The sequence below is a fragment of the Taudactylus pleione genome, unplaced genomic scaffold (genome assembly GCF_031769625.1).
Source record: "Taudactylus pleione unplaced genomic scaffold, aTauple2 ptg000039l, whole genome shotgun sequence".
Classification (NCBI taxonomy): Eukaryota; Metazoa; Chordata; class Amphibia; order Anura; family Myobatrachidae; genus Taudactylus; species Taudactylus pleione.
Window position 1 is genome coordinate 7,783,580 of NW_028284441.1, and position 288,358 is coordinate 8,071,937.

At 45.7% G+C, this 288,358-nt stretch overlaps 2 protein-coding genes, 1 long non-coding RNA gene and 1 pseudogene across 3 annotated transcripts; 1 reads left to right on the forward strand and 3 right to left on the reverse strand.

The window, feature by feature from the left end:
- Window positions 1-3,170: 3,170 nt before the first annotated feature.
- IL13RA2 (interleukin 13 receptor subunit alpha 2) lies at window positions 3,171-84,976 on the forward strand. Its single transcript, XM_088452621.1, has 10 exons — window positions 3,171-3,241; window positions 25,761-25,918; window positions 28,871-29,022; window positions 36,482-36,638; window positions 53,799-53,916; window positions 56,229-56,413; window positions 66,118-66,263; window positions 70,788-70,923; window positions 74,396-74,507; window positions 83,981-84,976. The coding sequence occupies exons 1-10, from the start codon at window positions 3,219-3,221 to the stop codon at window positions 84,057-84,059; spliced, it is 1,266 nt and encodes a 421-aa protein (XP_088308747.1). The 5' UTR covers window positions 3,171-3,218; the 3' UTR covers window positions 84,060-84,976.
- Window positions 84,977-103,369: 18,393 nt separating this feature from the next.
- LOC148538594 (uncharacterized) lies at window positions 103,370-123,390 on the reverse strand. Its single transcript, XR_015871804.1, has 3 exons — window positions 123,323-123,390; window positions 103,825-104,158; window positions 103,370-103,488 (listed from the first exon to the last, which is right to left on the reverse strand). It is a non-coding gene; the product is annotated as an uncharacterized LOC148538594 (long non-coding RNA).
- On the reverse strand, window positions 118,848-120,863 carry LOC148538595 (uncharacterized; annotated as a pseudogene).
- A 117,736-nt stretch (window positions 123,391-241,126) lies between the features above and the next one.
- LOC148538596 (protein kinase C delta type-like) lies at window positions 241,127-253,555 on the reverse strand. The gene is made up of 9 exons (XM_088453281.1): window positions 253,075-253,555; window positions 250,235-250,341; window positions 248,740-248,910; window positions 247,359-247,450; window positions 246,590-246,652; window positions 245,717-245,855; window positions 245,025-245,216; window positions 243,091-243,219; window positions 241,127-241,276 (listed from the first exon to the last, which is right to left on the reverse strand). Exons 1-9 carry the CDS (start codon window positions 253,553-253,555, stop codon window positions 241,127-241,129), a joined length of 1,524 nt encoding a protein of 507 aa, XP_088309407.1.
- Window positions 253,556-288,358: the final 34,803 nt, after the last annotated feature.

A 288,358-nucleotide genomic window follows, 5' to 3' on the forward strand; every position in this document is an offset into this window, starting at 1 on the left:
TATCGTTAACAATACCATACTGCCGAATGCAACATGACCCCGCCCCCCCGGCGTCGTTCATTGTTGCCAACATTGGTGTGTATACACTTACTAATGTCGACATCCCCGCCAGGTCCCGCCGCAGACGATGCCATTGCATACAGTTTGTATGGCGCATTAGTAACCCTAGCACTTTTGTTAATCCATTTCTTTGAAATACAGTACCGGGGTATCTTCCAGAATAAGCTGTATGCCAGTTTATACTGAACAGTAGTTAAACATCAAGTGTATTTAATGAAGCAAATGGCTGCTTGCTTACTGTATATAAGTTGGGTGTATTTCAGGAGTATACATTGCGAGTTAAAAACATTGTGTGCTGGGCTGCCGACAGGGTGGGGCGGTGTTGGACAGCCGGGCTCCTCCAGCAAGCTCCGACCCAGATAATTAGTACCCGCTCCCCCCACCACGGCGCCTCTGCCGATGGGCCGACATATCGGGTGGCTGGTACACTTTTGGGAACACAGGTTCTCAAACTCATCCCAGTGGGGTCACAAGAGGGGTGCGGGGGGTGCACTCCCCTTGTGACGAGAGAAGTGAGGACATTTCCTAAATATAACACTATACATCACTCATTGAAATAGCCCTCACTCACCATCACTCACCCACAGAAATACCCTTTCCAAAATCTGACAGAAAAGCATTTTTATTTCTTACATTAAATTGTCCTACCTCTCAATGGCATCCAATTCTATGCCCATCAGCTGTATATATCCAAATATATAGACCTATAAATATATTATAAAGAAGGTAAATGAGGTCTGACATCAGAATAGATAATTGACATGTGATAATAATTGTCGATCACTGTGTCTATTTATTATAGACTTCATTATATTTATTTTCTATAAGATATTTTGAGGTTGATATAAATATCCTTTATATTATTAACATTACTATTGCAATCATAATATATTTTCTATTTATTTTTTTCTGCCTCGTCTCATCCTTCCATATGTCTATACGTGCACCTCTATAGTTCTACAAGTCACCCTCTATGGAGTAAATTTACGAAAGTGAGAATTTTTAGAAGTGAGTTTTAGAAGAGATGTTGCCCATAGCAAGCAATCATATTCTACTTAACATTTAACTAGCACCTTCTAGAATATAATAGCTAGAATCTGATTGGTTGCTATGGGCAACATCACTTCTAAAATTCACATCTAAAAACTCATTTTAGTAAATTTACCCCTATATGTCTGTACATGCCCCTCCATAAGTTTGTATTTTCCATAGTCCTCCTGATGTTCTCCACCTTGTCTGTATTTTCCTCATCTGAATGTTCTTTACTAAGTTCCCTCTCTCCTCTCCCCAGTATGTTCCTCATTAAGCTCCATACCTTCCATACCTGTGCTCTGGGCTCTTCACCACACACTCCCCATCTGCACTTATAATAAAGTACCCTCCCTTGTCTACATATTTCCTTGAAGAACCAGCCTCTCCATATGTATGATCTTTACTGAGCTAAAATACCTTCCTCCATGTCCTTTACTGTAGCGGGGATGAAGTTATGTGTCACTCACAATCCCAAGCTGCATGTTCTCTTTGCTCCTCAACCCCCATCTTTAGTTAACATAATGAGTCCCCCTTTATGTTCCTCATTGTGCTCCCTTTCACCACCAATGTTTTATATGTTTTATACTTAGAAAATAGAGGCCTCAGGGCCTGATTCAGAGCCACTCGTAAGCGGCAGCTCGTTCGCTCCGAGCGATGTTTGCCCAACTGCGCATGCGTACGGATCGTTATACGCATGCGCGAACCAGTCAGTGTGGCCGAAATTCATGTGCTCGCAAAATAGCGAATGCCTGTTAATTTGAGTGACAGAATGAGGCGTATGTGGGTGGTAACAGGGGAAGGTGCTTGAAAACGGGGAGTGGAGAACAGAACGCAGGCGTGCTTAAAGGTCAAAACGGGCGTTTTATGGGTGTGCATAATTAATACAGCAGCGTCATTGACCACGTCACTTGGTTTTTTTTAACTCAGAACTGCTCGCAAAATAGTGGTTGAAAAAACCAACCACAAGAATAGCGAGCAGTTCATACGCTGGTCGATGTACTCGATTAATCTAATAAATAGCGGACATGACGTATGGTGCGAGCGGCCAGGGGGCGTATTTTTCAAATTTACGTTCGCATGTTTTGTTCGCTCGTTCAGACTTAGAGGCGTGAACAGACCGCAAAGTGCGAACGGTTCATTTGAATAGCCACCCCTTTTTAGAAAACGAACGACCGCAAATAGCGAGCGGCTCTGAATGAGGGCCTCAGTCTTCTCTATGCTCTTTCCTCAGTCCCAGCTCCTCTGTCACCCTGCTCTATTGCATCATCAGGTGCTCGACTCTGTGTGGGAGCCGGGAACAGCTGCAGTGTGCCTGATACGGTGAAGGACACTGGATAGGACCTTGGCTAGGCTTTGCACATTTTTCAGGAAGAAAATCCATCGGGGATGGCAATTCGCTAACCACCCTTCTACAATAGGAGCATGTAGGACTCTGAAGCAGAATCGTGCCCCAACCCCCTTTCCAGCCACGGATCATGTTGACCAGTTCTGAACCTGACCCAAGCCCCCACTGGCACCCTCACCAGGTCAGCGCCCAGGGCACATGCCCCATGTTCTGCCACTGCCCATGACCGAGTTACACCTTGACATTCTGCATTATCAGGTGGCACCATATATACCTACTTTATCTCACCCCAAGGGAGAGTAGCATCATCATACCCTCTGTGCAATCGTAAGTCACTATAATCTAGTGTAACTAGTTATCATTGATTAATTATTATATATTGCCAGTTATTTATATAGCGCACACATATTGCTCAGAGGTTTACCGAGCATATTTAGCCATTCACATCAGTCCCTGCTCAAAGCCAATTAAGCTACCAGTATATTTTTGGAGTGTGGGAGGAAGCCAGAGTACTCAGAGGAAACCTATGCAAGCACTGGTGAGAATATACAAACTCGAATCAAACTCAAGACTTCAGTGCTGTGAGGCTGTAATGCTAAACATTACACCGTCTGTAATGGTTGTGACTCATGAAGTTTACTTATTTAGAACATTTACATTTTTTGTGTGTCAATCATTGGCTGCTCTCCTCTGACCACACCTCTCCTATGCACAATATTTCTTCTGGTCTAGCACTGCAGTTTCGGCAATAATAAGAACACTGAGTTGAACACGGAGTCCGATGCTGATTGAGATTACCACTTGGTAAGTGCAGAACTGCAGCCTACTTCATAGGAAACAAAACGATCTGCTGCAATGTCTTTTATATTGGAAACATAAGTAGACAATATGACTGTTTGTCATTAACGTACTGTACTTCTAAAAACTTGTTTAATCTAACGTACTGTACTACTAAAAACTTGTTTCATTTAGATAAGAGTTATGTGCGAGCCATAAACTGTTTTATCTTTATTGATAAATATAAATAGACTCCGACTATTAGGAATCAAGGATGTTTAAATTTAAAAATAACCTGACTGCTAATGCATACTGTAGCTGGTTGTCTCTTCTCCTCTATTTGTTCAGTTAATTATAGTAGTTTATACAATACTGCAATTAATAATGTAGTCACCAGGTACTGTTTTTGCAGTTTGCACAGCTATAAAGTCATGTTTACTGATTTGTTTTTATACATGGATATTATTTTTTAGTAAAGCTCCGACATAGAGATTTACAGAAATGTTTCAGCTTTCAATAATTTAGTGGTATTAGCAAAGTGTCAAGATATATACAGATAGATGTACTAGGTGACGTATACATAATTTACATTTATCCCTCTACATCTTTCTAAAGCTGGGTACACTCCTTACAATGGTGCGTCCAGCGATGCGATGTAACAATACATGCGTCACTGTATACACTACATGATCCGCTGTACGACGTTATGATGTATCATTACATGCTACATGTAATAACACTGTGTCGGCCCTGGAATTGTCCCATCTGTTGTGCAGTACAGCAGATGGGACGATTCAATTAACATCGGCCAAGAACGACGGATTGGGCATACTTACTCTGGGCCTGATTCAGAGCCGGACGTTATTTGCACTCGCTCGTTCAGAAAAAAGGGGTGGCTATTCAAATGAACCGTTCGCTCTTTGTGGTCTGTTCACGCCTCTAGGTCTGAACGAGCGAACAAAACTTGCGGTCGTTTTTTTGGGAAACTATGCCCCCTGGCCGCTCGCATCCTACGTCATGTCCGCTATTTATTAGATTAATCGAGTACATCAACCAGCGTATGAACTGCTCGCTATTCTTGTGGTTGGTTTTTCCTACCGCATTCTTGCGAGCAGTTCTGACTATAAAATAACCCAGTGACGTGGTCAATGACGCTGCTGTATTAATTATGCACACCCATAAAACGCCCGTTTTGACCTTTAAGCACGCCTGCGTTCGGATCTCCACTCCCCGTTTTCAAGCACCTTCCCCTGTTACCACCCACATACGCCTCCTCCTGTCACTCAAAATAGCAGGCATTCGCTATTTAGCGAACAAACGATTTTCGGCCGCACTGACTGGTTCGCGCATGCGTATTACGATCCGTACGCATGCGCAGTTGTGCAAACATCGCTCGGAACGAACCAGCGGCCGCTTACGAGCGGCTCTGAATCAGGCCCTCTGTTCGATGTGTACGATATATCGTTCCAATCCACGTTGAAACAATCGATTTGTATTGTGTGTACCCAGCTTTTCTTTCTGTTTGAAAGCTTGCATACATTTACTGTTATGGATTGGAAAGCAGCTGTTTGAATAAAAGATTTGTTAGTTACTTTGCAGTAACTTGAAGAACTTTTTTCCATTATGTTTTTATTAAGTATAATTACTAAAGGTCAATTTTAAATGTTGTTGATCAATTTAAAATCAATAATAATCGATCAACATCGATGTTGAGTTTCTGGGGATAAATCCACATTTACTAAGACAGTTTTTCATTTGTTTTAAGTATTAGTAAATGTTTAATTTAGGCTCAGAAACACAACATCGATGTTGATTGATTTTCATTGATTATAAATCGATTAAATTAACCTTTAGTAAATATATCCCTGGTTTCAGAATATAATACTCTGCGCTGCCCTGAACAATACGTATATGCATTAACAATTGACATTTTTTATGCTGTTGATCTCTACGGGGTATATTTACTAATGTGAGAGTTTTTAGAAGTGGAGATGTTGCCCATAGCAACCAATCAGATTCTACTTAACATTTAACTAGCACCTTCTAGAAGATAAAAGTTAGAATAGGATTGGTTGCTGTGGGCAACACCTCCACTTCTATAAACTCTCACTTAAGTAAATATACCCCTTACTGTACACTCAACGTACCACACTTTGGACCCGATTCAGACCCGCTCGCTAGGATGTGTTCGCTCGTAGCTGGCCGATTGTCATAATCTGCTCATGATTATACATCACAGTGCGCGAACCATTGCGAGAGATCGGGAAGCATTCGCTTGTTGCACATAGACTGCCTAGCAGAGTGAGTGACAGGAGATGCCGTTTGTGGGTGGTGACAGGGGCTGGCTGCTAGAATGGGGGAGTGGACATGCAAACGCAGGCGTGCCTGAGCGTATCAACGCCGTTTCAGAGGCATGCATATTAACAAGCAGCATCATAGTACACGTCACCTTGTTGTATTTCATTCTGAAGTGATCGCAGCGCTTGCGGCAGGGTATAATCAACCTCAAGCACTGCGATTGCATCAGATGGTTACCAATGGTTGCATACACTTCCTGGAGATGACGTGCGCAAGTGGGCGTCTTAAGACAGGCTGGTGGGTGTCTACATACACAGAGCGATAGCATGCCAAGACATAGTGGGCGTGCTTATGCCTTGCAATGCGATCGCCTGCCGTGCCGCCACTTGGCCGAATTTGTATACACTGGGTGCGAGCGAACGCATCTAGTGAGCGGGTTTGAATGAGCTCCTCTGTTCCACCTTTAGTTGTTTGATGTCTTATACCAGTGGTTCCCAACCTTTTTTGAATCATGGAGCCCTAGAGTATCAGCATTTTTTTTTTTTTCATGACAAAAAGTTACAAAATTCAGCAAAACATATAAAATAAAGTAAATTGTGCTTAACCTGTCATCCTTGAGGTCAGTTATGTTGTGATGGACAAGGTTTATCTACATGTTTTATTATTGACAGCCACCAGCACTGGTTTTGCCTCTCACAATGACCATAAATAACTTGATTTGGTCCTGGACCACCAACCCGTGGCACTACTACAAGTGCCCTGTGGCACCCCAGCATGCCACGGCACGCAGTTTGCCATTGTTATAGTGTGACAAAACATTTTTGAATTGAAGTCTTAAAATGTATAACATGTAAGAGTTTGCTATCAAAATGTAACAGGATATTAATTACTCAATCTTCATACTTGTGGTATAAACGTATTTACATGTTGAGTCAGAGCCGTAACTAGAATTTTTGGTGCCCTGGGCTAGAAAGAGCATTAGTGACCCTCCCCACCCATTTTAATAAGGGATATAAGATGCACGTGGGGAAGGGGCATGACAAATCTGAATTGACCCAAACGGTGATGAAGGGGTATTGATCCCGTTGCATCATTGTTATCCCAGTGTCACTGCTAAATATAGTGTGAAGCCAATGGCTGCATTGATGACGACAGTATATATTTATATCTCACTAGCTCTAGATATAGGCGATTCAGAGGCAGAAGTTCATCCCAGCCGCCTGGAGGCAAGTTAGTTTGGCGCCCCCCCCCCCCACCGCAAAAAAAGAAAACAAATATGGTGTGTGTATATATATATATATATATATCCGCGCAATCACACTTAAATAGAAAATATCAATACGATTCTATGGGGTCTAGAGGTGTATGATAATTTACATATCAGGTATAATTGTATATGAGCAATTTGTGCCTGATTTGGAGCTGCTACGCCCCAGGGGTCCTGCAGTATCAATACCCAGGGATAGTTCTCCTAAAGTTGGTCCATAGGTACAAACAAATATACGAAAACACACAGACAGAACCTCACAAAGGAGCTAGTACGACTCTAAATTACCACAACTCTCCACAATAAATTGATGCAAGTGTGATCCCACATAGAATCCTGTGATAACTGAATACAATAGCAGCTACTAACACATAAGATGCTGAGCCTTATCTAATATAATCTCAACAGGTCAAAATTCATCAAAAAGAAAGAGCGCTAACCATAAATATTAACACAGTTTAATAATATCAACAAATAGCACTACATAAAAAAGTCATAATAATTAAAATCTAAATATGTCAGCTGATCACAATAAATACAACAGACAAAAATATTTACAAGCACAATTTGACACAATGAAAAGCGATAAAAAAAGAACCATGTAATTCTAAACATATGTGCAGTAACTACACATGTAATTACACTTAATCCACTGGTAGTTGAGTCTCCCTTCCAGAGCAATTGTGATTAAACACGGAACATAGTTAAAAATACTATGTATTTGTGGATTTAAACAACAGCCTCAGGCACCTGACGTCATGAAAATTCCCTTGTTCCTAAAGGTTAATTGCATACATACAATAATGTTCCACAGATGGCAATTGAAAGCTCTTAAACACAATGGACCTGATTCAGACCTGCTCGCTAGGATGCGATCGCTCGTAGCTGGCCGATATTTGCATTCTGGGCATGCGTATGCATCACAATGTGATTGTGCAAACCACTGCGACAGATCGGGAAGCGCTCGCTCGCCCAGCATAGACAACCCAGTTGAATGAGTAACAGAAGAGGCCTTTTGTGGATGGTAAGAGGGGCAGGCCACTAGAAACGGGGGAGTGGAGGTGCGAACGCAGGCGTGCCCTGAGGACAGATAACAAGGTGCAATAATGTTAGATTTTGTGAAGGCACCTGACATAGTAATGCTGGCTACACACTAGCAGTATTATTGGTCGATCAATTGATTGGCCAATATATCTTGTGTGCGTTTGCCACTGTGTACCAGCGATATGTCTGTATCTGCAGATATATTGGGGCATCGTGCTGTGTGTATCTTTGAATCCATCTAAAAACATTTTTTCTATTCACTTGTATGCAGATAACATTATCTTGTGTGGAGACAGGTTAAGCCTCTCTGACCTCAATAACATACAGCAATCTGATTCCTCTCAGCTTGCGCAATGGATAACTTTAAACAACCCAATTTCCAATCAGGTTTTATTGAAATACTTTCAAGCCTGGATCTTAGAGTTTACAGAAAGGTTTACAGAAAATAATGAATGGGACGGGTACAAAAAGAGGAGGGGAAGAAGTTGAACACAATTTTAAATTTAGGGAAAAATTTGTCAATGTAACATGTTACTATAGACCAGTTCACAAACCATCCATACAGGGCACGACATATCAGTTATTTAGTGTATAAACCGAGAGTTGGTCATTCAGGCTAAATGGTCGTGATTCATGGGATGGCAAAGACCAAAACGACCTGTTTTGCTCACTATTAAGAGTATCATATTGCATGAAACAAAGGCTAACCTTGCAAAGTGTCCATCACTTGAGATACAGATTACATTTTCAGCCACGCCATAAGAATTTGGTTGGAGGTTCCTGGCGCCAAGGCAAACAGCTCATTTAGCTGGCCAAACCTTCAAATACTTTTAAGACAAATGATCTATCCAGATTTCCTACCCCTGAAGCACACAGAACTTATCACCACCTTGGATGCACTCCCAGTAGAAAGCTAATGTTTCCTAAATTCAATAAACAACCTTGTCACTCACTCTACAATTGTCTGCCAGCTACCACAAGGCTGGAACGATCTAAGAGTCTGTTAAATCTCCTCTAGCCTACTAAATGGCGACACAACTGTTACAATATCATATTATGACCATGGGGCCTATGTATCAATCTGTTTTATTTACATAAAATTATGCAGAAACATCAATAGTTATGTACAGTACTAAAAGCACAATTTTGGAGATTTGACAGAAATCTCCGGCAAAGTGCTAATTAGCACTTCAGATCGCAGTCCCCATTATTATCAATGGGGACTACGATCTGACCCCTATGTACTAAACTCCAAAAAGCGAAGCTTTTCGGAGTCTAGCCCCAGTAGTTTATACCATCTTCAGATGAAATAAACTACTGTAAGCCTATGGAGGCTCCAGGTGCAGGAAATGGGATCTTTCGATCTCCCTCTCGCAGCCCCGAAGCTGGCGCTGTGCGCATGTGCAGTGCCAGCTTCCCCCGGAGAAGTCTTTCACCTCTATGAAAGACTCCTCCAATTTGCCCGGGATATTACTTGCACCAGCTGTCCCTGTGAGTTCCCCTTTGTACTTAGCAGGAATATTTTCATTAAAAATTAAAATATCCCAGCGAAATGGGTAGATAATAGTCGTGGCTAGTCCGCAATTGTTAGTACATAGACCCCCATGATTGTGTTGTGTTGTGTTGTGTTGTATTGAATAATTGGATTTTTCTAACAAAAATAACTGGTGATGTAACTTGCAAAGTATTTCTTTGTAGCAAAAATGTTCTAAATGCAAAAAAAAAATGTATAACTGGTAGTGTGGGCAGGGCCGTAGAGAGCCAGCTCGGGCCCAGGAGAAGGGGGTGTGGCCTAAGCGCAGGAGGCATGACAACGCCCCCTTCGGGAGAATAAAAAAAGAAAAACTTTTTGCAGCATCGGGGAGGTCAAATCAAGGGGGGCGTGATCTGTGTGATCGCTACAGGCAGAGGGTCTCCCAATGTAGCCCGGCACACGCTGCTGATAGGTTGGAGGGAGGGGGGGGGCAGCGTTGGACCCAATCCCCTGCCGGGCCCCTCCAGCAAGCCTGGGCCTGAGTAATTAGTAACCGCTCCCCACCCTTCTCGGCACCCGAGTGTGGGCTATGTATTTCTGAGAAATAGGTGTGCAATATGTTTACCTTGGGTATCTATGTTGAATCAGGGTTGTAACTAGGGTGGTGTAGCTGGTGCCATCGCACAGAGTGCAGGATTCCTGGGGGCGGAAATGGACACTTCTGCAATATCCATTTGCCAGGCACCCGCTGAAATGTTTTTATTAGCGGTGCACCTGGCTCCTTCTCTGCACTCTCCAGAGCTCCACCCTCTAGCTCCCGCACAGTGTGTAGGGATAGACGTTTTGATAGCATGATGTCTCTCCCACTATGTCGATCAAGGAGCCATTGGGTGGCTGGAGCAGCACGGCGGCTTCAGCTTGTGAGGTGTCTGAGTCTGGGTCAATTACAGACAGTGAAGCTGATTGAGCTCACAGATTGACGGCCAGGTGAGTGCTGTCACTGCGACTCACTCTATGGAAGGGGGCATTACTGTGTGGCATAATGTGTAAGGGGCATTACTGTGTGGCATGTGTCAGGAACATTACTGCGTGGCGTAATGTGTAAGGAATATTATTGTGTAGCATAATGTGTAATGGGCACTACTGTGTGGCATAATGTGTAATGGGCACTACTGTGTGGCATGTGTAAGAGACATTACTGTGTGGCATTATGTGTAAGGAGCACTACTGTGTGGCATAATGTATAAGGGCATCACTGTGTGGCATAATATGTTTAAGGGATGTGTCATGTAATGTGAATAAGGGGCTCTACTGTGTAATGTAATATGAATAAGGGGCCCCTTTTTTGTCTCAATTTAAAATATGGGGAGCCAATGCTCTTTCTGGCACAGGGCACCAAAATGTCTAGTTACACCTCTGTCTGTCCTTGCTCCATACAACACTTATGTGATTGCAGATTTACAGTGTGGGTGTTCCTGTGGAATGATTTTCACATAAGCCAAATTGAAATACTGTAAACTGTATGATTGTAGCTTTGTAGAATTTGTTGAATTGGAATTTAACACATTTGTTTTCCATGATATTTCTAAGTTTAGGAAGGATTCTAGCAGTTGTCCATGCTTTGGAAAAATGACGATTTGACCACATTACATCATTAAGTCACCCCCGGGAACCCTAAACCTAACCCTCCTTCCCCCGTGGCTATCCGCGCTCGGCCCCCAGCGTCCCTTCGATCAGGATGCCGGGAGTCAGATGCTCTCCATGGAGGCACAACCTCTGACAGGAGTCTCCTACACATATGCGGCTCCCCCCCGCATCTTTCTCTCCATCAGTGCAAGCTAAAGGCCGTGCCCCTAAGTGTGGGAGTAGCCAGAGACCCCATCCAAACTATATCAACACTGCTGTGTACATATACGAGGATGGCTCCAAACGTCAGTGTCCTGACCATGAATAACAGGGAAATTTAAGTTCAAATGACATTTATTTTTAAGCATTTTTCAGCATAGTCTCTATTTATTTCAATACACTTCTCCCATCAATGCTCCTACTTCATGATTCCGTTGAGGAAAATATCTGGTGATTGGTCCTCACACCAGTCCTGTATTGCAGTCATGTCATCGTCATCAGACGCAAAAGTCTTCCCACGAATGTGTTCCTTGAGCTTGAGTGTGGATATTGGTAGTCGCCATCTTCTTCAATTGCTGATATTTAATGACTGCTCAAATTTCAGTATTCTCCATTTTTCAACTTTTAGTATTCAATATCTGCAAAAATAAAATAATTGTGCTGTAATTCTCCAGTGTTAGACCTATTAAGACCTCTAGTACATACTAACAGAAAATCAATACGAGGCGACATCTACTACCACGTCAGGACAAAGCCTTACGGATCCACCCTCGAGTATATGTGTGTGTGTGTGTGTGTGTGTGTGTGTATGTATATAATATATATATATATATATATATATATATTAGGGATGTGCAGGCTCGGATTTACTAGAATAGCTGCTATATATGTCTAAGATTCCTGTCATATGTGTTCTGAAATCCCCAGGAGGTCTGTTTGGGAAAAACAGATTACAAATGTCGGCTTTAGAGAAAAGCCGGAATTGGTCCTGGGGGTGTGGATGTGCGGAGATGGAGGGCTCCATCCACAGGCCACTCCAGGTTTTGGGCCTTTCAGCTTGGTAACAGGCTCATTAGGGCTTGCAGCTGGCTAAGTGGCTAATATAAGCTGGTTTTGTTTGTGGCTGAGTGTCTCACTTTCCTTGTAAGTACTGTGCACGTGTTTTGTTGATGGAGAGGGAATCTGCTGTGCAGCTAGGACTTATGTTTGTTTTGTTTATGTTTATATTCATTTGGCACAATAAAGACTGGCGCCGACCAGTTTGTACAAGAACCCCAGACTTGTATCCTGTTTCTACGGCTGCTGTGTGTGTAAAGAGGGAGTCCATCTACCCCAGGAGAGGGACCCCTATCCCGACTGTGTCACAAAATATATATACACATATATATATATATATATATATATATATATATATAATCCTGCGCCACAACAATGCATAATCCTAAAACTCCTGGACAATCCTTGTAATCTGTACCTGCTGTTAAACCTGTGTTATCCTGCTACCTATTTCTACCTGGTTAATAAACCACCCTCTGGGTAAGTCATCTGCTGTGTGGATTAATTTACCAGTGACGTCCCACCACTGGCTGACACCCGGGGCGGTGAGTATAGTGGTGTGCGGTAAAAAGTGGGCGTGACCATGAGGCCCGAACTCCCCATTTTAGTCTCTGCTGGGGGGCCGAAAGTGCGGACTGCCCCCTGGAACCAGTCAATTTGCAGTGCTGGCTCCCTCACTGTGTCAGGAACCGAGTACTGCACATAACGCTACAGTGCAGCATCCGGCTCCTGTTACTGAGGCACTTTGGTGTCACCCCTTGGCTGGTGACACCCGGGAGTGGTCCGCACCCCCCTTGTGACACCACTGTAATTTACCATTAGCACACCCCTACCACCGGAGTGTCTGACAATAGTTTATAAGCTCAGGCTGCTAACTTGCCCAGACTACCAGCATTTTTATGATTGACCATACCAAGAAAACAGCTGCAGCAACATGGAATAAGAGATTGAGTGATTACAGAAAATCAGTTATTCATACGGGTGAAAATGTACAGCGCAGAGGCCAGTATGAGCTTCGCCAAGTTAGCGAATTCAGAAAATATGAGATATGGTAAGAACTTACCCTTGTTATCTCTATTTCTACGAAGTCCATAGGGTTCCACAGGTTACCTTGGGGTATAGGTGATGACGTCAGTCTTCAGGCACCACAGAGTTAAAGTTTTCAGCCTCCCAGGATGCATCTGGGTCCCTCTCCTATACCCCGCCCCCGGGCCAAGGCATCTCAGTTACGTCACAAGCCATAGGCCGGAGGAGGAGAAGAAAGAGAGAGAGAAGAAAAAAATCTGGACACTCACAAGAATCACATTCTCACCATAGGGAGACGGAAAAAACGGTGACCAGAATAAAGCCCATCTGCAGTACAGGTGCGACAGGGCGGGAGTCCTGTGGAACCCTATGGACTTCGTAGAAATAGAGATAACAAGGGTAAGTTCTTACCATATCTCATATTTTCTACTTCAGGGTCCATAGGGTATCCACAGGATACCTTGGGGATGTCCCAAAGCAGTATCCTTTAAGGGTGGGGACGCTCCTGTGCTGAGAGGAGAATCCGCCGCCCGAAGGAAGCATCCTGAGAGGCAAAGATGTCAAAAGCGTAATACCTCACAAAGGTATTGACAGAAGACTACGTAGCAGCCTTGCAGATCTGAACTGCAGAGGCACCACGTCTAGCTGCAAACGAAGGACCCACAGACCTAGTGGAATGAGCCCTCACCAAGGAGGGAACTGGAAGACCTTCATGAAGATAAGCTTCTGAAATTGCCATACGAATCCAGCCTGCCAAAGTCTACTTTGAAGCAGGCCAACCCTTTTTACGGAAGCCATAGAGGACAAACAAGGCGTCCGACTTCCTAAAAGAAGAAGTGCGATCAACATAAATTCTCAATGCCCGCACAACATCCCAAGTGGCGTCACCCACTGAAAGTCCAGGTGAATTGAAAGCCGGCACAACAATTTCTTCATTGATGTGAAAACTGGATACCACTTCGGGAAGGAATCCCGGACGAGTGCGAAGCACCGCCCTATTCCTATGAAAATTCAGAAAAGGGGGTCTACAAGAGAGAACCCCTAAATCCGACATCCGTTTGGCCGAGGCAATGGCCAGAAGGAATATGGTTTCAGCTGTAAGCCATTTAAAGTCCACTGAGTCCAGTGGTTCAAACGGCGGTCCCTAGAGAACTCTCAGGACCACAGCCCAATTCCAAGGCGCCACCGGTGGAACAAAAGGTGGCTGAATGCGAAGAACACCTCGCATAAAGGTGTGCACATCAGAGAGCGCAGCAATCCTACGATGAAACCAGACTGACAGGGCAGACACCTGCACTTTCAGAGAAGCCAGGCGAAGCCCATGATCCAGTCCAGCCTGTAGGAAAGCCAACACCCTAGACAGGCGGAACTCCCTAAGGGAATAACCTCTAGGTCTACATCACCGGAAGAAAGTATGCCACACACGATGGTAGATTCTTGCCGAGGAAGGTTTACAAGCTCTTAGTATGGTTTGCACCACGGAGCTAGAAAAACCCTCTGGACCTTAGCATGACCGTTTCAACAGCCACACCGAGTCAGGTCCGGGTGAAGACAAGGACCCTATGACAGCAGATTCGGTTGTAATGGTAACCTCAGAGGAACGTCTACTGACAGACTCTGGAGGTCGGAGAACCAGTGCCGTCTGGGCCACTCGGAAGCTATCAACAGTAGCGTACCTCCTTCTTGATTTGAATTTCCGTAATACCCGCGGAAGAAGGGAAAACGGAGGGAAAAGGTAGGCAAACTGGAACATCTACTAGACGGACAGGGCATACACCAGAGACGCCTTTTCGTCTCATGTTCGAGACCCGTACACCGGCAACTTGTTGTTGTGCCGGGACGCCATGAGGTCTATCTCTGGAAGACCCCACTTGTCCACCAGACTCCGAAAGACGTCCTGGTATAAAGACCACTCTCCCGGTTCCTCCTTGCTGGTTTAAATAGGCCACCGTGGTGGCGTTGTCCGACGGGACCTGCACAGGGTGACCCTGGAGAACCGGCTGTGCCCGCTGGAGAGCTCTTGACACCGCATGGAGCTCCAGAATGTTTATTGGAAGCTCCGCTACCGCCCGAGTCCACCTGCCCTGAAACAAGTGTGGACCCGTGACAGCTCCCCAGCACCGGAGACTGGCGTCCGTTGTTAACAGGACCCAGTTCGCCACCCAGAACGGGCGTCTGCAAACACCAGGTTAGAGACAGGCGAACATCCGGAGTGAGCCCCATCGTCTGGGACTTGAGACACTGAGGCAATCCATTCCATCTGGACCGGATCAATAGCAGCAGAGGTTTGGAGTGAAATTGGGCGTACTCCACCATGTCGAATACCGACACCATTGAGCCCAATAATCTCTTTGCCAAGTGTGTCGACACTCGACGACACTGCAGACAACTGCGCACCCTCAACTACAAAGCAAGGATCTTTTCCTCCATCACAAAGATCCACTGCTGCCTGGAGTCCAATAAGGCCCCGAGGTGCAGGATCCTCTGAGACGGGGTGAGAGTGGACCTCTGCCAGTTTGTCAACCAGCCGTGACGTTGCAGTACCGCAATCGTCAGATCCAGATGGTGTAAAAGAAACTCTGGAGACCCCGCTATCAACAGGAGGTCGTCCAGATAAGGCAACAGTCGGACTCCCTGCGTCCGCAGGAGAGCCGCCATGACCGCCATGACCTTGGTGAATACCCGTGGAGCAGTCACCAGGCCAAAAGGCAGTGCCCGGAACTGGAAATGTTCGTTGCAGATTGCCAATCTGAGGAACTGCTGATGGCGCAAAAAAATAGGGACATGCAGGTAAGCGTCCTGGATGTCCAATGACACCATGTAGTCCCCAGAATAATGGACCGCAGGGTCTCCATCCGAAACAGAGACACCCTCAAGGACTTGCTGAGGGCCTTTAGGTTTAGTATTGAACGGTAAGACCCATTGGGTTTCTGCACCAAAAATAGAATGGAATAGAAACCCAGGCCCCTCTGGGAAATTGGAACATGCACTGCGACCAGCACCGGGCGAACTGAAGCAGGCGCCCCCCACTTTGGGGTCCCCCAAAAGGAGGCCTGGACCGTCAGGCCGCAGGTTTGTTATCTGACCTAGGAGCCGGACATCTGGTACTCCAGACCTGATTCTTGGGCTTGGACAATTTCTTGGCCCCAGCCTGCCGTGGACAGGACTGTACTTTAGGCCTACCTTGGGCCCTGTGAGGCCAAAAGGACGACCCACCAGCACTAGAAAGAATCGTAGCAGACAGAAGACATGCAGATTTTGCTGCTGCCAACGTAACTACAATTTTGTCCAGATCTGGACCAAATAGTACCTGTCCAGACCTTCTAATCCCTTTTTGGAATCCGCGTCCGCTTTCCAAGAACGCAACCATAAGGTGCAACGAGCAGCCACGGCTGCAGAGGAGATCCTAGAGGTGAGCATACAAATAGCTAAGGCCGCTTCATTAATGTAAGTGGCCGAGTCTCGGAGATTGCCCACCAACTCGGTCTGTTCAGCCGAACAGTCAGAGTCCAAAGACGCCTCCAAATTATCCGCCCAGCGCTCCATAGCTCTGGCTACCCAACACACGGCCAGAGCCGGTCTGGATGCTTCCCTGCAAGGGAATAAACGGCTTTGAGGCAGATCTCCACCTTGCGGTCAGTGACATCCTTCAAGGATGACATCGAAGGCATAGGCAATGTGGCACTTTTGACTAGGCGTGTGACATGTGAATCCACTTGCGTAGGGGATTCCCGCTTAGAAAAATAATTGACCGCAAACGGATAAGCCACGGCTAAGCGTCTCTGGGGCTGAACCGTTTACCTGGATTTTTCCACGCCTCCTCTAAATGATCCACTAATTGATCAGAAAGAGGGAACACCGTAGCCTCACCCTTAATATCCTTAAAAAGGCATATATGAATGTGGCCACCAAAGGATCAATATCCTCAATAACTAAAGCCGAGCGGACCGCTCGAATAAGACCAGGGATATACACCTTGGACTTAGCGTCCGGCTCTTTGGTACGGAGAGGTTCTTGGTCAGATAGATCCAGAATCTCCCCATTATCTGACGTCTCATCGTCATCCCCATAAGGAGCAGATAAAGACGCCACCGGCCGTTATGAGGCCGCAACACAGACTCCCCCTGTAAAACATCGGACAAATGCTGAACCGATGTAGTTAAGAGTATTAACCCACGCAGGCTCCGGAGAAACCTGGGAAGGGACAGGGAGACTGTGGGGTACCATCAATTGTCTCGGGAACTCCCGCATGGGTGACGACACCACTGACTGCTGGGACAAACCCGTCTGGGTAAACGCAGGTGGCGGAGCTAGCTGGCCCACAAGGGTTGTAAGCGCCTTAGCGAAACAAGCCCAGGGAGGTTCCTGTACCGGGACCGTGACCATAATCGGCCGTGACAGTGCCAGGCACTGGGGGCATAACCCCTCCGCGTTACCCTCTCCCTCCGCTATTGGTACCTTACATTTAGTACACATGAGCTGGAGAGGAAAATCAGTCTCAGACATGATGGTAAGTATGTGACACTCACACCTATACGTATTGGTATAGTGTGAATAACACCCTGCACACCGCAAGGGCTTTGAGCAGAGCAAGATCAGGGACAGTAATAAAGCTGACAGTAGAAAGTGAAAGTACAGACAGCAGGCTAGCAGTTCAGTCACATACAATGCAGAAGAAACAAATCCCTGCACTATTAGCGGTGATTCTCAACTACTCAGACCCTCAGGCTGGTAGGACTCAGCGCTGCATACACTGACCTGTGACAAACAGAGGAGAGGTATGCTGGGGGACCCAGACCGCAATGCCACCGCTCACAGGCTTCCAGCAGTGTTCACCATGCTTTAAAGATGGCCACCGAGGAGCAGAAGATGAAGGAGGCCGGCCTGGGGAGGACAGCTGACACACTGTGGCCAATCAGGCAGAGCAGAGAGGCTGTGTGCAGCAGGGGAGGCGCCGGCTGTGAGACAGGGAAAGCGCGCTCCCCTGGCATGCATTTAACCCCTGGGACGCAGCAGCGCATGCCGCTCAGCAGCGGCCCGCTGTCCCAGGGGGTAGTGGAAGCGCAGGTTGGTCGCCTGGCTCCACGCTGCAGCCAGTCCCCAGGGAGCCCCCTGCCTGGGGACTCAGGACCATGTGACCAGCAGGGACCCACCGCGGGACCCCGCTGCTTACCTGCATCCCCTTGGATCCGGCCATGGTCCAAAACATCTGGGGATACCGCTAGCCGTGACCCCAGATGTCTACCAGCATCCCCGGATCAGTACCGGCGTTCTGGTACCGGCGGGGTGTAGGGGAGACGGCATGGACGTCAGTACTGACTGTCCATGCTGTACTCCCAGATGTGCAGCCAGCGCTGCCTTTAAAAGAAACTTCAGGGGCTCTTCATAGCCCCCCTCTGCACAGTGCCTCCGACTCCGGCCAGGCACCGACGAAACTGAGATGCCTTGGCCCGGGGGCGGGGTATAGGAGAGGGACCCAGATGCATCCTGGGAGGCTGAAAACTTTAACTCTGTGGTGCCTGAAGACTGACGTCATCACCTATACCCCAAGGTATCCTGTGGATACCCTATGGACCCTGAAGTAGAAAATTACATTATGCCACCTTAAAGTTTGCCATGGGAATGCAATTAAAGCAGGAGAAGCTGTAGTCCTGCAGCTAGGTAAAATCCACCACTAGTCACAAGTGACTATGAAAGTAGTGTCTCCAAGCAAACTTGTGGCAACTGTAACAAACATAAAGAACCTGCTTTGGCTTTCCTGTGTCTCCCACTACATGGGTTTTTGTATTGCATATCAAAATAACAGTATAGATTTGACTCGGCACACCTGTGGCAGAGATGTTCTTGGTCTGAGGCTGCCGGACTCGCTAACTTGTATTACTCCCATCATGAAGTATTATGGTATATCAGAAAACATGTTTTCAGTAATGGGTTCTATTTATTATTCTGATAGGGTCACCGAGTATTCAGCTAACTCCAAAAACTGAAGTGTGTCTGCATTGGTTCTTGGAGCTTCCTGTGGGAAGGAACACTGGGTTGCCAAGTGGGATCTCATCAGATCCTCCCACCGCTTCAGCACTGAGTGTCCTGCTGCCGTGTCCATGAACTCGGCTAACACATGCACAATGGGCAGGATCAGCAGGTGTAAGTAACACTGCTACATCAGTAGCAATGTTAGGGATCATGTAGACAGGTGAAGTCGGATCAGCTGTCCTTGCACTGGAGCAATACTGAATTGCCCTGATATTTAAGTATCCGTCGCTGCAACTATAGGCCCCCTATAATGAATAGATCTCCAGACTAATGGGCAGACAGAACGGAACCATCTCCTGAACGGAATCTCTGATTGTGTCCATTATTTATCATAGACAGGATTTGCTTACAATAACCAGTCTGCTCACATCTACCATCACTACACCGTGACCATTCTATTACATACATGGCAAATATCCAAGATCATTTTCCTGTACCTCAGATGTGCCAAGTATAGATTCCGTACTTTCACTTTAGACTCAAATCAATTAAAAAAAAAAAAATCAGTTCTACGAAAGACAATATTCTGAACTTTAGCCAATGAAGTTGTGAACTCAGTTATAGTGTGTATACATTTCCCTTACACAATGATGCTTCCAGAAGTTTTCCATTTATTCTGTAACCAGCCAGAAATAATCCTCACTATCTTATCCCCCTCCTGGTTTGGTCAATGAAAACCATATGAAAGGCGTTCTTGCTTGTACTTGAGTGTGACTCCTGGATTGGATATATATATTTGGCTTTGCTTGTTTTCTGATATCTGCTTAACTGTTGCCCACCCTGACCTTTAGCTCTAGATTATTCTTTGAAAGCATATTTTGTTCATTGCTGTCTGCTTGTTTTATGGACATTTGTCCTTTTCTTGACTTTGCATTTAGATGTTATTTTCACTAGTTTTGGTACTTTGTTGTTCTCTCAGGGGCCCGTATTCATTTGCCGGCGAAAAGTCCCGGACTTTACGCATGATGGAGATTTCGCAGTCATCGCTAGTTTTGACTCCGGAAAAGTATTGCGCTAGTCACCACTTTTCGCCCTATTCAATGTCAAAGGACGCAGAAACTCGAATCGGCGAAACGTCCTGTCAGATTTGGGGAAATCAGCCTGACACCCCTCAAAAGATGCACTGACGTGGGGGATCACTATGGATACCCCCGAATAGCCCTGCTGAAGGTATTTGGGGTGCTTAAATGCTCTCAATTGGTGCAATTTAGCATCTTTGGACAAGTGGTGAAAAATAGCAGTTAGCAGGGATTTTTTTAGCAAAAATAAGTAGTCCCAGCAAATTTGGGGAACATGAAATTGGGTACAAGCATGGTTAAAAATCGCTAAAGTGCGTTTTTAAAAAACGCACCTTTAGCAAGCACCTGCAATCAAAAAAGCAACTTGGGGGACCCCTTACAGTCGATTTCTAGTTTTTTTCGCCCCCAAAACGAAAGTACTTTTTTGGGGCGTTCTAAAGTATTTTCCAAACTTTTTTTGTTTTGTTTGCCAGTTGCTGGCTTTTGAACTGTTTCCCCAGTAACTCATTGCTACATCATAGATCTTCCTTTGCAGCACATATGGGTGCGTGGTCAAATTTACCGTAATTCTCTGCAATGTGCAGAACTGAATCACCTCCAAAGGGTCCATTATCACATTAACACATAGCTTTCTTGCTTGTCTACAAAATAGTACTAGGTTTGGCATCTAAACTTGGCTGCACAATAAATAGACATAGCAATGTGAAATATGAGTTTGTTTTTCAAGCATGATGGGGCAGATAAGGCTGTAAATTGGATGGATCTGGGATATCCTCTAATTTTTCTTGATTTCCAATCAGCGATATTGTCAGGTTTACTATATTTATTTATAACTAGCTGGTATACGCGGCGTTGCCTGGGTTGAAGACTGGACCCTGAAGTACACCTGCAGCCTTTATTTGTTTACATTGTCCTCACCTATAACTCCATTCCATTGATCCTGAAAAGGACCCCACTCTTTGCTAACATGCATGCAAACAGTGGCATAACTGCCGTGGGTGCAAGGGGTGTGGCTGCTATAGTGCCTGAGCTGTCTCTGTGGCCTGCTGCTCCTCCTGCACCCAGTCATGCAAGGTGGGCCGGACCAGTCAGGGCCATTGAGGGGGGCCCAGCTGGTGCACTGGCAGTCAGTCATGAAGAGACAGCACCTCTGGTCGCAAGGTAATTGGAGATCGCAAACTGGCTCCAGATTCAACTTGTGTTGGCGCTGTTTGTCCATGTCTGCCACTGCCTTGCCCCAAATCCACACCTGTTGCTGCTGATGGTACACAGAGGAAGGCGAGAGGCTGCTGGAGGGACATGGGGAGGTGAGTTGCTGGGGGGGCATAATGTGTAAGGGGAACTACTATTGTGTGGAATAATGTGTTATATGGGGAACTAATACTATGTGGCATAAACTGTAAAGGGCATTACTATGTGGTATATGGTATAAGGGGAATTACTGTGCGGCATACTGTATAAGGGACATTACTACTGCATGGCATAATGTTTATAAGGAGTACTATTGTGTGGCATAATCTGAATGGGGTCTGTGTGGCATAACATGAATGGGCTCTTTGTTTTGTTTTTTACCTCTGGGCCGGGGCCTTTTAAGGTCTTGCTATGTATCCCACAAAGTAGTAGTTATGCCTTTGCATGAACACACAATTGCTCTGGATTTAATATTAACTTGCATGAGTCATCAAGTTTCCTCAGACTGAGGTTAAAAGGACACTTTTGTAGCTTTCTCACAGGTTTTTGGCAGACTGACAATTTCCACTGGAGCCAGCACTGGAACCTGTGTAATTTCAGAGTGTCACCATTTTTAGTGATTGTGTGACAGTGTGTGGCCCTGACACATTTCAAACCTAGGCAATAACCCAATCCTGGTCAAACTACACCACCCTGCCAAATTTGGTGGATCAAGGGCCAAAACTCTGGCTGTGCATAAAAGATGGACAGAAGGACATGCTTTCTCACTTAATATATAGATGTAAATTTATTAGACGAGTAGGCGTGCTGAATGGTACTGCTCCAATGTTCAGCAAGCAGTGTTGCTTGGGATTTGCTTATATGCAAAATGGATCTGGAAACTGTTTAATATTGGTAACTATGCACTAACAATTATTGGAGCCTCTGATGGCCTGCGGTTTCTCTTTGAAGTTTGAACACAGTATTACTGCAGAGTTCCGATACATCAATGTAATAAATTATGTTTGCATTGGGTTTTCTTGTCTGCTTCCTGCCACTTACTCTATTTTTGATTTAATGTTAGCAGAAATTCAGTAATACATATGATTTGACATATTCTACATATACAGTAGCATCAGAGTGTTACATGACTGATACACAGCATAGTTATAATAGCCATGACATTGGTCAATATGATTAATGGTAACTAGAGATTTTAGGGAGACATTTATATAATGAATACAGTTCTGTTTGTAAACAGCATAAATGTAACACTGTGTACTTGGCAATGATGGAGGGAATAATCTTCCGCATACAATCACCAGGACACACCGTTTCTTCTCTGCCTGCCCATCATATATGCCTTCCAGTGCCTCATTTCTCTTCCCACTTACTGCGCTAAGGAAATGTGGAATGAGCGCGTCTCCGGCTTTGACAGTTTTTCAAATTGATACTTGTTTGTTTACTTGGATCCCGTTCCACATGTGTATTCTGGAATGCTGGATCCAAACACCCCATAACTTTTTACTTCTCATCACAATGCCCATTGTTATTGCTGTCTATTTTCCCATTGTACATCCTGAATTCATTTGAACAATGGTTATGGCAAGAAGAAATGTTACAATGTATCATTGTACAGTCCATCTATAAACAATTGTTTGAATTGTCTATTTATTAAACAAAAATTTTTGAAGGATTATCATGTCGCTCTTTCTCCTCTGCGAGTAATATAGAATTCCCATAAATATAGGCTTTTGCAAACCAATGCCTTAAGAAAAGAAACTATTAAATAATATGTCACTTATTACATTAAAGGCTAAAAGGCAGGCCTACCATTCTTTATGTTCAAAAGTTACATGATGCATATGAGGTCAAATCAGGACTAGAAAAGTTTAAAGACTAAGGGCCTTATTCAATTAGCGGCGAAAAGCCGTTTTCGACAGGTTTTTTTCGCCGACGTCATTTTCGCCATTCTGCAATTATCCCCGTATTCAATTCCATTGACTTTTCGCAGGTGCGAAAAGTCAAAGAGAAAAATCAGCAAAAAGTTTTCACCTATGAATAGGTGTCGATAACTAGTGCAGAATTGGGGTATTAGGCTGCAACGTTGCGGGAACCCCCCAGTACCCCCCAGTCCCCCAAAGCTTAACAGTGTCACAAAAATTCTAAAAAAAAAACACTGGACACCCCAAAAAAGTAAGTTCGTTTTGGGGGCGAAAAAATAAAAAGTTGGGGGACAAACTTTAAAACTAGCGAACTAGACTCAGGGGGGGTCCCCAAGTATGCCCCAGGTGTTTTTTTGATCGTGGGTCGTTGCGGCAGGTGGATTTTTAAAAGTTCACTTTAGCCACTTAAAAATATGCTAGTACCCATTTTCAGGTACCCCAAATTTGATGGGTCTACTTATTTTGTAAGAAAAACTTGCTAAATGCTATTCTTCACCACTTTTTAAGATGCAAATGAAAGCTATTGAGACCGTTTAAACACCCCAAATACCTTTAGCAGGGCTATTCGTGGGTACCTATATTGAACCCCCATGTCAGACCATCTTTTGGGGGGTGTCAGGCTGATTTCCCCCAAAATTACAGGACTTTTTGCTGAGTTCCTATTCGCCGTATCCTGTTTTCGCCGATTTGGAATTGAACACAGGGATACGAGCGCGATACTTTTCCACGCTGAAAACCTTCGATGTCGGCAAAAAGTCCAGCAACGGACTTTCGCCGGCAATTGAATATGGCCCTAAAAGTGAGATGTACAAAGTCTGGGAGAGAGATAAAATGGATGAAGATAATGTACCAACCAATTAGCTCCTAACTGGCTTTGTTTGAAAAATGACAGGAGCTGATTGGTTGGTACTTTGTCTCCATCCACTTTCTCTTTTCAAGGCTTTGTACATCTGACCATAAGGCAGTGGCTCCCAAACTTTCTTGAATCGCGGTGCCATAGAGTATCAGCATTTTTTTTCACTGCACCCCTAGGACAAAAGTTTATTATTGAGAAATTCAGCAAAAAATATTGAATTAAGTGAATTGTGTTTAACCTGTCCTCTTGGGTGCAGTAGGTATTAAATCCCGACAGCAGAAGCCCGGCAGGGTTGAAGATCCCGAATGTCAAAATGTAGGTATTAACTAACCCTATTCTACCCCCTCACCCTCCCTTAGGGATGCCTAACCCTACCCTCCCCCCCCCAAGTGCCTAAACCTACCCCCCCCCCATCCCCGCAGCTTAACCCTAAGTCTCCTGGGGGGGTGCCTAACCCTAACCTCCCCCCTGGGGGTGCCTAACCCTAACCCCCCCCCTTCCCCTAGCCTAACCCTAACCTTCCATGGGTGCTTAACCCTAAATCCCCCCCCGGGAGCCCCCTAACCTAACCCTCCACGCCCGGTGCCCGGCTTACCTTCAATCGGCAAGCCAGGTGTCGGGCTCCCGGCGTAGGTCTAATGACAGGCGTCGGGAGTAGAAAGTCGGGAAGCCAGCAGTCGGGATTTAGACCGTTGGCTTCCTGACTACATCCCGTCCTCTTTAGGGTCAGTTGTATGGTGGTGGACAGGGTTGAGCTTCTGTTTGTCCACATATTTTATAATTTGCAGCTAACAGCAGTGGTTTTGCCTATGACATGGATCATAAATAATTTGATTTGCTTCTGGACCACCAACCAAAGTCACCCCTGCAAGTGTCCCCCAGCACCCAGTTTGGGAGTGTAGCATTGGGCAAAGCAGCATTGGGACCCTACTGGTAGCCTTGGCGGGTGGATACCCCGGTAAAGGAAGAATAGAACCCTGTATCTATAATAATAAAAAGAGTACCCCACATAGATCTTAATAATTAATAGTGCCCTCCATAGTTTATAATATATAATAATGACCTTCTAGACATAATTGCGACTGATAGTGGCCCCTTAGATGAACCAATATATATGAATAATTTGCCAGCGGTTTTATTTGAAATATTATTGTCACACTACTCTTTTCTGTATTTTAGTGGTATTTATTACTTACCCACAATTTCCTTCTAGTCTTTATCCCGTTACCCACTGGAAGGAAACAATACCATGTCTATGAATAACGTTGCTTTGCAGATAGGCAGAGGGTTCTGATAAAGTATTATTAATTGGTGTTTTGAATCTAAATTGTATTTTAAAGTACCATTTCTGTTTACAATGAATTCTATACAGTAAGTGCCAAATCTAAAACTGAGCAAACGTACATTGTAAGCAACCTTAGGTATACTTAAAATGTCTCTTAGATCATGTTGATAATAGTGCTGCTATTTATTGAAGGCAATCATTTGTCACATGCACAGAAGCCTCATCTTGCTGCATAAAGGTACAAAGGCTCATACAACAGCATAAATTAATTCACTTACTGTAATGTCACAAACGAGACATAAGTGGTTTTTATACTTCATTCTGCTGTACCAAAGGAAACAACCAGATTTGTACCCTTCAACCACTGTGCTCTTTAATTAAATGACAACACATACAGTACTCTTGTACTTTAAATGCCTTTCTAAGTGTTTTGTTCCCTTTTGCAGTTCTCAAGAACAATTCATCCTGTTCAAAGAGAAAATGTGGAAACAAAACTGCGTCACAGGATGTAATATTATCCAAAGTATAAGCTTTCAGTGGATGTCGGCAATTGTTATATATTCCACACTTTGTGTTCCGTGGGCTGCATCAATACAGACATATGGTGAATACAGTATTTTACGTACAGTTTACTGTACACGTGTTTTTCATTGCTTTGTAAAACACACATTAATGGTTAATTAGGATCTTTTCTCAAAGGTGGAAATCCGCACAGAAACCTTAGCAGCCAATTAGGCATTTGCTTTAATTAAGGCTCATTTTGAAACACATACAAGTTAAAAACGTTCACCAGCCGTTCAGAGGAGCATTTTCCACCTTTCAGTTGCACCTTAGCGGGAAAGCGCTTTCAAATACACAAAAGTGACACATGTACTAAAGTCTTGTGTCCCCTTACTCTCATGAATAAAGACATAAGTGAGCCTAATAAGAGCAATACTTTAGTAGAAAAATTCCAAAGTATAATGAATCTAATATTTTTATTGTTTTTTGCAATGCACATTTTCTAGAGTATCTGCAAACGTGCAAATGCAGATGATGATGCTTTCACAGGGGTGTTTCCAAAGATCAGCAAGTGGACCTGCTTGTTTGCACCTCCTAAATGAACCTTATTGTTTATTACTTGCATTAGACCAGAGGTTCCCAAACTTGGTCCTCAAGGCTCCCCAACAGTTCAGGTTTTAGAGATATCCAATGTTGAGCACAGGTGACTTAATTAGTACCTCAGTCAATTTGATATAACCACATGTGCTCATCCATAGATCTCTCTAAAGCTGGCCATCCACTATACAATTTTCTGTCTGATCTGGCTGGTTGGAATGAAAACCTGGTAATGTACGGGAGCAAATGACATTCGTCCATTTGCTCACATACACTGGAAAATAGCCAAAAATAGTTGTTTAGGCAATTTGGGTACAACACATAAATTTAACCAATTTGAAAATTTTTTTTTTGTCCTTTTTTCAGTGTTTAAAACCATATGATCGACTGTCATTTGCTCCCATACATTACCAGGTTTTCATTCCAACCAGCCAGATTGGACAGATATCTGACAGAAAATTGTATAGTAAACAGGTTCTCAAACTCGGTCCTCAGGACCCCAAACAGTGCATGTTTTCCAGGTCTCCTCACAGAATCACAAGTGAAATAATTAGCTCCACCTGTGGATCTTTTAAAATGCGTCAGTGAGTAATGAATACACCTGTGCTCCTGCTGGGTGACCTGGAAAACGTGACCTGTGTGGGGTCATGAGGACCGAGTTTGAGAACCACTGGTATAGTGGATGGCCAGCTTAAAGGGCATATGTATCAAAGCTTGATGTGAGATAAAATGTGAGATATATATCACCAACCAATCAGCTTCTAACTTACATTTTGCAGGCTGTGTTTAAGAAATGATAGTTTGGAGCTGATTGGTTGGTGAGATATATCTCACAATTTTATCTCACATCAAGCTTTGATACATATGCTCCTTAAAACCTGACCTTTTGGGGAACCGTGAGGAACGTTTCTGGAAACCACTGCATTAGACAGATAAAATCTAACCGATGTTTGGATGCTATGAATTTTAGTATAGATTGCACCTTCCATCAAAGTCCATATCTATGTCATTTTGAAGTGGGACAGATATAGGGGGAGATGTATCAAGCATGGAGAGATAAAGTACCAACCAATCAGCTTCTAACTGCCATTTCTCAAGCACAGTCTGTAAAATGTCTGTTAGCAGCTGATTGGTTGGTACTTGGGGTCTATTTACTATGCCTTGGAGAGAGATAAAGTACCAACCAATCAGCACCTTACTGTAATTTTTTAAACATAACCTGTAACATGACAGGAGCTGGATGGCTGGTACTTTGTCTCTCTCCACTTTATCTCTCTCTCACACTTAGGCCCCCATTTACTAAAGAGTTTTTTTTATCACCAAAACGAGTGATAAATGTCACTGTGTATGATAAATGGTGCTCCAGCCAATCACCTCCCAACTGTCATTTTACTAACAGTTGACACAGTGAAATGTATCACTCATTTTGGTGATAAAAAAAACTTGTTAATAAATGAGGCCCATAGAACAAAGGGGTCTATTCATGGGAATCGGTATGATTCCCGGCAGCGCCTGGCCGATCAAAGCAGAGTTCCCGGCAGCGGAAGCCCGACAGCGCTGGAAATCCCAATCGTCGATAGGTAAGTATTGACTAACCTAACCTAACCCCCTACCCCTCCTTAGGGGTGCCTAACTCTAACCTCCCCCCAAGTGCCTAACCCTAACCCTTCTCCGCTGCCTAAACCTAAGTCCCCCGGGGGTGTGGCTAACCCTAAGTCTCCCCCGGGGGTGCCTAACCCTCCCTCTCCCTAGCCTAACCCTTACCCTCCCGGGGGGGGGTGCCTAACCCTAAGTCCCCCCCGGGTGCCCTAATCCTACCCCCCCCCCCCCATCGCTGTCCGCTCGCGGCGCCCGGCATCCCTTCGATCGGGATGCCGGGCACCGGTCTACCGGCATCAGGGAAATGTCAGGCATCTACATCTAGACGCCCGGCATTTCACTCTCGCCGAGATATGACAGTGGGGAAGCCGGTTGCCGGTATTAAGGCAACCAGCTTCCCGATTGTATACCTATTCATGTACTAGTCCCAGCAGCAAGAGTTCTTTACCACTATATATTGCATCATATTGATGTGATATATAGTATCTCTATATAGGAATTCACTTATACTTAACTCTTCAGAGAAGTGATCTGAAAAGCCACACCCCTGTGAGGGGGGAAATTAAGAAAAGCCCTTTTCCTGGTAAAAACACTGGTGAAAAAAGATCTCAGCTGAATAAATAGAGCCCTAAGTCTATTGCTATCTGACTTCTTCCTGGCCTATTGGTAGGATATTGAGTCCTAAATGGCTTATGGGTGTCACCTCCTTTGTCTATACCATTTCCTTAATATATGGTACAGAACATTCATTCGTACGCATTCTTCAGGTGGAGAATGTGCCATAAAGTGAGAAATGATAATAAAGGTAAAACATAATGAATAATAACCATGTTTACATTTAACGTACTCTTGCTTTCAGTTGATCCCCCTTCCCATTTACAGATTGATGATCTTGGGTATTTGGGATTGCTGGACATAAGCTGGCAGCCGCCGGCTTCTATGAATAACATCAGTCAGTGCACTGTGCGTTATGAATTACACCACTATGACAGCAATGAAGAAAGATGGAAGGTAAGCTACCGATAAGAGATACACAAAGTAATGTTTTCCATAATTACTAATGTTCTTGAACTGAACTTTGTACATTCATGCTAAGTAACTTTGATGTTCCCGGTTGTAAACCAATTTGTTTGATTTGAACAATAATGACCATAGCAAGTAATCTGAGCTAATCACTTACTACTACCATAGCAACATGCATAGATGTCATTAAAATCATTAGGGGTAATTCTGCTTCAATCAGTGTGTGCAGACATAAATGTCTCTATCCATGTATGCACACAAATCTATTTGCAGAAATCAAACAAATACATAAACATGCACAACTGCTGAATAATAATAATAATAATAATAATAATAAAAATAATAAGATAATATATTAATGATAACAATGCATCTGTAAAATACCAAACTAAATAGTCAATTTGGCAATTACTTCATGACCAATACTGCACATTTTTATTTGTTTAGATAACAATAACCAACATTTGCTGAAGTGTAGTAATGGGCAAATCAAATTCCCACAATTTGGCCAAAACTATTTACAGTAACTGGATCTGGAGATTAAGAAAAGTTATCAAGTGCATTGCATTACCTAAACTAAATCAAAGGACTTTACAGGTTTTCAACCTGCTGATCATTCATCTGTGACATTGTGGCTGGTTTTGAAAGGAAACAAGAGATATGGTAAGAACTTACCTTTGTTATCACTGTTTCTACGAAGTCCATAGGGTCCACAGGGTTGACCTTGGGGTATAGCTGGATCTGGATCCATGGGCACCACGCAGTTAAAGCTTTGCTGCTCCCAGGATGCACTTGGGTCCGTCCTCCTCTATACCCCGCCCCGGCCACAGGCACCTCAGTTGGTAAGCAGCTAAGGCCGGAGGAGGAGACTAAACAGAGAGAAGGAAGACTGGAACACACAAGAAACCATACTCACAGAAATGGGAGACGGAAAACCGGTGACCAGCAACACAGCCCATTTGAAGCCAGGTGCGTCAGGGCGGGCGCCCTGTGGACCCTATGGACTTCGTAGAAACAGAGATAACAAAGGTAAGTTCTTACCATATCTCTTGTTTTCTACTTCAGGGTCCATAAGGGGTCCACAGGGTTGACCTTGGGGATGTCCCAAAGCAGTTCAACTAAGGGCGGGGACGCTCCTGTGCTGAAAGGAGTACCCGGCGCCCGAAGGATGCATCCTGAGAGGCGAAGATGTCAAACGCATAGAACCTCAAAAACGTTTGAATTGAAGACCAAGTGGCCGCCTTACACAGCTTAACAGCGGAGGCGCCACGTCTAGCAGCCCAAGAGGGACCCACAGAACGAGTGGAATGAGCCTTAACAGAGGCTGGCACAGGTAAACCCTCCTGTGCATAAGCCTCACAAATAACGGAATGAAGCCAACGGGCTAACATTTGCTTGTTGGCAGGCCAACCCCTCTTGTGAAAACCGAAGAGGACAAACAAAGAATCCGACTTCCTAACCGAAGCAGTCCGATCCACATAGATTCTAAGTTCCCGGACTACATCTAAGGAAGCCTCACCAGCTGAAAGATCAGGCGACTGAAAAGCTCTGTCCTGATGAAAAATCAGAAAAAGGAGGGCGACCGGAAAGCGCCCCCAACTCTGACACCCTCCTGGCAGAAGCAATTGCTAGGAGAAAAACGGTCTTGAACGTCAGCCACTTGAGGTCCACCACCTAAAGAGGCTCAAAAGGATGACCCTGCAAGACCCGTAGCACCACCGCCAAGTCCCAAGGAGCCACAGGAGGCACGAAGGGAGGCTGTATCCTGAGAACACCCTGGAAAAAGGTGTGAACATCCGGTAGTGTAGCAATCCGTCGCTGAAACCACACGGACAAAGCAGACACATGAACCTTCAGAGAGGCCAGACGTAAGCCGAGGTCTAAACCTGATTGAAGGAACTCCAAGATTCTGGAAACCCGGAACACCTAAGGATCATAGTTTCTGGATTCACACCACTGAAAGTAAGTGCGCCACACCCTGTGGTAAATCCGTGCGGAGGCAGGCTTGCGTGCCCTAAGCATGGTACCAATGACTGAACTGGAGAAACCCCTAGACCTCAAGACGGCTGTCTCAAGAGCCACGCCATCAAAGACAGCCGACCCAGATCCGGGTAAAGGCAGGGCCCTTGAGACAACAGGTCCCGACGCTGAGGAAGAAGGTACGGAGCGTCGATGGAGAGACACCTCAGATCGGAGTACCAAGGACGTCTGGGCCACCCGGAGCAACCAGCACGAGCGTGCCGCCGTCCTGCTTGAATTTCCGCAGAACCCGAGGAAGTAAGGATATCGGAGGAAACAGATACGCCAGGTGAAACGTCCATTTCACCGACAGCGCATCTACCAGACTGGCGCCTGCGTCTCTTGTCCTTGACCCGTAAACGGGCAACATGTGATTGTGACGGGAGGCCATCAAGTCCAGCTCCGGCAGCCCCCACCTGTCCACGAGTAGCTGAAACACCTCTGGGTGAAGCGACCATTCCCCGGGATGCACGTCGTGACGGCTGAGGAAGTCCGCCTCCCAATTGAGGACTCCGGGAATGAAGACTGCCGAGATCGCTGGAATGTGACACTCCGCCCAAGCAAGGATGTGAGACACCTCCGACATTGCTGCCCGACTTAGAGTTCCCCCTTGGTGGTTGATGTACGCCACCGTGGTGGCGTTGTCGGACTGCACCTGAACCGCCCGTCCGTAAAGAGCGGGACCAGACGACTGCAGGGCCCGATAAACCGCCCGCAGTTCCAGAATGTTGATGGGAAGAAGAGCTTCTTCCGCAGACCAACGACCCTGAAGTGACAACGAGCCGGTCACTGCCCCCCAACCCCGAAGACTGGCATCCGTCGTGAGCAGGACCCAGTCCGGGATCCAAAAGGGACGCCCCTTGACCAGATGAGCTGTCTGAAGCCACCAAGCCAAAGACTGCCGAACCTCCAGGGACAACACCAGCAACTGAGAGCGGATCCGGTGAGGTAACCCGTTCCATTCCGATAGAATCAGCCCCTGCAGAGGCCGGGAATGGAACTGGGCAAATTCCACCATGTCGAATGTTGACACCATGGAGCCCAAAACCCTCATAGCCGAATGGACCGACAGGCGGCAACTGCTCAGGCAACTGTGTATCCTCAGCTGCAGGGAGGAGACCTTCTCCGGGGTCAGGAAGATCCTTTGCTGCCGAGAATCCAGCAGGGCTCCCAAATGAACCATCCGCTGAGATGGAATCAGGGAGGACTTTTTCCAATTTATCAGCCACCTGTGCACTTGCAGGCAAGCGACCGTCAAGTGGAGATGATGAAGCAGTACCTCCGGGGAACTCGCCAGCAACAGGAGGTCGTCCAGATACGGTAGTAGCCGTACATTCTGGTTCCGAAGATGTGCGGCCATGACGCCATAATCTTCGTGAACACCCTCGGTGCCGTAGAGAGACCAAAGGGTAGCGCCCGGAACTGGTAATGGTGTTGAAGGATAGCGAACCTCAGATACCGCTGGTGCGAAGGTGCTATCGGAACATGGAGGTAGGCGTCCTGGATATCCAGGGACACCATGTAATCCCCCGGTTCCATCGCCAGAATGATGGAACGTAATGTTTCCATCCTGAACTTGGGAACTCTGAGGAATTTGTTCAGAGACTTCAAGTTGAGGATAGGGCGATGAGAACCATTGGGTTTCTGCACCAGAAACAGAGAAGAATAGATCCCCGTCCCTCGTTGTAATTGAGGAACGGGAACAATGACCCCTGCTGTCAGCAAGGACTCTATAGCTTCCTGAATCTGTAAAGACTTGGTCGTATCCTGAGAAGGACTCGTGCAGAAAAACTGGTGGGGCGGTCTGTGCCGAAAAGACAGGGCGTACCCCTGGGAGACCACTTCTCGAACCCAGGCATCCGTGGTGGTATTGTGCCAGCACTGGGCAAATAGAAGAAGTCGGCCTCCCACTCTGGGGTCCCCCAGAGGGAGTCCGTCCCATCAGGCAGAAGGTTTATCTTCCTGCTTGGAAGAAGGGCGCCTGGCACTCCAGGGCTGCTTCTTGGGCTTAGAAGCGGCCTTGGTCGTCGACTGCCTCGGGAAGGACTGACCTTTTGCCTTGCCCTGAACCCGAAAGGACCGAAAAGCAGAGCTCCGTACCTTGGTAGGAGCAGAAGCCGAAGGGAGGGAGGCTGATTTAGACTTAGCCAGAGTGTCCACAATTTTGTCCAAGTCTGGACCAAAAAGCAACTGCCGATTAAAAGGTAAGGCCTCCAGTCCCTTTTTAGAGTCAGCGTCAGCTCTCCAAGACCTCAGCCACAAGGACCGACGCGCCGACACAGCTGCAGCCGACACCCGAGAGGTTAGCAGGCTTGCGTCCAACGTTGCTTCCCCAATGTAGGAAGCCGCATCCCTCATTTGACCTATCAACGCTCTATGGATCTCCGGAGCATCTTCCGGAAAGGTATCCTCCAAAGCATTGGCCCAGCTCTCGATGGCCTTAGCCACCCAAGAGATGGCCATGGACGGACGGGCCACCGCCCCCGAGAGAGAGTAGATAGACTTCAAACAAGTCTCCACCTTCCTGTCCGTGGGATCCTTCAGGGAGGAGATCGACGGCAAAGGCAGCGTAGCGCTTTTAATTAAGCGGGTAACGTGGGAATCCACCGCTGGAGGAGTTTCCCACTTCCTGCAATGAGCCTCCGGAAACGGATAGTTCGAAGCCAACCGCTTCTGCGGTTGGAACCTCTTGCTGGGCAACTGCCAGGCCCCTGCCATCTGATCCGTCAATTGATCGGACAGGGGAAAAACCGTCGAAGCTACCTTGGCCTTTTTAAAATTTGGGTATTTTGACCTGGGGGCGGGCACATCCTCCTCAATGTGAAGGATGGCCCGCACCGCCCTAACTCCATCTCCTGGGCCCCGGCATCCGAGTCAGAGTCTTCATGGATCTCCCCGTCATCCGAAGACACGTCCGTGTCCATGAACTGAGCCGCCAGTGAAGCCGGAACGGAACGCTTGGACGCCCGTGGGGGCAAATCACTGTGCAACATATGTTGAAAAGCCGATGACGAAGCCGCCAGACTCTGAACAGAGCTGGAGAGGACATCCACCCAAGGCGGGGGTACTGCCTGAGGATACCCCTGAAAAGGTACCATCGACTGCTGCGGCACCGTGGGGGTCTGCACGTATACCGGCAAACCCGCATAAGGACCCACAGTCTGAGACCCGGGAGGAGACTGCACCAGACGAGTCACACCCGGGGAACGGGGCATGGTAGGCTGGGGCAACGCCCTAGAAGGGGCCGCAGTCGGGACCGCAAGTCGGTCCGCGATTGACGCCAGCACTTGCGTAAACATTGCCCACGGAGGATCCTGCGCCACCGGGGGTTTAGAGGGTCCAGGTACCAACTGGCACCGCCCGCAGAGACCGTCCTGAGACAAATCTGCCCCGTCAACCCCTGCCGAACAGCGTCGGCAGGAAAACAACACAGGAGCCTCGGAGCGCTCATTCCCCTCATCAGACATGACACAAACTTTTTTGCAAAAAAAGTGTCTCACCGAAACGAGGTAAGGCGTATAACACCCACGCACTCCCAAGTATGCAACCCAAACAGCCCACAATATGGTACTGAGGAGCACACCGCAGTATGTGACGGACCTCACAAATACGTAGATTTATATAAGTGAGGTACACAGAAAGAACACCCCTCCCCCACGCACCTGCGGGCCGTAGGAGAAGGAAAGGGATAGGTAAAAAGCTGACAGGAAGTAGAAAATAAGCACAGACAGCAGCACTAGCAAAAAGTCACATACCATGCAGAGAAGTTATACTCACTGCACCTTCCGCTACAATCAACCTCCCAGATTCAGTGTCTGGGAGGGCTATAGCGCTGCGAACACAGTCCTTTGCAGGGGGAGAGGTACGCAGGGGGACTGGTCCACTGGAAGCCTGCCTGGGAGCTCTGCGATGCTGCCTGAGGAAGATGGCCGCCGGAGAGCTCTGAGGAGGAGTGGCCGAGTGAGAACAGCCCAGCGACGCCAGCACACATGAGAGAAGGCGCGCTGGGCTGAGGGGAGGAGCGCTGAAGCAGGGAAGGCTGCCTCCCCTGCTAGTACTAAACCCCCGGGGAAGCCGGTTCCCCGCCGGTACTTACACCCCGAGGGCCAGCGGACACGCGGGGTATTCCTGAAGAGGGGGAGCCCGCCGCCGCTACTAGCGCCGCCGGTCTGTCCCCAGAGACCGGCGGCATGAAGACTGCTGTCAGCGCTGCACGCGGCTTACCTGGCCCCTTCAGTCCGGCAGCAGTCCTTGGGAGGTCCCGGAGCCACGCTAGTACTGACTCCGGGGTCCCGCTGCGATCCCCGGATCAGTACCGGCGTCGCAGCGCCAGCGGGGCTGTTGGAGCGGCAGCGTAGACGTCAAGATGGACAGTCTGATGCTGCCGCTCTGAAGACAGTAAAAATAAAATAATTTTTTTTTTTTTTTTTTTTAAATAAAGAATAAAGCTTAGGGGCTGCTTATGCAGCCCCACTGCGCAGGGTGACCCGACTCCGGCTGGGCACCAACTAAAACTGAGGTGCCTGTGGCCGGGGCGGGGTATAGAGGACGACGGACCCAAGTGCATCCTGGGAGCAGCAAAGTTTTAACTGCGTGGTGCCCATGGATCCAGATCCAGCTATACCCCAAGGTCAACCCTGTGGACCCCCTATGGACCCTGAAGTAGAAATCCCTGATATGGGGCCTGATTCAGACCCGGTCGCAAGCACTGTGCGCTCGCAACCGGGTCGATGGTGGCCAAGAGTGCATGAGCGAGACCAGGATAGTGACTGGCAATCAGTCGCTCCAGGTCTCGCACTAAAGGGGGCGTGCTGTCGATGTTGAGTGACAGCACGCCCCCTCTGGTGGGCGGGCCGGGGGGGGTGGCTGCCCAGACGGAGGCGTTCCCATGAGAACGCCTACCGTCTGGGGGCGGCCCCACTGACATCACAAGTGATATCAGTGGGAGAGCTTTCGGCTCTGTTAGAGCAGAATGCTCTCTGGGCCTTGCGGCCACGAGACCCTACCCTAAGGGTCTCGTCGTAAGCCCGATGGTCGCGATGGTCTTGACCATCGCGACCATCATCATGGCCGCTTGCTATAGCTGTGGGTGGAGGCCGTTCTTTAAAAAAAAAAAAAAAAAGACTGGCCCTGATTCAGAGCGAGTGCTGTCAGAGCGACCGGCTCTGAATCAGGGCCATAGTTCTTTTACTTGACAAAATACCAGTAAATTGAATACAATCCAATTATATATTTAATACTGACATTGCATATATGTAGGTAGCTGCATTTTCATTATCAGGACAGCAAAATGTATCTTGCTTGAGAATTATGTCCCACTTATATATTCACAGTAGAGAACGTCCACAGAATGTTTTGTATTTGCATGTGTTTATTATGTATTGTAATAAAATGTGCATTCATTGTTTACATTTTCCTTTATAAACAGGCAATTAGGACAAAGCAACAAACTTACAGAGCCACATTCAATCTCGGGGAAAACATAGTCATAAAATTAAGAACATATTTAAAAGGAAAATGTACAGAAGAAATGGAAGTATTGAGTGAATGGGTGGAGAGAAATGACACAATATTGCCTTTACAAGGTAGGAAACACGGAAGGCTACTAGTGAATGTCATTTTGCTCAGTTTTGGTTATACCTGGAAACACACTTATAAGTTATAATTATTCTGTTTAATTCTTAGTCATTGGATACAGTGAATGTACAGGAACACCCATGCACTCTCTCATCCATTCATTCATCCATCCACTTGTTTCTCAGTTGACCATATCGGCATTCTCGTGTCGGCTCTATGAATATCGACATGACGGATTTTGACAAGATACCATACCCCATTTTTGCAACCACTCTGCTTCTATCCATACAGTCTGTTGATAGCTAGAAATCTATTTGAAAACAGGCAAATATTCACATTTCAACTCCCATTACCATACAAGTGGAGATGCGACAGAGTCAGGTGTCATTAAGACGCTGTTCTAAAGGTATGGTAAGAACTTCAGCTGCCTGTAATAGAATAAGAGGTTGTTATTATATGTGTGTGCTCAAAAAAAAAAATTAACTCGGGGCGCTAGTTTAGCTGGTGACCATATACTAGTAGGTATTGCCAACCTTCTCACAAACTAGAACCCACTTTTGAAGCACTAGACCCCAAAAGAAAGGAAGGTGTTGCTCAACTAGTTGGAATAGGATTACATTTATCAGTTTATTAAAATATTCCAATAAAAAAATCATTTGACAAACATGTATCAGATTATAATGTTAATTGCAAAAGAAAGTTCAATTCACAATAGTATTAACTAGCAGCATTATTATTATTATTATTAGCCGCATTATTAGTGAGCACAAATCTACATAACATTAATGATCCCTATAATCTAAACAGGCCCTTGCAGATTTCCACAACGTTGTTAGTACATCGGGCTCTTCACAGACAAAACAACAGTCCCAAGTAATTGTTAGTTGTTAAGCATCTCACATTCAGAGTAGATTGTTAGTAATCAGCGAACTGAACATGGTCCTACGTTTTTAGTGATTGATAAAAGCGACTCTTATATTCAATGGCGATAGATAGTAATAATCTCCTTCAGGATTTCTTATGTTATTGTTAGTATAAACAGTCTCACATATCATATGTAGTGATCGATTGGTAAATACCTCCTACAGCAAGGAGACACAGTGGCCCATTCATCAAAGTGAATTTGAGGTAAATTCCCCGAAAACACCTGTTTTCGGGAGTTTACCTCAAATACTAAGTATCCCCCGGATGTATGAAGGAGGGACCGCAGCAGCTATCTCCGATACCTACTGCGATCCCTCCATTGCCGCCGGCAGCCCCCTCCCCCATAGGATTCTATGGGGGGTGCGATGCTGCCAAATGTATCAATATCAGGAATGCGAAGCATTCCCGATATTGGCCCCGGCAGCTAAGGCGATCTGAAGATAGTGTTAGCCGCTGTAGTCTATGGAGACTTACCGCATATTAGCCGGCGCTCATGTGCAGTCTGCGGGAGATGTGCAGTCTGCATGCGCAGAAGCCCCGACTGCCCTCCGGAGACATTGCAGGAACGGGCTCTTTTCGGAGCCCATCTCCCTGCATGTCCAGGATAATACATCCGGCAGATAGGATCGCATTTTGCAATGCGATCAGGGGCGGTACTGCTTGCCCTGATTGCATTGCAAAATGCGATCATTAACAAATGGGCCCCACAGTCTGAGCCTGCAGGCACACTGTTCTCTCCCTCCTTACTGCTGTTAGAATCTCCCACTAAACAGCCAAGATTGGAGAGGCAGCTGCCGTGGTAAATACTACCTTTTTTGGAAACAATAATATGAGATATGGTAAGAACTTACCCTTGTTATCTCTATTTCTACGAAGTCCATAGGGTTCCACAGGATACCTTGGGGTATAGGTGTGACGTCAGTCGCAGGGCACCAAAGAGTTAAGCTTTCAGCCTCCCAGGATGCACTAGGTCCCCCTCCTATACCCCGCCCCCGGGCCAAGGCATCTCAGTTAGTTACCAAGCCATAGGCCGGAGGAGGAGAAGGAAGAGAGAGAACAAAGATCTGGACACATACAAGAATCACATTCTCACCAGAGGGAGACGGAAAACTGGTGACCAGAGCAAAGCCCATCTGCAGCACAGGTGCGACAGGGCGGGAGTCCTGTGGAACCCTATGGACTTCGTAGAAATAGAGATAACAAGGGTAAGTTCTTACCATATCTCATATTTTCTACTTCAGGGTCCATAGGGTATCCACAGGATACCTTGGGGATGTCCCAAAGCAGTATCCTTTAAGGGTGGGGACGCTCCTGTGCAGAAAGGAGAATCCGCCGCCCGAAGGAAGCATCCTGAGAGGCGAAGGTGTCAAACCTGTAATACCTCACGAAGGTATGGACAGAAGACCACGTAGCAGCCTTGCAGATCTGAACTGCCGAGGCACCACGTCGAGCTGCCCACGAAGGACCCACAGACCTAGTGGAATGAGCCTTCAGAGAAGGAGGGACCGGTAGGCCTTCATGAAGATAAGCTTCAGAAATAGCCATACGGATCCAGGCTGCCAAAGTTTGCTTTGAAGCAGGCCAACCCTTTTTACGGAAGCCATAGAGGACAAACAAAGCGTCCGACTTCCTAAACGAAGAAGTGCGGTCAACATAAGTCCTTAAGGCCCGCACAACATCCAAAGAGGCCTCACCCACGGAAAGACCCGGTGAGTTAAAGGCCGGAACAACTATTTCCTCGTTAACATGAAACTGGGAAACAACTTTGGGAAGAAACTCGGGCCGAGTGCGGAGCACTGCCCTGTTCCCATGAAAAACCAAGAAAGGGGGTCTACAAAAAAGAGCCCCTAACTCAGAAACACGTCTGGCCGAAGCAATGGCCAGAAGGAAAACAGTCTTAGCTGTTAGCCATTTAATATCCACTGAGCCCAGTGGTTCAAACGGCGGTCCTTGGAGAGCCCTCAGGACCACAGCCAAATCCCAAGGCGCCACAGGTGGAACAAAGGGCGGCTGAATACGGAGAACACCTTGCATAAAGGTGCGCACATCCGGGATTGTAGCAATCCTACGGTGAAACCAGACAGATAGGGCCGAAACCTGTACCTTCAAAGAAGCAAGGCGAAGCCCATGATCTAGTCCCGCTTGCAGGAAGGCGAGAATCCGAGACAGACGAAACTCCCGCGGTGCATAACCTCTCGGTCGACACCACTGGAAGAACGTATGCCACACGCGATGGTATATCCTCGCGGAAGACGGTTTCCGAGCTCGTAACATGGTACGCACCACAGAGCTGGAAAACCCCCGGGACCTCAGCATGGCCGTCTCAACAGCCACGCCGTCAAAGACAGCCGAGTCAGGTCCGGGTGAAGACAAGGACCCTGAGACAGAAGGTCCGGTCGTAGCGGCAACCGCAGAGGACTGTCCACGGACAGACCCTGAAGGTCTGAGAACCAGTGCCGTCTGGGCCACGCGGGAGCTATCAACAGGAGCGTCCCTCCTTCCTGTTTGAATTTCCGGATTACCCATGGAAGAAGGGAGACCGGAGGGAACAGGTATGCGAACCTGAACGTCCACCGGACGGACAGAGCATCCACCAGAGACGCCCCTTCGTCTCTTGTGCGAGACCCGTACACCGGCAACTTGTTGTTGTGCCGGGACGCCATGAGGTCGATTTCTGGAAGACCCCACCTGTCCACCAGTAGTTGAAAAACGTCCGAGTGCAGGGACCATTCCCCTGGATGAACGTCCTGGCGACTTAGAAAGTCCGCCTCCCAATTTAGCACTCCCGGGATGAAGACCGCTGATATGGCCGGAAGATTGCGCTCCGCCCAAACCAGGATCCGAGAGACCTCTACGAGAGCCGCCCGACTGCGAGTTCCTCCTTGCCTGTTTATGTAGGCCACTGTGGTAGCATTGTCCGACTGGATCTGCACCGGGTGACCCTGGAGAAACCGCTGTGCCTGCAGGAGAGCATTGAAGACCGCACGGAGTTCCAAGATATTTATTGGAAACTCCGCTTCTGTCGGCGTCCACCTGCCCTGGAACAAGTGTGGACCCGAAACTGCTCCCCAGCCCCGAAGACTGGCGTCCGTTGTCAACAGGACCCAATTTGGAACCCAGAACGGACATCCTTTGTTGAGGTGGGTCGTCTTTAACCACCACGCAAGGGACAGGCGAACCTCCGGGGTGAGCACAATCGTCTGGAACTTCAGAGACTGAGGCAGCCCGTTCCACTTGGACAGGATCAGGTGCTGCAGAGGTCTGGAGTGAAACTGGGCGTATTCCACCATGTCGAACACCGACACCATGGAGCCCAGTAACCTCATCGCCGAGTGTAAGGACACCCGGCGGCTGTGCAGACAACTGCGCACCCTTGACTGTAAAGCAGAGATCTTGTCCTCCGTCACGAAGATCCTTTGCTGTCCCGAGTCCAATAAGGCTCCAAGATGCAGAATCCTCCGAGACGGGATTAGAGTGGACTTCTGCCAGTTGATTAGCCAGCCGTGCAATGGTCAGGTCCAAGTGGTGTAACAGGAGCTCTGGAGATCCTGCCACCAATAACAGGTCGTCCAAGTACGGCAATATGCGGACTCCTTGCAGCCGCAGAGAAGCCGCCATGACCGCCATCACCTTGGTGAAAACACGTGGTGCTGTCGCCAGGCCAAAAGGTAACGCCCGAAACTGGAAGTGGTCGCTGCGGATTGCAAACCGAAGGAACTCTTGATGGCGCAAAAGAATAGGGACATGCAGGTAAGCGTCCTGTATGTCCAATGACACCATGTAGTCCCCAGGTTCCAGCGCCAGAATGATGGACCGTAGGGTCTCCATCCGAAACTTCGGGACCCGCAAAGACTTGTTGAGTGCTTTGAGGTTGAGAATCGGACGATATGACCCATTGGGTTTCTGTACCAAAAATAGATTTAAATAGAAACCCTGGCCCCTCTGGGAGAATGGAACAGACACTATAACTCCAGCCTGGAGCATAGTGTGCAATACCTTCCGCAGCTCCGTAGCCTTGTTCCGGTCTGATGGTAGACCCGTGGTGAAGAATCGAGCCGGGGGTCTGTGCCGGAAGGAGAGGGCGTACCCGTGGGAGACCACCTCCAGAACCCAAGTGTCTGTCGTAGTGAACGACCAGCTCCGTAGCCTTGTTCCGGTCTGATGGTAGACCCGTGGTGAAGAATCGAGCCGGGGGTCTGTGCCGGAAGGAGAGGGCGTACCCGTGGGAGACCACCTCCAGAACCCAAGTGTCTGTCGTAGTGAACGACCAACACCGGGAGAACTGCAGCAGGCGGCCTCCCACCCTGGGATCCCCCAAGGGGAGACCCGGACCGTCAGGCCGCAGGCTTGTCATCTGGCTTGGGGGCCGGACGTCTGGTACTCCATGCCTGTTTCCGGGGCTTGACCGATTTCTTAGGGCCAGCCTGTCGAGGAAACGACTGTGGTTTGGGCCTGCCCTGGGCCCTAGATGACCGAAAGGACGATGGTCCAGAACCAGAAGGAGCAGCGGCCGACGGAAGACAAGCAGATTTGGCTGCCGCCAGCGTGGCCACAATCTTATCCAGATCCGGACCGAAGAGAACTTCTCCGGTAAACGGCAACGCTTCCAGACCTTTCTTGGAATCTGCGTCCGCCTTCCAGGATCGCTGCTGAAGAAATTCTAGACACCAGAGTACTAATGTCTAGAGCCGCCTCGTTGATGTAGGTGGCCGAATCACGGAGATTGCCAATCAACTCCGCCTGTTCGGCCGGACAGTCGGATTCAAAAGAAGCCTCTAATGAATCCGCCCAGCGCTCCATCGCTCTGGCAACCCAGCAAATGGCCATAGCCGGCCGTGCTGCCCCCCCTGCAAGGGAATAAGCGGACTTCAGGCAGATTTCTACCTTGCGGTCCGTAGCATCCTTAAGGGAGGACATGGATGGCATCGGCAATGTGGCACTACGGACAAGATGGGTCACGTGAGAATCCACCTGTGGAGGGGATTCCCACTTAGCAAAATAATTATCCGCGAACGGATAAGCCACCGCCAGGCGTCTCTGCGGCTGGTATCTTTTGCCAGGTTGTTTCCACGCCTCCTCTAAATGGTCCATCAACTGACCCGAAAGAGGAAAGACTGTGGCATCGCCCTTCACATCTTTGAAAAAGGCATACTTAGATTTAGCCGCTGGGGGAACTTCGTCCTCAATCACCAAGGCTGTGCGGACCGCCCGAATAAGTCCAGGAATATATACTTTGGACTTAGCATCAGCGTCCTTAGTATGGAGAGGTTCCTGATCGTAAGGATCCAGAATCTCCCCATCATCAGACGTCCCTTCGTCATCCTCATAAGGAGCGGACAGAGACGCCACCGGCCTTTTATGAGGCCGCATCACAGACTCCCCTTTCAACACATCCGATAAGTGCTGTACAGAACTCGTCAGGGAGTTAACCCACGCTGGCTCCTGAGAACCCGGGAGCGGGGAAATAGGGAGACTGTGGGGTACCACCAATTGTCGTGGGAACCCCTGCATGGGTGACGACACCACAGACTGCTGGGACAAACCCATCGGAGTAAACGCGGGCTGCGGAGCTAACTGGCCCACTAAAGCTGTTAACACCTGAGCGAAACAAGCCCAGGGCGGCTCCTGTACCGGTGCTGTAACCGTAATAGGCCGCGCCATGGACAAACACTGCCGGCAAAAGCCCTCCGCGCTACCCTCCCCCTCCGCTAACGGTACTTTGCACGTGGTACACTGTAGCCGGAGGGAAAATCACTTTCAGACATGATGGCACCACGTATGTGACCTCTCTCACCAATTAAGTATTAAATAGGCGAGAGACCACCCTGCAGCACCGCACCGCAAGGGCTTTAGCAGAAAGAACAGGGACAGTAATAAAGCTGACAGTTTAGAGAAGAAAAGTTACAGGCAGCGCTAGCACAGTCACATACAATGCAGAGAAATAACAATTCCTGCACTAACAGCGCTGATCACTCAACTACACAGACACAGGGCCTGGTAGGACACAGCGCTGCATACACAGACCTGAGCCACAGCGGAGGAGAGGTATGCGGGGGGACCCAGACCACGATGCTTCCTTCCAGACTTCCAGCAGCGTTCACCATGCGTTGCAGAGAAGATGGCCGCCGATGAGCAGAGAGAAGCTGGCCTGGGGGAGGAGCGCTGACACAGGGCCAGTCAGCACAGTGCAGAGAGGGCTGTGTGCAGCGGGGGAGGCGCCGGCTGTGAGACAGGGAAGGCGCGCTCCCCTGGCATGCATTTAACCCCTGGGATGCCGCAGCGCTACCGCTCTGCTGCGGTCCGCTGTCCCAGGGGGTAGTGGAAAGCGCAGGTTCAGTACCTGGCTCCACGCTGCAGCCAGTCCCCAGGGAGCCCCCTGCCTGGGGACTTAGGACCATGTGACCAGCGGGGACCCACCGCGGGACCCCGCTGCTTACCTTTGTCCCCCTTGGATCCGGCCATGGTCCGGAACATCTGGGGTCACCGCTAGCTGTGACCCCAGATGCTCACCAGCATCCCCGGATCGGTACCGGCGTTCTGGTACCGGCGGGGGTGTAGGGAAGACAGCATGGACGTCAGGACTGATTGTCCATGCTGTACATCCAGATGTGCAGCCACAGCTGCACTGAAGAAAGCTTCAGGGGCTCTTCTAGCCCCCACTCCGACAGGTGCACCCGACGCCGGCCGGGCACCAAACTAAACTGAGGTGCCTTGGCCCGGGGGCGGGGTATAGGAGGGGGACCTAGTGCATCCTGGGAGGCTGAAAGCTTAACTCTTTGGTGCCCTGCGACTGACGTCACACCTATACCCCAAGGTATCCTGTGGATACCCTATGGACCCTGAAGTAGAATGATGCTCTCAACAATGCCCTTTGTACTTCAGCATTTTATCCACAACCATGGGGTGTCATGTAATGCGTTTCTCCGCCTACAATGCTTCCTGCTATTTGGCGGTGCTATGCAGATTTAAAGACCAACGCCAGCAGAATTCCAGATGCACTAAGCAGTCCAGGGCTTAGCCAGGTGTCAAGTTTATGGAAGTGTAGAAGTTACAGCCGTACTTACAGTTACACATTTGTTAATCTGGATGGAGCGGAGCTTGAGCAGAACATTCAGAGCACCAGCTGCTGATGTATGAAGGTAGCGGTGCAGGTATACCCTGGCTATAAACAGGATAATGTGGCAGGGTCTCTGGAGCTAAATGGAACATATTTGTGTCCCACTGTGGTGCTCATACACAGTGACAAGTTGGCGCTGTGCATCTGCAGAAGACCAAACAATGGCCATCTTGTAAAGTAGAATGCTTTAAGTAAGGAGCATTCATGGAGATAGCGCATATTTCAATAGAGGCAGTGGCGGATCTAGACTTGACTTTTAGGGGGGGGCGGTTTACGATTTTATACTAACTCCTCCCCTCTATTTATAGCTCCTCCCACTTACAATTCTGCCCCTCCCATCCGGTCACCACTCCCAGAACTGCACTGCTGCTGCTGAAGATGGTGCCTTATGCCTAGAGAGACCTATTAATATGTTACAGAGACAGAAAGTTACACATCCCCACATACAATGTGCACAAGAACCCCCCCCAATACTAATAAGCCCCGCAGAGCAGGCTACCCCAAGCCACACATGTGCATCAGACCCTCCCTGGGTCCCCCAATAATATTATGCCCTACAGAGCAGGCTCTCACCATCCCCACATGTGCACCAGACCCCCTCCTTTGGGCCCCCCAATAATAATAAGCCCCACAGTTAATGGCAGAGCAGGCTTCCTCCCAGAAGGCCCCACATAAGCACCTGCCACCCCCCAACAATAAGCCCCACAGACAAGTTCCCTCCCACCAGACAGAGACCTGATATGCTCCACGAGTCCCACGACTCACAGTAACAAGTGACAGGCAGGCCGCAGGATAAGACAACTCTCTGAGTCACTGTCTGACCATCATGATCCATCAGCCGTCTGCTCCGCCTCCCAAGATGGCGCCCTCCTCCACTGATCCCAGCGTCCTCACTGAGTGACTATGCATGTCAGAAATATGACATTGCACGTGCGCAAAGGAGGATAAGGGGGCCAGCCACGGAAGAAACTCAGACTTAGTCTCTCAGCCTGCCCGCCGCCCATATGCCACTCGCCGGCAGCCCTGCCTGCCCCCGGAGAGTGGCTGTGTAAGACAGTCTGTCACACTCACACACATTTGTGCCGCGGCCGGAAGCCTGCGCGCTGCAGCCCACGGATGGACTTGCTGCTGACAGCTTACAGCTGAGGGCACGGCCGGACTGGGACTAAAAATATGCCCTGGCATTTAAAGCACATAGGTCCATCTCATGTCAGCATCTGGCTCCTGGCACAGACTCCTCCCCTTACTATTCCTGACTCCTCCCACTTAGCTTATGCAAATTGAATTAATATTAGAACATGCAAGTGTACATCAATCTCTGTATTAAAATACACATACAGAATTGAGAGTTCACACTGCAGGGGATTCAAACGTGCCATAGTCAGACATTTTGGGCGGCATGTAATAGAGATCGAGTTTTCAGGAGGTGTGGGATGCCGGCTGATCTCGATCGTTTTTTTTAAAGTTGCAATCATTTACAAGGCAAACCTGAACTGGCTTTGCTTTGTAAATTACTTCAACTTTACAAAAACGATCGAGATCACCCGGCATCCTGCACCTCCAGCAAACTCTATCTCTATTACATGCCGCCTTGGTTGGTTCTGTTAGTTAAAGCTGGCACTTCAGTGATGCAAGTCACACCTCTGAACCTGCTGGGTGACCTGGAAATCATCAACTGTGGGCAGATTCAATTACCGGCGCTATTATCGCATCTTTTCATGTAAAATGAAGAAAACTTTTCTCCATTTTGAGAAATGGGGAAATATTACCAAAATCTCTATTTTTGGGTAAAAATGTGGGGATTTCTTACAGAACCCTTTGGACAGCCCCCCTAATGATACTTTAGCAGAAAAAAAATCGTAAGTTGCGTACTTTGGTGAAAAATGACCGCTGAAAATGTTTTTGTTTTTTAAAAAAATGCATTTAACGCATTGGGTCTGGAATTTCGGAGGGCCTTAACGATACACCAAGTGTTTTGAACATCGCACGTGGCTGGCGCAGGCATTTTTTTTGTGCTTTGAAAAAAAAACACCTGCGCCAGCCAAGTGTGATGTTTAAAACACTTGGCGCATCCTTATGGTCCTCCGAAATACCACATCCAGTACAGTTAAACGCATTTTTCAAGAAAAAGAAAAAAATTTGCCAAAGTGTTCCATACTTTTGCTAAAGTATCATTAGGGGGGCTGTCCAAAGGGTTCTATAAGAAATCCCCACATTCTTACACAGAAATAAAGGTTTTGCACATTTTTTTCGCCTGCCCTAGGCATTTTCCCAATTGACCAAGCCCTACTGTAGTTTAGCAGTTGTAGAGGATTAGATAGTGATCACTGTAGGAATTGTTTAGAAGGGATCAGTATGAAATACCGCCAGCCCTGTGGCCGGCAGTTCGAATCCAGGCAGCGGGAGGCCGACAGAAGCAGAGTTCCCGGCAGCGGAAGCCTGACAGCGCTGAAAATCCTGATCGTCCCTAAGGTAAGTAAAAACTAACCTAACCTAACCCTCCTTAGGGGTGCCTAACCCTAACCTCCCCCTTCTAACTGCCTCAACCTAATCCCCCCTCTAAGTGCCTAACCCTAACCCCCCCCTTCCCTGCTGCCTAAACCTAAGTCCCCCGGGGGGGTGCCTAACCCTAACCCTCCCTAGCCTAACCCTCTTGGGGGGGTGCCTAACCCTAAGTCCCCCCCCCCCCCGGGTGCCCTAAACCTAACCCTCCCGCAGCTGTCCGCTCGCGGCGCTTGGCATCCCTTCGATCGGTGTGCCGGGCGCCTGTCTCCCGGCGTCGGTGAAATGAGCGGCGTCTACATCGAGACGCCGGGTATTTCACCCTCGCCGGGATAAAGCAATCGGGAAGCCGGCTGTCGGGATTAAGACAGCCGGTTTCCCTATTGCATCCCGTTAAGAACAGAAACAGGAATGCTGAACACAGAGAAGGACACATCTGTGCACACCAAAGCAGAGCCGTAATTCCACATTCTGGTGCTTTGTGTACATAAAGAGCATTGGTGTCCCCATCCACAATTGAAGTAGGGAGAGACAGCGGCGAAGAGAGAGTGCACGCCGCAGGTGCGCGGCGGAAAAATCTGGTGTGGGATCATTGCAAATGGGCCTGATAACACAATAGTACCCCCAATTCAAATTATGACACACAGTAGTGCCCCTTCATCAAATTACACCGATACTTTCCAATTCTCCCTCAATGTGAGGGAGACTCCGTGAAATAGTAGCAATCTCTGTGACTCCCTGAAGAGTCTAGTAATCTCCCTGATTGCACCTTACCCCCATTGTGTAGTTGTTATATACTTGGGAAAAAAATTTCAGAGATATATACATTCAAATGGGATTATCAGTGCCATTACCCTTCATTAGGTTATAAGGCACAATGATCCCTATAGGATGTTGACGGCATCCCGGCATCTGGGATGCCGACGGTCTAAATACCAGTGCCAAAATCCAGACAGCGTCAGGATCCCCAGGGGCTGGCTGGCAACTTTTAGCCTGGGGGCAAATGCAGTCAAGTGGCCCCAGCTTTTCTTCCAGCTTACGGCAATGGCAAAATGGATGTGGCAAAAAAAACTGCAGGCTTGGCTTATCTGATAACCCCCCTCCATTGCGCCTCATTGCCTTTGCTTAACTTTCTGATTGCCCTCTCCATTGCCCCCTGCATAGCTCTCTGATTGCCCCTTCATGGCTATCTCATCAAGTCTTCCATGCATGTCTCCCTGATTGTCCCCTTCATAGCTGCCTCATCAAGTCCTCCCTGTATATAACACTGAGCCCCTCACGATAAACACTGACCCCATCAAAGCTCACTCACTGATCACCTTACTGTCCCCCTCACAGCTCACATTGACCCGCTCACTGCCCCCCTAACAGCACTCATTGTCCACCTCATAGCTTTCAAAATACATTTGTCCCCACCGCAAAAATATAACACATTGCCCCACACAGGAAAAAAATTCACACATTGGCACCGACAGGAAAAGAAACACATTGCTACCTAGAAGAAAAAAACAAACACATGGCCCCACACATGAAAAAATAATACACCTTGGCCCCCATAAAAGAAAAAAAATTAATATATATATATATATATATATATATATATATATATTAAAAAAAATGCAGAAAAAACCCAGCACTCACCAGTCCTTTAAATGTTGCAAATGCTCCGGTGCCCCCCAAAGGAGTATTGCTCCCCACAAATAGTCCACAACTGCAAAAGGCGGCACTCAGAGACTCCAGTATGTAGTGAAGAAAGACCCTCTCCGGGGTAACTTTGTGTCATACAAACTCGACGTTTCGGGGAAAGTGTCCCCTTTCTCAAAGTCAATTTTGTATGACACAATAAAGTTACCCCGGAGAGGGTCTTTTTTCACTACATACCAGAGTTTCTGAGTGCCGCCTTTTACAGTTGTGGACTAATATATATATATATGACCTCCGGCACTGCAATGCTCTTACTTGTATACTTGCTCTGGTGCATATATATATATGACCTCCGGCACTGCAATGCTCTTACTTGTATACTTGCTCTGGTGCATATATATATATGACCTCCGGCACTCCAATGCTCTTACTTGTATACTTGCTCCAGTGCCGTCCTTGAGGGTCAATGGCCCCCACAATACAACCAAAAGCAAAAATAGGCAGCACTCAGAGACTCCAGTCTTTAAACAAGTAACCCCATGTCGGGGGTATTTATTAGTGTGTATGTATATATATATATATATATATATAACACATTGGCCCTGACAGGAAAAAGAACAAACACATTGGCCCTGACAGGAAAAAGAACAAACACATTGGCCCCCACAGGAAAACAATAAAACATTAATTGCCCCAGCCCCCCACAGAAGACTGTCGGTAGCAGGAGAGAAGAGAGAGAGGAGCTCCCAGTCCCTCCCTCGCCATCAGCCGTGGACGGCACCGGCACTAGCTGCAGCTGCAGTCTGTGTCTAAAAGAACAGGTCTGGTATTTTGCAGGGTGAGAGAGTCTGTGGGGACAGGTCTAGTGGGTGATAGGGAAAATACGTGTTGCAGGGACAGATGTGGTGGGTGACAGGGTGAGAGTCTGCAGGGACAGATGTGGTGGGTGACAGGGTGAGAGTCTGCAGGGACAGATGTGGTGGGTGACAGGGTGAGAGTCTGCAGGGACAGATGTGGTGGGTGACCGTCTGCAGCACCTCCTGACCCCTCGCACACGTCCAAAAGGGGGTGTGGCATTGTGTCCAGTGAGGCCACGCCCACTGAGATGTCCCATTTCTGGGTTGTGAACCCGCGTCACGCTCCCATTGTCGTCATGCTATGGGCTTGCCCAGCGCTCCGGGAGCTGCGTGGAAGCCCTCAGGCTCTCTAAACACTGGGGTGTGTGGAATGGTTGATGCATTCATGTGCGTCAACAATTCTGACAAGTAGTCAACTCATCGATAAGTATTGGCTTACAGAAGTTGCCGCTTCGTAAATATAGCTTGAACTGTTCCATGCTGCCCGAGTGAGAAACAATCAAAATGTAGGCAATCAGTATGTGAACCCCGGAAGTCAGGCGACGGGATTCCGCATTTAACGTGCGCCATTATGTTGACAGTCGTACTGCTGGCACCCGTGAAAAGCTTTAAGAAGCACCTGCCTCCCAGGGTTCCCTGACATTTTGATTGTTGAAAAGCACACTGCATATAAAGATACATACATATAGACAGGGTTACATGTGTGACACATACATACATATAGAGACACATACATACAAGCACAAGGTCACACATACATACATACAAGCAGGGTCAAGCACACTTACATACATGGTCACATATAGAGACAGATAGATTTACAGATGGACCTGAGTACCTCTCATCACCAGTAGCAACTCTCCCTTCCTCTTCCATGTTGCCAGTGCAGAAGTTGAACAAGCAGGTGCAGCTCCACCCCCTGCTCGGGTCACAGGAGCATGTGCTGAGCTCCACCAATCAGGGCTCAGCACACGCTCCTCTGACCTCAGGGTCTTAACATAGAGGCACATTCATGCTACCACCCTAGCCTGTCTCCTCCAACCCGATACGCCCCCCCCCCCCCCCCCGTCGTGATCTCCTCCCCGATCTCCAGTACCTGGCTGCAATGCAGTGATCGGCTATGGAGGAGGAGAATGGCTCCAGTAAGTTCAGTTTGGCACCTTTTTCACACTCTGCACAGTGTCTGTACAACAGCTCTCCTGCACTTGGTGCCTGCAGCTATCTCGCAGGCTGCTCATTTTATCATTAAAGATGTAAGGGAGGGAGGGGCCGGGGAAGCATGTAAAAAAAAAAAGTCCCCCTACTAGACAGATGGCCCCTTAGGTGTGTCAGCCCACCGGGAAGTATCCCTGTGAGGTCTACAGCCAACCCGCTGCTGCCCCCATCCTTCAATAACCTCCCTTCCCCCCCTTCAATAATCATCTCACAGCATCCCTCCTCCCCTTCAATATTGACCACTCAGCAGCACCACCGCCAGCGGCAAGCTTACCTTCTTTGGAGACTGACACGTGTCGCACCCCTGTAGCGGCATGGCCGCAAACCACCCTGTCCTGATGTCACATAACACATCATGTTCATGCATGCGCACCTGAGGGCTGAAAGAGAGGAGCTGAGGGAGGCTGAGCTACACAGCTGCTCCGACACTGTTTTACAGCACTCACTGAGTACAGACAGAGCATCCTCCGTGCCTTCTCCAGCAGCTAACCATGTACATGCGAGGGCAGCCCTGGAGCACTAAAATTGTACCGGCCCGGGGGGGCAAATGGCACCCTGCCCCCCGGCCCAGCCCGCCACTGGGGATCCCAGTACCAGTATCCCTGACGCCGGCATCCCGAAGGTAAGTATCACCATTTAGGGGAGGGCTAGGATTAGGGTGCAGGGATCGGGAGGTTAGGTTTAGGCACTAGGGGGGAGGTTAGGGTTATGGAGGGTGCCTACACTGAATCACTAATCGTTCAGTGTAGGCACTGCAGGGGGATGGGGAACAACAGTATGATTACAATGTCATAATCGTACTGTCTTCCCTGGGTTGCGTACTGGATATGCACCTTTAGAAGTGCCAACATCTAGATACCTTTTACCAGAGCCGTAACTAGACATTTTGGTGCCTTGTACGAGAAAGAGTATCGGTGCCCACTGACCTCCGCCCTCCCTCCCTCCCGCAGGCTGCTCCTACAATACTCACTCAATAAAGTTCAGAAAATGGATTGCTTTTACCATATTAAGGAATAATCAAACATCTACTCTTGCAGCACATCACTTTGTAATAAGCTGATACCATTAACAAAATAATTAATAACCCCCCCACACACATACAATCAGATGTCTATGCACAGAATACAGAGAGTGAGGGGTTATCAGCCCTGCAATAGGCAGAAAAAAGGGGGCGCAAAAATATATATATATATGAAATATCTGTGAATTTCTCAGATGAAGGCACTCACTTAAAAATTATTGATTTTATTGAGACATTTTTCTTCAAAAAACTTTTAGACGTTAAAGTCAGACACCATATTTGGTTGTGTCGACGTTTCGGTCCAATTTATGACCTTTTTCAAGACTAGTGTCTTTCAAATCACAAGTTTATAGATGTCAAAATCATATGTATGTTCAACATACTGTATCAGAAACGCTGCCTGGCACAATGAGGATATGGACGTGTTAACATCACCTTATCCTTCATAGTGGCAGCATCAACAGCAACCTGCACAGCGCACACATGGAGCTCAGAGCTATATATATATATATATATATATATATAAATAATCTGGTTCTCATTAGAAGCTGAGACCTACCAAAGGCAGCGGAAGGGAGGGGGCACAGGGCTGATGGATAGGTGGACCCTGGGGTGTCAAGGGAGGGCCTGCCTTAATAATGGGGGAGGGGATAAGTTCTGGCTGCATTGTTTTTAGTTAAGGAGGCAGTGACATTGAAGGGTGGGCACTGGGCTGGATGAGCTGGGGTGAAGGGGAGTGATATTTGAGAGGGACACTGGATTGGGGGACAGTGCAATGGAGGGCACTGTGCTGGATGGGAAGGTGAGGTAGGAGAAGGGGGGCACTGGGATGAATGTAGGGGCACTGACTGTGCTGGCTGGAGGGTTCTAGGTGGCGGGCAGTGAAATAGGGGCAGTAGGCTGTTTAGGGAGGGAACGGGGGAAAATCTGGGCTGGGTGGGTGGGAGACACTGGGATGGGGGTCAGTGAGATGGCGGGGGACACTGGAATGGGGAGAGGGAGGGCACTGGGCTGCACATGGGGGAGACACTGGCATGGGAGGGCAGTTAGATGGGGTAGCACTGGGCTTGGGAGGATTAGAACACTGACCTCGTGTTCCAGTACCTGCATTGGAGCTCCAGCACCGCGGAGCATACATCCAGTCCAGTCCTGAGCAAACCAAGCCCTTCTGCTACTGGGCCCTGGGAGACCGGACTGTACTCGGAGGCAGAGTCACAAGAAGGGGTAGGCTGTGGCTGCAGTGCTGTCCTAATCAGAGCTGGGCGCCGCGCATCGCACTGTAAGCAGCGGGCGCCCAGTACCAGCAGATAAATTGAGGTAAGCAGCCGCGCAAAGACGTCACCACGTCATGATGTGGCCGCACATAACATCGGGCGGCCCTGCACGTTGCCAGCTCACAGGAGCTGGCTGAATAGCATTACACCCGGCGCAGATTCTATGCCCCCATCTTGTTTTTCACACAGAGGCACCGGCCGCGTGATGACGTCATGACGCGGCCGCGCATAGTAAACACAGATGACCACTTGCTGAGAATGGCGCCGCCCGGGTGGCCGTGCTGCAGTCAGTGTCGGATATGTCTGCGCTCGGCATGACCGGCCCTGGCTGAGATTGAGCTGCTCAGCCGGCTGACCGTGACAAACTGTCACATTCTGTGTAGGCGGGACTTCCGGGAATCGGAGGTAAGTGTACGGGAGGTGATCACCCTAATAGCCCCCCCTTGGATCCGCCACTGAACAGAGGTAACCCTATTCTTAGTGGAGGTACACTAGAATGACAGTACAACAATGTGTTTTGTATCTATGGTTCATATTGTAGCTAAAACTTTCATTCTTGGAATGAATGCTGTGATCTTATTAAACCTACTTTTCATGTTTATTAATATTTGCAGGCACATGGAAATCAAAAATTAAAGACTTTCAGTGTATCAATTCCAAATTTGAAATTCTGACATGTAAGTGGAGTGCAGGAGTACTTGGCACCAACAGCAACTATGAGTTACAGTACTGGTATGCATCTCCAGTCCACTGTTTGTGGGTAAACTAATGTGATTTTTCAGCTCATTGATGAAATTTACACTGTATGCCTGATCATATAACGATCAAAGCCTGAAGACAAGGATTCGAGAAAAAGGAGCATTAAAGAGGGTCTTCAATATGGCACTACAATCAGTTCGAAAAAATTAATGTATAATTCAGTCATTTTTTTTAATTTATCAGGTGAAGCAAAATCATCCAATCATGTAACGTCCTCCTCTTCCAGATATGTTTTACTTAGGGATGGCCACCAACAGGTCTACCATGGATGGTCCCATTGGTGGTTTACATCGATGGGTGGAAATCATTGATTGGAAACCATTAATGGTTTACACCATTGACAGCCATCAGTCCGGTGGCAGGACTTCTTGGGCATATCGGGGAAGAGGCAGGACTGTGTGCATTGCATTGTCAAACTTTTTGCCATAATTGGTGGAGAACCATCAGATCTTCCCTCGATGACAGAACCAACGACCATTGGTGAAAAACCATCTATGGTTGGTAACCGTCGATCAGGGCTGGAACAGGGCTCTATGCCAACACCTATCCCTAAACACGTGACCTCATGATGTCACACCTAGGGGGGCGTGGCCACTGGCTGGAAGAAATACTTGCACTTCCCAGAATGTCCCAAAGACTCTCCAGGCAGCTCCGGGTGGCACTGGCTGCAGGGTGCCATTTGCAGCAATTGTCACAGTTGAGACATATATAAAAGAGACAAATATACAGTGCATCTGGAAAGTATTCACAGCGCTTTGCTTTTTCCACATTTTGTTATGTTGAAGCCTTATTCCAAAATGGAATAAATTCATTTTTGTCTTCAAAATTCTACACACAATAAGTCTGGGCTGTGGCTGGGCCACTCAAGGACATTCACAGAGTTGTCCTGAAGCCACTCCTTTGATATCTTGGCTGTGTGCTTAGGGTCGTTGTCCTGCTGAAAGATAAACAGTCGCCCCAGTCTGAGGTAAAGAGCGCTCTGGAACAGGTTTTCATCCAGGATGTCTCTGTGCATTGCTGCATTCATCTTTGCTTCTATCATGACTAGTCTCCCAGTTCCTGCCGCTGAAAAACATCCCCACAGCATGATGCTGCCACCACCATGCTTCACTGTAGGGATGGTACAGTATTGGCCTGGTGATGAGCGGTGCCTGGTTTCCTCCAAACAACGCCTGGCATTGATGCCAAAGAGTTCAATCTTTGTCACATCAGACCAGAGAATTTTGTTTCTCATTGAGAGTCCTTCAGGTGCATTTTGGCAAACTCCAGGCGGGTTGCTGTGCTTTTTACTAAGGAGAGGCTTTTGTCTGGCCACTCTACCATACAGGCCTGATTGGTGGATTGCTGCAGCGATGGATGTCCTTCTGGAAGGTTCTCCTCTCTCCACAGAGGAAGGCTGTAGCTCTGACAGAGTGACCATCGGGTTCTTGGTCACCTCCCTGACTAGGGCCTTTATCCCCCGATCGCTCAGTTTAGACGGTCGTCACACTCTAGGAAGAGTCTTGGTGGTTTTGAACTTCTTCCATTTACGGATGATGGAGGCCACTGTGCTCATAGGGACCTTCAAAGCAGCAGATATTTTTCTGTACCCTTCCCCAGATCTGTCTCTGAGGTCTACAGAAAATTTCTTGGACTTCATGCTTGGCTTGTGCTCTGACATGCACTGTCAAATGTGGGACCTTAATTTAGACAGGTGTATGCCTTTCAAAATCATGTCCAATCAACTGAATTTACCACAGGTGGACTCCAATTAAGCTGTAGGAACATCTCAAGGATGATCAGTGGAAACAGGATGTACCTGAGTTCAATTTTGAGCTTCATGGCAAAGGCTGTGAATACTTATGTACATGTGATTTCTTTAGTTTTTTTTTTTATTTTATTAAATTTGCAATAATCTCAAAAAAAACTTTACACATTGTCATTATGGGGTATTGTGTGTAGAATTTTGAGGACAAAAATGAATTTATTCCATTTTGGAATAAGGCTGTAACATAACAAAATGTGGAAAAAGTGAAGCACTGTGAATATTTTCCGGATGCCCTGTAAGAGTAACATATTAGCTGTACACATGTAAATTTAATGGATTTCTGGGGTAATTTATTGTGTTCTTAGAAAAGCCTGATTCATGTTACTCACTAATTCTAAGTCCAGAGTATATTGTGACTGAGGCAGACAAAAGGAATTTGTAGACATATGTATTTCTGCTCATTGAGTTATCATGATTACATCTAAGCAGGTGTGGAATTTATAGATAATGTAATATTCGGTATCATTTACTCTACAAGGCAAGACGGCATGTCTAAGAAAAAGACCTGTGACAGCTACCTCATATCAAATGGAATAAACATTGGGTGTGTATTTGGAAGAGATGAGTTTCAACTATTCTCAGACTTGTTTATTTGTGTAACTGGAATTCCCGGCATGGAGCCAATAAGACCATCATACTTTATCTTCCAGCTTCAAAATCTAGGTAAGACATCAATATATCAAATGAGAAGTATATAATATATATATACATACACACATGTGGGCATGTGTGTATGTATGTGTGTACTTTCTGCGTATTTCAGTTGTTTTGTTCAATGTTATATATGTGCATTTCTGTTAAAAAATACTTATTGCCTGACCAATATAAGATACACTGTTATTTACAAGAATAGCAATGACTAAGACTATGGGGTCTTTGTAAACTTACCACTGACCCCACTATGAGATTGAGGGTGCACAGGCATTAACTCACCTTTTATAGCTTCTCCTCAAACCACAGATTTACCTGTTACACTTTTAGAGTTAAATTATTAAAGTAGAGTGAGACTCTAATTCCCAGACGTTTATTAAATGTTTAATAAGTCAGCAGCAAATGGAGCATAGTTTAATGAAGTGCATGAATCTGCCAAGTGTCATTATACGTTGCCACTAGGGGTGTGCACCGGCCACTTTTCGTGTTTTGTGTTTTGGTTTTGGATCTGGATCTTTCTTCGTGTTTTGGATCTGGATTGGTTTTGCCAAAACCACCCTTCCGTGTTTTGGGTTCTGGGTTTTGTGTTTTGGATCTGTATTTTTTTTTTAAAAAGCATAAAAACAGCTAAAATCACAGAATTTGTTGGTTTCTCTGCTCCTATGCTATTATTAACCTCAATAACCTTAATTTCCACTCATTTCCAGTCTATTCTGAACACCTCACACCTCACAATAGTGTTTTCATGTCCAAAAGGTTGCACCGAGGTAGCTGGATGACTATGCTAAGCGACACGAGTGGGCGGCACAAACACGTGACCCATCTAGGAGTGACACTGCAGTGGCAGACAGGATGGCAGTTAGAAAAACTAGGCCCCAAACTGTACATAATGCAAAGAAAAAAAAGAAGTGCAAGATGGAATTGTCCTTGGGCCCTCCCACCCACCCTTATGTTGTATAAACAGGACATGCACACTTTAACAAATCAATCATTTCAGCGCCAGGGTCTGCCACACGACTGTGGCTGAAATGATTGGTTCGTTTGGGCCCCCACAAAACAAGCTGGCAATTAATGTGTCCCTGCACAAACTGGCTCTACGGAGGCAAGATGTCATCCTCATCCTCCTCATCCACCGATTCCTCACCCTCTTCAGTGTGTACATCCTCATCCTCACAAAGTATTAACTCGTCCCCACTTGAATCCACCACCACAGGTCCCTCTGTACCTTCTGGAGGCTGGAAGAGCTGATAATTCATTTTGATGAACATCATCTCCACATTCTGTGGAAGCAACCTCCTACGCCTTTCGCTGACAAGGTTCCCGGCTGCACTAAACACTCTTTCGGAGTACACACTGGAGGGGGGGCAACTCAGGTAAAATAGAGCCAGCTTGTACAGGGGCCTCCAAATTGCCTCTTTTTCCTGCCAGTACAGGTATGGACTGTCTGACATGCCTACTTGGATGCTGTCACCGATGTAATCCTCCACCATTCTGTCAATGGTGACAGTATCATATGCAGTGACAGTAGACATGTCAGAAATTGTTGCCAGGTCCTTCAGTCCGGACCAGATGTCCAAACTTGGTCCTGCCTGCCCTGCATCACCGCCAGCGGGTTGCTTAGGATACCTAAGTTTTTTCCTGGCAGCCCCAGTTGCGGGAGAAAATGAAGAAGGAGCCGTTGACGTGTCACGTTCCGCTTCAGCTGACAGTGTGTTCACCAGCAGGTCTTTGCACCTCTGCAGGCTTGTGTCGGCCGGAAAGAGAGACACCACATAGGCTTTAAACCTAGGATCAAGCACGGTGGCCAAAATGTAGTGGTCTGATTTCAACAGATTGACCACCCTGGAATCCTGGCAAAGCGAATGAAGGGCTTCATCCACAAGTCCCACATGCCGAGCGGAATCGCTCCGTCTTAGCTCCTCCTTCACTTTCTCCAGCTGCTTCTGCAAAAGCCTGATGAGGGGAATGACCTGACTCAAGCTGGCTGTGTCTGAACTGACTTCACGTGTGGCAAGTTCGAAGGGCTGGAGAACCTTGCACAACACGGAAATCATTCTCCACTGCGCTTGAGTCAGGTGCATACCCCCTCCTTTGCCTATGTCATAGGTGGATGTATAGGCTTGTATGGCCTTTTGCTGCTCCTCCATCCTCTGAAGCATATAGAGGGTTGAGTTCCACCGCGTCACAACCTCTTGCTTCAGGTGATGGCGGGGCAGGTTCAAGAGTGTTTGCTGGCGCTCCAGTCTTCGGCACGCAGTCGCTGAATGGCGAAAGTGGCCAGAAATTTTTCGGGCCACCCAAAGCGTCTCCTGCACGCCCCTGTCGCTTTTCAGAAAATTCTGCACCACCAAGTTTATTGTGTGAGCAAAACATGGGACGTGCTGGAATTTGCCCAGATGTAATGCCCGCACAATATTGGTGGCGTTGTCCGATATCACAAATCCCCAGGAGAGTCTAAGTGGGGTAAGCCACTGGGCGATGATTTCCCTCAGTTTCTCTAAGAGGTTGTCGGCGGTGTGCCTCTTACTGAAACCGGTGATACACAGCGTAGCCTGCCTTGTAACGAGCTGGCGTTTCTGAGATGCTGCTACTGGTGACGCTGCTGCTGTTGCTGCGTAAGGTGATACATCTACCCAGTGGGCTGTCACAGTCATATAGTCCTTAGTCTGCCCTGTTCCACTTGTCCACATGTCCGTGGTTAAGTGGACATTGTGTACAACGGCATTTTTCAGGACACTGAGGACACTTTTTCTGACGTTTCTGTACAGTCTCGGTATCGCCTGCCTAGTGAAGTGGAATCTAGACGGGATTTGGAACCGGGGACACACTACCTCCATCAATTGTCTAAATCCCACTGCACTAATGGCGGATACCGGACGCACGTCTAACACCAACATAGCAGTCAAGGCCTCAGTTATACGTTTTGCTTCAGGATGACTGCTGTCGTACTTCATCCTCCTCGCTAAGGACTGTTGGAGGGTCAATTGTTTAGTAAAAGTAGTGGTGTTCCTACTTCCTCTCTGGGATGATGAACGACTCCCAGCAGCAGCAGCGGCAGCAGTAGGCGTAGCAATGCAGGATCCTCCAGAGGAATCCCGGATAGGAGAGTCAGTCATGCCAGTGACATGGCCTGCAGGACTACTTCCGATCCTGACTAAGGAGGAAATTGACGAGGAGGGAGTTGACGGTGTGGTTTGCAGGCGCTTGGATACAACAGGACAACGGGATTTAGGTGTCCCTGGACTGCTTACGGTCTTAGCCAAAGTTTCTGAACTTGACAGTAACTTTTTATGAACGCGCTGCAGGTGCCGTATAAGGGAGGATGTTCCTAGGTGGTTGACGTCCCTACCCCTACTTATTTCACCTTTACATATGGTACATATGGCAAGACAGTTGTTGTCCGGATTTGGATAGAAATATTGCCAGACCAAAGAGGTGGAATGTTTGGTCTTCTGCCCAGGCATGACCGTGATGGGCTTTTTCATCCCACGGACAACAACTGTCTCCCCCGGAACCTGATTTAAACAAACCACATCACCATCAGAATCCTCCTCGCCAACTTCCTCCTCAGCGCCAGCTACACCAGTATCCTCATCCTGTTGTACTTCAACAGTGACATCTTCAATTTGCATATCAGCAAGTGGACTGTGGGTGCTCCTTTCAGCACTTGCAGGGGGCGTGCAAATGGTGGAAAGAGCCACCTCTTCACGTCCAGTGCTGGGAAGGTCAGGCATCGCAACCACCACCACACTTGGACTCTCCTTGGGGATTTGTGATATCTTCTTAGAAAGCACAGTTCTTCGCTGTGCTTTTGCCAGCTTAACTCTTTTGATTTTTTTAGTGGGAGGAGGGCTTCCATCGTCATGTGAAGCTGAACCACTAGTCATGAACATACTAGGGATCGACCTTAGCCGTTCCTTGCCACTCCGTGTCGTAAATGGCATATTGGCAAGTTTACGTTTCTCTTCAGCTGATTTAAATGTCTTTTTCAAGGTCATTTTCCTGAACTTTGCCATTTGGGATTGTATGTGCCCTCTACTATGACATTGGGCATCGGCCTTGGCAGACGACGTTGATGGCATGTTATCGTCTATGTCATGACTAGTGGCAGCAGCTTCAGCACTAGGAGGAAGTGGTTCTTGATCTTTCTCTATTTTATTTTTATCGGAGAAAGTTTGGTCCTCCATTTATGTTATATCGATTTGATATATACGTGCGGCTAAACACAGAAAATAATTTTTTTTTTGGTTTGGACTGGAGTGTACTTTGTGGGTTACAGCACCCTTTAACGGTCAAGCCAGCCGGCCCTTTACTTATGACACAGGCGCACGCTTGGCACTACTTTGTTGATGCACGTGCGGCTACTGCGCACACAATTCACAAACACAGAAAATAATATTTTTTTTGGTTTGGACTGGAGTGTACTTTGGGGGTTACAGCACCCTTTAACGGTCAAGCCAGCCGGCCCTTTACTTATGACACAGGCGCACGCTTGGCACTACTTTGTTGATGCACGTGCGGCTACTGCGCACACAATTCACAAACACAGAAAATAATTTTTTTTTGGTTTGGACTGGAGTGTACTTTCGGGGGTTACAGCACCCTTAACGGTCAAGCCAGCCGGCCCTTTACTTATGACACAGGCGCACGCTTGGCACTACTTTGTTGATGCACGTGCGGCTACTGCGCACACAATTCACAAACACAGAAAATAATTTTTTTTTGGTTTGGACTGGAGTGTACTTTCGGGGGTTACAGCACCCTTTAACGGTCAAGCCATCCGGCCCTTTACTTATGACACAGGCGCACGCTTGGCTCTACTTTGTTGATGCACGTGCGGCTACTGCGCACACAATTCACAAACACAGAATATAATTTTTTTTTTGGTTTGGACTGGAGTGTACTTTCGGGGGTTACAGCACCCTTAACGGTCAAGCCAGCCGGCCCTTTACTTATGACACAGGTGCACGCTTGGCACTACTTTGTTGATGCACGTGCGGCTACTGCGCACACAATTCACAAACACAGAAAATCATTTTTTTTTTGGTTTGGACTGGAGTGTACTTTCGGGGGTTACAGCACCCTTAACGGTCAAGCCAGCCGGCCCTTTACTTATGACACAGGCGCACGCTTGGCACTACTTTGTTGATGCACGTGCGGCTACTGCGCACACAATTCACAAACACAGAAAATAATTTTTTTTTGGGTTTGGACTGGAGTGTACTTTCGGGGGTTACAGCACCCTTAACGGTCAAGCCAGCCGGCCCTTTACTTATGACACAGGCGCACGCTTGGCACTACTTTGTTGATGCACGTGCGGCTACTGCGCACACAATTCACAAACACAGAAAATAATTTTTTTTTGGTTTGAACTGGAGTGTACTTTCGGGGGTTACAGCACCCTTTAACGGTCAAGCCAGCCGGCCCTTTACTTATGACACAGGCGCACGCTTGGCACTACTTTGTTGATGCACGTGCGGCTACTGCGCACACAATTCACAAACACAGAAAATATATTATTTTTTTAGCACTTGGGGGGAGCGCCCCTGATGGACAGAGCACCCCCTGGACAACACTACAGCTCTCCTTTAGGACTGGGACACTGCACAGGACTTTGGAGTGGACACAGCCCCTATGGAGAACTGACTGCACAACACAGTCCAGCCAGCCCCTATGGACTTTGAAGTAGTGGACACAGCCCCTATTAACAACAGCAGCACAGCACAACACAGCCAGCCCCTATGGACTTTGAAGTAGTGGACAACAGCAGCACTACACTACACTACACTACACTACACAGCCCTAACTCCCACCCTCCCTCTTCACTGTCCACAGCCGAGTGAGAAAATGGCGCCGACGCGGGTACCTTATATAGGATCCAAAACCCGCGAGACTCGGAAGGCGGGATGATGACGTTTTGCCTCGATTTCAGATCCGAGTCAGGCGGGAAAAGTCGAGCCTGACTCGGATCGGGGGGGCTCGGGGGGGTTCGGATTTTAGAAATCCGAACCCGCTCACCCCTAGTTGCCACCAAATAATATCTTTAGAGCCGGACGCTATTTGCGCTCGCTCGGTCAGAAAAAGGGTCCGGCTATTTAAATTGAGCGCTCGCTCTTTGCGGTCTGTTGACGCCTCTATGTCTGAGCGAGCGAACGAAACATGCGCTCGCTATTTTGTAAAGACGCCCCCTGGCCGCTCGCATCATACGTCATCTCCGCTATTTGATTAATCGAGTACATCGAAAGGCATCTGAACTGCTCGCAGTGCTTGTGGTAGGTTTATCCTACCGCAATCATGCGAACAGTTCAGGCTAAGAGACAACCAAGTGACGTGGTCGATGACGCTGCTTTGTTAATTATGCACACCCTTAAAACGCCCGTTTTGACCGTTTGGCACGCCTGCGTTCGGATCTCCACTCCCCGTTCACAAGCACCTTCCCCTGTTACCACCCACAAACGCCTCATCCTGTCACTCAAATTAGCAGGCACTCGCTATTTGGCGAGCGTTCGATTTCCAATCGCACTGACTGGTTGGCGCATGCGCATTACGAATTTACGACCCATATGCATGTGCAGTTGTGCGAACATCGCTCGAAGCGAACGAGCGGCTCTGAATCAGGCCCAGAGTGTGGAACAGCTTCTCTGTTTTATGAATGTCACAACACAATGGGTAGTACATTGATCCCTATTCTGTCTGCAGTTACGTCCGGCACATGTATAGAAACGTATCTCAGTATAGCAGTGGACAATATGTCTAATTGAAGTAGTGCAGGGTTGCATTTCAGTGGACTCCTGCATGGTTGATAAATTGACTCCCAATTTTCAAAAATGCCTAAAAGTCCATTGCAAGTCCAGTCTTCTATTTAAAGAAGTCCTTGTTGTAAATGTGTGTGTACAGGTGGTAACACAGAGTTATGTACACACCAGTGGGTGCCTTATCACTACAGACAGCCCAGTTGCTTAACCAGTATGTTGGTTTATTGAAGGACATGTGATGTACAACTGTACCCACTGTAATACACTGGTTATTATGTAACGGAGCTTGAGCCGAGCGGGGTGTGAATAACATGGGACTCTCAGAGCTAAGTGGGAGATGTCTGTCTCCCACTGTGTCACTCTCTCACAGTAAAGACAAGGTGGCGCCACACATACTTAGTAGTAATCTCTGCAGCCATCTTGGAACAGGAAATGAAGCCTCCCTGGAGGAGCAAAATGGAGTCTGTGCAGTAGAGCACTCCCTGGTTCTATCCAATGGAGCAGTTTAATGCAACGAATGTATCTATTATCTGATAAACCATCATTTACACTGTGTTCTTCCCCCAAAGTGATCATATCGATCTGATTTGGGAATCTCATTAGGGCAAAGCAAAAAAAGCATGTAACTTTGCACCTTAGCAAAACCATGGTGCACTGCAGGTGGGGAAGATATAATATGTGCAGAGGGATTTAGGGGTGTGTCCAGATTAAAATCTAAATTGCAATGTGAATAAAAAAGCTGTCCACTATTTGTAGGATAATAAAAAAGTAACCAGTATTTACCCAGCATGAAAAAACAATAAATGTATTTGCTCCCCTTGCATTGCAACATGGTTTGTTCCAGGTGCAAGGTTACTTGTTTTCTCTTTTTGCTTTGCTTTGCTCCCAACAATGGGCCTGATTCAGATTTGAAAAAAGAGTTAGAAAGAGCAAGTAACTGTGCATCTTGGTAAGCCATGTTGTGCAGAGAGATTTAGATTTGGGATGGGCGTGTCCAAAATGAAATCTAAACCGTAGTGTGAAAATAAAGCTGTCCAGCATTTGTGGGCTACATGCAACACCAGCCAGTATTTACCCCATCTGCAAATAAAGGGTATGTATTTTCACCCCTTGCATTGCAACATAGTTTGTCCAGGTGAACAGTTACTTACTCTATCTTACTATATTCCCAAATGTGAATCATGCCCCATGGGTCAACCCCATAGTCTCAAATTCTTAAACTTGTACTCCCTCCTTGATGATCAACCAACACAACTGTATTGAGGAGGCTGCAAGCCCTTCTTAACCTACTGAGGTAAACTACTTAACTTAGAGCCTCAATTAGAGAGATACTCAAACCTGAAGCTCTGCATACATCTCCGATGGTGGGAGGACTGCGCATGTGTAAGTCTCAATCTGTGAGTTTGCTTGCAGTGCCTCCAAAGCCTCAGCATGATTGACATGCTGCGGCCGTTTGAGGGTGGAGTTGCGACGACGAGGATCTTTTTTCGTTACAAAACGGGCATGTCCCCCTGTTTTGTAGGTGTGCCAAGGCCAGGGTCTGCATCTTTTGATGCAGATATCCTAGGCTTGGCTGAGCAGTTCAGTTGCCAATGGCGATGACTGCAACCATCGCAAACGAACTGCAATGCTGCCAGGAGGCATCTTTTGTAATTAGATGCCTCCTGCGGCATAAGCATATGTTGGGTCCAAAGATGCAGCAGCGATGCAAACAGCGTCCATTTCTGAATCAGGCCCTTAGGGGCCTATTTATCAACGGGTTTTATCATACGCAACAAGTGATAAAACTCGTTGCGTATGATAAATGGTGCTCCACCCAATCAGCTCCCAACTGTCATTTTCCAAACAGATGACAGTTAGGAGCTGATTGGGTGGAGCACCATTATCATATGCAATGAGTTTTATCACTCGTTGCATATGATTAAACTCGTTGATAAATGGACCCCTATGTATGGCAGCTGTCAGATTCACCTGACTATAGCCATTGTTACCGACAATCATTGGAGGGCGCAGACCCTGGTCTCGGCTCTTACAGAAAACGAGAGCAACATGCCCTTGTTTCGGGGAGCATAGGCTGACCTCGCTCCCTACCCACCACCAAACTGCTTTGGGGAACTGTGAGAGATCTCACAGAAGAAGACCGGCGCATGCACAGTACAGAGCCTGCACATGCCCCGATCTTCTAACATCGGAGTAGTACGCTAGCCATGGGGTTTGTGTGCTACTCTGAATCTGGCCCTATGTACTGTTTTGGCAGCGCTTTTACTTCTTCCTGGTGGAATAACTATAAATATATCATCTTTTTACAACAGGACCACTAGAGCTATAGTAACACATGCAATTTATCAGAGCAAAAAAACAAACAGATACTGTGTAATGAAAGATAAAATGCTGTGCCTGGCATATCTTCTAAAAACCAGGGAATTATCCACAAAAATAACGGACCAAAGGACCAAATCTGAGAAAATGGTTATAAAAGTTACAGGGAGATTATTTTAAGCTTTGTTCCAATAAAAGAATAGGAGCAATAGGAACAATTAAACTTAAAATGGTCTCAAACTCACACTATCAATACCCCTCAACAAAGGAGGAATGGTCTTTTTTTCAGGACTTCGATCGTTATGTCCCCACACATTTAATATAAACCTGGCATTTTCTTACATAGACAAGTGACGGCACAAAAAGAAACAGTTACACTAAGGCACAATGAAACCCTAGTTTATTATGAAGAATCACGGCTAACAATTGATATTTCATTTTAAATAGATTCATTTCTATGATACATTTCTCTGTGTCGTCTTTAATACTCGTTCAGAGACTGTATTACATTTCCGTTGATATGCCAAGATTTATATGGTCTAATGGAATGTTCTAAGTCAAGATTTCCAAAGTAATGTTCAGCTACAGTACTTAAACAAAGATAATAAAGTAAAAGAAGTTCTCGTCCTGTTATTCTGATAGGTAAACCTGGAATTCCTGAAGATCTAAACATCAACAAGACTTTAAATAATGAATTAATCCTGCACTGGAATCCACCCAAGGGAAAAATCCCATCACATTGTTTGAAATATGAGATTCAGTATAAAGACCGAGAAGATATATGGGAGGTTTGTATTATATCTTTGTCTCTACATAATGGCTGATTAATGAGATATGTTCTAGGTTTATATATTAATGTTTGCGTGTGCACTTTCCTAGAGTTATAAGGGCAAAACCGCCTGTATTATATTATGCTCCCACCTGTAGTAGGGCAGTCCTGTCATCCACCCTGAACCCAGAATGACAAATGTGCTGTGTATTTTATTACTAGAGGACTCTAACCAGTCTTTGAGTCAGGATCTTAAATTCACAATTTAGCTACTAGAGAGGAATTTATGAATTGTACAAGCTGTATTGAAATTGGCACATTTGCAAATGGTGACAGAAGACCGCTTCAGGTAATAGGATTTTATTTACTACACAAAGCATGGTTGGTTATGTCAGTGATGTGCGGTGAGGTCAATGGCTGGGGAGGCACACATAGAGATGGGTCTTACTGGGAGCCTGTCTCACCCCCTACACATTGTAACTCTCCCCTCACCACACTATGCTTCAGTATCCACTGATTTTCCTATCTGCATCACTGTGTCTTCTTTTGCTTCTGCTGACTGAGCTCCAATCTCTAAATACTGCAGTGCACTTCCTGGTCACATGACACATCCAAGGTGCTCATCAGTGCTCAAGGCACGGGGTGTGCCTTGAGCACTGATGGGCACCTTTGATGTACTTAGAGGCATGCCTCTATTAGCTCTCTTTCTGTGCAGCTTACTGCCCATGGTGTGGCCCCACTTCCAGCTCTTCAAGCAGTGCCTGACTATACAGAAGCGAGGCTGAGCAGTTTCTGCATCATCTCTTGTCTCCCTGCAGTCTCAGGGAGCTCCAAAAATCTGCTGAATGTTAACTATAAAAATTATTACAATAAACAAAGAAGATATTTATAAGTTATAAATATCTTCTTTGTATTACTGTAATCATTTTTATATCAAATCTCAAGAGTATGACAGGAGAGGCTCTGCCTCCCTTGACTGCACGCCCCTGGGTTATACTGGAGGGCTCATCCTGAAGTGGAAAACCATGCTGTTATGTACTTACCACTGACACACAATGGTATAAGGTAATTATGACTGTGATCAGCTCTTGGGAATTTAAAAAAATTCATAATAGCATGGCGAAGGGGAGGGAAAGGAGTGGGAGAGAGAGAGACCAAGTATACAAAAAACTCCACAACACACACCTGCAGCACTGGTAATAATAGCTAGCAACCAGGCAAATAAGGATCTAAAATACTATGTAAAACTCAACGCGTTTCACCAGTGCCACACATTTGTTTTTTATTTATGAATTTATAGCACTAGGAGGCACTCTTTGTTTATACTTTAGGAATTACACATGGTGCAGCCCCTTGAATGAACGTGGGGATTGAAGCACATCACTTTTTAATCTGAATGGTAATTAAATAGGACATGTAGAAGACATTAGTCTTTTTTTTCTCCTGATGTCAACAGTTTTACATGATGCAAAAGGGCCACATGAAGTTATCCATGAGAAAAACAGTCTCCACTTAAGTCAACTCCATCCATGTTAAGTGTCTGTCCATTGGACGCATTTGAAAGTTAAGAATAGTTTTTCACATAAATGAAATAGGAACGTTAACAAAATGAAAAGGTTAATTTTTTCATCAGTAAACAGGGCTTACATTAATTTTTCTGGAGAGCCCGATAATACGTATCAATCTCTACATGGTATAAGATAAAGTCCATCGTTATGATATATCTTTAACGGTTTAGGCAGCGTAAGCCATGAAAGCGCTGGGACTTTTTATTCATCTACTTGCTTCACTAAAATCGTCACTGCTCGGCTCCCTTTTGTCATACATTAATGTGTCATACACCTAAACCTTGCTCGACAAATGCTCTATAGAATAGCGAAAACTGTATCAAAATCTGTCAAGTAGTTCTTGAGATGAGCCCGAACAGACAGATGCCTACCAGGGACTTTATTTTATACTATGTATAGTAGATGTGTATTTAGCAGGTGTCTTAGATATAAGAAAGGTTATTTAATACTGCTTACTGCTGTCTGAATCTGCTGATCTGACCTGAACTCTGAGTTTTTCTCAGGAAAGGAGAGCATTGCTCTGTCACTAGGGTAACTCTCTCAGCTTCCATAATATAAAGTTTGTATTTTAAAACCTTTTTTTGTTTGTCAATATTATGATTTTCTTTTATGTAACTTTCCTATACATTTGCATATTTAGAATTGATGAATTGAATGTTAGTTTAATTATCACCATATGTTAGCTATGTATAATGGACAGGTGCATACTGTTCAAGTGAATAGACAGGAAATGTTTGAACATTTTGAAGACCGTGACATTTACACAATTCAACAATGCAGAAATCTCTGCACCTATTTATCCACCTTCCTTATACACAGGTGTGTACACACATTGGCCCTGATTCAGAGGCGCTCGCTCTGAATCAGGGCAGGCGCTTGTTTTTGTAGTTGCGGCCTCTTGGCCGCTCACATAGCTGTGGGTTACCACCCACAGCTTATGCGAGCGGCCAGGTGATGGTTGCGATGGTCAAGACCATCGCGACCATTGGGCTTGCGACAAGACCCTTGCGGTACAGTCTCGTTGCCGCAAGCCCCAGTAGACTTCCTGCTCTAACAGCAGAAAGTCCACCTACTGACATCACGAGTGATGTCAGTAGGGCCTCCTACAAACGCCAGGCGTTCCTGCATGAATGCCTCCGTTTGCCCAGCCGCCCCGCCTTCCAAACGGGGCGAGCTGTCGATCTGCATCGACAGCCGCCCCTTTTGGATGCGAGCGCCGGAGCGAGTGCTTTTTGCACTCGCTCTGGGGGTCGCGCACACCGCACGTGTGCACTGCCTAACAATCGACCCGCTTGCGAGCGGGTCTGAATCAGGCCCATTGTGCCTTAAGCAACGGGTCCCGTAAAAATTCTGTTACTATTTTGGATGGTGCATCTGCAGGTTTGTTTACTTTAAAGCAATAAAACTTAACACTTCAAATACTGACATACAAAACTTTAAAATGAAAAACATTTCTTCTGTAAATAAATCTTATTTCAGTCTCATTTATATAATTTATGTATTAAATGAATTATGAAATATGTGCTTTTATGCTTTAATAGCTTGTAAATGGCAAAAAAAACCATTCTATTTTAAGTATGATAATTGGGCCTGATTCATAATTATACACTATTCCGATGTTTACGCAGTTGAGCAATAATCGTCAATTTGTACATGGCGCATGCGTCAAGGTGCATTACCATAGTCACTCACAGCGACTATTTACTCCGTGTGATTGACAGTCATGTAACGTTTCAAGACATTAACCGCAAGTGGTTGCAAAGAATGCAGGCGTGTCGTCACCATTTTTTGTGGGAGCGTGTCACATGCTACGTTTGCGATCCCATACACAAGGAAAATGTCTACAGCATCTCAGTCACCACGGCCATTCTGCAAGACCATAAGGCTATTAAGAAGACCGATAAGGATCTGCATCCTGCTTGGATTTGAAAAGCCACAGGAGCGCGTCTCTCCTCATTCCTCGGCATCTGCGACATTTTTGCATTTTTACACACACAGCAGCTGCGTACAAGATCCCGTCTGCAAGAGAATCTCATCTCTGTAATAGACCCATTGTCACCTCCTGAGCAGCTACTGTATTAAATAAAAAAAACAGAACAAAAAAACACCTATTCGTGAGAAAAAGAGGCTCTGAAACCCTCTGAACGCTCCTTTTCATTTAGTTATATTATTTGCGTTTGGGCACAATTTTGTGGTGGATGATTCTGGATCTGGCTAGTTCTTCCATTAAAAAAAAAATCTTAACGTAACAATGTGGCTGATCACACTATCATGACATCTAGATAAATATGGTTCCTTTAAAAAAAAAAAAAAAAGTGTTTTTCCCAAAAATCTAGGGGCCTGTTGCCACATTATTTGCACATTAGTTAATGACTGTAATATACATTTTGGGATGCAGCGTTTTTACAGTATGTGGTAAATGTTGAGCTACAAGTTTTAAAAATTTACGATTTGCTGTCTGTTTTTAAAACGGCGATTGTTATTCCAGGCAAAACCTGGCAAAGTTTACTTTTAAAATTGCTCAACAAATTTGACGAAAATCAGTAATTTTGAAAATCTGCATGTTGATAATTCGCACTAGGGGGCTTACGTAATAGGGTGCAATCTGGTGCTGCTGCGGGAACGTGTGCAAGTCTTCCTGTACTTTTAAATCAGCAATCATATAAAAAGCAAAACCAGCTTGGTTTTGCCTTTAAAATTATTGGAACTTTAAAAATACGGGAAGATCGCACCCTATTACATAAGCCCGCATGTCTGAATACTATAGAGCTCACAAGACATGACTATTTAAACGTTTACCTGCCAAGCAACAAAATACCCAGAATTTAAATTTTTACAATTTCTCTAAAAATGTTGGCACGTACTTACTTCATCATGATCACATATATTTTATGTTTCATGTCTCTCATTTTTAGTATTTGGTTTATTAACGTAGTCTTGGTTATATATTTTTTTAATAATTATATTTTATCTAGACCCTCACAGAGCAGAGAGAAACCACACATCACATTGACAAATCTAATATTTGTTTACGTGTCCGAGGAAAGACAAACGACTATTGCGCAGATGACGGATATTGGAGTGACTGGAGTTCAGATATATGTTATAAAGGTAAAGTACAAACAGTGAATTTGTTTAAAGGACAATATTATTAATGTGGGGAATCCATTATCTATTTTGCAGAAATTATATTTTGCACAATTATCATATTGGTTTTTTTTACTGATTTTAGGGGCAAAACACATTTTGCAACTTTTTCTTCCTGACAAATGCATCTTTCTGCGCTGAACATGTTTACCAATATTCTGCACACATGCAGTCCTAGTTGTATTTAGCATCTACTGTTAAGACTCCTTCCATAAAGGAGGCCTGAGGTGGAAGTAGGAGGAGATGTGTAGACATGGACAAAGTACAGTAGGGGAATGCCATGCTGAGTACCAAACAAATGCTTATGTGTGTTTGGAGGCATATCACTTGCAGGTGCTCGACCCTCGGTGCAAGTTGTAAACTGGTGATGATGGTGACTGGTATCTGCATCCCATTGAGTCAATGCATCTAAAATCCCTCCCAAACATATATAAATATGCTAATGTCTGGCACCACCCAGCCACCATAGAGATGCCCACTGCTGCCTTCTCACATCCGTAATACCTGCGCAGGGCCGGCCCTAGCCCAAATTTTTTGGTAAGCGAGTAGGTTTTTTGGCGCCCCCCCTATGCAGTGCCCGCGGTAGTGGTCCCCCCTGTGCAGTGACCCTTGTGCCCCCATTAGTAAGCTTATACAGTGCCCCCAGTAGTAGTCCCCCCTTGTAGTAGTCCCCCCATTGTTGTGCCCCCAGTCGAGGTTTCCCCCCCATGTAGTGCCCCCAGTAGTAGTGCCCCCAGTAGTAGTCCCCCCCAGTAGTAATCCTCCCTTCAAGTGCCCCCAGTAGTCCCCCCTTCTAGTGCCCCCAGTAGTAATCCCCCCTTCAAGTGCCCCAGTAGTAATCCTCCCTTCTAGTGCCCCCTGTAATCCCCCTTCAAGTTCCCCCAGTAGTAATCCCCCCTTCAAGTGCCCCAGTAGTAATCCCCCCTTCCTGTGCCCCCAGTAGTAATCCCCCCCTTCAAGTGCCCCCAGTAGTAATCCCCCCTTCCTGTGCCCCCAGTAGTAATCCCCCCCTTCCTGTGCCCCCAGTAGTAATCCCCCCTTCCTGTGCCCCCAGTAGTAATCCCCCTTCAAGTGCCCCAGTAGTAATCCTCCCTTCTAGTGCCCCCTGTAATCCCCCTTCAAAGTTCCCCCAATAGTAATCCCCCCTTCAAGTACCCCCAGTAGTAATCGCCCTTCAAGTGCCCCCAGTAGTAATCCCCCCCTTCAAGTGCCCCCAGTAGTAATCCCCCCCTTCAAGTGCCCCCAGTAGTAATCCCCCCTTCAAGTGCCCCCAGTAGTAATCCCCCCCTTCAAGTGCCCCCAGTAATCTCCCTTCAAGTGCCTCCAGTAGTAATCCCCCCTTGTAGCCCCCCCAGTAGAGACGCACGTTATAAAAAACAAAACAAAAAAAAAAACACTTACCTGAACCCCCCGCTCCTGCTCCCGCCGCCGATATCCGCTACTCCCGACCATTCTCCAGGGCCGCTTTGCATTATGGGAGAGACGTCGTCATGACGACGTCTCTCCCATTACCCACTGCGGGAGCCGGAAGATGGCTCCCGCAGTGGGAGCTACAGCAGCCGATGAGAGTCTGACAGACTCTCATCAGCTGCTGAAACAAACACACAGTTGCCGGCTCCGGCGGCTGTGTGTTTGGCACTGTGTAGCGCTGACCGAACTCCGTCCGGTCAGCGCTACACGCGCGGTGCAGACTGTGTCACAGAGACACAGTCTGCACCACTGAAATCTGCATGGTCGCGGCCGCGGCGCCCTTCACTACGTGGCGCCTTACGCGGCCGCGTACCATGCGTAACCATAGAACCGGCCCTGTACCTGCGTATACATTGGTAATGTCGGAGAACATCGGCCCATCACGCATAATTACAGCAGCTCTGACCGGTCTCAAAAATTGCAAGTCTCGTTGCACGCAGTTGCGTAGGCAATCGCAATGGCTAATATATGCACACCCGTGCAACGGCGTTCAAACGGACAGGCACGCCTGCGTTTCTGCAACGACCACCCCCTAATGCTCACAGCCTGTCACTCACTGCAATGGTTTCCACAGTGCATCCGTAAACGCAGTGCAATCGATGCAGTTCGGTGAATACGTATACACGGTACGCAACAATTGCCGATCTGCGTTTGCTGTTGCAATTGCGATCCATGCTGAATCAGGCCCTAAGTACGCTCTGGCAGAATCATTCTAGATTTTAAAATGTTACATCATGACACGTCATTGCTAGAAAGTCAGACAAATTAAACTTTGTACATAGAGCTGTGGAATATACTGTAACTTCAAATAGTAATAGCCATAAATATTTTACGAATTGGTGCAAATTCAAAAGTTTTCTTCTGTATTCTGGACAATACTGCACCTACGATTATTCTTCCTAAGGGCGTGTTCATCACTGTAAATACATGGAGCATTCAGCAATTATATGGAGCTCATACACCTGAAGTCTCTAGAAGTTACAGTAATTTTGAGCCCTACTGGGAAAGAAGTGATATATAAATATTATTATTATTATTATTTTCACTACATACTTGGGGGAAAATCAGAATGGCAAAGAAGGTGTAATATAATGAAGGCAATACCTGATTGGAAGGATGTAAGGCTAATTAGCATCCCCATATACAGTAAAGTTTGATTGTGATTTCATTGCTGGGATCTCAATACACCTTGAGACTAAAGGCCCCCATACATCAGAGATGGATCGGTACGATCGGATCGGAAATGCCGATCCGCCGGTCGGAAATGGCGAACGGTGGCTATCAATGTTCCGTGATCCGTCGCAGGATCAGTGAAATTCTACATGTTAAATTTCACCAATCTGCCAATCACGATCATTTTTTGATCGTGATCGGCAAATCTGTGAAATCCAACATCTTGGATTTCACCGATCCGTCTCTAATGTATGGGGGCCTTAAAGTAACTGCCAGACCGACAGACCAATTATCTGACATGCTGACAACATCCAATATTGCCGCCATACACTAGCAGATTAAGGCCAAATGATATTGGATGTTTTCAGACAGCATTTTAGTTGAAATCGGATAACCATTTATCGAATCTTTCGGACACACTCGACGATTTTGCATGTCAGGCAGACGGATAATTACTGCTCTGTCTCTGCAATACACTGCTCAATTATCGGCCTGATCAGCTGATTGGACAGATAATTGAACAGCGTGTGCCCAGCATTAGTTTAATTGACAGCAGCCTTGTGAATGCCTGAAAGAACTTTTAAACCCAGTGGACGTTCTGTATAGAAGAACCTGCAAGTAATATTCTCCTTGTCATTAAAACACTTTCTCCCATAGAAGGACCATCATTAAAAATATTACAAAAAAATACTGAATGATTATTTAAACATTTGGCTTTCATCGACCTAGTGATAAAAACTCTGACAGCGTACCCTACATTTTAAACCACTGACTAATTCTGTTTCTCTTATAGAGCCTATTTCCACGTCCGGGGACTTGTGGTTGTACTGTGTTGGAGCTGTCATTGTTACGCTGCTATGCTGTTTATGTGTAGCTGCAATAATAGAAGTAGTAAGAAAGAGAAGGTAAGTGTGAAGAACTGTGAATGACGAATGTTTGATTTGTGGACAAATACTTGTGTACAGTATATGTTGTACAGTAATGCTGCATTGGTACCAATGGTGGAAAATGCTACATTCACCACTTACCCTTTGATAAAAAGATGTATTATTTCTGCAGAAATTTTCACTTTTTTTATTGCAATCTACTACCGAGAGAAAGAACAACTGTTTCATTTCCTAATATATGCCAAATATCAACAGGTAGCTAATGTGACATTAAGGCCGGGTACACATTAGAATGATATTGACATCAGGCAGGGACGGTTCTTTAATTACGCATGGTACGCAGATGAGTAGGGCGCCACATTGTAAAGGGTGCCCTGGCTGCGACCATGCTAATTTATTATTTGAATTTTGACACAAGGCAGTGGACCGCAGGCAGACTGTGCACTGTGACACAGCTGCACCGTGCTTGTAAGGGGCGGCCCCCTGCTGGTAAGGAGCGACATCATGTCGCAGGCACAAACAGTGCACTGCTAAGGCTGGACGATGCGTTGTGAGAGGAGCGGAGATTAGTAGTAACCGTGGTCTGAGTTTTAAGAAGGCTATGTGCCCAATGCCCATATTCCTGCTGCGGCCTGAGGCAGAACCACCCGTGACACTAAGGTGGGCACCATCAGAGAGGGAAAGGTGCAGCCAGGCCGGCCCTTTAATTACACCTGGCACAATGAGAAGGGGGTTGCCGAGGAGAGGTAATGCCCCCTTGCCGGGAATCTCCCCTGCCCACCCTATCCTATATTTCTAATTTGCTGCCGCTGCTCTAACATTTGTATTTGGGTGGGATGGGCCAGGGACAGGGTGGCATTTCTCCCCCCAGGCTGGTGCAGTTTTGTAACTTTGGGCTGCCCTCTTCATGCCTGGTGCCGGGAGGCAGGTAAAGGATGCACCCTGACTGCTCAAATTGTTTTATACTATAATAGAGAGTCACACAGTCTCTGTTTTTTTTCCTTTCTGACCGGTATGAGACGATTTTGTGAATGTAACGGCGCTTGCGCAGCACTGATTACAGCTGCGGTAAGTTAGAGCAGATAGGGAAAAGTATCTATTTCCTGAAAAGCTGTCATCGCTAAAATGACAGCTTTTTGGAATCGGTACAAATGGATAGGAGAAATGATGAATTCCTCCGGTAATTAGGTAGAACTCCATGCCAGTTCTAAACCTAATTACCTCCATCAATTTTTTAGTTCTGATGAATAGGCCCCATAATAAACTACCTTGTGTCAAAGACAATGGGTGACTGTGTGTGAGAGAAAGAATGGGTGACTGCTGTGTATGTGAGTGACAATGGGTGACTGCTGTGTGTGTGTGTGTGTGTGTGTGTGTGTGTGTGTGTGCGAAAGAGAATGGGTGACTGCTGTGTGTGTGTGAGAGAGAGAGAGAAAAAAAAAATGGTGACTGCTGTTTCTGTGTGTGTAAGAGAGAATGGGTGACTGCTGTGTCTGTGAGAGAGAATGGGTGACTGCTGTGTGAGAGAGAGAATAGGTGACTGCTGTGTGTGTAAGAGAGAATGGGTAACTGCTGTGTGTGTATGTGAGAGAGAATGGGTGAGTATGTGAGAGAGAGAGAATGGGTGAGTATGTGAGAGAGAGAGAAAATGGGTGACTGCTGTGTGTATGAGAGAGGATGGGTGACTGCTGTGTGTGACAGAAAATGGGTGAGTGTGTGTGTGAGAGATAATGGGTGACTGCTGTGTGTGTGAGAGAGAATGGGTGACTGCTGTGTGTATGAGAGAGGATGGGTGACTGCTGTGTGTGACAGAAAATGGGTGAGTGTGTGTGTGAGAGAGAGAATGGGTGGCTGCTGTGTGTGTGTGAGAGAGAATGGGTGAGTATGTGAGAGAGAGAGAATGGGTGAGTATGTGAGAGAGAGAGAATGGGTGACTATGTGAGAGAGAGAGATAATGGGTGACTGCTGTGTGTATGAGAGAGGATGGGTGACTGCTGTGTGTGACAGAAAATGGGTGAGTGTGTGTGTGAGAGAGATAATGGGTGGCTGCTGTGTGTGTGTGAGAGAGAGAATGGGTGACTGCTGTGTGTGTGAGAGAGAATGGGTGAGTATGTGAGAGAGAGAGACACAGAATGGGTGACTGCTGTGTGTGTGAGAGAGAGAATGGGTGAGTATGTGAGAGAGAGAGAATGGGTGAGTATGTGAGAGAGAGAGAATGGGTGAGTATGTGAGAGAGAGAGAATGGGTGACTGCTGTGTGTATGAGAGAGAATGGGTGACTGCTGTGTGTGACAGAAAATGGGTGAGTGTGTGTGAGAGAGAGAATGGGTGGCTGCTGTGTGTGTGTGAGAGAGAATGGGTGAGTATGTGTGAGAGAGAGAATGGGTGACTGCTGTGTGTGTGAGAGAGAATGGGTGAGTATGTGAGAGAGAGAGAGAATGGGTGAGTATGTGAGAGAGAGAGAATGGGTGAGTATGTGAGAGAGAGAGAATGGGTGACTGCTGTGTGTGAGAGAGATAATGGATGACTGCTGTGTGTATGAGAGATAATGGATGACTGCTGTGTGTATGAGAGAGGATGGGTGACTGCTGTGTGTGACAGAAAATGGGTGAGTGTGTGTGTGAGAGAGAGAATGGGTGGCTGCTGTGTGTGAGAGAGAATGGGTGAGTATGTGAGAGAGAGAGAATGGGTGAGTATGTGAGAGAGAGAGAATGGGTGAGTATGTGAGAGAGAGAGAATGGGTGAGTATGTGAGAGAGAGAGAATGGGTGAGTATGTGCGAGAGAGAGAATGGGTGACTGCTGTGTGTGAGAGAGATAATGGATGACTGCTGTGTGTATGAGAGAGGATGGGTGACTGCTGTGTGTGACAGAAAATGGGTGAGTGTGTGTGAGAGAGAGAATGGGTGACTGCTGTGTGTGTGAGAGAGAATGGGTGAGTATGTGAGAGAGAGAGACACAGAATGGGTGACTGCTGTGTGTGTGAGAGAGAGAATGGGTGAGTATGTGAGAGAGAGAGAATGGGTGAGTATGTGAGAGAGAGAGAATGGGCGAGTATGTGAGAGAGAGAGAATGGGTGACTGCTGTGTGTATGAGAGAGAATGGGTGACTGCTGTGTGTGACAGAAAATGGGTGAGTGTGTGTGAGAGAGATAATGGATGACTGCTGTGTGTATGAGAGATAATGGATGACTGCTGTGTGTATGAGAGAGGATGGGTGACTGCTGTGTGTGACAGAAAATGGGTGAGTGTGTGTGTGAGAGAGAGAATGGGTGGCTGCTGTGTGTGTGTGTGAGAGAGAATGGGTGAGTATGTGTGAGAGAGATAATGGATGACTGCTGTGTGTATGAGAGATAATGGATGACTGCTGTGTGTATGAGAGAGGATGGGTGACTGCTGTGTGTGACAGAAAATGGGTGAGTGTGTGTGTGAGAGAGAGAATGGGTGGCTGCTGTGTGTGTGTGAGAGAGAATGGGTGAGTATGTGTGAGAGAGAGAATGGGTGACTGCTGTGTGTGTGAGAGAGAATGGGTGAGTATGTGTGAGAGAGAGAGAATGGGTGAGTATGTGTGAGAGAGAGAATGGGTGAGTATGTGAGAGAGAGAGAATGGGTGACTGCTGTGTGTGAGAGAGATAATGGATGACTGCTGTGTGTATGAGAGAGAATGGGTGACTGCTGTGTGTGACAGAAAATTGGTGAGTGTGTGTGTGAGAGAGAGAATGGGTGACTGCTGTGTGTGTGTGAGAGAATGGGTGAGTATGTGAGAGAGAGAGACACAGAATGGGTGACTGCTGTGTGTGTGAGAGAGAATGGGTGAGTATGTGAGAGAGAGAGAATGGGTGTATGTGAGAGAGAGAGAATGGGTGACTGCTGTATGTATGAGAGAGGATGGGTGACTGCTGTGTGTGACAGAAAATGGGTGAGTGTGTGTGTGAGAGAGAGAATGGGTGACTGCTGTGTGTGACAGAAAATGGGTGAGTGTGTGTGTGAGAGAGAGAATGGGTGGCTGCTGTGTGTGTGTGTGTGTGAGAGAGAATGGGTGAGTATGTGTGAGAGAGAGAATGGGTGACTGCTGTGTGTGTGAGAGAGAATGGGTGAGTATGTGTGAGAGAGAGAGAATGGGTGAGTATGTGTGAGAGAGAGAATGGGTGAGTATGTGAGAGAGAGAGAATGGGTGACTGCTGTGTGTGAGAGAGATAATGGATGACTGCTGTGTGTATGAGAGATAATGGGTGACTGCTGTGTGTGACAGAAAATTGGTGAGTGTGTGTGTGAGAGAGAGAATGGGTGACTGCTGTGTGTGTGAGAGAGAATGGGTGAGTATGTGAGAGAGAGAGACACACAATGGGTGACTGCTGTGTGTGTGAGAGAGAATGGGTGAGTATGTGAGAGAGAGAGAATGGGTGAGTATGTGAGAGAGAGAGAATGGGCGAGTATGTGAGAGAGAGAGAGAATGGGTGACTGCTGTGTGTATGAGAGAGAATGGGTGACTGCTGTGTGTGACAGAAAATGGGTGAGTGTGTGTGAGAGAGAGACACATAATGGGTGACTGCCGTGTGTGTGAGAGAGAATGGGTGAGTAGGTGAGAGAGAGAGAATGGGTGAGTATGTGAGAGAGAGAGAATGGGTGACTATGTGAGAGAGAGAGAGAATGGGTGACTGCTGTGTGTATGAGAGAGAGAATGGGTGACTGCTGTGTGTGTGAGAGAGAGAGAATGGGTGACTGCTGTGTGTATGAGAGAGGATGGGTGACTGCTGTGTGTGACAGAAAATGGGTGAGTGTGTGTGTGAGAGATAATGGGTTACTGCTGTGTATGTGAGAGAGAGAGAATGGGTGACTGCTGTGTGTATGAGAGAGGATGGGTGACTGCTGTGTGTGACAGAAAATGGGTGAGTGTGTGTGTGTGAGAGAGAGAATGGGTGGCTGCTGTGAGTATGTGAGAGAGAGAGAATGGGTGAGTATGTGAGAGAGAGAGAGAGAGAGAGAATGGGTGACTGCTGTGTGTGAGAGAGAGAATGGGTGACTGCTGTGTGTATGAGAGAGAATGGGTGACTGCTGTGTGTGACAGAAAATGGGTGAGTGTGTGTGTGTGAGAGAGAGTGGGTGGCTGCTGTGTGTGTGTGAGAGAATGGGTGACTGCTGTGTGTGTGAGAGAGAATGGGTGACTGCTGTGTGTGTGAGAGAGAATGGGTGACTGCTGTGTGTATGAGAGAGGATGGGTGAGTATGTGTGAGAGAGAGAGAGAATGGGTGACTGCTGTGTGTGTGTGAGAGAGAGAGAATGGGTGACTGCTGTGTGCGTGAGAGAGATAATGGATGACTGCTGTGTGTGTGTGTGAGAATGGGTGGCTGCTATGGGTGAGTGTGTGAGAGAGAGTGAATGAGTGGCTGCTGTGTGGTAGAGAGATAATGGGTCACTGCTGTGTGTGTGAGATTGAATGGGTCACTGCTGTGTGTGTGAGATTGAATGGGTGACTGCTGTGTGCGAGAGAGAGAATGGGTGACAGTGGCCGCGGGTGGCTTTACAAGTGCCGCCGCTTGGGGCGGCCAGGCCATTATAGTAAATTGTCTGTGCCACTGCCTGGACAAGTTGGACAACATAGCAGTGGCTGCCGGTGACTTTATAAGTGCCAAGGCCGCCGCTCAGAATTTACACTTTATGCCATACACTGTGTCACTACCATAAGGACAGCGAGCATGGCCCACCAGTTGCCAGCACCCCTAGGCAGCTGCCTAATGGTGGCGCCAGCCCTGATTGGAATGATTTGCTGTATTGGAATGACAAATCATGCATATCGTCTAATGTATATGCACAATTGCCTGCTCCCACGGACGTCACGCTAGATCGTTTGACTGTTAATGCTGCACAGTCATACGATGTGTGTGTGGCTGTGCATTTTAATGAAAGATGGACTCTCATTCATTAAATCGTGTAGTGCGTATGGCCAATCTGTGATGGTTCATGGCTAAAATAAATCACCGTGACCATCTCTACGATTGGCCGTCGTTCTAATGTGTTCCTGGCCTTAGGAAACATTCTGTACAAGACCCTGGTTCCTCCTAGATTTGGTACTGTTATTACTGCAGAGTATTCCCCAGAGATACCATCAAACTGGTCACCTGCAGCCACACCTTGCACATTCAGGGGAAAATTCTGAGTCAGCGGGATCTCTGTGCACAGATGCAAATTGCCAGTTTTTGCATACAGCACAAATGCAAATTTACATATTTTTGCATATGCCCATCCTATTCTGAGTTGGACATAAATTTGCCCGGATCTGTTTTTCAGTGAAAATGGGCATTTCGGGGTGGGAACTGGGTGGCGATAATGAGAACGCACAGAACTGTTCTAACTTATGGGAGTGTCATTTGCGTTTATCTAAAGCACTGTGCAAGTCATGTGTATGGGGAAAGGAACCTGGTTTCTGACATTTCTCTTGGAGCCGGCATGGGACTGGTGCAAGTGCAGATACTAATGATGACGGCTTGCGGCGGTTGATATAAAATCATTGGGCGGCAGGGGTTTCCGTTTGTAGATGCACAGATTCTCGCATTAGCTAAATGAAATCTCACATTAGCATAAGGCAATAAATCTGGTTTCCGTGGCTGAACACAGCTACAGCCACTTTGAGTGCAACTTAGAATCAGGTCCTTTAGACTTCTGCAGTTCAGCTGGCAGGAAATGTTGCTTAAGATGTTATCAAACATTTGCGGCTTTTGTGAGAGCTGCCATATTGGCAGTTAAACATAACATAGTTGTTTTATTAAAACATTGTCCACATAGGTCTACTCTGGGGACAACTCTCCATTCCTCCCCTGATACCTTTTAGCCCCTTCCCTCCTTTCCTTATTTACACCAGCATTTTAAAAGAGCGAGTTGTTCTGGATTGCAAAATTATTTTACACAACGCGTTTCGCTGGTCCGAAGTCACTGCTAATTGTCTCACGCAGGCATAGTTCGGGGAGGGTGTGTCGATGGAATTGCATACTATGCCGAGTTGGATCGAAACCTAAATCAACCTGTGTGCAAGTTTGCCCAGAGACAAGTAGTAAACTCAGTGATCTGATAATAGGCAGGTGCACCGCTGAGATGCGTACAGCTGCATACCTGCAAATATATATGCATTTTTTTAATATGTGCAAACAAAGCCTGATCATTTGTGACTGAGCTGTGTTCAATGCTACATCGGTACCTTAGATGTGCAGAAACTTCAGTCAACTCCAATGACTATAGGGGGTAAATTTACTAAGAATCGTGTCTGGCCGAGTATTATACACACTTTGCATTGCATTGTTTTTCTCAAACAACCACACAAATTTACAAAAAATTGTGTTTGACTGAATTATGCTTTTCGATGGTGTATGGGATTGTGTTTGCAAGCCTGTGAGGTCAGTCGTGTTCTGACTAAAATGTAAAGACCTGCCAGAGAGGTGCATGTTTAGCAGAAGCACAGCACAGACCACTGTAATCTGTGCAATGCTTCTGTATTGTAGGATGTAGAGAGAGGTTTCATTTTAAAAAAAATGTCATGCCCCCCCCCCCCCCCCCCCCCCCCCCCAAAAAAAGAAAAAGCATAACTAGCCATGGACCTATGAGTCCAGTCTGGTAAAGAAAATTCAGGGGAAAAACAAATGTGGGGTTCCCCCAATTTTCCTTTACCCAGCACCAGGCTGAACAAGCCAGGGGGCTTACACTATAGCAGGGAGACACACAGTATGGGGTCCTTCTGCCATAATGTAAACAAACCCACAAAATGGCTAGCCCAGGGCTGACAAACTTCTTAAAGTAAGGATCCCACAAAAAATTGTGTTCCCTCTTTCGAGCATCAACCAGCCCTAGGCTGAAAGCCCAAACTCTTCCTTGTATCCCTGAAAGCAGTGGTTGCAGAGGTAATGATGTAAATTAAGGGTTAATATTGTTTTTCACGTTGGGACTACAAGTCACAGCCAGCCAGCCCTGTGGCACTTGTAGAACTACAAGTGTCAGCAGGGTGTTGCCACCGGTACCCCCACTGTGGAAAAATATATTAAAAAAAGGTCAGTACTCTTCTCCAGTAGGCATCTGGTCTTCAGAAAATAATAAAGCCAGTGACCCTCTCCTGAACGAGTGCTAGACTGGCTGTTCATAGCCAATCAGTGGCCGTTGTCATAGTAACCAGAGGCTAATTGGCTAAGATCAGCTGAGCTGCGGGTAACTTTGTGGCTTCCCTGTCACTCAGCTAATGCTATACTGTACATACAGTATAGCGCTCGTTCTGGAGTGAGTCACTAACTTTTTATTATCTGAAGATTGGATGCCTTCTGGGGTGAAGGACCGACCTGCGCCAGGGAGTAGGTAAGTTTGTAGTGTTAATAGTATGAGTGCGGTGGGTGAGTGAGTGTGTAAAAAAAAAACTAAAACATTCTGTGTGTGTGTCTTTTTTATTAATATTTTTTCGACAGTGGGGATACTGGTGCCAGCAGCCTGCTGGCACTTGTAGCTCTACAAGTGCCAAAGATCTGGTTTCCTGGGTCTTGTAGTCCCACTGTGAAAAACAATATTAACCCTTTATTTTTACCATTACCCTTGCACCTATCACCTCCAGGGGTGCAGGGAAGAGGCCTGGGCTTTTATCCCAAGGCTGGTTAATTTTTTGGGGGGTCGCCACTCTGAGGATTACCAGCCCTGGGCTGAACAGTTTGGGGCTGGTTTACATTATGGCAGGGGACCCCACGCTGAGTATCTCCCTGATATAGTTTAAGCCCCCTGGCCGCTTAAAAGAAAATAGGGGGATCCCCATGATATCCCCCCCCTCTGATTTTTCTCTACCAGACTGAGCTTCATGGTCCAGGGCTTGTTATGCTTTTGGGTGGGGACCCCACACTGTTTATTTTTTATAAATTAGCCCTTTTATTACTGTTTTACACTCAGAAGCCTGCACAGATCACAGTGATCTGTGCAGAACTTCTGTTAAACACACTGCTGATGAGGCAGTCTATTTCAAACTTCCATTTTGTCTCGTGTTTGCTCCATTTATATAACATGGCAGACACGATTCTTGGTAAATTCCTGTGTTCTATTCCTGTCTACAGAAAGTACTTACGAGTTTGGCCGATGGTGTATTGATTTTTATTTGTTTTTCAACCATTTTGCAGATAGTTTTGTGTTTTAATACCCGTGTTTGCCTTTAGTAAATCTCTGTGTTTAAAAATCAAGGGAAACTCTCAAAGGAATACTAACTCGGCCAGACACGATTCTTAGTAATACCCCTAGTTATAGGAAATTATACATATACAAATAAAGCAATCATTTGACAATCAGGAAAATTGAGTGAAGACTACAAGAGTAAAAATGTCTTCTCCATAAACCATATGCCATAAACAGAATGCTAAAATATTGTCTAAATCTTTTTCTTATTGTGTCCTAACCTATATGTCAGTTTGTGTCATTGCTTTTAGTTTTCTATAGGTTTGAACATGGAATGTGTTTCTAATTTAAGCTCTTTTATTATTTCAGATACTGGTCAATGCACTTACAACACAAGGCGAAAGAGCTGGTCTATGAAATTGATCATGGTTCCAGTCTTAAATACTGATACTACTGAGTATATAATTTCAATATAACCTTCGCAACAGGCATCAAGCATACATGCCAAAGGAACAGCTTCTAGGTAGAGTGATTTTCTACTACCCAAAAAGTTCCAACTTCAGTCTAAAAATTGATCTACTACTATACAGTAGCTCTGCAAAATAGCATGGTATACCTCAGTTCTAGAAGAGGTCATTCTTTGGGTTATTACTTCTGACTATTCTCACTTGCTGGAGTCACTCCATTCCCATGATGCTAGTGGAAGTCTACATGAAGACCAAGGAGAGAGTCATCACACATTTTAGTTGTTCTGTTACCACAGACTTGCAGAAAGGGTGGTTTTAAAACAAAGACAATTATGTATCACTATACTAAGATGTAATTTTTGTGGGCATTGCTGGTACAGTTTAATGCTATTGTTATCGTCACCTATACAATTGCTGGAGGTGGACAAATATATGATAACAATGGAAAAAACAAACAAACATGATTTGTAATGTATACAGATGATGGATAATCCTAAATCAGATTTGCCTACTCTCCTAGAACATCCAGGATACTCCCTCCTGAGAGCTACCGCAGACCCCCAGGTCAACCGGTCCCCCTTCAGGATCTATCTTACTTCTTAGTGAAGTGGTCTTGATGGCGCATTTTGTGCTGCCCCCACACACACTATTAACCTATAGTACATCTCCCCTCTGTGACCTCTCGGTCAGAGAAGAAAAATCTACATAAGTCTGTCCTAAATATCTATAATTATTAGTTTTTATAGTATTAAGCAGCAAGATCATTTAACCTATTGAGAGTAGGTATTTGCAATTCATTTGTCCACCACCTCTGTTCGTTGTGCAAAATGCATAATATACATAACAATTTCATGGTAATATTACCTATTTTAATATGAATATTTAATACAATTTTCTGTGCAATTTTTTAATAAAGATAATGTTAAAATACAAATCCTGCTATTTATTTTAGATTTTTATGTTCTTATTTCTTAAGCAGCAATGTATGTTGGGGGCGGGGCTAAAAAGCAAGTATAAAATTGTGCAGTAATGTTTGTGCGGAAGCATCATTAGTGAATATGCATGAAAAGAATCACTACCCTCTCTGGGGGGAGATGTACTAAGCCTTGGCGAGAGATAAAGTACCAACCAATCAGCTCCTAACTATCATTTTTTAAACACAGCCAGTGACAGGAGCTGATTGGTTGGTACTTTATATCTCTCCAAGGCTTAGTACACCCCCCCTCTATCCTCTGTTATATTTCCCATTATATTTCCCATTCTTTGCTACTCAGCAGTGCACTGACAAGACTAATCTTTAAGTATTAAGGTGCATACACACTACACGATATGCTCCCTAAGCGATATCGTCTTGTGTGTCCCCGGAAGGCTGTGCTCAATGTCGTTCATGACATTGAGCACAGCCGCTGAACGATATCATTAACGATATCGTTCAGCGCCGGGCTCTCTCCCCCATTCCCTGACATGCAGCAACCTGACGAGATCGTCAGGTTGGCCTGCATGTCAGCCCGATGAACGATGATAACGAACGACCCGCTGGAACGCGCGTCGTCGTCATCGTTCATCTTTTTGGGCTTAAAAATGGACGATAAAGTGGACGACTGAACGATAACGATATCGTTATCGTTCAGTCGTCCACTTTATCGCCCAGTGTGTACGCACCTTAACAAATACTTGGTTCAGTGGCAAACGCAGGATTTTGAAAGGGGGGTTTTCCAAGTCCTTGGTTACCGAACCAATGAAAAGACATCTAGTCACAAATATATAGAAGCCACAAATAAATAGATAGATAGAAACAGCTTACACATGATTTAGGACCACTACAGTAAAATATACCACTTAGCCTATGATGGGGTACACACACACTGACTGACACAGACAACCTATCCCTAAAAAACATGAATGCAGCAGGCAAATAAATACAGCCAGCATCATTTATTAAAGACCCCCCCCCCTCTCCCCAGTAATGGTCCTCCCTTTGCAGTGCTCCCAGTAGTAGTCCCCCTTATGTAGTGGCCCCAGTATTAATCCACCCTATGCAGTACCCCTTACTTGCCTGCCTTTTTTTTTTTTCTCTTCCCGGGAGAAGCCCAGGTAAGAGAAGCAGGAAAGTGGTGACGGGGATGGGGTCTGACTATTTGCGTCATTAAGCCAAATTACACGAATCATGAAGAATCACTTCATTAAGCCCGGCCCCCTGCACAGAGACCTACGATCGCCGCGGAAGTTCTCCCCATGCGGGGGAAGTGAATACCCTTCCAGGAGTGCAGGGGGGTTACCTGAAAATCATGAGCCTCCAGCGAATTCTGGGAGGATAGGCATATATGCAGTACTCCCAGTAATAGTCCCCTCTTTGCAGTGCCCCTAGTAGCGGCCACCCCCCCTATACAGTGCCCCCAGTAGCGCCCCCCCATGCAGTACCAGTGTCAGTACCCGTACCCCTTACACATACACACACAAAAAACGCAACTTACCTGAATCCCTGCTCCTGCCGTGACCACCGCTGTCCGCTCCTCCGGGCCCGCTCTGCACTATGGGAGAGGTGTCATGACGTCTCTCCCATCACCCGCTGTGGTGGGAGTTGGAAGGCGGAGCTCATGAGTGAGCTCCAGCCGGCCACGTCCGTGGACGCAGCAGCCAATGAGAGTCTGTCCGACTCTCATTGGCTGCTAAAATAAACACACTGCCGCCAGGTAGTACGAGCGTACTACCCGGTGCCGGCAGCGGTGTGTTTGTTAGTGTGTAGTGGGGACCGCACTCACTGCGATTTGCACTACACTTAGTGATTGGCAGGCAGGGGGGTTTCTGGATAATCAGAAACCCCCCTCAGTGCGCGCGCCTGTGGTTCCATTACAATCGGAATCCAAATTAGGTTATTTTTAATGTTCCACTTATGTGAATTGGTTGTAAACCTAAATCTCCTATTGACACTTTTTTATGTTTAAATATACCTACAATAAACATACAGTGGTTTAACATGTTCCACCACATAATCCAACTAAAACAAAGTGCATTCCCACAGTTCTGCTGTCAAAGCAGTATGGTTTGTAGCAGAATTTGTCACAATTAATGTTTCAGAAGATATTAACATTTAAAGAACATTTATTTTATATGGACATTGCACATGGGTTTTTTCGATACAAGTCACATGTAGTGCACTTCTAACTTGATATGACTCATGGACATGCGCATAATTTTAGGAATGTGTTTTATATTCTGCTCCCATAAATGTGTAAAATTAAATTTAAGAATGAGTAACCATTTGTTAACAATAACTACAGCCATGGCCAAAAGTTTTGAGAATGACACAAGTATTGGTTTTCACAAAGTTTGCTGCTTCAGTGTTTTTAGACCTTTTTGTCAGATGTTACTATGGTATACTGAAGTAATATTACAAGCATTTCATAAGTGTCAAAGGCTTGCATTGACAATTACATTAAGTTTATGCAGAGAGTCAATGTTTGCAGTGTTGACCCTTCTTTTTCAAAACCTCTGCAACTCGACCTGGCATGTTGTCAATCAACTTCTGGGCCACATACTGACTGATGGCAACCCATTCTTGCCTAATCAATGCTTGGAGTTTGTCAGAATTTGTGGGTTTTTGTTTGTCCATCCGCCTCTTGAGGATGGACCACAAGTTCTCAATGGGATTAAATATTAAAATTTAAGTAGTCTTCTTGGGCGCCTAAAACACTATTTAAGCAGCAAAAAAATGTCTACCCTTAGAACTCAGTAACATATAATTTTAAAATAAAATATTGAAAACTTCAATGTTTAAAATAGCATTTTAATAGTAATTTTTCTTTAATACACCATAGTAACATCTGACAGAAAGGTCTAAAACAATGAAGCAGCAAACTTTGTGAAAACCAATACTTTGTGTCATTCCCAAAACTTTTCTCCACGACTGTAGAACAGCGTATTAACTTCACAACAGAATATAGAAAAGAAGCAATTATCTGGCATTTGATCATGCCAAATAAGAAGTGATTTTAGCCCAGACAACAATAAATTAAAGATAACTTAAAGACAATCTATAGTAATACATGAACAATAAAAACAATCGCACCTGGGCAGAACAATATGAACGAAAGCAATGGACTAGTTCCTACACTGAATCATAATGCGCACATCAGTACATCCCAAGTCAGCAGTTTCTGTGCTAAGTTCTAAATATTATTTTCAAACATTTTCTAAGTTATTTTAGCAATATACAAAATCATTTCATCAAAATATTCAGATTATTTTGTAGCAGAACAGTTGCAGGGCCTGATTCAGAGTTGTACGCTAATGCCGCCACCTATGTGTATGTACGGAATACACATGGCCGGCGCTTCTAATCCCAACAGAGGAGGAAATCCCAATCGTCAAAGGTAAGTATTGACTAACCTAATTTTTCCCCCTAACCTCCCTTCCAGGTACCTAACCCTAATCCCCCTCTAAGTGCCGAAACCTAACCCCCCATTCCCCGCTGCCTAAATCCATGTCCCCTGGGGAGGTGCCTAACCCTAACCTCCCTTCCCCTAGTCTAAACCTAACCACCCAGGGCGGTGCCTAACCCTAATTACCCCCTCGGGAACCCTAAACCTAACCCTCCCCCCCACGCAGCTGTCCTCACCCGGCTTACCTTCGACCAGTAAGCCGGGACAGCGATGCCTGTCATTTAACCCTTGCCGGGATTAGACAGTCGGGAAGCCGGCCCGTATGTACAGTAGCTGCTATGCGATAATATGCAAATGTTGCAGCCTGGGAGATGTATGAAGGTGCCCCCACCTGCAGCTTTGCAAATCCAAGCATCTGCGTAACATGTTGCACCATCTGTATACACCAGCGTTTTTCAACCACTGTGCCGTGGCATACTAGTGTGTCGCGAGCAGTTGTCAAGTGTGCTGCGAGGTCAGAGTTGGCATTACTTGTACTGCTGACCTGGGCAGTGTTGAGCTCTTCTGGGAGGCTCAGGCGTGCCCGGGCCGTGACCTATGGAGAAGCGGCGGCATGACATAGGTCAGGTTACTCATGCCGTGTTGCACACTGCTCCCAGCTCTGCACTGTGTGACTGAGCAACCCCAGCCAATGAGGGACAGCACAGGGATGACAGTGAGCCTTCTCAGCTGGTTATGTTATTTTTTTTCTGTGGGGGCCAATGTAATTTTTTTTGTCCTGTGGGGAGCAATGTTTTCTGTCTTTTCCTGTGGGGAGCAATGTTTTCTGTCTTTTCCTGTGGGGAGCAATGTTTTCTGTCTTTTCCTGTGGGGAGCAATGTTTTCTGTCTTTTCCTGTTGGGAGCAATGTAATTGGCCCCTACAGAAAAAACAATGTGTGTGTTTGTTTTCTTTCTGTGGGGCCATTGTGTGTTATTTATTTTTTCTGTGGGGCCCAATGTGTTTGTTTTTGTTCTGTGGGGGCCATTGTGTGCTATTTTTTTCTGTAGTGGGCAATGTGTGTGTTTGTTTATCTGTGGGGGCCAATGTCTGTTGTTTTTTTCTGTGCGGGGCCAATTTGGGAGTTTTATTTTCCCATGGGGCCAATGTGTGTGTTTCTTTCCCATGAGGGACTGATGGTGTGCCTTAGCAATTTTAAAATCTTGTTCGGTGTGATGCGAGTTGAAAATCACAGGCGTACACAGACGCAGCATCGGCCCCAGATCATTCCATTGTTGCAGTCCTGAGTGAATCTATGGTCCCACATGCCGAAGACATATTTCTTGAGTACTTGATCACAGCCGCAGGATGTGACACGTCACCGACATGCTTGCGTTTTTTACCGCCACGTCCAATTACCTCCCCCAATTGCTGCCTGACTGTCAAACACACTGCAAGTAAATAGTCTCTGCGAGTGACTACAGTAATGTACCTTGATGCATGCCCTGTGCGACTTAGACGCATAGGCGGTTTACTGATAATCGCTTAACTGCATAAACATCGACATTGCGTACAGCTCTAAATCAGGCACATGCTGCCCCGGGAATTAAATTCCAGTCCAGGGTCCTTTCTGTGGAGTGTCAGAATCACGGAAATCTGCATAAGCGCATATGTTTGTGGCCCTTTTTTCTAGAGAAGAACAAAGTAATTTCACACTTAGGGGCCCATTTATCCATGAGTTTTATCATACGCAACAAGTTTTAAAACTCAATGCGTATGATAAATGGTGCTCCAGCCAATCAGCTCCCAACTGTAATTTTTCAAACAGATGACAGTTAGGCGCTGATTGGCTGGAGCACCATTATCACACGCAACAAGTTTTATCACTTGTTGCGCATAATAAAACTCGAGGATAAATGGACCCCATAATACACTATGCTAACTGGTAGCAGCCAATCTGCATCAGGTCCTTATTTCCCAGCAGAAGTACAAGATGCAGAAGTGTATCAGGTATAGCTTATCAACAAGCAACTGTGGGCCTGATTCAGCAAGGAACGCACGCTAGCAGACGCACGCACCCAGCCGCAGCTGTGATTGACAAAATAAACATTGGGAACATCGAGTGCCATCGAAGCTGTGTGTAAGCTAAGGGTAGACATGATCCTGCCGCAGTACTTGACAGATTCCCGCACGTAGAGAGGCGCCCGGCTGTGTGCGGCGCCGCTGAGATTAATTTATGCACGCCCCTGTAACAGCGCGCAAATGCACAAGCACGCCTGCGTTTGGCTGACCTCCTCCCTGTCACCACCCACAAACTGCACTTCCTGTCAATCAAAATCGAAGGTCTCTGCGGGCTCCCTGCATACTCTAAGAAAGCCCTTACCATACCCAGCAACCTGTTCATGCAATGTGATGCATCGGCTCGCACTGTGCGTTCTCTCACTTGCGTTGCTTGCTGAATCAGGCCCTGTGTCCTTTTATTTTACCAAAAGGACAAAAAAAAGCAACAAGCCATTACTTTGTATCCATAACAGTAAAGATATGTTGTTTTTTTTTACAAGTGATCATAATTGTCTGGTTGACTCCAATTGTAGAAAATGTTCCATTAAGAAACATAAATTGTCTTCCATGCAAGACAGGATTATCTGGAGTTCCCGCTCAATAGAAAATAGCTTATGATGATTATTGAAATTCTTTCAAGACACGTTAGTCGTACAATAAAGTTCATCCACACTGTAATAAAGCGCTCCATTCAATTTATTATAAATGAATATGCCAAATACTGCAACAGAACAAATAAAAACATTAAAACACAACACATTAAAAGCTTTTGAGAGTGATAATAAAATAAATACATGGTTGTGGATCTTTTCAACTATAACCTAATATATATATATATATATATATATATATTACAATTTATACATGATTATGCATGGCCTGATTCAGCAAGGATCGCAGTTGCTAATATGCACACAGTCGGACGATTTTCACGATCTGCGCATGCATCGCAGTGCACATGCGTGAACCGGCCACTGCCATGGGGACTGCGATCACAGCGGCTGCGCAGACCCGTCACAGACTGATTGGCAAGAAGTACCGTGACGGGGGGGGGGGGGTGGTCGGGGAAATGCAGGTGTGCCAGTGCATGCACAAATTAGCGGCTGCGAAGCCATACGCAGCCTGAGGTCTCATAGCGTGTGTGGCTGTTAGCAATTCCTGAGTAAGGTCAGGGCCCGTGCAAGTGTGCGTATAGGTCCAATGGTACTCAATTATACCTAAGTATTAAGGATGTGCATATGGTACAGTGGGCGTCCTTATGTGGTGCTGAGTTTGCATTGTGATCGCAGTGGTTTGGCTTGCTATCGCAGTTGAACTGCGTGTGTACGCAGTATTGCGATCCATAGTGTATCAGGCCCTTAATCTCTCCGGGCTAGATTTAGAGCATAATGCAATTTTTCTGCCTGAATGTACATCTAAAAAAATAGGTTATTTGAACAAAAAAAAAAAAAAAAATCCCAGATTCCCTCTTTATCATCTTTTCTGCACACATAAATTCAAGTCATTGGCGTATCTATAATGGACGCAGGGTGCGCAGTGTCCACAGGCCTCTAGGTGCAGGGGGGTCCACATCGCATGTTAACATCACACACCCTGCACCTGTTTAATACTTACCTTTTCATTAGTCCAGCATCGAGAAGCAGCAGACATCACAGGGAAAATGGTGCAGCTGTCATTTTCCCGATGATCTGTGCATGTGCTGTAGAGAAATCGCCAATAACACGTCGTGGGCACCATGTTTCCAGAGACCTGCACATGCCAAAGTCTACTGCGATGCAGAGAGGACAGGGCCCCACATGGAGTCTGCACACAGGTCCTCTTCTCTTTCAAACTGTCCTTGATTATAAGGATAAAGAAAAGAACCTAAACACACTCAACTGCCACAACAGGTGTTCCCTTGTACAGCAACAATGTGAATGAATGAGAAGACGTTGTTATGCGAGCAGCCAATCAGAGTGTCATGTCTCTGATTTACTGGAGGATGAAAAAACTGCTGATTGGCTACTTGTGATCTATGAATTAACTTCTTTGCATCGGTAAGGTTCATTGCAGCAATGTACTATATCAATGGCCATCGATGATACAAGTGTAGTATCATTCACCAGCACACCCTGAAATAGCCTGGTGCCACTTTGTTTATCCCCCTGTATTAGTGGTTAGTAGCCCAGACTATAAGTGCTGTGGCTGGTTTCATTTGGGAGGGGGTAGAATTTATTTTAGTCATTTGAGACTTTTTTGTACATAAAACAAATTAGATCAGTACATCCCAAATTCAGTCCTCAGAGTACCCCAACAGTGCATGTTTTTAATATCTCCTTGCTGGTATATTTTAAAAGATCCACAGGCGCTATTATTTCATGTGTGATTCTGTGAAGAAACCTGGAAAACATGTACTGTTATTGTGCCCAGAGGACTGATTACCCAGGCCCAAGCTTGTTGAAAGGGACCCCGTAGGCCTGGGTCAGCTGCTGAGAAGGACAAATTTGCCCCTTTGCAGCGCATAACGCGCACATAGTATTATTTTTTGCCTCTGTGATTTGGCTATACCTCCAGTACCTGGGCCTGTTCAGATCTTAGCGGCCCTGTGCCCATAGCAACCAATAAGATTCTGTCTATTGTTTTCTGGAATGCAATAGAGAAATAATAGCTAAAATCTAATTGGTTGCAATTAGAGATATGCTGTTGGGTTCTCCAGAAATACGAATCCACTTGAATTTTGTGGATCCGGACAGATCCACATTGCGGTTCGGATCTCCTAAGGAGACCCGGACAGATGGGAGTCGCAGTTCTGATCTTCCTTTGGTTCAGAATTCGCATTTTAAATCCGAATTTCGTGTTTTGGATTGAAAAAATTATGATTTTAACCACTTGCCTGGCACGGTAGTATCAGATACGACCATACCAGACAGGGCTTTCCCTGACATGATCGTATCTGATACGACCATTCAGAAACGTCCAGTGGGCAACTTGCTGGAAGTTAACTTCCAGCAGCCACCCATCTCAGAGGGACCTGCTGGTCCCTCTATACCTGCGGCTCCCCCTCCTTTGTGTCCCGATCACTGCTGGCCACAGTGATCGGGCACCGGCAGCAGCCCCCCTCCCGGCGCGCTTCCATACAAGCAGCAGCCACGCCTCATGTAGCCGCGGATGCTGCTGTGACCCGATCACTGTGGCCAGCAGTGATCGGGCAGCCGGCCCCACTCACTTTACTAAGAAACAGCAGCAGCGGCTCTGGTAGCCGCCGCCACTGCTGCTATGTATCCGGGCCGCCAGCGGGACACCCTCCCACTGCGGCTCCGGAACAACAGTGATCAGTGTGATCTCTGTGTAGAAGCAGCACCGGCTGTTAGACGCGGGTGCTGCTGCTAAGTTCTCTGCCACCCTAGCGGCGCCCCCACCCACTCCTTCCGGCCTCAGCTCCACCTCCCCACATGTGTGTATGTGTGTGTATACATCGTATTCATACATCGTATTGCGGTCTGTGTATTATTTACAAGTCGTCTCGAGTGCCGCCTGATGCTATACTATATATATATATATATATATGTATATGCATATACATATGTATATGGAGGTATATACGTATGTATAGATGTATCTATGTATAGGTATATATATGTGTGTGTGTGTGTATATATATATATATATATATATATATATATACATACTTACATACATACATACATACATTTTGAGTTTTCTGGGGTCCAGCTTGCGTTGCGGGAGTTCAGAGGCATCCGTGGCAGAGTGTGGAGGTGTAGCGGCATCCGTGGCGGGGTGTGAAGGGGTCCACCGGCGGGGTGCAGAGAGGTCCAGCAGGGGTGTGGGACCATCGATGGTTTGCGAGCCGATGTTAAGGAAACCTCGGTGGCTGTGGCCTCAAACAATCAATGGTTTCTATAGATAGTTGAACACATAGGCCAAAATTGCAATTTGTATGGTATACAGTGTTTTTATTTAAAAAAATGTAAGAAAATTTTGTTGGATACATTTTTAAAAGATGTTCTTGACCTACTTCAGTCATAAGAAAAAACGACAATTTCTGAGCGGTTTTTAGAAAAATAATTTGTCAGTTAAGTGTTTGAAAAACTTTTTAGACATTTTTTAAAAAGCCCAGATCCAAAACCAAAATACTTGAGGGTGGCTTTGCAAAACAAAAATTAAAACACGAAGATAAATCCAGAACCAAAAAAAAAAATAAAAGGTCTGCACCCATCTCTAGTTGCAATGATCAAAACCTCCACTTTTCATTTTTAGAAGCTTTAGTAAATGTAAGCTGGCTGTATATACCAGACCAACTTTCCTCAAACCATCCAACTACTGTAGTTGGTTGGTTGGAATGAAAATCCGGTAATGCGTGGGAGCAAATGACAATCTACCATTTGCCCCCAAACACCGGAAAACAGATGAAAGCTGCTGTTCAGACAAGTTTTTTTTAAATCAAACAGATTTAACCAACTTGCCTGTACTGCACAACCTTTTTTCTGTTTTCTGGTGTTTGGGAGCAAATTGCTAATTGTCCTTAACAACCAACCAACTATTTAGATAGTTGGAGGAAAGTTGGTCTGGTGTATGACCTGCTTTAGTATATCATTTCCATGGAACAGTCATAATCCTGCCACCTTTTCCTATCTGAAGATACAAAAATGTATCCTGTATACTCATAGTAAACATGGGTGCATTTGCAAAAATAGGTGCAAATGGCAAATACACTGTAAGAAGAGAAAGTTTTGCCAATTTATAAATGACAGTTGTTTTTAGGGGGAACAATAAATCTTTCACACCTTCTCTCCACAACCTTAAAAATGTTACTATCCTGCAGAGATGTGTGGTTCGGTTCTCCAGAAATCTGTTTTCGTCCAATTTTCATCAATCTGGACAGAGTCACAGGGTCTCATTCAGAACCGCTCGCAAGCGGGTCGATGGTACCCAAATTCGCATGCGCACGACCCGGCTAGCGACGGGGTAGCCATCGCTCCGGGTCTCGCACCAAAGGGGGCGTGCTGTCGATGTTGATTGACAGCACGCCTCCTTTGGTGGGCGTGCCGGGGGCGTGGCTGCCAGATGGAGGCGTTCCCATGGGAACGCCTACCGTCTGGGTCCGGCCCCACTGACATCACTAGTGATGTCAGTGGGAGTGCTTTTGGCTCTGATAGAGCCAAAATCACTCCAGGGCTTGCGGCAGCGAGACCCTACTGCAGGGTCTCCGTCGCAAGCCCGATGGTCGCGATGGTCTTGACCATCGCGACCATCATCATGGATGCTCACATAAGCTGTGGTTGGTAACCCACAGCTATGCGAGCGTCCATAACGCCGCTCCAAGTTGAGGTAGGAGGGCCCTGATTCAGAGCGAGCACTCTGGTCAGAGCGTCCGGCTCTGAATCAGGCCCACAGTTCCAATCTCCTGAGGAAATCCGGTTCTTATCTTCCAGCGGTTCGGAATTTGGATTTTAAATTCGAATGTCAGGTTTTGGTTTGCAAAAATTACACGATTTTAGGTGTTTTAAAAGCTTTTTATATTTTTTTTGTTTAAATCCAGATCCAAAACCGAAACACTTGAAGGTGGTTTTGCAAAACCAAAAACGAAGATATATCATCTCGTCTTCCTTTCACTAATTAAATTATACAGAAAGGGATGCTATGGTTAAACAAAAGAAAATGACAGTGTTGTATCAAAGAGAACATTGGGAAGAGTTCTGGAATCTTTAGTTTACCATGCTGATAAAGTAAGGAGGTGTACATTGTATAATGTCCAGAATGAAAAAAAAATAGTAGTATATGAGACAGGGCCAAATGTATATAACAACTCATTCCATCATTTGCTATGGATAGAGTATTCTACCGCAGATGGGTCTCATTTCGTTTTTTTTATCAAATTATTTTGCCCTTAAAATATATATGAAAACTGCTGCAATAAAGATTTTTTTTTTCCATAGGAGCTTTCCAACCCAAGGGCTTGATTCAGAGCCGGTCGCTATATGCGGTCGTTCGTTCAAAAAAAAGGGGTGGCTATTCAAATGAGCCGTTCGCTCTTAGCGGTCTGTTCACGCCTCTAGGTCTGAACGAGCTAACAAAACTTGCGCTCGTTTTTTGGGAAACTACGCCCCCTGGCCGCTCGCATCCTACGTCATGTCCGCTATTTATTAGATTAATCGAGTACATCGACCAGGGTATGAGATGCTCGCTATTCTTGTGGTTGGTTTTTGCTACCACAATTTTGCGAGCAGTTCTGGCTATAAAATAACCCAGTGACGTGCTCAATGACGCTGCTGTTTTAATTATGCACACCCATAAAACGCCCGTTTTGACCTTTAAGCACGCCTGCGATCGGAACTCCACTCCCCGTTTTCAAGCACCTTCCCCTGTTACCACCCACATACGCCTCTTTCTGTCACTCAATTTATCAGGCATTTGCTATTTTGCGAGCACATGAATTTCGTCCGCACTCACTGGTTCGCGCATGCGTATTACGATCCGTACGCATGCGCAGTTGGGCAAACATCGCTTGGAGCGAACGAGCGGCCGCTTACGAGCGGCTCTGAATCAGGCCCTAAGTCGACAAAAAAAACGGTGCACACCACAGATAGTAATCCAGATCCAGACGATGGTCTACTGCCCTGGGAGAGCGGAAGAACTCCCTAAAATGAAGGAATCTCTTGTACTTTCGGAGAGTACGCATGTATCAGGGGCATATCTATAAAGGGTGCAGGGCGTGTGGGGAACCCTGGGTCCAGGGGGCCCACACCGCACACCCTGCACCCATATTTTTAATACTTACCTCTTCGGAGTCCTACGTTGGCGCTATCAGCTTTGTAAAAACCACCTGGAAAATGTCCGCCACGGGCATTTTCCCAGCATTTTGCGCATGCGCAGTAGGGAAAACGCTATGAAAATAGCTGCCGCGCCATTTTCCTGGCGACCTGCGCATGCGCAATAGACTCTGGGCACAGACTAGTGTCGGCCGACTGAGAGAGAGGAGGGAGCCCCGGACGGAGGCTGCACACTGCTATAAATCAGGCCCTTTGTACTTGTTACACTATCATAATGCCAAGTTCCACTGGTGGCACTTGGTTCGTGCTTACCTGAAAAAGGGGCGTGACCTTGCAGAAGAGGGGTGTGGCCTTGCAGGAAGGTCATGTCTCTACAATCCAGAGTAATGACTTTTAAGCCCCGTTTACATCACTCTGGGAACGTACCCAGCATTCCCATAGATGCTGGGCTGACCCCTGGAGACAGTCCCTGTACTGCTGGCTCCTCCCCAGTGACAGGACACCTTGTGACACCTCTGCCAAGTTCCTTAAACTTATTTATTGCTATACTGATATACTTTGGTTGATTTGTGTTTTACTATTTTACTTTATAAATGAATCAGCTCTACCTTAGTATTGGTCATAGGCCCTCATTCAGAGCCGCTCGTAAGCGGCAGTACGCTCGTAGCGGTCCGATGTCAAACCACGCATGCGTTGGTGTAACAGTGCGCATGTGCGTACGGCTGATTGCGATCATTTTTTTAGTCGTTCGTCGAATAGCGAACAGGAAGTGACATGTCAAATGTGATTGACAGAACTGTCCGTTTTTGGGCGGTGACGGGGGTGGAGATGGGAAAACGCAGGCGTGGCGAGACGTTTTTTGGGCGTCCCTAAATTATCTGATGCGAACGGCCAATGTGAACGGAAAAGGTGTTACGTCACTGTGTGATCAACTTTCCATTCAAACTGCTCGCTTAGCTTGTGGTCTGGTATTCTCTACCACAATGACGATGGTCTCTTCGTTCCTCCCACGGCTCATCGATGGTTTCCCGATTTATCAATTGAGGGCTCAAAAACAATCATTTTAGAATTGCAAAAATGTTTGTAAGGTGTTTAGCAAATAGCCTTTTTTTACTAGCAAAAAACCATACGCAGGTGAACTACTCAGCTGCTAATTTCTGGGTTAGACAATCAATTAGCTTACAAATTTATTTTACATTTGCGTGTTTTTGCCAAATTTTTTTTTTTTTTTAGGGCAACAATATTGTACTCAGGTTTGTTGTTTTTTTCATTTTTTAGGGACCAAGAAAACAATCGTCCTTTTTTTTTTTAAGATAAGTGTTAATTAAAACTCCTACATTGTTTTTAAACCTTGTTTTTTTTTTATAAAAAATAATGTTTACATTTCCGTTGTATTGTTTGTAATTTTGTTAGTGGGATTACCTTTTAACCAGTTTTTGAATTAATTAACAATAGATTTTTTAACTTTTTCCAAATATTTTTATTTTTATACACAATTTTTTTAAAGTGTTTTTATTCATAAATAAAATATGGATAACTCTAAAAAAAAAAAAAAAAAAATCTTTTTAGAAATGCACAAACAAAAAAAGTGGCATTTTCAAACCACAAACAAACAAACAAAATTTAAAAACAATTCACAAGAAGGGAGGTTTTGGCCATTAAGGAATATGGGGCAAACACAGAAGGAATGTGGGAAATTTTGCCAGTGCTGTCATCGCCTTTTGGCCAGTTTGGCCGGGGTAGGGAGGGAGCCTGAACGGGTCCGGGAGGTCCTTCGGCTGGCCTGTCCAGAGACAGATGTTGGGGCCTCTGGACTAGGCATAGGGCTAGGCACATTTGGAGGGATGGCTGTTGTTGTGCCCGAGGTGGAGGATCCTGATGTTCCAGCAGGAAGGGAGGCCGGCTCCAACATCTGATGGCGATCGAGCTGCTCCAGGGCATTTGCAATCCGGATGTTGGCCCCAGTATTTGCCTCCAGGGCCTGAGCAATGGTCACGTTGGCCGCAGCACTTTGCTCCAGGGCCTGCGCCACCCGTAGCAGACTGGAATCCAGCTTCGCCAGAATCTCAGTGTGCTGATCCGTTTTAATATTGAGATCAGTGAGGAGGGCCACTGCCTGCGAGGGGGATTGCCCTGGACTGTCTTCCACAGGGTCCCCAGCCGGATCTACTGGTTCCTCCCCTGCAGAGCCAGCAGAAGTTCTGCGGCCAAAGCTCCCCTCTGGAGCAGACTCATCCGCCTGTGTCTCTGTGAAAAAAAAGAGAAAACAGTAACATTATAATCTAGATATTGTCCAAAACACATTTCTGAGTTATTAACATTACTACATTTACCTGAGGCAACATGAGGAGCCGCAAAGTCTGGCATGTCGGTATCCATGTTCGACACGCCAAACACCTCCTCATCCTGCACACACCCCTGTGCCATCTCCTCCAAATCTGTGAGCTCCAGTGACACAGGGGTGAGACCCCCACCTGCCCCCCCTGCATGCCTAGCCCTATCAGCCAGTTTTTGCTTCAGCCGATATTTGAAATCGCTCCATCTGTGGGTTAAAAAGTTGGCATTATTCCTGCAGTATTTGGACCTGTAAACACTTTTTATTAAAATGTAGTTTGTATGTACCGGCGTTTGACGAACTGGGTTGCTCGGTCAAACTCACCAACCCTATTGACAGCACTGGCTATGTCATCCCACATTTTCCATTTCTGGCTTGCACCCATATTCCTTGCTGCCTGGGGCAGGTTGTCAATGCACATTTGGACCAAAACCTCCATCTCCGTTCTTGTGAATTGTAGCTGGCGTTTTTTTTTGGTGGCTTTTCTTGGCCTGCTAGGGCCAGCAGCCTCTTCCATTACATCCTCCACACCTTTTTGAAATTTGGAAATAAAATTTTTAATTTAAAATGTACCTAAAATGTTGGTTCCACAAAATCCTTTAGGGCCAAAAAGACAAATGCTTACCTGGCGCCTCTTGGACAGTGCTTTGCTGCTCTGTAGCCATTTTTGAGTTTCAGGTCTCACTACAGCAGACCGATTGGGGTTTTCAGTGACGTTTTTATACATGCGTCAGCATTATTCGGCCGCATCATTGATTGTGCGCTCCTATTGTCCGTCCGTAATTTGAGCGGGAAAATAGACTATTTATGGCTTGGTGTGACTCGAGTCAAGGTGGCGGGTGATGAATGTTGGAGGTTTGATGGAGGAGGGGTTTGTTTGCGGATTTTGGATTTCGGAGTTTGGTTTTTTTGAGTGTGATCTTTTTTTTATTTTTCTTACTTAATTTTTTTACGTTTGCTTTTTTTTTTATTGTTTACCTTTTTAATTTTGAGTTTTTGAGTAAGTCTGTTTCCAAACCACCGTAATCAATAATAGTAAATAGTTAAAAAAAATGTTAGTACTTATTTTATTTTTTTTCTACAGTTATTTTGGCCTTGCCCCCTTGATGTTTTTGGACTTTGGGTTATTTGTCTGTTTTTGGTAAGTGTTTTTAGTTTTATGAAGTTACAATTTCGATGTGTTGGTCTTCGCCTATGTTTCGCTAAGTCATTTTTTTTGGGTTGTAGGACTAATCATGTCTTCCCACTAAATATAGCGTACTCTTTTGCAAAATATTGTTTGAGTTGTTTTTTTTTTTAAACTGAACGTACTATTTAGCGCACTAATGTCTCCTTATTGAACTGTAAAAGTAGCGTAATATTTAACGAACTCGTGTCTTGTTTTAACTGTAAAAAAAGCGTACTATTTAGTGCACTAATGTCTTCTTATTGAACTGTAAAAGTAGCGTAATATTTAACGAACTCATGTGTCTTGTTTTAACTGTAAAAAAATGCGTACTATTTAGCGCACTAATGTGTTTTTATTATTTCAGTGTAAAATCATGTTTGACCACTAAATGTAGCGTGTGTTTTTCCGAAATAATGTGTGCTCCCTTCTCTTTTTTGTATGCCTAAAAAATGTGATCACAATCCAAGTTTGCCCAATAATAACTAAATATATTTTATACTTTTGAAATGTAGGTTGTTCTACTCATGACAAGACCCCGGCCTGTAAGCATCTTTGGATTTCCTAAAAAAGATAAGTATATTTTTCTTTTCAAATTTTTCGAAAATAACTACCTGGCTTACCATTTCAGGTTGATGTTGGTCGTATTATCTTGGCCATGGTTCCAGAACCCGACCAACCTCAACTTCGTCCCAGGCGTAGGCTTCGTAGGCGTGCAAGGCCCCAGATATATAGAACACATGTCACCCTTTTTGGAATGCCTGATGAGGTTTTACGACGATACCATCTTCCTCCACAAATCATCCTAGACACACTCTCATTAATAGAGAGTGATCTTGAACGGCAAATTGTTAGTCCTACAGCAATACCACCACTTATGCAATTAATGTCGGTGTTACATTTCTGTGCCTCAGGATCCTTTCAAACCACGGTGGGAATAGTTGCCGGAATCTCCCAATCCTCCTTTTCAAGGATCCTGAGGGCAGTGATGGAGGCCATTTTCAAACACCTCCATCATTTTATTAATATGCCATTGGATATGGGTTCCGTTAGTGTGGCGAAGGCCAATTTTTACCAAATAGCTGGCTTCCCACACATCATAGGGGTTGTGGATGGCACTCACATACCACTTCAGCCTCCAGCAAGGCTGGAGGCTATTTATAGGAACCAAAAACACTTTCATTCCCTGAATGTAATGGTGGTATGTGATGCCTCCCTCCAGATCCTGTCCCTGAATGCCAAATTCCCCGGGAGTGCACGATTCCTTCATCATCCGGCAATCAGGGATTTGGAACAAATTAGACAACCTACAAGCTGGTGATGCGTGGCTTCTGGGTAAGTTGACACCTTCAGTTAAAACCAATGCAAAGCTTGTTACACAATGGTCCTGATTTTTGTATTTGTCTTTTCACAGGAGACAATGGTTACCCTTGCACGCCCTGGCTGCTCACTCCTTACTTGGCTCCCACACCAGGGCCACAAAGTGAGTATAATTCCGCACTTACAGCCACCAGGTAGATGGTGGAGCGCTGTATCGGCCTTTTAAAAGGTCGATTCAGATGCCTCCACCGCTCTGGTGGCGAACTCATGTATTTGCCGGCTATGGTTTCTAAAATTGTGGTCCTGTGTGGGATATTTCACAACATCGCCATAAGGAGTGGTGTCCCAATGCAGCCAGAGGAGGTCTTGCCTGAGGATGGCCCCCCGAGGTTGGTCAGAGGTCAGTATGTGGGGGGGCCATACGCGATGATGTGGTGGCCAGATATTTTAGGTAATTATTGTAAAACATTTAGTTAATTGACACAATGTAGACATGTAAGATTGTAATGGGCAATTTTCAAATTTGTCTTTTTTGTTTTTTCTTGTATTCCCTTAAATTCCATGAAAAAACGATGCCTACTACCTGATCCCCAAAATTGTCTTCATGTGGCCACATTGGATATAACTTCGGGAACAATTATTTCTTCGCCTCATTTGTGGATTCATGTTGGCCTGCTACTTCTTCCAACAGTTCTTGAGTGTTGTTTTTTTTTTTTTTTCGGGGGGGGTTGGTTGTTTTTTTGTCGTGTGTTTTCACTGTGTGAATTGTTTTGTCACAATTCACTTTCTGTTTATTATTTGTGTGTATTAAATTTTTGCTTGACGTTAAAAAGACTTTTCCTTGGTAAATTAAAAGCACGTGTAACCTGGGCCAAAAAATGCAAACTTTCTTAATGGCTAATCCTGTAATGTGTTAAATTGTTAAGTATTTTAACATGCTTTGTGGCAAAAAACAAACACCAAAGGTATTATGGTGAAACAGTATGTTTTATAAACTAGGCCTAAGCAGGTTTGAATTAATATTTACATTACCCACCAAAAAATGTATAAAAAAAATGCTGGTAATTCTACAAACCTATTGGTATTGTTAGGTGTTTAATGTGCCAGCTTACATACATACTTGCGCTTTCTACAATCTAATTTACCTTACTTTAAAAAGCATGCTCCAATAGTCGACTTATGGAAGGTTAAACAATCTAATATTTACAGACAAGGAATGAGACTTGTTAAAATACAACGCAATTTTATTTGAAAAAACTTTATTTGGGGGGGACAAAAAAACAAAAAATTAATGACGAAGGACCGCCGACATGTGGTCAAGGACCACAAGCATGGTGATGAGATGGGCCCGCAAGCTTTGCAATCCTGCCTGCATTGATTGCAGCCGCCTCTGGTCCTCTGTGGGATAAAAAAATGTGTGGATTAATAAAATGGCAAACGCAAAGATGGTATAAATACAAACTATAAAAATTACACACAAAAAGCCAACCAAAAAAAGGGCGAAGTACGCCAAAAACAAACATTTTTTGGTACGGTAAAAAAGAAATACACAAGTATGAGTGTTTGGACATGTGTGATATGTGTCAGTGGTAAACATCCAAGACATTGTCTAACAAAAATATATATCCCAACCATTAAAAATACTTAAAAATTTGGAAATGCACAGGCAAAAGGACAACATCACTCAAAAACCACAAAATGCCAAAGCAACCATAGTTTAAAAGGGAAACATACCAGTCATCTGTATGCCGGCTCTTGGAGCCCCTACATCCTCCTCCTCTGAGGTGGGCCAGTGCTGGTCCAAAGAAGGAGGGGAGATCTGGCTCAGCGAGGAGGGTGAGAGGGGTGGGGGGAGGTGAGGGTGATGAAAAGAGAGGGGGCGTGGGAGGGCAGGTAGAATTTGGCGGGATGTGAAAATTGGTAGAGGGAGGGGCCTCAGATACTGGGCGGTCTGGGGTGGAGGGGGAATTTGGGGAAGGTTGTGGAGAGGAGTTTTGGCTGGGAGTGGGGGATAGGGGACGAGCCCGGCGTCATCTTCGGACGCGATGCAGGAGTCTGCGCTCAGCCCCTAAATGATTGATGAAAAAAGTTTAGGTTTTGTTTTTTGGGGGGGTTTGGGAACAAATGTACAACACCAAAAATGTTAAAACAGTAAAACAACTGGAAACATGCACACGCAGGCATGTCAAACAACAACAAACAGGGCTATACTGGAAACATGCACACGCAGGCATGTCATAAAACAACAAACAGGGCTATACTGGAAACATGCACACGCAGGCATGTCACAAAACAAACAGGGCTATAATGGAAACATGCACACGCAGGTAGGGACGCAAAACAACAACAACAACAAAAAAAACTTACTTGCTTGAATCTGCATCCGCAAACATGCCAGCAGGCGTGGCGTGCGGCAGCGCAGATCCGACCACCTGCGCTCCAATTGCCCGATATTTCGTCGATAGCCGAAGGAGCGCAGGCGGCGCACCTCCACGTATGCCATACGCTTCAGTAGGTTGGTGATGGGGGGAGGCTGGCTTGTAATCCTCAGGTCCATCACCTCGGTGAGGACCATGAGCTCCCGCCTAGTAAATGCGGAGGCTCTCATGATGGCAATGATTTTTTTTATTACAAAACAGTTTTAATAAGGGCCCTAGAAAAAATTTGATTGGCTAATGTACTTTGTAAATTAACAGGAACCATTCTATTGGTTATTGTATGAGTCATGTGTCTTACAGCCTCAGAAATATAATGTGAGTTATGATAGGCTTCATGCAGTGACATGCTTAAGCTAATTTAAATAAACAAATTAAAAAACAAAAATATGCCTCTCACAAACACAGGAAAACAATAGGATCATTCCTAAAAACATGTAATTTTGAAAAAGAAAACCATTGGTGAAACCGTACGTATTCTGGGGGAAAAATGACACACACTGACAACAATAAAGTTTATTGAAAACGAAGAAAAAAAACGGATTGAAAACATGTGAAGAGCAATTAAGCTAATTAATATATTGATTGGCCTGAAACGATTCAAGTATGTTTGAAGAATGAAAGAGCAGGTAATCGAAATCTGACAGGCCCACTTCCGGAATTGACTTGTGCAAGCGTCCAAAGCAACCAAAGAGGAGACGAACGGTCGCAAGCTAGAGGAGGGGTTGGGAGACTATAGGGCGGAAAATTAGCTACGAACGAACTTACGAGCGAGCGCTTGAACTTAAATTTTTCCGCTCGTACGGCGGACAAGCGAACAGCCACTTGCGTCCGGCTCTGAATCAGGCCCATAGTGTCATCAAACAAATGTGTTTTTGTTTAGGGGTGTACACTGGCCACTTTTCGTGTTTTGGTTTTGGATCTGGATCTTTCTTCGTGTTTTGGATCTGGATTGGTTTTGCCAAAACCACCCTTCCGTGTTTTGGGTTCTGGGTTTTGTGTTTTGGATCTGTATTTTTTTTTTTTAAAAAGCATAAAAACAGCTATAATCACAGAATTTGTGGGTTTTTCTGCTCCTATGCTATTATTAACCTCAATAACCTTAATTTCCACTCATTTCCAGTCTATTCTGAACACCTCACAATAGTGTTTTTATGTCCAAAAGGTTGCACCGAGGTATCTGGATGACTCTGCTAAGCGACACGAGTGGGCGGCACAAACACGTGGCCCATCTAGGAGTGACACTGCAGTGGCAGACAGGATGGCAGTTTGAAAAACTAGGCCACAAACAGTACATAATGCAAAGAAAAAAAAGAGGTGCAAGATGGAATTGTCCTTGGGCCCTCCCACCCACATGTTGTATAAACAGGACATGCACACTTTAACAAACCAATAATTTCAGCGCCAGGGTCTGCCACACGACTGTGGCTGAAATGATTGGTTTGTTTGGGCCCCCACAAAACAAGCTGGCAATTAATCTGTCCCTGCACAAACTGGCTCTGCGGAGGCAAGATGTCGTCCTCATACTCCTCATTTACCGATTCCTCACCCTCTTCAGTGTTGTGTACATCCTCACAGAGTATTAATTTGTCCCCGCTGGAATCCACCACCACAGGTCCCTCTGTACGTTCTGGAGGCTGGTCTCCCTGGAAGAGTTGATAATTCATTTTTATGAACATCATCTTCTCCACATTTTGTGGAAGCAACCTCCTACGCCTTTCGCTGACAAGGTTCCCGGCTGCACTAAACACTCTTTCGGAGTACACACTGGAGGGGGGGCAACTCAGGTAAAATAGAGCCAGTTTGTACAGGGGCCTCCAAATTGCCTCTTTTTCCTGCCAGTACATGTACGGACTGTCTGACATGCCTACTTGGATGCTGTCACCGATGTAATCCTTTAACAGACAGACGCACGCTTGTCGCTGCTGCTTTGAGGATGCAGGTGCGGCTACTGCGCCTACATTTCACACACAAACAGAAAAAAGGAAGATTATTTTATTTTGGTTGGAGCGCACTTTGGGGGTTACACCACCCTTTAACAGACAGACGCATGCTTGTTGCTGCTGCTTTGAGGATGCAGGTGGAATCTAGACGGGATTTGGAACCGGGGACACACTACCTCCATCAATTGTCTAAATCCCACTGCACTAATGGCGGATACCGGACGCACGTCTAACACCAACATAGCAGTCGAGGCCTCAGTTATACGTTTTGCTTCAGGATGACTGCTGTCGTACTTCATCCTCCTCGCTAAGGACTGTTGGAGGGTCAATTGTTTAGTAAAAGTAGTGGTGTTCCTACTTCCTCTCTGGGATGATGAACAACTCCCAGCAGCAGCAACAGCACTAGGAGGAAATGGTTCTTGATCTTTCCCTATTTTATTTTTATCTGAGAAAGTTTGGTCCTCCATTTATGTTATATTGATATATACGTGCGGCTAAGGCGCACACAAACACAGAAAATAATTTTTTATTTTTGTTGGAGACTAGTGCACTTTGTGGGTTACACCACCCTTTAAGAAATGAGCCAGCCGGGGACTTCCGGTGGGCGGACCAAATGACCTGGCCGCACTTTTAATGGGCTCCCAAGCCGGCTCCATATAGCCGAGACATAGCGCCGCCGGAGAGACTCACTGCCTCACCTAAAGCCACCCTGAGGTCTCTAGGATAACGCGGGTAAGAGCGGCGCATGCCCCGGCCCCCCGCACTGCCCCACAACACCGCAGTACAGCCGCATTGGAAAAGCGGCACTGCCCGCGGCCGCCATCTTGGATCGCGGCCGGGCATAATTTCTCCCCTCCCCACCTCCAGCAACAGCCACCGGGGCTACCATTAGACCCGAGGAACAAGCGGGACGCCTGGACACCGTTTCAGGGACGTTCCTCAGTTATAAGCTCCCCGCTGGCCACACATCGCCCGCGGCCGCCATTTTTGAGACCTGAATAAGTTGCTGCAGCCAGCGCTTACCTCCTTTCACAATCCTCTCTATTTGCTGCTCATACCAGGGAGCAGGGTGGTGTTGCTGGGTCCTCATACTGTGATCTTGTCTTGTCTGGTCCAAAGATAGTGCTCACAAGCCATACTATAGGTTCTAATTTACAGACCCAGTGTCATATATATCCTGAACACCTGGGGCTCCCCCTAGTGGCTCCTGATTAAATCGCACGTCACATCCCTATACCATGGAGAAGTTTGTGGCCAGACCACAGCGTGCACCTAAAGGTCAAACTACTAAAGGGAAAGACAAAAATGTAGCTCCATCATCATCTCCTGACTCTCCTACTTCACCTCCAGCTGACAATATCCTGGACGGAGCCTCTAACTCGACTCAATTTAGTACCGCCTCAATAGCTAAAGCCCAAGAAATATCCGAGCTTCTTTCTCCCTTGCTTGACAAAAAACTGGCCGGCCTCAAAGAAGCTATAGAATCAGCAGTTTCGCAACTTAAGGAACATGGTCGACGCTTTACGGAAGCAGAACAACGTATCTCCAATGTTGAAGATGAGCTAACAGAGGCACAAAGCGTAATACGTACACAGGAATCAGCGATCTCTGCTATGCAGGAAAAATTGGAAGACTTAGAGAATAGGAATCGCCGCAACAATTTAAGGTTAATAGGCCTACCGGAATCTGTTAAGCAAAGAGATCTCATGGATTTCGTCTCTAAATGGTTACCCTCTGAGCTCAATTGCTCGGCTTCTTCCAGTACCCTCATCATAGAACGAGTTCACCGCATAGGCCCTGACCGTGCTTCTGACCAGAGAAGACCTAGGCCTGTCTTAATGAAAATGTTGAACTACCTAGACAAAACTCGCATACTGGACGCCTACCGCAAATCAGAAGGCCTCACCTACCAGGGGCACAAATTGTTGTTGTTTCAGGACTTCTCGTATCAAGTAGCAATGAAAAGAAGGGAATACTCTACTATTTGTAAAGCATTATTTGATCTGGGACTGAGATTTGCATTAATGTACCCTGCGAAGCTGAAAGTCCTACATAACGGCAAACAACACTTTTTCGATTCTCCATCGTCTGCAAAGACTTTTCTGGACTCTCTAACTGACCAAATCACTCCTCAAAATTATATCGTGACTTAAGAAGATACATTTAATTGTACAAATCCGTCTCCTATCGCAAACATGGAGAGTTTGTTATTGGAAATCTATATCTTATGCTTGTTTTCAAGATTTCTGGTTATTTCAACAACTGCTAAACGTCAACGGCAGAATTGTCAAGATAATCTCTGGTTTGTTGTTTTTTCCCCTTCCTTTTGCACATTTACCATTCCTCCTCTTTCATATCCCCTTTTTTCTTTTATTTCTTTTTTTCAATTATCGATACTTTTATACCTCACTGGGTTTAAATAGGCCCGTAGAGCCTTATTTTTTGGTTCTTAAAATTTTCAAAAATTGTAAGACTGCATTATGTTTGTTATATTCCATATATTATGGCAGGTCATGTTTTTGTGTTATGTGTATTTCTGTAATGGCACTTTCAAGGTTTTACTGCAGGCGCTCTCTGCATGCTGGGACTGAGAGCATGATGGTCTCTTTACGATGGTTCACTTTTTTGATCTACAGGACAGGTATAGGATAACAAAATGTCTCACTCTATTGCTGATCTCACTAAAACACAAAAAAACATAAGATTTTTAACTTGGAACGTAGAGGGTTTAAACACCCCGATTAAACGGCGTAAAATACTACAACAACTTAAAAAATTTAAACCTGACATAGCAGTGCTACAGGAGACCCATTGGAGACAGGGTGACCCCAATACTCTTAGAGACTCATGGATAAAAGATTATACAGCTGCATCTTTCACATCTAAAAAAAGAGGGGTGCTGGTGATTTTCCATAAATCTTTAAAATACACAGTTGTAGACTCGATCCTGGACACCGAGGGCAGATTTCTCTTTCTTAAACTGAATTTAGAAGGTGAATTAATCACGCTTGTCACTTTGTACGCTCCCACAGGTCACAACAATGCATTCTTCTCCGATCTCTACGCCCGACTCCAGAATTGGGCAGAAGGCGCCCTCGTCATAGGAGGAGACTTCAACACTACTCTTTCTCCTAGTCTGGACAGAACGGGAGCATCCGGTGAGTGGCGGGGCAGCACATCTCCAACGCTACAACTTCTAATTGAATCCCTCGCCCTAGTAGACCCATGGAGACACCTCCACCCCTTAGCACGTGATTACACGTTTTACTCCCACCCCCATCACTCCTCAGCTAGATTGGACTTCTGGCTGGTCTCAAGCTCATTAATTAATAGGATTCAAACATCTCATATAGAAAACATAGTCATCTCCGATCATGCGCCTACATGGTTCACGTTACAACTATCTACCCCCAAAACATCTTCCTTCAATTGGAGATTCCCCTCATACTTATTCACTTCTCCAGACTTCAAAAAATACTTAGAACAACAATTTCTTAATTATAATAATGATAATGCTTCTCATATTGGCGACATATCATTGTTTTGGGCCGCATCTAAACCAGTAGTGAGAGGGCATATTATGGGATATGTTTCCCATAAACGCCGTAAACTTAACACACGTTTCACGGAATTGAGTAAAGCCCTATCACAATCGTATGCCATTATGCTGCAAAATAACAACACAGAGACACGGCGGAATTATTTGAATAACAAAAATTTATATGACACATTGTGCACTGAAAGAGCCCAATATTATCTATATTTCCAGAAACATCGCTATTTCCGTTGGGGAAATAAAGCGGGCAAACTGCTAGCTAATATAGTGAGAAGTCAGAAAACATCCTCTCCCATTCTTTCTCTTAAAGGTCCCCTAGGATCATTACATACCAACGAGGACATTGCGGCCTCTTTCTTACAATATTACACAGACTTATACTCCGCACAGGATGATAACCCTGTTCTGGGGATGAACTTTTTGAAAGAGGCTAATCTACCTTCCCTCTCTGAAGAGGCCCGCGACTCCCTAACAACTCCTGTTTCGGAGTTGGAGGTTGCTCTAACTATCAAATCCCTGGCCAACGGAAAGACACCCGGCCCAGATGGCCTTACTGCCGAGTACTACAAAATATTAAATCCACTTGTAACCCCTCATTTAGTTTCCTTATTTAATTCAATATTGAAGGGAGCCTCAACACCACCAGACTTTAACCAGGCCCGAATTATCCTTCTCTTGAAACCTGAGAAAGACCCTACGCTGACCCAATCATATAGGCCAATATCTCTGCTCAACCAGGATTTTAAAATCCTCACTGGTATTATCGCTCAACGTTTACAATTAGTATTGCCACATCTCATACACACCGCACAAACTGGGTTTATGAAAGGACGACACTCAGTGATCAACGTCCGACATTTGATTGCAGGATTAACTAAATCTCACCAAATGAGAAATAACCAAACGCTCCTTGTCAGCTGTGACGCTGACAAGGCCTTTGATAGGGTGTCGTGGAACCACCTACTGCGCATCTTCCAGCTACAAAATTTTGGTCCTGAATTTATTACATTATTCAAAACAATATACCACACCCCTATAGCATTCCTAACAGTTAACGGCCTGAATACTCCATCCCTTAGACTACATAGGGGCACCCGACAGGGTTGTCCCCTATCCCCTTTATTCTTTAACCTGGCTATAGATCCTCTTATCCGCACCTTTTTGCTATGTCAACAATGGCAGGGAATAAATATCGGAAATAACACTTTGAAAGTCTCCGCGTATGCGGATGACTTATTACTGTATTTTGAGAACCCACATTCTGCCATACCTAAACTCCTTCATATCCTGAAAGACTTCCATATTATCTCTGGTTTTTTGATAAATTATAACAAAACAGAGGCCTTGGCCCTACACTCGGACGTCACAAAAAACTGGAAAAATTCTTTCCCATTTAAATGGGCCAAAACAACTCTAAAATACCTAGGCCTTAATATCCTGGCACATCCCTCCGCCCTATACTCAGTCAATTTCCCTGCTTTAATACAACGTACACTTTTAGATTTTAAAAAATGGAAACATCTCCCACTCTCATATCTCGGTAGATGTCAATTAATTAAAATGATATATTTTCCTAGGATTTTATATTTTTTTCAGATGCTCCCCTTGCTTCCTTTAGAATCTGATTTAAAATTGATTAACAAAGCGATCAGCAAGTTCATTTGGGCGAACAAAAAACCCAGGATTTCATTATTCAAACTCAGCCAACCACCTGCTTTAGGCGGAATTAATCTCCCTTGCTTAAAATCTTATGCTATTGCGTCAAATTACCGATACGCAATTGACTGGATTAGAGGAACAAATGGATTTGCTGACACGCTAATAGAGCAATCTTTTAGTGTTGAAATGCCATTAGCTAGTTTGCTACACACACGACCCTTGTCTTTTCCACCTCACGTAGCACAAAATCTACTACTACATACTACATGCTTGGCGACGAGCCAGAACTCAAATGAGAGTCCCTCCCAATGTCTCCTTGTTCCTTCCTATCGGCCATAACCCAGGGTTTGATGCTGGTTTTCTAACACAGACTTTCAAAACCTGGAACACACAGGGATTGCGTTACATATATCAATTATTGGATCTCTCCACAATGACTATTTACTCTCATAACCAAATACAGGAAAAATTTCCCTGTATCCAAATCCCTTTATTTATATATTTCCAAATACGTAGTTATGTCAATACTTTACTCCCTAAAATTCCCATTATACCTGGGAAAAATGGTTTGGATGATGTGCTGTCTCGCTGCCTCTCTATGTCATTTTCCACTTCTATGCTATACACCTATATACGCCGGGAAATAAATTTGGAAGTGGAGACGGTGGGATTTGCCAAGTGGCATTCCACATTCCCTACCATACGTCTATCCACCATTTTAAAATCTTTTGTTAGACTTAATAAGCAATTAATTTCGGCTTCATACGCGGAAATGCAGTATAAATTATTGCATCGTGCCTATTTCACCCCCAAATTAAGACTCATCACAGGTACTTCCACAGACTCAAATTGTTTTAAATGTGGTCAACCTGATGCGGATCTAATGCATTGTATGTGGCACTGTGCGGAGGTACAGAGGTTCTGGTCCTTGGTACACACCTATATATCCACCAAGTTGGGAATTGCTTTTGAACTAACACTCGAGTGGGCTATGTGGGATATTGTACCATCATCTGGGTCATCCTGTGCCCTTGGAGGTGCCCGTCTATTACTAGCAAAGATTGCAGCAGCTGCGAAAAAAACAATATTATCTCAATGGATATCCACTGACACTTTAACGCTCAGTCTTTTACAACCTAGAATTACATACCTATTTAATATGGATTGGCTAGAACTATCCCTTAATAAAGACAAGGAAGCAGAGAAGTTCTTTAATATTTGGCTTCCATATGTTCACACATTAACACCTCAGGTTAAAGACACGCTTCGAGCTGCAGTTCAACTTACAGCCTGGTATAATGAAGAAACCTTGTCTTCAGGTGAACCACCATTTTAATTCCTGTATTGTTACGTTCCTCATGGATACATTGTATTGCACATTACTGTTGTGGTCCTGTTGATGTCTTGTCATTTTCTGATCAACATGTTATATTGTTTATTGCGGTTTTACAATAAAAATATGTTTTAAAAAAAAGAAATGAGCCAGCCGGCCCTTTACTTATGGGACACAGGCGCACGCTTGGCGCTGCTCCTTTGTTGATGCACGTGCAGCCACAGTGCACACAATTCACAAACACAGAAAATATTTTTTATTTTGTTTGGAGTGCACTTTGGGGGTTACAGCATAATTTAACGGTCAAGCCAGCCGGCCCTTTACTTATGACACAGGCGCACGCTTGGCACTACTTTGTTGATGCACGTGCAGCCACAGTGCACACAATTCACAAACACAGAAAAAATATATATTTTTTTGCACTTGGGGGGAGCACCCCTGATGGACAGAGCACCCCCTGGACAACACTACAGCACCCCTTTAGGACTGGGACACTGCACAGGACTTTGGAGTGGACACAGCCCCTATGGACAACTGACTGCACAACACAGTCCAGCCAGCCCCTATGGACTTTGGAGGAGTGGACACAGCCCCTATGGACAACAGCAGCACAGCACAGCACAACACTACACTGCACTACACTATACTACACAGCCCAGCCAGCCCTAACTCCCACCCTCCCTCTTCACTGTCCACAGCCGAGTGAGAAAATGGCGCCGACGTGGGTACCTTATATAGGATCCAAAACCCGCGAGACCCGGAAGGCGGGATGATGACGTTTTGCCTCGATTTCAGATCCGAGTCAGGCGGGAAAAGTTGAGCCTGACTCGGATCGGCCTCGGATCGGGGGGGGGTTCGGATTTCAGAAATCCGAACCCGCTCAACGCTAGTTTTGTTATACTCAGAAATTACATTCTGCCATTTATCTTGCCAAAGCTTGTTTAGTTGCTAATAGATATATAAAAATAGCACAGACGGTGTAAAGGTTAGCATTACTGCCTCACAGCAATCAGGTCGTGGGTTTGATTCCCACCACTGTGTGGAGTTAGTAAATCTCCCTGTGCTTGCATGGGTTTCCTCCCGGGTGCTCCGATTTACTCCCACATTCCAAAAATATACTGGTAGGTTAATTGGCTCCCTACAAAATTAACCCTAGTGCGTATGTGTGTGCATGTGATAGGCAATATAGATTGTAAGCTCTTCTGGGGCAGGGACTGATGTGAATGGCCAAATATTCTCTGTAAAAGCGCTGCAGAATATGTGTGTGCTATATAAATAACTGGTAATAATAATAATTATTAGTGTAGACGAGATGGGTACATAGTGTATGGCATCCAAGTGTCTTATTATGATGGGAGGGTGGTGCTCAGTGCGACACTCCCAGGTAGTAGAGCTTAGCATGGCATTAGGGAAGTGGCTAGCACTGAGGTTGTGGGTTCAATCCCCACCAATGCCATACCTGTGTGGAGTTTGTATTTTCTCCCCATGCTTGGGTTTCCTCCGGTTACTCCGGTTTTCTCAAACAATCCAGAAATACAGCAAACCATTAGGGTAATTGTCTCCCAACAAAAAATGAACACTAGTGTGTGCATGTCCACGTGGTAGGGAATATAGATTGTAAGCTCCACTGGGCAGGGACTGTTGTGCATGGCCAAATATTCTCTGTAAAGCGCTATGGAATGTGTATATGCTATATTAAATAACTGGTAATTATACTAATAAATAAATAAGTAATAGTGTGGCATGTGCTAAATGATGAGTGTTTATGTGATACAGTACTTGTGAGTATAAAAAAGGTAACATGATTGCTTTCAAATGGGGGTGGGGGTGGGAGAGTAACTTATACCTCTTTTATACCAAATTCCCAATTCCAGGGGGAATTCCAACTGCAGGCTGGACCCTGGTTATTACTAAGGCTTTTCCACTGATGGCGCTTGGAGATTACATAATCAGAGATGGCTCTCAATAGGGTGTTAACCCGTACACACAGCAGGTTTACACGGGTCCTTCCCGTGTTCAACCTTGAGCGATACTCGGGTTGGATTGTCGGATCACTCGACCCAGGAATCTAACCAACCCTGGCCCCTTTTCATGCACTTAAGTGAATACCGTATCTAACTGTGTATATTGCTATGCTAGTACAATGTTTGTGTAAAAGTGAAGAATATTACTCCATTGAAGGGCACTGTTCAATATTGGTTGGAGCGCATCTGTAATTATGGGATGGTAGCAACTTCCTTTATATAGTATACTAGTAAATAAAGATGATTCAGATATGTACATAATGATAAAGCCAAAATATAAGCGCTAATGCATCTTTATTTCCTATAATACTGTAATATAATTTTATTATTCTCTGCTAAGATCTGTATCATTTATTAAAACGCAATTAAGGTTGTGATGTCAATGATAAATAATATAGTAATTTTCGAAAATACACGGTAGTATGTATTTAGTGATGTACTGTAATTAATAATGTAATTTTTGACGGGATTTATGAATGATCTTAACAAAAAAATTGAGTGTAGGGGTCTGCAATTACTGAACAAGCTAATCAACCCAATAAGATGCCACATGTATTTGAGCGATTATTTTCTACTGCGCATGTGTCTAATTTACTAAGATTTGGGGCCGTATTCAATTAAACGCGAAAAGCCGAGATCCGCGGAAAAGTATCGCCGATCTCTGCTTTTCGTGTGGCGGAAACTTATCTCCGTATTCAATTCAGGCTTGCCTACCCTCCCGATTTGGCTGGGAGCCTCCCGATTTTCGGGTGCCGCTCCCGGCCCCCCCGGAAAGGCAGGCAAGCCTCCCGGAAGCTTGCGAACCTCCCGACCTCCCCCCTGAAAAAAACGGAAACCCCCGCAGCAGGGGGCCCGGTGACACGATTCGCGCAGAATCGCGTCATCGTGGCCCCGCCCCCTGCTTCACAATGCTGAAAACAACAGCATTGTGAAGAGGGGACGGAGTCACGATGACGCGATCGTGCGTCCCCGCCCCCGTCCCCAGTGTGTCACCAAATGGCCGCCCCCGCCCCCAATGGCCGGCCCCGCCCCCTGCTATTAGCCGACAATCAGCTCCCTCCCGAAAGGCTAGAGCTGATTCTCGGCAAGTAGGATTCAATTCCAGCCGCTTTTCGTGTATGCGGAAAGTCAATGCAGTGTAATAGGCAAAAAAGATTCGCCTCTGAATAGCAGGAGACAAGAAGTGCAAATATTTTATTTTAGGGTGCAAAGGTGGGGAAACCACTCAGAACCCTTAGGACAGCCCCCCCCAAAGGACAATGTGTCAATAAATCCCGAAAAAAAATCTTGAGAACACCCCAAAAAGTACTTTAATTTTGGGGGTGAAAAAGTGGGGGGACAAGCATAAAAACTAGCAAAATAGACTTCTTGGGGGTCTGCAAGGATGAGTCCGGTGTTTTTTTAAATTGCTGGTGCATGTAGCAGGTGCGTTTTTAAAGTTTTTTAAATCTTCACTTTAGAGACTTTAAAATACGCTTGCACCCATTTTCAAGTACCCTAAATTTGACACGACTACTTATTTTCACCAAAAAATACTGTTTAATGCCATTCTTCACCACTTGTGCAAAGACGCTAATAAGAAGCAATTGAAACAACTTAAGTACCCCAAATAGATTTATTAGGGCTATTCGGGCACATCTACAGTTATCCCCAATGTTAATGCATCTTTTTTGGGGGGGTTCAGGCTGATTTACCAAACTCTGACAGCACTTTCTGCCTGTTCTGACTTTGCAGCTTGCTGTTTTTGCGTGATTTGGATTTGAATAGGCCGAATAGCGGGGGCGCATGATAAGTTTCCTCGTCCAAAACACGCGATGTCGGCGGAAAGTCGGGCAGGCAAAATTTTATCGTGGATGTGAAATGAATTGAATGCCGGCCTTGGATGGAGATAAAGTGAACGGAGATAAAGTCCCAGCCAATCAGCTCCTAACTGCCATGTCACAGAATGTGTTTGAATGGTGATAAGGTCCCAACCAACCAGCTCCTAACTGTCATTTTTCACTTTAACTCCATCCAAGGCTTAGTAAATAGACCCCTAAGGCTGGGTACACACCTGAACGATATCGGCACGATTTTGCCAAGTCGGAACGACAAATTGGGCATATCGTGCACTGGGTATGCCCGACTGGCGCGCTCCTGTGGTAGAATGGGATATAATGGATTGTCCGTGCTGCACGGTTAATCGCACAATATCGCATGTGAGGCTGTACATATTAATGAAGGACGGAACAGTGATCATTCCGTCGTTCATTAAATCTTTTAAGTGTGTACCGGCAATTATGCGATGTCCAGGGTGAAGGCAAATCGTCCTGAACATCGGCACAATTGGCGGTCGTTTAAGTGCGTACCCAGCCTAAGTCGCATTGCCATCGATCCCAGAAACAGGCCCCATTTTCCGGGAGTGGCAAGGCTAGGGGCTGCGTCCACAGACGCAGTTTCCTGGCCTTGCAAGCTGGCCATCCTGAGTAAGCTGAGGCTTACTCAGCTGGCTGACGGCCCGGCACCGTCCACAATCGCGACCTCGGTCTCAGTGCTGGGATTGCAAATGCAGCTGGGGGTGTCAGACACCTCCTGCTGTGTCTGCATATTTACAAGTACGGGAGGGATTAATACCAGTGGCCCAAGGCCACCTACCGGTATATTGGAGAGGCTGCAGTGGGGAGCATAGTTAGCTCTTTTGCTTCCCACCACTGCAGCACTTCTCCGGTCCTCAACTTCTTTCTGCTGCCGCTGGCCCATCCTGGCCAGTGGCACAGCTTCCTCTTCTCCACGTCAAGCTGGCCCCTCCTATCTTCCTTCTTGACAGCGGTGTCTTCTGGCCTCTTCCGCGGCTGCTGTACCGGTTGCTGCGATGATCTTCTGTTCTTTGGGAGGTCTTCTCTCCCTCCACTGCCAGACTGACTTTCCCGCTCAGCGGCATCTAATACAAGATGCCGTGAGTGGGCGGGGCTATGATGTGGCGAGCCGTGATTGGCTCTGACACACGGTCCAGCAGCCAATAGGAGGCAGATGCGATGAGCAAAACGGGAGGCAATCGGGAAGCCGACTGCCTAAATACCGGCAGCCGGCTTCCCGACTGTCTTATCCCGGCAAGGGTGAAATGCCGGGCGTCTAGATGTAGACGATCGTAGTGATGCCAGGCGCTGCGAGCGGACAGCTGCTGGGGGGGGGGGGGGGAAGAGTTAGGTTTAGGGCTCCCGGGGGGGACTTAGGGTTAGGCACCCCCCCGGGAGGGTTAGGGTTAGGCTAGGGGGAGGGAGGGTTAGGGTTAGGCCCCCCCCGGGAGGGACTTAGGGTTAGGCACCCCCCCGGGGGACTTAGGTTTAGGCAGCGGGGAAGGGGGTGGTTAGGGTTAGGCACTTGGGGGGGAAGTTAGGGATAGGCACCCCTAAGGAGGGTTAGGGGGGTTAGGTTAGTGGATACTTGCCTATCCATGATCGGGATTTCCAGCGCTGTCAGGCTTCCGCTGCGTCACACTCTGCTTCTGTCGGGCTGCCGCTGATGGGAATCGAACCGCCGGCCATGCGGCCGACGGTATTTCATACCAATTCCAGCCAAACACCCGCAGCCGCTTCTTGGCTGCCAGATGGCGAGTTCCAGTTAGCTCATGCCCGGAGCCAAGCTTTACCCAACGCCACTTTACCGCCGGCACTGGTGGAAGGGACCAGGCGGTCCTTTCACCAGGTACCTGCAGCGGCAGCTTACCCGGTGCTGGGAACAAACACACTGTCCCAGCGCTGGCCATGGATGTGTCCCACAGGGGATACATCTCCTCTGCCTGCCCCTGCAGCTGTGCCGATGCTTGGATCAAACACTTGATCCCAGCATGGCTTTCCACATTTCCCCCCCTTTTTCCTTTGTAGTCCCAACAAAGTCTTCTTCCATCTCCATTGTCCGCAGGTCAGGGTATTCTATAATCTCACCAGTGAGGTTGTGTTCGAGGTCCCAGCCGGGACTGACTATAACCCCACATTCCTTCTGTACTGGCTCTGGGTTTTCCGTCTTCGTACCACCTGACTTCAGTCTGCGGATCTTCTGTCGGATTGGCAACTTGGTAGGGCCACTCACGATGGGCCACCAGGGGGAATTTCCTTCTGAGGGTGCCACAGCCACCCACTCTTCTTCCAACTCTTCTGGGTTATCTTCACTGTCTTCAGGGTTTGGCACTAACCACCACCCAGCAGTGGATTCCTTCAGGGCATTCTCTTCCTCCCGGGTATCTGCCAACATTTTCAGCATGTCCTCATGGGGCATCAATGGTCCTGTATCCTCTTCAGGATCCGCTACTTTCACGGCATCACAATCATCTCCTTCCCCGTCAGTACAGCCCTACACTCCTGGCAGGTCATCACGCTCCAGGACTTTCTCCTCATCTTCACAGAGGGGAATCGTCTGCAAGCACAGCTCAAATAGATCCTGCCATTCGCACTCTTGGGCACTCACTTTGCCCTGGACTTCAGCCACCTTCTCTTGCTGGGCTGGACTGTCTTCAATAATAGCCGACTTCTCCCATGAGTCTGGACTCTTCTCCACAGACTACTGCACCATGTGATGATCTCCTTCCTCAGTGTACTTCATCTCTTCTGCTGGCATCTCCAGGTATCCAGGATTCTCATGTTCCACCTTTATACCCAGGTCACAGACTCTTCCAGCATGGGGATATCCTGGACGTCTTTGCCACTGGGTCTTCGCGCTCTTCCTTATAGCATGGCATTTTCACCTCCCAGTCATCCACATCCATCCTCTGCAGGCAAGGATTCTTCTCCACTGGGGCCTCTTCGGGGCATAACCGTGCCACTGCATCTTCCCAGGGACACTCATGAGCCAAGTGTCCCTGCCACCAACACTTCCAGCATGGGGGTGCCTTTGGCACTTTCCCTAATGGGCATTTATTGGCCACCTCTTTCACAAAGGGATTTCTACCCATCAGCTCCTGCTCAGGAACAATGGGCACCTGCGAACATACTTCCAGCAGGCTCTTCCACTCCACTTCCCTGGTTTCTTCTAGCCATTTCTGGGCTTGGACATCCAAGATCATCCGGTCTTTGTCCCACGGACAATCTTGAACCTCATGTCCCTTCTTACACACACTGGCTCTTTGGCCAGCTTGTGCCAGAGTTCTCAGCATTGCTCCACCAGTTGCAACACAGAAGATATCTCTGCCTTCTTCTGCTCTTCCACCCAGGAACAATCCAGGAGCTCATGCTCTCGATCGCCACATCCTTCACCCCAGAATTCTTTATCCTCCTGGTGCCACTCTTCATCATGTGGACAGCTATTATGCTCATGCCCTTAGGTTCCACAGAGCATACACAAGGGTCCCCTCTTCACATGGTTCTTCCGACTGCAACTTCGTACTGCTTGTTGGACCATCTGTTTGATCTCCAACAGGGCCATTTTTTGGTCTTCTGTCGCCATAACCTCACGCCAGGGACATTCACTGGCATAATGTCCCAGCCACTGACATTTCTTGCAGGAGGTCACAGCAGCTTTAGGCGCCCCTACTCCCGGCGCTCTTCCTTGCCACGCTGTATCGACCACTGCATTATCTTTACGATGTCCTCTACAGATACGGTGACCCAGTCAGTCTTGTCCTCACACGTCTGGGAATGGTTCTGCTCCAGAGCTGTCCATAAGGGGGTCCTCTTGGCGGTATTCCATATCGTGCCCGCTGTCTGTGATCCTGCCAACTACGCCAAATGTAAGAGTGCGGTGCAGTGTCTGCTGCCGTGCAGGTGTACTCCCATATCTTACCTCGCAGCGCACCCTCTCAACTTCAGGCCATATGTTGAACAGACGGTCCTGGAATTTCAAACTGGACATGGACACGACTACCTAGGAGGAAGGAGATAATGTGAGAACTGTCCTTCCTCATGTCATCCTCAACTTCTTTCTTCTGCCACTGGCCTATCCTGGCCAGCGGCACTGCTTCCTCTTCTCCACATCCAGCTGGCCCCTCCTATCTTCCTTCTTGACAGCGGTGTCTTCTGGTCTCTTCTGCGGCCGCCGGGCCTGTTGCCCGATCTTTTGTTCTTCGGGAGGTCTTCTCTCCTCCCACTCCGCCGCCAGACTTACTTTCCTGCTCAGCGGTGTCTAATACAAGATGCCGCTAGTGGACGGGGCTATGACGTGACAAGGGATGATTGACTCATTGCATCTGCCTCCTATTGGCTGCTGGACCGCGAGCTGTATTTGACTCGCAGCCAGAGCCAAAACACCCGCAGCCGCTTCTTGGCTGCGGGGCAGTAAGCTCCAGTTAACTCGCGCCCGGAGCCAAGCTTCACCCGATGCCACTTTACCGCCGACACTGATAGAAGGGACCAGGCAGTCCCTTCACCAGGTACCCACAGCAGCTGCTTACTCAGCGCTGGGAACAAGCACACTTTCCCAGCGCCGGCCACAGATGTGTCCCGCAGGGGACACAGCTCCTCTGCCTGCCACTGCAGCTGTGCCGACATTTGATCCCAGCATGGTTTTCTACAGTATCATGGGTATGTCTCTGTAGTGGTTGTGAACTCAGATGCTGAATCATTCACATTGGAGGCCATACGCTGTCAGAGAACCTGCACCTACAGTAGTATGGGGCTGGTGCAAATTTTGATGGTGCAACTGAAAAGAGGCACCAAGCTGTTTTTGAGTGTTTAAAGACGCTGAAAGTGGGCATCTCAGTCCTTGCACTGTCAGACGCACGTTTGTACACCAGGGAAGGGCTTGTAGCCACATTTGCATATAGTTGCTGAAGCAATAACTGAAAAACATGCACACACTGACGGTGCAGCATCCGCATTAGAATCAGGCCCAAAACGCTTTTTAAGGTTGAATTCATTACATTTCAGAGATTTTTTTTTTTTTAATCAAAGTCTATAAAAATGTAACAACATTAGTACAAAGTTTTGTCTTTCAGATATATTTACTAAAGTGCGGCTTTATAGTAGGGAAGATGTTGCCCACAGCAACCAATCAGATTCTAGGGCGTATATTTACTAAAGTTAAGGGGGACATTCACTACACGATTTTAGCAGGCGATTGAACAATAACAACGTTGTTATCGTTCAATCGTTTCAAAATCGTTAATAAATCGTGCAGTGTTTGGTCGTTAACGATCAACGATGCGCGCTCCCGCTGGTCGTTTGATCGTCTCGTCAGTCGACTGAACATGCAGGTCAATTTCACTTGATCTATTAAAGATAGTTTGCAAATCGTTCAGACTGAAAGATAAAATTTCAAGGGAAAAAATCAAGGGAAAATTGTTTAGAGATTGGACAGGGAGTAGATCGTCTAGTGGATGTGCCCCTTTAGTGTTTTTAGAAGTGGAGATGTTGCCCATAGCAACCAATCAGATTCTACTTAACATTTAACTAGCACCCTCTAGAAGATAATAGCTAGAATCTGATTGGTTGCTATGGGCAACATCTCCACTTCTAAAAACTCTTACTTTAGTAACTTCAATAATGTCTTCTATTAAACAAAAGCGTTGTGGCACCAGATAAATATTGAATTCCTCAGGTATTTAAGAATCCAATTGAACCAGAGTAGTGTTGATAGCACTGATATCCATGAGAACATCGGAATTGAAGACAATAGATAAAAGCACGTACAGCAATAATAGCCAGGGAGGATTTTGTTTGCAGCTGTATCAAGGCATAATATACTGCAGACTCATCATAGATTGTGAAGTTGAAACTAGACAATGAGTGAGTTATATAAATATGTCAAACATGAAGATTTACTGCTACAAGCTTTACCCATATGTGACGGCATTTCCTGAACAGGCCATTTTATTGACAGTGTTCTGACATTTTTCATTTTAAATGAACTTTATTGGAACACTTGCTTATCTCTGAATGTTCTGAGGAAGAAGTAAGGTTCCTTTAAGGACACTGAGTAGTTTAGTCAATTTTATAGGAATATTTAATTGAAAATGTTAATAAATAATGTTGTTATGACAGAAACTCTAAGTAAAGAGTTTATATTAAACATGCGTCTATCAATAAATTATTCCATACCAGCAGATAGGTCTATCAATAAATTATTCCATACCAGCAGATAGGTCTATCAATAAATTATTCCATACCAGCAGATAGGTCTATCAATAAATTATTCCATACCAGCAGATAGGTCTATCAATAAATTATTCCATACCAGCAGATAGGTCTATCAATAAATTATTCCATACCAGCAGATAGGTCTATCAATAAATTATTCCCTAGCATAAATATTTTTTAGCTACCTGTCAGCAATGCAGGAGTCAGTAGAATGCTAATTAATATCAAAGGACTCACCTGTGGCTCAGAAATTACACAGCTTCTTTTAGTGCCTTCCCACTGAGCAATGTTTATATACTCTGGGGCTAAATCGGAGCCAAAAGCAGCTCTTTTCACAGATGCAAACAGTGAGGCTGGGTACACACGTAAAGATTTTCTGTCCAACCATCCAACTAGTTGATTGGTTGGAATGAAAATCTGGTAAGGTATGAAAGCCAATGACAATCAGCAATTTGTTCCCAAACGCCGGAAAATGGACAAAAACTCTTGTTTGAACAAATTGTTTAGATCAAACATTTAACAAACTTGTCTGTTTTCTGGCATTTAGGAGCAAATTGTTGATCATCATTTACTCCCATACATTACCAGATTTTCATTCCAACCAATCAACTAGTTGGATGGTTGGACAGAAAATCTTTACATGTGTATGCTGCATGAGTCTAATGGTGCGTACACACAGTACTACTTTTATGAGCGATTTGAACGATATCGTTCACTTTTTTGACAATCAACAACCTAACTACCAACGATGTGCGTTCCCGCATGAACGGTAAGGATATCTGAGGTCTTTCATGCATGCAGGTCAACTTGGACGATTTTGTAAAGATTTGCCTGTAAAAGATAGATATCTATGATAGATATTTCAGTGAAGCTATCAGTGTGTACAACCAAAATCGTTTGACCTGCACTACAGAGGGAAATCTATCAATGATATCTATGGTTGTTCAAGTTCTTCTGTGTGTATGCACCATTAAGGTGGGTACACACTATAGCGATATATCTGCAGATCGAGTGATCTGCAGATATATCTGCAGATGATGGTCGTTTATACACACTGAACGACCATCATATGCATGCTGCAGCTGGTCAGGTCGGCTTGTGGGCGGGTAGGGGGCGTGGCCTAATCATGCAATCTGTGGCCACGCCCCCTAAAAAAGTAAACCTTTTTTTGCGTTGCGGCGCTGCACGCTGGGGAGGGGGGCGCTGTGTGCCCCTCAGCCCGGCGCACAGCCAATGGGGGGCGCGATGAGCATGATCGCTCCCCCCTTTTGGCATAGGAGACTGCTCCGGCTGCTGCTTTAGCAGCCTCTGACAGTCTCCCAGAGTGCTGGGCTGCTGTGACCAAGAGGGAGGATGAGCGGTTCCGGATCCGAGCAATTAGTACCCAATCACACCCCCTCTCGACGCCCCTGTGTGCGGGCGATCGGCTGATAGTCCGTACACACTTGCCAATGGACAGATGTCTGCAGACATATCTGTTCATTGGCTGTGTAGCACAGCCAATTCGATATGTCTGTGAACGACGTTGTTCACAGACATATCGTCTGTACACACTGGCCGACGGGGGCATGATATATTGGACGATCAATTGATCGGCCAATGTGTACCCAGCATTAGCATACAGCACGTGTGCAGAAGTGAATATACAGGTTTTTTCAAGTCTTCTTTCTATTCTCAAAGGGACAAATCTTGTCCTGATCTCTGTTTGCGTGAAATGGGCATTACTGGGTGGCCTATGGGCAAGAAACTGTTTTGTGGAAGTGTCTCTCCTTAGGTACAGGAAAGCAATCTTAAATACCTTTTGCTTATATTTCTGCACACCACGAGAACAGGCAGTTTTGAAAGTTTGCAAATGTGATCCTGCAACATTCCCCTTTATTAATTAGCTTGCTGAACCAATTGCTCAAACATCCCCTCCCCCTGTAGCAGCTAACCCATATTTGCCTACTTCACTACCTCCCTTCTCGGGAGGGTGCAGCCAGGTTGGCACAGAGGGGGGTGCTACGGCTGCAAAAGTGGGCTGTGCCGGGGCATGGTGGCACGATTGATTGTGGCCACGCCCCCTGCTATGCAGTACCGAGAAAACAGCACGTATGTATAGCGGGGGGCATGGCTACGATTATGCTATTCATCGTAAATTGAATCATCGCCCCCCTTCCCGACTGCCCACTTGTGCTCTTTAAGTGGGCAGCCACAGAGGGAGGTGCGATCTGCTTGCAGGGGGTGTCCGGCCAACTTTAACGGGTGGCCGGTAGCACCACCCTATTTCCGGGATAGTAGGCAAGTATGAGCTGACCCAGTATCTCCTACAAAAGTGCATAATCTTAGGGCCTGATTCAGAGCCGCTCGTAAGCGGCCGCTCGTTCGCTCCGAGCAATGTTCGCACAACTGCGCATGCGTATGGGTTGTAATATGCATGCGCGAACCAGTCATTGCGGTCGGAAATTGTGTGCTCGCAAAATAGCGAATGCCTGCTATTTTGAGTGACAGGATGAGGCGTTTGTGGGTGGTAACAGGGGAAGGTGCTTGAAAACGGGGAGTGGAGATCCGAACGCAGGCGTGCCAAACGGTCAAAACAGGCGTTTTAAGGGTGTGCATAATTAACAAAGCAGCGTCATCGACCACGTCACTTGGTTGTCTTTTAGCCTGAATTGCTCGCATGATTGCGGTAGGAAAATGCTACCACAAGCACTGCGAGCAGTTCATACGCCTTTCGATGTACTCGATTAATCTAATAAATAGCAGAGATGACGTAGGATGCGAGCGGCCAGGGGGCGTCTTTTAAAAAAATAGTGAGCGCATGTTTCGTTCGCTCATTCAGATATAGAGGCGTCAACAGACCGCAAAGAGCGAGCGCTCTATTTAAATACCCGGCCCCTTTTTCTGAACGAGCGCGCACGCAAATAGCTTCCGGCTCTGAATCAGGCCCTTAAAGCATACTTGCTAACGCTCACTGTTTGTCAGGGAGACTCCCTGAAATAGTAGCAAGCTCCCTGACTCCCAGTGTAGTCAATCTACCTGATTGTACCTTACCCCATTATGAAGCTGGTATATATATATATATATATATATATATATATATATATACACACACATTCAGAAGAGAGAGCACTCACCAATCTTCATATAGTGGGTAGGCAACTTTAATTATTCATAATAACACCTTCGACAATATGGACAGTCGACGTTTCGGGCCCCTCAGTGCCCTTTGTCAAGACCAAAGTATCACATCCCGCATAATCCAAGCAGCAGAGTGCTCTCTCTTCTGCATGTATATAAGGCCGCCTATGGATGGATTCTGTTAGGTGTCCTGAGTTATGCACCCCAACAAGCTGACTTTTGTATTTTGGTGAGTGCCGTTCTATACATTATTGGACTATATATATATATGAAAATACTGGCGGCACTCGGCGTCTTAATGAAGTTATAAAACAAATTGCCATTGTGCCCTATGTAGACATGGAGTGGCTTCTATCAGAGCCATAATTATTGATCATATTCCCCCATTGAGGAGGGGGGTGATAGAAATAAAATCCTTATGAAACGTGAGAGTAGATGGATTTTTATTTTAGATACTATCGCCCTAGGGGTCTCAATGAGTCGTTGGGTCTTCAATGTTTTTTGTAAAATCTTCTGCATTAAACTAATTGTATAATACTATTTACTTATGTTTTTGTATTACAATGTTTTACATTAGTTATACTTAGGTTTTGTGAGCCGATGTTGTGGATGTTTTTACATCTATATAACATCGATGGTGACATTGGGTTTGCTGTTTTTTACAAATAATGTTTTTTTAGGGAGCATCATCCTTTATATATGTGGCTTGTGTCTATTTTTGAGTTTTTTTCCACATTTGAATATTGGGTATAAATATTTAATTCTTAGCCCTTTTTTGTAAATTCTGCCTAGCTTTTGATAAACATTGTTTTCTAATAATAGTGAGGTTTAATGCCCATCATTAGTATAATATAGATTTATCCTTTATTACTTATGCTTTGTTTTTAATTTATGTATTTCTTGTACTTTGTGGTATGCATTTGTTTGTGCATTTTTTTAATCATATATACTGATTCCTTAGCAATCAGGTTTGTTGCATACGAGTAGTCTCAGGTTGATGACGTCACACCCCCGCGATGATAGCGTGAGGGGTGGGCGCTTGTTGGCTGGAGCTATGGTATTATTATCATTCATGATTGTTGGTTGCTTAGTGACTAGATTAGTTACCACGTGTGCAGACCCAGGTTGATGACGCCATACTCCCGCGACTATAGCACGTGGTGTGGATGTCTGTTTGCCAGGTGTCTGCAGGTGAGTGCAATTTGTTTATTATCTGTGGCTATATATGTTTGTTTTTATCATTCTGTTATTGTAACCTGTTGTCCCTGACGAAGGGGGAGACCCCGAAACGTTGGAAATAAAGGACAGTTTTAAATGATATAAAGGAGTCTACTGAGTGCCTTCCTATACACATTTGCTATGGAATGACTGGATCAGTCTGGAATGGCACCTTAGCAAATATTTTTTCATTCCTATTTTGGAGAGTGCCGGGTTGCAGTGTTGGTATATATATATATATATATATATATATATAAAGTCTCTCAATGCCCTGGCACTCACACAAATGTGATCGTTACTTGCGCTGGTGCCTTCCTAGGAACAAGGCTGTTCCAATGCATAGATGAAAATACTGGCGGCACTCGGCGTCTTAATGAAGTTATAAATTCTTTATTCCAACGGCGTTTCGGGCCAGTACCCGTTATCAAGGATATACAGAAAGTGAATATTGGACTTACAGATATACCCAACAACCAAATAACAAGATGCTACTCACCTGAGCCGCGCGGCAGATCGACACCCACCAGGCCAGCGTCCCACGTGTGTTGGGGCGCCTCCCCGTGACGTCATCACCACGCCGCTCAGGCGACCAGCATCATGAACTCCACCCTCGTTGCCTTGGCGACGTGACATCTACAAAACATGACAAACATTATTATAAACAATCAAAAAGATGTTTTAAAAACAGTACTCAATTAATCTTTAAATAAGCTGCACTACATCGGCTCTCTCCTCCTCTTGATTATAGTCACCTAACGGTGTTATTAGACAAATTCGCTTGCTAAATCTACCCCTGCATTAATCAATCAAATACTTCGTAATAATCACGTATATTGTACATTCAAATCCACAAATGAGAAATGCTGGTACAGTCAGATTCATAAGAAGCAATGGAGGCCCAAGGTCTCATTTAGGCCTTTTGGGGCCAATGTATCCAACCTAAAAATCCACCTAGATTCAGCCTGCAGCAATACCTGGAAAGGGAGGCTCCGTGGTGGTCCAAAACATCGATAACTATGACAAAGAATGCTTAGGACAGCTTTCTGATACCAAGGTCTATGAGAGACTACTAAGGGACCCAACAAAAGAATTTAAAAATGAGTTGGACCAAGTATTGAAAACAGCAATTTCAGAGGGTGATATTACGGCTGAAATTGCTAGTAGTTTAACAGTTGACTACCCAATAACGCCTATTTTTTACACAGTACCTAAGGTACATAAGGGGTTAATAGACCCCCCCCGGGAGGCCGATAATATCGGCTAGGGGATCCCTTTACCAACCGATTTCAGTCTATTTAGATATATACTTAAATCCTTGTGTACAAAAAATTCCAACCTATTTAAAAGATACTTCACACTTATTAACCAGACTTAATGAGTTAAATCAGGTTCCCCCACATACTAAGCTGTGCAGTGCGGATGTTGTAGGTCTCTACACCTGTATTCCACACAGCCAAGGAGTGGAGGCAGTTGAGCAGTTAATAAGTGACAACCCATTCTATGAAGGACCGCCCATACCTTTATTCCTTAAATTATTACAGCTGATCCTGGAAAGGAACTATTTCATTTATGACAACAAGTTCTATTTACAAGTAGCGGGGTGTGCGATGGGGTCCAATGTGGCCCCATCGTACGCCAACGCTTTCATGCATAGGGTCGAACAAGAGAAGTTCCTACAGGTGTCGAGCTTCTCAAATCATGTAATTTTGTACCACAGGTTTATAGACGACCTTCTTATATTATGGAATGGCACTAAAGAAGACTTGGAAAGTTTTCTTATTGGGCATAATCAGACAGGGCATGAAGTCCAATTTACTTTCATGATTTCGGAGGAGGAAGTACACTTCCTAGATGTGATGATAAAACAAGTGGAAGGTACATTACACACATCAATTTATACTAAGAAAACTGATAGGAATTCCATCCTTCATAACACTAGTTTTCATCCACAGCCACTACGTAGTGGGCTCCCGTACTCACAACTACTTAGGGTACGACGAATCACTAGTGAGGCAGGGACATTAAATCAGGAGATGGATAAAATGGTAGGAAAATTTGTTAAGAGGCGATACCAAAAAGAGCACCTGTTAAAAGTTAAGGATCAAGTAATGAAGTTGCCCAGATAACCCTTGCTGAGACCTAAAATTAAGGATGATGAACAAACAAAAATAATCCCTGGGGTTAACAGATTTGACACTAACAGTGTTGCAACAACCAAAATCGCTAAAAGATTATGGCCAATAGTAAATACCGACCAAGAACTTCCTGCATTGTTGAACACACGATTGTTACCTAGCTACACTAGGGGTCGCAACCTAAAGGATAGATTGGTGAAATTGGATGTGACTAAATTAAAGAATGCCAACAAATCCCAGCATTTTTTAAGTCAAAGGAAAGGATACTCCCGATGTTTAGGATGCATTACATGTAGGGGAGCAATGATAGGAGAATTATTTCATCACCCTTATACAGGTGTAAAATTTTCCATCAAACATGCAGTTACATGTAGCACTACATATGTAGTGTACCTTCTGTCTTGCCCATGTGGTCTACACTACGTGGGCAAGACAGAGAGGCAGTTTAAGGAACGCATGGCGCTCCATAGGTCCGCCATTCGGGCAGCTTTAAACCATGGCACTAGTGACCAGCCAGTTGCCAAACATTTTTTCATAGCTAGGCATGGAGTGGCGGACCTTAGATCAAGAATTATTGACCACATACCGGTTAACATCAGAGGCGGTAATAGGGGTAAGGTATTGCTGCAGGCTGAATCTAGGTGGATTTTTAGGTTTGATACATTGGCCCCAAAAGGCCTAAATGAGACCTTGGGCCTCCATTGCTTCTTATGAATCTGACTGTACCAGCATTTCTCATTTGTGGATTTGAATGTACAATATACGTGATTATTACGAAGTATTTGATTGATTAATGCAGGGGTAGATTTAGCAAGCGAATTTGTCTAATAACACCGTTAGGTGACTATAATCAAGAGGAGGAGAGAGCCGATGTAGTGCAGCTTATTTAAAGATTAATTGAGTACTGTTTTTAAAACATCTTTTTGATTGTTTATAATAATGTTTGTCATGTTTTGTAGATGTCACGTCGCCAAGGCAACGAGGGTGGAGTTCATGATGCTGGTCGCCTGAGCGGCGTGGTGATGACGTCACGGGGAGGCGCCCCAACACACGTGGGACGCTGGCCTGGTGGGTGTCGATCTGCCGCGCGGCTCAGGTGAGTAGCATCTTGTTATTTGGTTGTTGGGTATATCTGTAAGTCCAATATTCACTTTCTGTATATCCTTGATAACGGGCACTGGCCCGAAACGCCGTTGGAATAAAGAATTTATAACTTCATTAAGACGCCGAGTGCCGCCAGTATTTTCATCTATGCATTGGAACAGCCTTGTTCCTAGGAAGGCACCAGCGCAAGTAACGATCACATCTGTGTGAGTGCCAGGGCATTGAGAGACTTATATATATATATATATATATATATATATATATACCAACACTGCAACCCGGCACTCTCCAAAATAGGAATGAAAAAATATTTGCTAAGGTGCCATTCCAGACTGATCCAGTCATTCCATAGCAAATGTGTATAGGAAGGCACTCAGTAGACTCCTTTATATCATTTAAAACTGTCCTTTATTTCCAACGTTTCGGGGTCTCCCCCTTCGTCAGGGACAACAGGTTACAATAACAGAATGATAAAAACAAACATATATAGCCACAGATAATAAACAAATTGCACTCACCTGCAGACACCTGGCAAACAGACATCCACACCACGTGCTATAGTCGCGGGAGTATGGCGTCATCAACCTGGGTCTGCACACGTGGTAACTAATCTAGTCACTAAGCAACCAACAATCATGAATGATAATAATACCATAGCTCCAGCCAACAAGCGCCCACCCCTCACGTTATCATCGCGGGGGTGTGACGTCATCAACCTGAGACTACTCGTATGCAACAAACCTGATTGCTAAGGAATCAGTATATATGATTAAAAAAATGCACAAACAAATGCATACCACAAAGTACAAGAAATACATAAATTAAAAACAAAGCATAAGTAATAAAGGATAAATCTATATTATACTAATGATGGGCATTAAACCTCACTATTATTAGAAAACAATGTTTATCAAAAGCTAGGCAGAATTTACAAAAAAGGGCTAAGAATTAAATATTTATACCCAATATTCAAATGTGGAAAAAAACTCAAAAATAGACACAAGCCACATATATAAAGGATGATGCTCCCTAAAAAAACATTATTTGTAAAAAACAGCAAACCCAATGTCACCATCGATGTTATATAGATGTAAAAACATCCACAACATCGGCTCACAAAACCTAAGTATAACTAATGTAAAACATTGTAATACAAAAACATAAGTAAATAGTATTATACAATTAGTTTAATGCAGAAGATTTTACAAAAAACATTGAAGACCCAACGACTCATTGAGACCCCTAGGGCGATAGTATCTAAAATAAAAATCCATCTACTCTCACGTTTCATAAGGATTTTATTTCTATCACCCCCCTCCTCAATGGGGGAATATGATCAATAATTATGGCTCTGATAGAAGCCACTCCATGTCTACATAGGGCACAATGGCAATTTGTTTTATCATCTGTGGCTATATATGTTTGTTTTTATCATTCTGTTATTGTAACCTGTTGTCCCTGACGAAGGGGGAGACCTCGAAACGTTGGAAATAAAGGACAGTTTTAAATGATATAAAGGAGTCTACTGAGTGCCGTCCTATACACATTTGCTATATAATATATTTATGAATATAATTATATAAAAAATAACAGTTATATATACATTCAAATGGGATCATTAGTATCATGGTTTTTGATAAAAGTCGTTGAGACTGAAATGTTGAAAATTGATACAGCATTGTCTGGAAATCTTCTTTCAAAAGGACCTGTGAGTGCCGCAGTTTTTCTTTGTGTACTGTATATATATATATATATATATATATATATATATATATATATTTATATATAATTATATAAAAAATAACAGTTATATATACATTCAAATGGGATCATTTGTATCATTTCCCTGCATTGGTTATAAAGCACATTGGGCCTGATTCAGACCCACTCGCTAAGCTGCGCACGCACGCTGCCGGGCAATTATTTGCAACTGCGCTACGCGTGCACGAAGCCACCACAGCGATGAGGAAACACTCACTCTCAACCATAATTCCAGAGCGGTAGTTTGAGTGACAGAAAGGGGCGTCAGTGGGTTGTGGCTGGGTAAAGTCTGTGTAAACGGGGTGTGCTTGCACTAGCACAGATGTTGCTGGGCGGTTTTACACCAACTTTCGGGCGTACATAATTAAACTGGTACGTCACTGTACACGCCACCTGGCTCTGTTTCTCTCAGCAGCACTCGCAGTGCTTGTGGTAGCCCAGGGTCTACCGCAAGCGCTGCGTTTGCAGTTGATGGTTCTCTTCGCTACCGGTGGTTGCATACACACATAATAGAGTAGCAGGTGCTGCTCATTGCATTGGTTATTTGTATAACAGGGTACTTAGTGCTCACTGCCAGGTGGCAGCAAAAACCTTATACAGAGGTCCCCACCTCCTAATCAATATTATTGAGTAAAAAACAGTAATAGGATTTGCGCCTGAGTGGGGGGTGGTGTTTATACAGTAGATTCAGAGATATAAAGAAGAAGTACACAGGTATTGTTTGTGGTGTATGAACCTTTTATTTTATTAGTCACAGTGCTCCGAAATTTAAATTCATTTGGTATGAAGCTGTGTGGTAAATAGTTGGCCACAAATGTTCTTAAAATAACAAAACGATAAACCCGACCATCTTACTAAGCAATATTCATCCTAACCAGGATGAATATTCCTTCCAGAATGAAGCGCACAGATGCGGCTTCCTCCTTTGAAGCTCCGAGTCTGAGCGTTCATTGGCCCCGCCTCTCAGCCAATGAATGGCTCCCTCCATTGAACTCAATGGTGGGAACCACAAGATAAACTTTAGCTACCCTGCGGCTCCCACCATTGAGTTCAATGGAGGGAACCGTTCATTGGCTGAGAAGCGGGGCCTGACCTCTCTCAGCCAATGAACGCTCAGACCCGGAGCTTCAAAGGGAGGGAGCCGCGTCTATGTGCTTCATTCAGGAAGGAATATTCATCCTGGTTATTATTATTATTATCCTTTATTTATATGGTGCCACAAGGGTTCTGCAGCGCCTTACACAGTACATAAACGAATAAGCACACAATAAAACAGATATTAACAGTACAAACAATGCAGGACAGATACATGATTTATACATTGTCTGTAACCAAGGGTTGGGTGCTGTTGTAAACTAGAGTATAATTAAGTGAAGGAGAAGCAGATGAGGGAAGAGGGTTAGGATGAATATTGCTTAGTACGATGGTCGAGTTTATCGTTTTGTTATTTTAAGAAGACCCATGGATGCCTACTGGACAAGGGGACCACTCGAGGTAATATAGGTGAGTATGTGTGAGTGTGTAGGTATGTATTAAACTTATACTGTGTAAGGTGTGTGTGTTTCTTTCAACATTTCTTTACAGGTGAACTCCCAGTGGGCCCTTAATGCCCCGCATGCTGGTACTTGTGGTTTTCCAAGTACCAGCATGCGGGGAAGGCTTGCTGGGACCTGCAGTTCTACTGTAAAGACGATGTTTATATTATTCTATTTTTACACTACACTAACACAATCAACCCACCACCCACTGCCCAGGGGTGGCAGGGCTAGCTTATGCTAGGGGTGCCCTGATGAGGGAGACCCCTTTATTGGAGGGGTCTCCAACTCCCCAGGGATCCCTAGTGGTCAGGGCTAATGCTGCGGGTGGGGGGCCCGGTGATAGGGCTCCCCTGGCTGTGGCATCAGTCCCCCGTTAGAAAGGGTTCCGGGCTGGTTCTGTAAATTACAGGGAGACCCTACGCACATTTTTCCCTGTAATTCCAGAACCAGCCCTGCTTCCCATAGCCCAGTGCTGGTTGTACTGAGTCCAGGGAGACCCTACATCAATTTTCCCTGTACTTAGCCAACCAGACCCAGGTTTGAACAGTCCGGGGCTGGTTGGGTTTTGGGGGGGAAGGGGGGCACGTCAATTTTTAAAAAACTTTTAACTGTTTAATTACTTTTTGCAGTCAGATACATGCAGGCATCTCACTGATGTCTGCATGTATCTATGTGAGAACAAATTAGTCATGCTGAAAGTGAAGACATGAAGTAGTTCTATACTGTCGGGGATTTGCAGTTCGTTTTGAAGTGTGATTTGCCATTCGATTTGTACATGAACATGCCAAATTGAACAGAAAATCACTGTTCAAAACCGACTCAAATTGAATTTGTTTTGTAAATCGCAAAACAAATCGAATAATAATAAATGCAGTGAAAAAACGTGTTTGACTCAAGTCGATTTGAGAAGAGCTAAATGACTCCTCAAATCAACCTGCAAATCGACCTTTAGTAAATTTACCCCATATTCTGGTTAGTGCCTCCTGGATGAGGGTATCCGTAACCACACAAGTAATAATTTGACCTTGTATCCTGCCATCTGAAGGAGCAGACACATTTGGAGGTGGAGGAGGAATATCTGGTGTTGGCACAGGATCACTTTCCACACCCACATCTGCAAGTGTGTCCTCATCTACATTTTCAAATGCTAGTCCCATTCCAAATTCGTCCAGAAAATCGTGTATCTCCTGCATGCAGTGAGACATATTGCAAGCCTGATTCTCCATGACTGCGAAAAAACAAAAGCCAAGTGTTGCTATTTATAGGCATGTGCGTACACAGCCTAAATTGTGCGACACTCCCACGCAGTGCACATGCGTCCAAACGCAATAAACCTATAAAACCGCCCCTACAAGTTGAACTCGCATTTACAAGGAACTGCGGACTGTTGGGAGTGTACGAAATGCCGCACAGGCATACATCAGCTGTGGGATTAGGTGAGACACATGCTGTATGGAAGATGTTGAGAGACTTAGAAAATAACCACTGTCCTGTGTCCATCTGCCATGTTTGCGGGGCCAGCCAATCCGATCACAGCATAGTTTATATATAGTTTGCACACTGTAATATTTGTCATTGCCATCATGAGAGCCGCAAGCTTCACCCACAGGGAGCTGCGGATCATGACAAATGTCATGGACCGGCGCCTGGGGCATGTGGTGCCATTTGTCAGCAACCGGCAAAAGTTACGGGACTACGTGGACGTGCGGCGTAGGCTACGTCGCATAGGCTGCAACAGCATCATAGTGCAGCTTGAGAGGCGTTGGTCCGACCTCCGCCGTCGGTCTCCTGCCTTCTGGCCCGCCTCCGGGCCCTTAATTTGCAGAATGAGTTGTTTTGCACTGTGTATGTGTGCGTATGCAAAGCTATTTTTTTAATTTAAAAAAATATATGTATTTTTCTGTTCCTTTTGTGATATGATAGGCTTTGTAGCCATTTTGTTTTCTAATCCAGGGAGCAGCCATTTTGTATATTTTCAGGTTTATGTTTATTAACATAAAGTGTGTGTGTGTTCTTACATTCCTCAAGTGATTTCAAATTTGATTTCTTTTTTACATGATATTTGTACAATGCAATAGCACCAAATCAATATCTCTCTCTCTCTCTCTCTCTCTCATTTATAATTTCTATATATGAAATATATATTTTATTAACGAAATTTTGTTTGATAGAAAAATATACATAGATACACACACATTTAAAATTTTTTATTTTTTTGAAAGTGAATTGTTTTTACATTTATTATAGTTCTTGCAACTCATAACACATTTCACATGTCAAAACCATTATCTTTTAGGCCAATGCAGACACGAGCATTAAGAGGGCGTGGTCATCAAACCCCTCCCCTGCTCACTCTTCCCACCATTCCTCCCCTCCCTCCCCTGCTCACTCTTCCCACCATCCCTCGTCTCCCTCCCCTCCCTCCTCTGCTCACTCTTCCAATCATTCCTCCGCTCCCTCCCCTCCCTCCTATTCCTCCCCTGCTCACTCTTCCCAGCATTCCTCCCCAGAACCATCCCATTCCCAACAATCCTCCCATGGACCAACTACCTCTTCAGAAACTTCTGGAGGGTCTAACTGGGCGGCATCCTCACAGGAACCATCCCAGGAAGGATCTGCGGCTGAAGGTACAGGCAAGACCAAAAACACATTGACACACATATTCAAAGCACGTTTGTATTTGCAAAAAAAACCCCATTTCTATATGTCTGTTGAAGGGAGCCATTTCACTGTACAAGCTTTTTTTGAATGTTATGCAAAAAACAATAAAAAACCTACAGGCCACTTTTCAAATGTGAGTATTGCTATCAGGTAAATTGTGCAGCTGGTGTTTGACAAAACAAGCTGCATTTACAAAGGCAGCACTGTCACATAGCTTGCAGTGCTGGGTTTATCATAGGAAGCATGGGTGGGTGATGGTTTATACAGTTTTTTTTTATTTTAAAAATAAATTTTTTTTAAAAATTTATTTTCAGATGTGCCACAGGAATGCTTGGTCGATGTGTTACGGAGGGAGCTAGAGGTGATGGGCCAGTGTGTGGCACCTTTGGGGGAGTCGTTAGCCTGCATCAGGAGGGCTTTATGATTTATTTGTTAATTATTGGGGGAGGTTTACGTTGTTTCCCATATAAAAAAAAAAAAATTTGACCCAAAAAATTGTTTTTATTATACCATAATAGCTATTGTTACTGATTAAGGGGCACATTTAACAATTACTAATTTAATCAAAAACTAACACCAACACAGTTTGTGGATGTTTGTCTGTCATATTAAATAAACCACAAATTAATTACATAGGGAACACAGCAGGTAATTCCCACACCCATATGGTAATTCCCATATTTGACAAAATGGAAGCAAACTGTCAAATATTCTAATCCTAAATGACATTTCTAAAACCAAGCCTACAGTATATAGGACAAATTATATATATATATATATATATATATATATATATATACACACACAGAGAGAGAGATTTAGATATATTTCTATGTATATATGTTACAGATATACATATATTGCATATAAATAATAAACTAAAAGAAAAAAAAGAGAGAGAGAGAAATATATAAATTTGTGTGTGTTTCTTAAACTTACAACAAAACTCCAACAAACGGCAATGCAAGTTTAGGGGGAAAAAAAAAAACAATAGCAAAAGAAGATCAGTGATTCAATCAAACAATAATTACATACACATAACAAACTATTAGCAGACGCACATCGTTTGCTCAGGCAAGTACATCATATGGTAGCTAATGTCCTGCCTATGGTTCCGATATATGGGATGTGGAATGATCACCGCAGATTTCTAAAGTGAATGCATCGCAAGCAGAGTAGTATGTTCGTTCACAGCTCACGGTGGGTGTTTTTAACTCTGGCTGGGCATATGTATCTTTGCGTTGTGTTGTGCGAGCGATCGCTTGCTTTGCACATGTTCGCTCACTGTTTAGATGCATTTTCTGAAATGTTTCAGTGTGATTTCATCAACATGTACTGTAGATCTTACTAACTGTTTTGGGGCTCATTTACATTTAGATATAAATTCATTTTATGCCATGTTTCTCAAATGTAGCAGTACACGTGTACACGTCCACTTCAACGAGCGCTCATAGGTATTGCTTTCACAATCTCCCAAAAATGCTTTTTCAAATGCAGGCCAGTATGTCTTAAACACACAGGTGTGGCCTACCATCTCCAAGCCTACAGCTTAAGCATGCCACATTTTTAAGTGGAGTTTGTAACATGGAGTTTGAACTGGAATTGGTATTTAGCCTACACTCTAACCTCAAATGAACAATTTCTCAAACACTGCACATCAGGAATGCTACTCCTTCACCCTCCAGGTAATTATACACATCATTGCATAACATTATGGGGCTGACCTGAACTGGGGCAAAGCAAGAAAAGTAACTTTGTGCAGTATCAGGAACAATCCATGTTGCAATGCATTTTTTGCATACAGCGTGCTTTTGCAAAGGGATTGCCATCGACAATCGATGATTAATAATCATTGATGGTTTATGGCTGATTTTGTATGCTTTTACCATCGATTGGGGAGAACAATGGTTTTTTTTACAAGGTGCTGGGACACTGAGCATAACTCCACCCCTGACATTATAACAGGGATGACCATTGGTTGTGAAACCAGGGGCGTAGGGAGGGCGGTTCCGCCAAAGAGCGAGCTCTGGGCACCGAAGTTGCCAGAGGGCGCCCTGAAGTCGGACTCTGAAAGCAGCTTTCAAATTGTTGACAGCCAGGTCCATGTCCAGCCTGCCAGGTGCTGTGGAAGTATGGCTACAGAGCAGCAGTAGCTCCAGTCCTGCCTTCCTGCTGTGAGACTCTGTGGTCAGAGGAGCTTATACTGAACCCTGATTGGTGGAGCTCAGCACATGCTCATCTGACCCCAGCAGGGGGCGGGCCATAGCAGCATGTTGACATCAGGGGTATGTGAAGGAAATCTATACTGTAACATGGAGGAAGAAGTTGGCGAGTCCACATAAAGGTGAGAGAGGTACCCCAGTTATTATGTCTCCCAGTAGTGCCCCTTATACAGTGCCTCCAGTAATGGTCCCCCTTATACAGTGCCCCTTATACAGTGCCCCCAGTAGTGGTCCCCTCTATGCAGTGCCCCTTATACAGTGCCCTCAGTAGTGGTCTCCCCTATGCAGTGCTCCCAGTAGTGCCCCCCTTATGCAGTGCTCCTTATACAGTGTCCCTAACATATATAGCGAAAACAAAACACAATACTTGGCACTATGGGAGAGACGTCATGACAACTCACCCATCACCCACTCCGGTAGCTGGAAGGCGGAGTTAATGAGTGAGCTCCAGTCTGGCTCCGGCCGTAGGTGCAGCAGCCAATGAGAGATTGTCTAACTCTCATTGGCTGCCAAACAGACACACCGCCGCCAGGTAATATGAGTGTACTACCCGGCGTGGGCAGCGGTGTGTTTGTTTTACTGTATAGTGCACTCTAGCCCTGATTCAGAGCCGCTCGCGAGCGCTGTGCGCTCGCAAGCGGCCAGATGTTTATTGACTGCGCATGCGCCGTGTCCGGTGTGCGCGACCACCGCTGAGCGACTGCAGTCCAGTCGCTATGGGGCTCACAACAAGACGGGGTGGCTGTCGATGGTGAGTGACAGCTCGCCCCGTTTTGTGGGCGGGTAGGGGGGGGTGGCTGGACAAACACAGGCATTCCCTTAGGAACGCCTGGCATTTGTTGGGAGGTCTTACTGACATCACTACTGATGTCAGTAGTGGACTTCCTGCTCTATTAGAGCGGGAAGTCCACTCGGCCTTGCGGCAGCCTAGACCCTACCGTAGGGTCTCGTCGCAAGGCCGATGGTCGCAATTATCGTGATGGTCTCCTGGCCGCTCACACAACCTGTGGGTGGTCTCCCACAGCTTTGCGAGTGGCCAGAGAAAAAAAAAAAACGCCCACAACCCCAGCGAGCGGGTCTGAAGCAGGGCCTCTGTGCGGTCCACACTACACTGACTGAAACCACTGTCCTGGACCCTGGACGGTGATGCCCCCCATGCCACCAGTCCCTCAATGCCCTCCCTGCCTTCCTGTGCCACCGGTCCGAAAGCACCCAGGGCACGTGCCCCGGCCACCGCCTTAATTACACAACTGTATGTGTTGTCAATATTTTTGAAAGTTTTCCTCATAATTTTTTTTATGTCACCATTGTTATTAATGTTGTTACCATGTACTTATTCCTGCAATACACTAGATGCTTTTTATATTTATCCATTATTACCACATCATGGTTCCTTCCCTACTACTACTCATCTTGCCAACTGTAACCTATGTAGTGTGCCCCAGATAGCTGCCTCGTCTGGTACTTTAATGGGCAGGATGAACAACGTGTGGAACTATTCATGCAGTGGGTATCATGTGACACTTTTCATTTACCCATATATATGTCTTATTTCTATGTATTGCTTATCTCACACATTGTACCCTATGTACTGCGCCTAAGATGGCTGCCTCACCTGGTACTCTCATCAGATGCATACAGTACATCTGATGATATTGTAAGGATCCTGCATCTCGCTATAGTTTTCTGTAGCTTCCCCATTATGTGTCATTTCTTCCAGGCATTGACTATTGTGCCCAGTGCAACCTGTCTGGTGCGCCCAAGTACCTTTCCTGGGTAGGATAAATAATCCTTGGAATTTATCATCCAAATGGCTGCTTCAGCCCTCTATTATGTTCACTCTTTTCTGTATTTTCTTCAAATATAAACCTCTGTCTTTTTCATGATTTCTGTAAAGTGCCTTGAGTCCTTTTGGAGAAAAGCGTTATATAAATAAAATGACTATTAGAGTTGTGGGCATGTGTATGGGGAAGGGAAACTTGTTTCTGACGGATACAGTATCTAACACCCATCATGAGGCTGGTCCATATGAAGATGCTAATGTGATGACCGGAATGACTTTCTGCCTAAAGCTGTACAGATTCTCGAATTATCCCCATGGAAGCTCTTATTAGCATAAAGTGATTAATCTATCTTCCGTGAATTAGCCATTTTGCGTTCAACTTTTGAATCAGTCCCTCTGTCTATGAGATGACAAAACCCTATTAAAGAGCTATCCACCTTATTCTGCTTTGTCCCAGGCAATAAACAATTTAAACTACATAGGTTGTATATTACAATAGTGTTTAACCTATTTTTATGACTGCATTTGCATGTTTGTTTGTCATTTATTTATTTAATATTATAATGTCCAATACCCTTTACCTTGTCATATTAAATCTAAAATGCAATATGTTTTATCCTCAAAGAGCTTCACTATATTAACTCTATGTACACTAGGGCAGAATGTTCTAACTAGAGATGTGCGCCAACCCCCGTGTTTTAGTTTTGGATCTCCCCTTGTTTTGGATTGGTTTTGCCAAAACCTCACCTCCGTGTTTTGTTTTCGTGATTTGGATCTGGATTTTTTCTTAAAAAATAAAAAAAACAGCTAAAATCACGTAAAATTGGCCTTTTATTGTACCTACAGTATTAATAACCTCAATAACATTTATTTCCACTCGTTTCCAGTCAATTTTGACCACCTCACAGCTTACAATATTGATTTTTTTCATCTAGTTATTAGGAGCAAAAGGTTGCATCCAGATTGCTGGCTCAAAACTAGGGATGTGCAGGCTCGGATAGGTTAGAGTTTGCACGCCGAGTTCGGATAGTCCAAGAATGCTGATGTTTGTCCATGCAAGATGACGTTTTGCCTCTTTCTGAGTCCCGTTGTTTGGAGGGAAAAATCCGAACTCGGCGTGCAAACTCGAACCTATCCGAGCCTGCACATTCCTACTCAAAACTGATTGATGTAATCATTAATAGAGTTAAGGACTGTGCAAAGATGATGGTTGGGATACCCTTGAGGATTGAAGAATTGATAGTTGATAGTTGGTGCAGCCCCTGGCTGTAAAATTGATAATAAATTAATTAAAAAACAATTCATTGGGTGCAGCCCCTGGTTGAATAATTAATAAAAAGAAATTCATTGGTGCAGCCCCTGGCTGTTAAATTGATAACAAATTAATTTAAAAACAAATCATTGGTTCCTAAACCAACCATAACATTAATTTAAAATGTCAGGCAGCAATGCCTCAACCAGCACATAATGGAAAGGAAAAAGGTGCAAGATGGAATAGTCCTTGGGCCCTCCCACCCACCCTTATGTTGTATACAATACAGGACATTCACAGTTTAACAAACCAATCATTTCAGCGACAAGGATTGCCAATTGTGGCTGAAATTATTGGTTTGTTTGGACCCACATAAAACAAGCTCCCAATGTGCATTGGACATGGAAATGATCCCATACACAAACTGGCTTTACATTACAAGTTGTCGTCATCCCCATCAGTGTGTACATCCTCTCTTTCACACAATATTAATTCGTCCCCACTGCAATCCACCACAGGCGCCTCTGCAATTTTTTTATGTCATTTTTGGTAGAGGTCTTCCTCGTGGAATTTGTAATTCATTTTAATGAACATCATCTTTTCCACATTTTGAGAAAGTAACCTCCTACGCCGATCACTGACAAGGTTACCAGCTGCACTGAAAACTCTTTCGGAGTACACACTGGAGGGTGGACAACTTAAGCAATGCAAATAATGTTTTTGTATGGGACTCCAAATTGCCTCTTTTTCCTGCCAGTATTGAAATGGACTGTCTGATATGCCTATTAGGATGTTATCTCAGAAATGTTCCGCCACCATTCTGTGAATGGAGACTGCATCACACATAGTCACGGTAGAAGACATGTCACTAGTAGGCAGTTCTCTCAGGCCCGACCAGATGTAATTTTTTTGGTGAACGATTTACATGACTACCAGGCATTCTGTAAGGAAAATTTAGTTTTTTCCTGGCAGCTGCAGAAACTGAAGGAGGAGATGAAGGCGTTTCACGTGCGGCTGCAGCTGACAATTTTTTTACCAACAGCTCTTTGCACAGTTTTAGATTTCGGTCTGTTGAAAAAAACTCACAAGGTAGGACTTAAACCTAGGATCCAGAATGGTCGCCAAAATATGTTTTTCAGATTTCAATAGATTGACGACTCTTGGATCCTGGTGAAGTAAATCAAGGGCTTGATCCACCAGTCCGACATAATTTGCGCAATCGCTCCGTTTCACCTCCTCCTTCAGTTTCTCCAGCTGTTTTTGCAAAAGTCTGATGCTGTGACTGACCTGGCTCAAGCTGGCAGTCTCTGAGCTAACTTCACATGTGGCAAGTTCAAAGGGTTTGAGAACCTTGCACAACATGGAAATTATTCTCCAATGCGCTTGAGTAAGTTGCATTCCCCCTCCACGGCCTATGTCAAAAGCCGTTGTATAGCCCTGGATGGCCTTTTGCTGTTCCTCCATCAGCTGAAGCATATAGAGGGTAGAATTCCACCGAGTTTCTACCTCTTGCTTCAGCTGATGGAAGGGCAAATTTAACAGTATCTGCTGGTCATGCAATCTTCGACAAGCGGTTGACGAATGTCTAAAATGTCCGGATATTTTGCGGGCCACCGAGAACATTTCCTGCACAACCGTGTGGGAGTTTTTAGAAAACGTTGCACCGCCAAATTAATTGTGTGAGCAAAACATGGGACGTGTTGGAATTCACTCACATGTAATGCTCTCACAATATTTGTGGCATTGTCCGAAATCACAAATCCCGAGGAGAGTCCAAGTGGGGTAAGCCATTTAGCAATGATTTCCCTGACTTTTTCTAAGAGGTTCTCGGCGGTATGTCTCTTAGTGAAACCAGTTATACAAAGAGTAGCCTGCCTCTGTATCAGCTGTCTTTTGCTAGATGTTGCTGCTGCTGTTGTAGGCAATACACCTACCCAGTGGGCTGTCACAGTCATGTAATCCTTAGTTTGCCCTGTCCCACTTGTCCACATATCAGTGGTCAAGTGGACAGTGGGTACAACTACATTTCTGAGGACATTAATAAGGTTTTTTTTTATGTCCTTGTACAGACATGGAATTGCTGTTCTAGCAAAGTGGAATCTAGAAGGGATCTGGTAGCGAGGACACAGGACCTTAATTAACTGTTGAAAACCCAATGCAGTAAAGGCAGATACTGGAGGCACATCTAATACCAGCATAGCTGTTATGGCATCAGTAATCTGCTGTGCAAATGGGTGATTGCTGTCATACTTGTTTGTCCTTGCAAACGATTGTTTAACAGTTAATTGTTTTTTGGAGGATACGCTACAAGTAGTCTTCCTCCTGGTCCCCTTCTGGGATGAAGATCCACTCATCCACTACATTACCCACCCTGTCTGTTCAGTCTCCACAGCCGGAGTGAAATGGCGCCCGTCGTGTCCCTTATATATAGAGATGAAAGCTTGCAAGCCGCAAGATTTAGTCTCTATGGTTTTGCCTCGATTTGAGAGATCCGAGTCAGGTGGGAAACCCCGAGCCGGCTTGGATCCGACTCGAATCTACAAAATTCGTGAGGGTTCGGTTCTTTGAGATCCGAACCCGCTCATTTCTAGTTCTAAACCACAGGTTCTCATACTCGGTCCTCAGGACCACACACTGTGCATGTTTTCTAGGTCTCTTCATAGAATCAAAAGTTAAATAATTATAACCACCTGTGGACCTTTTAAAATGTGTCATTGAGTAATTAGTACACCTGTGCTCCTCCTGAGGACCGAGTTTGAGAACCACTGTTCTAACCCTTTAAATGTTGGCATGCTAATTGTTAACTAACAAGAAGCATAGTGTGTGCCAGTGGATACATTTTTGTATTAAAGGTTGGTGTATTAACTCTTTGGTTGCTGGTGTGTGAATAGATACTGTCCACTTGTACATTTGTGTGACAGAATTGCGAGGTCCTATTGCCCACAAACAATAGATGGCAGCAGAAATACTGTAGATGTGTGTGGTTGTGAGATAACTATTTTTAATGTGATTCTGGCAGTCTGCGACCTGTGTGAAAGGTGAGGGCAGTTGAATTATGATACCCCTTCATCTCTGGAATTGGCGGATGGAGCACTCTATATGGACTTGTTCAAATATGTTATGCTTTTACCTGGATTCTCATTTCAAGGCATATAATGTAGCTAGATAATGCTACTAATGTATCATGCACACTCTCTCCAGCACCCACAAGCAGGCTTGGACTGGACTGCCGGGGAGCCGGGTAATACCCCGGTGGGTCCCAATGCTTCAACACCCCGCCCCTTTTTGTCAGGAGGCGGGGCTTACGTGGCCACGATAGCATAGGGATCTGTGTCAGAACATAACAGTGTCTTTGGCCACCTGGATATTACATGGCCTGATGGTGATTTAGCTCCGCCTCCCCCCTTCCTGTGTAAGGTGGGATATCATATTCCGCTATTACACACTTCATTGGAAAAAGAGGAGCCGCCACGAAGCTGTGGAGCAGCAGTCAGTGACAGACAGCGCACCAGCCAGATGCCGGCACTGACACTGCCTGAAAGGACAGCCGGAGAGGCCACAAGAAATATGTCTCCTCAAATAATCTAAGGCTGCATTCAAATCTAACTTCATAGCACTTCTATGAACTCGCACGTGCTGTACATGGATTGCCAGAGGTCCTGTCACTGCCTTGTCCAAGCTATTAGAGATGATTGGCATGCCAGAGGTACAGTCACTGCCTTGCCTAATATCTCAGAGATGACTGTCTTGCCCGAAAGACCAGTCTCTACTGTGCCCGATGTCTCAGAGACAATTGCCTTGCCAGAGGTTGTAGTTGCAGAATGTTCTGAGGTCTCAGAAAGAAAATTTCTCAAACGCTTGGTGTAGAAGTTGTAAAACAAATTGTAACAACAACGGCTAGCCAAAGAAGAGGATCTGTAACCTCCAAAAGTACATGAAAAATCAAACAACAATATAGCTGCGCTAGTGTGATATAAAAAAAAAAAATTTGGCAACTAAGAAGAAACTGGTAAAATTTGATGAAATACAGTTAAAATAAATATTGTATCAATGCTCTCCTTAAACAAATATTTGAACATATGATACTATGGAATCGGTATAAAAGCACTCTGTATGGACTTGTTCAAATATGTTATGCTTTTACCTGGATTCTCATTTCAAGGCAGATAATGTAGCTAGATAATGCTACTAATGTATCATGCACACTCTCTCCAGCACCCACAAGCAGGCTTGGACTGGACTGCCGGGGAGCCGGGTAATTCCCCGGTGGGCCCCAATGCTTCAACACCCCGCCCCTTTTTGTCAGGAAGCGGGGCTTATGTGGCCACGATAGCTTAGGGGTCTGTGTCAGAACACAACAGTGTCTTTGGCCACCTTGATATTGCATGGCCTGAACGAGATTTATCTCCGCCTCCCCCCTGCCTGTGTAAGGTGGGATGTCATATCCCGCTATTATAAGCATAACATATTTGAACAAGTCCATATAGAGTGCCGGTTTGATTCCTAGCAGCAGCAGCCCAACACTAGAACAGATCCCGGCAGCGTGAGCCCTACAGAGCTGGAAATCCCGATCGTTGTAAGGTAAGTAATGACTAACCTAACCCCCCTAACCCTCCTTAGGGGTGCCTATCCCTAACCTCCCCCCCAAGTGCCTAACCCTAATCCCCCCTGTAAGTGCCTAAACCTAACCCCCCCTTCCCCGCTGCCTAAACCTAAGTGCCTAACCCTCCCTCCCCCTAGACTAACCCTAACCCTCCCGGGGAGTGCCTAACCCTAAGTCCCCCCCGGGTGCGCTAAAAATAACCCTCCCCCCCACGGCTGTCCACTCGCGGCGCCCGGCATCCCTTCCATCGGGATGCCGGGCACCGGTCTCCCGGCGTCGGTGAAATGAGCGGTGTCTACATCTAGACGCCGGGCATTTCACCCTCGCCGGGATATGACAATCGGGAAGCCGGCTGTCGGTATAATGTCAGCCGGCTTCTCGATTGCACCCCGATACTATAGATGTACTGAAGTTCAGAAGCTAGCAAAAATAGTGACAAATAACAGCTATCTCATTCAAAAATACTTGATATAGGGCCTGATTCAGCAAGGATCGCAATTGCTAAGCTTTGCAGTTGCGACCCATGCAGATATGGTAATGCACAGGAGGCATCACGCCTCCTGCTGCACTACTTATCCGAGTTGTGTTTCCCAACGCATCATCAGATACTCTGTGGGCACATCATCCGGTTAAAGTGACCCATGGGGTCACGCAAGCCGGCCGCCGCAGATGAGAGGAAGAGGCCAGAAAATCTCCATCAGCCAACAGAGATCCTGGTCTCTTCCCCCCTCCCACGCCAATAGCAGTATCACGTCTCCGTTTCGAGAAACTGAGGCCTCGCCGCCCCCTCCCTGCCCACAAACGGCAGAAGAAAATCAATCAATGACAGTCTGCTGCCAGTCTGCGTGCGGGATCGCAGACCCGTTCTGCACATGTTCAGAATGGGTCAGGCGCCTGCGCAAATTCCTGATCACTGGGAATCTGCGTTTAGCAGTGCGCTGAATAAGGCCCATAGTGCAGAATTTGAAAACAAAAGCTATTAGTCCCTGTGGAAAATAGCTTCACGAGCAACCAGATTTCAAGTCTCGGTGCTAATGAGTCTCAGAAAAAAGGTCTTTAATCAGTTGCTGTGTCGCTCTGGGTGTAGTAGGTATTACCGGTTCAAATCCTGACAGCGGCAGCCCGGCAAGGATGAAGATCCCGATCGTCCCTAAGGTAAGTATCGCTAATCTAATTCTACCCCCTGAGCCTAACCCTAACCTCCCCCCTAAGTGCCTAACCCTAATCCCCCCTCTAAGTGCCTAAACCTAACCCCCCTTCCCCGCCGCCAAGATCTAAGTCCCCTGGGGGTGTCTAACCCTAAGTCCCCCCAGGAGCCCTAAACCTAACCCTACCCCCGCGGCTGTCGGCGCCCGGCTTACCTTCGTTCGATATGCCGGGCGTCGGTCTTCCGGCATGTGGTTAATGACAGGCGTCGAGTTTTCAACGCCTGTCATTAGTACCACGCCAGGATTAGAGAGTCTGGAACCCGGCGGTCGGCATTTAGACCGTCGGCTTCCAGACTTCATCCCGTCGCTCTGATTAGCACTGGGTTTTAGGGTGTTTCTAACAAGTTCCAGAAGGTTTTCAGGAAGAGGCAGTAAAAAAGTTTGCAGTCAAACTATCATATTTCTTGACATGTTTCTCCGAGAGAATAACTAAATGCAGGGCTGCAACTAGGGTGGGGGGCTAGGGGTGCACGTGCACAGGCACTCGATTTAAGGGGATACAGAGATGGTTGGAGATGTCCAGTTCGGTGATGGCCAACGTTGCTGGACAAATGAACAGGGTTCAGGCATAGAGGGACCATGATCACCAGGCACAATAAAGGTTTTTATTTCAGTGCTTACGCTGCACCCGTGATGTCACGCACGCTAAAGAACAGTGTGGGAGGAGCCTGCCACCGATGTCTTAAGGAGGAGCAAGGAGAATATCCAGGTAAGTGGTGGTGGGGGGTTGGCTAACACAAACACAGGCTGCTGCTGCTGCAGAGATATATATATATATATATACGGGAAGGGGGGGTACACAGACTGATGTATAGACACGGGAGGGCGGTTCTGAAAGGACAGAATCTATATTTATGGCGTGGAGGGGGGGGAGCCAATTACTGTCTTGCCCCTGGTATCAAAAATCCTAGCTTGTCTGTATGAATGTACTGTATGTAATTCAGGATGCATCTCAAAGAGCTTGCTTAATTGCATTTTCCTATTGTGCAGGACGTGTATGCAAATGCCCTTGATTCACCTCTCAAAGAGCTCCAGGTGTCAGAAATTTGTGACTCTAAATATGGTGCATGTTTTACACAGGTGCCAAATTATATGCAAAACACATTCCTCAATTATCCCCATAAAGTCCTTGTCTAATTATGTCATAGTTTCAGATATCATTTCTTGCAAGAAATAAATACAAATGAAATTGGGTTAGTACATTTCCCATTACTGCTTTATGAGGCAAGGAATCCACAGCTTAACTCCTTCTTACAATAAAGAATGGTTGTGTTCATGGTGTAACCATTTTTCTTCCATTCACAATTTTCTCTACAATGTCCTTGGTATAGAAACGTTAATTAGAGAAAACTTTGATTTGACCTTGAACATATTGTACATATTAATCAGATCACCTTTCAAAGGCACCTTTCTCCAAAGTAACCATATGTTCTGGTGGTAAAAAGTCCAGACATGCCCACCCTGCAGTGGGTTGTTGTAGAACATCTGTAAAACTCTGCTGTCTTTTATAATAGATAAATATCAGCTTCCTTTGCTGGAAACACTATTCTCATTGTCCTGATTTATATATGCCTAGGTAATGACCAGTGAGGAAGACCAAATATTTACTGGCTGCCTTTCGATTTGAAAAATAATGGAATTACAGTACAATTATTTATATTAGTATTTTTTACCCATTATTTGCTATGTAGCTAGTTAGTGTGACCACCCCCTTTGTCTCCATCTATGTCCTCTTATCTGTCTGTTACCCTCCCCCATTACATCTCTGTCTCCCTTATTCCCCATCTACTTCTCTTTAAGTTCTAATTTCCCCCTGACCCCTTTGGGGCATTTAGGGGTTGCATGAGAGGGGGGGCTAGGCGCTAACAGGTGTCCTCCCTCACTTTCCCATCTCTGTCCCCTATTACGAGTGTGGTATGATTTGTCGACAGTGACCATGTCGACATTGACCATGTGTACCCAGGATGATATGTTGACTGTCAAAAAAAGCATCCCTGGTGGTCTAATGGTTTCTTACTTTCTGCCAGCTGCTCCTGCGCAGCTTCCGGGTCTCGGTGGTCATGTGACCGTCACTTATAGGTCAAACCTCTGAGGGACCGGTGGTTTTTGTATTTCCTTACTACCCCTAACCCTACGCCCAGTGCTTAGTAACTGTAACAAAAATATAAGATGCTGTAGCTATATTTACAAAATATCACAATTTTTTATAATATTGCACAATTACAAACATACATGCACAAATTGAAACATATCAAATATAAATAATACATACATACTGTACATATATGAAATTAAGGAATTCAAATAAGTAGATAAAATCAGAAACCCCTTCCAAAAATATTCTGAAAAGTCAATACGAAATTAACTGTAGCTAATGCAATACACCTGCACCAGTTACATGCAGAGCCGTAACTACACTTTTTGGTGCCCTGTGCCAGAGAGAGCATTGGCGTTTTCCAAAAAGGGCCATAAGATAAAACACCTCAAAAAAGGGCCATGGCCTCATAGGGAAGGGCCAGGGAAGAGATAGGGGAAGCCAGGACATTCTGGGGATAAAATAAGAGGAAGCTACAAGTGAGAATGATAATAAACAGAAAATTGACATGCCCGAACAGCGCCCCCTGTCCTGCGGTGCCCTGTGCGATGACTACCCTAGCTACGGCCCTGGTTAAATGCATAGATCAAAGTGATCAAATACACAAAAATGGTATTTATATAACCAATACTGTGACAACTAGGATGTAATGTGGTGAAGTGCAAATAGTACAGAGCTAATGGCAAGGTGGAACGTGACTGTTAATCCACCATGTGTCCAGCTAGCTGTGTATACTGGACAATTACCAAGAAGTTTGTTTGTAAATTGAAGGTGGTACAGAGCTCCCTGTGAATAGTGCAATGTGGATGTAAGCGGTTTGTGTCCCAGCCACACCTAATACTTAGGAAAAGGATGCCTTAAGTGCTTATACTGATCTGTTTCTTGGATAAAATAACTATAAGTACTGGCTGCAATCACAGAATATCTACTAGTAGTATCCCACCAAACAGCTGCAAAGAAAAAAAAGAAGACAGTATTGCGCCTGTAGATATAGTAAATACTAGAGATGAGCGGGTCCGGTTTCCTGAGAACCGGACCCACCCAAATTTCGGGGATCCGGGGCGATCCGAGCACAGCTCGGATCTCCCTGCCTGCCCCGGATCCCTGACCCGAGGCAAAATCTTGCGATCCCTATGTCGAGTCGCGAAGTTTTGTTTTCAGCGGTCTTAACGCTGATTGGCTGAGAGAGCCGTCTGTCACGGCTCTCAGCCAATCAGCGTTAAGCCCATTGAAAACACTAGAAAGGAGGAAAAAAAAGATGGCGCCCACCATCCCCCGCCACCCCCAGCTGCCGACACCCCCACTGGCAGCATCCCCGCTGCCGACACTCCTCCCCAACGTACTGAGGACACAGTCGGCGACCCCCACACTGCCGACACTCCCAGTGAGGACACCACCAGCACCCCTGCACTGCTGACACAGTCAGCAAACCTGCACTGAGGACACCGCTGGCACCCCCGCTCTGCCGACACCGCCGGCACCCTGCATTGAGAACACTCGTGCACTGCCGACACAGTCAGCAAACCTGCACTGAGGAAATCGTTGCCCCCCCCGCTCTGCCGACACCTTGCATTGAGAACACCCATACATTGCCGACACAGTCAGCAAACCTGCACTGAGGATACAGCTGGCACCCCGCTCTGCCGACACCACCGGCAACTTGCATTGAGAACACCCCTGCACTGCCGACACAGTCAGCAAACCTGCACTGAGGACACCGTTGGCACCCCGCTCTGCCGACACCACCGGCAACTTGCATTGAGAACACCCCTGCACTGCCGACACAGTCAGCAAACCTGTAATGAGGACACCGCCGGTACCCTTCACTGAGAACACTGCCAGCACTGCCATTCCATGTACTGAGGACACCGCCAGCAACCCCCACACTGCAGACACAGTCAGCAAACCTGCAATGAGGACACCGCTGGCACCCCTGCACTGCCGACACAGCCAGCAAACCTGCACGAAAGATACCACTGGCACCCCCGCACTGCCGACTTCACCAGTACCCTTCACTGAGGACACTGCCAGCACCGCATCACTCCCATTCCATGTACTGAGGACGTCGTCAGCAACCCCGCTCTGCCGACACTGCTGCCACAGTAAGTGTACTACTGGTGTATCCAACCCACACTGTATAACACACTGTATCCGTGTTGGAAATTAGAAACTGAACTGCCACACTGCTAGCTGGATGCAACCTTTTGGCCTTAACTAGATGAAGCAAATAATATTGTGAGGTAGTCAAAATTGATTGTAAATTATTGGAAATAAATGTTATTGAGGTTAATTATACTGTAGGAACAAAAACAGGCCCATTTTATGTGATTTTAGCTGTTTTTATAATTTTTTAAGAACAAATCCAGATCCAAAACCAAAACACGGAGGTGAGATTTTGGTAACACCAATCCAGATCCAAACCAGGGTAGATCCAGATCCAAAACCAAAACACGGGGGTCGGCGCACATTTCTAGTAATTACCACTAGAGGACAATTTTATTGCACAATTTTTAAACATAAAACCATCAATGAATCCTTCAAAATCAGATAAAATTACATCAATTTCACAAAACAGAATAAAATACAGTCTTATAAGTAAAACACTTATTGGAGGTCTGACCCAGCTGTTTGTGTCCAAGGATATTATCCTTATAAGACAGTGCAGTAGCAATGTATTTCATATGGGTCTATTTACTAAGCCTTGGATGGAGATATAGAGAATGGAGATAAAGTACCAGCCAATCAGCTCCTAACTGCCATGTCACAGGCACAGTTTAAAAAATGGCAGGAGCTGGTTGGCTGGTACTTTATCATCGTTCACTTTATCTCCAAGGCTTAGTAAATGGACCCGATAATCTCCAACTACATTAGATGTAGAAATAGTCACAGGTTCAGAGACAAGAGACTTGTAAACAGATTTCTTTGTTGTGATAATAATTGCAAACTTCTTAGTATGCTCCGAGTAGATGTTAATCAGTTATAAAGTTTATAATGATTCTTGATAAAGCATGGAGCGAACATGTACAAGCCACATACAGTGCTCCCTTACTGTAGTAGCAGTAGGGAAAAATAGGCAACCACAGTCTTATTTGCTCCTTTTATTAAATTGCCCATGAAGAAGGATGTTAATGTCAATAATTATCTGGGAAATGAATGTCTATAAGCCGCATGTGCCACATTCACCTCACCTCACTTGAGAGAGCGGTTCCTTGTGCAGTTGGGATTATACACCTTCTGAGAAACTGGCAGACGCAGAGAAACACGTTAACATACCTCCCAACATGACCCTCTCCAGGAGGGACACAATGCTCTGGTCCTGGACTTCCCTGGTAAGAGGCGGGGCTGCAGCGCAGTTCAAAATTCAAATAGGGGAGTCACACCAACTGTCATTTCACACACTGCCAAACATCACTGGCTGGGACTCACTGGCAGTTGGTGTGACTCCCCTATTTGAATTTTGTACTGTACTGCAGCCCCACCCCTGGAGCCACCACCAATAATAAATTACCAGGGAAGTCCAGAACCAGAGCATTGTGTCCCTCCTGGAGAGGGTCATGTTGGGAGGTATGCGTTAAGGGTACTGCGCATATTTGCCAACCAAGATGCGGGAGGCTCCCATTTTTCTGACAAACCTCCCGCTGCCCCGCAGAACTAATGAATCCTCCGCATTCCCCACAGCTCCGTGTGAAATTCGGACTGCGCATGCGCAGATCCGGATGTGACGGGCAGGACATGACTATTTCCCCTTCGCGCTAGCAGTATGCCTGGTCACACACCGCAGGGTTGTGGGTAATGCAGTGCTCGAAGTGTGCCGGTATACAACGGTATGGCATACCGGCACTTCAAGCAATAAACATTTTTTCTAGTTAATAGGACAGACGTATGAGCAGGACAGTCCCTAAAGCCAGCCGCAGCGTTTGTTTTTGTGGCTGGCTCAGTGAAAAGGGTGAACTGTTTGCAGTGTGCTGCTGCCTGCCCATTCCTACCCATCAGCCCGCCCATTCACGCCCGTCCACCCGCCCATGTGTGCTGGGAGCCATCCCCAGTCGGAAGGTCTCTGGAGCGAGTCCTCAGTTCAGCGCTGTGGCTACTGGCTTGTGTCTCCAAATCCCCGCCCACGCGCGGGTGCTGTTTCCCGTCCGCAAAGTCAGTATGCAGCATCAAAGCCCGCCTACTTATCAGCGTGTGTCTGCCTAGGTGCTTCTCCCCCACCTGCTCATGCCTGGTATTTGTGTCTGCCGGAAGGTCTGCAGCATCCATTACATGCTGTAGGAGGTGCAGAGACCGGAATTGTGTCTCCATCACTGTCCTCCCTCCCGACCGTCTGTGTGTGCCCATCCCCCGCCGATTTCAGTGACAGGAGTCACAGCCATACAGCCCCTCATACTGGCCTCAGCGTTTACTGTGTGCTGGATGAGGGAGTCCTGAGGCTTGGTTCTACTGCTGGGGGCTGGGGCTTCCCCCCTCCAGCTGTTGCCACTGGCTCTTGTACTTCTCCCAGCTTCCCTCCTCACTCCTCTGAATAAACCCCCTCTCCACTCCACCTAGATGGAGTCAGCCAGCCTCCTCCTCAACTCTGCTGCAGCAGCAATTGGTGAGTAATACTTGCTTTGTTATTTTTCCTATGTAAGTAGTGTGTGCCTCCTCACCCCTGTGTGCCTTATCTCCCCCTGTGTGCCTTATCTCCCCCTGTGTGCCTTATCTCCCCCTGTGTGCCTTATCTCCCCCTGTGTGCCTTCCCTCCCCCTGTGTGCCTTCCCTCCCCCTGTGTGCCCTCCCCACCCCTGTGTGCCCTCCCCACCCCTGTGTGCCCTCCCCACCCCTGTGTGCCCTCCCCACCCCTGTGTGCCTCCTCACCCCTGTGTGACTCCACCCGTGTGCCTTCCCTCCCCCTGTGTACCTCCTCACCCCCTGTGTACGTTCCCACCCCTGTGTACGTTCCCCCCCCTGTGTAGGTTCTCACCCCTGTGTGCCTTCCCACCCCTGTGTACGTCCTTACCCGTGTGCCTTCCCACCCGTGTACATCCTTACCCCTGTGTGCCTTCCCACCCCTGTGTACATCCTTACCCCTGTGTGCCTTCCCACCCCTGTGTACATCCTTACCCCTGTGTGCCTTCCCACCCCTGTGTACATCCTTACCCCTGTGTGCCTTCCCACCCCTGTGTACATCCTTACCCCTGTGTGCCTTCCCACCCCTGTGTACCTTGCAACATATTCCTGTTGGTGCCAATGAGTGTGTGTTTTTTTTTCCCTGTAGTCTATGTATTCTTTATTTTCTTATTGGTGCTATTGAGGGCAATTCAACACGATGTTGAATAGCTCCGGCTCTGGGTTCCCGGAGCTGTTCAATTTATCGCACGGTTAACCTGGGTACACATTAGATGATTTTTTTGAATGATTTGGGTGATTCCGATGGATCGGAATGACAAATCGTTCAAAATAGTCTAATGTGTAACCACTAGGTCAGCCATTGCGCGCTCACGTTTAGTCATCAGGTTGTCCCTACATGCAGCTCAACCTGACTATGCGGCTGACGCAGGGGCGTATCTATAATGGGTGCAGGGTGTGCGGGGAATACGGGCCCCTGGGTCCAGGGGTGCCCCTCACCGCACACCCTGCACCCATAATATTACTTACCTCTTCGGAGTCCCACGTCAGCGCGGGGGTTCAGCGCTGTAAAACGACTGGAAAATGGCCGCGGCAGCCATTTTCCCGTCGTTTGCGCATGCGCAGTACAGGGAAAATGGCTGCAGCGGCCATTTTCCCGCTGACCTGTGCATACATTATAGACTCTGGGCACACTCTAGTGCCCAGAGTCTATAACTCTGGCACTGGCTGCACACAGCTCAGTGCGCTGCCGGCCGCCGGGCAGAGAGGAGGGGGCCCGTGTCGGAGACTGCACACGGGCCCCCTCCTCTCTAGAAACGCCCCTGGGCTGACGACCTCAAGCAGTAGGATGCGGCGGGGGCTGTCATATCGGGTGATCGGGTACAAGATTCTCTAATGTTTACTGGCCACCCAATATGTCGGCCTGTTGGTAGGGGAGTCGCCGGTCGCATCATTGGGTACACACGTTGTCTAATGTGTACTCAACTTTAGTCCGGCTAAAGGATTTATGCTTGTACCCTCCTGAATGTGTGAGCAGAAATCTAACTAAAGTGACGTTAGTGATGCTGTTTTTCAGTTTAGCGAGGCACTGACAGCTTCGCAACGGGCACTTTCGTTGGAAAATGCCAGGTTGCGCGTCTAAACACCTTTTTTAGGGCGCACTAACCAGCATCTCCCGACTGGGAAATCAAAACCTATGGGGGAAATTAAATTCCTCTGGGTGATGTTTAAAGTAATGGGCGCCCAACGGCTCAATTATATTTATTCGGGCGTCCATTACTTTCGAAGCACCCAGAAACACCGGGTTTAGCTGTGCATAGCGGCCAGACCTGTCTAAACCTGGCCCTTCAGGACGCTGCGAGAAGCATTGTGTCACCCAGAGTAATGCGTGCCTGAAGGAGAAGCATTTGAATTGATGCATCTAGGTGCCACCCAGAACAATTAAATTCCCCTGTATGTGTTTGTTTTTTTCAGGTGCCAATGTGTGTGATTTTTTTTTTTCATGCAAAGCTTATATGATTTATTTATATCCTGTGGCAACCTATATGTTTGTTTCATGTAAACATCGTGATTTAGTTATTTTTCTGTGGCGGGGGCCTATGAGTTTTGTTTTTTTTCCCTATGGTTGAAAATGTGTTTTTATTCCATGCAAAGCTTATATGATTTTTTTACTTTCTGCGGCGGGGCCCATGTGTTTGGTTTTTCCTATGGGTACCAATGTGTGTGTGTTTTTTTTTTTTTTTTTTATTTCCATGCAACGCTTATGTGATATTTTCTGCAGGGGCCCTATGCGTTTTTTTTTATATGGGTGCCATTGTGTTTATTTTTTTTGTCTGCAAAAATTATGTGATTTATATATTTTCTGTGAGGGCCTATGTATTTCTTTATTCCCCTATTGGTGCTAATGTGAGTTTTGTTTTCATGTAAAGCCTGTGTATGTGTGTTTCATGCAAAATGCATGTTTATATTTGGGCCCTATGTGTTTATTTTGTTATCATTGCCAATGTTTGTGTGTTTCACTTGCGAAGTCTATGGGTCTTATGTAATAAGTTTGTGAACTGCATCTGCGGCAGGGATTTATGCGTGTCTTCCCGTATTTTTTAAGTGTCAGTTATTTTAAAGGCAAAACCAAGGTAGTTTTGCCTTTAAAATGTTTGCCATTTTAAAAATACGGGAACACTTGGATTTATAAATCCATGCAGTGGCTGCAGATCACAACCGATTACAACCGATTACATAAGCCCTTGCATGTGTTTTTGTTCCAGGTATGCTGCAGTGAGTCAGGTAATGAGTTTGACGCGTATGTACTATCTATGAGCGGTGTACGACCTGTCTATAGCATTCAGTAACATTATATAGGGAGTGAGAGAGGGAAGGAGAGAGTAAGAGGTAAAGAGGATGAAAAAAGGAAACGGAGTGAGCGATGCAGGAGGTTACAAAGAGATGGAAGGAAGAAGTGAGATGTGTAAAGGGTGAGAGATGGAAGGAGGGAGGGAAGGAGTGAGGGGTGCAAAGCTTGAGAGATGAAAGGAAAAAATGAGAGATGGATGCATGACACTCCCCGTTTTGAGTGGCCATGCCCCTTATGACACATAACCACACCGCTGTGATGTGTGGTCCCGCCCATTCTTCCCGCACGCCAAAGGCACGCACACTGAATCCCCATACCCCCACTTCAAATTCCCACTTCGACCACTGGGGTAATGTTAGCCGCCTCCCCCAGCAAGCAGAGCGAACCTCCTGTGTGACTGTCAGTGCAGGGAGAGATGTCAGTTCTCTCCTTCTACATTGGGGACAGCAGCAGCTACATCTCCTCCCCCTGCCTAAACAAGTAAGTAATTGTAGTAGTGCTCTGGGGGTGTGTGACCAGTGATGGGAGCTGTGCTGCTGGCAGAGAGATAACCGGGCGGGGGAGGGATATGGAGCAGGACAGAAGAGCAGTACTGCAGCTATAACAGCGCTGAATTGAGTGGGTGGGGGCAGAGCAGAGGAGGTAAGTGCTCCAGGGACCCCTCTATCAGCCCCCCCCCCCAACCTTTGCTTATTCAGCTTTAAAATTGAAAAGAAAGAGGGAGAAGTCCAGCAGGAGGGGGCGTGGCTTCATGGCAGGAGGCGGGGTTACATGGCACTGTGTGTGTGCAGCATGAGGGAGAGGACTCGAGGAGCAGTGCAGACACAGTGTGAGTGTAAGGTACTAACAGGGAGGGGGGACACTGTGTATAAGTGACAGTATGTACAGTATGTATGTATATGTGTGAGACTGCCTCTCTCCCCCCCCCCACCCAATGCTAGGGGCCACCTCACCCTGCAAAGCAGCAGGCATTGATGATAGCTGTAATTATTACCGTTTTGGTGCCCACGACACTGTTGCACCCCCAATAACAATGAGAAGCAGCACCTACATACCCCCCCACCCCATGCCAGGGTCACCTCACCCAGCAGGAGGCAGTACTGGCAGCTGTGACTATTATCCTGCTTGTGCCATGTTACACTTATTAAATCCAACTATACTGAAGTCAGCTGCCAGCCCCCTCCTGCACTTCTTATGCCCCCCTCCCCACCAATGGCAGGGATCACCTCACCCTGCAATAGAATGATCACCTTGCTGGTGCCCGTGTTAAACTTTTACACCACAATACTACTATGATCAGCTACCAGCATTCTACTGCCCCTCCATACCCCTCTACCTGCCCAGATGCTCTTAGTACTACATTCTTTACCCACCAATACAGGACACACCCCTGAGTGGAAATATATATATATATATATATATATATATATATATATATATGCCCATAGGTGGAGCTAGATACGCATGTGGGGCAAAGCATGACACGTCCCCTCAATGGTGCACTGCATTCTACTAACAAATATAATCTCCCTGAAACTAGTTTTCAAAAGTTGGCAAGTACGGTACTGCGTTTCTCATCCCTCATTGTATTGTGCCGATGGGATCTACACTGGTATTCGGACAGGCTCTGTACCATCTTGCCCACTGACAAAATATTGCTATTTTGGACAAGCAACATACACACAGTCAGGCAAGGAGACAACAGCACTTCTCACATGTGTAGTCTCCTGGGACAGACCACAGGGGGCTACGTTCACAACTACACACGGAACCAGCTTTCTTATTTAAATACATTTATTGTACTATACACATAAAAATCATGGTTAATCATCTGTATCACATGAAATAATAAGCTCAGGTGTGTGGAGAGTATACAGTCCAGACTCCTATTGATAACACAATATATTTTAGCCGTGTTGATTGTATAATATAGAGAAGCAATAAGGGCTAATCATAATGATGAATCCAATAAGTAGATAACACAATTTCCAGTATTTAGCATATGGTTAGTTACCACAAGAATGAGTTAGAAGGTCCATGCAGTCCTTTTAGCAAGCATCCTTGCAGATGATAGAGGGCTGAACGATGTACAGTATCCGCAGTTAACGGATTGCTGAAAATAGTTCTAGTCCAAGGTTACAAAGTAAAGGAGTCTGGTCAGTGGCAAATCTATAATGGGGTGGGTCTGGGGGGCCCCACACTACACATTCTGCACCCATATATTGTTATACTTACCTCTCCACAGTCTCCGGAGTAACTGGGAAAATGGTGGCAGCCATTTTCCTGGTGACTTGCGCATGCGCAGTAGTGATGGCCCCGGGAATAAGGCACGGGCATCATTAACCCGGAGACCCGTGCATGTGCAGTAGATTCTGTCACCAAGCCAGAATCTACCATGCTGCAAGAGAAGGGGGGGGGGGGGGGGGGCAGCACTGTCAGTCAGCACATGGGCTCTCTCCTCACTTAAAATGCCCCTGAGTCCTGTAGTGTCTATTCACATGCTTGACGAGTTTTGCTGAGCTAAAGCACTCAGCTTCCTTAAAAGCATACAATAGTTTTGGTACCATGCCCTCTCTGAAGTGAGTGTATGTGAAAACACCTTGTTACAGCCCAGTTACATCCTTACAGCGGAGTTGTGATTGAAATGTGTACAACTCTGCACTGCCCATAATTGCATATGCTTGGTTGCAGAGCATGCACAGATCATTTTTTGGTATGTGGGTAACTTGATAGAATGAGACTTGGATCTAATTAAACCATAAATATTCAGCCTGGAACTGGAACTGCTCAATAACCGTTTATAGTAGGGCGCCCATGGCTTGGGGATCTGTCCTGGAGCATCCTAGGTCTTGTGGTTGATTTGTCTTGATATATATATTAACAAAGAAATAAAGAAATCATAGTGTAATCTGTTTTGTCAATGAAATTACTTGGCGGTAAATATTCTACTCACCCTATAATTGGTCAAATCCAACCTTGGACAATCTTGCAATGTTGTCCAACGGTGATTGGTGATGCTGGAGGTAAATAGCTGCAGGAATCCAATACTCAGAAAAGGACGTAGCAAACAGACAACATGGGGTGCACCTTTAAATCACTCTGGTTGTTAGGATTTTTGTTTAGTGTACCTATCTTTATTCAGTGGTATCTGCGCCTTGGACATCCATTTCTTTTAAATCTAATGTCTGTCAAAGTTTTGTAGTAAACACCATTACTAATTGCAGTTTAAATTGTTCTCTATTAATAGATCCTCAAAGAGGAACTAGCTATGATAAGTCCCTAAAAAAGAGGATATGTAACTTAGGCCCGTATTCAATTTGAGGCGAAAAGTCCAGACTTTTCGCCTGCTGGACATTTCACCTCCTTCGCCTATTTTCCAGGCGGAAAAGTAAAGCGCGCGTGCCGCTATTCCCCGTATTCAATTCCAAAGTAGGCGAAATTGGGAACCGGCAAAACCTGGATCGCCGAACAGTCTGGGTACCCCCGTTTAGCCCTGCAGAATGTGTTTTGCATTTTTAAATAGCCACAGCAGGTATTTTTTTCCCAAACATTGAAGAAGTGATGCAGAAGAGCACTTAGCTTTTTTTTTTTTTTAAAGTGGTCCCATCAAATTTGGGATACATGAAAATGGGTACTAGCATATTTTTAAGTCCCTAAACTAATTTTTTTTAATTCTGCAAGAAAGCACCTGCTGCTAATAGCCTACTCTAGAAAACATCTGCCGCATACTTAAAGAATACCCCTGAACCTATTTTGCTATTTTTAAACAGTGTTCCCCTATTTTATTTTTTTCCCCCAAAAAAATTTTAAATTATTTTTTTGGGGTGTCCCAATTGTTATTTTTTTTTTTACAATTCGTTTTAAGGGGGCATTCCCAAGGGTGCAGGCTATTTTTTTTTAGCCTGCACCCCTAAACCCCAATTCTGCATTTTTTTTCGTCTGTTAAAGGCTGGCGAACAATTATTCTTGTTTTTTTACATTGACTTTACATTGACAATGTAATTGAATATGGAGATATTTAAAAAAGGCGAAAATGCAGTCATCGGCGATAAATTATCTCCGATTACGACCTTTCGCCTCAAATTGAATATGGGCATTTATCTTAAAAAATAATGGTTTAGTTATACAACTCCACAGATAGTCTTTATCATTGCTCAACAGAACTAAAATTATGAGATTTTTTTCAGACAAAAATATTTCAACAAATAAAATAAAAACAATATCTAAAATACATATGCCACATGCATAGAGAAATAACAAATAAGATATGTTCGGCAAACTGATGTACATTCAATTCTGCATCAAATTTACAATGACAACACTGATAACTGAGTGTGAGAAACCTCTCTAAGGGGCTAAATTTACTAAAGTGCAGGCTTTTAGAAGTGGAGATGTTGCCCATAGCAACCAATCAGGTTCTATATTATCTTCTAGAAGGTGCTAGTTAAATGTTAAGTAGAATCTGGTTGCTATGGGCAACATCTCCACTTCTAAAAACCTGCATGTTAGTAAATATACTACTAACTGTTTTGCTGCTTGCTACACTACACTACATTACTATTCTCCAATGTATAGCCTACACTCTGGCATTATTATATTGCACATGGAACTAACATTTTCAGGACTAATAAAAAGGGATTCCTGAAAGGAAAAGGAATATAAGTAGAGTTGAAGAATCAAGATAGTACTCCGGTATATGAGTTGGAAAATCAAATGCACCCTATTGTAATAGAGTAATTTCTGAAGCTTTGACAGTGTATTCACTGGACAAAGAGATTCCCATTGAACCCCCATATAATGTAGTATCATCACATAAATAGCCATTCTAAATCATGATGATTTGACAAAGAATCATTTCTCATTGTGGTTGAATAATTACATAAATAAAATCATGTGTTCTAATATTTAAGAAAGAAATATCAGGTATTTCCTGTTCACTAAATCCCTACAATAACAAGTAAAGATAAGCTGAATATGTTTTTTTATAAAGCCAGCAGAATTCTAAAACAATGCATCCTGCACCTTTCTTATCTGTCACTTACATACTTCCTCTTATCCTTAAAATGAATGAGACTTAAAATATGTTCTTTCTCAGTAAGTATGGTTATTTGTTGCTTGTAGGTTCAATAGTTGAGGTTAATATAGGGTATAGTCATAAATTGTAACACTTGACAAAAACAACTTACATCGCTTTGTATGTACAGTGTATTCCATTTCGTATGAACTTGGGTGATTTAGGTGTGATCCTTGGTCTTGGAGGATCAGGACTGTACACTTTATGTCTCCAGGTCCTATTTTTCATTAAAAATAAGTTTAATTATAAATTGTCACACTCTGGACACCTAAACTACTTTTTTACCTCTTCGGTGCCTGTCCAGGCTGACACAGAGGTCCGCTCGCACTGTGCATCACTCCCGGATAGCACAGAAGTCCGCTCTCCCTGCACATTGCTCCAGGCTGGTGCTGAGGTCTTGCTACGCTGCTCCTGCCCCGTCCACTCAGTGTCCTGTCACTGAGCATGGAGATGGCTCTCTGCAGTCCCTTGCTCATAGTGTGTCTCCCCAGCATGATGGTATACAAACTGCATGCCAGAGTTTCCTCCAGAATCACAGTATGGGTGCAGCCATGTTGGACTCTGTCACCTGACACACTTCCTCCACTCAGACTCCCAGCCCAGCTGATTGCAGCATCCAATCACTGGGGATCAACCCCTATAAATTTAATTTTTTGACTGACCCACAGTGTCAGTACAATGTTGCTTCTAGCTGAAGTTACAGCTCTGTGCTGAGCTCCAAAATACTCAGCATCTAAACAGCCCCAGTCCATTCTATCCAGTTCCGAAATTTGGTAAACATGTCTCCAATACCATCTTGTACTCCAGTCTGGTTTTACCAGTGAGACTTACTGCCTCCAATGGTCCCATACGATACCTCCAATCATCGGTCTCATTCAATACCTCCAATCATCGGTCTCATGTGATACGTCCAATCATCGATCTCATTCAATACATCTGTCTCATCTGATAACTCCAATCATTGGTCTCATCCAATATCTCCAATCATCGATTCCAGCTGTCATCTCCAAACATTGGCCCCATCTTATACATTCATCATCGGTCCCAAACCGATTCAGAAATCCAATTCATCATCCTTGGTCTCAAACCACTCCAGGATCTCAACTCATCATCATCGATCTCCAACCGATTCAGAACTCCAGTTCATTCCTATCGGTCTCCAACGGATCCAGCTTTTCAGGTCAGCATTACAGGTCATTCCAGTCTAACTCAACAATCGAGCATCATCGGTCCCAACCCGATTCTGCTCATCTATACAGTATCATTATCTCCAGTTCTCATTCCTACTCACTGTTCATAAAGACATTGCATTCCTGTCCTTGCCTGCAGGGACCATCATCCTCTACAGCTTCTCTACCTTCTCACCTCATACATGAGGAAGTCTTGGCTCAAGCCTCCCAACTTCATCCATGCCTCCCAAGTGTCCACTTCAGCCTCCCACGGAGTTCCGACCAATTCCAACCCTCCGGCGTGACATACAGTATATTAGAAGTGCCTAGCGGGCCATTTTTTTTCTATTTCAATTGACCGGGTTGCCTGCAGAATAAATGTATTTAAACATTTGTTTTGGTTTATGATGTAAAGCCTTGCTAATTACTTTTATTATGAATAGAGATGATCAAACTGGCCTTATATTGTTTGGCTATGTATTGTTCCTCTCAAACAAAAACACAAACAGTATATTATATGGCAACATGTTCTGTGAATGGAAAGCCACAAATTTTGAACCACAAATTCAACCTAGATTCAACTGCCTATTATCTTGCGAACATGTTAGAAGTCATTAAACTGGTGAAAGTTGATCGATTTTCAAATCTGTTAGAATTTTTTCAGACTCTCCTATTACTAATACAATTATTACAACAAACTAGCTTATTCCTACAAATAATTGAAAGTATTGTAACTTTGAGTGCCAAAAAGATTTGTGATACAGTACGTAAAAAAAAAAAATCATAATATTTCTCTTAGTCTAGGTTTCTTTTAACATACTGATACACAATTTATTGTTGCTTGTGACATGTTGTCTGAGCACAATACATTGTCTCATGAGGAACATATATTTTTATGCTTAGTAACACATTGTCACTAAATTAAAAAATATCCCAAACCTGCTATTTTTCCAAGCAGCTATTTCTTTTATATTTTATGCTTTCATGTTGAAACTAGAGTTTGACATTGACGTTCTCAGATATTTTCAGTGTTCATCTTGCTAGCAGAATGCAGAATTTGAGATACTTATTTCTGTTGTTCAGTAATGAAGCTGATTTATTCATTGGTACGGTTTTAAAAAACTAAACTCGCCACAAAATTCAAAACCAATATTATTATTATTATTATTATTATTATTATTATTATTATTATTAATAATAAACTAATGCCTGCCAATTCCTCTCCTAAAAATTAAGGCTCTTAAAAATTTAGGGAACAGCTAAACCCCAAAATAGAAAATAATCATATAAAATACATGATGCATGCCTGCTGGGCTTTTACTTAAGACAGTGGTTCCCAAACTGGATGCCGCAGGGCACTTGCAGGTGTACCATGGGTTGGTGGTCTTGGACCAATTAAAAAATTTTATGGTCCATGTGATAGGCAAAACCAGAGCTTGAGGCTGTCAATTATAACATTTGTGAACAAACAGAAGGGCAACTCTATTCACCACCACATAACTGAACCTTAGATTGACATAGAAGCACAATTTACTTAACCTTATAATTATGGCAGAATTTATCAATAAAAAACTTTTGATACTCTAGGTTGCCAGGAAAGTTTTGTAACGACTGACTTTAGATGTACTGTAAGTTGCATTCCTACATAGTAATAAGTAAAGGTGTGCAGAATGTGTCTGGACTAACAAAAGGGGAACTGTATCAGGCCTTAGGCCCTCATTCAGACCCACTCGCAAGCGGGCGCACGTACGTTAGGCGTACGTACAAAAATATTTAAATTCAATGGCTCGCTCGTATTTTCGTTCGCATCTAAAATTCCTCCCAAAACTCTGACGACCCCTCCTCTAACTAACGAGCGTACGAAATAGCGAGCGTACATCCCCGAAATGGCTTGAAAGGAACGCACGCACAAGTATAAACAGGAAGTGGCCTTGTCAGATGTCGATTACCTGCTCCTTTATTCTGCCTACCTCCATCAATCGTATCATGCCAATCAATGTATCAATTAGCTTAATTGTTTGTTTTTTTCAACACAATGCAAGAAACTTTACTCTTGTCCGTGTTTGTGTTTACCCGCAGAATACGTACGGATGAAACATTCGCTTTTATTGTTCAAAAAACATGTGAACCACAATTAAACAATTGTACTATTGCTGTGGATCCCCGCATATTTCCCTGGGTTCATTTATTTAAATTTGCTTACGCATGTCACTGCATCAAGCCTATCATAACTCTCCAGAGATTTCTGGCCCTGTCGAACCCCTGACTCATACACTAACCAATAAAATTGCTCCTGTTAATTTCCAAAATACATTAGCCAATCAGAAAATTTTTACACACTTTATCAAAAATGATTTTTAAGAAAAACACCATTGCCATCATGAGAGCCTCCGCATTCACCAGGCGCGAGCTGCTGGTGCTTACGGAGGTCATGGATCGCCGGATCACCAGCCAACCTCAACCCATGACCAACCGGCAGAAGCGCTCCGCGTATGCGGAGGCACGGTCCCGCCTGCGGTCCTTCGGCTCACGCCGCAACATCGGGCAGCTGGAGCGCAGGTGGTCCGACCTGCAACGGCGAACGCCCCGCTTGCTGGCATGCTTTCGCATGCAGATCCTGGCAAGTAAGTGTTATGTATTGTGGTTTTAATGTTTGTGTTTGTGGGGCAAACTGCGTGTGCATGTTTTCCTGTCTGTTCTATTTATTATTTGTACTCATATCTGCGTGTGCATGTTTTCCTGTCTGTTCTATTTATTATTTGTACTCAAATCTGCGTGTGCATGTTTTCCTGTCTGTTCTATTTATTATTTGTACTCATATCTGCGTGTGCATGTTTTCCTGTCTGTTCTATTTATTATTTGTACTCATATCTGCGTGTGCATGTTTTCCTGTCTGTCCTATTTATTATTTGTACTCATATCTGCGTGTGCATGTTTTCCTGTCTGTCCTATTTATTATTTGTACTCATATCTGCGTGTGCATGTTTCCCCTCTATTTCTGATTTATTCATTCTACTGCTATTTGGCTTATTTGTTGTTTTTTTTTTTTTTTTTTAGTTTTGTTGCCCGGATTTGTCCATAAACTAACCGCAATTTCTTTGTCATATTTTAGGGGGACAGCCAAGACTCCGCCGTCACCGTCCGTCCAGACGGCGTTCCCGGCCACTATCCCCAACCCCCAGCCAACACTCCACCCCAAATCTTTCCCCTATTCCCCACTCCTCCCCATCCTTCCCAGACCCTCTCCCGGAAATGTCGGGCCTCCTTCCCCTCCGTCCCACTTCCCCCTCTCCTCCACCCACCCCTCTTCCAATTACCCCCTCCCCGGAGTCCATCATAACTCCTCCCCATTCTTTGGGTAATGACGGATCCTCCGAGGAGGATCATGGAGGTATTTCCGGAGCTCCCGTTTTGTCTCCCGGTATGTTTTTTTTTTTTTTTTTTTTTAAAGCACAAACTGTATGTAATCATGTGTCGTGCCTTTCTTCGTGTTTTTGTGGCTTGACTTTTGGTGATTTTGAAGGTTTGCCTTTACCTCTTCCTGGTGATTTCAACATACACATATCATACCTGTGGGAATTTGTACCTAGGCCTTGTATTTTTGCCAGCCCCCCCTTTTTTTTTTTGGTTTGGGTTTAGGAGTGATTTGGTTGTGTTTTTTTTTTTTAATGTGGATTCCCTATTGTTGTATTAACCCACACACTTTTCTCACCCACAGAGGAACAGAGGCGTCGGCAAGAGGTGGCGGATTGTGTGGGGCAGATGCGCCAACATGTCATCGGCATTCTGGTGGCCCTCGACCGGCTGTCTGGCCTCCTTCGGCAGTAGTTTTTTTATTTTTGTTATATTTTCAAAATAAATTTATTAAGACAAATATACGTTGTGGCTCATTTTTAAAAACCAAAACCAAGATAGTTTAGCATGACATAAGTAGACTGTTCCTGCAAGGATTTCCCTTTTTTAAAAGTTAGATTGTGTTTTGTCTTTGTATGTCAAACAGACACAAGAAACACATAACAGTAACAATGTCATTTCCCTTTTTGGGTGTAGTGTCAATTACATATTTCTACATTTTCCAGGTTCCTAGTTGGTGCGCAAGCTGCTTAGGCCAATCTTACAAATCCCAAGGTTGGGCCAGGCTTCCTTTTGGTGTGGATTGGGAAGCTGAAAACATATTTCAGTTTAGCTCAACTGGCGTCAGTACTGGTTTACCCCTTAGTCAAATGTAACTTGTGTTAACCTGGTTACACTTGCTGTTAACGTCCCAAAAAAGGAAGACCATTTCACTCTCCAAACATTTATTCACAACATAACAGAGAAAACAAAGTGGTCACTCCCAAAAAAAGAACACAGTGATAAATTCAAATACAACACATACCAAGAAATAATTAAATAAAAACAAAAAATCAAGAACTGGTTGACGAAGGACCATGCCAACATGATTCCACAAACATGGCGTTGCGATATGGGTTCCAGAATATATGCCCAAAAGGACCAGATCCAGGTTTGGTAAGGGTAGCAGGAAGTAGTGAGCGTTGGAGTGCCAAAGATTATGTGAACAAACAGAAGATGGTGAGAAAAAAAAAAAAAAATTAGATGTTCGCAAACAAACACAAACACATTAGGTATAAACACTGGAGTTTTGTTCAAACTTACCTAAAAAATCTGGCCACCACATCATCGCGTATGGCCCCCCCACATACTGACCTTCGACCAACCTCGGGGGGGCCATCCTCAGGTAAGGCATCCTCTGGCTGCATTGGGACACCACTCCTTATGGCAATGTTGTGAAATATCCCACACAGGACCACAATTTTAGACACCATATCCGGCACATACATGAGCTCGCCACCAGAGCGGTGGAGGCATCTGAATCGGCCTTTTAAAAGGCCGATACAGCGCTCCACCACTTGCCTGGTGGCTGTAAGTGCGGAATTATACGCACTTTGTGGCCCTGGTGTGGGAGCCAAATAAGGAGTGAGCAGCCAGGACATGCAAGGGTATCCACTGTCTCCTGTGAACAAAAATAGACCACATCAGGAACACTGTGTATCAAGCTTAACATTGTTATGTACTAAAGGTCTCCACTTACCCAGAAGCCACGCATCACCAGCTTGTAGGTTGGTTAATTTCTGCCATATCCCTGATTGCCGGATGACGAAGGAGTCATGAGCACTTCCGGGTAATTTAGCATTCAGGGACAGGATCTGGAGGGAGGCATCACATACCACCATTACATTCAGGGAGTGATAGTGTTTACGGTTTCTAAATATTGCCTCCAGCCGTGCTGGAGGCTGAAGTGGTATGTGAGTACCATCCACAACCCCTATGATGTGTGGGAAGCCAGCTATTTGGTAAAAATTGGCCTTGGCCACACTAAGGGCACCCATATCCAAAGGCATTTGAATAAAATGATGGAGGTGCTTGAAAAGTGCCTCCATCACTGCCCTCAGGATCCGGGAAAAGGAGGATTGGGAGATGCCCGCCACTATTCCCACCGTTGTTTGAAACGATCCTGAGGCACAGAAATGTAACACCGCCATAAATTGCGTCAGTGGTGGTATTGCTGTTGGACTGTCAATTTGCCGCTCAAGATCACTTTCTATTAATGAGAGAGTGTCTATGATGATTTTGGGAGGTAGACGGTAGCGTCTTAAAACCTCATCATCGGGCATTCCAAAAAGGGTGACACGTGTTCGAAATATCTGGGGCCTTGCATGCCTACGATGCCTACGCCTGGGACGAGTTTGAGGTTGGTCGTCTTCCGGGAGCAGGGCCAGAACAATTCGCCCCAGATCTACCTGAAATTCAAAGTTTACAATGTAAGGCTTTTGAGCCACCCCAAAAGTAACAAAAAACAACTTAGCTTTCTGATACCATCCATAGCTGCTTACATGCCGGGGTATTGTCATGATACGTATAAACTGTAAAAAAGCCAAAAATGAGACATCAAAAATTTAGAGGGTGAATTTTTGTTTTTCAAATTGTTGCAAGCCAACACATAAAATAGGCGAAACACACATTTGGCCATGGATGAAAACGACATTGCACACCGTACGTCAAATAGGGTTCAAATGGACCCCAAAAATGGAAAAGGGAAAAGCAAAACTGGTTTACATGATGAATAAGCCGCCAAAAATGCGTTAATTAGTTCGCAAATGCAAGTCACTACACCAACAGTCAAAAATGCGGTAATTAGTTCGCAAATGCAAGTCACTACACCAACAGTCAAAAATGCGGTAATTAGTTCGCAAATGCAAGTCACTACACCAACAGTCAAAAATGCGGTAATTAGTTCGCAAATGCAAGTCACTACACCAACAGTCAAAAATGCGGTAATTAGTTCGCAAATGCAAGTCACTACACCAACAGTCAAAAATGCGGTAATTAATTCGCAAATGCAAGTCACTACACCAACAGTCAAAAATGCGGTAATTAGTTCGCAAATGCAAGTCACTACACCAACAGTCAAAAATGCGGTAATTAGTTCGCAAATGCAAGTCACTACACCAACAGTCAAAAATGCGGTAATTAGTTCGCAAATGCAAGTCACTACACCAACAGTCAAAAATGCGGTAATTAATTCGCAAATGCAAGTCACTACACCAACAGTCAAAAATGCGGTAATTAGTTCGCAAATGCAAGAAAAAAAATGGACTTACCCAACTCGAATATATAAGATTTCCAAAAAAAAGGTCTTTGGGTCCGAAAGCCAAAACAAACTAAAAAAGATGAAATTAGTGTTAAAAAAAAATAGCTAACCAAAAAACAGAAGTAGACACCAATTGGCCACAAATTAGACTGCACAAAACTTACCAAATCAGGAAAGGATGTGGAAAAAAGCAAAAAAATGCGAACAGAAAACCAAAACAACTGTAGCAAAACCAAACAAAAAACCAACTCTGCCAAATCCTCCAACCGCAAACAACCAAATCCAAACAACTTAACCGCCAACAATCCAACAACCCAACCTCGACTCCACACACACCAAGCCATAAATAGTGTTTATTTTCCCGCACAAATTAAGGATGAATCATAGGGACGCACAATCAATGATGCGGCCGCAAACAAAGGACGCATGTATAAATACGTCACGAAATCACATTGAATTTCTGGTTGATTTCATTCTGGAAGCAGAGACATGGCTTCAGACCAGGGAAACAATGGCCAAAAATCCGGCGGTAAGGCCTTCATGCATTTTGTCTCAATGATTATTTTAAAACAAATATATTGGTCAAGTTGTGAAGTGGCTAAATCTGCATATTTACCCAAATAGGTGAGGAGGATGACATGGAAGAGACTGCTGGCCCCAGTCAACCCGCCAAAGCTGCCAAAAAAAAAAGGCAGCCACATTTCACAAGCAAGGAGATGGAGGTTTTGATCCAGAAGTGCGTTGACATCCTGCCCCAGGCAGCCAGGAATATGAGCCAAAGCCAGAAGTGGAGAATGTGGGAGGAGGTCGCCGTTGCTGTCAATAGGGTGGGTGATTATGTCCGTCTAGCCTGGGATGTCAAACGGCGGTAAGTAAACACTTTCCCATCCTATAAACAAACCCCATTGTAAAAAAAAGGATAATGGGTCCAATTTCATTCCACAGATGGGCAGACTTCAAATATCGTCTCAAGCAAAAACTTGCCGACAGGGCTAGGCATGCAAGGGGGACAGGTGGGGGTCCCACCCCTGTGTCATTGGAGTTGACAGACTTAGAAGAGCTGGCACAGGGGTGTGTGCAGGCTGTGGAGGTGTTTGGCGTGTCCAACATGGATACGGACATGCCAGACTTTGCGGCTCCTCATGTTGGCCAAGGTAAGTCTTGTGATGTCACCAACTCTGAAATGCTATTGTGCCAATATGTAGATTCTAATGTGAGTCTTTTCGCAATTTTCCTAACAGAGACAGAGGCGGATGAGTCTGCTCCAGAGGGGAGCCTTGGCCGCAGATTTTCTGCTGGCTCTGCAGGGGAGGAACCAGTACATCCGGCTGAGGACCCTGCAGAAGCCAGTCCAGGGCGTGCCCCCTCGCAGGCAGTGGGCCTCCTCACAGAACTCAATTTTAAATCGGATTGCCATACGGAGATTCTGCAGAGGATGGACGCCAGTCTGATACGGGTGGCTGAGGCCCTGGAGCAAAATGCTGCGGCCAACGTGACCATTGGTCAGGCCCTGGCGGAAAATACCAGGGCCAACATCCGCATCGCCGATGCCCTGGAGCAGCTCGTTCGCCAGCACATGGTGGAGCCGACCTCCCTTCCTGCCGGAACATCCGGATCCTACACCTCTGGCACAACATCAGCCAATCCTCCAAATGTGCCTAGCCCTGTGCCTAGTCCAGAGGCCACAACATCTGCCTCTGGACAGGCCAGCCCGATGGCATCCCGGACCCGGTCTGGCGCCCACCCTCACCCAGCCAAACGGGCGAGAAAACGGTGACAGCAATGGCGACTTTTCCCACACTCCTTCTGTGCTTGGCTCATATTCCTTTCTGGTCAAAACTTCCCTCTCCTTTCTTGTGAAATGTTTTTAAATTTTGTATTTACGCTTATGTTAGCAGTTATGGTTTTTTTTTTTTTTTTTTAACAAATATCTTTGCCACAAAAAAAGGCAACAAAATATTAGGCCAATTTGTTTGTGTTTAAACAATAAATTTAAAACAAAAAACTGAGATTGTATTGTGACATTCTTGTACAAATGGGTTACATTTAATCCTGGCCCTAAAGGCAAAAACTGACCCTCTTAAAAAAAAAAAAAAGTCCTCTTTAAGGAACGTTTAAAAAATCACATAGCGATGCAAATTCCACAGTAAACCAAAAAAAAGGGGAGCTAATTAAAACATGATGACATTATTGTTACAATAGGCCATAACCAACAAATTGTGGCCAAAATAAAACACCCAAAATGTACGCTAATTGATTGTGTAATCATGACATTAGCAGCTCTGATTTCCACCTGCGTACGCTTTTGTGCTATCCCAAAAAACTGCTTTCCAAACACATACCAAGCCGGTTTTCAATCCAACACTAATTGCTTTACTGACCAGCCGCGATTAATCGCAGCACCATCCTTGAGTCCAGGGACGGAGGAGAAGGCCATCGCCAATGTGGTCGAGTAATCCTGACCCTAAGCTGTGCGAGCATTTTGAAGGGAAAGCGGATGTTCCAGTGACGTATGAGACGGTCCGAACACATTTGACGTTCGCATCTGCTAATGTATGTACGCCCCAAAAACGCCTCGCCACGCCTGCGTTTTTTCATCTCCACCCCCGTCAACACCCAAAAACGCCCTGTTCTGTCAATCACATTTGACATGTCACTTCTTGTACGCTATTTTAGGAACGAGAGAAAAAAAACTCGCAATCTGCCGTACGCACATGCGCAGTGTAACACCGACGCATGCGCGGTTAGTCAACATCGGAACGCAACGAGCGTACTGTTGTTAACGTGCGGCGCTGAATGAGGGCCTTAGTGACATAAAATGGAAAGGTTGCCAAAAGCAACCAATCATTTTCTAATTGTCATTTACCTTGCACAGTCTATGAAACGGCAGTTAGAAGCTGATTGCTTGATAAGGGCAATTTCTCATTTCATCTCTCTCATAGGATTAGTACATCTCCCCTTTAGAATTTGTAATTTCTAAGTCATTTTGTCTTTTGTTTTGAATAGAGAACAGGGCAAACACAATGTTCTAGTGGGAGGTTTCCACACCATGAGCCCAGAGTGAAATTGACTATCATGCAAGGCACTATGGCTGTCATTTTAGCCAGTGCTAGACTGCGGTCCATCTATTTCCCATTGATTTCAAACACATGGACAATGCTATGAGCACAATGTTACTGTGCTTGAAGTAGTCTGTATCCTGCAATGTTGAGGCCCTGTTTAGAAAAACAATAGGCATATTAAAGATGGAAAGCCTCCCTGGACCCCCCCAACCAGGCCTGCTGTTAAATGAATGGCATTTAAGCTTAATTAGGCATCATCCTACAAGAAGCACCATCATAATATTATTAATAGACCTATTTGCCATCCAAACAGCTTGACATTAAATTAATAGTATTCACATTTAAGAAATAAAACTATTTCTTCCCAAATAGTTCAACATCAAACAATTAGGAGTCAGTTCATATTTAATAAATATCCCTCCTTCCCAAACTAAATCCCATCATTAAATTAGTACCCCCACAAACAACTCCAGTATAAATGTGTAGTCCCATTATTACATTAAATAACCTCAACCTTCAAATAAATTGACCTATAAAAAAATATTGTCTCCTGTCCACCTAACTACCATTAAATAATCTGGGAGATACGGTTTATCGTCAAAATTATATATACAGATGCCAAGTACATGAAGTGTCATACTGATCATTATGGTTTCCAACCACTTCAAGCACAAGAATAAGGAATTATATACTGGCACTCTGTACCGGCTTTTGGTGCAAGCTCAATTTAAGGCCACTATAATCCCCTGAGTCTTCATGTGCGTCTTGGGATCAGTGGAGGTTTGCAAGTGTTCAGGGGCACGGATTCTGGACATCTCAGAGGGACCCTACTTACAATCAGGAGACTCAGTCCAAGTCTGATGGTCCCGCAAGTCATCTGCGCACGGACACAATATCCTCCCGTAACAAGTATCACTTACTAACTGTTATCAGTGGAACTTTCTTGTATGCAAGGTCATCATAACACCTACCATTAAAACGTCCCTTCTACTAAATGTGGAATGTTTAATTGTAGGACTCAATGTTAATTACATTGATCCTTATATAGTCATGTATTTTTTAAATACTAGCACACAAATAAGCTTATTTATACCAGTATATTTTATTACAATCTTACTCTATGTAATAAGATTAATCTATATATTTAAAATATATACTAAATATGCTCATGACATTTCTGAGTTTTTTTTTTCTAATAACAGCTATTTTTAAGGTAATTTTGTTTACTTTAAAGTAGAATAGCGCAGGCCTCTACTTTATTTGTACCCCCTTTCTCATTGGCTGACAACAACGTAGAGGATGGGTTTGTGTGTTATTTTAATTGATTTGACCAGGCCAGTCTATCTTGTGCTGCGATCCTGCTAACTGCTGCTTCTCCACACCAGTGACAGACTGGGAGTTTAGCCTAGCAATGTGTTGTCACAGTACAGTCCCAAATTACAGTACATGCGGCTTAGGTAGCAATGAGTCAGACATCCCCCTTCTCTGCCTGCCAATCTACTCTCTGGGTTGCACTATCATCAATAATGTGGTTAAATCTTCAAAAATGCAGTTTTTTGGGGGTTTGACCACATTTCTGATATGCACCAAGCTTCAGGAGGCAAAGCTTTCCGCCGCTTGGACCCCCGCCGGGCCGGGAGAAGAAGGAGGAGGTGGGCCGGGCAGTGGGCACACAGCAGCCGCTGCCGCGCCAGGAGGAAGGGACACAGCAGCTCTGGGAGAAGGTGGTGTAGGGTCGGATGGCCCGGGGACACAGCAGCCCCGGGAGAAGGTGGTGGGGGGCGGGATGGTCCGGGGACACAGCAGCACTGGGAGAAGGTGGTGGAGAGTGGGACGGCCCGGGGACACAGCAGCAACGGGAGAAGGTGGTGGAGGGTGGGACAGCCCGGGGACACAGCAGCATCGGGAGAAGGGGGTGGAGGTCCCTTTGATGTAGGCAGCTGCAGGAAGATTAGCTTCCCGCAGCCGCTTAGTGGGCACTTCTGACTGGTTGCATCAGATGCGGCCATGTCAGGGTAAGCCCAGCCTTGTGTGGTTACATCTGATGCAACCATGCCAGGCAAGTGATTAATAGTGCAAACGATGGTGTGACTGATGGTGTGTCTAAAGGTGCTCCGAGATGAAAATGCACAAGTCTCAAGATGCTGCCAGTGGGCGTCTCCGTTTAGATGAAAACGTTTGCAGTATTAGCATAAGATGCAGATGCAGGGAGAGAGAAGATACTTCTGTTGCAACAGCCTCTCTCCCCAGCCCAGCACAAGCTGCTGCGTGCTGGCAGAGCCGGCCCTGGGCAAGGGCATTCCAGGCAAATTCCTAGGGCATTTGGAATGCCTTAGGGGCATCCTGTGGCTCGGTGACAGGGGCCACGGAACTATCGGTGGTGCAGCCGGTACATTGCGGCTGGCCATGGGCTGTAACGAAGAAGAAGGTGGTCTCAGACCGGAGAAGGAGGGGGGCCCTCCCCATCTTATCCTCGCTGTATCTGAACAGGCTGTCACTATACTGGTGAGACCCTGCCCCTCCCCCTGAGTCCCTGCCCCCTCCTCTCTGTTTATTCTATATGCACACTACTTTCCTTGCCCAGGACTCCGACCCCTAACCCCGGGTCCCTGCCTCTTCCTTTCCAGTCTAGCCCTCTGACACAGTCTCACCTTTCCTTTCATGTGCCCCAGCAGGGACTACACATCCACTTGCAGGACAGGTGCCAGTGTCAACTACGGGGGAGGTATCTGTATGCAATGGGGAGGGGTGTATTTGATTTTTTTCTGGGAGGGGGGTTTGGAGTGTGTTTTACTGTCTGTGGTGGGGTGGTGTATTAATGTAGTGTGTGTATGGGGGGGTGTATTCATTTTATGTGTGTGTGAGGGGTGTGTTTATATTATCCGTGTTATAAGTTTTATATGTGGGTCACTGATGTTCTCTGCATTATATGGCGCCCACTGCGACACTCTCTGCATTATATGGAACTCATTGCAAATGCAATGCTCTCCGCAATTTATGGCCATCACTGCGATGCTCTCTATATTATATTGCGCTCACTGTGACTCTCTGCATTATATGGTGCTCACTGCAAGCACTCTGAATTACATGGTGCTCACTGCGATTATCTCTGCATTATATGACGCCTCTGCATTATATGGCCCTCACTGCGACGCACTCTATTATATGGCTCTCCTGATCAGGCCCGGTGACAGGGGGGACTAGGGGCACAGCCATACCGGGCCCCAAGATTCTAGGGGCCCCGGAGGAGCCCTGAGACAGGTGTCACGTCCGGCGGTGCATTGCTTCTGGGGCCCTTGGTAATAAGGGGGCCTGCAGCGGTATTGACAGCAGTACTGTAATGAGTCAGACTGACTCATTACAGTACACTGCCATGTGCCATAACCTCCCCTCCTGGCTCTTCCCCTCCTGGCTCCTCCCCTCATCTCTGATAGTGCTGTTGCCGGGGGTCTGACGTCACCGGTCCCAGCTCCTCCCCTCTCCTCCGCTCTGAGGCTGCTGTTGCCGCGGTCCTGACGTCACAATGTAGTGAATTGGCCCCGGCTCAAAGGTTATACCTGCCTCTGTCACTGCGTCATCCTGGGGAATGTACATTGGAGTGAAAGGTAACTAAGTCATGTCCACCTCCTCCTCCTCCTCCTCCTACAGAGCCCTCACTTACCCCCTACCTCTCACCCTTACACTGTCACCCTTTGTCACTCTTTTTCTCTACCTGTTACCCTCTCCCTCATCTTCTGCTTCACCCGGAGATGTGGGGGAGCTCTACAAAAATGTGTGTACCAGGCCCCGTGAATCTGTTGCCGGCCTTGCTACTGATACCCTATGTGCTGTGAGGCCACGCCCCTTCCCCACACGTCCACACAGATTTTTCAGCCGCCCGCCTACTGTGTGCGCAGATAGTCCCTTGCTTGCTATCTGCACCTGGGTCCACCACTCACTAGTTCCACCACTGGGCTGCAGCAAGTAAAATGGCCATGGGAGGGCATGCTGTGCTCACATCTCACGGCTCCGCCTCCATTAACTGCCCAGTGCCCACAAAGTCCAGCAGGAATGGGCCAAGAGCTGAGAAAACAAGCAGGGGTGGCCGTGACTGCCTCTCTGGCCCTTAAGAGAGTGAGTCTATAGCTGGGTACACACTTAGCAATGTGTACCCAGCGTGATATCGCTAGCTGCGGGACCCAGCATTGGCAAGTGCATACACACATGCTGATGCCGGGAGCGACGATGGGGGCCATGCTGAATTCAGTAGCATGGCCCTCGATATCGTCAGATCTACATGCAGGTCCAACATGTTGTCGCTGCCTGGAGAGCGCATTGTCAGTTACATAGAAACATAGAATTTGACGGCAGATAAGAACCACTTGGCCCATCTAGTCTGCCCCATTTTTAAACATATTATTACCTCAACCCTTATTGATCCTTACTTCTTCTGAAGGATATCCTTATGTCTATCCCATGCATGTTTAAATTGCTCTACTGTCTTAGCCTCTACCACCTCTGATGGGAGGCTATTCCACTTGTCCACTACCCTTTCTGTGAAGTAGTTTTTCCTCAAATTTCCCCTGAAACTACCACCCTCCAGTTTTAGAACATGTCCTCTTGTTCTAATACTTCTCTTTCTTTGAAGAATGTCTCCTTCCTTTATCTTGTTAAAACCCTTTATATATTTGAACGTTTCTATCATGTCCCCCCTTTCCCTTCTCTGCTCCAAACTATACGTTAAGATCTTTTAGTCTTTCCTGTTACGTTTTGTGGTGTAGACCTTGCACCATTTTAGTTGCCCTTCTTTGTACTGTCTCTAATGTATTAATATCCTTTTGGAGATATGGCCTCCAGAACTGAACACAGTATTCGAGATGAGGAAGTACCAATGACCTATACAGTGGTATTATCACTTCTTTCTTTCTGCTACTGATTCCTCTCACTATGCAACCAAACATCTGACTTGCCTTCCTCATTGCTTTGTTACAATGTTTGCTTGCCTTTAAGTCACCTGAAATAGTGACTCCTAGATCCCTTTCCTTTTCAGTAGTTTCCAGTATAGTGCCATTAATACTATATTTAGCCTTTGGATTTTTGAGACCCAAGTGCATGATCTTGCATTTTTTGGCATTAAACTGTAGTTGCCACGTTCTTGACCATTCCTCTAGTCTACCTAGATCATCATTCATTTGTTTTACCCCTCCTGGTGTGTCTACCCTGTTGCATACCTTTGTGTCATCTGCAAAAAGGCATAGTTTCCCTTCAATACCATTTGCAATGTCACAAATAAAGATATTAAAAAGCACTGGACCAAGTACAGATCCCTGGGGTACTCCACTGGTAACATTTCCCTCTTGAGATTGCACTCTGTTTACTACAACTCTCTGTTTCCTATCCTGCAGCCATGTTCGTATCCATTCAACTATCTTTGTATCCAATCCCATGCTTTCCAGTTTATTTAACAGTCTGCGATGTGGAACAGTGTCAAAAGCCTTACTAAAGTCTAGATAAGCTATATCTATGACCCCCTTTTATCTATTTCCTTAGTCACCCAGTCAAAAAAGTCAATAAGATTTGTTTGACATGATCTCCCCCCAGTAAATCCATGCTGTTTGGGATCCTGCAAATTGTTGTATTTGAGATAATCTACGACTCTTTCTTTTAAGATTGTTTCCATCAATTTCCCTACTACTGATGGAAGGCTCACTGGTCAGTAGTTGCTTGCCTCTTCCTTGCTTCCACATTTGTGCAGTGGGACAACATTTGCTCTTTTCCAGTCCTCTGGAATTACTCCAGTAGCTAGTGACTGGTTGAATAATTCTGTTAATGGTGTTACCAGCACCCCTTTAAGCTCTTTTAGGGCTCTATTTATTAACATTATTTTGACTAAAATAAAGTGAAAAAGGGTGTTTTCACACCCTTTTCACATTATTTTAGTATCACCTATAGTTATTACAGGGCAATTGGAGTAGAATTCGTAAAATTCTACTCCAACCCCATGGAGTATGCCTTATTTTTAGTAAGCAGATCGCATTTCCCATAATTGTAATGGGAAAATGTGATCCAACCAGAGTTACTAAAAATAAATTGTTAAAAAATATCAGGGAAAGCCCTGTGATAATAACGCCACCTGGAGGTGGCATTATCCAGGGTCTCCCCTGGTTACCGGACTCCTGCTCCGCTCTAACTGGGAGAGCAGAGCTGGGAGTCGGTCCCAGTAATCAGCTGTGTGGTCTAAACAGATCGCAAGCTGATTACTGTAAAAAAAAAAAAAATTGGTAAAAAATAAAATTGACTTACCTGACTCCAGGGACCAGTGATCGGGCCTCCGGTGATGACTACCCTCCAGTCAGCTGGTCTCCCATAGTGCACTGCTGCCCGGTCATCAGGTGATCGGGTCCCTGGAGTATCACCTGACCGGTATGGGAGATCACCTGACCGGAGGCAAGGAGAACATCACCGGAGGCCCGGATCATGCAGGTAAGTGTAATTAAGGGAGGGGGGGTTGTGGGGGGCGGGGCTTAGCGCTAGAGGCAGGGCTTAGCGCCTGGGGGGTGAAAGCGGTGGTCGGTCGGCGCATCCGCGGGCTCTTAGTCACTGTATTTTTTGCGAAAATACCGTGATAAGGCTCCGAAGGGGATTTGCAGGGACAGAGCTTTATTGCAAGCTCTGTCCCTGCAAGGGATTTGTATTAAATACCTGTGATATTGCCTGAATTCGCAATGCGAATTCAGTTGTTAATATCACACTACAATCTGCATTCAATATGCGGATTGTAGTAAATAGAGCCCTTAGTATCCTTGGATGTATCCCATCTGGCCCCATTGATTTATCCACTTTCAGTTTTGAGAGTTCTGTTAGGATCTTCTCTGTAAATGTGCTTGTTCCTACCTACACCTACTGAACAAAAATAATTATTAAGATGATCAGCTATTACATTGTCTCCCTCAACAAGACTCCCTCTTTCTGTCTTTAGTCTTTTTATTCCACCTTTTGTTTTCTCCTTTCGCTTATATACTTAAAAAAGTTTTGCCCCCCTTACCCACTGACTGTGCCATTCTCTCCTCAGCTTTTGCCTTTGCACATCTGATTACTTTCTTAGCCTCCTTCTGTTTTACAAGATACACCTCTTTGTCTTCATTATTTTGCGTCTGCTTGTATTTCCTAAAGGCCATCTTTTTTGCATTCACAATACTTGCTACCTCTTTCCCAAACCACACTGGCTTCCGTTTCCTTGTGGTTTTCCTAACCCTTTTGATGCAAAGGTCTGTTGCCTTTAATATTAATTTTAAAATGTTCCCACCTCACCTGCACTCATTTCAAGTTCCTCCACTCTGCCAAAGATTCGCTTACACATCTTCCCATCCCTGCAAATCAGCCTTCCTACACAGGGCTGCCATCAGAAATTGTGGGGCCCAGGACTGACAAAATGGGCAGGGCCCCCCCTAAATATCCCTCCACCCCCCCTCTCCCGCCCCCCCATCCACAAGACCCCTACCCCCGCCTACCCCACAACCTCCCTCATAGTGTCATCAGTCATTAGTATAATATATTTGGAGTGCTGGTATCTTCTTCTGCAATAAATATATATATATATATATATATATATATATATATATATATATAATGTGAGATATAACATTATATGGATGGCACCTGGGATAAATATAGCCCAGGTGACATCTATAGTATTAAGCAATACATAGCAGGGAATGGTTGGCGGCACTCATGGCATATATGAAAAACAACCTATCTAGTTCGTTTTAGTCTTTATAGAGTTTTGTTAGGAACTGAAATGTTGAACTAGATAGGATGTTTTTCATATATGCCATGAGTGCCGCCAACCATTCCCTGCTGTGTGTGTGTGTGTGTGTATGTATGTATGTATATATAATAAGAACCGAGTAAATCCGAGTAAAACCGAACCCGCTCACCCCTAATATATATATATATATATATATATATATATATATATATATATATATATATATATATATATATATACACACACACACACACATACACACTCATATACATATACCTCCCTTTCTATTGGACGGCCACCAGCATCCCAGCAGTTCTCTGCGGCCAGGGCTGGCCCAAGCCCAATGTTTTTGGTAAGCGAATATATATTTTGGCGTCCTATGGTGTATTTTTAAAGGCGTGCATTTGAAAAAATAAAGGGGCCGTGGCCTTGAGGGAAAAGCTGCATCCTCGTTACAGTATCGACTAAAGTGACATTCTGATTTTGTCAACTCCAAAACAGTCTACTGACAGTCTCCATGCCCAATACCAGTAAATCTGTTATTACTCATTTGTTTAGAAGCAACCGTGTTAGCAGCAGAAGTCAGTCACAGGTTAGGCATTAATCATATGAATTACTGCAGATTCAGTGTCCTCCTTATGCACACTTAAGTGAAAGTGATATTAGTCAGTAGACAGCAAGGTTAGGCAGCACAGTAATGTTATCAGAAACCAAGGCTATGAAGCAGTTAGTGTAACAAAACCTTGTTGGAGAGAATAAATCACAAGGCTGTAGTCCGTTCATAAACAGCCCTCCCTAGCAATAGTCAAATGCAGGTTTTATGCCACAGTGTCTATTGTAATGAGAACTGGAACGTTACTCTGTCCGTGGACAGAGAATCACAACAATGGGTGATACTCACTCTGTGTTGGTGTCTCTTTATCAGATGGTCTTTAATAGATGGTGAGTGGCCGGTGGCTGCTGACCTCTGGCATTAAGGCTCTTCTGCCTCAGTGTGCTGGGAGAACTTCCGCGATCATCACAGTAGGGGGCGTGGCTTAAATCGCTTCTCAGCCCTAACTGACTGTTTTCTCAGAAGCGGCCTCTGCGTATCACTGGCAGCTAGTAAGTATCTTTTAATGACGCAGGCGCGACTGAGCCACGGCACCCTCCTCTACTTGGCGCCCTACTCAGCCGCGTAACCCGCGGATAGGGAAAACCGGCCCGGTCTGTGGCGCCGTCTGTATGACGCCAGTCAGGTCAGTGTGGCTGTTACTGTAAGTTAGCTGGTGCGCTGGGAGGGGCCCTCTCAGGGGGGGGGGGGGCACGGAGGTACTTGCCCCCAGAGTTTCCCCTGTATTCGGCCATGCGGCTGAGTAATAAGTGACTTACTAGTCACTTTTTTACTCATTTTATTGTGCGGCAGCGGCAGGGGGATAGCACTGGACGCAGGCAGCCGAGTAGTAGGCAGACAGGCGGGCCCCCCAAGTGTCTGGGCCCAGGACTAAATACCCGGCAGTCCCCCCTGATGGCGGCCCTGTTCCTACAATCTAACACCTTTGTTTTTGTCCACTGACCGATGTGGACAATATGTCGTCCGATCCGCCTGATCGGATGACATATCGTTTAGTGTGTACTCGGCATAAGGGCCCCATTTATTAACAATGCTAAACACCAGCAGCATTTTTTCGTTTAGTATCGCAGTGATACAAATGAAAATGCCACTGGTGTTTATCAATACTTACCCCTCCGGCGAGGTACAGCAAAGTCCTTCTCTTCGGCCACATCGTCCGCTCAGCTGCTGGCAGCCTAACGCTGCTGCTGTGTATGCGTGATAATCCATCAGCGCATGTGCTTGGCACTTAACCCGAAGGGGACCCAGCAGTGCCTGGAAGGCTTCACTGAAGCCAGAAAGGCGGCACTGGATTTGCTTTGCCGGCAATAGGGACCGCATCACTCTTGCTTTCTAAAGAACGATGCTGTGACAAGCAGCAGTAACCTTAGATTACCGCTGTTTGTTGAATGCAGAAAGAATTACATAACCCCTTTAGCGAGCACTAAAGCAGTTATGTATTGTGGATAATGGGGCCCTAAGTAAGTCAGTTGAGTTCTCAGTTGGTAGAGGGGAGCTGCTGGATGACTGGGAGGTGCTGACTGCTGGCAAAGGGGTGCATAGAGGCAAGCCTGGCCAGGGGTGCTGACTGTGCTGGATGACTGAGGGGTGCTGTATTAGGAAAGGCGAACATAATTAATCAGGCCAGGGGAGTTGTGCTGAATGAGGTGTGCTGACTGTGCTGGGAAAGGGGTACATAACTACTGAGGCCAGGGGTGCTGTGCTGAATGAGGGGTGTTGACTGTTGGATATGGGGTGCATAATGAGGCCAGGGGTGCTGTGCTGGGAAAGGTGTACTGGATGAGGCCATGGGTGTTGAGAGGAGAGAGGGATGCTGTTCTGTGAGGCGGGCAGTGAAGGGGACAGTATGTGGTGCTGTGATGTGGGCAGCAACTGGATCAGTGTGTGTGCTGTATGTGTGTGTGTGTGTACATATAGCTATGTATCTATCTAGTGAGAGAGGGAGATGTAAAAGATATGTTAAAATGGTCACAAATTAATCACAATTTTATGTCCTCTGCCAGACTCCTAAAGGAAGATAGAAGAGGAAGAAAGAAAAGGGAGGAACACCTAAGAGGTAAGTTAAAACTGAGTATCATGTTTGAAGAGGTGGAGGAGAGTGTCAGTAGAGTATAGTGTGGTGGAATTATCTGCTAGGGGGCACCAGCCAAAATCTTGCCTAGGGCACCAAATTGGTTAGGGCTGGCTCTGTGTGCTGGGCTAGGGAGAGTGGCTGCAGAAGCAGTCAGTCCTCTCTCTCCCTGCATGATGTGAGGGGGGAAGCGATCACACTATTCCCCCCACTCGATCTGTCACTCCACCGGATCTGCCAAGGGTGCCCCACTGGTGACACCTCCCCAAGTTGGCCACACCCCCTCCTAGTACCAGGGCCCGGCGGAGCTGTCGGTGGCCCTGACTCTGTCATATGGGGCTAGTTCTGAGTTGGGAGCAAAGCAAAAAGTGCAAGTATCTATACACCTTTAACAAGCCATGTTGCTATTCAAGGGGTGCAAACATATTTAATTGTTATTTTTGCATGCAGTGTAAAGGGGCCTATCCATTAGGCGACCTGAAAAACTGAACATCTAGCGTTCAGTACTTCAGGTCATCGGGTGCGGTGCCCGCACTGAACAGCGTTCACTGAACGTCATCCAGTGAAGGAGTCCGACCTCTTATCTATGAACATGTGGAACCTGACGATCGTCGTCAGGTTGACGAGCATGTTCCACAGATAGTCGGCAAGGACCCAGCATGCACACGCATCGTTGCTCCTTGCCGGCTATCCATTACATGACTTTCTGAACGTTCCGACCAAAACCTCCTGTTTATAGGGGATAGGCCCCTTACCACTGACTGCTTTTTCATGTAACCCACAAATGCTGGACAGGTTACTTTTACACTGCAATTTATAGTGGCATACGCAAGATCTAGAGGGGGTTCCAAATGCTTGATATTAGAGCGACTGCAGCCAGTCCATGAAGAGGGCATAATTATCACTTATCCAGCTTTAATATGCATCATACAAAGTGTATTGCATGTCATAATTCCAGCCTATACAGTACCAGCTGAATGTTTTTATTTCAGATGTGGGCACCATTCCAGAGCAAGTCCAGGAGTCTAGGAGAGCAGACTCTCATTATGCACTGGATAGAGTATTATTACACAGTATTAATAGTTAACCCTACTGATGGTCTATAGCAGTACAGTGCATGTTTTCCAGATCTCCTAGTTCAGTGTTGGCTAATCTTGACACTCCAGCTGTTATGGAACTACATAACCCAGCATGCACTGCTACAGTTTTGCTATTAGGGCATGCTAAAACTGTGGCAGGGCATGCTGGGATATATAGTTCCACAACAGCTGGAGTGTCAAGGTTAGCCAACACTGTCCTAGTTGGTGCACAGGTCTACATATTACTGGCTGACACATGTAAAAAGATCAACAGGCGGTGCTAATTATTTCATTTGTGATACTGAGAATAACATGCAGCATTAGTAAAATCCTTTTATGTTACTATTTCTATTGTGGTCATGGTGTGGGCTGAGGAGGGGTGTTTCCAGGCAACGGGAACCCCCCTGGCTTTACCTTTGATTTAGATTTGCATTTGCACATGCCCTTCCCAAATCTAAATCTCTCTGCACATTTTAAATCTGCCCCACATGCAATGCAACATGGTTTTACCAAGGTGCACTTTCTTTAGTTTTTGCTTTACCCCTATAAGAGGATAGAGCAGCAATGAGTCTTACTAGGTCACAAGAAGCAAATGGGATTTAACAGTTTATATTGAAGGTAGAGATGCTTAGATTTGTTTCAGTGGGGCTCAAGAACCAGTTCTAACGTTCACAAATTTGCAATGACATTTCTTAAACTTTAGATAGACTAAAAATACAAATTGCTTGGACTCACCTGACTTGAAGGTTTTGAGAAAGAATGTCTACATTGTACAGCCATGGCCAAAACTTTTGAGAATGACACAAGTATTGGTTTCCACAAAGTTTGCTGCTTCAGTGTTTTTAAACCTTTTTGTCAGATGTTACTATGGTATACTGAAGTACAATTACAAGCTTTTCATAAGCGTCAAAGGCTTTTATTGACAATTACATTAAGTTTATGCAAAGAGTCAATATTTGCAGTGTTGACCCTTCTTTTTCAAGACCTCTACAATTTGCCCTGGCATGCTGTCAATCAACTTTCGGGCCACATACTGACTGATGGCAACCCATTCTTGCCTAATCAATGCTTGGAGTTTGTCAGAATTTGTGGGTTTCTGTTTGTCCACCCACCGAGGATTGACCACAAGTTCTCAATGGGATTAAGGTCTGGGGAGTTTCCTGGCCATTGTCCCAAAATTTCGATGTTTTGTTACCCGAGCCACGTAGTTATCACTTTTGCCTTATGGCAAGGTGCTCCATCATGCTGGAAAAAGCATTGTTCGTCATCAAACTGTTCTTGGATGGTTGGGAGAAGTTGCTCTTGGAGGATGTTTTGGTACCATTCTTTATTTATGGCTGTGTTCTTAGGCAAAATTGTGAGTGAGACCACTCCCTTGGCTGAGAAGCAACCCCACACATGAATGGTCTCAGGATGCTTTACTGTTGGCATGTGTCACAACTCTCGGATGGTTATGGATGCGGCCCGTATCAGGGAGTTGGCTAAACCTAAGCCTGAGGTGCGGAGTCTAATGTGCCGGCGGTATTCACCAGGGACCCTCGCAAGAAGGTATGGGCTTGGCTGCGTCTGACACACAGGTCGCGGCCCTCAGGATAGGTTCCCTTATACAGGTGCTGGTAAACTCGGGATGATGCGGAAAAGAAGTATAACTTAGTCATCAGTCCGAGTCAGAACCAAACGGACTTAGATGGTACCAGAGAGCAGGCATAAACAGGTCACAGGGAATAGCCAAAGTCATAACCAGATATCAGATGCAGTACCAGGGGTCAGTCGAAATCAGGGTCACAAACGAAGCCAAGGTCAGGAACAGGTAACGGAATATCACAGGAACGCTGGAGTCTGGTAAATGAGCCTGATAGCAGTGGTGGTTTTCTGCACAAAGGAGCCACAGGTTAGAACTGAACTCTAGGAAGCAACACTTCACTCAGGCACCAGTGGGAGTTCTCACAGGGGATATGACTCTGCTGCTGAGGTCAGCTGAGGCAGGAGCACTCTCACTGGAAGAATGCTATCAGCTGACATAGTGCATGTTGTTGATGTCACTGCATGGTTCCCGAACAAGGTCAGGCAGAAATCCTGACCTGCAGCAAATGGCAAGGTAAGTCACACAATTTGTGCAGAGTGTGACATTACCCTCCCTCCTACCAGGTGGCCTCCGGACACCCCTATGACTTGAGAAAAAAAACAAAAAATCTTGAATAGATCTCTGAAGATCAACAACACTCTTCATTGGAGAAGCAGAAACCATGGTAGCAATTAATGCTTTCGACGATTCTTCTTGCCCTTTCGGGAACATCTTGATCCACCCGGTAGAGATTGAATCTCTGGTTCAACAAAAACTTCTTTTCTAAACATAGGACCTCCAGGGAAAGGTGCTTCATCCACTACAGGACCATAACCAGAATCGGAATCCCAAGTCTTGAGTCAAATTTTTTTTCCCTTGGAAACAGCACCAGAAGTGGATGATGGATCCAAAGGACCAGGATTGACCATGGAGGAGCCTTCATGGAGAGGGGCCAAGGAAGTGACCCCAAGTCTCAATACCTTTTGCTGATCTTGAGGCTTTTGGATTAAACTTTTGCAGTGCCGCAGGCTGTGGACCGAGTGCTGCATTGGTAAGATATTGATGTGCCAAGGCGTAAAACTGATCTAACTCTCCATCGAAATAAACAGATGGTCGATCATCCACCGAACTTATTAGCAAAGAATCAGGTGAAGGGACCACTGCAGCAGGAATTAAATTGAACTGTGAGAACTCTAAGCCCTATTTGGAACCAGGAGATGGAGGGCTCTCACTTGGCTGAATAGGCAGCACCGGATTGGGATAAGAGACACTTAAACTGGCAGGACCTGTACAGGTCAAAACCGGATTAAGACAGGACACACTTGAACTGGAAGGAACAGGAAGTTTAGATGACCCTTTCTGGGTCTGGACTGTACTAGACGTCCACATGGTGATGTTCTCGGGAAGTGCCAAACAGGAATCCATATCTGTATCTAAGGCACTGTGAATCCCTCCTGGGATCTTGGCACTGGAAATCTCCCCTGGGGCTGAGGCACTAGAGACCACTCCTGGGGCTGAGGCACTGGACACCCCTCCTGGGGCTGAGGCACTGGACACCCCTCCTGGGGCTGAGGCACTGGACACCCCTCCTGGGGCTGAGGCACTGGACACCCCTCCTGGGGCTGAGGCACTGGACACCCCTCCTGGGGCTGAGGCACTGGACACCCCTCCTGGGGCTGAGGCACTGGACACCCCTCCTGGGGCTGAGGCACTGGACACCCCTCCTGGGGCTGAGGCACTGGACACCCCTCCTGGGGCTGAGGCACTGGACACCCCTCCTGGGGCTGAGGCACTGGACACCCCTCCTGGGGCTGAGGCACTGGACACCCCTCCTGGGGCTGAGGCACTGGACACCCCTCCTGGGGCTGAGGCACTGGACACCCCTCCTGGGGCTGAGGCACTGGACACCCCTCCTGGGGCTGAGGCACTGGACACCCCACCTGGGGCTGAGGCACTGGACACCCCACCTGGGGCTGAGGCACTGGACACCCCACCTGGGGCTGAGGCACTGGACACCCCACCTGGGGCTGAGGCACTGGACACCCCACCTGGGGCTGAGGCACTGGACACCCCACCTGGGGCTGAGGCACTGGACACCCCACCTGGGGCTGAGGCACTGGACACCCCACCTGGGGCTGAGGCACTGGACACCCCACCTGGGGCTGAGGCACTGGACACCCCTCCTGGGGCTGGCAACTCAGGCACCTCCTCTGGGGTTGGCAACTCAGGCACCTCCTCTGGGGTTGGCAACTCAGACACCTTCTCTGGGGTTATGCAGAGTGTGCCAACATGACAGAGGACGAAGACTTTTGGAGGATGGCCTGGTGTCAAGAAGGGCAGCAAAGAAGCCACTTCTCTCCAGGAAAAACATCAGGGACAGACTGATATTCTGCAATAGGTACAGGGTTTGGACAGCTGAGGACTGGGGTAAAGTTATTTTCTCTGATGAATCCCCTTTCAGATTGTTTGGGGCACCTGGAAAAACGCTTGTCCAGAGAAGGATCAGTCCTTTGTCATGCCAACAGTACAGGTTTTAGAGATATCCATGTTTGAGCACAGGTGGTTAATTCAAATTAACTGAGGTACTAATTAAGTCACCTGTGCTCAACCATGGATATCTCTAAACCCTGAACTGTTGGGGAGTCTTGAGGACTACATTTTGAACCTGTGGTGTGGGGTTTACAATACAATGGGCCGTTTTCAATTTGGAGGGTAAAGCCGTTTTCCACGAAACTTTTTCAACGATGACGTAATTTTCGCCGATATAATTTATCCCGATATTCATTTCAGCGTCTTTTTGCCGGTGCGAAAACGTAATGCTATGTAATAGGCGAAAAAGTTTCGCCTATGAATACCTGGTGGAAAAAAGTGCAGAAATGGGGTTTTGGGGTGCAGAGGTGCGGAAACCACCCTATACCCTTTGTACACCCCCCTTGACGCAAATTATACAAAAAAACGCAAACCCCCCCCCCCAAAGGACACCCCAAAAAAGCACTTTGAAAAAATTCAAGTGAGGGTACAAATTCAAAAACTAGCAAAATAGCCTTTGGGGGGGTCTGCAAGTATGGGGGAGGAGTATTTTTGATTGCAGGTGCTTGCTGAAGGTGCATTTTTGGCACTATTTAATGCTTGACTTTACACATTTTAAAATATGCTTGCACCCATTTTCATGTACCCCAAATTTGATGGGAATACTTATTTTCCCCCCAAAAAGTTGTAAAATGCTATTCTTCACCACTTGCTGAAAGACGCTAAATAGCGCCTATTGAGACCATTTAAAAACCCCAAATACCTTCAGCAGGGCTATTCGGGGGTACCCATAGTGAACCCCCATGTCAGAGCATCTTTAGGGAGATGTCAGGCTGATTTCTCCAAAACTGACAGAACTTTGACGATTTTGATTTTGCCGGGTACCGTTTTCGCACATTTGCAATTGAATACGTGGATACGGGTGGACGCGCGCAATACTTTTTCGCTAGCAAAACCTCCGATGATGGCGAAAAGTCCGGCCTCCAACTTTTTGCTTCAAATTGAATACGGGCCATTGTATACAAAGTTTCTAAACTGCTGCAAGTCAGTGCAACAAGTAGTTACATGGTAACCTGATTAAGGCCCTGATTCAGAGCCGGACGCTCCGACCAGAGCGCTCGCTCTGAATCAGGGCCCTCCTCCATTAATATGGAGCGTCCTCCTGGACGCTCGTATAGCTGTGGGTCACCACCTACAGCATATACGAGCGTGCAAAAAGATGGTAATCGCGACCATCGGACTTGCGAGGGAAACCCTGAGGTCGGGTTTCTCAACCACAAGCCCTGGAGTGATTTTGGCTCTATCAGTGAGGCCGGCTTCAGACGGTAGGCGTTCCCATGGGAACGCCTCCGTCTGGCAGGCACGCCCCCGGCACGCCCACCAAAGGGGGCGTGCTGTCAATCAACATCGGCAGCACGCCTCCTTTGGTGCGAGACCCGGAGCGATGGAAAGTCCTTCACTCGCTGGGTCTCGCGCATGCGCACAGCGGAGCTCCCTCCGTCGTGCGCATGCGCAGTGGGGACCATCGACCCACTTGCGAGCGTACTGCCGCTTGCGAGTGGGTCTGAATGTCCCCCTAAGTCAACAAATACATGTAATCCAGATCACAGAGCAGTAAGGCAGGAGATGAAAAAGGAGCATGTGAGATTAAAATGAAACAAACTTTCCCAGCTATTCTGGGAAACAAAGACTGATCATCTCAACACTAGGCAGATTAAACACAGTGATTAAATATTACATAGTCAGCAGCAGCTTCTCTGTTTCTGAGTTGTTACAAACTATCAACTTACTTAACAAGATCTGGGTTGTTGCTCTTACTGTAATCAGAACATCTCTGATCTAAAGAGGTTGGAATTGTTGAAAACCAGACTGGGCCTATGAATAAAGAAATTAGTGAGTGCGCACAAGTTACTTCCACCACTTTTAGGGGTAATCAATATGGAGCGAAAACTCAGTTTCTGCGATGTTTTCGCTCGGATGACGTCATTTTTGCGGCTTTTACTTTTACACCGTATTCAATTTGAAAACTTTTTGCCGGTGCGAAAAGTATATTGCATTCGACCCTGCGAAAAACTATCACCAAGGAATGGGTGGCGAAAAAAAGTGCAGAATTGGGGTTTTGGGGTGCAACATTTTGGAAACCACCCTGCAACCTTCAGACAGTCATCCAAAGGTAAACTGTGTCAAAAAAAAAAAAAAAAATACCTCAGAAGACCCCAAAAAAAGCACTTTCATTTTGGGAGTGAAAAAAAAAAAATTGGGGGGGGTACAAAGTTAAAAACTAGCGAACTACAATCTAGGGGGGTCCCAGGTGCCCCATGTGTTTTTTTTCATTGCAGGTGTTTGCGGCAGGTGGATTTTTCATGTTTTTTAAAACTTCACTTTAGCAACTTTTAAATATGCTCACCCCCATTTTCAAGTACCCCAAATTTGCTGGGACTACTTATTTTCTGCAAAAAAACCCTTCTAAATACTATTCTTCACCACCTTCCCAAATCCCCAAAACTTCTAAATGCTATTCTTCACCACCTTCCCAAATCCCCAAAATAGCAGCTATCGAGCCCGTTTAAAGACCCCAAAAACCTTCAGCAGGGCTAATCGGGGGTATCTAGAGTGATCCCCCATGTCAGAGCATCTTTTTGGGGGTGTTAAGGTGATTTCCCCAAAAATCTGCGAAGTTTTCGCTGATTTCTCTTTCGCCCGGGTGCGGTTTTCGACGATTTCAAATTGAATACGGGTATAAACGGGGGCGCGGGCGATACTTTTTCGCCGGCAAAAGCTCCTATGTGCGGCGAAAACTTCGACACGCATAGACGGCGAAGTTTACGTTTCAAATTGAATACCTCTCTTTGCCTGATAGTTTGGGTCACAACAGTTTTATTGACAAGAAGCTAAGATAGATAGTTACTCATTGGTCCTGAGTCTGTGTATACAGTCTGTACATGTGCAGCAGCTCCTGTCTTTCTTTGTGCTCTTGGTTATTATCCCCTCTGGGGGACAAAGGGCATCCGTTCCAGGCAGAACTCACTAGGTTTTCAGTTAACACATATCTCCTGTGCAGTTTGCAGTGTATTCGTGGCTGTATCGCCATGTGCTGAACCTGTTGCTTAGTGTCCAGGCGCTTTTCCTACTTAGCTCTCCTGTACAAATGTATCAGACTCCAATCTTGCTTAGGCACAAGCCACTGCTTTACCATTCTGTGCCTCACTTTGCCCAGAAGTGTAATGACTCTTGGACTTGATATCTTGCCTTCTTTTGTGTGTCCCGAGTCTACCAGAGTACTTGTTTGTGAATAAACAGTATAAGTGCCTGTGACTATCTCCCCATGCTATTGGTAGCTTGCTCATATTATCTCAGTCTCACATCCAACGCTCTTGTGCTCCACTTCCTACTACTGTAGTTCCGGCCTTGGTCAGCACTGGTTGCAATGTTATAGACATGCTCCTAGTCTTTATTGCTTTGGCGATTAGAGCCTACCTGTGAACATTATAAGGTAATATTTCTACCCTGTTATAGTGGCAAACACAGAATCATTTATACATATAAAGTGGCTGAAATAGTATCCATGTTTCTACAGTATTTAGACATACGATATTGTTACCATGGGTTATGCAGAGTTGCCATAAAATGTTTAACTTTTACTGGGTTCTTTATTGTTTACATGATATTAAGATTCTATTATTGCTAACATTTTCTACTTCTATATTATTATTATAGGCAAATATACTTTAACTATGTAACATTCATATTTAGTACATCAATTATTTTCACTTTAGATTTCCATGTTTTGTACAGTTATTGCACCCTAATTTGCCAATAAGGTAACCCTGTCATCAAATGTAGGGCCTGATTCAGAGATGTACGGTAATGGCACAGCCGCTGTGTCTTTGTAAAATATGCAAAAGTTGCAGTCGCCAATAGGACATAATAAAAAAAGGCTAGTTGCCATATATGTTCTATTCCAATATCCACAATATGTTATCCTTTATCTTGTGTAAGATTTACAGCTTTAATTTAAGTCTTATCTATGGGCCTGATTCAGCAAGGATCGCTTATGCGATTGCGGCAGCAAGCATGTACGCAGTTCTGCATGCAAAATTATGCAAATGACTTTCATCGCAATGCCGCCGCAGCACAACATAAAGACGCCCACTTTCCTTTACTCACATCCGTAATACCTTGCAAGTCTGCAAAAACATCGGTACCATCGAGTACTATCGGAGCCTCACACACAATTAAGGCAGGTCAGACCTCACTCACAAACTGCTAAACTTCCTGTCAGGATCTAGAGCTCAGGCTGCGTATGCCGTCACAGGGGCTTAATTATGCATGCCCCTGTAACGGCGTTGAATGCACTAGCATGCCTGCGTTTCGCCAACCACCCCCCCGTCACCACCCCCAAATGGTACTTCCTGTCAATCACTCTGCGTCTGCGTAGTCCCAATTGCAGTGGCTTTTTCTCACACTGCGATGCATACGCATGTGCAGAACACAACAATCGACCGGGTGCGTGCGTTTTTGCACTTGCGATCCTTGCTGAATCAGGCCCTATGTCCTTTTAAATACAAATCAGTCCTGAGTTTCCATTTAAATATGCCAAATACAATGGTAACTTAAACCCTTAATGATCTGAAATTCGCTAGGAGGTAGAGCACTGACCGGGGTGTCCTTACACTTGTCCTTACTGGGGGCTGCAGGGTGGGTCTCTGGAGCTTCCCTTGGATACTCCGGGCTGCCCCTAGGGCTCTGTGTGATGGCACAGCTAGCACAACCCTAATTATGGCCCTGATTTCTTACCATAAAGCAAAGAAACCCTAATCCACTTTCCACAATTCCTTTCTTTAAAACACTAAACACATACATTAAGGACTCATTTACATTAGGTTGTACTGTTTCTTTTTTTGCTTACAGAAGGCATTTGCACTAAGTGTATGTATATATCTGTATCAGGATGTTTGCCTGTCTTACTTACAGAAGGCATTTGCACTAAGTGTATGTATATATCTGTATCAGGATGTTTGCCTGTCTTACTTACAGAAGGCATTTGCACTAAGTGTATGTATATATCTATTAGGATGTTTGCTTATTTTACTTACAGAAGGCATTTGCCCAACTGCGCATGCGTACAGATCGTTATACGCATGCGCGAACCAGTCAGTGCGGTCGAAATTAATGTGCTTGCAAAATAGCGAATGCCTGACAATTTGAGTGACAGAAAGAGGCGTATGTGGGTGGTAACAGGGGAAGGTGCTTGAAAACGGGGAGTGGAGATCCTAACGGAGGCGTGCTTAAAGGTCAAAACGGGCGTTTTATGGGTGTGCATAATTAATACAGCAGCGTCATTGACCACGTCACTGGGTTATTTTATAGCCAGAACTGCTTGCAAAATTGTGGTAGCAAAACCAACCACAAGAATAGCGAGCAGTTCATACGCTGGTCGATGTACTCGATTAATCTAATAAATAGCGGACATGACGTAGGATGCGAGCAGCCAGGGGGCGTAGTTTTCCAAGAAACGACCGCAAGTTTTGTTCGCTCATTCAGACATAGAGGCGTGAACAGACCGCAAAGAGCGAACGGTTCATTTGAATAGCCACCCCTATTTTCTGAACGAGCGAGCGCAAATAGCGTCCGTGCATTTGACAGTGCCCAACGACCTGCGATGCGCGGGAGCGTATGGTCGATATCGATATCGCCCGTGCATGCAGTCCAACCTGGTCAATATCAACCAGATTACTTTAGGGACCCGCGATCGTTGATCATGGATCGCTATAGTCATTGGTGAGTTGGTGGTGTGCTGGATGATCGATATCAATCGTCCAGCACACCCAGGAGATTGAGCAACGATATCATTATCTTTGTCAATCGTACTGTCTGTATGCACCATTACAGTAACCACACACACTCCACCCACCACTGGTTACAGAGGTTATTCTGCTACATTATGTATCACTTGTTCCCCACATCTCTTAGAAACCACCTTAATTAGGGCAGAGCCATCTTAGGGTCCCATTTATTAAAGAGCCATATTATCAGTGGCATGTTTAGTTAAGTATCGCAGTGATACAAACCAATATGCCACTGGTATTCAGCATCACTTACCTCGCCGGCGAGGTCCAGCTATGTACTCTTCATCGCCAGGGTCCTCTGTCGTGCACATGCGTGCCAGTCAGTCTATGCATGACTGATTAGCCTGGAAGGCTTCGCTGAAGCTGGGGAGGGCTGCTGCCGGGTCTAAAGATGGCGAGAGCAATGCAGTGACCAGCAGAATTAATTTTACAATACTGCTGTTTGTTAAGTACAGAAAGGATGACATAACCCCTTTAGTGAGTGCTAAAGGGGTTATTCATTGTTGTGAAATGGGGTCCTAAGTCTCCTGTTTCATGTCACAGTATGATATTTAGGTGTATCATGTGCAATGGAAATATATGGTGCTTCATAAATAAAGGATAATAATCATTTAAACGACTGTAAGCCGGGTCCTACATTTTATTACTACTACTACTACTGGTTTGGGTACGAGATCCCTGAGGTCGGGATGCTGACGGTCAGAATACAGACAGCGGCAGTCAGATTCCCGATGCCCAAAGGTAAGTACCCCTACACTAACCCCTAACCCTTCCCCTAACCTTAACCCACCTTTCCCGCAGCCTAACCCTAACCTCCTCTCCCCACAGCCTAACCCTAACCCTGTCCGCATGCCTAACATTATCCCCTAACCCTCACCATAGAGCCTAACACTAACCCCTAACCCTCACCATAGAGCCTAACACTAACCCCTAACCCTCCCCATAGTGCCTAACACTAACCCCTAACCCTCACCATAGAGCCTAACACTAACCCCTAACCCTCCCCATAGTGCCTAACACTAACCCCTAACCCTCACCATAGAGCCTAACACTAACGCCTAACCCTCCCCATAGTGCCTAACACTAGCCCCTAACCCTCCCCATAGTGCCTAACACTAACCCCTAACTCTAACCGTAACCCTTACACTTTCCTGCTGGGATCACAGGCCCTGGGATGCTGGTGCCGGCATAGTCACCCCTGTTGGGATTCTGGTGGATGGATGCTGAGTGCCAGCATATTGTGCACCGGGATCCCAACTACATCCCCTACTACTACTAACTACTACTACTAATAATATACTTTATTTCTATATCCATTACATATTGTATACAGCTCATACAAAGTGCCACTTCTCTTAACCTACCACAGCTCTCACTGTATTTCAGGTATAGCCTTTGGCACAGTTTTTATTCTAGAAAAAAACAATACCTTGGAGGCCCTTGCCATAAGTTTACAGCCTAAGGGGTCTATTCATGTAGCAATGACAACAGGGCTTTTCACTGCTTCTTCTTATTCATAGAAGGGGTCACCATGGAGAAATCAGAGATTTCTCCAGCGGTGCCCCTGCTAACTATTCACATAGCTTCCCCATACAGTAGTATGGGGAGAGCAATTCATAGAAGCACAGAGAACTCAGCTTTCACTTCTAAAAATCTTTTCTCCAACTCAGGATAGTGTAATGAGCCTCCTGAGAGGAGAAGAGCAGGGAAGACAGCTGTCCTCCCTGCTCTCCCCGCCCCTTTCCCCAGCAGCAGCCAATCAGAGGACCTCAGGGCATATGTACATGCCTATGCCGGGTCACCTCCTCGTGACTGCCTGCTGCTGCCCCAGTCCCCCCTCGCTCTGCACTACCCCTGTTCCCTGCTGCCCGTGTCCCCCTCCCACCGCAAAGGTGACCTGGCATAAGCATATGCCGGGTCCTTTACTGTCCGCCGCTGCCCCAGTGCTCCCCCCCGCCCGCTCCTATCCCCTGCCTGCCTCCAGTCTTTTCTGTCCTAACCGCCCTCCCTCCTCCACCCCCCCCCCCCTCTCCTCCCTCGGGAGAAGACAGTGGCCGGCAGAAGAGGAGAGGCTTGCCTAATGAAGAGGACCGTAGTAGAAGACGGCATCGCTGGAGTCCTGGATACCGGTTCGCATCGCAGGACAGGTAGGTATACATGAATTGCTACTTAGACAAGCTATGTATTGCATCAAAATGATGTGATATAGTGATAAGTAACAATTCAATATCGCAGATCTACATAGCCCTAAGTGAGGATACTGGCATGTGTTCAATCAGAATTAGGTATTGAACGCACCAAGATCCTGCACAGGATAATGATAATCACATCATCTCTTTTAGAAAACCTACATCTAACCAGATGTATCATATTAGTTAGCCATCACTCTGTTGGAGGTGCTCCCTGGAACCAAATACAATGTACTGAAAAAAAAACTAAATTTACAGACGCTAATAAAGAAAGTGATTCCTTTTAGGGGGGTACTATTTATATGTATGGTATGTTTGAAAATGCGAAATGGTATGTATTAAAACATGATCTTTATTACACCTTTATTAAAAAAATTAAAATAAGGTGGTATCCAGACTTGAGAAAAATGTTAGTCTGTCCAATTGACAAAACAAGTAAACATGCAGTATACTAAAGGCAGAATGCAAAAATAAATTCCATTACCAATTATTCATACATCTATAGCACATAAATTGTCCAGTAGTGAGAAGAACTATTGTGCAAACTGTGGACAAACTTGGTCCAAATGATGAGACTTCTCAATAAAGAAAACAAAATGTTCAATGTTGAGGATATTGTATCAGTAACTCGTTTTATTAAGATCTAAAGACAGGGAGACACGTCATGTCAATATTAAAGCTGAATAAATTATTATAAAATGATTAAATAAAACTTTGTATAGACTCAGTGCTAGAGTATTTTAAGTGCTAGATTATTAATTATTTTAATTTAAGTATTAGTTTACAAAAACCAAAAAAATATTAACAATGGTGAGTAAAAATAGAAATATTGCTAAAAATAAACGTAAAAGTAAGAGAAATCAATTTTAACAAACAACATAAAAGACTGTATCGGCTTAATCTGCACAAAGTTGTATCAGCCTTCAGCCCCCTTTTTATATGGTTTCTTTGAACAGTCTGTGTTGGGTTGTGTTTGTGTTGATTTATGAAATCCTCAGAAGTGTTGCGGTAACTAAAATACTCATATAGTATATCTGAAATACTCATACAGTACATCTGAAATACTCATTCAGTACATCTGAAATACTCATACAGTACATCTGAAATACTCATACAGTACATCTGAAATACTCATTCAGTACATCTGAAATACTCATTCAGTACATCTGAAATACTCATACAGTACATCTGAAATACTCATACAGTACATCTGAAATACTCATACAGTACATCTGAAATACTCATTCAGTACATCTGAAATACTCATTCAGTACATCTGAAATACTCATTCAGTACATCTGAAATACTCATTCAGTACATCTGAAATACTCATACAGTACATCTGAAATACTCATTCAGTACATCTGAAATACTCATTCAGTACATCTGAAATACTCAGACAGTACATCTGAAATACTCATTCAGTACATCTGAAATACTCATTCAGTACATCTGAAATACTCATACAGTACATCTGAAATACTCATTCAGTACATCTGAAATACTCATTCAGTACATCTGAAATACTCATTCAGTACATCTGAAATACTCAGACAGTACATCTGAAATACTCAGACAGTACATCTGAAATACTCAGACAGTACATCTGAAATACTCAGACAGTACATCTGAAATACTCAGACAGTACATCTGAAATACTCAGACAGTACATCTGAAATACTCATTCAGTACATCTGAAATACTCAGACAGTACATCTGAAATACTCATTCAGTACATCTGAAATACTCATTCAGTACATCTGAAATACTCATACAGTACATCTGAAATACTCATTCAGTACATCTGAAATACTCATTCAGTACATCTGAAATACTCATTCAGTACATCTGAAATACTCAGACAGTACATCTGAAATACTCAGACAGTACATCTGAAATACTCAGACAGTACATCTGAAATACTCAGACAGTACATCTGAAATACTCATTCAGTACATCTGAAATACTCATTCAGTACATCTGAAATACTCAGACAGTACATCTGAAATACTCAGACAGTACATCTGAAATACTCAGACAGTACATCTGAAATACTCAGACAGTACATCTGAAATACTCAGACAGTACATCTGAAATACTCAGACAGTACATCTGAAATACTCACACCGCCACATCTGATACCCAGGACCATTACATGTTCAGAGCAATTAATCTATTTTCTTGCCCATTCTCTTTCTGGATTACGCATGAACATGACCCATTGATATACGACTTACTCCTTTAAATAATGTAACATAAATCTGCAAATGTCAAGCTACTGAAATTGAGCAGTCACAATACATGAGAGGGATGACTGTACCTGATAAATTAGCAGCTGACTATATTCAGTGACTTTACATTTCATTGCTTAATGAGTTATTTAATGCAACAGAGGATGCGTTGTCCTTTTCCTAATGCAGGCCTTGACCTGACATTAATAGGTATGCAAGGAATAACTTAAAGCAATTTCATTGAGGAATACTTGCAACTCAATAATGCATAATGAAATTGGGCTTGGAATTGCAGGAAAACTCGATGACTGTAGTATATTTTCTTTACCTTTGGTGAATTGATCCTAAAAATTATTGTTTGCAAGAAATGGGCAAAGATTGACATTTATGTGAGTATTATGTTCAAAGCAAGTTCCTCCTGATCATATTTGCATTTAAAAAATGGTAAATTAAGTTGAGAACCACATTTTGTCATTTGTGTTCTTATTGTTAATTCCATTGAAATGGCCATTGAAATGATAAGTTGATTACGAAGTACTGTACACTGTTCATTTTTAATGTATGTTGCAATTAGCTAGACAAGCCCTAGATGGCAGTAGATGATTGTGTAAATACTGTCAAATGTTTTAGGGAAGTTCGTTGTTGAAAGTTAGTTTTTCAAACTACTTTTACTACTAATTGGAATTGTTCTGGACAGGCATTTGCAAAAATAGTTTTTAAATTTATATAACCTTTTGAGGTGAGAGCAGAGAAAACTAGAAAATATGTGGTTTATGAATTTCTGTGTATCAGTTTTGTTTAACACAGTTTTGAAAAACAAATTATAGTTTAGTAACCATTTATGATGGTTAAATATGGCAATTAGTTTCTTCGTTAACACTAATGCAGGGTTGATTGGTAAGGATAGAAGTCAGGGAATGGCTAGTTCAGAGTGGCGCCTTTAGCGTAAATACCGTGTGTAGGGTAGGGCTAGTTGGTGTATTGCAGCCTGGAGATTAGGGAACATCCCACCCACATTCCTGAATAACCTCACCTCCCTCAATTTCATTATATATTGACAGCACCACCATCTCCTCTAGCACCCAGGTGCGCTGTCTTGGAGTTACCTTGGCTCCACCACCTCCTTCATACCTCGCATGCAGTACCTTTTGCAGTCACACCATTTCCATCTCAGAAATATCTCCAGGATCAGACCCTTTCTCACACTGGAGGCAACTAAGACCCTCATCCACTCACTGGTCATCTCTAGACTGGACTACTGTAACTTCCTCTTATCTGGCCTCCCTGTCTTCCACCTCTCTCCACTACAATCTGCCCTCAATGCTGCTGCCCTGTTCATCTTCCTCTCCAAATGTGCTGCGTCTGCCTTCCCTCTCCTACAAGCCCTTCAATGACTCCCCTTGCCCTTCAGAGCCCAATACAAGCCCCTCACACTCACTTACAAAGCCCTCACCCAATCCTCTTCTATTTACATCTCTGACTTCATCTCCCTTCAGACTCCTGCCTGCCCACTTTGCTCCACATCTGTATGCCACCTCTCCTGCCAACTGATTACTTTCTCACACTCCTGTCTCCAAGACTTTGCCAGTGCTGCTCCCTACAGCTGGAACTGACTTCCTCTCCCTATCAGACTCTCCATCTCTCCAAAATTTCAAACAGGCTCTCAAGACCCACTTCTTTATTGAAGCTTTCCAGATTTTATCTTAACACACAACTCCATTCTCTTTGCTCACTGTTTATCCGTCTCCCCCGTCTGTCTCCCACTCCCCTTTAGATTGTTAGCTCTTCCCTCATGTGCTTTTTCTTCCCTCACTTATGCCATTATCTACTTACCACGGGCCCTCTAGTCCAGGGGGGCCCACACCGCACACCCTGCACCCATAGGTAATTATACTTACCTTTCCGCAGATTCCGGTTTCCTGCTCTACAGCGCCGAACCAGCTCTGCAGAGCAGCACAAAAATCACTGGGAAAATGCTAGCGGCATTTTCCCGGTGACTCGCGCATGCGCAGAAAAGATGTCTCCAGGAAATAGGCGCAGGCGCCATTTTCCCGGAGACCAGCACATGTGCGGTAGATTCTGGCATGAAGCTAGAATCTACTTCGCTGACAGAGAGGAGGGGGCCCAAACGGAGGCTGCACATGGGCCCCCCTCTTATAAAATGCCCCTGCAAGGTGCAATAGTGGATAATTTGTGTTATTCTCCAGCACTGGAGTAGGTACCCCTAGAGGAGGTTTAGTGTTTGCCGAAATGTACGAACCCTGGAATATTGTGGGCTCTGAATAAGGACAATAGCGAACAGCCAATCAGAAGCGGTTCGCTAGCACTGGTGACCGTCATAACCTGGTTGTCAGGTAATGATTATCTGAACCTGAATTCTTTTTGTTTCATAACAATATATAACTATAACTCTTGCACTTTATAATGCTGTGGCTGCAATAATATCTCATAGTATTCTTGATTGAAAAATCAGGCAAAATTTGGTCACACGCCAATCTGCCCAAGTCGCTCCAACTTACTCTTAACATATCTATTTCAATCAAGGCAACAACTAAAATAGGGGCTATATATTACTTTATTTTTGCTTATAGCAATAGGCACAAAACTAGTTTAAGCTGTTGTAGTTTTGATGCTGAATCATAGATTTTGGAAACATCGCCTGTTTACAGTCAATCAGAAAGTACAAATTAGTTTCCTAATTTAGCAACAGCAAAATGCAAAAGTTTAATGAATTAAGTACTGTATTTTTTCCATTATTATTTTGACCAAAATCCAGGTATTCTAGCTCATTTATGTGTGTATGGTGCAAGTATACAATATACTGTACATTGGGAATGGTATTCCGGTTGCTATTTCTGTATATCCTTTCCTATCATGCTTCTTTTTCTTCTATATCTACTAAAAGATTGTGATGTTCACTTTAAAATATGCCTCAAAGCAGTCATACCTATGTAGCCTCCCACTGGTCATGCTGCATAGAGAGAAAGACATTCCCTATGTAACACTAATCTCAGGGGCATTTTAAGACAAGAGGGGGCTTGCTAGCAGATCTCCGTGGTGGCGCTTTATACCTGTTTTCCACTGGCCAAAATACCCCGGCTTTTGCCATGTCAAACCGGGTAGGGGCTCAGTGGAAAAGGGTCCTAGGAAAAAATCCCGGATTGACCTGGTATTTCTTCCTCGGTCTCGAACAGGGTTTTATGCGGGTAAAACCCTGGTCAAGCTCAGTGGAAACGGATAACCCGGTTCTTCCGACCCGAGACCCGTTTCCAACATGGTGACCGTTATCTGTGACAGCTGTCACCGGGAAGGGAAAGATTACAGTCTCCCCGAATGGTTCGCTGGTCCGCTTCCCCTGGAAGGACCCACTTCCCTGGTCGCCGGTCCGCTCCAGTCTGGCGTTCAGGGGAGAGATGGAGCTTCTTGCGCTTGGTGGTGACGCCATTGCCAAGCGCCGGCACTACCCCCGGATATTCCCGGGTTGGCGCCGCAGTGGAAATGGGGTAAATCCCGGGTCTGACCCTGCTTGGAACCTTGTTCCAAATCCCCGGTCAGACCCGGGATTTTTGGTGGAAAAGGGGTATTAGATACCAAAGTCTCTTGCATTGTACCAGAGTCTTCTGCTCATCATTGAGGAGATGTATCAAGCCTTGGAGTAAGATAAAGTGGAAAAGTTAAACAAAGCAAGTAAACAGCTTCCAACTGTCATTTATCTAGCACAGCCTATGAAATGGCAGCTAGAAGCTGATTGGCCACCTTGGGTAACTTCTCCATTTTATCTCCATCCAAAGCTTCATATATCTCCCTCTTTGTGTCATTTTCTAACCAGTGCTGATAAACAGTTGCTTCAAGTTGCATTGTTTGCTAAAGCATCATTTTAATATATTGCAGACTATGGGGTGCAGAGTCAGCCCAGTCCAGTAATGTTGTTTAGGCTATTATGACTCACCAGTGATGTCGTAATGTCACACAGCCCTATATAAAGGCTAGCTAGTCAGTGGTAACCATTTGTGGTGATAATTTGTCCCAGAGCACTACTCTCTGAGTAATTCTTGACAATTTATTATAACTGATTTCTTGCAATTACTGTTGCCAATGGATTTTGCCAATGAGTTTGGATGACCATTTTGAACATCATCTTCAGATATCTGGCAAAATGTAATAGGGTCCGAGTTATCAAAATGTGCGAGTATAGAGCTATACCGGCACATTTTTAGAACTTACCCTATGTAATAGGGTGCAAGAAAATGCGAACTCACATATTTCTCACCCCCCCCCCCCCCCTCAACTTGCAATGGCCAAACCAGGGGTTCTTCTATATTTTCATCAAATACAGAGAAATACAAGGGACAAAATGAGTAGGGTTCCCCTGTATTTTCCACAACCAGCACCATACTCTTTCTGGCCACAGTAATGCCATAGCTGGGGGACCCTTTCATCGGATCCCTCGGCCAAAGCATTCAGCACCTGACCGCTAGTCAGAGACCAAAAGGACTGGCACCTGTCTCACTAGAGGTAGTTTTTATGGCTTCCACAGTCTCGCCACTGCTGCAGTGGCTGCACAGCAACTACTTAATATGTTGTATTTGTTGCACAAAGCCTCTCTCTCGACCTATCTAAGGGCCTTATTCATAGTGGTACGCTATTACATTTGCAGCTGCACACACAATATGGGCCTCATTCAGAGGCGGTCGGAGGATGCAAGCGGTCGCTCAGAAACTGGGCGGCCACTTGCATCCTGACCGCCCGCCTCTGTTGCGGTCGTTAGGCTGTGGGTTTACACCCACAGCTCTAACGACCGCTCGGGTGATGGTCGCGATGGTCAGAGGCCATCGCGACCATTGGGGCTTACGACGAGACCCTAGGGTTGGGTCTCACTTGTTGTAAGCCCCGGAGAGCTTCTTGCTCTGTCAGAGCCGGAAGCTCTCCACTGACATCACTTGTGATGTCAGTGGGGCCTCCCCCAAACGGTAGGCGTTCTCATGGGAACGCCTCCGTTTAGGCTGCCACCCCCCCGGCCCGCCTTCCAAACGGGGCGAGATGTCAATCAACATCGACAGCTCGCCCCCTTTGGAAAGAGACCAGCGCTGTCGGTCGTAGCGGGTCTCACGCATGCGCACGAGGGAGACCGTACAGCCGCCTCTGAATAAGGTCCTATATGTGGAAAAATATGCTAATGCCTGCTAACAGACTCCCCGCTTGCAATAGTGTGTGATGGATTGAGCAAATGTTGCTACACCCACTTGCCCTATCTTCGTTGTGTGCAGATGCTCTGTGTGTTGAGAACACACCAACATTGATGCAACATCGGCCACATATCGACTCCTTGACTATGTCCTGAGCTGCACAGATTCCGGGTCAACTTTCTCTCTAAAAATAGCCTTTAAGACTGTGATTCTGCGATTAGGAACGCTGCCGCACTCACAGATAGACCCCTGAAACTCCCATAACATGTAAAACTACAGCTTGCGTGTGCGCAGTGAGACTTTCTTTGGCGTTTCGCACATGGTCTGTAGCAAAAAAAAAATCACTCAGCTGCGTCAACATGGGTCTAGGCGAGCGTACAACTCTGAATCAGGCCCCATATGTTCTGTTTTGTGCTGCCCCTCATCAGTGTGTTCTGTAATGTGCTCCTATCCATGACCATATGTTCTATATTGTGCTCCCGCTCCTTTGTATGTTCCGTATTGTGCTCCACCCAAGTAGTTAGCTTACCTCAGGTCTTATCTTGGTACTCTCTTATGTGTCTACCCTCCACTGAGAGAACTGTCACAACATTATTATGTCTCGAGACTCTCAACCCTAAATCAGGAAATGGCACAGTACAAAGACAAGACAAGACGAGATCCAGGCACTTCTTTAAGCAGCCAGGCACCAGGAACACTTGGGCAATGGCAGGCATCTGTGGTGACACCTCTCTGGGGTTCTGCACCCTGGTGTTGTGCCCAGTTGCACCTCCCCATTTATGGCCCTGCGATGGTGTAATTCATGGCATCCCTAGGGATAAGCATCTCACTGATATACCTGTAATGCTATACTGTATTAAATAGACTATAAATAACTGTCTAAGGTGAATCCACCCTTACAAATAGTGCATCACATATAGAGTAGGAAGAGCTTGGCGATGTTCTCATGGAGTCACAACTGCGGGGTATGCAATATGGAAGGCGGGCTTCAGGAGAAAATAGGGCCGGCCGGTGATGCACTGACAGCCACCTCTGTTCAGCCAGGGTTTAGGAAACTGGCACCTCGCTATTTGGCTGTTGGTGCAAAGGAGCTATAATATGTCCCCAATGACACCACCAGATGGAGCTGGCGCCTAGAGCAGACGCTCCGCCCGCGCTACGCTGCGTAGGTAGGAGCTGAGGTGGAGCGGGAGGGCCGTGGGCGGGAGCAGGCCTGTCACTCCCAATCTATGAAGGGGATAGTGGCAGGTGGGTAGGCGGTACTAGGAGCGGGCAGGCCCCTGGGCTGGGACTGTAACTGTCGGCCTCTTTTGTTGTGCGGTGACAGGTAGGCAGGATCGGCCAGGTGGCAGGCCCCCTGAGTGTCCGGGCCCGGGACTCCAGTCCCTGCAGTCCCCCCTGATGGTGGCCCTGCTCTGCCAGGTCGCACCCGAGATGGATGCGTGAACATCATCCCCGGTGCGACCCGGCAAAGCAGTGGAAAACGGTATAAAACTCATTTTGCTAGTTTCCTAAATTATGACAACAGCAGATAACTTAGTCTCCGATTAATTGAGGCAAAATGTATCAAGCTTTGGAGAGAGATAAAGTGGGAGGTGTTGCCCATAGCAACCAATCAGCTTTTAAATGTAATTTCAAAGACTGTACAAGATAAATCACAGAAGCTGAATATAGAAAAGAAAGAACATCGATCACAGCATCAAATTTCAATACCAATTAAATTTGCTAAACTGTCGATTCCATAACAATTAATGATATGTATAATAGTAATATCTGCATTCACTTAAATACTGCTTGGTTGAAACTTAAAAATGAGCAATTTCTAAAGCTGCATTAATAAAAATAAGAAATATACTGAATAAATACAAATGCATGGACACCTCATGGATTTAAGACCACAATAGATAGAATCTGTATTAGTTCATAACACAATTAGTGACCACAAAGTCAATTATCTGGAATATTAACCAGCACAGCAATACTAATACCAATTTGTAGACAGCTTGAAACTCTGTGTTATGGAATTAGCAAAAGGTCTTTGCAATAGATGGTAAGGGTAGATGGATGGACGAAGGGCTCGATTCAGACCCGCTTGTAAAATGTGTTCACATTAGGGGTGAGCGGGTTCGGATTTCTGAAATCCGAACCCCCCCGATCCGAGTCCGATCTGAATCAGGCTCGACTTTTCCCGCCTGACTCGGATCTGAAATCGAGGCAAAACGTCATCATCCCGCCTTCCGAGTCTCGCGGGTTTTGGATCCTATATAAGGTACCCGCGTCGGCGCCATTTTCTCACTCGGCTGTGGACAGTGAAGAGGGAGGGTGGGAGTTAGGGCAGTGTAGTGTAGTGTAGTGCTGCTGTTGTCCACTACTTCAAAGTCCATAGGGGCTGGCTGTGTTGTGCTGTGCTGCTGTTGTTAATAGGGGCTGTGTCCACTACTTCAAAGTCCATAGGGGCTGGCTGGACTGTGTTGTGCAGTCAGTTCTCCATAGGGGCTGTGTCCACTCCAAAGTCCTGTGCAGTGTCCCAGTCCTAAAGGGGTGCTGTAGTGTTGTCCAGGGGGTGCTCTGTCCATCAGGGGTGCTCCCCCCAAGTGCTAAAAAAATAATATATTTTCTGTGTTTGTGAATTGTGTGCGCAGTAGCCGCACGTGCATCAACAAAGTAGTGCCAAGCGTGCGCCTGTGTCATAAGTAAAGGGCCGGCTGGCTTGACCGTTAAGGGTGCTGTAACCCCCGAAAGTACACTCCAGTCCAAACCAAAAAAAATATTATTTTCTGTGTTTGTGAATTGTGTGCGCAGTAGCCGCACGTGCATCAACAAAGTAGTGCCAACCGTGCGCCTGTGTCATAAGTAAAGGGCCGGCTGGCTTGACCGTTAAGGGTGCTGTAACCCCCGAAAGTACACTCCAGTCCAAACCCCCCAAAAAATTATTTTCTGTGTTTGTGAATTGTGTGCGCAGTAGCCGCACGTGCATCAACAAAGTAGTGCCAAGCGTGCGCCTGTGTCATAAGTAAAGGGCCGGCTGGCTTGACCGTTAAGGGTGCTGTAACCCCCGAAAGTACACTCCAGTCCAAACCAAAAAAAAATTTATTTTCTGTGTTTGTGAATTGTGTGCGCAGTAGCCGCACGTGCATCAACAAAGTAGTGCCAAGCGTGCGCCTGTGTCATAAGTAAAGGGCCGGCTGGCTTGACCGTTAAAGGGTGCTGTACAACCCAAAGTACACTCCAAACCAAATAACAAAATATTTTTTCTGTGTTTGTGAATTGTGTGCGCAGTAGCCGCACGTGCATCAACAAAGTAGTGCCAAGCGTGCGCCTGTGTCATAAGTAAAGGGCCGGCTGGCTTGACCGTTAAAGGGTGCTGTAACCCCCAAAGTACACTCCAGTCCAAACCAAATAAAAAAATATTTTCTGTGTTTGTGAATTGTGTGCGCAGTAGCCGCACGTACGTCAACAAAGTAGTGCCAAGCGTGCGCCTGTGTCATAAGTAAAGGGCCGGCTGGCTTGACCGTTAAAGGGTGCTGTAACCCCCAAAGTACACTCCAAACCAAATAAAAAAAAAATTTCTGTGTTTGTGAATTGTGTGCGCTGTAGCCACACGTGCATCAACAAAGTAGCAGCGCCAAGCGTGCGCCTGTGTCCCATAAGTAAAGAGCTGGCTGGCTCATTTCTTAAAGGGTGGTGTAACCCACAAAGTGCACTACTCTCCAGCAAAAATAAAAAAATATTTTCTGTGTTTGTGTGCGCCTTAGCCTTCTCCGATAAAAATAAAATAGAGAAAGATCAAGAACCACTTCCTCCTAGTGCTGAAGCTGCTGCCACTAGTCATGACATAGACGATAACATGCCATCAACGTCGTCTGCCAAGGCCGATGCCCAATGTCATAGTAGAGGGCACATACAATCCCAAATGACAAAGTTCAGGAAAATGACCTTGAAAAAAATATTTAAATCATCTGAAGAGAAACGTAAACTTGCCAATATGCCATTTACGACACGGAGTGGCAAGGAACGGCTAAGATCTTTCCCTATGTTCATGACTAGTGGTTCAGCTTCACATGACGATGGAAGCCCTCCTCCCGCTAAAAAAATCAAACGAGTTAAGCTGGCAAAAGCACAGCGAAGAACTGTGCGTTCTAAGAAGATATCACAAATCCCCAAGGAGAGTCCAAGTGTGGTGGCAGTTGCGATGCCTGACCTTCCCAACACTGGACCGGAAGAGGTGGCTCTTTCCACCATTTGCACGCCCCCTGCAAGTGCTGAAAGGAGCACCCACAGTCCACTTGCTGATATGCAAATTGAAGATGTCACTGTTGAAGTACAACAGGATGAGGATACTGGTGTAGCTGGCACTGAGGAGGAAGTTGGCGAGGAGGATTCTGATGGTGATGTGGTTTGTTTAAATCAGGCTCCGGGATAGACAGTTGTTGTCCGTGGGATGAAAAAGCCCATCACGGTCACGCCTGGGCAGAAGACCAAACATTCCACCTCTTTGGTCTGGCAATATTTCTATCCAAATCCGGACAACAACTGTCTTGCCATATGTACCATATGTAAAGGTGAAATAAGTAGGGGTAGGGACGTTAACCACCTAGGAACATCCTCCCTTATACGGCACCTGCAGCGCGTTCATAAAAAGTTACTGTCAAGTTCAGAAACTTTGGCTAAGACCGTAAGCAGTCCAGGGACACCTAAATCCCTTTTTCCTGTTTTATCCAAGGAATCGGTGGATGAGGAAGATGAGGACGACATCTTGCCTCCGTAGAGCCAGTTTGTGCAGGGACACATTAATTGCCAGCTTGTTTTGTGGGGGCCCAAACGAACCAATCATTTCAGCCACAGTCGTGTGGCTGACCCTGGCGCTGAAATGATTGGTTTGTTAAAGTGTGCATGTCCTGTTTATACAACATAAGGGTGGGTGGGAGGGCCCAAGGACAATTCCATCTTGCACCTCTTTTTTTTCTTTGCAGTATGTACTTTTTGAGGCCTAGTTTTTCAAACTGCCATCCTGTCTGCCACTGCAGTGTCACTCCTAGATGGGCCACTTGTTTGTGCCGCCCACTCGTGTCGCTTAGCATAGTCATCCAGCTACCTCGGTGCAATCTTTTGGCCATAAAAACAATATTGTGAGGTGTTCAGAATAGACTGGAAATGAGTGGAAATTAAGGTTATTGAGGTTAATAATTGCATAGGAGCAGAAAAACCCACAAATTCTGTGATTTAAGCTGTTTTTATGCTTTTTTTCAAAAAAATACAGATCCAAAACACAAAACCCAGAACCCAAAACATGGAAGGGTGGTTTTGGCAAAACCAATCCAGATCCAAAACACGAAGAAAGATCCAGATCCAAAACCAAAACACAAAACACGAAAAGTGGCCGGTGCACACCCCTAGTTCGCATGCAGCGAAAGTATGCAAATCCGTGATCGCACGGCAAGGCTTTGGCACGCCCAATATGTCTTGGCGTGCTATCGCGCTGGGTATGCAAACATCCACCAGCCTGTCTTAAGACGCCCACTTATGCACGTCATCTCCAGGATTGTATGCAACCAATGGTAACATTGAGTACCGTAAGCACTGCGAGTGTCTCAGTGTGTAAAACAACCATGTAACGTGTACTATGACGCTGCGTCTTAATTATGCATGCCTCTGAAACTTCAGGCACACTTGCGTTCGCACCACCACTCCCCCGTTTCCAGCAACCAACCCCTGTCACCACCCACAAACTGCTTCTCCTGTCACTCACTCTAGCGAGGTGGCTATGCTCAGCGAGCGAGCGCTTCGCAATCGCATGGACTGGTTTGCACACGCGCTCTGCAATGCGTACGCATACGCAGAATGCAAACATCGGCAGGCCGAATGCGAATGCATCCTAGCGATCGGGTCTGAATCGGGCCCTTAATCCAAAGAGTCGGCTCAGATGGGTCAGGGTGTAGGTCCAAATGTCCAGAGAGTCCTATAACTGGGTACCAGCTTTACGCGTTTCACCATGGAATATACCCACAATTTCCACAGAAGCATATATATATATACCCCATGCATGTTTGTCCTTATATACCTAAAACTGAGTGCAAACAGGAACCAGCTACAGTCTGTGCAAATTGCTTAATCAACCGAGACGTATTGAGAATCATATATAAAATGTAAACTACAGGAGACATCTATAATTACTATATTAACACTTGCATAATGGACACAATATAACATACATACTACTGGAATAAATATCTGATTGTGTTCTGAGTACTGTGAATGCCGGGTCACATGATATCCTTTGGAACTCTCTCCTTCTCCCCATCAGACTCTCCACCTCTCTACAATACTACAAACGGTCTCTCAAGACCCACTACTTCATCAATGTCTTCCAGCTCTCATCTTAACTTGCTGCTACATGCTCCCTCCTCCCTGTCTTCCCCATCTGTATCATGCCCATCTGTCTGCCCCTCCCCTTTAGAATGTAAGCTCTTGCGAGCAGGGCCCTCTACCCTTTGTGCTTCTCCTTACTTTATTTTCATCTACTTCTTACTCCCCACTAGGGCACCTAACACTGGGTTGCTTACTCTCTGTTGCTTATTTGGGTGTTATGGTCACCAATGTATCAATGTATATTATCCATGTCCTTGTTCTGCATTGTATTGTACTGTAAGTCACTTTTTTGGTTATGTACTTTGTAAGGCGCTGTGGAACACTTGTGGCGCCATATAAATAAACGATAATGATAATAATACTAATACGTAAGAGATCGGTGCTGCAATTGCATTAGTGGAAATGTTGCAATCAGGCCCACTGTGAGCTGCAATTATGGTACTAGCAATGACGGCATACTCTGCTGATCATGCACATGTAAGTAGTAGTCACTATAATGAGACTTTAATATATTAGGCAGTGTACAAGTGATTACTGTACAGTAATATTCTGTACAATAATATTAAGGTAATAGGTAACAGAAGAAAAGCTGTAGTGAGTAGGTGTGAGACATTATGCTTCTTTTTCTATTTGCCTAATGAAAATATAATGTACTGTTTTTTCTTTAATAATGTTTATATTGTCGTGTTTTAACGAACATCTTTTAAATATTACTGTCCGTGGTTCTCTTGCATAAGATATCCATTGCAATGTTTCTCTCCCATAATCCTCCTATCATATCCAAAACCCACCCTGTCAATTTTACTTTTATCTCACAAATAAAACAGTTTGGAGGTTGCACATTTGTTAGAGTTCCACACTGGGATGACTTTGCGGCACCTAAAATATATATAATAGTTACATATAATTACTGCAGAAAGGGAAATAGATGCTCAATAGACAGTGGGCCTGATTCAGAGCCGGATGCTATTTGCGGACGGTCGTTCCAAAAAAGGGGCCGGCTATTTAAATTGAGTGCTCGCTCTTTGCGGTTTGTTGACGCCTCTATGTCTGAGCGAGCAAACGAAAAATGCGCTCGCTATTTTGTAAAGACGCCCCTTTGCCGTTCGCATCACACATCATCTCCGGTATTTATTAGATTAATTGGGAACAGCGAAAGGCATCTGAACTGCTCGCAGTGCTTGTGGTAGGTTTTTCCTACCGCAATCATGCGAGCAGTTCAGGCTAAAAGACAACCAAGTGACGTGGTAGATGACGCTCCTTTACTAATTATGCACTCCCATTAAACGCCCTTTTGACCGTTAGGCACGCCTGCGTTCGGATCTCCACTCCCCCATTTTCAAGCACCTTCCCCTGTTACCACCCACAAACGGTACATTCTGTCAATCAAATTAGCAGCCCCTCGCTGTTTTGCGAGCGCACGATTTCCGACTGCAATGACTGGTTTGCGCATGCGCATTACGAGCCACGCGCAGTTGTACGAACATCGCTCAGAGCGAACGAGCGGCTGCTTACGAGCGGCTCTGAATCAGGCCCAGAGCTCAATGTTTCACATGTGTTGCTGTTTTTTCTCCTTCCTGTTCTTGTATAACGCGTCCTTATTGCTCATCTGTAACATTGTGTCATGTTGTTAGGATTATCTGTGTACACTGAATACAACTGAGTTCTTGCTCCTCAATACTACCCATCTGTCTTCATTTGCAAATAACATGAACGCACAGATCAATATTCTAATTACCTCTAAATACCTCATTAGGACATTTGGGTCAGAGCTGTAGCCCAAAAGCATTTGTGAGACAGACATATTCTCTACGTTTTCTTAACTTACGCCTCTGTTAAGCCATGTTCTCAATGAACACAAGCAGGACTGCAACAGAAATCATGGGGCCGCGGGCTGCCTATTTTATTAGAGGCCCCCATTTGAGAATCTTCCTTACCTATATTTGGTTTCTTTCTTGCTTGTACAGTTTTAGAATCCCTGGGTTGAGGCACATGGTGCTGTGCTGTATATATTTTTATATCACCTTCCTCTAACTACAGTAGGTGGATGCAGTTGTTTGGCATAAAAGCCAAGAATGAGCACCTATGACCCCCTGTTTGGGCTAATCCCCCTAAGAGCGTGCTGCACCACTCTACATGACTGAGGGGCCTATTCATCATAACTAACATTTCTCTGGAGATAATTAGGTTTAGATCTCACATGGAGTTCTACCTAATTACCGGAGGAATTCATCATTCCTCCTTTCCATAACTATTCCGAAAAGCTGTCATTTTTGCAATGACAGCTTTTCAGGAAATAGATAATTTTCCCTGTCTACTCTACCTTATCGCAGCTGTAATCAGTGCTGCGCATGTGCCGTTACATCCATAAAAGCAGCGCATGCGCAGCACTGCCTACAGCGTCGGTAATTCTGTGTGCCCCTCCCCCCCAGCGCTCACTTCCCCCCTGTCCCTGACTTACCTGCCCACTGCAGCCTCCAAACAGTTTTTTAAACTCTCAGCAAGTTTAAAACTTAATTATCACAAGTGATAATATGAATAGATCCCTATGTAAGCAAATGAGGCTTGAGATGTAGGAAACAGTGGAGTATGGGGGGAATGTATAAAAATCTTCCAAAGAGTGGATAAGTGGAGAAGTTGCCCATAGCAACCAATCAGCTGCTACCTATTATTTTATAGGATGTACTTGATAAATGCTATCTAAAAGCTGATTGGTTGCTATGATCACCTTCTCCAATTGTCCACTTCTCCACACTTTAGAAGGATCAATACATTTCCCCTTAATAGCAATAATTAGTCAGTTGACATCACATTGCATTTACTACAGTTATTTTAAATGACCACACTTACTGATTTATGTTGTGGTGAGCAAGCACATGACACTCTATTAAGCCTTATGCTGCGTACACAGGAGCTCATTCAGACCCGGATGCTAAGCTGCGCTCTCACGCAGCTAAAAGGGTCCGGGTATGCAAATGTCTGGTGTAAGGATGCCCTCTATGTCTTAGAGAGCGTTGGCAGAGCAAATGCACACCGGTATAAAGACGCCCACTTTTCTCTCTTAACACACATCATCTCCAGGAAGTGTAGGTACAATCAGAACCATCGAGAGCCATCGGAGCAGCACGCAGCGCTTTAGACCTTACCCCACCGCAAGCACAGCGATCACTGCGGTCTAAAATACAACCAGGTGACATGTACAATAACGCATCTTTGCTAATTATGCACACCCCTAAAACTCCATTTTGACGCCCAGACACGCCTGCGTTCGCAGCACCACTCCCCATTCACAAGCACCTTCCCCTGTTACCACCCACAAACGGCGCTATCTGTCACTCAAAATAGCGTCCAGTCTGTGTACTACAAGCGCACGATTCCCGATCGCACTGAGTGACGCACGCATGCGCATATTGATGCATATGCATGTGCAAACGGGCGACTATCGCCCAAAGTGTGTGTCCGCGGCTTAGCGAGCGGGTCTGAGTAAGGCCCACACTACACAAAATTTTTAACGATTTGGCCATTTCCGAGGCATCTGAACAATACATTGTTCAAATCGTGTAGTGTGTACCCACTATCATGATCCCGATGCATGCTCCTCAGATCTTTTGTAAATGCAGAAAGATCTGTGGATGTCGTTAGCAATGCCATACTGCCGAATGCAGCATTGCCCCACTAAACTTCTCCCCCCTCCCGCTGCCGGTATTCGGCAAGTGTGTAGGCACTGGCGCTTACAAGGTTGGTACACACCAGACATCGACTAGTGTGTACCGGCCTTTAGAAAGAGATAAAGTGAAGACGTGATCTACAGCAATCAGCTACTAGCTATCATTTATTTAGCACAGTCTAGAACACTTAGAAGATTGGATGCTTGGCGCCACTTCTGCACTTTATCTCTCTCGAAGGTTTGATACAGCTCCTCCCATCTTATTGATGCATCGCACTCGCAATGCGATGCATTCCGCCGGTCATCGCATGCATGCCGTCGTTGGTGACGCCAGTATGCATGACGATCCCCGCAAAGGTCCACTCTGTCGTTAAGAGTGGCCCTTTGTGGTGGAGAGGTTTTCAGGTCTATGACCCAGAAGCCCCTCTGGCATCCTTCTGTGCATGCGCAGAAGGATGTGCATGCTGCGGGGGGTGCTGGGATGGATTGGATCCCTCTCTCAGCTCGTTCCCAATAGAAGCCCATAGGATGGTACACACTCTACTATGTGATTCATTTGAAGACACACCTGACTTACGTATAAGTCGTGCTAGATACTGCTTATATGGGTATCTTTAGAATCCTTTCTTAATGGTGATGTTCTATCTCCATCAATATTCCTCTAAATTAATAGGTACACACCTAACTTACACAAACATAGGTGGTAATCAACTCATAGAGGTTTCTTTTTTCTCTTAAGGGTGTATATAACAATATCTCCCCTATTTTCGGAGTATACCGTGGACAGTAGGAAATGTATGGTGCGTACCCGTACTCACATGTGGCACGGGGTTGGTAAGTGCATCTGGGTTTCTTTGTCTCATATTCCAAAAAGTCCAGTATTCAAAAAATTGGAATTAAAAGGTATACATTTATTTCCACATCTTTTTTCTCTTAAGGGTGTATATTGTATATACACCCTTAAGAGAAAAAATAAACCTCTATTGGGGGGCATCCACTAGACGATTTTATCCCTGTCCAACCTCTTAACGATTTTCCCTTGAAGTTTCCCTTGAAATATGATCTTCCACAATTTGCAAAAGATTTGCAAAAGATTTACAAACGATTTGCAAAAGATCTAACAATAAACTATGTTGTTTTAATCTGTGATTGAGAGCTTTCAGCTATAGTGGGCAGATAGTGGTTCATCGTTTGATCGTTCAGCGTGAACGATGTGTAAACGATGTGTAAATGATTTGTAAGCAATCAAGTGAAATTGACCTGCATGTTCAGTCGATAGAGGAGACGATCAAACGACCAGCGGGAGCGCGCATCGTACATCGTTAGAAACAATTACTGCACGATTTGCAAACTATGTTCAAACGATGTTCGAACGATTATCGAATGATTATCGAACGATTTTATCATTATCGTTCAATCGTTCAATTTTATCGTCTAGTGGATACCCCCCTTAAGAGTTGATTACCACCTATGTTTGTGTAAGTTAGGTGTGGAGGAGGCTGAATAGCCACTGCCAGGGGTGAGATCATACCAGAACCTCCCTATACTCTGTCCCTCCCTATACTCTGTCCCTCCACAGCTCCTATCTTCCCTCCATTAAGGCCCTGCCCCTCTGTACACCTATCTTATCTGGGTCCCCTGGGTCTATTGCATTATCCTTTACCTTGTGGCTAACCATGATTAGGCTGGGAGACTAGGTTTTGTGTAAAAGCTGGTTAGTCTCCCACACAACTGGGTGTAGCAAGGGGCTCCCAGTTAGTTAGGGGTTCTGTCACTTTATTAGGAGAGAGTTCTAACTCAGTAGCTTATTTGTGAACATAGGGGGGGAGTAAAAGATAGGTCACCTCTTCTGTCCTCCAAGAATTGTATTGGTGGTTATTTCTCTCCTGTGAACCTCTGGCTCATGTCCAGGAGGGGACGTGATTTATGGGTGTCGGCTCATGTCCAATGCCACTGTGGGTGATGTATGTCTATCTTTAAACCCAATGTAATGCCATGTGATATGTATTTGGCTCTGTTTACTATTTGACTCGTGTGTTAGCTAAAGTGGTGGATGGTGGCTCTCTGTGGCCCTTTATCTGTTATAACACTCTGTAAAGCTGTTCACTGCTCGCTGTGTTATTGTTGTCAATGCTGATTATTATTTTGCTTCCCATGAAATGTTTGATCACTTGCTGGTATTGGTGTTAATGTAAAGTGACTTTTATACACGGCTTGTTGCCGGTATCCATTTTAAAGTACCGTATATAAGCCGAGTTTTTCAGCACAAAAAATGTGCTGAAAAAGTACCCCCTCGGCTTATACTCGAGTCAAGTGTAGCGCTGACCGGACGGAGTTCAGTCAGCGCTACACACTGCCAAACACACAGCCGCCAGAGCCGGCAGCTGCGTGTTTGGTGTAATCAGCAGCCGCTGAGAGTCTGTCAGACTCTCAGCGGCTGCTGCTGCTCCCACTGCGGGAGCCATCTTCCGGCTTCCGCAGTGGGTGATGGGAGACACGTTGTCATGACGACGTCTCTCCCATGCAAAGCGGCCGGAGGAGCGGACAGCGGCGGGACCAGGAGCGGGAGTTCAGGTAAGTGATTTTTTTTTTAAAAATCTTTTCACGTCTCTCTCTACTAGGGGGGGGGGGGACTACAGGGGGCACTACCAGGGGGCGATGACTACAGGGGGCACTACCAGGGGGCATTATCAGGGGGCACTACCAGGGGGCGATTACTACAGGGGGCACTACCAAGGGGCATTGTCAGGGGGCGATTACCACTGGGGGAACTACAAGGGGGGGATTACTACAGGGGGCACTACCAGGGGGGGGATTACTACAGGGGGGGATTACTACAGGGGGCACTAAAAGGGGGGATTACTACAGGGGGCACTAAAAGGGGGGATTACCACTGGGGGAACTACCAGGGGAGGATTACTACAGGGGGCACTACCAGTGGGGGATTACTACAGGGGACACTAAAAGGGGGGATTACTACTGGGGGTACTACCAGGGGGGGATTACTACTGGAGGCACTGAAAGGGGGGATTACCACTGGGGGCACTACCAGGAGGGATTACTACTGGGGGCACAACCAGGGGGAATTACTACTGGGGGCACTACCAGCTGCTGCCATTTCCCACTCTAGGCTTATACTCGAGTCAGTAAGTTTTCCCAGTTTTTTTGGGTAAAAGTAAGTACCTCGGCTTATATTCGGGTCGACTTATACTCGAGTATATACGGTACATTCATGCTGATGTAATGTATACTACCTTTGCTGTCATCTCTTAGCACAAGGTGCATGTCAGCTGTGATTTTTCACCCTTGTCAATTTCTGTGTAATGTATACTAATTGTTTATTTAGCCCTGTGTAACCCCAGCTGGCAATTCTGATGGTAGTAATTTGTGGCATAGGCATTTAGTAAGACTGTCATCCCTATTTTCTCAAGGCTCAAAGACTGTTGTCCTTATTTTCACAAGACTGTGTTACATTGTTGCAAGTTGCCGGTGAACTACTGATATCAGCATAGCCTCAGTGTTGCCCCTATTTTCTCAAGGCTCAAAGACTGTGTTACATTATTGCAAGTTGCCAGTGAACTACTGCTATCAGCATAGCCTCAGTGTTGTCCCTATTTTCTCAAGGCTCAAAGACTGTGTTACATTATTGCAAGTTGCCGGTGAACTACTGCTATCAGCATAGCCTCAGTGTTGTCCCTATTTTCCTCAAGTTGCTGGTGCACTACTAACCTGCATGTGTTTTTCCCATGTTTTTCTCAGCAAAAGGAAGCGTTAACACAGACTGTATTTCAAAGCTATAGGCTGCTGGCGCACTACTGATACAAGCCTAACCTGCATGTGTTTTTCCGACGTTTTTCTCAGCAAAAGGAAGCGTTAACACAGACTGTATTTTAAAGCTATAGGCTGCTGGCACACTACTGATACAAGCCTAACCTGCATGTGTTTTTCCCACATTATCCTCAGCAAAAGGAGCGTTAGCACAGACTGTATTCCAAGGTTATAAGCTGCCGGTGCATTATTTATACAAGCTCGACCAGCAGGTTTCATGTTTAGGTCTCTCATTTGTTTTAGGTAAAGTAAAGCTCTGCAGAAATTGTGGTTCTTTTGTTTTACACTTGCTTGCCAGCTGGGGTCACCGGTAGAGGATGGGGAGGTAATAAATAAAGACCTTGACATTGAAAAGTATAATTTATTTAATTCAATCTGTGAATGGTTAACATTTCCTGTCTCAATTGTTATTCTTTGATTGGCAGCAATAAAATTGCATTGCACCTTCCCTTCTGACTGGTCATTGTGTCTGCAAAAGGGGAATACAGGCTTGTCTCTCTGTCACGGTGTGTCCTATCTGAACATGGGGAAATCGGCCACCGAAGCATTCCGAACACACCTGGACCTGGTGCTAGTGGTGCACCAGTCAGTACATCACAGATGTGACATGAGGTCATGAGTCTATGCTGGACACAGGGCCGGTGCTACCATTAGGACAACCTTAGGCAGCTGCCTAAGGGCGCTGGCCACTGGAGGGCACCGCTGAATACAGCATAATGGCATAATTCATGACTGAGTGGCATATAATGAATTTGTGGCACAGCTGTGTGGCATATTATGAATTTGTGGCAGTGTTATGAGGTACATTATGATTTTGGCGCTCTCATGTGTGTAATATTCTATATAGTACATTATGAATTTGGGACACTGCTGTGTGTCATTTTGTTTAACTGGGGAGACTGGTGTGTGGCATATTATGAATTGGAGTGAGCAGGGGAGGTTGGTGAAATGATGCCTAGGGCGCCCAGAAACCTTGCAGCGGCCCTGACTGAACATTTATATACTGTAGGATACTCTTTGAAAGTAAACTGTTCATTTGACTGGAGAAAGGGCTTAGTTTGCCATTACATTTTGTTTCCTGGTACAAATAAATCATTTCCTTACATCTTAAATCATTGCCTGCATTGAGCTCATCTAGCCATCCTTATATGCATTTAAGTAGTTTCTCATCAAGTACAACATTGTATGCATAATTCATTATCTTTTATATAATAGCTCAGTACTGTATCTCTGAATCTTAGAATATCTCCAATTCATATGAACAAAGTACCCATAGTCTAGATGACATTTTAAATAATACTAACTCCAGATTACATCACATCTGGGGTCTCTATGGGCTCTATTTACTACAATCCGCATATTGAATGCAGATTGTAGTGTGATATTATCGACTGAATTCGCATTGCGAATTCAGGCAATATCACAGGGATTTACTACATATCCCTTGCAGGGACAGAGCTTGCGTTAAAGCTCTGTCCCTGCGAATCCCCTCCGCACACTAGTCACGGTATTTTCGCAAAAAATACTGTGACTAAGTGCCCGCGCATATGCCGACCGGCCAACGCTGCTACCCCCCCAGCGGTAAGCCCCACCCCCATCGTTAAGCCCTGCCCCCACGATCGCGGACTCCCCCACGATCGCAGACCCCCCTGCGACGCCCCCCCCTTAATAGCACTTGCCTGCAGTCATCTGTGCTCCGGTGATGTCTTCCATGCCTCCGGTCAGCTGATATCCCATACAGCACTGGGACCCGATCACCTGTTGACCGGGCCGCAGTGCATGATGGGAGACCAGCTGACCAGAGGGGAGTCATCACCGGAGCCCCGACCACCGGTCCCTGGAATCAGTTAAGTGAATTATTTTTTTTTGCAGAGATCAGCTTGCGGTCTGTTTAGACCACACAGCTGATCACTGGGGCCGGCTTCGGGCGGGCTCTGCTCTGCCTTTTAGAGCAGAGTAGGAGCCCGGTAACCGGGGGGAGACCCTGGATAACGCCACCTCCAGGTGGCGGTATTATCACAGGGCTTTCCCCGGTATTTTTTTACAATTTATTTATAGTAACTTTGGTCAGATCACATTTCCCATTACAATTATGGGAAATGCGATCTGCTTTACTAAAAATAAGTGATACTTAGGGGTTGGAGTAGAATTTTACGAATTCTACTCCAATTGCCCTGTAATAACTATAGGTGATACTAAAATAATGTGAAAATGGTGTGAAAACAACCTTTTTCACTTTATTTTAGTAAAAATAATGTTAATAAATAGAGCCCTATGTGTGAAGTTAATGGCGGTTATATACAGGTTGAGTCTCCCATATCCAAAATGCTTGGGACCAGGGGTATTTTGGATATCGGAATATTCCGTATTTTGGAATAATTGCATACCATATTAAAATGTCTTAGGTATAGTGCCCAAATCTAAACACAGAATGCATTTATGATTTATATACACCTTATACACACAGCCTGAAGGTAATTTTATACAATATTTTCAACAATTTTGTGGCTCAAACAAAGTTTGTGTACATAGATGAAATTTATTTATGTGTCATATACTCCTTATGCACACAGCCTATAGGTCAATTTATACTTTATTTTTAATAATTGTGTGCCTTAAACAAAGTTTGTGTGCATTGAACCATCAAAAATCAAAGTTTTCACTATGTCAGTCATGCTAAAAATATTCCGTATTTCGGAATATTCCATATTTCGGAATATTTGGATATGGGATACTCAACCTGTATATATTTTATTTCTCCCACACTTGTCTCATTATGCCTAGTGCAGGGCTGTCTTAACAGCAGTGTGGGCCCTGAGCAAAGTAATGCATCGGGAATAAAATGTACTCTGTCTGGGTAATTGATAGGCTACAGCTACCCAAAATGACTTATATATAAAACACAGGTGCTGGAGCGCTGGTGGTTGCTTCTGGTAACCAGAGGAGTGGAGCTGCAGTCAAATCATGTGATGTACCTGCAATTTTTTTTCCCCACATGTAAATCAATTTCCCACAGCAGCTGCAGCACTGGAGATAGGCTGCCATGTATGAGCAGTCATGTCTCTTACACTGCCCCTGGGCTTATTGCTGCAATAATACCATATTATACTATAATATGCTATTATACCATATCATAGTATGATATGGTATTATTGCAGCAATAAACCTCGTCATACTGAGATTTTGTCATATTATAATTATAGGATCGCGCAGTGATTTGATTCAGCCCTTACTTTTGCAGTGCGGTGGGTGCGTGCGCCTGTGGCCGGGTCGGGAGTCGCTGGGGCAGTGGCTGGCAGAGGAGTCTCTTGAAGAGGCTGAGACGGGGCAGGACGACGGATCCTCCAGTCCTGGACATCACACAGCAGGGGCGGATTGGAATGGGAAACCAGCCTGGGAAATTTCTAGAAGCAGCCCTAATGGGGGCGGGTTTGTAGAAGGGGCGGGGTCTGTGGGGGGGCGGGATACTTCCTCCTCATAGGGTCTGATTCTGAGTCGGACGCAATTGCTGCTTTCCTTGTGTTTTTTGCTGCATCTGCGACTTTATGCTAATGCCACTACAATGCCCTTCCCTGGTGTATATCCATGTGCCCAAATGTGCAAGGACTGAGACGCCCACTGTCAGTGTCTATAGATGCTGCAATCATGCTTTGTGCTTCTGTATATGCCAATCATCAATCGCACAATTAAAACTTGCACCAGTCCTATGCTAGGTGTAGATCATCCATCTGAGTATGGCCTTCAGCTCAGCGTCTCTGTATGCAGCCACTTTCATCAACACGTCTGTGTCACTCCAATAACACGCCATACTGCGCTACGTATGTGTCTGATTAGCCAACCTTCTGGATTAACCGCCCAGGATCGCCCAAAACATTTCTAATACCCCTCAATATGTGCCTCCCCTAATATCCCTCAGTACACACAGCACCCCCCTAATACCTTTCAGTATACAGTGTCCTCTACCACACTAGTCCTCAGTACACATAGCACATTCATATTACCCCCCAGTATACACAGCGCCTTCGTATTACCCCAGTACACATAGTACCCCAAAAATACCCCAAGTACACACAGAACCCCCATTTAACCTCCAGTACCTACAACAGCTCCATATTACCCCCATACCCAAAGTGCCCCTGAGTTACCCCCAATACACAGCGTGCCCCCATGGTACCTGTTTTTTCTTTTCTTTTCTCCTGTAATAAAGGCAGTGACTCAGGCAAGGCGCAGGTAATCAGGAAAGGGAGGGCTGATATGTGCAGCCCACTTTGGTAGTGGTAGGTTCAGCCCCGGTGTAGTGCCCTGTGCTGGCTGGGTCATTGTTTTAGGTTGTGAGTGCCGCAGTACAGGCTCACCCCCGCGTGGACGGTATAGAGTAGGAGCAGGGGTCCACAGCACTTCAGATGCAAGCCACCATAAGTGAAAATGGGAGGGGGCGGGGCCAAACATGGTGGCCATAGAGGCTGCGCTGCGCGCGCCAGGTACAGTGCCCAGACTGACAGCTTCGGCCCTCGCCTCCGCTGCTGCACGCAGAGAGAGCCATGCCTTAAGCACAGCTGTCAGTGCAGCCACTGAAGAGAGAGGAGGCCGGCCCAGCGGGAAGTGACCCGGCTTCCCAATCCGCCCCTGCCACTCAGACTATGTGGCACGTGGGGGGTGAGGGGGGGGGTTTATGGTACTCATCACGGGAAGGGGGGAACACTGCAGGATGCAGTACTTTTAGAAATCTAAAAATTATACCAACTGGCTGCCGGGCCCTTGTTGGCGGGCACCTTGAAGATTTGGAGCCTTGGGCAACTGCCCAAGAAGCCCAATGGAAGAGACGTCCCTGGCCTAGTGTAGACAGATTCTTCTAAAAACCTCCCCTTACCTCAAACTACCAGGCCAGAAAGTGTAGTACAATAACTAGGTCAAATGTAGCATTAATCAAGCAGAAAATAGAAATATAGGTTTGGGACCATGATTCTCCCTTTGCTCTTCTGTCTTTTAAGGATATTCAAATTATTTCTAGCTTGCTTATATTTTCAAACAAAAGATTAATTATTATTATGGATATTTGATAAAGTGTTTAAGCAGAAATCAGACAGGTAATTTAAGCAGAATGAATAACAACGCTTGCATTAATACCGACATAGAGATCTATTATTTACTAAGCCTTGGATGGAGATAAAGTTAACGGAGATAAAGTACCAGCCAACCAGTTCCTGTCATTTTTCAAACACAGCCTGTGACATGATAGGAGCTGATTGGCTGGTACTTTATCTCCATTCAAGGCTTAGTAAATAGACCCCTTAATACACTAATGGAGAAATATATCAAACATTCTAAAGAGTGGAGAAGTTGCCCATAGTTTCTAGCAAGCATTTCGAAAGTACATTCTATAACATTATAGGTAGAAGCTGACTGGTTGCTATGGTAACATCTCCACTTGTCCACTTATCAACTTTTTATAAGGTTTGGCATATCTTTCCAACCCCCTTCATACTACTTCAATCAATTGTCAATTTGTCAGTAGAGACTTCCCATGCTTAAACTTGACTTGGTGTGAGCAATCCATAACCCATAGTTATAATCCAGCTATGAGTAAAATACTTATGTGTAGATGTATCAAACCTTCATGAGAGAGATAAAGTTGACCATAGCATCCAATCAGCTTCTGTAATTTTATAGACTGTGCTAAATATTTGATATCGAGAAGCTGATTGGTTGCTATGGACAACTTCTCCACTTTACCTCTCATGATGGTTTGATACATCTCCCAATCGCATCTCTAAGCACTAAGCATTAAAATATTTAAAAATGTCAACACTTGATATGTGTGCTAGATCATTTTTGGAGTGGCCGGTATGGTGGGTCTACTGGAATTAATAAGAATGTTTTTCAATCGATTTGCAGGCTAGATTATTTCTCAATTTTGTGGTGACATTTAAAGCTTTTAACACTAGTGGCCTGATTCAGAGATGTCCACAAACCCGACGTACATCTTGGATAGTTCTGGGTCTGCGCAGGACCCATTCTGCTCATGTACAGAACAGTTCCAGCATGCTCACTTGCAGACCCCCTTAGCTGCAGCATGATTGATATGCTGCAGCTTTTGGGGGGTGGAGCAGGGACGGCAACTGGAACTGTTCTTCAAGCGGGGCACGTGTCATTCCCGTTTTGAAGGCGTGCTGAGCCCTGGGTCTGCGTCATAGAATGGAGACTTCCTGGACCTGCCTGTCCAGTTCCGTCACCATCGCAATGGTTGTGATGGTGATCCGAGGCAGCATTTACGGATGCTGCACTCAGATCGCTGATGCATACAGGAGATGTTTATTTCCTACAGACACCTCCTGCTGCATTTGCATTTAATTATACAGCAGCTTCCTTGCGGCTGTGCAATACTGTCCAGCTCTGAATCAGGCCCTAGGTGTGGTAGGAATACATACGATTTACCGCCGCTAATCCTGACAGCGGCATCCTGTCAGAGGAGGAAATCCTGATCGTGAAAGATAAGTATGTACTAACCGAATTCTACCCCCTAACCCTAACCCTCCCTTAGGGGTGCCTTACCCTAACCTCTCCCCCAAGTGCCTAACCCTAATCCCCCCTCTAAGTGCCTAAACCTAACCCCTCCTTCCCCGTGGCTGTCCGCGCCCGGTGCACGGCTTACCTTCGATTGGTAAGCCGGGTATCGTGCTCCCGGTGTAGGTAAAATGACAGGCGTCGAGATTTTGACGCCTGTCATTTGTACCTTGCCGGGATTAAGCAGTTGGGAAGCCGGCGGTCAGGATTCCGTCCATCGGCATCCTGACCGCTTCCTGTGTGGTACCCAAAATACATTTATAGTCGATGTTAAAATATGGGATTATGGGGGCATGGCCTGGCAGCCAAGCTGAGAGGACACGTTTTGCTGTAGCTCCTCTGACGCCGCACTAAACGGGCAATAATTAGCAGCCCCAGTGGTCTCAGGGGGCTTTTTCGGATACCCCCGGTCTCCGGATATCTTGCTGAGCCCCGCTGACTGCCTTGAGAACGAGCGCCGGCTCCGGCGTCATTGCGGCCTACCACACTTCCAGAGGCCTGGGACTCAATTTTGGAGCTCCGCGAGTCGCCGCGCTGCAGCCGGGCGCTTCCACGGCCTTCCTGACCTCCCGCTGGGCTCTGCTGGTGACATGGGGACAGGCTGTGGGACAATATAGACCCCAGGATCCTCTGAGGGCACCCGCGGCTGGAGCCGCGAGTCGCGGGGGGCCGCCATTTTGGAAACAGACCCTGAAGCATACCAACACCCAGAATCAAGCTAGATGTTAGGGTGAGTGTTCATCCCATCCAAAAAACGACAGACAGAGTCTGACTGACATCCTGCCACTCCTCATTTGTATAATACAGCAGTATATGAATGATCCCTCAACCTTGCACCTTGCACCCGTTGTTACTACAAAGATCCTACATTTTACCTCTACTGAATGCAAATTTCTCTTCATACCACTACTGCAAAGGAAGAAATAACTATTTAAATTCTTAACGCCATCTCCATCCGTATGTAGGTCAAAGGGGAAAACACAGGGCTGTTCTCTGACTCACTACTCGATGTGATTCAATGTCTGTGTGATGCCAAGCCGCAGGGAGTCACCGTAGGCGGGATCCTCACCTTTGTAACATGTCTATAACCTTATGTCGCTAGCTTTGACCTAAGCTACTATTTACGGATCTTTTCTCTGATGCTACATTATGGTCAAAAATTAAAAAACATCTCAAAAAGGCAACACACCTCAACCAAAGGGGCCTCATTCTCAGGCAGATCTGAGACCATTTTTACATACCACTCCGGCTAAAGTCACAGCCGATCCAACAACGCCCAGCCTCTCTTCCTCCCCACCAATCCCCACAATGTCCCTAATTCAAGACGACCAACCTCAGACGTCCCCTAAAAAGGATAGAGATCTTCAGGATATTCTTTCCTTCATGAAGACCCTACCCACAAAACAGGATCTTCAAGACACCATCCGACAGGAACTTGCTGTTGTCCGGCAAGACATATCGCAGATTTCTGAGCGAGTTACTCTCTTAGAGTATCACAAAAACTCCACAGATGTTTGTTTAGCCACCTTGAAAGAAATTATTTCAGCCCAAACAAAAGAAATTTGCACTATAAACCTAAGGATGACAGATCTTGACAACAGGGGACGGAGGAATAATGTACGCATTAGAGGCCTACCAGAAGACGTCCCCCAATCAAGCCTAACAGATGCCCTTACAAAAATATTTAATGAAATTCTGGGAAATGACTAAAATTAACTCATAACCTTTGATAGGGCTCACCGAGCCTTGAGACCAAGAGGTCTCCCTGCTGACCGTCCTCGTGATGTCATCTGTCGCCTACACTATTATGCACAGAAAGACGAAATTATACGTAAGGCAAGACAATTGGATGGAGTCGATTGCAATGGTGCAGTAATCCAAATTTTCCAAGATCTGTCCTGGCACACACTTCAACAGCGCAAATCCCTAAAACCAGTTACTGACGAACTTCGCAAGCGCCAACTTAAATATCGATGGGGCTTCCCCTTCAATCTCCAAGTATCTTCAGCCGGGAAAATACACTCCCTATCCTCGTTTTCTGATCTACCTTCATTTTGTTCCGGTCTCGGTCTGCCTAAGCTTGATATCCCCAACTTGGAATTCGACCTACCTGCATTACAACTTCCTCAAAGACCTGAGAATAACCCTCCGTGGAAGGAAGTTCACAGCCCCAAGAGAAGATTTCAAGCTTCACCGCCTTCATTGACTCCTGATGTTACCTGATTGAGCTTATCTGCTTTTGGACGGGTTCCTCTTTCGCCAATAGCTGGTGAGATCCATCTAATTACTAATTTTATTGCTTGCTAAGTTTTTGCCATATCTATCAGTCTAGTTTATTTCCTGATTAATGGACAATTACTATTTTCTCACCAACACATCAGATTCATATTTTTTATATCTTTGCAATATTAGGTGTTGTTTTTTCTATATTGCGAAATGCATTGTTAAGTGTTTACATGTTGCGATTATGGTATTGTGCATTTCTCAACTAATTCCCTCCGTGGTGACTCCCTATCCCCACACCCGCCCTTGGCATATATGCCTATTGGAATTCTGGCTGCCCAGGGTGAAAGTTTTTCCACAGCGGGTCTTATCTTGTTCTTACAATTCCCTTCTTCCCCTCCCCCTCTCATTTTGTGTATTCATTTCTTATTAATTGGTTTTGTAGGGTTTTTTTTTTCTATTGACCATGTTGTGGGCTAGAGTATTATTTGTCCTTCTACGTCTTCCATGACTTCCCCAGGTACAATTAAAATATACTCGATTAATGCTCGGGACCTCAACATACCCGAGAAAAGATCTACTTTATTAAGATCCTTATGGGCTGACAGAGTAGATGTTGCACTAATACAAGAAACCCACTTTAGAATGTCTCCCCGTAGCCCTTCCCTTATCAGTCATCGTTTCCCACTAGCTTATTACTGCAATACCCCGGACAGTAAATCTAAGGGTGTTGCGATTCTTTTCTCAAAAAACCTACAAGTGAACAAAATCTCTGTCCATAAACCTGTCCCGGGCAGGATACTCCTATTAAATTGTAAGATATATTATCAACTTTATACTTTTATTGTAGTATATGCTCCCAATCAAGATCAAGCTTCATTTTTTCAGCTTTATCTTTTAAAGCTTGAACCTCTATGTTCGGGGATAGTAATATTGGGGGGGGGACCTCACTGGACTCTTGACCCATCCCTCGATATCTCGACCAATAGCCCCCGATATTCCACGCAGAAATATAGTAGGGTTAGGAAGATATTTCACGATCTCCAGCTGGCTGACTCCTGGAGGGTCTCTCACCCGACAGACCGGGATTATTCATTCTATTCCCAGCCCCACCAAACATACACATGACTGGATTATCTATTTTTAAGCCACAGACATCTCCCTTTCCTTTTAGAGGCCTCAATCGGCTCAATCACCTGGTCGGACCATGCCCACGTATCAATAACTCTCTCAGTTTTGCATCCATCTCCTAGTCAGTGGACGTGGCGCCTGAATGAATCTTTGTTGCAGGACACTACTTGCAGAGAGGACATAAACCAAACTCTGATTGACTATTTCTCCATGAATGACACCGATGATGTCTCCAAAATGACCTTATGGGAAGCTCATAAGTGCGTCTTGTGAGGCAAGATCATCCAATTAGGCTCCCTAATGAAAAAACGATGACTGCAACGTATAGCGAATCTGTTGCAATTGATTCATTCCTTAGAATCCACACACAAGTCCACAAGGTCTGAATCGGAGTATGTTAAACTGATAGAGGCCAGAGCACAACTGAAAAAACTGCTCTGTTAAGGCCCAGCCTTCTCTTCGTAGATGTAAACGTAAATACTACCAGTGGGGAAACAAACCGGGGCGCTTGCTTGCACAGGCACTCCGGTCTCAGAGGGCAAATTCGTTTATTAGCTCTCTGAAAGATGAAACTGGTTTTCTTCAGTTTAAAACCCCAGAAATTACCTGTTGTTTTAAAAAATATTAAACAACTTTATACAATTTAAGAAAAACTTCTAAAATAACAAACTCTGCTTCCTGTCTATTGCAAGCTAAAGAATATTTGAGGGCAGTAACTTACCCTACGCTCACACTTTCTGAGTGCGAGGCGTTAGAAAGACCCTTTACTATCCAAGAATTGGAACATGCCATCTCGAAAATGCCATCAGGGTAAACGCCCAGGTCCAGATGGCTACACTATAGTGTACTATAAAACATTTAAAGATGTCCTAGCCCCCAGACTTCTGCAGGCCTTTAATTGTATTTCAGCAGATACCCACTTCTCACCACAGTCATTGGAAGCACATATAACTGTGATTCCTAAACAAGGTAAGGACCCCTCGGTATACTCTAACTACAGACTTATTTCTCTTTTAAATGTAGATATAAAATTATTCGCAAAACTAATGGCAAATAGAATGAATGGTTTACTCCCAACCCTAATACATAGCGACCAAGTGGGATTTGCCCTGGGCCGAGAGGCGAAGGATAATACAACTAAAGTACTGAACCTAATCCATCTGGCTTCTAGAGGTCAGGTTCCCACTATCATGCTTTCAACCGACGCCGAAAAGGCATTTGATAGGGTCAATTGGCTTTTTATGAGGTCTGTCTTGGAGCATATCGGACTGGGGGGGGTCATTCAGACCCGCTAGTGAGCGGCAGTATGCTCGCAAGCGGGTCAATGTTCCCCACTGCGCATGCGCACGACGGAGGGAGCTCCGTCGTGCGCATGCGCGAGACCCGGCGAGCGACGGGCTCACCATCGCTCCGGGTCTCGCACCAAAGGGGGCGTGCTGTCAATGTTGATTGACAGCACGCCCCCTTTGGTGGGCGTTCCGGGGGTGTGCCTGCCAGACGGAGGCGTTCCCATGGGAACGCCTACCGTCTGAAGCCGGCCCCACTGACATCACTAGTGATGTCAGTGGGAGTGATTTTGGCTCTGATAGAGCCAAAATCACTCCAGGGCTTGTGGCAGGGAGACCCTACCGCAGGGTCTCCATCGCAAGTCTGATGGTCGCGATGGTCAAGACCATCGTGACCATCATCATGGCCGCTCGCATATGCTGTGGGTGGTCACCCACAGCTATGCGAGCGGCCAGGAGGCCGCTCCATTTTCATGGAGGAGGGCACTGATTCAGAGCGAGCGGTCTGGTCAGAGCGTCCGGCTCTGAATCAGGCCCTGGGTCCCCAAGCATTGCATAGGATTTTGGCCCTGTATAGCAATCCCACTGCTAGGGTCCGTATTAATGGGTCTCTTTCTGATCCATTCTCGATAAGCAATGGGACGAGGCAGGGTTGTCCTCTGTCCCCCTTGATTTTTATCCTCTGCATAGAAGCACTAGCTAGATCCATTAGAGCTAACAAAAATATATCCGGCTTCTGGATAGGAGATGTGGAGTATAAATTAGCCATGTTTGCTGACGACATTTTAACTTTGATTTCATATCCCGAAGCCTCCCTCCCGTATTTGATGCGTGAATTAGGCTTATATAGTGCACTTTCTGATTTTAAAATCAATGTGTCCAAATCATGCACCCTCAATATTTCAGCTCCCCCATTATTCATAGCTGGGTTGAAACGCTCCTTTCCTTTTCAATGGCAGAATTCACATATCACATATTTAGATGTCAAACTCCCTCGTGATCTGTCCTTACTAGTCTCTTTAACCTACCTTCCACTCCTTAAGGTTTTACGGGCTGACTATAGCAGATGGCATTTTAAACAGTTTTCGTGGTTGGGTAGGATTAATGTTGTCAAAATGAACACCCTCCCCAAGTTACTATATGTCCTCCAGACATTGACGATAAGCATCCCTGACTCCTGGTTTAGCTCCATACAACTTTTGATACAACAGTTTATTTGGTCCTGTAAGAGACCCAGGCTTAAACATTCAACTTTGACGCGATCCACTCGAAAAGGAGGATTCCAACTCCCGGACATTAAAAATTACTATTATGCAACCCACCTGAATAGAGTGCTGGACTGGACCAGGAGTCGAGAGGTTAAGCAATGGGTGGTGTTGGAGGGTGTCTGTGCCCAGCAATACCCTGAGATATTCCCTTGGCTCCACACCATGCTCAAGCTTCCTAGTGCCCATCCGACCATCACCCCAACCCTTTCAGTCTGGAAGACTTTACGTTGCCTGCCTGATATTTCCTCAGTTTTTGGTCCCCTAACCTCATTCCTAGCTTAACGCCAACTTTTCTCCAGGTATGACCCTCTCACACTTCTCGGGATGGGCGAATGAGGGGCTCTTCAGGGTCAGTCAGCTGGCGACTTCCGGGGGTGTGAAGTAGGTCTCTGATATTAGGTCTAAATGGGATATTCCACAATGAGATTTCTGGAAGTTTATGCAGGTCAGACATTATCTTCAATCCGATTCTAGATTCCCTCTAGCGCCTAAAGAGTTGACAAAGTTTGAGAAAATTTGTATAGCCCCATTAAATCCAATACATACGATTTCCACCTTATATAAATTATTACATCATCAGGGCTCCCAGACCCCTCCTTATTTTATTTCGGCATGGGAAAGAGACCTAAATTTAACTCTTTCAGAAAAGGAATGGGAAAACATATTCCTCAAAGCCCATAGTAGTTCTGTATGTATTCAAACTAGGGAGACACAATATAAAATGTTAATGCGTTGGTACAGACACCCCTCATTACTACATACGATGTATCCTTCAATATCACCTAAATGTTGGAGATGTTTAGATTCAACAGCATCTCTATTACATATTTGCTGGTCCTGCCCTCTCATAGAACCTTTCTGGAGTGAAGTTATTGCAACTTCTTGTGAAATACTTACAATCCCTGTCCCTACAGATCCAGCCTTCTGGCTATTAAACCATTCCACCACCCCATTGTCACAATATAAAAAATCACTGTTACGACATTTGAGCAACGCTGCTCGAGCCTCAATACCCACTCTCTGGAGATCATCAACTCCCCCTAACCGTAAAATATGGTTCTCTAAAATAGATTAGTATATGTCTATGGAGGATCTTCTTTTATCTTCAGTTGATAAACAGTCCGAATTCACGTCCACCTGGTGTCCTTGGCTTGTTGATAGGTCATCAAATACATATAAAAATATATTTCTCCTGGTGCAGATGCAAACTGATTATTTACGAATAACATGTACTGATTTAATTCGAAGATCCTGTTCCCTTTCATAGTCTAGTTGTTTTTGGTTTATTATTTTATGTTTTTGTTTCTTTATTTTTTCGTATAGAAAATTAAAATGGAATATATTTTAATGGTCTCTCTATTTGTACATTGCTACGTTTTGTAATGTTGACAATATTTCTCGCTGCGTCGAGACCTGATATGTTCCATTTTTCATCATCTGTATGGAAGTTGTATTACCTTGTTTTTTTCCAATAAAAAACAGAATTTAAAAAAAATAAATAAATATGGGATTATTTGAGGCCCAATGTTACCAGGATGTGGTGTGCTGGCAGGAATCCGCTCTTGCTCCAGCACTTTGTCTTTAGCAACACTGTGGTTTCTTCCCTCCTTCACACCGCAGCAGAGAGAGGCAAAGATAACTTACCCCTTCCCAGACATAGGGCTCTATTTATTAACATTATTTTTACTAAAATAAAGTGAAAAAGGGTGTGAAGATACATGAAGATCATAGCTAGAATCTGATTGGTTGCTATGGCCAACACCTCCACTTCTATAAACTCTCACTTTAGTAAATTTACCCTTTGGGGCTCTATTTATTAACATTATTTTGACTAAAATAAAGTGAAAAAGGGTGTTTTCACACCCTCTTCACATTATTTTAGTATCACCTATAGATATTACAGGGCAATTGGAGTAGAACTCGTAAAATTCTACTCCAACCCCTAAGTATCACTTATTTTTAGTAATCAGATCGCATTTCCCATAATTGTAATGGGAAATGTGATCCGACCAGAGTTACTAAAAATAAAATGTGAAAACAATACCTAGGGAGGCCCTGTGATAATAACGCCACCTGGAGGTGGCGTTATCCAGGGTCTCCCCCGGTTACCGGACTCCTGCTCCGCTCTAACGGGGAGAGCTGAGCCGGGGGTCGGTCCCAGTAATCAGCTGTGTAGTCTAAATAGACCGCAAGCTGATTGCTGTAAAAAAAAGAAAAAAAAAAATTAAACATTTTTTTTTTACTTACCAAAACCAAATCCAGCAGAAATGGTTTGGCGCACATCTCTAGACCAAATAAACATACATGTTTAAATTAAGCATCCATTGACACTAAATTAGTAAAAGTTATAGTAACTTATTTCCCCAAACTATAAAATGCTTGTAAAGGGGTTTAAAATCTCATGAATGCTTGTGTAAATTACATTCCACCTTTGAGATGCCTAGGAAAATGTGTGAAGTTATGAACCTGGTTACTATGTATCTTACTAGTTGACAGTTTGATCCAATCAGAGAGTAGTCTAAAACACACTATAGGATTTTACCCAACGTAGACCATTTCAGGGTGATTCAGATTGACCAAAACAATCCAGTGTACACACTACCCAACAATCGTTTAGATCTAAATGATCCCTTTGATTCCAAATCATCTCGCCGATTGTGTCTCAGTACACTATACAATAGAGATCGGACAGAGGCTCTGATTCAGAGCCGGACGCTCTGACAGAGCGCTCGCTCTGAATCAGGGCCGTCCTTCTTCATTTTTAGAGCGGCCTCCTGGCCGCTCGTATAGCTGTGGGTGACCACCCACAGCTATAGCGGACGGCCAGGAAGATGGTCGCGATGGTCGGGACCATCGGGCTTGCGACGAGACCCTTGTGGTAGGCTCTCGTTGCCGCAAGCCCTGGAGTGCTTTCGGCTCTATCAGAGCCGAAAGCACTCCCACTGACATCACTTGTGATGTCAGTGGGGCCGGCCCCAGACGGTAGGCGTTCCCAAGGGAACGCCTCCGTCTGGCCAGCCACGCTCCCGGCACGCCCTCCAAAGGGGGCGTGCTGTCACTCACCATCGACAGCACGCCCCCTTTGTAGAGAGACCCGGACCAACGGTTTGCCCGTCACTATCTGGGTCTCGCGCATGTGCACGACGGAGCCGCCTCCGTCGTGCGCATACGCACTGGGCCAACATCGACCCACTTGCCAGCGCTCGCGAGCAGCTCTGAATCAGGCCCAGAGGTCCGTACACACTGCATTCTCTAAACAATCCCAAAATTACGTGAACGACATAACACGTGCAGCACACGCAAAATCAGTAGCTGGTTCTTTGCGATTTGGACCGACTGTCGGTCCCCGATGCAGAGTATACACTACACAATTATCGATGCAACGATCCAATATCTGTCAGGTCGGCCCGAAAATTGCATAGTGTGTACCTAGCTTAATTCACACCTACAGTAGCTGCATTAATTTAGCAGTGCCTACAGTAGTGATTCTATAGGAAAAGGTGTTTAATGATTTATGGATACTTGGAAATGTACTTTTTTTTAGTCTGAAAAAGAAACTGGACAGGACAACTACTGTACTTTCTGTATATGAATCTTATTTGTGTGAAAGTCACCATTAACAAGTGTAGAAATCTAGGTAAGATACGTACAGCAGGAAGTGTGAAGCCCAAGACTGATATATTATTCAGAATTCATTGAGCTATTAATTATTAATTACTGTCTCGTACCTAATAAAGAGTTAATTGCTTTTGGCAATACAGTCAATTATCGTTTCTGGTTCATTGTCCTTATTAGGGCACTGTTTTCCCTTAAGGCACAGCTTTAATGTGAATTTTCACTGAGTATGCTGGTCTTGCAAAAATAGGTATTTTAATTAAAAAATGTTAATTAAAGGGTGAAAATCTGTCCTTGAAGAAAAAAATTTGCAATATGTAATTCATTTTCTAGTGTATCTCAGAATATGCTTCTAGAATGAAGTAAAAATTACAAACAGACGAAAACCTCAGAATACTTGTCAGTTCTCCTGGAACAGCCCGCAGGATCCCGAAAATCGGGTGGCACTCCCGGCCATCGAGAAAAGTGGACAAGTCTCCTGGCCGGTCACCACCCGCACACATACCACTTGACCCCCCCTTCCAGTATGCCTCCCACACACCCACCCGCAGCGCGGGTGGAGGCGATGATGTGATTTGCGCAGAATTGCTTCATTAAAGCCCCACCCCCTTCTTACAACCGTGAATCTCAGCTTTGTGCAGCGAGGGCTGAGCCATGATGATGTGATCGCATGGTCACACCCTCTGCTCTGCCCCTAATGATGGGTCATGTCCCCAGCCATGCCCCCATATGCCGTGTCACGCCACACCGCCCGCTGTGCCAACCTGGCTGCCCCTTCCCGGAAGGGGAAGCCAAAATTTCGGCTATTATGTGTATATTGACGCAAATTGACCCATCTTGTGATTGTGTGCTGTCACCCAGATATAGATTAGTAAATATGTATGGATATAATGCGTGAAGCAATATATCTTAATAGACAACCTTTAGTGGTTTAAAACATCCTATTACAGAAATGTATATTAATAAAGCAAATATTGAATCACTACTAATCAAACCATTTTCATATTTATTTATTAACAGTTTCTTTTATAGCGCAGAATATTCTGTTGCGCTTTACAATTTGAAAAACATTAATAGCACAAAACTGGGTTGTAAGAGTTATTCATAAAGGTAGGAGGGCCCTGCTCATAAGATTATAATCTATAGGACGAATGAACATAAATTACACTGTTGAGAAATTGAGATTCATCCAGACAATTCCACAACTTTGCAACTCTATTAAAATGTTGTATAGAATTTTCTTCCCCCTCCATCACAAACAGCTTAATCCCACCTGACAACCATCATTTTACAATGTATTTCCCCCTTCTCTACTATTGCTATGGGATGTCCCAACTGTCCTGAATAAAATACAAAAATAAAAAGTGAGTGGATAGCTTAGCTAGGAGAACACATTAGGCAAAAAGCAGATATGGGGCCTCAATCATAGATGTACGCAGACCCGATGGTCGCAATGGTGATCCGATACTCCATCTTTGGACGTAGCATTCAGATCTGCAATGCTGTCAGGAGGCCTCTTTTCTCCTCACACACCTCCTGCTGAAACAGGCCAATATTATAGCTCTGTACTGTTTAGCTCAGTGGTTCCCAAACTTTTTTGAATCACGGCACTCTAGAGTATCAGAATTGCTTGCATTGCACCTCTAAGCCAAAGTTTCTTATTAATAAATTCAGAAAAAATAAATAAATAATGTAAATTGTGCTTACTTGTCATCCTTTGGGTCAGTTATGTGGTAGTAGACAGGTTTGGCCTTCTGTTTGTCCACATATTTACATTACATTGACTATAAATAAATTGATTTGGTGCTAAACCATCCCTGCAAGTGTCCTGAGGTACCACAGGGTGCCACGGCACACAGTTTGGGACCCACTGGGCTGTATCCTGTAAATTATAATAAATATAAATATATATATATATATATATATATATATATACACAGTGTATATATTTTTTCCATTATATTAGGGGTGGCCAGTGTTTAAGCAATAACCTAATCATATCTTGTTTATACACTTTTTAAAAATGTGTTATTCACATAATTCATCAAAATTCAAAAGCAATACGATGTCATCTATAAAACTGTACATTTAAAGTTTCGGTTTTAGGCATTCAGGAAACTCACATTTGTCAAATCCAGCTGGCGCCAGTCCTGATACATCGGAATCAAGGCCGCTTAACAGGCATTAGTCAACATGTAACTTACTAGTCATTTTGTGATTCCATCCATTTCCTTGTCTGCCATTTACTGTCTATGAATTTTAATGGAAATATATTAGCACAGGTTATAGTCTGTGTAATAAGCCCTTAAATTTGACTTTTCCTTTCAATCATTCTGCATTAGCAAATTCAGGCATCTGTTAGTATGAAGCAAAATCATTTCAGTCCTCTATAAGAAAGGCATTTTTTTTAAATAAAAATACTTACATTTCCAGATGGTAAAAAATACTTTATTTATTGTATTTCATCAGGACAGAATTGCAATCAGCCAGGCAGAGAACTCTTATGAAAAATAGATTGTAAAACCTTTTTGAGTGTTAGATAAGCCTTCCCTGATGCAAAAAATTCACAGCCCTGGTGGGGAAGCTAGACAGATATCATAGTAATTTTTGATTGTTAAGGTATTATTATTATTATTATTATTAATAATGTATTATTATTATTAATAATAATAATATTATTATCTTCTGATACTCACTGGCTACGTACAGGCACTCACAAGTGGCTCTGCGGGCAATGTGACTGTATAGGGGGCACACTGCACGCTAATGTATGCTGCGCTATTCTCTGCTGATCAAAGTTTCAAGACTCACAAGTGTGTACAAAAAAAAAGTTTAAAAAAGTAAACAAAACTTTCAAGAAAGTAAAAAAAACCCCAAAACTTATTTTTTGGTGCTGGTGGTGTATACAGGCACCATGACTTCTTGGGCCTTAGCCCTCTGTGTATAAAATCACCATGACTCCTTGGGCCTTAGCCCTCTATGTATACAAGCACCGTGACTCCTTGGGCCTTAGCCCTCTGTGTATACAAGCACCGTGACTCCTTGGGCCTTAGCCCTCTGTGTATACAAGCACCGTAACTCCTTGGGCCTTAGCCCTCTATGTATACAAGCACCGTGACTCCTTGGGCCTTAGCCTTCTGTGTATAAAAGCACCGTGACTCCTTGGACCGTAGCCCTCTGTGTATACAAGCACTGTAACTCCTCGAGCCTTAGCCCACTGTGTATAGAAGCACTGTGATTCCTTGGGCAGTAGCCCTCTATGTATAAAAGTACTGTGACTCCTTGGGCTGTAGCCCTCTGTGTATACAAGCACCATAACTCCTTGGGCCGTAGCCCTCTGTGTATAAAAGCACCTTGACTCCTTGGGCTGTAGCCCTCTGTGTATACAAGCACCATAACTCCTTGGGCCTTAGCCCACTGTGCATACAAGCACCTTGAATCCTAGGGCAGCACCCCTCTGCCTATACAAGCACTGTGACTCCTTGGGCTGTAGCCCACTGTGTATATAAGTACTGTGACTCTGCTGGCCGTACCCCACTTCCCAAGGACAATTCCATCTTGCACTACCTTTAATTTCTGCCATTGCTGTGTAGCAAAGTTTCATAGATGTACTTTAAACTTGGTGTCTGTGCCGCTGCACTGCTCTGTTGCTTAGTAACCAGCCAGCTCACTGCAACCTTTGGCCAATAATGATGAAAACAATATTATAAGCTGTGAGGTGGTCTAAATTGACTGTAAATGACTGGAAATTAATTAATTAAAAAGCCCAAATTATGTGGTTTTAGCTTTTCTTGTTAATTTTTGTAAAAAATCCAAATCCAAAGCCAGTCATGGCAGGTTTGACAAATCCAAAACCAGACGACGAATCAGAGCCAAATGCAAATCCAGCAAAAATGGTCCAGAGTACATTCCTACACATTACACACATAAATTACATGGTAATGGTGGTAGAACCAGAGGGTGTGATAACGGATGTGCATGCGGTATGGGGCACTGGATAGGGTGGGGAGTGGGAGACCCCAACCAGGACCGGCGCTGCCATTAGCCAGCTGCCTGGAGCGGTGGACACTGGAGAGCACCGCTGGTTTCAGTAGGTGTAGTGCGGTCCACACTACACAGTAACAAACACACCACCACATGCTGTGTGTTTGTTTTAGCAGCCGGTGAGAGTCAGACAGACTCTTATTGGCTGCTGCGCCCACTGCCGGAGCCGGCTGGAGCTCACTCATGAGCTCAGCCTATCGGCTCCCACAGTGGGTGAAGGGAGAGATGTCATGACGTCTCTCCCATTGTGCAGAGCAGGAGAACAGAGGAGCTGATGGCGGCGGGCACAGGAGCGGGGATTCAGGTAAGTATAATGTTTAATGTCTGTCTGTGTGTCTATTTTATGTATATGGGGCATTGCATAGGGGGGACCACTACTGTGGGGCACTGTATAAGGGACCCTGCATAGGTGTTGCCAACTACTGGGGGCACTGTATAAGGGGCACTGCATAGGGGGACCACTACTGGGGGGCTCTCCATAGGGGGGAGCACTACTGAGTCACTGCATAGGGGGGCCACTACTGGGGGCACTGTATAAGGGGCACTACTGAGGGCACTGTATAAGAGGCACTGCATAGGGTGGCACAGCATAGCATGTCTGTCTGTTTTATGTGTACGGGGCACTGCATAGGGGGGACCACTACTGGAGGGGCACTGTATAAGGGACACTGCATAGCTGGTGCCAACTACTGGGGGCAATGTATAAGGGACATTGCATAGGGGGACCACTACTGGGGGCACTCCATAAGGAGGGCCACTACTGGGGACACTGCATAGGGAGGGCCACTACTGGGGGCACTGTATAAGGGGCTCTACTGGGGAGCACTGTATAAGAAGCACTGCATAAGGGGCACTACTGAGTGTACTGTATAAGGGGCACTACTTGGGGGCACTGCATAGGGGGACTACTACTGGGGGCACAGCATAGGGGACCACTACTGGGGGCACTGTATAAGAGGCACTACTAAGGTCACTTTATAAGGGGCAATACAAAGGGCACTGTATAAGAGGCACTACTGAGGGAACTGTATAAGGGACACTACTGGTGGCCCTGTATAAGGGCAACTGCATAGGGAAACCACTACTGGGGGCACAGGATAGGGGACCACCACTGGGGGAACTGTATAAAGGTCACTACTGGGGGAACTGTATAAGGGGCACTACTGAGGGCACTGTATAAGGGGCACTACTGTTGGCACTGTATAAGGGACACTGCATAGGGGGACCACTACTGGGGGGCACTGTATAAGGGGCATGGCATAGGGGTACCACTACTGGGGGCACTGCTTAGGGGAGACCACTAATGGGGGGCACTAGATAGGGGGGACCACTACTGGGGGCACTGTATATGGGCTTGTGTAGCTATCTGAGGGAAGGGGGTGGCGCTAGGCTGAAGCTATGCCTAGGGTGCCAAGAAGCCTTGCACCGGCCCTGACCACAGCAAATAAGAATTGTGTGCCCAGGAAATGATTCTACGATGTTAATGTAAATTACAGTTATTATTCAGCATGGTGACCCATGAGTATGTAGAGGAGCCGGCTGCACCATCTAAAATGCCAGCAGGGCGGAATGGTGATGAGACCATGGGCCTGATTTAGAGATGGACGCAACACCATTGCTTCCATAGTTTTAATGATTATCGGTTATCTGTGCATGTGTCGAGAGTCACGCTGCACGTGCGCAATTTTCATTGTCACTCGCAGTGAGAATCTATTCACAAAGTGACGGACAGGCAGGGACAGTTTGTGGGCGGCAATAAGGGAGGTGGTGACTCAAACGCAGGCGTGTCGTGACCATTTCCGGGGGCGTGTCTCTTCCTGCAACTGCGATCCCGTAAGTAATAAAAATGTATCAGTTCAGCATCAGCGTACATCTGTGAATTAGGCCCTATCTGTGGGGCGTGCAGGAGGTAATGCTCACTGACATAGAGCATTCCGTGTAGTATAAATCACGCTGTATGGTATAGAGAATAATGAGTGGATGGGTTTCTTATATGCATTAAAGGAATAAGTGAGTCAATCAGGTTTCTCATACACAGAGGTAGGAAAATATATTATTTTATTAATAATTATACCTCATACACATTCTGCAGCACTTTACTGATGATATTGCTGACTTGAGGATCCAGAAGATGTTATTACTGACACTTGGAGGACAGTAATAACATGTGGAGGGCACAGCAGATAACACAGCAGATGACATGTGGAGGGAACAGCAGATGACCCTGATGACATGTGGAGGGCACAGCAGATGACACACTGATGATGTGGAGGGCACAGCAGATGACACACTGATGATGTGGAGGGCACAGCAGATGACACACTGATGATGTGGAAGGCACATCAAATGACACACTGATGATGTGGAGGGAACAGCAGATGACACACTGATGATGTGGAAGGCACATCAGATGACACACTGATGATGTGGAGGGAACAGCAGATGACACACTGATGATGTGGAGGGAACAGCAGATGACACACTGATGATGTGAAGGGCACAGCAGATGACACACTGATGATGTGAAGGGCACAGCAGATGACACACTGATGATGTGAAGGGCACAGAAGACGACACACTGATGATATGGAGGGCACAGCAGATGACACACTGATGATGTGGAGGACATAGCAGATGACACACTGGGGGGCACAGCAGATGACAGTAGATGACTTGTGGAGGGCACAGCAGATGACATGTGGGGGGCACAGCAGATGACACACTGATGACACGTGGAGGACACAGCAGATGACACACTGATGACATGTGGAGGACACAGCAGATATTACAGCTGAGATAGTTGGTAGCAGAATGAGGATGGAGCCGGTGTCCTCTGATGTGATGTACTGGGTGAGATGTTACCTGCAGTGCATTATGGAGTCTGCATTGTCTTCCACCTGTCACTTGCAAATGAGAACCCACGGAACAGGCGGTTCTCCTTTATAGACATCGGTGGCTTCTTTGCTTCTGGTGGTGACAGCAGCTCATCCAGGGGTACATTTTCCCTGATTGTAACTGGGGTCTACGAAGAAGATGAATCAGATTGGTCACATAATAGACAGGTAAATGCCGAGCTAATTGGGCAATTTGTCACTGTATGTGTCATAACCGAGAATAATAACTAGATAGTGTTCAAGCTCTTCCCGCTATTCTATGTTATGCTATCCTATATGCTGCATGATAACATAACACATCAATATATTAATGCAGAGCTACTACCAGAAATGAGAAAATGACGTGACAGAGATACAGTATGTTATCGAATTGACGAGATACCTGGCTGATTTTCGGGTTATTACATTGTAGGGCTGGTTTTCCTTTATACATTATGAAAACATTTGAAAAGAAAAAATTACAGTAAATTTGTAGAAAGTAACATAAACAAATAAAGTGATATTTTGTCTGTTTTTTTGCAATTGAAGTACTAGCTATGAAAGGTTATATAAGTCCTCTAAGAATCATTGAAAAAACCAGTGTGCTTGTAGCCAGTGACGGCTCTGCAATTCCTCATGTTGGCCAGCAGGGGCGAGGTGGAAGAGCGAATGCCCAATCGTTAGAGTTTAATGGAATTTCAAAAACATTCCATTAATTATTCTCCTCAAGTTGCATTTGGCCACAAAAGACTGAGGGGCCTATTCATCATTACATAATTATCACTAGTGATAACTATGTTTTAAACTTGATGCAAGTTTAAAAAATATTTTGGAGGAATATTTCATGCCTCCCTAACAAAAGTATCACTTCCTAAAAGCTGTGCTTTCTGCGAAGTCAGCTTTTTGGAAAAGTGATACTTTTCCCCGGCAGCTGAAGTATCCATAAGGATTTCCTCACTGCTGAATGTCCCCCCCTGCCCAACCCAGGCGGTACGGTGAGCTCAGACAGTGGTCTTGCACGCTTCCACCCCTTGCCGGTGTCTGATCCGGCTCTCCCCTCACAGCGGCTCACTCCTCCCACCCCCACTGCCGTTAGCTTCTTATCCTGCCGGCCCCCTCTCCACCCCCACCCCGGGTGCGATCCGGCTCCCCCGTGGCCGCTGCTGTTCTGTAGCTGCACAAGCTTTCCCCTGCAGGCGAGCACAAGAGGACCTGAGGAGGAAGCCTGTGACAGCCCGGATCCGCCGGAGGTAAGTAACAAGCTGAAGGGATCTGAATAGACCCCTTTGCTGCACAAGCTGGCATGTAAATGGCACATTGTGCGTGGTATTGGGTGCTGTACCCCATCTCAGGGATTCAATTCAGCACGATGTTGAACAGCCCCAGGAGGGTGCGAGGAGATATCCGACTAAAGTGCCAGCCGCAAGGCTGTTATCCGGCTTAGCACGGCGCTAACAGCCTCATGGCCAGCACTTTAGTTGGAGAATGACGGTTCTCGCGACTAAACACCCAGGTTAAGTCGCGGAAACTGTCATTCTCCAACTTAACTGCTTCCCAAAAAAGTTAAGTATTGCTGTGAATTGAATAGTTCCAGGAGCTCCCTTCCAGCACTATTCAACATCACAATGCATTGAATCACCCCCCCGTGTATGCACTTCGCTCATAACACATCGCAGGGAATGTTAATCTCTTTTTGCCGATAACCGATAATTGATAAATATGCTCCTAGGTATTCATCTAATCTGAATTTACCAATAACGTGAGGAACGCCATTGTATCAGCAGGACTTTGCAAATCTGTGACACAGAATATTCTGCCAGAAGATTCGCTTTTGTGTGACAATTTCCTACAAAGTCACTTATCTCTCATCATCATCCATCGCTGCACCCAGTAGTCTTTGGGATAATGTGACTGCATATTAGCGTACACTTGGCATAAATTTCCATCTTATTCATATACTTACAGGCTGCAATGTAAATGGGGGAGTTGTTCTTCCAGCCTCCAATTCCTCCCAGTTGATTGGGCAGAAAAATGGATGACCTCTCAGATTGCTGCACATCACCTGTCTCTTCTTTGGGGACTTGCTTAGGAGCTACCGTAGAGATAAACAGAAACGTATAGGCTGTTAATGGCAGACAAGCACCATTAGACCAATTTCATCCTTATTCCTTATGGCACTTTATTCTCAGGACGACATGTATAAAATCCTTTACCTTTGTTTTTCAACTACAGTTGCTGGAGACTTATTAAACATAAATGCTATTCTTCTAGTAAAATAATATTTGTGACGTTAATTGTCTGTGGAACAGCACCCAGCAGCCGTAGAGCTGCTACCGAGCCACCTGGATCTTCCTTAGTTAGGACATTCCCGGCATTTAGCTTTATCCTGGTACCAGTTGTCCTGCCCCCTCATCATGATGTCATGACAGCACATGTTTGGGGGTCAGGGCTGGCAAAGTGCGAATTCTTGCCCTGTTATGGCCGTGACTGTATCATTATTCTATATTGTATTTTACTAGTATTTATCAGAAAGTGAGTCCTCCAAAAGAGGAGAAAATATGGGAAGTAATATGTATAACTAAAGATCTGATCAGTGACATTAAACCCTTTTCCTGCCATTGCTAATCCAATGCCAATACAGCCAGGTCTCCTATATGCCTTACTTTATGCCTAGCTAATAATGACAAATAGAAGGTATGTAATAATAATATCCAAAGCCTATTCCAACTGCAGCTTCACGATAGCTGCCCTGTAAATGGGGCAGTCTTATCAGAGCAAACTTCTCACCCGGCCATCGAATACCCTTTCTCCACTAGCACAATAACCCGGGTTATTGCCGGATGTATCCGGGTCACGGTTCGGTGTAAAAGGGTCCTTGAAAAATAACCCAGGTCTTGTGACCCGGGAATCCAACCCTGGTCACTGAAGGACCCAGGCTTTGGTGCAGTGTAAACAGTGTGACCCGGGTCACGGTGACCAGGGGCATGCCTCAATCCAGAAAATTGGTTGGCTTCAGTAGCGCTTGGAGTTGACATCATCTACAAGCATCCACTGTAACATTGGAAGACCTGGGTCTCGGAAGAGCCATGTCCGTTGTGAATAGTTAGACCCAGAAAATAACCCAGGTCCAGCTGCCAGTGTAAAAGGGGCAAAACCTGGCTGCGAGCCGTGCTCAGTGTATCAGGTTGGAGACGGGTTTTTGGTGGAAAAGTGGTATTACACATTGCTGCCTTGCTGCTGTAGTTACATTTGAGGGGTATGGCTATAACTAGATGGGAATGCTGTGACTGTAGACACTTAGGGGTATATTTACTAAGGTGCGGGTTTTTAGAAGTGGAAATGTTGCCCACAGCAACCAATCAGATCCTACTTAACATTTATCTAGCACCCTATTGAAAATTAATAGCTGAATTCTGATTGGTGGCTATGGACATCTCCACTTCTAAAACCCTGCACTTTAGTAATTATACCCCTTATAGCCTATGCATTTAGTGCAGGGATGGGGAACCTCAGGCCCGGGGGCCATATAAGGCCAGCGGAATAATTTGGTCTGGCCCTCGTAGCTTTTTTCTGCTAGAATGGCACCCTGCAGCCATAATCTATGCAGCAGTGCCGCCTGGAGCATCCTTAGGACACTTAAGACAGTCACACCACTGCCCTTACAGCTCCCCGTTGCTGTAATCACCGGCAATTGTGACCCGCGCCTCCGTGTGACTTCACACGGAGGGGGCGTGGCCTGCACCAGGCCCGCGCATAATGTTATATATATCAAAATGGCCCTCGGCAGCAAAAAGGTTCCCCACCCCTGATTTAGTGTGTGCTTAGTTATAATCTAGGTCTTATTTCCTCTGTGACTCCATGTTCTCCGGACCCAGTTATACGCGTGTTTATACTCACTCTATGAAGGATGTTCCGGATCTCTGGATCGAGGTTCTTTGGATACGTCGGGGCGTCATACATAACAGAATACTCAATCTTAATGGTCTCCTCACCGGCATAAAATGGGTAGGACCCAGTGGCCATCTGATAGAAAATGACCCCAAATGAAAAGATGTCCACCATGCTGTTATATGGTAAATCACAAAGTATCTGTGACAACACGGAGAAACAAACAGTTAGTACATTGTCCATCCTGGCAGGAGGCACCGAGTTAGGCTGTTATTTGTACATACTGGTCCTAACGTGCACGCTGCTGCGAAAACCGCAGCCATTTTTCTGGTGTTTTGCGCATACGCTGTGAGGAAATCGTTAGATAATTGGCGGCCTCGCCATTTCCTCGGTGATCTGCGCATGCGAAATAGACTCCAGGCACACACTAGTGCCCAGAGTCTATTGATTCTATGGTGGCTGGCCAGCCACATCAGTTAGTTGCCGGCCGCTAGAGTGAGAGGAGGGGACCTGTGATGGGGGATGCACATGGGCCCCCTCCTCTCTAAAGATGCCTCTGGTGTCACCCCTCGGTCGGGGACACCCGGGTGCGGCCCACACCCCATGCACCCCCCTTGTAACATCACTGGGACCAGGATATGGTGAGATAAATATGGAAATGACGACATGAGAAGCCTGTAGGGGAAGACTGTGTTACTTACCTCTGGGGCCATGTAACCTGGGGTCCCCACACACTCGCTGATTGTTTTAAGGCCATGGATATTCTTCACTGCCAGGCCGAAATCGGCAATCTTCACATGGCCGGCTGCATCCAGGAGAATGTTGTCCGGTTTCATGTCCCTGTGAGGAGAGTGAGTGTAAGTTCTGTTTGTCAGCTGTAGAACTTGGATTGTTGTGGAGAAAGGTCCCCAGAGTAACATAATAAAAACCATTAGAGTGTCACAGTGCTGGATGCAGCAATGCAGAATGCAGCTCACCGCGTATGCACCAATCTCCGGAATTCCATACACTCCGGGGCTTGGATGTAGTGGGTAATGCCATGTTTAGATGGCTTTGTCCAATAGAAGCCTATGGGCTTGAATTCAGAACTCCCCCTGCTAGGTATACCTCCCTACACTCCCTGCGGCGTGTGCGTCACTCTACGCATACGCAGAAGGACTTCAGGGTAATAAACCCGGGTTTCTTCTATCGCAAAATACAGGCCTTACCGGGAGAGCTGTCCTTTGATTTTTTCAAGCATACGGCGTTAATAAATAATGTTACGCTTGCAGTGAGTGGTGGGATGCATCGCATGCAAAATGCACAGCGTCCTGCACCCCGCCCACAGTGCGACGAAGGGACCTGTAACATGAGATGTGGTCACTAGGATGACAGTCGCTGCGGAGAACAGCTGCATACAGTCACTATCCATGGGGTGGGATGAAGGGGGAGATAAGATCGGTGCTTGGAGCGGTCATAACAGTCTTACCCCAAATATCATGATAATACCCAGAAATGAATGACAAGGACATAACAGCTACACTGTAACTCTATGAGGGGGTTACTATATGTGATCATTAGAAATAATGCGTTACCTGTGAATGATTCCCCTCGTGTGCAGGAAGCGCAGCCCACATACAAGTTCTGCTGCTATAAATCTGATGGGGAAGAAAGAAAATAATTATCAGTAGAAATATTGTGAAAGTGAGATGACTGATAATAATGAGATGGCACATTCCCCCTGATATCGTCACGGGAAACATTGTCACACAGGCTTCCTGTACGGCTAAGTAACACACTGGAGCCCTAAGTCCAGGAGACTCTTTATTATACACAGACCTGTCACCATGGAAACCTATAATGGTCCGGCCTGGATTTGTTATGCTGGGTGCACACTATGAGATCCATTGAACGCTCTATCGTTACGACACAAAACGGAATAACAGTTAGTGTGGATCGCATAGTGTGTACAGACTTTCTGGGTGCTACCACGGTTGCATGAGATATCATCTGGTCGGCCGACATATTGTCCTGGTACACATTGGCTAGTGTGTACCCAGGTTTAGGGTGTATGGGCCGAGCCCTACTGCATTAGATGTACATAGGTGCTGTTACTATATCTCATATTAATAATGATATTTACATATTATAAACGTTGGGCCAGATAGGCTGAATTATTTCCATATATTGCTGTTATACTGATAGGATGCTATGGGGGATGGGCACCAAGATGTGGAGATAGGGGAGCGGTTATGGGGCAACAATGAAAGGAGCCTAGTGGGAGAAACAATGGAAATTTGGGCTAATCTTACACCACAGCCAGACACCGGCCTCAGCACCGAATGCACCCATTGTCACTCTTACCTTGTAGTACTGATGTCAAAAGGGGCTCTGCAATTTATGAATTGGGTCAGGTCTCCCCCACTCAGGTACTCCATGATGAAAACTACATGGTCCTGTGTAAGAGACAGAGATCATGGCATCAGTTACATTATGGGCATTACTCTGACACACAGCAGACAATACTCCCCACATACCTCCCAATATTTGTCCTAGGCGAATCGGGTCTTTTACGTGCCGAAGTGGGCGTGGCTGGATGGTACGCCCCCATTTGCATCACTAAGGGACATGCCCAGTATCTCCGAGATGCTGGACTGCCCCCGGGCTTCCCCCCCGTACTGTGAATAGATGCTGTGCGCATGCGCACATCAACTATTCTCGCTCTACACAGCCGTTGCTCTGCTCTGCAGAACAGCACTGTATGCTTCCCCCCAACTTTCCCCCCACCTCGGGACACTGCGGCCCGCGGGTGAGACAGCGGGACAGTCCCAGAAAAATGGGACTGTCCCGCTGAATGCGGGACAGTTGGGCGGTATGTCACCATGCTTGCTTACTTTCCCGAAATGGCAGACAGCCTCCGGAAAATTGGCTCGAGCTCCCGTCCACCTGGAAAAGTAGGTGAGATTCCCGGGCCAGATGCCACCCCTGCACCCCACTGCACTCTATCTGCATCTGTCTACTTGAGGTTGGTCCGGGGGGAGGGGCCGGCAATTTGTGTAATCTCCAGCATTGTGTAGCGAAGGGCCAGGTCATGATGATGTGATCACTTCTTCACTCCAATGCCTCATCCTGTGCCAGCCACGCCCCCCGCTATGCCGACCATGGCCACACACCCTAACAAAAAGATGAAAAGAAAAAAATAATATTTGCGGCTCAGGGCAAAGTCGTGTGCCCCTTAGCCAGGCAAATCCTGGGGGGCGTAAAATCAGTGTAATCGCTCCTCTTCCCTCCGCTGATCCAGAGAAGACTGCTGCTGCTGGTCAGCCTCCCTGGTCCCACCGCAGCCCAGCATACATCAAGGTCTGCTGGGCTGGGGAGACACAGACTGCTGCTGCTGACAGGTAAAGGGGGAGGGGCGCAGCGTACTCTGGTGGAACGGTAACCTGATAGGAAAAGTGTTACCGTTACCACAGCAAGAACGGTTGTGTTATGTGTTATTACCTTGTTCCTCATACACATTATTCAGTTAATTTACATAATTTATATTTGCAATAACATAGCCAGCAAGCTTTGGCATTGGATAGTCTGGCTGTGACCTATAGGAGGAAGGTGATACATACAAGTGTCTGAGAACAAGAACTATTATAATGAACCGATGAGATGCAATAAATATTTTATTTTTATTAAGCAAAACTGTTACTCGGTGTAATAAGACGTTAGTCATCATTGTGACAGAGACTCTTACCGGTGTCTGGAGCGCGGCATATCCATGCGTGAAGAACGCGCTCTCCCCAGTTATTTCCAGGATGTCTCTCTCTATGAACATGGAGTTCCTAAAGCTGCTCACTAATGTCCTCTTTTGTACCATTTTCACAGCCAGCCACTGTCTGGTGATGGTATGGGAAGCCAGCAACACCTGGATGAGACAGAGAGTGAGGACTGGGACCCCAGGGAGCAGTGCAGTATGTAATGCAGGCCGGGGGTGACGTTACATCACTGGTACTAAGGGACAGAAGCAATGCACAGTGGGCCTGATTTAGCATGGAATGCAAGGCTGCGTTTGCATGTATCCGGTCGCTGCGAAAATATACTAATGAATGCGATCACACGGCAACTGCAACACTATACCAAGATGCCAACCGCTGTATTAAGCCGCTCACTTCCCATTACATAAATCCACAATTCAGCGCAAACATCGGTAACATCGAACCCATACGCACAGTTGTGGTTGACCTGACCATACCTCACAGACTGCTAAACTTCCTGTCGCCATCTAGACCTCGCGTATGCTATTGCAGGGGCTTCATTATGCACGCCCCTAACGGCATTCAAACGCACAGGCATGCCTGCTTTCCACCGACCACCCCCATACGGTCATTTCCTGTCAATCAATGTGCAATGGGACTGCGTGCTAACTGTGATCGCTTCCCTATCGCAGCTCCTGGTTCGCGCACACGCACTGCGTCTTATACGCATGCGCAGAATGCAAACATCAGCCGGCTGCGTGCGAAGGCTGCATTGCAATCCAACCTGAATCAGGCTCAGTGTCCTCAGCTGCGGAGCCTGCAGAGCCAATGCTCCCAGAGATCATTGTACAAACAGAAGGTGACAAGACAAAGTGACCACAGCGTTCTTCAGAACAAGGTGAGAACGCTCCCCCCCCTGTGCCATCTGTAATCTGACTGTCAGTCACCGCACCCCACATACACTAACATCAGGAAGTGCTGCCTGTCGCTGCAAGAGACCACTCCCCCACACTGGGGACCCCCTACACGTAGCGATAGCATCAGCATGGGGGAGCACTATGGCATATGTGAACTGAGGTTTCTGTGTGGCATAATGGGAACTGGGGCACTACAGTGGACTTAACACATTTGTGGTGCTGTGAGTATTTTCACATTATACTTTTTAATAACATCGCCAACATATTTTATTCATCATTTAATGGGTAGGGGCCCCCACAAGTTAGCTGCCCTGGGGCCCCTACAAACCTTAATCCAGCCATGCTGGAGGAGTCCAAAAGCAAATATGGAGGAAGAACAAGGAATACGCTGCTGTTTCCTTCAGAGTTGTCTTTTCAAATGGACCCCATTGTATTTTTAATGGAGAGCGCCCATTGTGTATATAATGGCTGATAAATAATATGATGCAGCAAGTAAAGTTCTTATGTCATCAGACGGTCTGTTCTATTTGCTGCAGTGTTTACAGGGAAGTCAGGAAAATCCCTACTGCTCACTTACCTTCCCGAAACTGCCCTCTCCGATCTTTCCATGGAAGGTTAAACTTTCCATCAGGTGAGAGGCAGCCGATGTCTCAGGGGAGCTGGCTGGGGGGTTCTTACTTCCACCTTGTGATATAAATAGAAATCAGCATTTTTTATTGAAATTAACTTTGTGTTTTCAGGGCTGTAACTAGGGTAGTGTGACCAGTGCCATGGCACAGGGCACCGCAGGACAGGGGGCGCTGTTTGTGCCTGTCAATTTCCCTGTTTATTATAATTCTCACTTGTAGCTTCCTCTTCTTTTATCCCCAGCATCTCCTGGCTTCCCCTATCTCTTTCCTGGCCCATCCCCATGAGGCCATGGCCCTTTTTTGGGTACACTTTCTTATGTCCCAATTTGAAAAATGAAGGGGGGGGGACACCTATGCTTTTTCTGGCACAGGGCACCAAAAAGTCTAGTTACGGCTCTGTTTTTTTTTTGCTAATGTAACTTTTTAAATGTTACAGATAATTATAGCATAGAGGGCGGGATGCATCAAGCTCAAAATGCGGTCAAAACCCAACAACTGCTGTTTTCTGAGGTTTGATCACATTCCCCATATGCCCCAAGCTCGGAAAAGCAAAACTTTGTGGAGCTTGTACCCCATAGCCTAATAGGAGCTTATTGTCTTCTTACCGCATAATTCCCCGACAGGGATCCAATAGGATCCTTCCCAGTGTCCCCCACAACTTGTGCTGGCCGACAGACACGCATGCGCAGAAGGACTCCTGGGTCATAAACCTGGAAGTCCGCACACCGGTTCTTATTGGAAGAGCTGTCCTTTACATTTATAATCACAGTTGTACATACATACCGCACTACTGTATGCAACTAGTGGTGCAATGTATGATATCCAAAATGCGATGCATGATATATCCTGCCCAGAAAGAGAGAAGTATACAACTGGGGTCATGTGTTATGAACCATTAGGTACAGTATTAATGCTGGTTTTCTGTAGTACCCAGTCAGTATATTATTACTTGGCTTTATCATATGTTCTTGGGGTGCGACAGAGATGAAACAGATTAATAAGGGGTAAATCATCCTGACTACAACATTGGATAGGACAATAGAACAACAAAGTGACAGGTGCTGTAGAATAGTAATTATTATATAATAAAGAGGTTGCATAGAGCTGGGTGATAGGGAAAAGACGTGAAGAGCGGCGAGAGGTGAGAGAGGGGTAAATACATTATACCTATGACAAGTATACACTATAGTGATAATACTGCTTATAGAGAGAGAAGGAAAAGTGGGGCTATCTAATAGAGCTCATTACGCCTGAGCCAGAGATGGACGCAGTACACACAGCAGCATCAGTGTCTTTGGACGCAGCTGCAGTGTGTAAATATACTAAAGCTGCAGGAAGCGTCATGCCTGTGTGATCCGCTGCTGCGTCCGAGAATCCGCTGCTGCGCCATCCCCTCCCCGCTCCCAAATGGCCGCAACCTGTCAACCAGGCTGTGGATTAGGGGGCACTGCGTGCAATGAGGCAGGACCCGTTCTGCACATGTGTAGTCCCCCCACCATTGGGTTTGAGTACAGCTCTGAATCAGGCCCAGTTAGGGAAAGAGAAGGTTTAGCAGAGAAATGCACCAGTTTGCTGCTAGATCATAATGATTTACCTGTAAAATAATAAATCTTTGTGTTGTGTACATGGGGCCTGAGTTACTGCACAGGAGAGAAATACAATCATGTCACATACAATGTATCACACGGTGCCAGTATTGCGAGCTGCATGTAACAAACACTTAGCGCCCCTTGTGCTTGGTGAAGCGGTACTGAGGACCTCATTCAGAGTCGGTCGTTGCGGCTGCACAGTCGTAAGGGAAAAGGGGCCGGATATGCAAATGATGCACTCGCAAGTTGCGTCCTTAAGATCGGATCGTTAGCTGGCCGACCAAGGGGAGGATGTGGCCGTAAGACAAAAAATACGCCCCCTTCTCGTACGCATTACACGTCATCTCCGGCCATATAGGGATTAATCGAGACCATCGGTAACCATCGGAACTGGTCGTAGAGCTTAAGGTTGACCATACCCTCTCTTAAGCACTACGATCAGGTCAGTGTACAAACCACCCATGTCACGTGTGCCATGACACTACTTTGTTAATTATGCACTCCCATAAAACGCCGTTCGCATAATTAGGCACGCCTGCGTTCGGATCTCCACTCCCCCGTTTTCAAGCACCTTCCCCTGTTACCACCCATAAACGCCTCATTCTGTCTCTCAAACTAATGACCTGGCTGTGTTCAAGGAGAGAGAAATTTCTGATTGTAGCAGCTAGTTTGCGCACGCGCATTGCGAACTTTACGCATGCGCAGTTTAGCGAGCTTTGGTGGCGTACGACCATGCGGCCGCAACGACCGACTCTGAATGAGGTCCTGAGTCTCCATGCGCAAGTCCAGTAGTGTAAGATAACTTGCGCCTCCCCGAGCAGCGCATATATATAGGGTTGGAGTTACGACTGACTTGTGCTCTTGTTCTTGGTGCTTACACACAGAAATTAGTGGTGTTGAGAGGAGGGGTTCTCATTACTCATGTCAATTGCACATTGGGCAGGGAGAATGAGCAGGCTGCTGCTGATGAGCTGCTGTCTCCTCTCTCTCTCTGCAAGTGTTACGGGGGGGGAGACGATCTGCCCCTGGCTGATGGGGACAAATCCTGGCTGAAGGGGTCATAGCAACACCTCCACTAGTACCCGGCCCAGTCTCCTCCCTCAATAGCCCTGACATCAGTACTACTGTACCTGACACCTCACTTACTTCTGTAATAAAATTTACAATACATTTTATATTTTTTAATAAAAATAATTTACCTGCTGTTGTCTTAAATTTCTTTTTACCGCCATTGCCCTCAGTTGTGTGAGACCGCTTATTGCCCCTCCGGTGTGACACAGCCATGGCTGTACTGATGGGCGCGCTGGGTCCCTCACCTGGATCTTCTGGCTCCTCCTTTTTCTTTTTTTTATTCCTCCTGCTGTCCTCCATCTTGTCTAGGGGCCTCTTAATGGCCGCTCTGTTACTGCTGGTCTTATCCACCTTCCTCCTCTTATTTGGGGCCTCATCTGATGGCTTCTTAGATCTAGTCTGCCTCTTTTTGCTCTTCTTTTGGAGAGTCTTTGAGGCATTCTCAGCTGCCCGGTTCTCCTCGCTCACCTGAGTGCTTCCTTCCTCTAGGATATTGGGATGGTCTCCTCTCACCTCGCGTACATCCTCCTTATTCCTCCCGCTAGGAGCCTCTAGCTCCTCTGCAGCGCACCTGTTCTTCTTTGGTCGCTTTCTCTTTTTTGTTCTCATGTTATATATTATATAATAAACACAAGCTCGCTAAGCACAAGAAAAGCACCTTACCACTGGAAATGGTGAAGGTACAAAGAGGGAAATTATGTTGATAAGTCACTGAGCCAGCAGCCAGGTGACATCACAAAACAGTTTGTGACATCACTGTCCCTAACACTCTTGGTTCTAAGGGTTGAGAATCCTTGGGGCTGTGTCTAATATATGTATATTATATACACACACACACATACAACAAATGAAAAAACGCTATATGTCAGAGGTTCCCCAAACTCGCCACTACAGTCCAGGTTTGAGGATATCCATGCTTGAGCCCAGAAGGTTAAATCAAATTGACGGAGATGCTAATTAGGTCACCTGTGCTAAAGCATGTATATCCTTAAAACCTGTACTGTAATGGCAGAGTTTGGGAACATCTGTCATATGTGATATCATAAGTGTACTAGAATAAAAGTGTCCTTTTGAAACAGTGTCAGTCTAGAGTGATTAAACAGGCTCATTTGGCTTGTTCTAATTGGTATCCCAATAGTGGGGGTTGTGCATCCCATACAATCTGAAAGTATAACCCTCCACCAAATCATGCAAAAATAAGGTGATAACTGACTGTCTCTACTGGCTGCTGTTATTTATTATATATATATTATGGCCATAGGCCATTTTTCTGCCTTAATCCCTCTGATTATCTCTTATTATTCTCAGCTGGTGTTAGACAGGATCGCCAAATTACTGCCCACCCTCTTCTAGTACTCACTACGGCCTTCTGGGCATGCCTGGGACTAGTACATATGCAGTGATTCCAGGCTAGGCTTTAGGTTCATTAATGAAATCACCCATTGGACTGCCATGTGAATGGTGTTCCCGAATGCGACTGGCCCAGTAACAGAGCTGCATATCTGCATATTGGTACCAGGGAGTAATTTAAAATTATCCATTCTCCCTTCCCGACAGGGGTAGCCCTGCCCTGTGCAGCATTGGTTGTCATTGCGCTTGGCGACGCCACGCCTGACTAGGTGTAAGTGAAAATGGGGTGTGGCCTAATTACCATAGCCCACGCCCCTAAATGACGATATTTGTGGATGGCACACCTCCGGTGTAACGTCAGGCTGGGGGAGATCCCAGCACTTCCCCCAGCCCTCTGCCTGCACAGAATGGATGCCATGTGCGTGCGCGCAGCTTACATTCAGCTACTCCAGGGTCCTGCACTGCCACACTGCTGCAGCAGTGGGTCTGCCCAACCTCCCGACCAGGCCACCCGCGGGACTCTTCGGCCCACAGGTGGAACAGCGGGACAGTGCTAAAATCGGGATGTTGAGAGGGGTGCTCCCACAATGAGGTGGCGCCCCTGTTCGACCGCACAAGTCGAACATTCCTCGAGCCAGCCCTGCTTCCCGATCCCTCATTGTGAGGCTGATTCAGTGACAGATTCATCACCTCCCTGTACATGTTGCATCTGCTGGTGACTAAGGGACACTTTGTTCTCTAGTGAGATAATATTCTGGCCCAATCACCATACTATAAATCAGTGCCCCCCCTTCCCCACCCTGCACAATACAATGATACAAATTTCTGCACAGTAATAATGTACAATAAAGGGAGGGACACTACACCAACTGCACCACTCCACTATAAACTCAAGTCATGCAGCAGAGAAAAGCCCAGGACCTTCATCCAGAGGCAAACCTTAATTTTTGCGGGGGCCCCACATGGAAAATTAAATAGGCCCCTTAAAACAATGTAGTATATAAACTATGTTAAAACAAATAATATGGGGGTTATTTATCAAAGTGTGATGAACCTCAGACCTGGCCATACTTACTGACATTCTGGCTGCCCCCTCTGGGTTGGGATAGAGGGGGAGTGTGGGTTGGCATAGCGGGGGGCGTGATGCGGCATAGGGGGGTGTGGCAGGGGACAAGTTGCTAAACTGGGGGTAGAGTGGGGTTGCGTGACCGTACAATAGCGTCATCTTGGCCCATCCCCGCTACACAATGCCATCAATACCAGCACTGTGTAGCAGGGAACGAGACCATGATGACACGATTTAGCGCAAATCGCATCATCGCCCCCCTCTATACATTCACGTAAGGGGGAGATTTTTTCAAATCTTAGAGAGAGAGAAAGTACCAACCAATCAGCTTCTGTCATATTACAGGCTGTGCTAGGAAAATGACATACCTCCCAACATGTCCCTCTCCAGGAGGGACACAATGCTCTGGTCCTGGACTTCCCTGGTAATTTATTATTGGTGGTGGCTCCAGGGGTGGGGCTGCAGTACAGTCCAAAATTCAAATAGGGGAGTCACACCAACTGCCAGTGAGTCCCAGCCAGTGATGTTTGGCAGTGTGTGAAATGACAGTTGGTGTGACTCCCCTATTTGAATTTTGAACTGCGCTGCAGCCCCGCCTCTTACCAGGGAAGTCCAGGACCTGAGCATTGTGTCCCTCCTGGAGAGGGTCATGCTGGGAGGTATGCAATGACAGTTAGAATTGATATTGATTGGTTGCTATGAGAAAGTTCTCCACTTTATCTCTCTCCAAAGGGTAAATTTACTAAAGTGAGAGTTTTTAGAAGTGGAGGTGTTGCCCATAGCAACCAATCAGATTCTAGCTATGATCTTCATGTACAGACCACCCGATATATATTGTGCTGTCGCATCTGCTGTCGCTGGGTGCACACATCATCTAGATTTAAGAACTGGTTAAGCTGATCCACGTGTGGACTAACTGCCACCAGCACCTACTGCTGACAGAAGTGGAGATGTTGCCCATAGCAACCAATCAGATTGTACTTATTTATCTAGCACCTTCTAGAAGATAATAGCTGTAATCTGATTGCATTGTGTATATTGGGGTGATTCAGCATTGCACGCTGAATGCAGATTACAGATAATCGTAAATCTGCGCATGCAGAGGACCCATTCTGCGACTGTACAGAATTGGTCCAGTGTAAACTCACGCTGTCCCTTCAATGCTTCTGCCTGATTGACAGGCAGAGGCATTTACGGGGTGGTGCGGGGACAGGGCTGGCCATCGTGCCGGCAAATGGGTGCGTGTCCGTCCCGTTATCCGGGAGTGGTAAGGGCCTGGACTGCATCGACGGACACAGTTTCCTGGTCTCGCAAGCTGGCCAGCCCGAGTAAGGTGAGGCTTACTTAGCTGGCTGGTGGCCGGCGCTGTCCACCATCATGACCGATGGTCGTTTTGTTGATCCCAGTCTGAGATCTCGCTTGCAGCGCTGGGCTTGCAAATGCAGCAAGGGGTGTCAGGTACATTTGCGTTCATTGCTGAATCAGCCCCAATGACTGTTCTAAGCTATACTAAGCTAACCTATAATAATTACACAACACATGATCTTTTCAAACTATAAAGATTTATTTTTAACAATTTTAAAATAATTTTTTGTTTTAATAAACCAAAAAAATTAAAAATTAATGAAAGAAATTGGACATCCTCTTCACCGTCTCCTGCATGCGGCCAAAATAATAACTCATGAGCCGCAATTCTTCAAAAATTAAAAAAAACGCCTGTTTCCACTCAGGCCTCTGACGTTTTGCATCTGAAAATGAAAAATAAATAAAGCAAATCTTCATATTTCTGTCACTTTATGTACAAATGCAAACAATAACATAAAATACAAATGTATGCTCAAAAGTAAGCAAAGTAAAGGTTCATTTAAAAAAATACAAATTAAATAAATCTAATGCCGGGTGCACACCTGACGATGTGTTGTCTGAACAGGCGGATATGAGGACATATCGTCTGCATTGGCCAATGTGTACCACTGATGATGGGTGCTCCCACGCAGTGTCAGCAACATTGCCTGGCGGACCTGCATGCATGAAACTTGCTGCAATTGATAAGTGGTGCAGAAGAAAACAGATGACAGTTGGTAGATGATCAGCTGGAGCACCATTATCATACACAACAACTTTCTATACTTCTTCTTGTGAATGTTTTATACTTGGTGATAAATGTGGCCCTTACATTTACATTATGATTTGCCCAGATTCAGAGATGTATGTTCATCCAAGGATACGTTAGTATAACATACGTTATGCAATATGTAATAACATACGTTTAGCACGGGTTGGGTATGAAATCCTGGCTGTCGGGATGCCGCTGGTCACAATACCGACAGCCAGAATCCCGAAACCCATCAGGGAGAAACGGAAGTATTTTTCAAACCCCTACCCTAACCCTCCCTCCCCTATGCCTATCCCTAACCTCTCCTCTAGTGCCTAAGCCTAACCTCCCCCTCCCCACACCCTACATCTAACACCCCCTCCGTGGTGCCTAACCCTAACCTCCCCCCTAGTGCCTAACCCTAACTTCCCCCTCCCCGAACCCTAAACCTAACCTCCCCCCTATTGCCTATCCCTAACCTCCTCCCCGGTGCCTAACCCTAACCTCCCCCCTAGTGCCTAAACCTAACCTCCCCCTCCTTTTATTACATCATTGGTCATAACAGAAATAAAGAAAGGTCTTGTGTGTATATATATATATATATATATATATATATATATATATAATCCTATGGTTATGTTAATGTCATTTAGTCATAAGGTAGTCTTTTTGTTTGAGGCCACACCCCTTATTATGAGACCACACCACCTTTCTGGCAGCAACTGATTATTTGGAAACCCCCTTTCAAAATCCTGCATTTGTCACTGCATTTGGAGGTGATTATTGTGTTGGAGGACGTGGAGTAGGAACATTTGGTGCAGCAGCAGCACCATCACACATCTGCACATGTGTTACCCTTACACATCCTTCTAGAAATTCTTGTATGAAAAATGCCCAATGTCGTTTTCATTTTTTTTTTGTAATTCATGGTATTTTTGTAATGAAAATAAAGGTAAACTGAGTGCTGACAGAATGAGTGACTGGGTGCTGCTGGGGGGAGTGAAATGACTGATGAATGGGTTAATCAGAACTGGGTTGGTGGGGTTTATAGTTGTTGAGTGGGGGGTGTTATTGGGTGTTGCATGTGAGTAGGTGGGTGCTGTGTAAGAAGATCTTTATGGGATCTGTGTTAATGGGTGCTGTAAGGGTGAATTGATAATGGAGTGGAGAGATGGGTTAATGGATGATGGGGAGATTAATTGATGGGTTCTTGAGGCATTGAGTTAATGGGGGGGTTATTTGAGTAATGGGGAAGTAATTGGTTGGTATGGGGCCTATTCGTCATCAATCAACTCCTAACTGTCATTTTTCAAACACAGCCTATAACATGGTTGAAGCTGATTGGTTGGTACTTTATCTCTCTCCACTTTATAGCTCTTCAATGCATAGGGGCCTATTCATCAACACTTAAATATCGTTTTTAAGGTGGTTTTTCTTTGATTAACCTTTTTCTTGTATTCATAAACACACTTAACGCAGGTGATATCACTGATATCTCCTGGTTAAGTTTGTCTGTATTAATTTCCATACTCCCCATACTTTAGCATGGGGATGTAGAAATGAGGCTATTTATCAAATTCCAAAAATTCAGTATTCTCGGAATTTGATGGCGTATAGCCCCTGGTAGTGTACACGAGTCTACACGGCGGGTTGGGTAGGAAAGTGACAAATTTAGCCTTAGGGATGAGCGGTTTGGATTCTGTGGAATCCGAACGTCATCCTCCACAATGTTGGATTCTTGCGAGACTTGGATGATGTTCAGCTTCTATATAAGGCGCCGAGCCCAGGACTCTGCACCATTTGTTAGTCAGCATGCTGCGCAGAGCTCTGCAAAGTTGTTGAAAGACTCCAGAGACTCCATTGGCTGTGCTGTAAAGTGACTGTAGGGTAGGGGGAAGAATTCACACTGACATATGCTGCACTATTCTGATAATTAAAGTGGGTGTAGTAGCCTGTCTCCAGACTCCAGACTCCATTGGCTGTGCTGACGTATGCTGCTGATTAAATTACTGCCCATATGCTCCAGTGTAAAAAAATAAATACATTAATTTATAAGTTAAAAAAAAAACATTTTTGTGCTGTCTACTGTTACTGTAAACAAGCATTGTGACTCGTTGGTCAATAGCCCTCTGTGTGTATAAGCAGTAGCACTGTGACTCCTTGGGCAGTAGCCATCTGTGTGTATAAGGCTATAAGCACTGTGACTCCTTGGGCAATAGCCCTCTGTGTGTATAAGCACTGTGACTCCTTGGGCAGTAGCCCTCTGTGTGTATAAGCACAGTGACTCCTTGGGCAGTAGCCCTCTGTGTGTATAAGCACAGTGACTCCTTGGGCAGTAGTCCTCTGTGTGTATAAGGCTATATGCATCATGACTCCTTGGGGAATAGCCCTCTGTGCGAATAAGCACAGTGACTCCTTGGGCAGTAGCCCTCTGTGTGTATAAGGCTATATGCATCATGACTCCTTGGGGAATAGCCATCTGTGTGTATAAGTACTGTGACACCTAGGGCAGTAGCCCTCTGTGTGTATAAGCTCCATGACTCCTTAGGCAGTAGCCCTCTGTGTGTATAAGGATATATGCATCATGACTCCTTGGGCAATATCCCTCTGTTTGTATAAGCACTCTGACTCCTTGGCAATAGCCCTCTGTGTGTATAAGCACTTTGACTTCATGAGCAATAGCCCTTTGTGTGTATTAGCACAGTGACTTATTGGGCAATAGCCCTCTGTGTGTATAAGCACTGTGAAATCTAGGGCAGTAGCCCTCTATGTGTATAAGGTTATATGCATCATGGCTCCTTGGGCAGTAGCACTCTGTGTGTATAAGGCTATATGCATCATAACTCCTTGGGCAATAGCCCTCTGTGTGTATAAGCACCGCAACTCCTTGGGCAATAGCCTTCTGTGTGTATAAGATCTGTGACACCTTGGACAGTAGCCCTCGGGCATATAAGCACCATGACTCCGTGAGCAATAGCCCTTTGTGTGTAAAAGGCTATATGCACCGTGACTCCTTGGGCAATGAGCCATCTGTGTGTATAAGCACCGTGACTCCTTGAGCAATAGCCATCTGTGTGTATTAGCACCCTGACTCCATGAGCAATAGCGCTCCGTGTGTATAAGCATCATGACTCCTTGGGCAATAGCCCTCTGTGTGTATAAGCACCATGACTCCATGAGCAATAGCGCTTTGTGTGCAAAAAGCTATAAGCACTGCGACTCCTTGGGCAATAGCCATCTGTGTGTATAAGCACCGTGACTCCTTGGGCAATAGCCAACTGTTTGTATAAGCTTTGTGCCTCCTTGGGCAATAGCCCTCTGTGTGTATAAGCACTGTGACTCCTTGGGCAATAGCCCTTTGTGTATATAAGAACCGTGACTCAGTGGGCAGTAGCCGTCTGTGTGTATAAGCACCTTGACTCCATGAGCAATAGCCCTTTGTGTGTAAAAGGCTATAAGCACCGTGACGCCTTGGGCAATAGCCATCTGTGTGTATAAGCATTGTGACTCCTTGGGCAATAGCCATCTGTGTGTATTAGCACCCTGACTCCATGAGCAATAGCCCTCTGTGTGTATACTGTAAGCACCGTGACTCCTTGGGCAATAGCCCTCTGTGTGTATACTGTAAGCACCATGACTCCATGAGCAATAGCCCTTTGTGTATAAAAGGCTATAAGCACCGTGATGCCTTGGGCAATAGCCATCTGTGTGTGTAAGCACCGTGACTCCTTCTGCTATAGCCATCTGTGTGTATTAGCACCCTGACTCCATGAGCAATAGTCCTCTGTGTGTATAAGAACCGTGACTACTTGGGCAAGAGCCATATGTGTGTATAAGCATCATAACTCCTTGGGCAATAGCCCTCTGTGTGTATAAGCATCGTGACTCCTTGGGCAATAGCCCTCTGTGTGTATAAGCACTGTGACTCCTTGGGCAATTGCCCACTGTGTGTATAAGCACCATGACTTCATGAGCAATAGCCCTTTGTGTGTATTAGCACAGTGACTCCTTGGGCAACAGCCCTTTGTGTGTATAACCACCGTGACTCTTTGGGTAGTAGACCTCTGCTTGCTCTGTGTGTACAGTATGTGTGTATAAGCACCGTGACTCCTTGAGCAATATCCCCCTGTGTGTATAAGCACCGTGACTCCTTGAGCAAGGTCCCTCTGTGTGTATAAGCACCATGACTGCTTCGGCTATATCTCTCTGTTTGTATAAGCACTGTGACTCCTTGGGCAGTAGCTATCTGTGTGTATAAGCACCGTGACTCCATGAGCAATAGCCCTTTGTGTGCAAGAAGCTATAAGCACCGTGACGCCTTGGGCAATAGCCATCTGTGTGTATAAGCACCGTGACTCCTTGGGCAATAGCCATCTGTGTGTATAAGCATCGTGACTCCTTGGGCAATAGCCCTCTGTGTGTATAAGCACTGTGACTCTTTGGGCAATAACCCTCTGTGTGTATAAGCACCGTGACTTCTTGGGCAGTAGCCATCTGTGTGTATAAGCAGCTAGACTCCATGAGCAATAGCCCTTTGTGTGTAAAAGGCTATAAGCACCATGACGCCTTGGGCAATAGCCATCTGTGTGTATAAGCACCGTGACTCCTTGGGCAATAGCCATCTGTGTGTATTAGCACCCTGACTCCATGAGCAATAGCCCTCTGTGTGTATAAGAACCGTGAATCCTTGGGCAATAGCCATCTGTGTGTATAAGCATCGTGAATCCTTGGGCAGTAGCCCTCTGTGTGTATACTGTAAGCACCATGACTCCATGAGCAATAGCCCTTTGTGTGTAAAAGGCTATAAGCACCGTGACGCCTTGGACAATAGCCATCTGTGTGTATAAGCACCGTGACTCCTTGGGCAATAGCCATCTGAGTGTATTAGCACCCTGACTCCATGAGCAATAGCCCTCTATGTGTATGAGAACCGTGACTCCTTCGGCAATAGCCATCTGTGTGTATAAGCATCGTGACACCTTGGGCAATAGCCATCTGTATGTATAAGCATCGTGACTCCTTGGGCAATAGCCCTCTGTGTGTATAAGCACTGTGACTCCTTGGGCAATAGCCCTCTGTGTGTATAAGCACTATGACTTCATGAGCAATAGCCCTCTGTGTGTATAAGCACCGTGACTCCATGAGCAATAGCTTCTGTGTGTATAAGGCTATATGCATCCTGACTCCATGGGCAATTGCCCTCTGTGTATATACGCACCGTGACTCCTTGGGCAATAGCCCTCTGTGTGTATAAGCACCGTGACTCCTTGGGCAATAGCCCTCTGTGTGTATAAGCATCGTGACTCCTTGGGCAATAGCCCTCTGTGTGTATAAGCACTGTGACTCCTTGGGCAATAGCCCTCTGTGTGTATAAGCACCATGACATCATGAGCAATAGCCCTTTGTGTGTATTAGCACAGTGACTCCTTGGGCAATAGCCCTTTTTGTGTATTACCACCGTGACTCTTTGAGTAGTAGACCTCTGTGTGCATAAGCACCGTGACTCCTTGGGCAATAGCCCTCTGTGTGTATACTATAAGCACTATGACTCCATGAGCAATAGCCCTTTGTGTGTAAAAGGCTATAAGCACCGTGACTCCTTGGGCAATGAACCATCTGTGTGTATAAGAACCGTGACTCCTTGTGCGATAGCCATCTGTGTGTATAAGCATCCTGACTCCTTGGGCAATAGCCCTCTGTGTGTATAAGCACTGTGATTCCTTGGGCAATACCTCTCTGTGCGTATAAGCACCGTTACTTCATGAGCAATAGCCCTTTGTGTGTATTAGCAAGGTGACTCCTTGAGCAATTGCCCTTTGTGTGTATAACCACCATGACTCTGTGGGTAGTAGACCTCTGTGTGCATAAGCACCGTGACTCCTTGGGCAGTAGCCCTCTGTGTGTACAGTATGTGTGTATAAGCACTGTGACTCCATGAGCAATAGCCCTCTGTGTGTATAAGAACCGTGACTCCTTGGGCAATAGCCCTCTGTGTGTATACTGTAATCACCATGACTCCATGAGCAACAGCCCTTTGTGTGTAAAAGGCTATAAGCACCGTGATGCCTTGGGCAATAGCCATCTGTGTGTATAAGCACTGTGACTCCTTGGGCAATAGCCACCATTGTGTATAAGCACTGTGACTCCTTGGGTAGTAGTCCTCTGTGTGTATAAGCACCGTGACTTCTTTGGCAGTAGCCCTCTATGTGTCTGTGTGTATAAGCACCATGACTCCTTGGGCAATAGCCCTCTGTGTGTATAAGCACCATGACTCCATGAGCAATAGCGCTTTGTGTGCAAAAAGCTTTAAGGACTGCGACTCCTTGGGCAATAGCCATCTGTGTGTATAAGCACCGTGACTCCTTGGGCAATAGCCATCTGTTTGTATAAGCATTGTGCCTCCTTGGGCAATAGCCCTCTGTGTGTATAAGCACTGTGACTCCTTGGGCAATAGCCCTTTGTGTATATAAGAACCGTGACTCAGTGGGCAGTAGCCATCTGTGTGTATAAGCACCTTGACTCCATGAGCAATAGCCCTTTGTGTGTAAAAGGCTATAAGCACCGTGACGCCTTCGGCAATAGCCATCTGTGTGTATAAGCATTGTGACTCCTTGGGCAATAGCCATCTGTGTGTATTAGCACCCTGACTCCATGAGCAATAGCCCTCTGTGTGTATACTGTAAGCACCGTGACTCCTTGGGCAATAGCCCTCTGTGTGTATACTGTAAGCACCATGACTCCATGAGCAATAGCCCTTTGTGTATAAAAGGCTATAAGCACCGTGATGCCTTGGGCAATAGCCATCTGTGTGTGTAAGCACCGTGACTCCTTCTGCAATAGCCATCTGTGTGTATTAGCACCCTGACTCCATGAGCAATAGTCCTCTGTGTGTATAAGAACCGTGACTACTTGGGCAAGAGGCATATGTGTGTATAAGCATCATAACTCCTTGGGCAATAGCCATCTGTGTGTATAAGCATCGTGACTCCTTGGGCAATAGCCCTCTGTGTGTATAAGCACTGTGACTCCTTGGGCAATTGCCCACTGTGTGTATAAGCACCGTGACTTCATGAGCAATAGCCCTTTGTGTGTATTAGCACAGTGACTCCTTGGGCAACAGCCCTTTGTGTGTATAACCACCGTGACTCTTTGGGTAGTAGACCTCTGTGTGCATAAGCACCATGACTCATTGGGCAGTAGCCCTCTGTGTGTACAGTATGTGTGTATAAGCACCGTGACTTCTTGAGCAATATCCCCCTGTGTGTATAAGCACCGTGACTCCTTGAGCAAGGTCCCTCTGTGTGTATAAGCACCATGACTGCTTCGGCAATATCTCTCTGTTTGTATAAGCACTGTGACTCCTTGGGCAGTAGCTATCTGTGTGTATAAGCACCATGACTCCATGAGCAATAGCTCTTTGTGTGCAAGAAGCTATAAGCACCGTGACGCCTTGGGCAATAGCCATCTGTGTGTATAAGCACCGTGACTCCTTGGGCAATAGCCATCTGTGTGTATAAGCATCGTGACTTCTTGGGCAATAGCCCTCTGTGTGTATAAGCACTGTGACTCTTTGGGCAATAACCCTCTTTGTGTATAAGCACCGTGACTCCTTGGGCAGTAGCCATCTGTGTGTATAAGCAGCTAGACTCCATGAGCAATAGCCCTTTGTGTGTAAAAGGCTATAAGCACCATGACGCCTTGGGCAATAGCCATCTGTGTGTATTAGCACCCTGACTCCATGAGCAATAGTCCTCTGTGTGTATAAGAACCGTGACTACTTGGGCAATAGCCATATGTGTGTATAAGCATCATAACTCCTTGGGCAATAGCCATCTGTGCGTATAAGCATCGTGACTCCTTGGGCAATAGCCCTCTGTGTGTATAAGCATCGTGACTCCTTGGGCAATAGCCATCTGTATGTATAAGCATCGTGACTCCTTGGGCAATAGCCCTCTGTGTGTATAAGCATCGTGACTCCTTGGGCAATAGCCCTCTGTGTGTATAAGCACCGTGACTCCATGAGCAATAGCCCTCTGTGTGTATAAGAACCGTGACTCCTTGGGCAATAGCCCTCTGTGTGTATACTGTAATCACCATGACTCCATGAGCAACAGCCCTTTGTGTGTAAAAGGCTATAAGCACCGTGATGCCTTTGGCAATAGCCATCTGTGTGTATTAGCACTGTGACTCCTTGGGCAATAGCCACCATTGTGTATAAGCACTGTGAATCCTTGGGTAGTAGTCCTCTGTGTGTATAAGCATCGTGACTTCTTTGGCAGTAGCCCTCTATGTGTCTGTGTGTATAAGCACCATGACTCCTTGGGCAATAGCCCTCTGTGTGTTTAAGCACCATGACTCCATGAGCAATAGCGCTTTGTGTGCAAAAAGCTATAAGCACTGCGACTCCTTGGGCAATAGCCATCTGTGTGTATAAGCACCGTGACTCCTTGGGCAATAGCCAACTGTTTGTATAAGCTTTGTGCCTCCTTGGGCAATAGCCCTCTGTGTGTATAAGCACTGTGACTCCTTGGGCAATAGCCCTTTGTGTATATAAGAACCGTGACTCAGTGGGCAGTAGCCGTCTGTGTGTATAAGCATCTTGACTCCATGAGCAATAGCCCTTTGTGTGTAAAAGGCTATAAGCACCGTGACGCCTTGGGCAATAGCCATCTGTGTGTATAAGCATTGTGACTCCTTGGGCAATAGCCATCTGTGTGTATTAGCACCCTGACTCCATGAGCAATAGCCCTCTGTGTGTATACTGTAAGCACCGTGACTCCTTGGGCAATAGCCCTCTGTGTGTATACTGTAAGCACCATGACTCCATGAGCAATAGCCCTTTGTGTATAAAAGGCTATAAGCACCGTGATGCCTTGGGCAATAGCCATCTGTGTGTGTAAGCACCGTGACTCCTTCTGTTATAGCCATCTGTGTGTATTAGCACCCTGACTCCATGAGCAATAGTCGTCTGTGTGTATAAGAACCGTGACTACTTGGGCAAGAGCCATATGTGTGTATAAGCATCATAACTCCTTGGGCAATAGCCCTCTGTGTGTATAAGCATCGTGACTCCTTGGGCAATAGCCCTCTGTGTGTATAAGCACTGTGACTCCTTGGGCAATTGCCCACTGTGTGTATAAGCACCGTGACTTCATGAGCAATAGCCCTTTGTGTGTATTAGCACAGTGACTCCTTGGGCAACAGCCCTTTGTGTGTATAACCACCGTGACTCTTTGGGTAGTAGACATCTGTGTGCATAAGCACCATGACTCATTGGGCAGTAGCCCTCTGTGTGTACAGTATGTGTGTATAAGCACCGTGACTCCTTGAGCAATATCCCCCTGTGTGTATAAGCACCGTGACTCCTTGAGCAAGGTCCCTCTGTGTGTATAAGCACCATGACTGCTTCGGCTATATCTCTCTGTTTGTATAAGCACTGTGTCTCCTTGGGCAGTAGCTATCTGTGTGTATAAGCACCGTGACTCCATGAGCAATAGCCCTTTGTGTGCAAGAAGCTATAAGCACCGTGACGCCTTGGGCAATAGCCATCTGTGTGTATAAGCATCGTGAATCCTTGGGCAATAGCCCTCTGTGCGTATACAGTAAGCACCGTGACTCCTTGGGCAATAGCCCTCTGTGTGTATACTGTAAGCACCATGACTCCATGAGCAATAGCCCTTTGTGTGTAAAAGGCTATAAGCACCGTGACTCCTTGGACAATAGCCATCTGTGTGTATGAGCACCGTGACTCCCTGGGCAATAGCCATCTGTGTTTATTAGCTCCCTGACTCCATGAGCAATAGACCTCTGTGTGTATGAGAACCGTGACTCCTTCGGCAACAACCATCTGTGTGTATAAGCATCGTGACTCCTTGGGCAATAGCCATCTGTGTGTATAAGCATCGTGACTCCTTGGGCAATAGCCCTCTGTGTGTATAAGCACTGTGACTCCTTGGGCAATATCCCTCTGTGTGTATAAGCACTATGACTTCATGAGCAATAGCCCTTTGTGTGTTTTAGCACAGTGTCTCCTTGGGCAATAGCCCTCTGTGTGTATAAGCACCGTGACTCCATGAGCAATAGCCCTTTGTGTGTAAAAGGCTATAAGCACTGTGACTCTTTGGGCAATAGCCCTCTGTGTGTATAAGTTCCATGACTCCTTGGGCAGTTGCCCTCTGTCTGTATAAGGCTATATGCATCATGACTCCATGGGCAATTGCCCTCTGTATATAAGCACCGTGACTCCTTGGGCAATATGCCACTGTGTGTATAAGCACCGTGACTCCTTGGGCAACAGCCATCTGTGTGTATTAGCACTGTGAAACCTGGGACAGTAGCTCTCTGTGTGTATAAGCACCGTGACTCCTTGGGCAGTAACCATGTGTGTATATGGCTATGAGCACTGTGACTCCTTGGGCAATTGTCACCTGTGTGTATAAGCACCGTGACTCGTTGGACAATAGCCCTCTGTGTGTATAAGAACCGTGACTCCTTGGGCAATGGCCATCTGTGCGTATTAGCACACTGACTCCATGTGCAATAACCCTCTGTGTGTATTAGCAACATGACTCAATGAGCAATATTCCTCTGTGTGTATTAGCACCATGACTCCTTGGGCAATAGCCACCTGTGTGTATAAGCACCGTGACTCCTTGGGTAGTAGTCCTCTGTGTGCATAAGCACTGTGACTTCTTGGGCAGTAGCCCTCTGTGTGTCTGTGTATATAAGCACCATGACTCCTTGGGCAATAGCCCTCTTTGTGTATAAGCACTGTGACTCCTTGGGCAGTAGCCATCTGTGTGTATAAGCACCATGACTCCATGAGCAATAGCCCTCTGTATGTATAAGAACCGTGAATCCTTGGGCAATAGCCATCTGTGTGTATAAGCATCGTGAATCCTTGGGCAATAGCCCTCTGTGTGTATACTGTAAGCACTGTGACTCCTTGGGCAATAGCCCTCTGTGTGTATACTGTAAGCACCATGACTCCATGAGCAATAGCCCTTTGTGTGTAAAAGGCTATAAGCACCGTGACGCCTTGGGCAATAGCCATCTGTGTGTATAAGCACCGTGACTCCTTGGGCAATAGCCATCTGAGTGTATTAGCACCCTGACTCCATGAGCAAAGCCCTCTGTGTGTATGAGAACCGTGACTTCTTCGGCAATAGCCATCTGTGTGTATAAGCATCGTGACTACTTGGGCAGTAGCCATCTGTGTGTATAAGCATCGTGACTTCTTGGGCAATAGCCCTCTGTGTGTATAAGCACTGTGACTCTTTGGGCAATAACCCTCTGTGTGTATAAGCACCGTGACTCCTTGGGCAGTAGCCATCTGTGTGTATAAGCAGCTAGACTCCATGAGCAATAGCCCTTTGTGTGTAAAAGGCTATAAGCACCATGACGCCTTGGGCAATAGCCATCTGTGTGTATTAGCACCCTGACTCCATGAGCAATAGTCCTCTGTGTGTATAAGAACCGTGACTACTTGGGCAATAGCCATATGTGTGTATAAGCATCATAACTCCTTGGGCAATAGCCATCTGTGCGTATAAGCATCGTGACTCCTTGGGCAATAGCCCTCTGTGTGTATAAGCATCGTGACTCCTTGGGCAATAGCCATCTGTATGTATAAGCATCGTGACTCCTTGGGCAATAGCCCTCTTTGTGTATAAGCACTGTGACTCCTTGGGCAATAACCCTCTGTGTGTATAAGCACTATGACTTCATGAGCAATAGCCCTTTGTGTGTTTTAGCACAGTGACCCCTTGGGCAATAGCCCTCTGTGTGTATAAGCACCGTGACTCCATGAGCAATAGCCCTCTGTGTGTATAAGAACCGTGACTCCTTGGGCAATAGCCCTCTGTGTGTATACTGTAATCACCATGACTCCATGAGCAACAGCCCTTTGTGTGTAAAAGGCTATAAGCACCGTGATGCCTTTGGCAATAGCCATCTGTGTGTATTAGCACTGTGACTCCTTGGGCAATAGCCACCATTGTGTATAAGCACTGTGACTCCTTGGGTAGTAGTCCTCTGTGTGTATAAGCATCGTGACTTCTTTGGCAGTAGCCCTCTATGTGTCTGTGTGTATAAGCACCATGACTCCTTGGGCAATAGCCCTCTGTGTGTATAAGCACCATGACTCCATGAGCAATAGCGCTTTGTGTGCAAAAAGCTATAAGCACTGCGACTCCTTGGGCAATAGCCATCTGTGTGTATAAGCACCGTGACTCCTTGGGCAATAGCCAACTGTTTGTATAAGCTTTGTGCCTCCTTGGGCAATAGCCCTCTGTGTGTATAAGCACTGTGACTCCTTGGGCAATAGCCCTTTGTGTATATAAGAACCGTGACTCAGTGGGCAGTAGCCGTCTGTGTGTATAAGCACCTTGACTCCATGAGCAATAGCCCTTTGTGTGTAAAAGGCTATAAGCACCGTGACGCCTTGGGCAATAGCCATCTGTGTGTATAAGCATTGTGACTCCTTGGGCAATAGCCATCTGTGTGTATTAGCACCCTGACTCCATGAGCAATAGCCCTCTGTGTGTATACTGTAAGCACCGTGACTCCTTGGGCAATAGCCCTCTGTGTGTATACTGTAAGCACCATGACTCCATGAGCAATAGCCCTTTGTGTATAAAAGGCTATAAGCACCGTGATGCCTTGGGCAATAGCCATCTGTGTGTGTAAGCACCGTGACTCCTTCTGCTATAGCCATCTGTGTGTATTAGCACCCTGACTCCATGAGCAATAGTCCTCTGTGTGTATAAGAACCGTGACTACTTGGGCAAGAGCCATATGTGTGTATAAGCATCATAACTCCTTGGGCAATAGCCTCTGTGTGTATAAGCATCGTGACTCCTTGGGCAATAGCCCTCTGTGTGTATAAGCACTGTGACTCCTTGGGCAATTGCCCACTGTGTGTATAAGCACCGTGACTTCATGAGCAATAGCCCTTTGTGTGTATTAGCACAGTGACTCCTTGGGCAACAGCCCTTTGTGTGTATAACCACCGTGACTCTTTGGGTAGTAGACCTCTGCTTGCTCTGTGTGTACAGTATGTGTGTATAAGCACCGTGACTCCTTGAGCAATATCCCCCTGTGTGTATAAGCACCGTGACTCCTTGAGCAAGGTCCCTCTGTGTGTATAAGCACCATGACTGCTTCGGCTATATCTCTCTGTTTGTATAAGCACTGTGACTCCTTGGGCAGTAGCTATCTGTGTGTATAAGCACCGTGACTCCATGAGCAATAGCCCTTTGTGTGCAAGAAGCTATAAGCACCGTGACGCCTTGGGCAATAGCCATCTGTGTGTATAAGCACCGTGACTCCTTGGGCAATAGCCATCTGTGTGTATAAGCATCGTGACTCCTTGGGCAATAGCCCTCTGTGTGTATAAGCACTGTGACTCTTTGGGCAATAACCCTCTGTGTGTATAAGCACCGTGACTTCTTGGGCAGTAGCCATCTGTGTGTATAAGCAGCTAGACTCCATGAGCAATAGCCCTTTGTGTGTAAAAGGCTATAAGCACCATGACGCCTTGGGCAATAGCCATCTGTGTGTATAAGCACCGTGACTCCTTGGGCAATAGCCATCTGTGTGTATTAGCACCCTGACTCCATGAGCAATAGCCCTCTGTGTGTATAAGAACCGTGAATCCTTGGGCAATAGCCATCTGTGTGTATAAGCATCGTGAATCCTTGGGCAGTAGCCCTCTGTGTGTATACTGTAAGCACCATGACTCCATGAGCAATAGCCCTTTGTGTGTAAAAGGCTATAAGCACCGTGACGCCTTGGACAATAGCCATCTGTGTGTATAAGCACCGTGACTCCTTGGGCAATAGCCATCTGAGTGTATTAGCACCCTGACTCCATGAGCAATAGCCCTCTATGTGTATGAGAACCGTGACTCCTTCGGCAATAGCCATCTGTGTGTATAAGCATCGTGACACCTTGGGCAATAGCCATCTGTATGTATAAGCATCGTGACTCCTTGGGCAATAGCCCTCTGTGTGTATAAGCACTGTGACTCCTTGGGCAATAGCCCTCTGTGTGTATAAGCACTATGACTTCATGAGCAATAGCCCTCTGTGTGTATAAGCACCGTGACTCCATGAGCAATAGCTTCTGTGTGTATAAGGCTATATGCATCCTGACTCCATGGGCAATTGCCCTCTGTGTATATACGCACCGTGACTCCTTGGGCAATAGCCCTCTGTGTGTATAAGCACCGTGACTCCTTGGGCAATAGCCCTCTGTGTGTATAAGCATCGTGACTCCTTGGGCAATAGCCCTCTGTGTGTATAAGCACTGTGACTCCTTGGGCAATAGCCCTCTGTGTGTATAAGCACCATGACATCATGAGCAATAGCCCTTTGTGTGTATTAGCACAGTGACTCCTTGGGCAATAGCCCTTTTTGTGTATTACCACCGTGACTCTTTGAGTAGTAGACCTCTGTGTGCATAAGCACCGTGACTCCTTGGGCAATAGCCCTCTGTGTGTATACTATAAGCACTATGACTCCATGAGCAATAGCCCTTTGTGTGTAAAAGACTATAAGCACCGTGACTCCTTGGGCAATGAACCATCTGTGTGTATAAGAACCGTGATTCCTTGTGCGATAGCCATCTGTGTGTATAAGCATCCTGACTCCTTGGGCAATAGCCCTCTGTGTGTATAAGCACTGTGATTCCTTGGGCAATACCTCTCTGTGCGTATAAGCACCGTTACTTCATGAGCAATAGCCCTTTGTGTGTATTAGCAAGGTGACTCCTTGAGCAATTGCCCTTTGTGTGTATAACCACCATGACTCTGTGGGTAGTAGACCTCTGTGTGCATAAGCACCGTGACTCCTTGGGCAGTAGCCCTCTGTGTGTACAGTATGTGTGTATAAGCACTGTGACTCCATGAGCAATAGCCCTCTGTGTGTATAAGAACCGTGACTCCTTGGGCAATAGCCCTCTGTGTGTATACTGTAATCACCATGACTCCATGAGCAACAGCCCTTTGTGTGTAAAAGGCTATAAGCACCGTGATGCCTTGGGCAATAGCCATCTGTGTGTATAAGCACTGTGACTCCTTGGGCAATAGCCACCATTGTGTATAAGCACTGTGACTCCTTGGGTAGTAGTCCTCTGTGTGTATAAGCACCGTGACTTCTTTGGCAGTAGCCCTCTATGTGTCTGTGTGTATAAGCACCATGACTCCTTGGGCAATAGCCCTCTGTGTGTATAAGCACCATGACTCCATGAGCAATAGCGCTTTGTGTGCAAAAAGCTATAAACACTGTGACTCCTTGGGCAATAGCCATCTGTGTGTATAAGCACCGTGACTCCTTGGGCAATAGCCATCTGTTTGTATAAGCATCGTGACTCCTTGGGCAATAGCCCTCTGTGTGTATAAGCACTGTGACTCCTTGGGCAATAGCCCTTTGTGTATATAAGTACCGTGACTCAGTGGGCAGTAGCCGTCTGTGTGTATAAGCACCTTGACTCCATGAGCAATAGCCCTTTGTGTGTAAAAGGCTATAAGCACCGTGACGCCTTGGGCAATAGCCATCTGTGTGTATAAGCATTGTGACTCCTTGGGCAATAGCCAGCTGTGTGTATTAGCACCCTGACTACATGAGCAATAGCCCTCTGTGTGTATACTGTAAGCACCGTGACTCCTTGGGCAATAGCCCTCTGTGTGTATACTGTAAGCACCATGACTCCATGAGCAATAGCCCTTTGTGTATAAAAGGCTATAAGCACCGTGATGCCTTGGGCAATAGCCATCTGTGTGTGTAAGCACCGTGACTCCTTCTGCAATAGCCATCTGTGTGTATTAGCACCCTGACTCCATGAGCAATAGTCCTCTGTGTGTATAAGAACCGTGACTACTTGGGCAATAGCCATATGTGTGTATAATCATCATAACTCCTTGGGCAATAGCCATCTGTGTGTATAAGCATCGTGACTCCTTGGACAATAGCCCTCTGTGTATATAAGCACTGTGACTCCTTGGGCAATTGCCCACTGTGTGTATAAGCACCGTGACTTCATGAGCAATAGCCCTTTGTGTGTATTAGCACAGTGACTCCTTGGGCAAAAGCCCTTTGTGTGTATAACCACCGTGACTCTTTGGGTAGTAGACCTCTGTGTGCATAAGCACCATGACTCATTGGGCAGTAGCCCTCTGTGTGTACAGTATGTGTGTATAAGCACCGTGACTCCTTGAGCAATATCCCCCTGTGTGTATAAGCACCGTGACTCCTTGAGCAAGGTCCCTCTGTGTGTATAAGCACCATGACTGCTTCGGCAATATCTCTCTGTTTGTATAAGCACTGTGACTCCTTGGGCTGTAGCTATCTGTGTGTATAAGCACCGTGACTCCATGAGCAATAGCCCTTTGTGTGCAAGAAGCTATAAGCACCGTGACGCCTTGGGCAATAGCCATCTGTGTGTATAAGCACCGTGACTCCTTGGGCAATAGCCATCTGTGTGTATAAGCATCGTGACTCCTTGGGCAATAGCCCTCTGTGTGTATAAGCACTGTGACTCTTTGGGCAATAACCCTCTGTGTGTATAAGCACCGTGACTCCTTGGGCAGTAGCCATCTGTGTGTATAAGCAGCTAGACTCCATGAGCAATAGCCCTTTGTGTGTAAAAGGCTATAAGCACCGTGATGCCTTGGGCAATAACCATCTGTGTGTATAAGCACCGTGACTCCTTGGGCAATAGCCATCTGTGTGTTTTAGCACCCTGACTCCATGAGCAATAGCCCTCCGTGTGTATAAGAACCGTGACTCCATGGGCAATAGCCATCTGTGTGTATAAGCATCGTGACTCTTTGGGTAATAGCCATCTGTGTGTATAAGCATCGTGACTCCGTGGGCAATAGCCCTCTGTGTGTATAAGCACTGTGACTCCTTGGGCAATAGCACTCTGTGTGTATAAGCACCATGACATCATGAGCAATAGCCCTTTGTGTGTATTAGCACAGTGACTCCTTGGGCAATAGCCCTTTTTGTGTATTACCACCATGACTCTTTGAGTAGTAGACCTCTGTGTGCATAAGCACCGTGACTCCTTGGGCAATAGCCCTCTGTGTGTATTCTATAAGCACCATGACTCCATGAGCAATAGCCCTTTGTGTGTAAAAGGCTATAAGCACCGTGACTCCTTGGGCAATGAACCATCTGTGTGTATAAGCACCGTGACTCCTTGGGCAATAGCCATCTCTGTGTTTTAGCACCCTGACTCCATGAGCAATAGCCCTCCTTGTGTATAAGAACTGTGACTCCTTGTGCGATAGCCATCTGTGTGTATAAGAATCATGACTCCTTGGGCAATAGCCCTCTATGTGTATAAGCACTGTGACTCCTTGGGCAATAGCCCTCTGTGCGTATAAGCACCGTTACTTCATGAGCAATAGCCGTTTGTGTGTATTAGCACCATGACTCTGTGGGTAGTAGACCTCTGTGTGTATAAGCACCGTGACTCCTTGGGCAGTAGCCCTCTGTGTGTACAGTATGTGTGTATAAGCACCGTGACTCCATGAGCAATAGCCCTCTGTGTGTATAAGAACCGTGACTCCTTGGGCAATAGCCCTCTGTGTGTATACTGTAATCACCATGACTCCATGAGCAACAGCCCTTTGTGTGTAAAAGGCTATACGCTCCGTGACGCCTTGGGCAATAGCCCTCTGTGTGTATAAGCACTGTGACTCCCTGGGTAGTAGTCCTCTGTGAGTATAAGCTCCGTGACTTCTTTTGCAGTAGCCCTTTATGTGTCTGTGTGTATAAGCACCATGACTCCTTGGGCAATAGCCCTCTGTGTGTATAAGCATCATGACTCCATGACCAATAGCCCTTTGTGTGCAAAAAGCTATAAGCACTGTGACGCCTGGGGCAATAGCCAACTGTTTGTATAAGCTTTGTGCCTCCTTGGGCAATAGCCCTCTGTGTGTATAAGCACTGTGACTCCTTGGGCAATAGCCCTTTGTGTATATAAGAACCGTGACTCAGTGGGCAGTAGCCGTCTGTGTGTATAAGCACCTTGACTCCATGAGCAATAGCCCTTTGTGTGTAAAAGGCTATAAGCACCGTGACGCCTTGGGCAATAGCCATCTGTGTGTATAAGCATTGTGACTCCTTGGGCAATAGCCATCTGTGTGTATTAGCACCCTGACTCCATGAGCAATAGCCCTCTGTGTGTATACTGTAAGCACCGTGACTCCTTGGGCAATAGCCCTCTGTGTGTATACTGTAAGCACCATGACTCCATGAGCAATGGCCCTTTGTGTATAAAAGGCTATAAGCACCGTGATGCCTTTGGCAATAGCCATCTGTGTGTGTAAGCACCGTGACTCCTTCTGCTATAGCCATCTGTGTGTATTAGCACCCTGACTCCATGAGCAATAGTCCTCTGTGTGTATAAGAACCGTGACTACTTGGGCAAGAGCCATATGTGTGTATAAGCATCATAACTCCTTGGGCAATAGCCCTCTGTGTGTATAAGCATCGTGACTCCTTGGGCAATAGCCCTCTGTGTGTATAAGCACTGTGACTCCTTGGGCAATTGCCCACTGTGTGTATAAGCACCGTGACTTCATGAGCAATAGCCCTTTGTGTGTATTAGCACAGTGACTCCTTGGGCAACAGCCCTTTGTGTGTATAACCACCGTGACTCTTTGGGTAGTAGACCTCTGTGTGCATAAGCACCATGACTCATTGGGCAGTAGCCCTCGGTGTGTACAGTATGTGTGTATAAGCACCGTGACTCCTTGAGCAATATCCCCCTGTGTGTATAAGCACCGTGACTCCTTGAGCAAGGTACCTCTGTGTGTATAAGCACCATGACTGCTTCGGCAATATCTCTCTGTTTGTATAAGCACTGTGACTCCTTGGGCAGTAGCTATCTGTGTGTATAAGCACCGTGACTCCATGAGCAATAGCCCTTTGTGTGCAAGAAGCTATAAGCACCGTGACGCCTTGGGCAATAGCCATCTATGTGTATAAGCACCGTGACTCCTTGGGCAATAGCCATCTGTGTTTATAAGCATCGTGACTCCTTGGGCAATAGCCCTCTGTGTGTATAAGCACTGTGACTCTTTGGGCAATAACCCTCTGTGTGTATAAGCACCGTGACTTCTTGGGCAGTAGCCATCTGTGTGTATAAGCAGCTAGACTCCATGAGCAATAGCCCTTTGTGTGTAAAAGGCTATAAGCACCATGACGCCTTGGGCAATAGCCATCTGTGTGTATAAGCACCGTGACTCCTTGGGCAATAGCCATCTGTGTGTATTAGCACCCTGACTCCATGAGCAATAGCCCTCTGTGTGTATAAGAACCGTGAATCCTTGGGCAATAGCCATCTGTGTGTATAAGCATCGTGAATCCTTGGGCAGTAGCCCTCTGTGTGTATACTGTAAGCACCATGACTCCATGAGCAATAGCCCTTTGTGTGTAAAAGGCTATAAGCACCGTGACGCCTTGGACAATAGCCATCTGTGTGTATAAGCACCGTGACTCCTTGTGCAATAGCCATCTGAGTGTATTAGCACCCTGACTCCATGAGCAATAGCCCTCTATGTGTATGAGAACCGTGACTCCTTCGGCAATAGCCATCTGTGTGTATAAGCATCGTGACTCCTTGGGCAATAGCCATCTGTATGTATAAGCATCGTGACTCCTTGGGCAATAGCCCTCTGTGTGTATAAGCACTGTGACTCCTTGGGCAATAGCCCTCTGTGTGTATAAGCACTATGACTTCATGAGCAATAGCCCTTTGTGTGTTTTAGCACAGTGACCCCTTGGGCAATAGCCCTCTGTGTGTATAAGCACCGTGACTCCATGAGCAATAGCTTCTGTGTGTATAAGGCTATATGCATCCTGACTCCATGGGCAATTGCCCTCTGTGTATATACGCACCGTGACTCCTTGGGCAATAGCCCTCTGTGTGTATAAGCACCGTGACTCCTTGGGCAATAGCCATCTGTGTGTATAAGCACTGTGACACCTTGGACAGTAGCTCTCTGTGTGTATAAGCACCGTGACTCCTTGGGCAGTAACCATGTGTGTATAAGGCTATAAGCACTGTGACTCCTTGGGCAATGGTTATCTGTGTGTATAAGCACCGTCACTGGTTATGCAATAGCCCGCTGTGTGTATAAGAACCGTGACTCCTTGGGCAATGTCCATCTGTGCGTATTAGCACCCTGTCTCCATGAGCAATAGCCCTCTGTGTGTATTAGCAACATGACTCAATGAGCAATAGCCCTCTGTGTGTATTAGCACCATGACTCCTTGGGCAATAGCCACCTGTGTGTATAAGCACCGTGACTCCTTGGGTAGTAGTCCTCTGTGTGTATAAGCAACGTGAGTTCTTGGGCAGTAGCCCTCTGTGTGTCTGTGTATATAAGCACCATGACTCCTTGGGCAATAGCCCTCTGTGTGTATAAGCACCGTGACTCCTTGGGCAGTAGCCATCTGTGTGTATTAGCACCCTGACTCCATGAGCAATAGCCCTATGTGTGTATAAGAACCGTAACTCCTTGGGCAATAGCCATCTGTGTGTATACTGTAAGCACCGTGACTCCTTTTGGCAATAGCCCTCTGTGTGTATACTATAAGCACCATGACTCAATGAGCAATAGCCCTTTGTGTGTAAAAGGCTATAAGCACCGTGATGCCTTGGGCAATAACCATCTGTGTGTATAAGCACCGTGACTCCTTGGGCAATAGCCATCTGTGTGTATTAGCATCCTGACTCCATGAGCAAAAGCCCTATGTGTGTATAAGAGCCGTGACTCCTTGGGCAATAGCCATCTGTGTGTATAAGCTTCGTGACTCCTTGGGCAATAGCCCTCTGTGTGTATACTGTAAGCACCGTGACTCCTTTTGGCAATAGCCCTCTGTGTGTATACTATAAGCACCATGACTCAATGAGCAATAGCCCTTTGTGTGTAAAAGGCTGTAAGCACCGTGATGCATTGGGCAATAACCATCTGTGTGTTTAAGCACCGTGACTCCTTGGGCAATAGCCCTCTGTGTGTATAAGCACCATGACTCCATGAGCAATAGCCCTTTGTGTGCAAAAAGCTATAAGCACTGTGACGCCTTGGGCAATAGCCATCTGTGTGTATAAGCACCGTGACTCCTTGGGCAATAGCCATCTGTTTGTATAAGCATCGTGACTCCTTGGGCAATAGTCCTCTGTGTGTATAAGCACTGTGACTCTTTGGGCAATAGCCCTCCGTGTGTATAAGAACCGTGACTCCATGGGCAATAGCCATCTGTGTGTATAAGCATCGTGACTCCTTGGGTAATAGCCATCTGTGTGTATAAGCATCGTGACTCCTTGGGCAATAGCCCTCTGTGTGTATAAGCACTGTGACTCCTTGGGCAATAGCCCTCTGTGTGTATAAGCACCATGACATCATGAGCAATAGCCCTTTGTGTGTATTAGCACAGTGACTCCTTGGGCAATAGCCCTTTTTGTGTATTACCACCGTGACTCTTTGAGTAGTAGACCTCTGTGTGCATAAGCACCGTGACTCCTTGGGCAATAGCCCTCTGTGTGTATACTATAAGCACTATGACTCCATGAGCAATAGCCCTTTGTGTGTAAAAGGCTATAAGCACCGTGACTCCTTGGGCAATGAACCATCTGTGTGTATAAGAACCGTGACTCCTTGTGCGATAGCCATCTGTGTGTATAAGCATCCTGACTCCTTGGGCAATAGCACTCTGTGTGTATAAGCACTGTGATTGCTTGGGCAATACCTCTCTGTGCGTATAAGCACCGTTACTTCATGAGCAATAGCCCTTTGTGTGTATTAGCAAGGTGACTCCTTGAGCAATTGCCCTTTGTGTGTATAACCACCATGACTCTGTGGGTAGTAGACCTCTGTGTGCATAAGCACCGTGACTCCTTGGGCAGTAGCCCTCTGTGTGTACAGTATGTGTGTATAAGCACTGTGACTCCATGAGCAATAGCCCTCTGTGTGTATAAGAACCGTGACTCCTTGGGCAATAGCCCTCTGTGTGTATACTGTAATCACCATGATTCCATGAGCAACAGCCCTTTGTGTGTAAAAGGCTATAAGCACCGTGATGCCTTGGGCAATAGCCATCTGTGTGTATTAGCACTGTGACTCCTTGGGCAATAGCCACCATTGTGTATAAGCACTGTGACTCCTTGGGTAGTAGTCCTCTGTGTGTATAAGCACCGTGACTTCTTTGGCAGTAGCCCTCTATGTGTCTGTGTGTATAAGCACCATGACTCCTTGGGCAATAGCCCTCTGTGTGTATAAGCACCATGACTCCATGAGCAATAGCGCTTTGTGTGCAAAAAGCTATAAGCACTGTGACTCCTTGGGCAATAGCCATCTGTGTATATAAGCACCGTGACTCCTTGGGCAATAGCCATCTGTTTGTATAAGCATCGTGACTCCTTGGGCAATAGCCCTCTGTGTGTATAAGCACTGTGACTCCTTGGGCAATAGCCCTTTGTGTATATAAGTACCGTGACTCAGTGGGCAGTAGCCGTCTGTGTGTATAAGCACCTTGACTCCATGAGCAATAGCCCTTTGTGTGTAAAAGGCTATAAGCACCGTGACGCCTTGGGCAATAGCCATCTGTGTGTATAAGCATTGTGACTCCTTGGGCAATAGCCATCTGTGTGTATTAGCACCCTGACTACATGAGCAATAGCCCTCTGTGTGTATACTGTAAGCACCGTGACTCCTTGGGCAATAGCCCTCTGTGTGTATACTGTAAGCACCATGACTCCATGAGCAATAGCCCTTTGTGTATAAAAGGCTATAAGCACCGTGATGCCTTGGGCAATAGCCATCTGTGTGTGTAAGCACCGTGACTCCTTCTGCAATAGCCATCTGTGTGTATTAGCACCCTGACTCCATGAGCAATAGTCCTCTGTGTGTATAAGAACCGTGACTACTTGGGCAATAGCCATATGTGTGTATAATCATCATAACTCCTTGGGCAATAGCCATCTGTGTGTATAAGCATCGTGACTCCTTGGGCAATAGCCCTCTGTGTATATAAGCACTGTGACTCCTTGGGCAATTGCCCACTGTGTGTATAAGCACCGTGACTTCATGAGCAATAGCGCTTTGTGTGTATTAGCTTAGTGACTCCTTGGGCAAAAGCCCTTTGTGTGTATAACCACCGTGACTCTTTGGGTAGTAGACCTCTGTGTGCATAAGCACCATGACTCATTGGGCAGTAGCCCTCTGTGTGTACAGTATGTGTGTATAAGCACCGTGACTCCTTGAGCAATATCCCCCTGTGTGTATAAGCACCGTGACTCCTTGAGCAAGGTCCCTCTGTGTGTATAAGCACCATGACTGCTTCGGCAACATCTCTCTGTTTGTATAAGCACTGTGACTCCTTGGGCTGTAGCTATCTGTGTGTATAAGCACCGTGACTCCATGAGCAATAGCCCTTTGTGTGCAAGAAGCTATAAGCACCGTGACGCCTTGGGCAATAGCCATCTGTGTGTATAAGCACCGTGACTCCTTGGGCAATAGCCATCTGTGTGTATAAGCATCGTGACTCCTTGGGCAATAGCCCTCTGTGTGTATAAGCACTGTGACTCTTTGGGCAATAACCCTCTGTGTGTATAAGCACCGTGACTCCTTGGGCAGTAGCCATCTGTGTGTATAAGCAGCTAGACTCCATGAGCAATAGCCCTTTGTGTGTAAAAGGCTATAAGCACCGTGATGCCTTGGGCAATAACCATCTGTGTGTATAAGCACCGTGACTCCTTGGGCAATAGCCATCTGTGTGTTTTAGCACCCTGACTCCATGAGCAATAGCCCTCCGTGTGTATAAGAACCGTGACTCCATGGGCAATAGCCATCTGTGTGTATAAGCATCGTGACTCTTTGGGTAATAGCCATCTGTGTGTATAAGCATCGTGACTCCGTGGGCAATAGCCCTCTGTGTGTATAAGCACTGTGACTCCTTGGGCAATAGCACTCTGTGTGTATAAGCACCATGACATCATGAGCAATAGATCTTTGTGTGTATTAGCACAGTGACTCCTTGGGCAATAGCCCTTTTTGTGTATTACCACCATGACTCTTTGAGTAGTAGACCTCTGTGTGCATAAGCACCGTGACTCCTTGGGCAATAGCCCTCTGTGTGTATTCTATAAGCACCATGACTCCATGAGCAATAGCCCTTTGTGTGTAAAAGGCTATAAGCACCGTGACTCCTTGGGCAATGAACCATCTGTGTGTATAAGCACCGTGACTCCTTGGGCAATAGCCATCTCTGTGTTTTAGCACCCTGACTCCATGAGCAATAGCCCTCCTTGTGTATAAGAACTGTGACTCCTTGTGCGATAGCCATCTGTGTGTATAAGAATCATGACTCCTTGGGCAATAGCCCTCTGTGCGTATAAGCACCGTTACTTCATGAGCAATAGCCGTTTGTGTGTATTAGCACCATGACTCTGTGGGTAGTAGACCTCTGTGTGTATAAGCACCGTGACTCCATGAGCAATAGCCCTCTGTGTGTATAAGAACCGTGACTCCTTGGGCAATAGCCCTCTGTGTGTATACTGTAATCACCATGACTCCATGAGCAACAGCCCTTTGTGTGTAAAAGGCTATACGCTCCGTGACGCCTTGGGCAATCGCCCTCTGTGTGTATAAGCACTGTGACTCCCTGGGTAGTAGTCCTCTGTGAGTATAAGCTCCGTGACTTCTTTTGCAGTAGCCCTTTATGTGTCTGTGTGTATAAGCACCATGACTCCTTGGGCAATAGCCCTCTGTGTGTATAAGCATCATGACTCCATGACCAATAGCCCTTTGTGTGCAAAAAGCTATAAGCACTGTGACGCCTGGGGCAATAGCCATCTGTGTGTATAAGCACCGTGACTCCTTGGGCAATAGCCATCTGTGTGTGTAAGCATCGTGAATCCTTGGGCAATAGCCCTCTGTGTGTATACTATAAGAACCATGACTCCATGAGCAATAGCCCTTTATGTAAAAGGCTATAAGCACCGTGACGCCTTGGGCATTGAGCCATCTGTGTGTATTAGCACTGTGACTCCTTGGGCAATAGCCACCATTGTGTATAAGCACTGTGACTCCTTGGGTAGTAGTCCTCTGTGTGTATAAGCACCGTGACTTCTTTGGCAGTAGCCCTCTATGTGTCTGTGTGTATAAGCACCATGACTCCTTGGGCAATAGCCCTCTGTGTGTATAAGCACCGTGACTCCATGAGCAATAGCCCTTTGTGTGCAAAGAGCTATAAGCACTGTGACCCCTTGGGCAATAGCCATCTGTGTGTATAAGCACCGTGACTCCTTGGGCAATAGCCATCTGTTTGTATAAGCATTGTGACTCAGTGGGCAATAGCCCTCTGTGTGTATAAGCACTGTGACTCTTTGGGCAATAGCCCTTTGTGTATATAAGTACCGTGACTCAGTGGGCAGTAGCTGTCTGTGTATAGAAGCTCCGTGACTCCTTGGGCAATAGCCATCTGTGTGTATAAGCACTGTGACACCTTGGACAGTAGCTCTCTGTGTGTATAAGCACCGTGACTCCTTGGGCAGTAACGATGTGTGTATAAGGCTATAAGCACTGTGACTCCTTGGACAATAGTCATCTGTGTGTATAAGCACCGTCACTCGTTGGGCAATAGCCCGCTGTTTGTATAAGAGCCGTGACTCCTTGGGCAATGGCCATCTGTGCGTATTAGCACCCTGACTCCATGAGCAATAGCCCTCTGTGTGTATACTGTAAGCACCATGACTCCATGAGCAATAGCCCTTTGTGTATAAAAGGCTATAAGCACCGTGATGCCTTGGGCAACAGCCATCTGTGTGTATTAGCACCCTGAATCCATGAGCAATAGTCCTCTGTGTGTATAAGAACCGTGACTACTTGGGCAATAGCCATATGTGTCTATAAGCATCATAACTCCTTGGGCAATAGCCATCTGTTTGTATAAGCATCGTGACTCCTTGGGCAATAGCCCTCTGTGTGTATTAGCACTGTGACTCCTTGGGCAATTGCCCTCTGTGTGTATAAGCACCGTGACTTCATGAGCAATAGCCCTTTGTGTGTATTAGCACAGTGACTCCTTGGGCAACAGCCCTTTGTGTGTATAACCTCCGTGACTCTTTGGGTAGTAGACCTCTGTGTGTATAAGCACCATGACTCCTTGGGCAGTAGCCCTCTGTGTGTACAGTATGTGTGTATAAGCACCGTGACTCCTTGAGCAATATCCCCCTGTGTGTATAAGCTCCGTGACTCCTTGAGCAAGGTCCCTCTGTGTGTATAAGCACCATGACTGCTTCGGCAATAGCTCTCTGTTTGTATAAGCACTGTGACTCCTTGGGCAGTAGCTATCTGTGTGTATAAGCACCGTGACTCCATGAGCAATAGCCCTTTGTGTGCAAGAAGCTATAAGCACCGTGACGCCTTGGGCAATAGCCATCTGTGTGTATAAGCACCGTGACTCCTTGGGCAATAGCCCTCTGTGTGTATAAGCACTGTGACTCTTTGGGCAATAACCCTCTGTGTGTATAAGCACCGTGACTCATTGGGCAGTAGCCATCTGTGTGTATAAGCACCTAGATTCCATGAGCAATAGCCCTTTGTGTGTAAAAGGCTATAAGCACCATGACGCCTTGGGCAATAGCCATCTGTGTGTATAAGCACCCTGACTCCTTGGGCAATAGCCATCTGTTTGAATTAGCACCCTGACTCCATGAGCAATAGCCCTCTGTGTGTTAAAGAACCGTGAATCCTTGGGCAATAGCCATCTATGTGTATACGCATCGTGAATCCTTGGGCAATAGCCCTCTGTGTGTATACTGTAAGCACTGTGACTCCTTGGGCAATAGCCCTCTGTGTGTATACTGTAAGCACCATGACTCCATGAGCAATAGCCCTTTCTGTGTAAAAGGCTATAAGCACCGTGACGCCTTGGACAATAGCCATCTGTGTGTATAAGCACCGTGACTCCTTGGGCAATAGCCATCTGAGTGTATTAGCACCCTGACTCCATGAGCAATAGCCCTCTATGTGTATGAGAACCGTGACTCCTTCGGCAATAGCCATCTGTGTGTATAAGCATCGTGACTCTGTGGGCAATAGCCATCTGTATGTATAAGCATCGTGACTCCTTGGGCAATAGCCCTCTGTGTGTATAAGCACTGTGACTCCTTGGGCAATAGCCCTCTGTGTGTATAAGCACCATGACTTCATGAGCAATAGCCCTTTGTGTGTTTTAGCACAGTGACCCCTTGGGCAATAGACCTCTGTGTGTATAAGCACCGTGACTCCATGAGCAATAGCCCTCTGTGTGTATAAGGCTATATGCATCCTGACTCCCTGGGCAATTGCCCTCTGTGTATATAAGCACCGTGACTCCTTGGGCAATAGCCCTCTGTGTGTATAAGCACCGTGACTCCTTGGGCAATAGCCATCTGTGTGTATAAGCACTGTGACACCTTGGACAGTAGCTCTCTGTGTGTATAAGCACCGTGACTCCTTGGGCAGTAACCATGTGTGTATAAGGCTATAAGCACTGTGACTCTTTGGACAATAGTCATCTGTGTGTATAAGCACCGTCACTCGTTGGGCAATAGCCCGCTCTTTGTATAAGAACCGTGACTCCTTGGGCAATGGCCTTCTGTGCATATTAGCACCCTGACTCCATGAGCAATAGCCCTCTGTGTGTATTAGCACCATGACTCCTTGGGCAATAGCCACCTGTGCGTATAAGCACCGTGACTCCTTGGGTAGTAGTCCTCTGTGTGTATAAGTACCGTGACTTCTTGGGCAGTAGCCCTCTGTGTGTCTGTGTATATAAGCACCATGACTCCTTGGGCAATAGCCCTCTGTGTGTATAAGCACCGTGACTCCTTCGGCAGTAGCCATCTGTGTGTATTAGCATCCTGACTCCATGAGCAATAGCCCTATGTGTGTATAAGAGCCGTGACTCCTTGGGCAATAGCCATCTGTGTGTATAAGCTTCGTGACTCCTTGGGCAATAGCCCTCTGTGTGTATACTGTAAGCACCGTGACTCCTTTTGGCAATAGCCCTCTGTGTGTATACTATATGCACCATGTTTTAATGAGCAATAGCCCTTTGTGTGTAAAAGGCTGTAAGCACCGTGATGCATTGGGCAATAACCATCTGTGTGTTTGAGCACCGTCTCCTTGGGCAATAGCCCTCTGTGTGTATAAGCACCATGACTCCATGAGCAATAGCCCTTTGTGTGCAAAAAGCTATAAGCACTGTGACGCCTTGGGCAATAGCCATCTGTGTGTATAAGCACCGTGACTCCTTGGCCAATAGCCATTTGTTTGTATAAGCATCGTGACTCCTTGGGCAATAGTCCTCTGTGTGTATAAGCACTGTGACTCTTTGGGCAATAGCCCTCCGTGTGTATAAGAACCGTTACTCCATGGGCAATAGCCATCTGTGTGTATAAGCATCGTGACTCCTTGGGTAATCGCCATCTGTGTGTATAAGCATCGTGACTCCTTGGGCAATAGCCCTCTGTGTGTATAAGCACTGTGACTCCTTGGGCAATAGCCCTCTGTGTGTATAAGCACCATGACATCATGAGCAAAAGCCCTTTTTGTGTATTACCACCGTGACTCTTTGAGTAGTAGACCTCTGTGTGCATAAGCACCGTGACTCCTTGGGCAATAGCCCTCTTTGTGTATACTATAAGCACTATGACTCCATGAGCAATAGCCCTTTGTGTGTATAAGCACTATGACTTCATGAGCAATAGCCCTTTGTGTGTTTTAGCACAGTGACCCCTTGGGCAATAGCCCTCTGTGTGTATAAGCACCGTGACTCCATGAGCAATAGCTCTCTGTGTGTATAAGGCTATATGCATCCTGACTCCATGGGCAATTGCCCTCTGTGTATATAAGCACCGTGACTCCTTGGGCAATAGCCCTCTGTGTGTATAAGCACCGTGACTCCTTGGGCAATAGCCATCTGTGTGTATAAGCACTGTGACACCTTGGACAGTAGCTCTCTGTGTGTATAAGCACCGTGACTCCTTGGGCAGTAACCATGTGTGTATAAGGCTATAAGCACTGTGACTCCTTGGACAATAGTCATCTGTGTGTATAAGCACCGTCACTCGTTGGGCAATAGCCCGCTCTTTGTATAAGAACCGTGACTCCTTGGGCAATGGCCATCTGTGCATATTAGCACCCTGACTCCATGAGCAATAGCCCTCTGTGTGTATTAGCAACATGACTCAATCAGCAATAGCCCTCTGTGTGTATTAGCACCATGACTCCTTGGGCAATAGCCACCTGTGTGTATAAGCACCGTGACTCCTTGGGTAGTAGTCCTCTGTGTGTATAAGTACCGTGACTTCTTGGGCAGTAGCCCTCTGTGTGTCTGTGTATATAAGCACCATGACTCCTTGGGCAATAGCCCTCTGTGTGTATAAGCACCGTGACTCCTTCGGCAGTAGCCATCTGTGTGTATTAGTATCCTGACTCCATGAGCAATAGCCCTATGTGTGTATAAGAGCCTTGACTCCTTGGGCAATAGCCATCTGTGTGTATAAGCTTCGTGACTCCTTGGGCAATAGCCCTCTGTGTGTATACTGTAAGCACCGTGACTCCTTTTGGCAATAGCCCTCTGTGTGTATACTATAAGCACCATGACTCAATGAGCAATAGCCCTTTGTGTGCAAAAAGCTATAAGCACTGTGACGCCTTGGGCAATAGCCATCTGTGTGTATAAGCACCGTGACTCCTTGGGCAATAGCCATCTGTTTGTATAAGCATCGTGACTCCTTGGGCAATAGCCCTCTGTGTGTATAAGCACCATGACATCATGAGCAATAGCCCTTTGTGTGTATTACCACCGTGACTCTTTGAGTAGTAGACCTCTGTGTGCATAAGCACCGTGACTCCTTGGGCAATAGCCCTCTGTGTGTATACTATAAGCACTATGTCTCCATGAGCAATAGCCCTTTGTGTGTAAAAGGCTATAAGCACCGTGACTCCTTGGGCAATGAACCAACTGTGTGTATAAGAACCGTGACTCCTTGTGCGATAGCCATCTGTGTGTATAAGCATCCTGACTCCTTGGGCAATAGCCCTCTGTGTGTATAAGCACTGTGATTCCTTGGGCAATACTTCTCTGTGCGTATAAGCACCGTTACTTCATGAGCAATAGCCCTTTGTGTGTATTAGCACAGTGACTCCATGAGCAATAGCCCTCTGTGTGTATAAGCACTGTGACTCCCTGGGTAGTAGTCCTCTGTGTGTATAAGCACTGTGACTTCTTTTGCAGTAGCCCTTTATGTGTCTGTGTGTATAAACACCATGACTCCTTGGGCAATAGCCCCCTGTGTGTATAAGCACCATGACTCCATGACCAATAGCCCTTTGTGTGCAAAAAGCTATAAGCACTGTGACGCCTTGGGCAATAGCCATCTGTGTGCATAAGCACCGTGACTCCTTGGGCAATAGCCATCTGTGTGTGTAAGCATCGTGAATCCTTGGGCAATAGCCCTCTGTGTGTATAAGCACTGTCACTTTTTGAGCAATAGCCCTCTGTGTGTATAAGCACCTTGACTCCTTGGGGAGTAGCCATCTGTGTGTATAAGCACCTTGACTCCATGAGCAATAGCCCTTTCTGTGTATTAGCACAGTAACTCCTTGGGCAATAGCCCTTTGTGTGTATAACCACCGTGACTCTTTGGGTAGTAGACCTCTGTGTGCATAAGCAACGTGACTCCTTGGGCAATAGCCCTCTGTGTGTATACTATAAGCACCATGACTCCATGAGCAATAGCCCTTTATGTTAAAGGCTATAAGCACCGTGACGCCTTGGGCATTGAGCCATCTGTGTGTATAAGCACCATGAGTCCTTGGGCAATAACCATCTGT

Coding starts and splice junctions, on each gene's coding strand:
- IL13RA2 (XM_088452621.1), top strand. CDS start 3,219: ATGCTGATTGAGATTACCACTTG. Junction 3,242..25,760: donor CTGATTGAGATTACCACTTG/GTAAGTGCAGAA, acceptor TCCCTTTTGCAG/TTCTCAAGAACAATTCATCC. Junction 74,508..83,980: donor GAAGTAGTAAGAAAGAGAAG/GTAAGTGTGAAG, acceptor TTATTATTTCAG/ATACTGGTCAATGCACTTAC.
- LOC148538596 (XM_088453281.1), bottom strand. CDS start 253,555: ATGAGAACAAAAAAGAGAAAGCGACCAAAGAAGAACAGGTGCGCTGCA. Junction 245,856..246,589: donor ACGAGGGGAATCATTCACAG/GTAACGCATTAT, acceptor CTCTCCTCACAG/GGACATGAAACCGGACAACA. Junction 243,220..245,024: donor TCCGGAACATCCTTCATAGA/GTGAGTATAAAC, acceptor TCTCTACGGTAG/CTCCTAAGCAAGTCCCCAAA.